The sequence below is a fragment of the Dromaius novaehollandiae genome, chromosome 1 (assembly GCF_036370855.1).
Source record: "Dromaius novaehollandiae isolate bDroNov1 chromosome 1, bDroNov1.hap1, whole genome shotgun sequence".
Taxonomy (NCBI): Eukaryota; Metazoa; Chordata; class Aves; order Casuariiformes; family Dromaiidae; genus Dromaius; species Dromaius novaehollandiae.
In genome coordinates this window covers 147,548,241-147,796,196 of record NC_088098.1, presented here as the reverse complement: position 1 = coordinate 147,796,196, position 247,956 = coordinate 147,548,241, and the positions used below count along the sequence as shown (strand labels likewise).

The following is a 247,956-nucleotide window of genomic DNA, read 5'->3' as shown; positions in this document are numbered from 1 at the left end:
AGATTATGAGGACTTCAAAAAGGGCCTAGGTCTTCTTATATTCTATATATTGCTGAGCTCATGGCAGTTTTGATCTTTTCACTAGTGGCCCCAAATAACTTTAAGGGGTTGTTGTTTTAGGCATTGTAGACACCAGTGTGCATTACTTCAATTAATTCCCATAATATTCCTGCTACTTATTTGGCAAATGTTTCTCATTTGTGACCTAAATGGGTGTTTATGAACTACAGTGTACAAGACCAGGTTATAGGAGCCACTTTTGAGAATTTTCTTCTGAGAGCTGCTATCTAAGCACATGCAATTTTTGTGGAGTACATGTATGGCTAGAATCCAGATTTAGCATCTAATTAAGTTGAGCTGAAGGAAAATCCAGTGATCCCACATGTAGGATGATGCTCATAAGAACTGTAGCCACAAATGTGCTTCCTGAGAAAGCCTAAATAAATTAAAGAACTTTTAAAATCCCTCCATTCCTTTTCTTCTTAGAGATACAGAATTGAAACAAACAGGACAAAGTCCAGTTGCTTAGACACATCTGTCTGGTGCTATTTGAGATACCTAAAGGTATCTGAGACATCTGTCTGAGATTGACATATACGACATAGGACTTACTCAAGACCTGGACTCTTTTGGTCTGGCTGCTAGAGCCTGGGTGAGATAACCTACAGCACCTAAAATAGCAGTGAGCCCTGTTAGTGGAGTCATTCCCTCTGCTGAATACAACAGGAGTATCTTAGGCTTGTCTATTTATATCCATTGCTGAGACTCTGCTTGGTTATGTGAAGTAGGGTGGAAGACAACTTTGCCCTTAGAAAGCTCTGGAAATCAAAGGCATGTCTACGAGTGTCAAGGCATGCCATGAAAATGCCACTCAAGAAATTTTCCTAGTGGTTGTCTAGAAAGTCATCAAGAGAATATTTATCCATTCTGCAGAGTGAATTAAAAAAAATCATTCAAGTCAAATATATAATCATAAATGATATAAAAATATTAACATAAACAGTACTATCTTGAAATCTGTAGATGGCAAAGACAGATCTTTTAGCTGGATAGTAAAGAGAATGGCTTCCTGACTGAGATAACAGCACTTTTAAAAATCTCAGCAATCGATGGGTTGGTTCAGCTGTACATGGAGTTTCAGGCCTTTAAAGCATCATTCTCCTTTGCCAGCCTGCTTTGTAAGATGCTGCTTTTGTACTTGACACATTTGCTCTTTGTCTTTGCTCAAACAGTATTGCATTGGTGGAAGAAAGAGCATCCATGGCTCTTTTCTCTTGTCAGCATGCCAAAGCAAATGAGAAAAGAATCTACCCTCTCTTATATAAATTGGGCCTGTTTGCTTGGAGCTCAGTCCTGCCAAGGGCTGAATGCTCCTGTAACATTGCCCAGACGTAGTGCAATTACATGCATTGGGGTGCATCTGGGTGCCTGAAGAGACAGGCAGTTTCTGAGGTTTTCAAAAAAACCCACCTGCTTATTTCTTGCTGACTTGAGTGGTTGATGCTCCTCAGTATCCCATGAAATGCCTAAGTAATCCTAAAACTCTAGCCTAAAGCTTGCACTGGGGTTACATTACTTGAGGATGCCAAAGTGGTTTCTGAGGTTGTGGAACACTCGGCAGCCAGCAGAATCCAGCCCCAAGCCCCGGTCAGGCCCCTCTGAGTGAAGGTGTTTCCGGCTGTGAGGCTGCAGGAATCGTCCTCGCTGCCCAGCTCCAGCTGAAGTCCATGTCTGCCCTGGAGAATCATCATTATTGACAAAGATCCATGTGGGGAAATAAACTCCCCAACCATCCCAGCTGGGCTCTCTTTGGACACAAAGCATTTGTAGAGTTAGATTGAGGTGGGAAGAGGGGTTCATTTACAATCATTTTATTTCTTTATTTTGGTCGTGAAGATGCAACAGTCAGGTTTGCCAGTGCCATTTATATTGAGCCACCGCTGCACTTTGCAGGGCCTGTTTTTTTGCTGCGAATTGTAGCAAACAGGACATGTTCTATATAGTTCACTGAAGTTTTCCTTTAAGCTAACACCCTCTACTGTTCGCTCCTGCATATTATCCATAAATAAAATGTAGCCACAATTACAAGGACTTACTGACTTCTATGGAGTACACTGATTTCTTGAGTACTGTCCTAAATTTTTGGTTAATCTTTGAAACCCATATAGCAGTGATTTAGTCACCTGACCTACCCTGTGTGTCCTTTAGAAAAAATAGCATGCAGCAATGTCACCTTTTAATAGCTTTGATGTGGGAGTCAACTTTGGGACTTCATTTTGAAAATATCTGCAATTCCTATAGATCTAAGGCATGGCCCCATCCCATTCTGCTGCTGCTGAATGTTGGAGCCTTAGTTTAGCAATCAAAAGCTTGTAAAGTTGATTTTTTATTTTTATATTGTATTTTTATTTGATGTGGTTGTGAAAGTTGAATGCAGTTTCTCTGTGAATGGTGATTGCTCACATTTGAGAGGTTTTGATTTTGGAGAAGGTTTTCCTGTTCTTTCCTGTGTCTAAAGGATCCATGCAAATAAGTGATCAGAATCTGAATTATCATATAAAACAGACACCTGGGCTTATATACCTCTAAATTACAGGAACACATAATTCATCAGCTCTTTATGAGGTAGAGCAGTCAGACTGCTCAGCCCGTACTTTTCTCCTACCTAGTGCAATTGAGGATAAGGTCAAGGCAAATGGAATGTCCCTAAAACAAAATATTATCACTGGAAGAAGAGTGCTAAAACAATAAAACAATAAAAAATAGCTTCCTCCCTTTGAGAGATAGATACATGGCAATGGAAGCGGCAGGAGAAGCTTCTGAGCTCTTCTCTGTAGTCTCTTAATAGCTGTCAGTACTATAAACGTGTCTGAAGCTTAGCTTCATTCTCTATTTTTCTGCAGAAGAACAGCTAGCACATAGTGCTTTCTAGGAATCTCCATCTCACTAAGCAAGAAAACAGTTTAAGGATAATCTGACTTTAGTACTATTCCTTTCCAGGGGCATGGAACTTACCCTTCAGTGCTATTCCCCATATGTAAGGCAATAATTAGAGAGAGAACCTTTATGAATATGTTCTGCCGAAACACTCCTTTCTTATCATTACCAGAATCAAAACAGCTAGTATTTGTTCTTCTGTGAATAGGCTGGTGCAAGCAGGGTTAATTCTTATCAGCTAAACAAGATTTTAGCAGGATTAATCCCATGAGTTCTTGTGTTTTGCTACCTGCCTCTGAAGCTACTTGCAAACTCTGTCTCTAGCTCTCAGGTTTGCTGACACGCAAAGTTTTCCCCAGGTTTCTTCTGTGCTGAAAACACAGTGTTTCCCTGGAAAATCCCTTTTCCCCAATGGCAGCTGTGCTGCCATTTCCCATTTGACTTTACAAGAGGCATCAGATTATTAGTAATCTCTTTGCAGGCTACTAATCCAGAGTGCAGTATTATAGTGCTTTGCTGTCCTCATCTCTGAATATAAGTGTAAGAAGATAATAAGCATAGCAAAGGTGTCTGATAGGAAGAACTGGACTGAAAAGAGAGGGAAAAATATAAGAGCTAATGATGTGTTTTTAAGGTCAGTGTCTGTTTCCTGCAACAGCTGGCACCTTCTGCAGCACCATGCCGTGATGGCATGCTGAGGACTGTCTCTGTTCTGTTCACCCATGGGCAGCATAAACTTTCAAACTTTTGTTTTGCTGACACTCGCCTCTATGAAGAATCTTTGGCTATTATATAGGACTTCTAACTGTATTATTAGTTTGCTGAAATGAAACTGCTGTTGGTGTGAAACTAGGACAAGCTGGCCTGAAACTAGGATGATTTCACTGTCTTGCCAAATACACACATCCTGACAAAGCCTACTACGCCTGTCATGCCTTAACTATGTGTGTGTGTAAGCTAAAGTGAGCTAGGGCATAGGTAGCATAGCACTAACACTATAAAAGAAGGTAGCCCCCTAAAAGAGCAGCAGAAAAGAGCCATCTATAAGGATCCCATCTATCCCATCAAGAGAACAGTGACAGCCAGTAACTTTCTCAGTTCAGGTAAATCAGTGAGGGAGCTCATTAATCACTGATGTGGCATATCAGGCAACTTGTTACTTTATGCTAAACTTCTATAGAGTATGTGCTCATTAGCAAAGGTTTCTGGTGTCTTTGCCTTTATTGCCAGTGGTTGTCTTGATACCATAATACAAGTCCCACCTGCCCCAACCAATGATACTCTCTCTTTTAAAAACATTTGTTCCTTTCTTCAGCATTTCGAGTTTGGCTCATCCCATTTCTGTGAGCGCGGGCAGTGATGCTGAGATCTGAGTACAACAGGTCGGGCTGCAGCTGTTTGCATGGAACCAAGTCAGACTGTTGCTGCTCTGCTTCATTGTCCAGTTTTTGGAAAGTCATATATTGAGATATCAAAGTGACAGATAAATGAAGGTTCAGTAGGACCCAGAGTGCTCTTCACTGAAATGTTGAACTTGCTGTCTCATTTCTAAATGTTTGCTTTTTACAGCTGCCATTAACACCAGTTTTAATGAGGAATACTTTACACCTTGAGCCTTGTGTACAGTAAAATGAAATAAATGGTGTTAGCTAAAATAACTCCAGAGCAAAATAAAGAGGATATCATTTTTCCTTCTCCTCTTTGCTCAGCAGCTGCCATAAATCATTCCTTTCAGTATATGAGGTATCAGACTGCTCTAAGTGCACATGGACACGTGGAGCTGTTTGCCCCTCATAGCTTTCCCATACACTTTCTTTAGCTTCTTTAGTTCTTTGGCTTCTTTAGTTCTAAGTTTAGAACTTGAAGAAAGCAGTTAGATACCTACTCATATTTTTGTTTTATGTATCTCAGGACACAGTCTCACTAGTAGTCTGTGCATACTGTTGCTAGATCCAAGTACAGATATTTGAGTTCATGAAGGAGATGTCTTTAATCTGTGATTGCCAGCATAGACTGTCAGCTGGGTCTCTTCAGACTCATTAGAGAGGCCCAGCACTGACAGCAACTGCCTTCATAAAACAGGATGAAAAAAGCTTTCAGCTCTGCTTTGTTTCACATGATGTGTCTCTCTTTCCTTGTGCTTGCCTGCTAATGGACCACCATTATGTGCCTGAAAATGCCAATTTATTCTGTTTGGAGGAGCTGGGCTGTGTCCCTATCAATGCCTCAGGCCTGACTAGCATTTTTTTTGTAAACATCCCCCCCCTCCCCGCCCCGAAACAGCAGGGTAGTTTTGTTTTCACCATGATAGGTTGGTCCTGGGAAGTAACATAAAAATAAGTATATTTGTGTATACTTATTAACCCAAGCTAGTCACCTAGGAAACATTAACGAGGAAACTTCTTGCGTGTTTGTTCGAACAGTGCAGTATTGTTGTCCGAAAAGCGGATTCGTTGCCCGGTGTGCAATAAGCCAATAATTACACACTCAGGAGAGACATTTGCTTATTTATTTCAGAGTTGCACAAGCCTGGGTGTTCAGTGGTTTCCCACAAATCAAGCACACCCCTCCAACTTTTCAAGTAGCATTTATACAAACAAATTGCCAGGTTTGTGATTTTCCCTTTTACACTGATTGGTTAGTGATTTCTTCATTCCCCGGGTCCTACCCCTGTCTCTCAAGGTCCTGACGACGGGGAGATAGTAATTCCAGCAATTAACACTGCCCCAGCAGGGACAGTAGGTGTTATCTCCCAAGGTCCTGACGAGGGGGAGATAGTCCAGACTCCTTAATTAACATTGTTTCAGCAGTGAGAGGAGGCTTTGTTTCCCAAGGTCCTGGCGCCCAAGCAGGCCTTATTTCAAAGCCTTGATATCCTCCCTTTCGGAGTGTGGGGCACAGGAATGCAGACTGCTTTTAACTCCCTTATCTTTCCAGCCTGCACCAGCTCTGGGGCCCTTTCTCACTGAACTAGGAGTGCGGCCTAAGGCTTCAGCAAATTTAGCTACTCATGCTAAGCAAGTTTTATCTAAGTGACTACCTCTAGACAGCTTCAGTTCAATAATTTACAGTTCAAGTCCCAAGGTCTTCAGTTAAGGATACATGGACCTGCAATTCTTTTGCCAGATTGGCATTACATACCTAGAAATAAAACATTTTGATTTAATGTTTCTTTCAGGGCTTTAGCAGTTCTAGGATGCCCTTGATTAAAGAATGCTTCTTTTTAGAAAATAGAGATAGAAGTTATCCTAATCTACCTAGTTCAAACATTCTTTCTGAGCTTCCCAGGGTTGTCTTGTAACAGTATGACAATCCACAAAAAAATCTCCACAGGTCTCTGAGCATCTGTAGTGCTTCTACATGGCTCCCTGAGCCTCTGTCTTCAGGCGGTTTGACTCACACAAGATCGTAAGTGAATTCACAGGTGGGCTTGCAGTTGGCAGTGATTTCCACACCTCTCCTAGTCCGTGAGCTGTCCTGTCCCCCTGCTGTTCAGCGGCTCTGTGTTCCCCATCCCTCTGAGCTCTTTTGCACTGTCCTCTTTTTACAGAGAATGGCAGACATGGGTACTTACTTGCTTTTCTATGAAATGCTCTGTAACCTGACTGCACTACATAAATAATACAGCCGAGTGCTCACTGAAACAACAGGCAGGAAAGTTCCTTATCTCTCTATGCACTGGAGTACTCTTATGCAAATACCTCTATTTGCCTTGGCAGCAACACCAAACAATATTAGAGGCTTACACTTCATTCCTATTAAAGTTTAGCCTGTGATGGCTTGTATTGTGATTTTGCTTGTAAAAATGAATGGCTTTAGGCAAACGCTACGGCTTTAAATTTTATATCAGGGATGTAACCCTGTTGCACCAAAATGTGTGGGATGGTTTCCATTGACTTCAGTGGGACACAGCGCAGGCTGCTGTGTACTCTGTGTTTATTTTTATGCAAACCAGAGAAAAGTTCATTTACTTTGGATAAAAAAGCAAACAGTCCTATACATCGCCCTCTCCCTGCTGTTCTGTGGACAAACATAAAATAAGTAGAGTTTATGCTCTTACAGTTAGGGCAATATGGAGATTACAGCCTGGAACACTAAAAAGGTGAGTGTGCCGTTTTGTTTATCAGGACATCTCTCACTCCAGTGGGGCTAGTTTCTGCAAACAGCCTAGCTGTGTTCAGTTTTCTGGCAGTATTCAGTCCCTTACAGGCTTAGGCTGTTTTGGAACTACGCAAGTACTTGTGATTTGGATTTCACATGCATCATTTGAATATTTTTATTCCTTGTTTCTGTTTTTGCTGTCGTGTGAATCTTTGTGTTTTACGTTTCCATATGTGAACTAAGTTCAAACCTTTAAAAAGCATGGTTTTGTTCCACTGGGCTTTCACCCTGCAACTCAGCTCCAAATCATAACTCAAGCTGTTTAAATGTGAGTGGCTTTTTAAGGCAGATCTAATCAGTGTTTCTCTCGGGAATGAAACCAAACGAGCTTTCCTCAGGTTTGCATTTCAGTCCAATTATTTCACAGATCTTTGTTCATTTAATTCCTCTGAAGTGGAACAATCAGAAGAAATGAGTAAGAACTGCAGTGCAAACAGGAAATGACGATTTCTACACCTGAAGAAAATGAGATTTTCAAAAGCCCTATTCTTCTGTCATGGATTCTCATAGTTCTTTATAGCAGACCACAGCAGGCTTGATAGAACTATTAGCATAATGTTAATGCCCCTCACGGCGGACATGCATAGCCAAATCCTCAGATGCTGCAAAAATAGGCTCAGTCTTTTTGGCCAGTTTACAGCAGCTGAGGATTTGGAGTTCAATGGAGTAAGTAACAAGGCTTTTGTAAAAGGATGAACTATCGCTTCTTCGATAATATCATTACAGATGATATCATTAATCACCTAGCAGATACAGAAGAAGACCTCTAACAGCACTCCTCTTTTTGAGAGCAAAGGGTAATTACATACCAAAACTTATACCTTGATTATTGACAGTCTTCCCCATAGGGCCTGATTATCTTCTCATTTTGGTTCTTCACTATAATGCATCACTTGTAAGGACATACTGCCTCAGCTGACTGAAGAACTGTTTTTTATGCACAGGTGACCTAATGCCAGTAACCAACCCAAAGGTGTGGAAGGACAGCTCAGACATGCTGTCTCCTTCCAGCTCAGGGCCTGATTCAACCAAGTTAAATCAGTGAAAGTCCTTGGAGGAAATGTTGTTTTACAATGCTGTTTATTGAGTGAAGTTGACATTGGATTGAGTCTTGGTAGCAACAGATTTGTGCAATCAAACCACTTCCAAAGGAGCAAATCTGAAGTTAAAAATCTGTTAAGATTTCACGGAGAATGAAGCTGTGCAGCAAGTGTATTTATATTCCCCCAGAGGCAATATACGAATGATTCACATGTATGTATTGGAATCTATTTTATAGAAAAATAACAGGCATTTGATTAGGAATGATTATTTCTCCTTTCAGCAAGTCATGTAAGCGTATGCTTCTGAATAAGGTGTTATTTGAGGTAGCCTTAGATTAATCCTTTCAGTCGGGTTGTTGCTTTAGTTGCAAGCCTTTCTCCTTGAGTCAGGAGAATTTGAAGAAATAGTTTTTCAACTTACTCTTTTTGCCAAGCACTGCAAGTGTTCAGTAATTACATTTTCCTGGTATCATATATTTTATAATGTATAAGTGGAATTATGTGATCTCTGGAATCCTGTAGAGCCATGTGATTAGTTTATATGAAATATCATTCTGTGCACCCCAGAGCAGGAGCCCTGTGTGCCAACCTGCAGCTTATAACCCAAGCAATTTTTTCTGTTCCTTTTTTAAAAAGAAAAGAGCGTGCAATAATTCTATACATATTTTCTACAGGCAAAACCAATTTCTCTACATTCTTGCCACACAAAGCTGATTTCATTCATTTCTTACATTAAAACGATCTTTAGATAGAGTTCAAGATTTGGAAATTTCAGCTTGCAGGATAAAAACACATGCAAATCAATACATAAAGGACGGTGATACAAACAGTTTTGGAAACTTGACTCTCACTAGCAGGTGTCAGGGTATTGTAGTCTGTTACTATCATTTTTATGAAGTTACAATGGCAAGCAGCTCCTGTATGGAACTGATAAAAATGTCTTCCCCTGAGTAAGAATTACATGTGATGTGAGTACATACAGATGTGAACATCTCATAGTACTGATGTGGTAAATGTCCACATATGCAGGTACTCCTTCCTGTTTCCCATCCATCCCTAGAAAACAGCAGTGTACTTCTTCAAAATGGTCATCTGGGCAATTTTTCTGTTTTAAGGGGTGTTTTTAATTTTTTTCCCACAAAAATATACATAAATGTGACTGTTAACTGAATGGATATCAGGATATATACACACTGTCAATTAATCATGAGTTTGAGAGTTCTTTTGAGTACACTATTTGTCTATGTTTGCAGGCAAGCATGCAAGGGTGTCCCAAAGGGAAACCAGTGGGCATGGGGGTCACACCACAGTAAACCTTGTTCATGCTCTCTTGGCACAGAAGATGCGAGCAGGTCAGAGCCACTGTTGTTACCCAGCCCAGGAAAGGCTGGCATGAAGACTACATAGATGCTCTTAGCCCAAGCTAGCAGAGAGAGCTGGGGATTTACAGAACTAAGATCACAAATCTCAGCTGGCTTGATCCTCTTCTCAGATCTGCTTTTTGGCTTGCAGAATAGATACTGTATTCCTCAAAATGCTGTCCTGCTGCTGCATGCAGATGGGTTACATTCTGTAACGGGTAGTTAAGGTTCTGAAAACTCCTGTTGCAATTAACTCCTATTTTTCTGGTGCATTTCAGGAAAGTTACTGCTGCATCATCTGCCTTTTCTCTTCTTTATTTCTCAGAGGCCATCAATAATTAACCTGAAAACTCACAAGCCAGCAGGTCCTGTAGTTAAAAGGAGCTCCAGCTCCACGGACTAATTCTAGAGAAATGTAAAGCAGGTAGAGAAAAGTTATCTGTGGGAAGTACTTTATTTCTTAGACTACTGTCAAAATAGGGGTTATAAGAAAAAATACAATATATGGACTCAGTGATTGTGATTTTTTTTCCAGTTGTGTTTCTTTTCTTTCCATTTTAAAGAAAATAGCTCAAGATTATGTATAATTTTTATGGTCATTTAACCATTATGTTGTTGGCAGTATTTCTCTAGCTCGCAGGGATGCAGTGAGGGCAATAAAATAGACCTATTTAAAGAACACAATGTGATATGAGAGGCACTTTCATTAAATACAAGTAAAGGCAAAGAACCATTCTGGACAAGGAGTGTCACAAAACACAGAAAAGAAACAAGTCTGTTTCCCAGAAACATTTTGTCTCCTGAAAATAGTGTGGCACTAGAACAAACTTACTGAAGACATATTTCCTTAAGTTTGGCTTTGCTTAAAAAAAACCCAAACGTTTTGAGACATCTGGATGATAGGGTAGAGTGCACCCTCAGTACATTTGACGATACAGAACGGGGAGGAGTCACCATTCAGAGGGACCTGGACAGGCTGGAGCAATTGCCAGAGAGGAACCTCATGAAGTTCAACAAAGGGAAGTACAAAGTCCTGCACCTGGGGAGGAGTAAGCCCATGCACCAGTACAGGCTGGCGCTGACTGGCTGGAGAGCAGCCTTGCAGAAAATGACTTGGGGGTCCTGGTGGACAACAAGTTGGAGATGAGCCAGCAATGTGCCCTTGTGGCAAAGAAGGCCAATGGTATCCTGGGCTGCATAAGGCAGAGTGTTGCCAGTAGTTCAAAGGAGGTGATCTTTCCCCTCTACTCAGCCCTGATAAGGCCATACCTGCGGTGCAGGGTCCAGGTCTGGGCTCCCTATTACAAGACAGGCATGGACATACTGGAGAGAGTCCAGTGAAGAGCCACAAAGATAATTAAGGGACTGGAGAGTCTCTCATAGGAGAGGCTGAGAGCTGGGACTGCTGAGCCTGGAGAAGAGAAGGCTCAGGGGATCTCATCAATGCATATAAATATCTGATGGGAGGGTGCCAAGAAGATGGGGCCAGACTCTTTTCAGTGATGTCCAGTGACAGGACAAGAGGCAATGGGCACAAACTGAAACACAGGAATTTCCACTTCAACACAAGAAAACATTTCACTGCTGTGAGGGTGGTTGAACACTGGAACAGGTTGCCTAGAGAGGTTGTGGAGTCTCTGTCCTTGGAGACATTCAATGCCAAACTAGACATGGTCCTGAGCAACGTGCTCTAGGTGACCCTGCCTGAGCAGGGGGGTTGGAGCAGATGATCTCCAGAGGTCCCTTCCAACCTCAACTACTCTGTGATTCTGTAATAACAAACCATGTCAGCTCACCAGCCCTTTTCTAGAGTCATATGATTTGGAAGCACAGATATTCACTCTGAACTGGCGACAGTGAGATTATTCTTTGTGTTTTATGTTCTGAAGAAAGAAAGGGATTTTGCAAACCCTGAATGGGAGAGCTCTAAGAAGCAATTATTTTCAGGGGAAAGCCAGAGAACGTGCACCATGCATCAGCCTGTGGGTTGCTGCAGCATGTTCCTAAATCGTCTGCTTTGCTGCTTGGACTGCAGGAGGATAAAAGCATTTCCTCTTGACAAGGTCTTTTGACCAGAGGTTGCTAGCGAGGAAATGCCCTGTTCTCAGGACACATGGACTGATAGTGTAGTTGCTTGTAGAAACCCATGCCCACTGGGAGGAAAAATTCCTCATGTCTCCAACCCAACAGCCAACTGGTCTGGAGCAGGCTGAAAAGTAAATGGAAGAAGCTTGAAATAAAAAGTTAGTGGACAGCACTGCCAATATATTCCTTAAGGACACAAGATCCCTGCTACTTTTGAGGAAGCCGCTGCTTGCCCTTGCTCCTGAAACCCCTATTGGAAGGGACCGAGTACTGCTTTTCTAAAACTGCTTGATTTGAGGCGCACTGTTGAAAAACCTTGTATGCAACAGAAAACTCTATGATCCCAGTCAGCTTTAGCAGGAATCAGGTGATTGATAATGTCTTCCTGGTGACAGCTGGATGCCTGATTCTTCCTTCTTCTTCTTGATCTGCTATACTTGTGTTGATTAATTTGTGGATCCTTGTGGATGTTAATCTTACTACTGGTCATATGCATGAATGCACTGGAACTATTTTTCTTCATTTTATTAATATGGATTCTTACCTCTCAGATCTTTTCTGTGTTTTATTTCTTCTTCTGCAGCAAATTCATTTCTTTACCTGTTTTTTTCACAGCAATCCAGTTGCTATAATTTTTCTGTCTCTTATCTCTTCTGCCACCATATATGCTACTATTGAATTGAACATCTATACTTTAATTATAAACGTGGAACAGGATTTCTGTTCCATACCATATAGTCGCTACACCAGCGCTCACTGGTGGAGTAATGCTTTGCAATGTTGATGCTTGGTCTGATTTTGTTCATTTCTTTTTCTGTCCAGCTAAATTTATAAATTCATCCTCACTGTAATTTAACTGCTGCCTCATATTGCCTAGAACAGTACCAAATGCTATTCATCCAAGTTAAAAATGTCAAGTGTTTTGGCCTGCTGGTCTTGGGTAGTATGGGGAGGCAGAGGGCAGGCTGCATATATGAGACTGCAAATCAGAAGTGTGGCTGGAGGCAATAACTGTGAGTTGAGCAGAAAGACTTGAAATGTTAATGACAGGGTAAGGAAGGGAAGGAGGGACAACTCAGGAGTGGTAGAAATGAGTGGCAGTTTAGAGTCTCAGCATCTCTTTAAATATACTTCTCACTTTTTACAGATTGAAAACTAAGGCACATCAAGAGATTTAAAGGCTATGTCCACAGAGATATTTGATTTTTCACAGGAGTTCAATACCCACATATTTGGTTGTGGAGACAGACCTGAGTGATTTGCCCCAGGTCACATGAATTTTCTCACAGAGAAGGAAACCAAATGCATTTCTCTAGGGAGTAAAGTGTATACCTAACCCCTAGGCTATGTTGCTGCCTATATTCAGTTAGTCGAAGTATGATACCTAACAATTAATAGGCATTCATAAACTTATTCTGGTAATATTTCTGAGGTGGCAAATGATTATCACTTGAAAAATGGTAACTGAGGCACAGAAAGATCTGTGAAAAAGCTGAGAACCACAATCTAGATCTTCTGTGTTCTAACTGGTACATGACTCGAAAGTCTCTGCTTCCTCCAAGGTATCTCAGAAGCAAATCCTGAAAGGCAAAAGGCACCATCAGCAGAAGCCTAGTGTCTAATACAAGTTTCTAGACAGAAAAGCACTGCTTAAATATGGCTTAAATGTTAGGATTTTCCTGGACTTCAAAATAACCTCTGGCAGTCTTAGAGAGAGTATTGGCAGCTATGTTCTAATCGTTATTAAAGTGAAGATAAGACTAAATATAAGGTGAAGTTGAACAGACTAAAAATCTAAAAAAAAAAAAATCTTGGCACAATAACAAAACAACAGAACATGAAAGAGAAAAGTAGACGGGGGAGAAGTTCATGTCATGAAAGATGAAAGGAAACAGGAGGAAGAATTCAGAGTGTGGAATGACAGGTGAGGAATTTCACTTGCAGGGTCTAAATAAGCTGAAGAAGAGCAAACTGAGAATGAAAGGTATGAGGGAAAAGACTGTGTTAAATAACCATGGTAGCAGTGGACCAAGGTGTGAATAAAGATTGTAGCATAAGGGGTTGCTTTTTCTTTTCTTCCTTTGTTTCTTTTTTGAGATGCTGAAATTCCAGATGTTCCTTTTCTTATTAATACAATTTCCAGCTGCAAGCTATCACTGATGCTTTGCCTAATTGCAGCCAGAATTGAACAGAATTGAGATCTAATCTGCACATAAAACTAGGAGATCCATTGTTGAAATCAGAGCTGGCAATTCATGGTTATGTTTTCAAGTGATGTCTATCACAGACCAGTAATTTTAGGTCAGTGAGTTAAGTCTTCCATAGTGCCTTGCTGAACATAACTATTTTGACGTATCATGTCTTGCAGCTGTTAGCATGTTGAACCTATCTGATGGTTCTCAGAAGACTGATTTAATTACTGTACAAATGAATCACAAGCTAAACTTGGAAAGAAAAACAACACAGAAATTAGGTGAATGTTGGAAAGAATGAAGATTTGTGTCTTATGTAAGCACTTTTTCACTTGTATCTAACAATTCAGAAAACGGAAAAGTGAAAAGGTATTTCTTTTTTCTGTCATCTTTAACACCTGGACAGTTGGCAAAAACTTTGTCACTGCTGAAACCTGCTAGTAAATAGGTTTGAATAAGAATATAATTGGTGCATAGGAACAAAATTGAGAACAGGAAAATGTTGCCAGTTTTAGCTACAGTATTCAGAATGGTTTTCTCCCTGTTAGTAACTACTACTTTGACAATAGCCGATGATAGAAAACAGCCATTAATCCTTTTTCTCAGTTTGCTGTGTCTACTTCATGCTATTATCCAAGTATGTTTAAAGAGTTAGAGGTTCTATACCAACACTTCCTTGTGTTTTGTCTGTGTAGCGCTGCATTTTAAATTTGTTTGTCCGTTTTCTTTTGGAGATTATTTAGCAGAATTAAATCTATAAGCTTTGCACTTAATTACATTTTGGGCATAATTTCAAATGTAATTACTAGCCATGTCTTTGAGGCCACCTTTGAAGAGGTGTAGCCCAAATACTGGTGCATGGAACAGTCACTATTTTTTAGAAAAGCAGTATATTTAGCAAGCTAGATTTTTGTTTGAGTAAACTTACACTAACTAAAAGCCTATCCCAGCATTTTTAGTGAACTAGCAGCACATCATGGCGTTTAGGAGTGGTACAAAGCCCTCAGCAACACTTCTGCCTCATTAACAAATTGTCCAAGAGGACCAGAAGGAAGGGCAGTTGGCTCAAAAGCTCCCTACATTGCGCTGCCCACATATTGCTAGAGCACAGAGAGTGCTGGAGCCGTTTTGGTCCCCTCTCATCTCGCATGTATCACCAGCACATATGTTGTATATGTGGTGGAAAAGGGCTGTTCTGTTTGACTTCACCTGCAATGGGGGAATGTATAATAAGCCTTTGTAAATTCACAACAAGTTTAAAGCTTCTATTGCTCTTTTTGGGGGGTTTTCAATTCTCAAATTATGCCTGCATCCTTTATAAGAGTGGTTCTCTGTTGCTTGCTGTAGGGAGCTTTGCTACCACTTTGCCCTTCTCTTTATCACCTCCCAACTAATACCATTTTGACATTGTTTCTACCCTGTTCCTGCTACTGCTTTCACACTTCTCCCTGATTTTTACCCCCTTCCTTCCTTGCCTTTCCTTATTGTCTCCAGCAGCTTGGTCTGCCCTTTGCTCCATGTTCACCTCTGTTGTTGTTGTGCTGTTTTAGTGAGGCATGTCTTGCTATTTGGACATCAGGGTTTTATAATGTATTTTTCTATAGCGGCTTAGGGATCATCCACCCAGTGCTTTTAAACAGAATCCTATCCAGGGATCCCTTGAATTCATGGCATGGAGCACCTTGTCCCAGCTATCCTGTGCTAGCACCAGTAATTGCTCTGATCCTCATCCCAAATTGTTGCTGCAATGGGAAAATAGTTGGACTCTCTTAGCTCTACTTAGCTCTCTAGGAAGATGCACCCTATTCCCCAGCAGAGCGTTTAAACACTTCCCAGCAGTTCTGGTGCATGTGATAGCAGATGGTCACTGGCTGATAAAAAGTTAGGAAGCTATTAGGAGCTTAATCAAATCTCTCTCTGCCATGCTTACAATCAATAGGAGTTGTTGACAGGGAAATTGGGGGCTGGCAGACATCTAGTTTTTTGCAATGAAGGATGTGTAACTGGAAGCAGAGTGGATAAAGCACAGTTACATTTCAGGGGGTGGGTGGGCTGATGTGGAATTGCTGGTTTTGGTTTGGTACCAGTAATACATTTGTTTTTCAGGTAGTGCCCTGTTTGAAGGTGAAACAAGCATCAGCAAACGCATCTTCTTGAAGGGCGTCAAGGGAACTTGAAAAGTGGGTACTGGTTTCCCTGGTAAGATTACAAATCATATTTTTCCAGGATTTTTTTAAAAAATGTATTCACTATACAAAAGCTTTTGGTCCTGAAAGAGGGGTATGTTCTAATGCAGCAGCAAAGCTGAAAATGAGGTGGCACACTTAATGGAGAAGGCTTAATATTACTGATATCTTGGGTATATATTTTAATGACCTATATAAAATAAAATATCTGCCCCAGATAAGAAAAAATGCAACTGATAGATTAAATATACAGATGGATACAGATTATTAAGAAACCAGACTATTTAACAAGAAGAAGAAAATTCAGATTATGCACTGCTATGCTTTCACTTTTTCTTTTTTAACCTCATTTTAACTGAAAGCATTCCTTGTGAGTGCCTTTCATTGGCCAAGAGGAGAAGACAAGCAGAATAGAAATTTCCTCAATTTCTGTTCTGCTTCCAAAGATACTTAAATATGAATCTTATGACAATGGGCACTTGAATCAGCCATTATATCAGCAGAGAAAGTTTCATTTAACTGGAATGTCACTGAAACAAATCTGTTGATTGAATTTTTTTTGAATGCTTTGAGAAACTTCTTAGCTCCCTCATTATCAAAAGAACTCTCCACAAAGCTTTGATATAGCTGATCAGTTTTTATTATTATAACTGCAAGAATATAGCTTCTTGTGTCACAATACATTGGGGTCTCATTGCTGCATATTAAAGACTAACCATTACTACTCCACTACTGCTGCCCATTATTATCTCTTTTTATCATTTCCCTCGGCTGACTTGTCGGGGAAGTAACAATATTACTCCGTGCTCTTCAAAAACATGGTGGTGGCATTAGTGTAGGAGGGACTCAAGTCACAGGGCACAATTGTCTTTCTGTGAACACATTTAATTTTCTCTTGATTCTCTCCCTTAACAGGTTAATACTTACATGCGGTAATCTTAATTAAGGGTAGGGGCCAAAAAGGACAGTTGTGTTGCAAATTCACTTACTTCTGGGTCAAATACCAAGCTGAAGCTAATTATGTGAAAACCAATGCAGCAGCCAAAAAGCAGCAAAACATGCCAGATTAAGAACTTGTTCTCTGTTAAATCACAGATACCAATACCACAGCCTTATTTCCTCTGCATTCTTTAGCCTTGAATAATATCCTAGAATTAAGTGATGAAACAAGCTGCAATGCAGCCACAAGTCTTGGTTCCCTCACTGTCCAGATTTAGGACCTTTTGAAAATCTCCACAGCTTTTGTCTGGATTCCCTGCCCAGGCTTCCTTTGCACAGAAACCAGAACATGAGCACAAGATATATGACTGGACCTTGTCCTAACAGGAAATCAGAACCTCCAAAGGGTGTGTACCCAAATCCGGGACTTGGAAAGTGCTTGAGCCCTTGAGGGAAAATTACGATCGGACATGTCACGCAGCCCTGGTAGGCTAGCTCCAGTACTCGGTGTTTCAAACAGTTCTCCTTAATTCTCCAGGACAACGAAGCAGGAAAGAAAGAGAAAAAGCATGCTCTTCCAACACTTTCTGCCTTCCTGATATATAATTACGATCCAAAATAACCTCTTACTTCAAGGACCCTTGCGGTAAGAAGACTAGCCACTTGAGAAAAAGAGACCTTGAATTTCTCATAGGGGTTTAAGTTTTAAAGACATACTCTTCTCTGATTACTGTTTGTTGTGTAGCATGCTTAATCTTTCATAGGTAAAATAACTCTTAGAGTGGGGAAAACAGTGGGTAACTCTACCCCTCTCCATAAATGCAACTATTTAAGTGTGTTTTTAGTGTCATGTTCAGTCTGGCTGAGTTGAGACAATGCACCAAATTCTATCTGCCATGTTGATGCAGCCATGCAGCAGCCTCTCTTAGTTTTGAATGACATGGCTTTTGCTGACTCTTTTTCCAACTGAAGAATCATTTTATGGAGCTTTCATATATAATATTTGTTTCCAGCTTTTCTGGACCCTAGAAAAGCAGACTCAGAAGGAAAGAGATGAAGTTTGGGGAGCAGAAAAGCCTTCAGGGAGTTCAAGTATGACAAGCTGAGATGTAGGGAAGTTGGTTGTCTCAGGCAGGTTGAGTCTGTGCAGAGGTGGGCTCCTTGTTGGGCTTCAGTGTTTAAGGAAAACCTTATTCAGCAGCTAAACTGAGAAGAAATCCCTTCTCATTAAGGAGAAGATGTCGGGCCCACCCGCGTTTTGACCTGCTGGGGGACAGCATTTCTTCATGGCACCCGGCATGAAGGATGTGCAGGGCAGGTTGGAGCAGAGATCAAGCCCCAAGAAACCCGCTCTCTCCCGGCTGCCGAGCAAACGCTTCCACTCGCCAGCGGTGCGTCCTACCCGCCCTTCCGACGAGTCCCCCAGCCCCTCCCGACCGGTCTGCCCCGCGCCCCCCCCGCAAACGGGCAGCCCCCGCCGCCTCAGCGGTCGCCCCCCCCAACTCAACCGTCGGCGCCGCGCGCCCCTCCCGCTCCCCAGCGGACGGCGCTGCGCGCGCGGCTCCCCGCAGCCCCTGCCGCCCTAACGGACTGCACCGCGCGCGGAGGCGGGGAGGGCCGCGGGCGCCAGATTAAGGCGCCGGGGGCGGCGTGTGCGGGAAGCCGGGATTTGCGGAGGAGCGAGGAAGGGGGAGTGAGCGGAGCAGGGGCCGCGGAGACAGAGGACAGCGGCTTTCTCTCGCGGAGCGGAGCTCTTCCCCTGAGCGGCGGCCGGTCCCTCTAGCGAGGGCGCGGAGCCCCCCGCCCTCTCCCCTCAGCATGGGCCGCGGGGCAGCGGCGGGGGGACCGAGGGGGACGGTGAGCGCAGCCGGGAGCAGGATGGCGTCGGCGGCGGGACCCTGCCTGGCCGAAAGCGACTGAGGCGGGCTGTGCACTGGGCCCGGCCCGGCCACCCGTCACGGCGCCCTGCCGCCGCGGGAGGGCATGAGCGCCCGCCCGGGCGCAGCTTCGTCGCACAGGTAGCGCGTTCTTCCGCGGCTGGGGCGTCTGTCGCTGTCGGGGGGGTGTCGCCTCTCACAGATATGTCGCTTTGCCTGTCGGGGACGCCTGGTGGCGTGGGTCGTCGCCCCGGGCTGCTGTTCGCGCCTCGCCGCGGCCCTGGCGAGCGGCCCCGGGCGGGCTGCGCCCACGGCGGGCTCTCAACTTTCGTCGGCGTGGCTAGAAATGTGCCGCGGCGGCGCCGAGCTGCTTTGACGTTTTGATCCTTTCCGAGAACTTAACAGGATCGCAAAGCCCTGCGGGCGGCTTTGCCCGGTGAACCGGGCTTATACTCGCGGGCCTCGACTGTAAGCTGCGTGCGCAGCGGGGCAGCCGCGGCGGCCCTGCGCCCGCAGCTGCGCGGCACGAGGCTACCGGAGCCGAGCTTTCCCGGCGCGCCGGGACAGGAGCAGGGGGCCGACCCAAACCACCTCGGGGAAGGGCGGCGCTGGCTGTCGGTGTTGCTTAAGGATGGTGTCCCCAAAGCACATGCAGTCAGGCATAAAGAGGGAATTTCTAAATTCGGATACTGCAAAAACAAGGCGCAGAACTGTGAGTCTGAAAAAGCAGTAACATGGCCTGCGTCGCTCTTGAATTCTGAAGCTTAAGTCAAAAGTTTTGAATAGCAACAGAGCTTACAAGCTCCGTTTTTTTTTTTAGAAAAAAATTATTTGATTCTGTCAGGCAAAGATCCGTATATCCACAGTTAAGATTCGATTCGGGACATAAATCTGTCAGTACAGAACTGGGGAATTACCTCAACTCCTGCTAATTGAGGCATCGCTTTGCCAGTTTGACCAGTGTGTCTCTAGCTTCCCTCCTGGCAAGTACCTGTGTCATAGGTGTGAGATTGACAAACCCTGCATAAAAAAAATGCTCGCAAATACTACAAGTGCAATGAAGGTATGTATCTTTACTGGGTTGCTGTTGTTGCATATTGAATTGACTTTGTATTTAGCAATATGACGTTCTTTGCAAAACTTGTGGAGTGTAAACCAGACAATAATGTGCCTGTGAGTGTGCGAGATACAGTAATTACTATAATCAATGTCTTTCTCTAATGCATTATCTGCCCAGTTGCTAAAAGGAGAAAGACAAAAAAGCCAAGGAAAAATGACCTGAACATTAGTTTTTATCACTGATAAAATGGTGTTAAATGTAAATGTTGATAACATTCAGTAGCAAACACTTTTTGCTATTTTTTATTTTCTAAATTCAGAGTTACTAGATCAAAAAAGTAGTAAGAGTATATTTACTCTTATTACTATACTATACAGTATTTAAAATCTGTAGTTCGCATGATTACAGTTGAGGCAATCGTAGTTTCAATGCGTTTTTTAAATGGCGTCACTTTGCTGTCAATCTGCACACTTACCCTCTTTCTCTGGTATTTTTATATGCCAGTTTGTATGAGTGTGCATGCTAAAACCACTTTTTATATACTCTTCCCTTTCTTTGAAAACTGATTAGAAAAATACACAGTTTGTATGATAATAGAACTGTCAGGATGTCTAATCAGCTAGGGTAATCACAGTAAACAAGAAGTGACCAATCTGAGAGAAGGAGGTCACCAGCTCTGAAAAATTACACACCATCCTCTGTGTCAGCTTCTTTCAGCTTTGCCTTCTGTGCACCTCTGCTCACCCCAGCCTTTGTCATCCAATTTGCACCCAAGCTCTGTCATTTCAGTTCAGCACGTTATCCTGCAGCCTTCTCCAATGTCACCATCTCTTTTTATTAGCATCTCCTTAAATCCTCTTCTGTTGAATGCCTTGCTAGTGCCGGTAAAACGTGACACAAATTACCGCTCATGTTTTCCTTTCCTAGCCAAGTAGGGTGGGTGTGATAGTTTATGTAAGGAGGGCGGGAGTGAATTCAAATGCATATATACACGTGTGCCCATGCGCATGTACATAATCATACATATATAGATACTCACTTAAAAATCTGAATTGATAGTGTTTTAGCTGTGTTCATGCCTCTGTTATGTTCACTTTTAACAGTTACTTTGCCAAATAAATACACTGACGGGATTAGAGAATCCTTTAAGAGAGCTTATTTCCATATTTAAACATAGATACCTACTTCATGTTAACCTGGGCAGGGAACAGAAACAATGCCATGTGACATGGGTGTTCAGTCAACTGCAATCTGTAGTTTACTGTTTTGGAATTTACAATATTATGTTCAATATTTGCAGCAAATTTCTCCTGAACAGTTTCCAGTTTAGAAAAATAATAGATTCATAGAAAATCTCCAGCCAAAAAATGAGTAAATCTTAGAAACCTGGAGTGTATTACTAGTCATTCATAGATATAGAGGGAAAAACAATGCAAACAATTGAGTTTATTCAAAAGATAATTTTGTTACTTCAAGGCAGCAAGCAATAGGTTCAAGGACCAAGTGAACGGTTCAAGGGCAACCTTATGTATTAATTCTAAAACTGTGAATATGTATACATATATGAATATGCAGTGTTGTCTGTATTATATGCAGGTTCTGGAGTACCTATGAGGAAAGTGTATTTATTTGAGAGATCTTTGGTATTGAGGTTACTAGGGTATGCACACAAATCAATTTCATTTTCATGAGATGACAGCCCAGTGATTGTAGAGAATACAATATGATTCAGCAGACAGTCATATAATTTCAAAAGCATATTTTTAAAAGAGCTCATAGGATTTTAAAATTGCTGTTTCAAACTCTGTTATACACAATGATTCATGAGGAAAGGAAAAAAGGGTAAGGTGGTCCAGCCTGCTTAATATTTTTTCAAGCCATTGGGGCTTGATCCAATAGCCTTTATATAAAGCTGATTTCCATGAGACTTTGCCAGAGTTAAATATGTAGGTTAATTCTCCAATTCATGGAGATTTCTAAGAAAAAAATTGCCCTGTTGTCCTTGAATCTTACATTTGCTTAAAGGTCCAGTTTTAGAAATACATGTGCCACGTATACAGGTTGGTAGGTTGAAACTGTTGACTATCTTAACATACAGCTGAATTACAGCTATTATGAAATGATGTGCTGTAACAAGGATCATGTAGGTGAAGGTCAAATCCCCAAATAAATCCCAAAGACTTACTGGAGTTGTAGCTGAGAGACTGTGTGAGGATTTGGAATGTGTCTTAAGTAACATGATGTAAGTGAGCCTATGCAGCTTGCCACTGATTCCATAGTAATACGTAAGATGTATTTGAAAGGTTCAAGAACTAAAACATATGTCTTATAATTTTATAAGGGATTGTATGCATTTGTGTAGTTGGTAATGTCACCTTTTACTCTGTCACAGTGACAGAGTATTTCACCTTGAAAAGCTTATTTTGAATTCTGCCCTGTTTTCTGTCCATAGTCCTTTGCATCTAAACAAACAGCTCTGAGAATATTAAACGGTGGTGTGAACACTTGATCTGCCATCATTGCATGATAAAAATATGCATTTACTTCAGAAATACAAAGTTTAATGATGTCTTGCTGTCTTACAATTCTAGATTTTCAGGAGATAGTTTAAAACCTAATTTCCAAGGTTTAGAACTGTTAGAAAAGATGATGTCTTTAAATGTTAATCAAGTAAATACAAATCATATTAGAACTGCCTCTTCATTCATACTAATGATAGCAGTAGATGTAATATGCACAAATAGGTATTACATTTTCCTCCATAAGAGAAGCGTCTCTGCTGCTTTAGGTGAAACAGGAGTCTTTCTAAAATACCTATCTGAACTGGTGAAATTATGGATGAAATTCTCATCTACAGTCTAATATAAATCTGATCATTACAATTTTTTCCAGGTTTGCGCTTTCCTATACGGGGAAGCAGAATTTGTGAATTTTTATTTCTGGCTGAGTAAGTTATTCCAAAGAAGTCTTGGTTGTGCAACCCTTTGGTTTCCATTCTGGTTTAAATGTTTGCAATTTTAACTGTTATTATAATTACTTGTTAGGTAGAACTTTACAACAACATGTATAAACTAATGCATTTTTTCAGTTGCTCTAGTCCTTTTAGGCACTAAAGCTGTCATAGCTAACACTTTGCCTAGTTAACAATTTTGGCACATTTTTGAACTGAGTTATGGTGGATTAACACATTCTGCCCAACAGAGGAACTGCCAGAGCAGTCCACATGTGAACTCTCAGCCCACTCCTCTTAAGAGGCAGAATACACTATGTTAAACCTCTTACTGATGTTTGAACTGTCATGTTTACTGCGCAATTTTAGCAGGCTACACCATTCATTTCTGTGGCTTAGCCAACGACTTACTAAACTTGATATAATATGATCATATTAAAATGTGTGCTTCTTTGTTGGTGTTTTTGCCCGTGAGCAGGTGAAAAATTGTTTAAATCCTAAGCCACCAAGCTGCGTAGATGCCTTGATTATGTCTGAATTCCAGCAGGATTCTGAAAAGAGGCATTCCCACGACTGCCTGGTATATATATATTCCTGGAGCACAGCTAACCCATTTAAAAGTACATGTGAATGTATCCCATAGGCTGTTGTTAGGGTGCTCCAGAGAAAGAGAACAACCAACCTGATTTTGGCTTGCAAATTTGCAGCAGACTTGAACAGTTTCTCATTTTTGAGGTGTATGGCGTAAGTACAGTGTAATTTGCTGCAAACGGGTGAACAGACTTGAGAAAGAAGGGATTATGGTTGTGAACTATGTGCTGCCTTTTTTTGGCCTCTGGTTAGGTGCCTAGTTATTTTCAGTGTCTCACCTATTTGCTTCAGGCATTTCCTCTAGGCTAGTATATGTAACTTCCTTCTCAGAATCTTATTCTTGGGTACCTGATTTTCTACATGTTTTCTGTAGGAAACTTGGCAGCCAAACTTATGAAATCCGCTGGATGGCAGAGTTCCTAAAAGTTAAATCCTGCGATCTTAATATATTTAGTCCTAAGTCTTTATTATAGATGTTGAGAGATGATTACAACCTGATTTTCAAAATTAAGAAATGCTCATGTGAATCTGAAGCTTTCATGTATTATTTGAACACACAGTTGTTGTCAAACAACTGACTCAGTCTTGATAAAACCGGTCTTTTATACCAAACAGTGCATATAAAAGAATTTGACATGACACATTAATTGCTATTGAATTTTAAAGGAAGGAGATTAAACAGTACATGAATTATTTGCATTTATAATAGGTAGAGCTATCATTAATAGATGGTTAATTGTATTTTTAGTAGGATAATATATATTTCTCATTTGGTTTAGTTTCTGTCCTAATGATTTTTGCAGCCAAAGCAATAAAAAGAGTTTGGAATTATTACTCATTCTTTCAGATTAGTAATTGGCATCAGGAAAGAAATATTAAGTGAGAAAGCATGTTATAATTCTGCTTATGTCATTTTGGTAAAGATGTCAGTCTTTCAAGAGCTAGGATTGTTGCAGATAGATTTTATTTTGCTGTTGGACACTGGAAATTCTTCACTTCTGAAAAATATGGCAACCTGAAGCAGCCCCTGTTTTCTATAATTTGACTCACTGTGCTTAAAGATAAGTCACTAAGTTTTGGAAAACTAAAAATTACAAGAATACTTTGAGGATCGAGTTCTCCAAACTGGTTGCCTAAAACTGGATAACTAGATTCAGGCTCTGAGGAATGTATGTGTGTATGTATATGTATATGCATATGTCTGTGTATATATATATGTATATCTATGTGTATGTGTAGAGAGAGTTAAATCACCTGTGATCTAAATACATGTTTTAAGTGGCTAATATGGATTTAACAGACTTGCCAGCCTTTAGGTAATTAAGTTTTACCCTCAGTGTAATTTCTAGCTTTAAATATTCAGAGCAGAGAATGTACTTCAAAGACCACAGAGATTGTGTAAAAGGCAGACATCTACTGCAACAGCTGTGTTTTAAAATACAAATATGAGCTGTCCTTCTGTTCTTAAAACTGGCTTGCAATCACTTACTTTTAATAGAAGTTTCAGAGTTGTGGACCCCAACTAGCTGAAAGTCTCTCTCTGTGGTCCTGAGAAAGGTGCTTGAGGACACTCACCCCTTTCCAGCATTTTCCTGCTGGCTGGCTCCTCATCGCTCTGTGCTTATTGTAAGATGCTCCCTACTCAGTCTCTTGCCTGATTAGGGATCCAGTTTTGAAATGCTGATCTCCTCCATAGACACACAGAAACCCCCATGAAGACAGTTATCATCAGGAACCGTGGAAGCTTAGATGGAAAGAATATTTCTCCGTAATAGGATGGCCAGTAATTTGGCAGCATTTTGTGTGATGTAAATAGTTGAAATAACAGAGAATTGGCCTAAAATCTTCCTGGTGTAAATCATGTTCTTTTACCAGTTATAGGTCTGATAGGTCATATACATTACTCAGAAGAGTACTGACCTTTCTAAGGGCTTTTAAGGAACTCCGCTGTGAGATTCATCCCATTGGTTTGAATGTCCCTATTCAGTTCATTTATCACACAAACCCTAGGGATTTGTCTTTTCTTTCCCAGTATATAGGGGTAGCTGTATGCGGTAAGAGTTGGCCCAAGTGTGTTGCTTCTGGAGATCTCACCAACAGCACTGTAACCAAATTACTGTGCTGTTTATTTCTACTGGTCCTGTGTTCTGTCTGTACCACAGCTGGGCTCACATGGCACAATTTAATAATGAGCCTCTATCCACTCTCCTTACATCCTTCCTAACATATATAAATGTATTTTATTTCTTAATAGTGGAATTGTATCTCTGTAACATTATTCCCTCCTTCATCTCTCAAGTCTAGTGCAACGCTGGAGTTCAGACCACACTGTGTGTTAAACTTGGATTTTACAGCCAACATCATGTTAAGGTCTCTAAAATGAGCTCCAAGTTTGTCTACGTGTTTTGATTTTACAGCTTCTTATTTATCACCTCTCTAGGGTGAGCAAGCCCCCAGTGTTCTTTTTCTTTCTGTGTCCTTGATCATTCTCGCTGCTCTCTTTTACATCTGCTCTTGTTCTGCAGTATCTTTTTTTTTTAAGTGGAGGGCTGATAGTACTCCACACAAGTCTGCACTGTTATTTCACTGAGCAGTTTTAATATTCTTCATAGTATTAACGCTTCCATGTATGCATCCTCTCATCTTGTTAGCTTTTGTGTCCACAAGCCTGCGTGGAGCAGGGGGATTTAATTGAGCTGTATATAATGATGTTCAAGTACCCTTTCTGAGAGCATATGATTAATCTGGAAGCATATAAGGTATTAGTTTACATATTTTTCACCAGTATGTATTGATCTGTCTTAGCTTATATTGAATTTCATTTGCCATCAAGTTGACAAATTCAGCTGGTTGATGTGGGTCTCTCCGACGTTCTCTGCACTCCTTTTTTCATTTCTGCTGGCCATAGTACTTTGTGCCATCCAGAGATAATCTTGTTTCACTGCTCCTTACTTTTTCAACATCATTAATAACACTGATCTTCGTATGGAATCCTGAGCAGTAATATTCATAACCTTTTACTGTGATGAAAATTTACCCTTTAATTCTGCTCTTGCTTTCTGTCTTCTTGGCTAGTTTTTCATCCAGGATAGTGTTCGGATTCATGTCCTGTGACTGTTTTGTTTCTTTAGTAGCATAGCTTTTGAAAGTCTAAATAAAATATACAACTGTTTCCTGTATTCACCACTATACCAGCATATTCAAAGCATTCCAGCAGATTAGGAATATCTAATTCCAGTATCTATTAGTGGTGTCTAATTCCAGATTAGCAATATCTAATTCCAGGAGATTAGTAACATCTGAAGAAGCCATGTCATTTTCAGGTTTAAAGAAATACTGTCCTTAATGATTTCTAACCAAACTTCCAAATACTGATGCAGAAATTACTGATCTGGAAATCTATACATCACATCTAAAGCTTTTTAAAATACAGTGGCAGTGTGCACTACTCCTGTAGTGCAGAGCAATGTATCTTTTCATTGAGATACTACATTTTGTTGGTAGCAAATAAGCTATATCTTCCTTCAACTTCAGAAGGTTTTTATTATCTCATAATTTAACGGTCTAAGCCGAATTACTTATTTGAGTGGCGATTATAAACCAGGTGACCCTCGTTTAAGAACCACTGTGGATAGACATCAAGTTAATTGATCATGAATCAATAGCAGCCCTGATGACGAGGGTCATCGTTGTGTTAGGATCTTAACTCAGTACTTGCTTTGCATTGGAAATATATCCTTAGAAAAATAGTCTGTGTTTCTCAGTTCCTTTCTTATCTTATGAGTTCTGTTTTTCCCTCCATCAAGCTTTTAAAACCTTGAACTAGGATAAAATAGAAGTTCAGTGGGGGTACATGGGGAACACATGATGATGTTCAGTGAAAGAGTGTCAGCTTATCCCTCCCTCCTGCAAAATGTGATACAGAATTCTATTTTGATTTAAAATAAAATGATTTGGCTGGACTTTAAAGGAGAGCAGGGACTATACAGAGCAGTAAAATCCATGCAGCTGGTGCCACCATACTCTTAAAAGTTTTCTTTCCTGATATTTAGTGTAGCTCAGAGCAGTAGAAATGGAAAAGAGGTACTAGAGAGGCAGAAAGAGTAGATATTAGTAGGCAGAAGTAGTTTGCTACTGAGACTTACTTTCTGTTTGTACATAACAATTTGTCATCAGGCAAGTGTGCTGCCCTGTTTTTAAATGAAGTGGTTGTGACACCCTGACTGTTACTTTGCGGTCTCCCATTTTAACCTTGATTCTTGGAATCTGGGCAGTGGGACAGTGTAAGGTGTAGACTGCTTTTGTGGATATTGCTAAAGTGAAATTTGAAAATATCAGTAATGACAGAAGGAAAAATACATTTTCTTCTTATCTTGAATTATATTCAAATTAATATATGAGAAGTGGGAATTGTCTTAACACTGTTAGGACAAAATAATGTTTGAATCACCAAATTGCTATTGTGCATTGTATAACTAGCCTGTAATTTGGTGTTACAAAGTCTATAACAGAAGCAGTAATTGTAACTCAAAGTGATTTATGAATAATTTTCCTAGAGATGAGGTATTTTTGGTATTATACCTTTTTTGAAACCTATTCATTTGGCTGATAAACTTATTAAAAATTTTTTTATCTCAGAGGCTGAATTATTTTAAAGTAAAATGTCTTAGGGATATTTCTAGACTAATTCCATTATTTTTGGACAAAAAAAATAAGTTAATCTATTATATATTTTGAAATGTGTTGAATAATTTTAGACATTATATATGATTCCCTTTAGTCCTTGGAGGACTGAGTGGATGATAAGCCTCAAGTATCTGTTCTAAGAAGCCAAATGCATAACATAGATGGTGAACTTTTTGGGGGAATAATTCGGGGGAGAATTTTAGTTTTTGTAAGATCTGTCTCTCATTTACTGCTGTGTTGGATATGTGTGATCATTGAGCCAGAGAATTACAGGGGGAAAAGGGATAGTAGATGGGCTGAGGCAGTTGAATGGTCCCAAAAGATGATTTGGTGTCTCAAATACAAAGATTCCTGAATGGAGTTTGGTAGGTCACTTCAGAACTTTTGCTGAAGATCCTTCTGTCCCTCCTTTTTGAGGCACTTGTCCTGAGTCTTAAAACCTATTTTCCAGGGCTGCTGAGCACTCAGAGATGGCTCTCAGAGTTGCTGGAAGGTCTTCACTGAGCAGTATAAGCTGCTATAAATTGCTAATTGCATTGAATACTGGGTTGTAGGTTTTGCCTGTTTGCACCGAAAGGGGTATTTGGGGTAATTTTGGCCTTGATTCTGTGACTCAGTTTCTCATCAGGTTTTGAACACACTTGGAGGTGTGATATGAATTGGATTTATTAATTCTGGTAAGGTATTGAGGGCCAAATGTGGAACACAATTTAGGTGAGTAACTTTCCTAACTCTTTGGAGCTGGGCTGCTAAATACCTTAAGAAAGCTTGTCTCGAAATGTTACAGTAAAAACAACACGGGAAAAGGCAATGGAAAAAATAATTACTAGGTAATGCACAATTAATGCATGGCATATATTAAGTTGAGGGATACCTTCTGATTAATTTTTTGTTTGGTAAATATGCAATTTTGCAATTTAAAACTTTATGATAGAATAGATACAGATTAAAACAGCAAGGTAAATTTAAGGTTGAGTAGGTTGTTCCAGTACCTGTATCACCTATCCTTTTTGCTTGGCTTTCTAAACTTAATCTTCTTTTAAAAGGATTTTAAATGCAATTTCATTATGGATTATATGTATAACAATGTGGATATTCATAAATCTCAAAGTGTAAAAAATGTATATTGTGTCGTGTAACCCTTTTCTTTGGTTGTGATGGATTTTCTTTGTTACACTTTTACTAGTGCTTTTTCTAATGCAAATAAATTAAGGAATGGCTTTTGTATTGCACTGGCCATTCTTCAGATGGTCAAATTTGCTTTTTGCTGTTCTGCTGCTTTTGAAAAAATCCCTCTTTTTAAGCGCTGAGCATGTTTTTTTTTGCAGTCTGTACCAAATGCTTTTTTTTTTTTCCCCCTGTTTCAGCTATCACTTAGATGTTGATATGTAAAGCAAAATGGCAAAAATCAACACCCAGCACTCCTACCCTGGTACGCACAGACTGTCTGTCAGAAATACTGATGAAGACATTGAAAGGATTGAAAATGGCTTTATCAGGTAATATATTTCTTTCATCCCAGTAAAGAGAACAAAGATTGCTGCATAATTTAATTTATGGTACTGCTGTAGCTCTGTGTTACGGGAGTGTTGACCCAGTGCACTTAACTGACTTTTAACGGTGAGTACCCAAAGTACAGAAGGGACAACAACAGGAAAGTTATTACGACTTGCAGCTGTGGAGCTAGAACCTGTATTACTTCAGGAATAAACCCTATCCTCACATCAGTGGGAATTACACAAACTTGATAAGGAGAACCCCCTTTCTTAAGTAACTACTGAGATTGCAGGGTTGGTGGTGAGAAAGTCTATGGGATTTGGAGAAAAAGGGATCCTCCCAGTGCCGTGCAGTGAAGACCCTTAGGAAGGTTTTTAAAAGTAACATCTGCAAATTCCCTGGCTCCTGTGATAGGGAGCATCTATAGCATATAAAGAATATTGACATTTTTGTACTGGCTTTTCAGAGCCTATCACTGCACAGTAGAACTGTAACAGTTTCTTTGAGTTTACCTTCCTCTGTTTAGGTAGTTTTAAAGTGGGTATTTAAAATATGTCAGTGAGCTTTTACTTATATGTTACACAGTACCAGTCATTTTTCCAGTCTGGAGAAACCCAGTGTGCCTGCAAGAAAATGTGTGATGCTACAGAGCACCTCTGTAGATTGCAAAAGTGGCTTGCTTTTGGCTTGCTTTGATCAACCACCTCAGCTATGTTGGCCTGGTCACACTGTCTCTTGCTGACCAGGTGTGCTCCCAGATTAAAGTACTCAAAAGCCTGTTGGACTGATAGAACTGCCGATATTATAATAATTTTGGATTGCAAGCCTCTAGCATGTAGTATAGATGTGATCCCTGTCCCCATGCAGTATGTCCCTTTTTCTCTTCCTCCATTGCTTACATGGCATCCTCTGATGTGTAGGCATACCTACATTAGTGAAAATGGAGCTGTTTTTATTCTGTCCAGTATGGCCTGCTGGACTTAGTTATACTACCTCATGGTCGTCTTGGGAGATTTGCAAGGGCCATGTCCCTTTGTCTTCATTTACAGCAATACCTCAGAAACAGAGAAAACACAGATCAAAATGAGCCTCTTTCTTTCCTTCTTTCTTTTATGTCCTTTTTGTAGAGAATATCAGTGATTGGAAGCTTGCAGAATGGAATTACTGCCGGTGACGTGAAAGCGTGGTCGTAAATGTAGAATTAAATCATCACAATCAGCTGCAGCTTCAGAGGCAATGACTTAATTACACCAGCTAAAGAGACTGAAATATGAATTGCACTTTATCAGGATGATGATGATCCTGAAATCACATTTATTTAAAACATGCTATTTGCTGTGATTGACATTATTACATGGAGTTTATAGAGGAGTAAAAAGATACAACCTCATTCTGTAAAAGAGATTTCACATTTAATGTTGCTGGATTGCTAAAGCGATTGCCAGTAAGTATATATAACGCCCTTGTAATATAATTTCAAAAAAATCTATACATGTAAAACTACATATGTACTCATTAGAAGACAATGTAGTCTAGACTGCTCAAGCTGTAAGAATGTGATTGGTATTTACCAGAAGACAAATCCGTAATTTATTTTGTAAAACAAAAAAGCATTTCATTCCATTTCATTTTGCAAAAGCAAAGTCTTTTCGCTTGAAATGAAAATGGGAGTGAAGGCTATAGGGAATCTCAGCAAATCCAAAGCAATCAGAGAGATTAAAAGTGGATCTGGAAAGCTGGGATATGAAGATAGTAAAATGTAATCGTTTTGTATATTGCCTGTCACAAACATCAAAAGACAGTTTTCATTCTGAGATCTATAGTAAGGGTTCAGTCATTATCAAACAGAACAGAAACTTTCATCTTCAGATCTTCATGCTGAAGAGTGTTGTGGGACATTGGTGTTTAACCTGCATCTCAGACAAAATTCTGATGTACATTCTTTACTTTCAGATTTGACTTAAAGTACATCTGTACCAAAAGACAGATGCCTATACAAAGTTGTAGCTCTTCTGTCTTGTAGTAAAATTTAAAACTATAGACTTTGGAAAATACAGGTTTTCTAGACTGGTAACATTTCTCCTTTCCCCTTATCTTCCTGTAGCTCCTCTTGGCTATAGTTCAACAAAGCTATTAAGCACATTACTTAGTTCCCATTAAAGTCAGTGGGTGTTAAATTTATGCTTAGTAGTTGGGATGTGCTCAAGTGCTTTTCTGTTGCAGAATGAGGTATTATCAAGGCAAAGCATACACTGAAACAGTTAACAGACAGCTGCTGGTGGTCTTCAAGCTCTCATCCTCTATTATGCTAGAGCAGATGATTCATGTGCCCCTAGTGTTATAGTAAAGTGTGCTATAAATTGAGCCCATTTTGTAAAACAAAAATCAACAAAACAAAAAATAGAAGTGAGGTATTGATTTTTAAAATCCAGCTTCTCTATCGAAGCATCTCACGTAGGAGAGGCAGCAAATTAGCTTATAGGCACAGATTGCCTATCTAGATATTGGACATGGGATTCAGCATTGTAGATGTCTGAATTTCAGTGTCTATATGTGAGTAGGTGTCTAAGTTCCCACTGTCATCAGTGGAGATTTAGTCAATACTAGTAGTCAGTGGAGCCTAGGGAGCTGTTCAGTTTGCTCTGAAGTTGAATAGCTCTTCAGGCTCCTTTGACTATTGATTATGGGGGGTATTCAGTTGCTTAAACATAGGGATCTAAAGCTGTTTGAGCTATCCTAGAGTATCTGACACATCTAGCTGGGGCTAGTGAAAATGAGGTGAGACCTGTGTCCTCTGGAGAGATCAAGTAAAGTACTTTGGGGTATTCCAAATGGTACTAGACTCCTATATTGAGACAACTGAATCAGTCTCTTAAGACCTCAGTTGACTATAATGGAAACTTATATACCCAGCTCATACCTGGAGCCAAATCCTACTCTCGGAAATCTGGCTGATGATACTCATTATTCAGAAGGACTTATGGGAATAAATTAGTCTTCAGAGAGCTGAAGAGAGATATGAGAGCCCTTGAGGCAAGGAGCAGAAACCTCAGCCTCTCTGAGTTGTCTCTAAGATGCACTGACTTGGCTACCCCTGTGAAAATACAACATTTTTTCAGTGTAGGCCCAGGAGGCACCATCATCTGCTGGTGTTTCTGCTTTGTAACCTGCTCTCTGTTTCTTGGTATGCTGCATATTCTCTTCTCATGTGGATTTCAGACCACGTAATACCCTTGGATAGTAATGGCCGTGTTACTGTTTTGTTGCAGATATGAGACTAGCTCAGGGAGACCAGGTGACCAGTAAAAACTGGGACACATGCATTGAAGATGTTACATCAAAAGCTCCATCTAATAACTGTCCCTCTGTATCGATATAAAGCCAATTGACAGATGAGGTGTCTTGTGTCATCTGAACAGGGTTGAAAGAAGTCAGGAATGAGTATCTGAGTTTTATAATATGGAATTACAATAACAGAAAAGTTCATTTTAGATTTTCTTTCTGATTCACATTTGTGTGAATTGAAGTGGAATATGTTTATGATTATGCTGCGTAATGTTGGACAGATGCTTCTGTAAGAGTTGTCCAGCAGAGTCCTTTGTGTATTGTTTTCTGATCCCGTTACAGATATACATAAGCTGTATTTGTAAAAGTGAAATTCAATCTCTTTGGTACTGTTTCGACTGAATGATTTTGATTTTCCTATTTGCACATGTTATATCTAGAACCTTGGAATGTAATACTGAGTTTACCTATAAATTGTTATATTTACTTAAAACATAAACATAATTATGGAAAGTCTTGATGCATGTATAGACTAATAAAAAAAATTGGTTTTGAGAACAGTCAAGCGACAAAAACAAAAATACAGATTTTCAAAATGTCATTAGTTGAGTCCACAATCCCATCCAATTACGATTCCAGCAGTTGAGTCTGAGAGTTCCACCTTTCTCTCCTACAGCTTAGCAGATTTTGTTGGAGTAGCAGAAGGTATGAATTTTCCACTGAATGTGTCTGGTCACGTATTGGTAGGGATCTGACCTGATTCATTTAAATCACTGAAAATTTTTTTGTCAGTTTTATGGGACTCTGGATCAGACCTGAAGGTGATCAGATCAGGTTACACTAAGCATGCCAACTTGTTTCAACTAGATTAAAAAATTAATTTCTTCAACATACTTCTGTCGCTACACACCGAAGGCCACATGCTGAATGGTAGCCAAAATCAAACACAAAGCCTTGGGCATGGCTTGTGGAGCGTGGAGAATGCAGGGTTCTCTGTAGCTGCTGCTAGCAAGAAGACAGGCAGTTGCTAAGATTTCAGAGGATGTTACAGAAGTACAAAATATGGTGAGCTTGGGTAGAGACTATGGAGCGCAGCTTTTCCAGACTGCTGAGGAGTGTGGAGCTGACTGATGTGCACACAGAGGCCTTGACAGCTGCTGTACTTACCTGTGCTGGTAAATGGAGCTACTAAGATGGACAGTATTGCTTTTAGTATCTGACCTAGCTTGTTCAGAGCTCACTCAGCTATCTCTGTACTGTTCTGCATAGTTTTTCTAGACATTTCCTCAAAACAAGTCTGGGATTTGCACTCTTAGCTTTACATTATCAGCAGATGCCCAAGCACAGTAGTGTTAGCAGTAAAGGAAACAGGAACAAAAAAATTTGTAAAAAAAAGAAACAAATGAGGAAGGCTAGTTAATAGTGCCTTTTGGATACCAAGTCTCACCTCCTGCCTGGCTTGTGTTCCTACTCATAAACCAGCACAGTTGTATCAAAATAGAATGATGTTATTTTTATTTCATTGTGCTTCTAGAGGCCAATAAAATTGAAATTAATCTCCCTCTGAGGCTTCAGCAAAAATCTCACTGGCTTGATCTGCTGGGTCTGATCTGTGTGTAGGGTTTTTTTAAGAGACTGACAGAGAATGCAGGCTAAGGATATTCTTTTTTTTAAATTCTGCTTGGAAGGATACCTCAAGTATTTTAATTCATCTTTACTTTATTTTCTGTATTACTGATTGCTTTCTTTTGTGACCCTGATATTTAATTACCTGCATTTAGAGGAAATGTAACAACTTAGTGTATAGTCACTGAAAGCATTTGATTTACTGCAAGTTAGTGAGACACTCCTCATTATCTGAGTCATATAACTGCTTGGACATACACTTTTAACCCTTAAGCCTCCTTGTAAGGCTGTCTGTTTCTTCCAAATACGTTTTTCTCACATCTGAATTCTGAAGCTTAAAACTATTTTCTGAGAACTTTCACTATTTTCTTTTAAAGAAATGTATTTTCAGGACTTAAGACAAAAAAAAATCGGTGAGTAGGAATAGCACTAGCAATGTTAGAATTTGATGCTGTCTAAGATCAGACAAGATGTATATTTTTCTATTAGAAGGAATACACAGACTTTAAAACAGCCAAAGTGGTGCAGTGTAAAAGGCTATCTAATAGTTCAGTATCCTTTCTGCAGCAGGACTGTAAGCAGATGCTTTGGCAAAAACAGGAGGGCAAAATGCAAGTCTCTGCAACATACTTTCTTTCAATACTGTTCCAGTGTCCAGCTCAGGAAACTTTTTGAGCTGAACGTAGTTTCTACATGTCTGGTAATCCTTAATGGATTTCTCTTCCAAGAGTTTGTTCATTCTCCTCTAGAAGCAATATTGACTTTGGCATCCACAGTATTCACAGCACAGAATAAACTAAGTTATGAAGCTTTTTCAGTACCAACCAGTGTCTACTGGTGTCCTCTTATTAGAAGAAAAGAAGAAAACAATTAAGAAATTGAGAATTCCAGGGGTCTCTCAACCTATGTTTTGTGACATGGTTCTTTGTGGAGAAATAATGAAGTTTTAATTCTCTGTTTGTCAATTCCTCTGCTGTGAGTACATACAAAACAATTGCTAATTATCCTCTAGTAAACATTTGAAATGTTGTTGCCAATTCTTAGAAAGTTATTGCAAATATTATTGTAATTGGTCTTTTTCTGACAGTACTGATTACCAGAGCAATGTGAGAATCTTTTTTTGCATTACAAATGGGAAAAAGTGATCCTTAATGAATGTGATGCAGTCTTGCAAAAGTGAATCCTAAAGAAAGAAAAACACAAAGAAAACCCCAGGAGACAAATGAAGAGATCCAGAGCAAGCTTTGATAAAGTCCTTGTTCCAATGAAGCCAGTTTCAAAACTAGAAGAGGAGGTGTGAGGCCAAAGTTTAGTCTGCTTTTCTTAAATCCTAATTATTTTAGTGCTAATAGGCAGTTTACAATTATAGCAATTCATGGGAGTTGGCAGACACCGCACATGGCTTAATGTTATAATCACTATGTGCTGTTGTGTACAGCTGAGCTGTTGTCTTGTTTTCCTCCTTGTGGCAATAGCTTGAAGTGCCTCATCTCATTGCCACCAAAACAGCTTTGAAGATCTGTAGCCTGTTTTGCTTTGCAGTAGGAGAACTTTCCTTTATGAAGCAAGCAGCATTAAGCCTGCAGTCATGCAGCTGGTTGCAAGAGGCTGATATGAAGCGCAGTGATGCTGTTCAGGGCGAACTACTGTAAAATCATCATTTTCCCTTTTAAGTTGGCCAGGAGTGAAAGGGGGAAGAGATGTATGTTTGCTTTGAACCATAAAAGGAAGAGCACTGGTAGGAATTCCAGACTGTTAAACCCAAACAATATCTGGAAAAACAACACTGAAAAAAGCAGTGGGGAGTTGCTTTAAAGCCCCTCAGAGATGTTGGACTCCATATTCAATGAAGGTTGCTGATGCGTTACAGGAAGTGTTAGAATAGCAAATGTTGCTTCCCTGTATCATGTATCTGCACACCACAGAGGTATTGCTGAAATGGGTGCTAGAACCTTACCTGACTTCATTAAGTGTCCTTGGGAGCTTCCAGAAAAGTGGGAGCATAGGATTAGCTTTATGCTTACCATGTGTATGCCATATTTACTAGAAGGAGGATGATTTGCCACATTGTTTTCTGATGCAGTGGTGGAAAGAATTGGATGGGGGTAAATCTGCTGAGAGTGTGTGGAATTGTTAAAAATTCTTAAAAAAATTCGCTGTTGCAGAACCCATTCACTGTGTGAGGATACATCTTCCGAATTGCAGAGGGTCATTTCTGTGGAGGGAAGAGGCCTACCTGAATCCCAGACAAGTTCATTCACAGGCAGAGGAGCAATGGCAAGGTAATGTGCTAAATAATGCCATTTCTATTACCAAGTGTAACATGCTGAAAGAGACTGGTCATAATTTGAAGGTAAACGAAGAAGCGTTGTCACCTTCCAAGGAAAATAGAGTTCACCTGAAGAAAGTCTGTAAAATAAACGGAAGCTGATTTTGACTTTGATTGTGTGCTTATACAATTTTTAGAATCCTAGGGATGCTGAGTGAGCTCACACCAATTAGTCTAAATAAGAGAAAGGATTTATTTACATGATCAGCTCTGAAAATATATTGAATACTGAGGGAATACTTGAAGTGAGGCCAGACTGTAAAGTAAATGAATGAGTGTTTGTTTCTGGCAGATAGCTGATGCAATGTTAGTTCCTATCAAATACGACATAATGATTGTTCTTTTGTTGGTAGTTGGCTCACACAAGGGAGGAGACAGGGGCTCTTGTGTTGGGAGTACAAGGGCTGCTATCTGTTTTTAGAATCTGGTTAAGTTTATGATGCATTGGGAGCCTTACTCAACAAAGTTCGAGTCAGTCCAGGCTAAGCTTTTGCTTAAGTCATTTACTTTACATGGACTTAAACATGTGCCTGAAGTGGAGCAAGTGTTGAAGTTCTTTTCTGAGTTGGAATTTCTGCATCTGGTTTAAATAATTCCAGCTGAGACTACAGAGCTCTGTCTGTCTTCTGATACCGTTGACACATATACTGCAGAACATACTCAGTTTAACCATATCATATTTCAAAGAGCAAAGAATAATTGATTACAAAACTATTGGGTTGGGTTGTCAGATAATAACACCATTGTGTGTATATTACAAAGTCTGCAAGGAATTGGTTTTAGGTAGAAGATATGTGTATATAGGTGTGTGTATGTTGTGTGTAAGCATAAAGCATATATACATATATATATATATATAGAAAAATTGTGATTGAGATTTTCCTTTTAAATCCTTGTTTATATTATTATTCTTTACTCCTTTTTCATAACAGTTTGAATTACATGTATATGCAGCTAGAATTACTTATGCTTAGAACCTACAAGAAAGCCTGCGAAGAAAACGTGAATGCTTAGCAGTTTAGATGTCATGGCAACGTAATATGCCTGTTGAATGCAAATTCTCAAGGGCCTAAAATAACATGGTTTGGCAGACTTCACTAAGAGTTCTTAATTTGAGATATAAAGGACAAAAAAGGTGGAAATAATATGTCATGGCAGAAATCAGAAAGGTGTATTTCTGTGTTCAAAGAGAGAAGCTCTCAATCTTAGTTTGTAAAATTTGTTTGGCTCTTCAACTAATGAGTCCGTGTCTCATCCAAATGTTTTACTTTCTAATGTAATTAAGAATATCTTTATTAATAGTTTTCCTTACTGTTCTTTAAGTGAAACCTGAAGTCTACAGGCAGAGAAAAATTCTGGAGGTTAACTTTATGTTTGCAGCTTTCTTTCAATAGTATGATGAATTTAGTAGTTAATCTCTGGCTTTTAAGTGGAGTTTTATATTTTTCTTTTGTGTCTTCGGTAGGCCTTGAATTCTATCAATTGTTGAAAGTATTAGATGATTTATAGGATACTATCTTGGTGTAGGGACGAGGAACTAGAAATATCTTTTGGGGATTTCTGATATGTGATATTATTCCTGCCTTTTTTGTTCTTTTTATCTCAGAGTAAGAGTTCCCGGGCTAGGTCTTTGAGATGCCGTAGTGTTAGACCCTTGAGAACTGCACTCGAGAAGTAGATGTACTTTATCATAAGATTTAAGTTGATCATATCATCACAGGCCTCTCTGTGGATTCCAAGCATATATAATATTAACCAAGACTGAGAGAATGTAAAGAGATTTCCTTGAGAAGCTCAAAAGCTCTTTGAGAAGTTATGCATTGTTCAGTATTTCATTATGGTATTTCTGAAGCCAGGTAGGGGAAACTGAAATAATACTACTTTTGTCCAAACTGGACTGCTTATGGGAACTATTACAGAATATTGTGTTGGTGGCAAATAAAATCCATGTCGTAGATTTCAGTCTCCATTATTTTCAATTTTTCATAAACGTCATTTACTTTTGAACTTTTCCAAAAAAATACAAGAATCCATAATGTGAATTAGTGGGAACAGAAGAAGAAGCATGATAACAGAGAGGTAAATTAAGGGCGGTGACATAATATTTTGCACATTTTATTCTAGTGCTCTGCTAGAAATTTAGGATTAGGAAACAGTTCTTTTTACACAGCAAGCAAGTTTGTATGCAATAGTCAGTTAATGGTTCTCACGGAGGATTTGTTCTCCTGTTATTATTAATGGTTTGAGATACACACAGTGTGTTAGGTACTGTGGTGAGCGGGTTGTGTTGTCTGCCCGGAAGAATACACAGTCTGTGACGCAGCATGTGAAAATCATCCAAGGTGGAAAGTTAAATATAAGAGTTAGGAAAGATGAGGTTAATAAAACAGAGTCATGAAATTAATTTTGCAATAGATCTACATTCAGACCCTTTAAAATCAAGGGGAAAGTGGCTGAATTTTTATCGTTCCTTATTTAAAAGTTCCTCACCAACTATTCAGCTTTTGTCTCCACTGAATATACCAGGCCTTAAGCATGTGATCCTGTCAGTATTTTATGTCTCCTACTTCTGTCAATCCAGGATCCTCACGTTATCACATAATGTCACAGATTTTCACCAACTTACCCATCTCAACCACTTGGCACCCTACCTTTAATCAGTACTAGTCTGTTGCTCCTGCAGTACTGAAACAGTGGACTAGGGGCTGATGTGTGAGTTCCTTGATCCATTGCGAAAGGTGATGTATGAAACTCTGGGAAGTGACTGGGTTCACAAAGTGAATTCATCAAGCTCCATTCCTGTGGCAGGTGTAGAAGTGGAGAAAAATCCTCCTGGGCTACTCTGTGTGGAGATGGTTTAAGCCATCTGATTTTCTTGTCTGGTTCAATGTTGCATGTCTGTTCCTTGCAGGCTCTCACAATTTATTGTATCTCTGAGGTCATGGGCCATGAGACATTTGCATCATGAAGACCAAAGGCCCGATTCTTTCCTGGAGCGTATCCGAGGGCCAGAGTTCATAGAGGTGTCCAGTAGGCAAAATAAAATCCACGCCAGTCTGGGAGTCGATGAGCAGCCTGGGAGACTGAACAGGTAAGAAAATATGTTTGTACTTTAAGGGAAGATGACTGAGGTTATGCTATTTTCTCTGTGATCAGAATGAGAGCTTTATTTTAGTATATGGTATGGAGTTTAACCTGGGAGATGAACAGAGTATCTAATGAAGTTCAGGAATCTTCACATAACTGAAGTATTACAGCTTTCAGCAGAATTTTTCATTCCCCCTCAAAAGCAGCTTGGCAAAGATCTTGAAGTAGAGGGTTTTGACCATGCTGCTTCAGGCAGAACAGTTTCTCAGAAATAGAATTGTATTGTATGCTGCCCGTGTGGGAAACCTTTTATAAAAGGCTATATTGATCTGTATGATCTGCCAAGTTGTTGTTGCTGAACTCCTCTGCACTGAGGATGAATGCAGTTCCCATTTCAAGGGTTCAGGATGCTGCAAGTTGTGACTTCTCAAGACATTGGTGTTATACACATTCGCAGCTAGTGCTAGGAAACTCCAAACAACTAGTTGTGCAAAATGCGTCACTCTTTAGTTACACCTACTCAACAGTTCAGTTGTTAACATTACAGAAGGCTTCTGATGCAGAAACGAGAAAATCTTTTGGCCGCTGACTGAACTCATTAGCACATATTCAGTCTTTGGTATGGAAGGCAAATGCAGTCTTCTCTTAAGCAGTTGTTTTTTAATAAAACAACTGAGGCTTGCAAGAGAAACCTTTATGTGTTTCCAGTCTTTTGACTTTATGAGTTACTATTACTTTATGAATATATAACTTAGTGATTTAAGTAAAACTCCAACTGAAAGAGGTAAACAAAGTCCCAAGATGCACAGGCTCCCATAGCTTTTTGGATACGTGGGTTGGTAGGTAAGCAGCTCATCAGTCATCTGAGATTTGTATCTAAATCTCAGCTGGTAATTCAGATTAAAGGAAGAACCCTTAAAGGGCAATGCATGGTAGTACAGGTCACCTTGACTTGTGGCAGGCCAGCACAGCCCTGTTATCTTCACTTGATCTGCTCCTTAGAAATTCAGCTCAAGAGCAGAGTAAATCCACATTCCTAACACATTTTGTTGAATTAGCCAGACTGCTATCCTCTAGTCCCTCAAGTCAGCAGGCAAGAGATTTGTCAGACTTCTAGATCAGTAGCAACTGCAGATTAAAAGTCATTAGAGAGGATAGCACTGATCCTGGACCAACAAACCTCTATATAAGGCTATTAGAAGAAGTGAAGTTGGAAGTGTCCATCCTTGCCTTCTCGGATTTACACTGTTGCCATGTGACAGTAGCTCCCAGTTGTGCTATCGTGGAGGCTTAATTCCGCAGCAGTGGTAGGTATGCTTGTTATTTGTCCAGCAGCCTTGGCACTGCATCTGTGAAGAAAACTTGAAAGGATTGAAGAAGGCTTAAAATAGCAGCCAAATGGGTGGAAGGCTATGAATAGTGAGGTGCGTGTTGCCATGCACTAATACACCTGAGAACAAGCTTCAGATATCGGATGTGGTCACAAACGTGTATGCCCAGCACATGATAAAGAGAAACTGGTGCCTTAAAATATTTATGCGAATGGGCTTATTGCAGTCAAAGTTGACCTTCCTAGCCTTATCAGTACATATGTGAAAGGCTAGTAAGTCAGTCTGTCATGTTGGTAAATATGTGTATGAAATGCCAACAGTCTTTTACACTCTTTGATGTGTTTTATTTAAGAAATGCCAACAGTCTTTTACACTCTTTGATGTGTTTTATTTAACCTGCTGCAGTCACTGGCCCTTGGCCAGTTTTAATGTCAACTATAGTAACAACACCAATGAAGAGTAAGTACTGATAACTTCCAAACATCCTTCTGCCACTAGCTCCTTCTCTTTTTTCCTTTTCAGCCTAGCAACATTTGTAGTATAGACTCCTGCTTATCTCTTCCTAAGCCCTTCCTAAGTATATAGTTTAATTACAGAGAAAGATCTTGTTTTGTCAGTTCTAGAAGCATCCTTCATGCTCCCCATGAACTACTTTTTGTCCTAAGTTGCCCTTAGCTCCCCAGGAGTGAATTTGATTAATTAAGCATTTAGTTGCTACCTCCTCTATTTCAGCTGGCTGATTTTACTGCATTGCCAATAGATTTGTTAATGATTCAGTTTTTAAGTGAGATCCATGCATTAATCTTCTCACGATGTCTTTCCTCTGTTAACATACCAGTCCTTTTTGCAGATCAAGTCCCTCAAAAATTTCAGATAGTTACATGAGAAGTTGATACTGAGCAGGGTACCAAAAACACCTTTGTAAGTGCAGTCTAAATGAAAACTGAGCGTCTTTCTAAAACGTGTGTTTTAGTTTAGCCAGACATTCTTAGTGTAGATGTGGAGGGAGTGACAGCTAGGCAATATAATAAGGCTTGTACCACAACAACTCTGACAGAAGCTGGCCTTTGGAATCTATTTTTATATGTTTGACAAGATATCTCACAATATTCCTCCAAAAAGAAGTCTCTTGAAAAGGTGAAGAGCTCCTGTAATTTAAAATCACCCAACACTGATGTTTGTTGCATGTCTTAGACCACAGATGTTTGAGGACTTATCTGCACTGTAGCCTCCAGCAGCAGGTTTGTTCTCATACATGATGATAGTTAGTTTCTTTCATTACTTTTCAGATAAAAAAAAAAAAGATAAAAATCACCAGGGCAGTTTCCGATCATGTCAGAAATATTCAGGAAGTTGTTGGTTTTTGTTCCCAAATACGTCACAGACTAGCAGCATAGCCTACATTTAAAATGACACTGCAAAACCTTCATACACATATCTGAACAAGAGGTCTTCCTTCTCCTGAAGCAACTTTTTGATTTGGTTTCATGACTTTTATAAAAATGAAAATCATTGTGCAGAGAACAATGATAGAAATGGGCAGCAATTTATTCAGTTTGGAATTAAAAAAAAAAAAGGCACTAAAAGCCTGAAACCTGGCCTACTAGTCAGGGCCCAAAGGACCAATTACGATGGAGATACTGCATTTTAATCTTGGTTCTGAAAGTGACTCATGTACCTTGGGCAAAACTTTCATCTAATCAGTGTTTCCTTATTCCTAAAAGAAGACAACACCTTTGTGTCTACCTTCCTGACAGTCTGAAAATTACTTGATTTGCAGAGTACTTGGCAGACGAAAAATGTAAATCTTAGACTCATTCAGAGACTACAACAGTGTTTTTGTAGGGGCTGATGAAGGTGTATTTTCTCAGCCTGAACATGCATGCTCCTTTTAGTGTGCAGAAGACACAGAATAGATGCCGCTGTTGTGCTGTCAAAGGGGATAAGCACAAACAACTGTTTTACTAATTACTGGATTTTAGTTTATTCAGCAGCACTGATGAAGAAAAAAGTTGCAGGTGTTGTTGAAGCTTTGAGTTTTCCAGTGTGTAAAGGACCTAAATGTGCCCGTCCTTGAGGAACTGTAGGTGACACTTTCAAGTCTTTGAAAACGTTGTGAGGATTATGGCCAGCCTTTTCCTTTGAGTGACTTCCATTGCCAGACTACAAGTAGGTGGAGTATGATAACATTACCTCAAAAGGGAGATGAACAGAGAACAAGGAGATGGAGGAGTCTCACATATGAAGAATACCTGTAATTGACAGATGAGTTTGAAGGAAATCATAGGCTAGAGAAAAATAGGTATTGGCATTGGATACCTGTTTCAAAACAAAATGTGGGAGAAAGTTGGAACTGTCAAAATATTCCTTCCAGAGTTCATCACCACTGACACTTTGTGACTGATTCTCCATCTCGGCTTACTTTTCCCTGCATAAGGATGGTCATGAATGTACAGTCGCAGTAACCTTTGAAAATTATGTTTATCCATAGTTCTTCCTTTCCAGTAAGAGGCCAGACATTTGAAGTATCGCATGTTTTTCAAATGAGAAGGAGCTTTAGGGGCAGATTTGATTTGAAAAAGAAGTCATAAAAGTCCAGGAGGCCAATGGTAGAGAAATAAATACCTGAATAGGAGTTCCAGCTGCTATGTAGAAATCAGCTTTGGTAAATGAAACAGTGTTTCTTGGATTGAGGGGCATGTACAGCTAGACGATCAATAAATACTAAGGCTCTATTCTCTTCCAGTTATGCTCCCTGTGATTAGGTTTAGATAAACCGAAGAATGGGGTAAATCAGATTCATCTTTACATCTAGCTCATCACAGTCTAATGAGCTGAAAGCTGTGTATGGCTGAACTCTAGGGAAATCCGTATCTGGGACTAAATCTTGCAGCTTGGGTCTGTGCTGGATGCTGTGGAATGGTAGGATATGCAAAAATAATGGCAGAACTTATGTTGTCCATATATATTGTATTTTATTGTGTGAATAGCACTTAATAAACATGGGGACAATCCTGACTCCATTAAGTCTATACAAAACTCTGACTGATTTCAGTGAGGATGGAATTTCATGCTTAATGCCTAGGCTTTGAATACAATGGCAATATTGAAAAGACAGCAGTTTGAGCATGACTGATCTGATCACATATGTACACTTGCATCTGTATTTTTTCCTTTACATCTGCTGGAGAGAAAAAGGTGCTTTTGGGGCACAAGTCATCTCATTCTACTGTAGAGATCTAAAATAGTTTGGATTAATTGTGTTGATTATAAAGCATGTGTAAAATGACTAGCTCATATGTAGAGGTCTGAGGTTAAGTGAAGTGAGACACCTCTTTTTTCTGCATTTTCAGTCTTTGTTCAAAGATACTGGCTGGGATTCTTCTCCAAGCCAATTGTTGAAGCCAGAGGCAATTAATTGTGGCTATGTTTGTTTTAGGGAACTGTGAGAGGAGATTCAGACTCATTTCATTTAATCAGTAGTAAAGCTTCCAACAGACATTGTGAGGGTTCATATATGGCAAGAATATTGGTAGTTTGTTAAACCATTGCAAGACAAACTGGAACATTTAATTAAAATAAGCCTGATACACTGATGTATGAAAAAGTCAACAAAGCATGATTGACTAATGCACAGAATCAGCCAGCTGGTTACCTGATTTAATAACGTGCTGTTGTTAGTTCTAGAGGCCTCAGCCTGTAAACCATTTACACCAGTTGGATGAATGGTTCTGCTGAGAAACCCTGTCCTGCTCTGTCCAGCATCCAGGTCAATAGTTTCTTGTATCTTACCTCACCATGGATCCTCTCCCCTAACTAGTAGAAAATTGGTAATGTTGCTAAGCCTTACATTATGTTGTACAGCAAAAAGGAAGAAAAGAAAGAGGTTAAAGAGGAAAAGAAAGAGGAAAAGAAGGAGGAAAAGAAAGAGGAAAAGAAAGATGACAAAAACGATAAAAAAAAAGAAGAGTAAGTACAAAGAATGAATGTGCACTTGTAACACACCTCCTACACTACAGAGCATGGTATGTCATTTCACTGTAACACTGCCACTATAATTATTGTTCTGTAGGCTGCAGAATGTTATCCTGTCAAAGCTTTAATACATTTTCCCCTTCGAAATGGTGCAACTGCTCAGCAAACCTGTTGCATCTTTAAGACCTGTATTAAGACCTGTCATGAACAGCTTCCCAGGTCACTAAAAGGGAATTCAGCTACCTCTGATGACTTTGGCTGGCTGTTCAAGAACATTTTTTTTTCCCATCAGGGCATTTTAGGATAGCAGCTTGCTTTGCAGATCTGCACAGGATTTTCATAGTTGCAGTATATCTGTAATGACTCAAAGCAGACGAACCAAAAGTCTAGTTTGGACAAAGAACAAAAATATTACATGTAGGCAATTATAGATATACTAAGAAGTTTAATTTATTGATAATTCTGACAAATGTATGAGTAAGATGTCTGCTTATTGTGAGTCCTTACCCTGAGTAACATATCTGATTACTTAATATGGTGTAATTCTTTACTAGCGATCAGTAAAGTTTGCTCCTGCTGATTAAGAGCTGCTGAATTTCTGTGCAAAAAAACAGATCATTTGAACACTCTTAACAGAAATGTATCCTGGTCTTGTCTAGTCCCCCAGATTTGACCTGAATGCAATTCAGTTTAGTATTACCAGTCACACAAATATAACAATGGCAACAGATAAAAAAAGAGAATGCATTTAATTGGACTTCACAGTTAAGGAGTATGTTAGATGAATATATTGCAAGTTTGTTTATGTATATGGGTATGTGTGCTATGTAGGTGTAGGGACATTAGTGGGGAATCATCTCCAGATGGGATTTGCTTGATCTCCAGATCTTGACTCTCTCTCTTAATCAAAGCTTTGATTTGAAAGCCTTTTTTCCTGAGGATTCTCCTTCAGCTTCAGTTACTGTATAGTGAGAGCCTGAGTTTTACATTAACCTAAATCATTTTAAAACATTTCAGTAGAGAATATGAATGTTTTAAAATGTCTAAAAGGCAGTGTAATCTATCATATGAAGACCGTATTTCATGGTCACCAGATTTGAGCTGGTCACCAATTTTTTAGAAGAAATGGCTCAAAATCTATTGTGAGTTTGGCAAAGTAAATTCTTCTGATGTGGATATTACCTGCTTTATAAACACTATCACCTGGGCTGATATTCAACTGATAGCAGAGATAGTGCCAGAAATACACACCAATATAAAGTGTCTTATTTTCCTATTTTTAAATATTTTCATTCCTGGAAATTAGGAAAAGTCACACCAATACATATCGAAGCATTGCTCAATCACATATTCCACCCACTATTATACAGCTTACTGATCACACTAACACGTTACTATTGGAATAACTTCTGTGTTACAATCCACTAATGCATTACTACTTCTGACTATATACAATCTGCCTAATTGCTTATCTTTTCTTGCTGGGGCGAGACACTTCTGAGTATACTCTAATGTGCCCACTTAGCTGTGCTATTCCTTAAGTCTTCACTAAATTCCAGGCATGCACATTTCTTTTAGCACCTCATTGTCGTGAGGTTTGGGGAGCCTGGACTATGAATGTATTGAATTTGGTTTTATATAATAATGCATGTTTTAGTTCTGGTCCCTGCACTGTGTATGCGTGTGTGTGTCTGTGTGTGTGAGTGCGCATGCACGCATGTGTGTGCAAATGCGCATGCACAGTCTTGCTTGTGTAATGTGTCTGAGTATGTATGTTTAACTTGTTTAAATGCATGTTCATACAGTCATTTCAGTAATACAAGGATTTGCCAAAAATGTCAAAATTAATCCCCAAAGGAAGACTCTTCCTCTAGCTGTGGAGTATAGCCTTCCAGCTGGAATGATAGAAGTGTTTAATGTTTTCCTGTTCAGTGGGGGTCATATGCAGAAATGGTGGTATTTTCAGCCAGTGTGATTTGAATATCTTTGATTTTCTTTGCAATCTTGGTATTTTTTTCCAAAGTTGCATCAGGCAGGAATAGATTGTGTCAAATGGGACGAAACTTCAGCTGATATTTGGTATCTCCTCTGGGATGCTGGCATGGGTACTCTTCTTTTCTTAGACAGCTGTTAGTCAAGAGATGAGCAGCCTTCCAGCAGAGGGAGATCCAGAAGGTCACTTCATTGCATTTCCAGTGTAAAGCTGTATGTTTCACTTTCCAGGAAGAAAAAAGAAATCTTTGTGATAGATCCTTCAAGCAATATGTACTACAACTGGCTGACTATAATTGCAGCACCTGTGTTCTACAACTGGTGTATGATAGTGTGCAGGTATGGATTTAAGTTAATAATAATTTTAGGTTTCAAATGGAAAGTATCTTGTTATGTTTCCTGCATATATCATCATCTTATCTCCCTGTGGTATCTTCCAGGAGGCTTACCTAGAAGCTTTATAGTTCACATATCTTTAGGGATATACGGTATACATATCAGAAGAAATAGATGACCAATGCTTTTTTTTTTTTTTATGTATAAATTGATTGTAACTTGGAAAAAGCATCCTATGGGCGCTGGCAGTGGCCTTTGTATGCCACCTACTGGTTAGATGCAGAGATGCGCCTTAGCAGCCATAGGCTTGGTAACCATCGTTGGAGAAATATCTCTAACCGTACAGTAGAGAATATATGTGGCAATTCAAGGGGCAGGTCAGCAAAGAAGGCAGGGAAGACTGGGGGCAGTGAGGGAGTCATTTTACATTAATATGAGGGGGTCTATAGATGCTTCAAGGGCAGGAGGATTTTATTGGGGTGTTTATTTTCCCTTTTCAAATATAAAACATTGCTTGAGTCAAAATTGAAGTAATGGAGGAGTGCTGTGGAAATAGACCACTTTGTGGCAAATGGTAAGAAGAGATGGGGATGGCTTGCCACGCAGAAGCAAGTATTTTATTTGGGAATTATCTTAATGGAGATATGTATGAATTTAATCTAGACCTATTTGCACTTGCAGATGTGAGGTTGGGCATGCCTGGGGATATTTCCCATGAAATCTAATACATGTTTAAATATAGGGATATGTGCATCCCTCCATATGTGCCCTTGTGCTGCATATATGTGTTTAAGTTTTGTTCCTGGCTTAAATATCTTTAAATTCTGAAAGATGCTAGTGTGTATAGTGTCTATTTAGACATAGCCCCAGTGTGCAGATGTGCAGGTGTGGAGATACACTGCCTTTAGTTTGTTCAGTGCTAGTGACATGCACTAATAGGCTGTTTGTTAGTAAACACATTCTGAGTGCTCTGCTTATACAATTGGTATAATTTTTGTCATATCTTTGTTTCTTTAGAGCCTGCTTTGATGAGCTACAAAGTGACCATGTTAGGTTATGGCTGGTCTTGGACTATTGCTCTGATATCATCTATGTTTTTGACATGTTTGTCAGATTCAGGACAGGTGAGTCTTTTTGTGGTTTTACATTGTTTTCAGATAACAACATGGATGTAAAAGCTGGAAAAAAAAGGAATTCCCTTGTGGGGGCTGACCAGTGTAATATCCTGTCTCCAGCAGAAGCCAGCAATGGAGGCTTTGGGATAATGGAGTGTGTGACCAGCTTGGCTTGTTGTGAGGCTGGACTTCCCAATACCTGCACTTCCCTCATCTCCAAACCCAGTCCTATCAGTGCTAAATAGGCAGGTCAAAGACTGACTGAACAGCCTTCTCCAAAGCTGTTGTAATAGGCCATGTTGGGAAGGAAGGATAAGGTACTTTCCATGTCCTCTACCACCGAGTGTGTGATAGGATAGGTTGCTTTTACATACTGAGTAGGGCAAAAGGTCAGCTCCACCCCACTAGTTCTTCTTTCTTAGCCAGATCATGCAGCATTGTGTTCAGGAGTGATTTTAGAGTTGGCCATGTGTGAGACCTAGCACTTGTCTCTGCTTCCCACTTGCAGTCCTCTGCTTGGAACAGATAGTGCTGCCCCTTTGCTACCAGCGTTATTTCTTGCAGGCTCTGTGAGCTCCTGGCTGTGTCTCCCACTATGCTACATGGTGATGGTGTAAGAGTAACCCAGGAGCGTGGATGTGTAGGATTAACCAGGCACTTCCACTCTGGTCCTGCCTTCCTGAAGGAAACTTGAGCCAAAAGGATCCATGATGACAGTGCCACGAATGGAATGTTTGTCTTCATCTTTCTCTTCCAGTTTCTGTAGTCCAGACAGGCTGACAGGACTTCATACTTGAATACGCCCAACTGATACTGATTCTAGCCTTAAGGCAACATCTGTTTTAAACAAAACAAGGTCTTACTGTAGGCCTAAACAATGACACACAATGATCCATACTGTTAAATTGCTAGAATAGTTATTGTCAAGATTTTGTCTATGCAACTAGCACTCTCCCAAACAGTGTTAGGGCACAGATGGGGGGACGACAACAGAGACTGGGACTTGTTCCTAGGAGGCAGTTTGGACACTGCTACTCTTTTGGGGATCTGGGAGAGTTTAGGTATATGAACACAAGCTGTTTTGGTAGCTGGTCTGAGGGCTAGAAAACATTTCCTGTCTGTTCTATTTATTGGTACAGATACAGCCAAAAATATCGCTTGAAAGGGTCCAGAACTGCACTGATCATTATAAAAACAACAGTTCTCTTAAATCTTTGATTTTTACATTTTCTTTTTTTTTTATCATACTGACAGTTTGATATTAATGGTGGCTTATGACAAGTTGTAACTGTAAATGCCATCAGCTTGCAAAACACGAATTTCATAGCAGCAAGCCGGATTTTTAAAATTAGCCAGTCATCGTTCAACAAAGAAGTATCTTTCAGATAGCAGCCTGAATCTCAAGACTGCCCTTCTTTTGGCTTCGCCTTTTTCCTGTAGTAAAAAAGCTACCTGTGCCCACTAAATTCTTCTTCTGCAGTTAAATCTGTTTCTGCAATGGGAATGAAAAGAGACAACTGAGCAGAAATTGAGCATGTACAGACAATACAAGTGCAATTATAAAATTTCCATGGGTTATCTTGATAATGGCTGTCAAAGCATGGTTAAAAGACTGGCTTTGCAGGCTTGGATTAGAGCTGCAGAATTGCCATAGAGCTTTCCTGAATGCAGGCCTGTGCTGCAGTCTTAGGCACTCACCGGAGCGAGTGGTTCTTTAAGGTGCTGAAATCTTTGACAACTTGGCATAACAACCCCTCGTGGCCCCTGGCTGTGTCAGTTGCCTTCTCAGATAAGTCTGCAAGGTGCAGCTGCCATTGGGACAAATGTCCTGGGAGCCTTTGGGGAAGAAAATAACTTCCTGGCTGTTCAATGGTAGGGACTGGCTTGGAAATGGGATGTAGGAAGCCCCACAGCTACCATGATCCATGGAGATTCTCTGTGGTGCACCTGTGACTAGCAGCAGGGCCAGTTTCACTGTACTTCAGCTATTTGGTGGCTGTGTACTGTGAAACAGGAAGGATTCATGTCTTTCAGCAGCTGATTTTATGTGGCATACCCTGTGTTTTGATGGTTTCGAAAGGTTTTACTATAGTACTGTAGTTCTGTGAGGAGACAAGAAGACCTGCAGGCTTTCTATCTCCCTTAAGTATGAAGGTGTTTCCAAAGTTCTTTTTAATAATTGTGAGTCAGATATTCAGTTGTCTGGCCAACTTTTCTGTTCAGCTGCATAGGACTGTTCATGATGGCATATCTGATCAGATTTTTCTGTAATTTTCAGATGGTAGCACATCCGTGGCACATGACTATTTCCATTTGTAGTCAGCATCAGCTTAGAGGTATCTGAAGACAGATACATTCATACGCATGGGACAGATGTACAGATATATAACAGAAACTGCAACAGATTCCAGAAATAGAGCTGCGTTATACAAGGCAGAGGGAACTGCAGCTCAGTCCTCATCAGCAATTGCTTGTGTTCTGAAAAAATAGCTGCTTTAGATTGCTAAGGTAGTAGCAAAATCTGATAATTCCTCATATACAGGGAATGTTTTGCTTTTTTCTAAGGTGGACTTCTCCTGACTGATCTAGTGGGCAGACACTTGGCCATGTCTCCACTTGCAACTGCAGCAAGTATTTCATAGTGCATATTTTTTACTGCCTTGAGCTTTCAGAGGTAACAAACAGCACTGCAGCTGTACTGCTCAGGCAGCCTTTCTATGAGAATTCTTACCTATACACAGCTGCAGTTTGTTGTAAGGTCTCTTACTACAGTTTATGCCTTCTCATAAATCTAATACTTTCTGCATTCTTTTGAATAAAGATATATCAGCGTACAAAAATGATTGCAAAATTGCCCTGAGCAAAAAGTGACACAGGAATGAAAAGGAGAAATGGGATACACAGATGAGTTTTGTCAGATGTTTCTCAGTATAAAAATATAAAATATTGTTTTTCCATCAAGTAATTAGCAAAATTTTTCTTAAGGCAGCTGACTTTGAGGATGGGAGTTATGAAAAACAATGCCTCCTCACTGGCTAGAAGGATATAAGACTATGGGGTGATATAATTAATAGCTGTGTTTAAATATGAAGGTATTTACAGAATCACTGTTCATCCTGTAATCAGGTTCATTCATCTAAGGCCCTGTCCAAAGGGTCTGAAAAGCAACCAGAATCTTTCTGTTGATGGATAGCATGTTCACTTGTATTCCAGTTAGGCCCTGACACAAACTACTACATCTGTACGGTATGCACTTTTTACATAAATGCCTTTTGTGGGAAGAGAACCCAACAAAAATTGAAAGTCAATGATTTGTAGGGAACTTTGAAGCTATTTTTTTTAAAAAAAGTAAAGAAAGATGATCTCATGGAAGCAAAGTATTCACTGGTAATTTTAAAGACTATCATCACAAGGACTTTTTTTTTTTTTGAATAGAAGAATGTAGATGAAAAATATGCACTGAACACTAGTTCTTTTTGGAATCAGGAATCTGAGCTAACCTGTCTAATTTCACATCTGGCTCAGGATCATCCAGGTGTTTATTTTTTGAAAGAAAATGCTAGTGTCAGATAACTTACCTAGCATTTTTTGTGTGTGGATTTTAACTGCTAAGCACTGTGGGTTGGCATCCTTTTTCCATTTTACAGATGATACACCAATATGCAGAGACATAACGTCAGTTACATGTGGTCCTTCGGGGGAACAGTGGCAGAATCAGAAACAGAACTGCTATATTGGATCTGGGGCTCTTTTGAGTCTCTAGAACATAAATAATCCTTCTGCCATGACTAAATATGACTATATTTATTAATTAAATGCATGCAGATTTAACTTACAAACAAATCTGAAGCCATTCTTAAGTGACGATACTCAGATACTCATTTCTAAAATCATTTCACATAATCTGGAGTAGACCTGTGTCAGCTAAGTAGTTTCTATTACTAATTTCCCTATTTAGGTTTCTTTCTGGTGAAGAAAAGGAACTGCTAATATAGCCAGCATTTCTAACGCTTCATTTTGTTCCACTGAGCACCTTTCAATATAATTTTAATAATATTATAACTTTTTAAATAATGAGACTGTGGCAAATCATCAACACTCTCAGGAGTCCCATGTGTTTGGCAATAATCACTTCATGTTTTCCTTCTGCTCAAGGTAGTGAGCACTAGGACAGCTACTGAGACAATGTATATTAAGTAGAAAGATTTCTGTTTAGTAGCTGTCTCACTAGAAATCACCAAAAAGTACGAACCATTTTCTGCATATGAAAATCCTGTCACCTGTAGCATTGGATACAAGAGAAAAAGCATGGATTGGGGGGGGGGGGGGAAAGTGCTGTATTTTGTTATCTCAAGGTTATCTATTTTGCTCTGAAATCATTTCTGACATTCCATTATACTTATTCTTGGAATTGATTTTATATACAATCAAAACGTGCTTAACTTTAGTTATGAGTCATGCCAATGGATCATGAGAAAATGAGACATATGAATCTCCCCTTTCTATTTGCAAAGATGCCTAAAAGACATGGACACAGTCACCCAAAATAGTGTGGAAAAGTGCAGGCACCATGTAGTAATACAAGTCATTTCTCTACATCACTATTTATGAGCTTCGAAACTTGAGATATTTAAATTTACAATTAAATATTTTTCATTAATTGAACTCCTAGTACATAATTTTCTGTATGCATAACAGTTCCATTTTTAATGTTCTCAGGTATCTGAAGTGTAAGTCACTCAGTGCTGTTGACTGTAATTCTGAACTGCCCTTTTATTCTACCTAGTAAAGTATGTGCTTTTATTTTTTAAAGGCTTCCTTGAGCAAGGCTTGCTAGTTCGGGATGAAAAGAAATTACGACACTATTACACAAAAACTATACAGTTCAAACTGGATATGCTCTCTCTTCTGCCAACGGACCTGGCATATCTGAAGCTTGGTTTGAACTACCCTGAACTGCGGTTTAACCGCTTGCTGAGGATTTCTCGGCTGTTTGAGTTTTTTGACCGTACAGAAACCAGGACAAATTATCCGAACATGTTTCGCATTGGAAATCTTGTCTTATACATTCTTATCATCATCCACTGGAATGCATGTATATATTTTGCAATTTCAAAGCTCATTGGATTTGGAACCGACTCTTGGGTCTACCCCAATGTGTCCATTCCAGAGTATGGGCGCCTGTCTAGAAAGTACATTTACAGTCTGTACTGGTCAACACTCACGCTGACGACCATTGGAGAAACCCCACCTCCAGTGAAAGATGAAGAGTATCTCTTTGTGGTCATTGACTTCCTGGTGGGTGTGCTCATCTTTGCTACCATTGTTGGTAACGTGGGCTCCATGATTTCCAACATGAACGCCTCCAGGGCAGAGTTCCAGGCCAAAATTGATTCTATTAAGCAGTACATGCATTTCCGAAAAGTGACTAAGGATTTGGAAGCCAGGGTTATTAAATGGTTTGATTACCTCTGGACTAACAAGAAAACAGTGGATGAGAAGGAAGTTCTTAAAAACCTGCCTGACAAGTTGAAGGCTGAAATTGCCATCAATGTCCATTTGGACACACTGAAGAAAGTGCGTATCTTCCAGGATTGTGAAGCTGGACTTCTCATTGAACTGGTGCTGAAACTGAAACCTACGGTCTTCAGTCCTGGAGACTATATTTGCAAAAAGGGAGATATTGGGAGAGAAATGTACATTATCAAAGAGGGAAAATTGGCTGTGGTGGCAGATGATGGCATAACGCAATTTGTTGTCCTAAGTGATGGCAGCTACTTCGGTGAAATCAGCATCCTAAACATCAAAGGTAGCAAATCTGGCAATAGGAGGACAGCCAACATAAGGAGTATCGGTTATTCTGATTTGTTCTGCTTGTCTAAAGATGATTTAATGGAAGCTCTCACTGAATACCCAGATGCCAAAAAGGCTCTGGAAGAGAAAGGACGACAAATTCTGATGAAAGACAATTTAATAGATGAGGAAGCAGCAAAAGCAGGAGCTGACCCAAAGGACTTGGAAGAAAAAATCGAAAGACTTGAAACAGCTCTGGATACGCTACAGACTAGGTTTGCTAGGCTGTTGGCAGAATACACCTCATCTCAACAAAAAGTGAAGCAGAGACTTGCTAAAGTAGAAAACAGAGTGAAAAAGTATGGTAGTGGCACTGTATCAGAGGCAGAGGCTCCAAAACCTGAGGAGGAAAAAAAGGACTAATGGCATATTTATATTTTTTCATTTATTAAAGAAGGTTGAAGTATGTAAAAGCCGTAACTATATATATAAATATGTGTGCATACATAGATTATTATTTTTATATGGACTCCAGGATAATGGTTTTTAGCATTTTTAACTAAAGCAGTATTTTCTTGTAAATAGATCATTGTTACCTCCTTCTTAGGGGGAGATCTTGGTCTGTCATTTGAGTGGGGTTTTTTTGTACTGGAAGGGGGTTTCTTACAAGCAATGCTCAGAATGTGTGTCATTATGGTATGTGTAAGTCTCAATACACTGTCTCTTCCCTGTTAAGAAGGCATTGTATTTAAAGTAGAAGGGATGGGTTTTGGATAAGGACTTTTAAAATATTTATAGGGTACATGCTCTACCTTGCTACCTTATTAGCCTATTAAATACATGGACTTACAGCAAGGCTTCTCAAAATCTTTATTGTTTCACAGTGAAGCAGTCTGCACAAATTGTAGAACTGCAGATAAGAAGTACGTACCTGACCTATACAGCATAGCCATGCATGCTTATGAAATAGCCATGTATCCAGATGCTTTAGTCTGATTCCTTTCTCTTGAGCTGGGCTGTGCACAAGGGACCATGCTGACAGTGCAGCAGCGGTCAGTCATGTGCTTTCCATCATGGTCTGTGGCAGCCTTTGGTGCTCTGCAGCTGCTTTGCTTGGGGAGGGAGTGGGGGCTCTCCAGCATTATGCTTTCCCCAGCACCAGCCATGCAGCCACACAGTCCCAGTAGCAATGCTGGTGGGAGACATCTGTGGTAACGTGGCTTCACTCAACATAGGAAAAGAGAGGCCCGCTGCTCCTATGTGTAGGGTCTTTATAGGCAGTTCCCAGAGTGATGCTACCAAGAAATTGCAAGGGCTGGCAGGAGAGGCTGTCCCAGTGTGCCACCCAGCATTCCCTCCTATCAGGATTTCTGCAAGGCAGAGAGAGCCAGCCCTGTGTTGCAAAGTCTTTCCTGCTACTAGGCCTACATTTTTCTTCCTCTTTATTTCATTTAATGATGCCGCCTTCACCTCCCTCCCCATTTTGTGTCAGCTTTTCTCCTAAGTAGTTGTCACACTTCCATGTTTTCACTGGTTAAGAAAAACAAGGGCCAGATTTACTCTGAAGTTTTACTTGAGTTCATCTGATAGCTTAACTGTGCTAGTTGCTTTTCTCCTGACTGTAGGGTAGTTCTCTGTACTGGTGGTCTGGCTCCAAGGTGATTGCACCGGCCCAGTCCACTCAGTCTGCTGTCACATTCAGAGCAGAATGGTACTGAGCTTCTGTCCCTTCCACAGGGGCATTCTCCCAGCCAGAAGATACTAGCTTTCATTTTTTTTTTCTGTACAATTTGCTTCAGTTGTTTTCTTTTAGTGTCCCTCACCTCTCTAGTGTTTGTTTATTATCTGTCTGTACTGGTATTAGCATCTTAAGCCTGAGAGTGAAATCCTAGCTTCATTGAAGTGCCTGGTAAATAACTTCAGAGGTGGTTAGGATTTAAGCAGCAGTACTTTCAGCATGCTTAGCTTCCTATGGTTAACCCCCCCCCCCCACCTGTGGCAGCAGGGCTGCCAGTAACCACTCTTACTAGCTGCATGCAAACACAGGAGAAGGTGGTTGGTAGTTTGGGAAATCCTGGTCTTCCGTCTGAACTTGCTGTTTATTCCTGTCGCAGCTTTCTCATGTACATAAAAGCACATGCAGCAGTAGTTTGTATGGATAACAGCATGATGTGTGCACTGTCTTTCAGAGTGAAGCACTGTAACTATAGTTACAGGCCTATTTGTTTTTGACACAGTAGGTGAATTCCTTGTTTTCAGTGTAATCCTTTGTGCACTGCCTTGGCTAGCCACAGAGCCTTGTGTCAGTTGTAACATTGGTTCAAGCTCCATATTCATGAGGTCAAACATTACAGTTGTCTCTGTGTTAATCACTGCTTTCAGAAGAATAAACACCATCAGCCAGCCAGGGCTGCAAGACTTACAAAGCAGCATCTCCATTTTGGACTGCAAAACTTTGGCTCTTCTGCTTGCACAGAAGTGGACGCACAGGCAGCAGAAGGGAGCCATCTTGCAGGTGCCCAGAGGCGACTCATGCCCAGTCCCATATCCTTGGACCATGCCTACCCAAATAGGCAGCAGAACAAGTTTCCTTCGGAAAGAAATCATTATCAAAGCCAGTGATCATTGGGTTGTTCCCTTCCAGCACAGGAAAGGTTGAGATTAGGGCACTTACCAGGGACCTTAGGAAGGTCTGTGCTTTTCTTAGCCTAAATTGATTTGAACCCACAGCATTGCAGCACTAACCACACTTAGACTGCAGTAAGGGGGATGGACTCGCACACTTACTTCCTCAGCTGTGTGTTGAATTTGAGAGGCTGAAGCAAGTATAGTGAATCACAGGCCAAATGCTGACTGGTAGCCACTTTGATGCCTGGAGAAGGGGAACTGAATGTAGCCTTACCTCCTCTCCAGACACGGCCTTGGCAGAGATGCAACATGAACGTGGTGTACATTCAAATTAGGGCTTCCCTGGAATACCAGAGCATTGAGTTTTGTGGATTTGGTGTAGTTTCCCTTGTGTTGCTTTCACCCTTGGGTAACCTCACTAGCTTCAGAGAAGCTAGGGAGTAACAGAGGCTGCTTATTGTCTGGGGCACTGGGGCTGGACCCTCCAGTGGCTTTAGGTGTTACAGCAGCCAGTGCTCTGCCCTCTAGGTGTTCTCAGCCCTGACTGAGGAGTCCTGATAGTGCATGGGAAAAGGTGGCCTGTTGGAAAATTGGCAGGAAGCCAGTGAGAAGAGATTGCTTTAACTAGATGATAGTGAAATGAAAAGAGGTGGTTGCTCGCTCTTAACTGAGGACAGCTGCTCAAAGTAAACATTTATCTGGGGGAAGCAACTGTCTCCACCTATCGACATTTTTGAGCCTGGTGAGAGAGAAAAATCTGACAGTGACTAAGGGAATAGGGCTTTGCTTGTAATATTTGCAAAGAAGCCGCTCAGGTAAGGAATCCTGTGCTGGTGCCATCTTAATTTTGGGATGAAAGCATTATATTGGATGTGGGCTGCTGTCAGCACTGAGCTTTGCAGGCATCTGTTGGCAAAAACACTGCTACATTCATTGGTGGCTGACTGGTAGTTTTGAAAAATATCTGTATCCTTAAATATGGGATTCAGAGCTTAACCTTTCAGGGTATTTCCTGAGGCTCCACAGATTGTAGCTTATGGCTAGCAGCTTGCTGGCAGAAGCACATACACTAACATCAAATCATCCCGCAATTAAATTAACTGTTTAATCACTTAAAACTTGACTCCTATCAGCCTGCTTCTACAGCAGGCAAAGCTCAACCTGTCAGCAAAGATGCTAACTCCTAGTGAAGACACCGAAAACTGGAAAAAAGCTTCAACTAACACGAGTGAGAGCTGGCTGCTGCATTACAAGCTTAGTTTCTATAGCAGCAGCAGGTTTGCTCATGCCATACTCAAAGCAGAGAAACCCATCCATCCTCTTACAAGCAAAACCAACAATTTTACAACCCCCCCTAGTAAGTGCTACTCCAGCTCTGCACTGGTCCAAGCCCTTAGCTGATCCTGACCTGGGGCAAAGATTGCCCAAAGGAAGCAGAGTGGGTCAGGCTCCATAGTAGCTTGCATGCTGCTCAGCCTGCCTGCCTGATAAGGAAGTGAAAGGCTTTTGCTCTGACTGGATTATTCTAACAAATAAAAACACTAAGTTTAAGTATCTGCTTGTGAGCCATGTCTGAAGTCCTGTTATCATCAGTGGGGATCTAGACACCATAGTCTAGAAGCTGACTAGACTTAGGTATTTATTTTAGATTGGGCTTAATCTCTGTATTACCACTGACTATAATGAGAGGTCTGTCCTGTATGTGGACATCTGAGTTCAGGAGGTTGAGTCCTTGAGCTAAATCTTGCCCTTCGTATCTCCAGGTGCAAACAACTACACAGGATAGAGAGGAGCTGGAGTCCATCCCCAGCCGTATTTTGAGAGAGAAATAGAGGAGATAGCACCGGCTGGGGGGGCTAGTGCCATCAATCCCACACTGAGGAAGTGAAGGTTGAAGTGGGAGCTGGGGAGTTGCTGGTTGCAGGATATCACTTTTGTAAGGGCAGTTGGTGTGGTCACAGGCTGTCAAACTTGCAGCTCTCACTTTGTAACAGAGGCAGATACTGCATTGCTGATAGCTACTACTACATTGCTGTACTGCAGTTGTTAGTGTTTGACACTCTGTTACTCAACTGTCGCATCTGATAGGGGTTTTACACTTAGTGTCATAATCTGTGTCAGTCATAACTCTTTGTAAATGTATAACTACCTATACACTATACTACAGCTATTCCAGCCTACCAAGTATAAATGAATAAAACCATTTTAAGCATTATTATTCATAACAAGTTTAGACCTGTTAAAAAAACACCCATAAATATAAGAATGCTTGCTATTTACCTGACACATCACAACAGCTCTGTCTATCTATCAGGTAGATAAATACTGTTTTCTCCTTTTCCTTACCTCTAGGACTAGCTATCACATGCCAGAATAAGAGGTGTTTCAAAGCTGTTGGCTTCAGTCCCTTCTTTTGGCATGAAGGAATCACATCCTTTGCCATCTTTTGTCTCTAGGATTTTTTCCTTTCTTTAAAACGGATACAGCATGTACATTAAAATATTTTGAATAACGTTCAAGTAACTCTGTGTTTTCTCTCGTCAGCATCCCCCTGGTTTTTAGTGTTTCATCACAGACTTTGGTAATACCGAAGATATATGGCCCAGAAAAATCGTTAGTTTTAACAGAGGTCTAAAGTAACAAAAACCAAGCGGAGACCATAGTATTTTCCCCTTACTGTAGAGCATCTGGCACATTGCTTTGTTTCTGTGCCCAGTTTCAACACTCTCACAGTGTACATGGGCATGACATGCTTGCAAGTGCCCAACTGCCGTGCTTCCTCAGTGGCTCCAGGCACGGCAGGCAGCAGAGCTGGCCAGGCTGCCTGTTTTGCTGCTGTCCCCACAGGCAGCCCTCTCCAGAGCTCCCTCTGTTCCCTGCCCTGACTCCACACAGTGGATGGGGCCTTGCATGCACATTTCACCTGCCAAAAAAATCTTCCCAAAGCCCCCAAACATCAGGCAATACCTGCCATGGGCTGAGCTGATCCTCTAACCCCATCTGAGTGCACAAGGGGAAGCAAGAAATGTAACAGCTGCTAAGGAGCTCTTAAACAGATGCCCTGAAACTGCAGACAGGTTTAACAGATCAAGCGCTCACTACAAATACTCCCAGGGAAGACAACGTGTGCTGAAGCAGATGGCCATGGGGTGGTACTGTTGCTCACTGCAGAATAGCACCAAGCTGCCTGCACTGAACAAGACATCTGAGAGATGCAGATCGAGGTGTTTTAAGCGTCTGTTGCAGGTGCAGAAGGAGTGTAAAACTGGTCAAGCAGTACTGACATCCTCCAGGTACTGCCTGGAGCGAGTTTTATGTGGGGAAAGGGCTCCGAAGTCACTGGCTCTGTAGCAACAAATGATTCAATTCTTGCTGTTTTCTGAAGAGCTTTCACTAGCACCCCATCCTTCCCACCTCCTCCCTCCCACTGCTATTTCCCTTATACTGTTTTTATAGTAGACAGCTCTGTCCTGGAAGATTTTACCAAGTGAATTACACAAAAATGGTGGCGATAGCAAAATAGCACGTGCACGCATACACATACTCTCACAGCCGATGTGGGGCCACTCTGGACTTTGCAGTTAGCTTGACTGTGCAGATCTTTCTGCAGAAACGGCCTGAGAAGAAACAACCCCTGATTCAGTTCTTAAACATCTGCTTTAAAGTTTTGTTCCTGCCAAATATTTACTAACCTACAAGCAGAGAGGGCTCTGCTTTACATTAGGAAACAAACCACTCTTCTTCCTTTCCCACACAAAAGCATCAGCGCTTTCTCTGGAGCTGGTCCGTATGTTGCTGATTTGGGAGAGAGAATCATTTTTGTATCTCTGACGATGGCTAGGATGAGAGCAGATTTCATCAGCCAAACCTAGTCCAGGTTGTCCAACAAGACAGTGCAGTAGGGCTGACTAAAGGAGCGCAGCTCTTCATCCTTACACAGTGATCTGTGACATGACAGCATTTGTATTTTGCTTCAAAGTCCCCCGGCTCTTCTGTTGAGGTTTCCATCCTGGAACAAACAAAAAGAATCAAACCCTTTTTTACATAATTTAGCATTCATAACAACCCTTTGTGTATTTCTGAGAGCAAAATGAATTATGTACTAAATGGATCTGGCAACTGTACAGGCAGCTAAAGCACAAAATTTCAGCTGTGGCAGCTTTCCTGAGGGAAGCTATCAATCAAGGCTGCCCACAGCAGCATTCGCAGGAGCTGGCAGCAAAGTAGGAAGCTGCCTGGGAAGCGACCTCCTTTTGGGGAGGCTCAGGCAGCCACGCTCCCTTCCACTCTGCCTTAGGTGGCGGAAGAGGGAAACACATGTACACCCTGAGGAACCACCACAATATCTAAAAATGGTCCGGCCTTGTTTCTGAAATTCAGATTTTACAACTGTTTCCAGCTCAAATTTACTCACAGGGCTCACAAATCAAATGCCGATGCTTGCTACTGCCAACTGCCCTCTCAGCTTCCCTGTGGAAAATCAAACTCTGCTGTTCTGCGTTTGTAGACATCCCTGCTCTGCACCCTAGGAGAGAAGTGGGGAAGGAAGACTTGCATTATATAAGCAAAACCAGCTTCTGCAGCCTCAACAACAGGAAAGAGGCATTTCCTCATCTTAAGGCCCGAAGGATGAACACCAACATTTAGTTTTTCTCCAGCAGCAGCAGCTCTCCCACAGTTTTCCTCACTAACTCTACCACATTTGCTTATCTTCTGCAGTGAGATCCCAGGAAGCAGTGCCAATGGATATAGTCCCCAAGCCAAAAGTTGTCCTCCCAAGAGGCAAAGGAGGACACCATTCAGCTCTAGTAAAGACCTGCCCTATTTAGATTGGTAAGTTAGGGGTAGGTTACTAAAACCAGAGCTGCATAAACATGATAGGAATTTACTAATAGTTACCTATTTCTTTCTTGGTTTTTTTTTCTTAATGTTCGTAGTAGCTGGTATCAGCCTTTCTAAAATTGGGGAACTGAAGAGCAATACTTAAGCATGGAAAACTGGGAAAGCACAACTGTATTCTGGAGTGACTGGCAGCTTGATGCATAGTTATTAATCTCAGCTTCTTGTCTGTTTTGACTTTTTTTTGTTTTGTTTTTTTGTTTCCTGACTTGCAAATCCCTGTTCTTACTGTCAACAGCTACTGCTCCACCATCTACAGAACACTTTCCCCCTTTTCAGAGAAGGCATCTCATGAAAGTCACTGAACCTGAGCAGCCTGTCCCCCTTGTAGGTGAAAAGCACAGCTAGAGCTAGTGGCCATTAACTGCATTTTAAGATATGGAGATAGAGAAGCACGAAAATGTTTTCCAGCACTGCTTGCCTCCAGGGCTGATGAATCAAACAGAACACACTGGAAAAACTTATTTTTAGGAGAACCAGTTGCTAGTTTCCCCACTAAAGTGCAAATATTTTACATGCAGAACAGTTCAGATGATTCATCCAACTACCTTCAGTGGGATTCCCACTATGTACACATTATTTGCAGATTTTAGGCCTTTTAAAGCAAGTCCTCAGGCCTATATGTTCTTGGGCATTACTCTAATGCTTCACACAATGAAGCCTCTATTGCAGCAGAGTCTTTGGGCACTCCACAGTAAAGGAAGTGACCCAGAGGTTTCATATGGATCTTGACTATTGAAAACCCTGAAAAACCTATTCCCCATCTCTTTGCAGTAACACAGCTATCTCAAACTGTGTTTGCATGAAGGTTAGAAAAAAGCTAACGTCCAACAACAAAGCTGCAGAGCCTTTCTAGGAAAGTGCCTCATACTTTTTCCAACAACTCAGTTGCCATCACAGCCCATTTATCCTGTTAGTCATCCATCAGGCTTCTTTATGCACGGTCCAGAACAGCAAGTTCATAGAAATGGTGACTCCCTGCTACCAAGTAGATTGACAGAGCCAAAGACAGCCTTATTCAAGGAGCTGCCTGAAGCAAAATGCTTTCAGTTCAAGTTGGAGCCCTCCCTTCACCTTTGTTTTTTATTTCCTTGAAAAGAGGCAATACACTTGCTGTTAGCTGCAAACTTGCTCACTGATGCAGGATTTCAAGACTGGTTTTAAAGGCTTTCACATGCCTCTGCCTAATTGCAACAGCCACAAATACAGACAGTTGAGGGACGATGAGTGTGAGAAGGACGGACAGTGGTGAAGAAAGAGCCACCCAACATCTAGGAACAGCTGGTGGCAGTTTGATGCTGCTGCTGAGAAAAAGGAGATGCACTCATTTGGGGCAAGAGAGAAGCACCAAGTCCCTCCGTTCGCCAATGCCAAGTAAAAAAGCCTATTCTAGAAGAAACTCAGCATCCTGGAGCGCTTGAAAAGGCAGACAGTGAACCGCCTTTCTATTGATTGGATGGTTTCCTACAGTTGATTTACCTGTAAACTTAGGCGGCCAGAACAGCCACATCAGACTGATGGCCATCAGGGACATCCTCCAGCATCTGGTGCTGAGCACACATCCTGCTCTGCAGGGACTGATGGTGCTGAGGTCAGGAGAACCATTTTGCAGAAAAGCAGAGGTACGTACTCTATGTAGACTTCAGTCCTATATGGCTTCAATCTCATCTGCCTTTTTTTTTTTTTTTAAGAAAGGATTCATGTAGGCCTTGTATGTGACAACAGTTGTCACAAATCTTCAGATTGTTGCAGATCTTATCTTCACTTGCTATTGCTCAGTGCTAGTTATTAAACAAGTTTGTATGATCAGAAGCACCACTGTATGCATTGAATATTTGTCTACTTAGTTTAGTTGTGCTTAATGCTTTTTCAAATCACTTACAATCTAAATTCATACAAGCATTATAAAAAGCAAAATTCTCAATCTAGCAATCACTGGCTGACTTTGAGTAAGCTTTGTTTCCATTTTAAGTCTCAAAACTATCCCTGAACCTATCCTGTAAGATAACACAGCATTTCCTAATACTCTGAAACAGAATGATTCCTGCCCTCTACCTACATCTCTGATGATCTCATCCCCTAAAAATTTCCCTGCGTAGAAATCCTGAAGCAGGATATATATGGGGAACAGACACTCATAAGAGCAAATGTATGAGGTAAACTTCTTCAATTATTTATCAGAATCACCTTCTGTATGTTACAGACATTGGAGAACCAAACAAAAACATGCTGGAGTCCTTCTGCATTTCAAGGCAGCACATCTGCCACTAAAATTAAAAACCTTCCCCCCCATCACCTTCTACTACCCTCCTTTCAATAAGGAAACAACACCTACACTCCTTCCTTCATCCTCCCTAGCCTCTTCCTCAGTTAAAACCCATTTTTCAGCTGCTTCTCCCAATCTAGTTATTTTTTCTGCCAGTCCATTCCCTCCTTCCCTCCTCTTCCCTTTCACTCTTCCTTCCCAGTGGCAGAGGAGAAGAGCCCAGCAGAGCCCCCATCCCCTCGCCAGGGCCGTTCCAAAAGAGGGACTGTGGTTTCACATAAACAGGTTTCAGAGAAACAAGAATTTTTGTCCTGGTGGAAGAAATACAAAGTTTTCTGAGGAAGAGAAAGGAGGTTGATTCTCACTTTAAAAGATCACAAGCCTTTTCTGTCAGCAATCTTACAGCTGTGAATTTCACTTTGTTCAAAGAGAAACTGGGATTTCAAGCCCACAACACCTGCTCCATTGAGAGCAAAGCTCACAGGAGGCAAAATCCATGGACACAGCAAGGGAAAAGCTGCTTTTCCTGCTATCCATGGATTCAGTCACTTTTAACAGGCTGAAAAGTCCCCAGTCCACCTAGACCACAGCCTGCAGTGAATGAGCTGCGCCATCCTAGGCTTGTTACCAGAAACTTCACCAAAGATGTACTGAAAACTTCTAGGCCACGCAGAGGAGGGAGACTCCCCCATACACCAGCAACCTGGTATTAGAGCGCAAAGTCAGACATCTGACTGGCCTCTGACGACATGTCAGCATTTCACTTAGTAATTTCATGACAACAAAGCTATGAAAACTTACAGCTTATAGCTGTATGCTTAAGTCATAGCTGAAGTCACCTGTCAAAGTACTTTTAAGAATTACTGCTTGGAGAAATCCAGAAACAATGCACACTTTTCCAATTTTGTTAATAAAAAATATCAGAAACTAACAGCTGAAGACTTCAGATGGAGCACTGGAGAAAAATGCATGCCATTATTTCATGGGTTTCCCCATGAACTCAACTGGGTAAAAACTGACATGTCTAAAACCAACTGCCAATATCAACTCTATTTCTAAAGCAGTGTTACTTGTATGATAGTCAGTATAAAACTTGATTTTCTTAATAAAATTCATTTCAGTGATGACAAAAATGTAAAATATTCATCCTTGCAATGGCCCGGAAAATTGTGCTGCTCTTTCAGAACAGCCTCAGCTAATATGGACAGGGATCAAGAACAGATATAGCTACGTAATTAATTTAAAACAAAAATAACCTGCAAAGTTATTGAAGATGCCTTAAGTGTTAGGGACAAAAAAATCTCACATCCAATTTGAAATTTAGTTTCTGAAACTCATTCGAACCTGAAAGGACAACAAGCCAGAAAGAGGTTGCTTTCTCTCCTGATACAACTACACCTGATAACTAAAATGCTTGTTTCTACTAGTGCTTTAAAGTTTACTGGGACTGCTTGATATCAAGACAGACCACAAACATTGCTGTCATGACACACATACACACACACATACACATTTTGAGAGCGATCCAAGGCATCACTGTAGTGCACACAGAAAGGCAATTAGGCACTTCTGGCCTGGGTCCCATTAGCTTACCTCAGGATTTTGACAACTTCAGTAACTCTGGTAATTCTGAAAGTTTCACCCATTATTAATTGAAGTTGTGCTGCAGTACAAATCAGAGCTCTGGGTAATTTGTCACGAACCCTTGTGATTCTGAGACTACTGAAAATATTTAATAAAACTCTTGTCAGGAAAGGCTTGATTTTATATAGCTAAGCTTGGAAGACATTCCTGCCCCATCTTTCATACTGAGAAACACTGGCGCCTTTCTGCCTAAGAACAAAGCAAAGGGCTACAACAGTGCTAGAGAGCACCTTGAAGCAGACACCATAGGGCCACCCTCTTGCAGAATGGCAGTGCTGGGAACCACTGTGATGCTCCCGGCTCCACAGCACAGAAACCCAGGCAGGCGCGCAGGACACCACAGGCCTGGCAGCGCATCTGGTGTGTCATCCCCGCGTGGTACGACGCAAGGTACCATGTTCCTGCTTCAGCAGTAGAGATTCCTGTTAGAAGAGAGGTTTGGATTGACCGTAATAAAATAATGCAGGGCTGCATGGAAACCCACAGCTCACTGGCAGTCAGCTCTAGCGTCAGCTTTCCTCAAAGCACAGGGCCGGGGAGGGCCTCCTTGGCTGTCACAATCCAGTCTCATGCTACAACATGCCTGTTGAATGGAAGATAATCCCAGTCAGAAGTTCATAAAACACTGTCCTTCTTTAATTAAAATTCTGCTCACACTTCTCTTGCTGAATTCTGTTCCAGAAACCTTTCTAGCAACAAAAGCCTTCACCTAAAGCTTCCAGGCTCCATTCATGCACACTTGTTCATGTGCTAACATACCTTTAGGGTTAAATAAAACTCTCCCTTCACTCCTAATGAAATCCAAAACCAGTTTGTTCAGCACTCAGGATGATTCTTTATGATGCATCTTGCATTAACAGAATCTTTGAGGCATATGATAATTACAAATATAGTTTAAAGCCCAATAATCTGCTCACACTGAGCTGGGAAGGGCAGAAGGAAACACTCAGCGCTGTCTCACTTGAGAAGTAAAAAATGCATTTTTGGGATGCCCCAAATTCTTTTTTCTTAATATACTAAGGAAACCCTGAGGGAAGAGCACCAGCATCCTGGCATCAGAACGCCACCTTGGAAGCAGAGTGCTTCAGCTCACACAGGAGAGGTATTCAGATGCTGCATAAGTACACCTCAATTCCCAGGATAAATTTTGTAGGCATAGTATTTGCCAGACACTGCTGAAAGATTAAGGCAGGGCAGGGGGAAGCCCAAATAACCACAAAAGCCCCTTAAACTGCATTTTCTCGCTTTAACTAGCCTATTGATTCTTCAAGCAATCAAAGACTGACTGCAGCTTGTGTAGGCAGAAGAGCAGGCTGCAGCTACCACATCGGTTTTTTACTTCACTATCAACTGCTGCTGCTGCAGAATTAGCACACATAACATCACTAAGGATGTAAGGTTTCAGTACAGTGGCATCTAAGGGGAGAAGGAACGTCTAACTGAGAAATCTGTTAAGACTTAAGTGCTTATAAGTATGCTTACCTGAAAATGATCCCTCAGAAAACAATTTGTTTTTAAAGGCCATTACAATTATGTATTATTTAAATCTTAATGCTAGGGGAAGATTTAAAAAAAAAAAAAAAAAAAAAAAAGCACATTTACAATGTCAGCACTTCAGTGAGAGAACTTTGTATTTCTGACAAGACTGCCTACTTGGCTTTTGGACTTTTATATATAAAAAAACAACATTAATCTTATATACCTGTTGGCTGGGCATAAGTACCATCCATAGCCACATCAGAATAAATCAAATTACAGGGATATAGTTTGAATAACATTAGATTACTAATGCAGTACAGACTACGTAATTATACTACTGTGTAGTTCATACTTGTAACAAAATACCTCCAGGCACTTGGGAGCAGAATCTGTTCTCACCATCTACAGTACAACAAGATGCCGCAAACCTGAATGAATCTGCAAGCAGTACTATTATCTACTCTACTGAGACTCAGAATATCTGGTATTTTCCTCTTACACCAGACTCGCTATTAGGTAAAAACACTGAAAACATACCCTAAGTGCCACCTAGAGATCAAAAATGAGAAGACAGCACCCCAAGTTTAAATCCCCATTTTAAGGCAGGCTTAAATTGACTTGGATTTGGCAGTGGAACATCGCTGGACCCCACATCACTACAGTTCATATCTGGAGAGTTTTACATATCTGTAACCCTCAAATTATGCTATACTATGGTGCTTTCTAAACAAAATTTAATATCCAATTTATCAAAGTAAGGAAATCACTTTTTTTCTCTTTCACCGAACCATGGTGAAAAAACATCACTGTTTTATTCAGCGTTATAGTTACATAACAGTTGTCTGCTTCTATTTCTAGAAAGAATTTATTAAAATAATCCTGAAAGACATCTTTTCTTTCTCCAATGATTTCAAAACTATGCCTTTTAATGCCAATTTCACACAATCATTGATTTGATCTGTAGTAGTCAGTTATAGCAATTGTCAAGGCACAAGCTCAGCTCTGCACATCAGCTGTAGCTTGTATTATAAAAGAGATATGCCAGTTAGGTCTTCACTTAAAAACGCATAATCCCTTTATCATATATTGCAACAAGAGAAATTAACATTAAACACAGACTACAAAAGGTAAAGGATTTATTTCTGATATGATTTGTAGAGTTAAATTAAAAACCTACTGAATACTTTATGTAGTAGATGAACATAACCTTAGTTACTTACTTTCTAACAGTTTATTTAATGGTTGGAAGTGTACAACATGAAGTAGGCCTTACGTTTAATATTTTGGAATTTTGCTTATTGTTAGATGAGATTAAAATACAGTAGCCATCCCTTTTGATTATGTTGCAACACTGATCATGTGCCTTGATAAGTAGGAACAATGATTCATTAAATAAATGGTGATGACATAACATGTAGGGAAGACTTTGGATTGTCTATTTAAAATGTCAACATAATAGGCAATTAAGAATAAAACTTCATTTTAAGTGCACTTCCACATGCTTTGTTTATAATATAGCAAAGACTTCCTATCTTTTTTCAAACATTTCACTCTCTACTCTAAAGCTGTTCAGTTGAAAATGCACTTTCCCCAGTAAACTTCTTTAAAAAAAACAGTAACTAAAATTTCTACCCTTTCATACACTAAGAAATGTTTTCTAATTAAAAACACAGTTTATTACAAGACATGTGAAGACAACATATAGTGAAATGAATTTTAATTGTTGTGCTGTGACTAAAGTAAAGTTCTCAAGGCTGCAGTTTAACATTCCAAGTTCTCCCTTCCATCTTTATTGATTCTTAAGATTTTGCACAGAAACTCTTTGGGGGCTAGAACAGCAGTAATTGCATCACACTGTTTTCCAAGACTTCAAGTTTCAAAAGCAAACTCTTCAAAAAGTACAGTTCTTGATTTGATTAGATACAGGGACAAAAATATAGCACATACTTGAAGGTTACATGGTCTACAAATGATGGCAATATTTTCCTTGGGAGAGTACAGTTTGTTTTCTTGTAAATACTCAAAAAGGCTCAACTTCAAGCAGTAATAAACACAAGCAAAAGTGATTTAACCCTTAAAATAAATATTCAGGAAAACCTCTCTGTACATACAAGTGAAAGAATATGTAACACTTTCACGCTAAAAGAAAAAATAAAGAATTTGTTCATATAAGCAGCTGAAATCTGCTGTTCCAGCCCAATGTCCCCAGTAAAGAAGGGAGGCACAAACACAGGTGACTACTGTAGCTCACTATCTTATGGCCTTTTTGGACAGGGACATCATCACCATCAATTTTTTTTAATCCCTTTTGTTATATTTATTACAGCATGCCAAATCCTTTGGCATATGTGATGGCCTTCAATAATCTTTCTTTAAGCTTTTCTTTGCTTGAGTACTCCGGAAGCAAAAGTACATTAAAGCATGTGTGAGATGTAGGTAACCTGTGGGGAAAACAAAAACAAAAAAGGAGAATTCAGTTCAGGGAACATTTAGTAGATGCAGAGAAATACACTGCTATTTCACATATTTAAATAACTGTAAGATTTAACTCAACTAATAAATTAAATAGAAACACAGAATTTTTTTCCATTTACAAGCAAGGAAAATGAAGATTTTTACCTCTCTGTATCTGGGCCATTTTTGGCTATGATCATCTTTAATTTTCCTAGTCCTCCCACAGGGGCTCTGTCTGTGCCTGTTGTAAACTGCAAGAACAGTCTTTTCTGTTCATCTGTAAATGAATGGACTATTTCCCAGAATTCCCTATTGAGGATGAAAATAAAAATAAGTAAACTAAAAATTCTCTTTGATATAAATGAGAATTTCAAAAATAATTAAACTATGAAGTTTTAGTAAATCTACTTAATCTTAACATCAGTTTGCAAGTGGCATTTGTAAAAGACAAAGCCAGCATTTTCATATTTACCAATCACTGGGATGTAGAGAGAGAAGTCAAAAACACTACCAAAACACTGCAGTTTAGTTGTTTTCCTCCCTCCCTCACATTAATTCACTTAAATGATCAGCAAATATTCTTCCTTTATTTTGCATTATTCCTATTCCCTCTGGAATTCTCTGGGTTTTATTACACTGTCCATTTCTATCATCATCATTTTTCTTAAACACCACAGTACTAATCACCATTAGCTTGACTAAATTAACATGTACTTTTAAAAACCACATTGAAAAAAAACTCCACCCAAAGCCAACATTAAAATAAGCACCAGCAATTGATTCACTTAATGTTAACAGAAATCAATCACGACGGAAAAAAATATTTGAGTAACTACAGTTAAATCAAACAGAGCAAGAGGTGCAAGATTTACAATCCAACAAACAAATTTACATATCCACAAGTAAGAACGAAGCAGTATAGTTTAAGGGACTTGACATTACAGTGTGACATCAAAGAATACCTCTCCTATTAGCTCATCAGAACAACTTGACACAATCATTTCTCCCATCTATTCATGATGAGAACTCATACTGTGGAAAAAATAATCATTTTCTGGTTTCACAGTCCTCTGGATTAATGCTATAAAGCATTGTAAGGGTACTTCACTCTAATCACAGATTCTTATTAAAATACTGTAGACAAATTGCAGGAAATACAGAAGAGGTGATAAAGGTAGCTATCCCAGAAAAATGAAAAGAAGTAAAGACCACGCTATCTTTCATAAATGAGATGAAAATCCTTAAAAGAACTGGACTGCTAGGACTAGAAGTGAAATACTTGGGATGCAGTTTACAGTAATGGGCACATGTCCCAGCACAAATCAATATAAGCAGTAACTTGTTAGGCTGCAATATCAGTAAAACACACAGTAAGTGACTGGGCACTCTCAGCCCAATGCAGTTGCGAGGTGAAAACTCTACACCTAAACAACAGGCCATATCCATTGGGGCTATGGTGGATCTGGTGATGGACAGTAACTTACTGAACTACTCAACACAAATGTTCAGCCAGGCCCTCTGACTCTGCAAATAAATTCAACTGTTGCCAGAAGTTTTTTCCACCCTAACAGAGACTGCAGTTTTCAAGAAAAATCCAGAGAACCTAAGGTATAAGGTTTCTCTGACCCTTGCCTTTGAGTTCCCCAATCAAAGGGGACAAGAAAGGAAAAATATTAACAAATATTTTCCCTTCTGAAAACTGCTGGAATTGCTTCATTTCTAACTAAAGGAAAAAAGTGCTATTCAAGGGAACTTCTTTTTTTTTTTTTTAACCTACAAGTGAGCAGTTATAATTTACTACAATAATCCTTGTTATACAGGGGGTTATTTAACTACCAATCATAAGAGAAAGACAAAAACCTCAGGGAAAATATCATTTAAGCTTTATGAAAGCTTATCAGAAACTAAAGACAATGCTTGGGCTATTCACTCTTTTCTAATGAGAGTATTTGAGTAAAGAGAAATTATAGATAAGACACTTGCATCTCCAGGACTTGGAAATATATTAAGTCTTTCAATTCATTATGAAGAAACAGGCATGCAAAGTACTTGTAATCCTTCAGAAATTAATAAAATTACCTAATAATAAGAGAGTCTCTTGTATAGCCACCATCATATTCTGTAGTTTCTTCTAATGCTTGAAAGTCTAGATTCTGTAAGAAGATGACATTTTTAAAACAATCACTAATTACATATTTAGGATCAGAAATGCTCCACTTTTTCTGGTGTACTTTCAGGATTCTTACCCTACTTCCACAAATAAGTAATTCAATTTCCTCTGGTCTAAATAAATATTTCAAAGGAGATTCATTGGTCACCATGTGGAATCCTCTCCGAAAGGCCTTGAACTGCTTTTCTACTGATTTATTGAGTATATAGTCAGCATAGAGATTGACAAATTCCTGTAAGGAAACAACCCCAAAAAACCTTAGTACTTTGACACACACTCCACTCCAAATATCTCCCAATAATGTAAGATCCAAAAATACATTTCATTTTAGGATTCTATCCAGATTATCTGGGCTATGCTTCTACTCAGCAATATTAAAGAAGTCTCAATTATTTCTCAAACAGGCTAAAACAAAGCCCAGCAGCCACTATAACAGAAGTCATGCCCATTGTAGATATCAGAATATATGTGACACCAGTTTTCATCATCCCACACTGGTATTCTCAAAGACATAGTCAGACTTTTTTTTCCTAATATATCCATATTTGCACATGTATGTGCATACAGGGGCACATATGTATGTACCTATGCATTTTTTTGAACAAGAAGTCTTTTCTGCTTAGAACTACATTGTGCTACAACAGTTTTGAAGGTTTTTAAACTTTAGCTGTAAGTGAAATTAAATCTTTACAGAATCCTAGGTAATCCTATGCAGAACATCTAAAATTACCAAATAGGTAAAGAAAGTTATGTGAGTGCAAAGTGAATTACCTTTCTATTTTCATTTGTAATGGGGATTTTATCACCGTTTTCCTTTAAATCATGCATCATTGGATTGCCAAAGAGATCCGTATGAGATATTTGAAAAGTTATCATCATATCATCTTCCACACTTCCTTCATACTCTAATAGATCTCTCAAACTCTGATAGAGAACCTAATAGAACAGAAAATATGTCTGTCATAAATAAGTTTCAATACATTTCACTGAATAATATCAGAAGACATGAAATCACCTGCTCCAAAAAGAGTCATTATATTTTATGATGCAGTCACTTCAGAACTCCCATAACAGGCCAGAACAAAAGTCTGCTAAGCTCAATATTTCTAACAGCAACCAATACCGGATGTTAAGGAAAGACAAACAGAACCAAGGCAAAGAGTGCTAAGTCCCTCAGAATAGCCTACAGGTGTCCAGGAATCTTCCTAAGCTACAGGTTGGACTATTGATTTTAATAGCCATTGATAAAACCTTTGGCATCCAGAACACGTTACACCAGTAAATTCAACGTGTGCGCGTTAAAAACAAAGAAAATGCTGCATTTCATATCACATATAATTCAGGCAGACTTGTATGTCTCCTATGTCTTGATTTAAGAAAAAGTAGGAAATAATCTTGAAGGAACATGGATAGGACAGTCATTAAAGAAAGAAAATCTCTGTGAGCTGAAAGAGAAAAGAAGTTACTGAATCCCAGTCTTGCTTTATAAAATAAGTACAGGTTAGGGTCAGAAATTGCCAGATGGAATTTGAAATTGCTTCTAAGTTTGCTATACTCAAATGAATATTCAGGCTTCCTCCTTACTAAGCCTGAAGAGCCTAAAACTCTCTTGGAAACTGAAAGCTATGCAGAAGGAACAATTCTGTGGCCAAGACAGAGGTGTAGGACTCAAGAATACAAACTAAAGATTAAAAAAAACCCCTGAGTACAATATTTTCAACAGTAAAATGAAAGTAATAAGCTTTCCCTGAATGTTTTTGTTATTAAAAGTTTACCTGTAAGCCTCATCCTCTCACTACCTGTAACCTTACAAAGTTTCCACAGCACCTTTAAAAATATTTCGCATTGAAAAATCACTGGATTTGGAGATATTGGTTAGTGAGGGCTGGTGAACACCCTATCCTCCATGCTTAATATGTTAGTTAAGTATTGTGTGACTTACTACTCCAAATTTTATTTTTGGTTTGAGAAACTCTGAATTCAATGTTTAAGTCATCTTAGAATACCAGGAATCTAAAAAGGATGGTTTAAAAGAAGTCAACACAGGTGGCACAGAAGAAAAACATAAGAAGAGTAGCAGAAAAAAGAAACTAAGAACTGCCCTGACTGCCTTGTTGCACAGAAATAATTCTGCTTGTTCCTTCATGAAGACTGAGTTTATAATCAAAACTACAAGAAACTGGAAGCTTTATGTATTTTTCAACATCATTTTACACAGAAACTGGCCAGACTTGGTATGCTGTTACATGTAGCCACCTGAAGCAGACTGAAGAACTTATTTTTTGATTACACATGCCTAACTTTTTGATTAAACAAAAACACAGACTTTAAAAAAATGACAGTATCATTTTACTCATTTTTTTTTTGCATAGCTAAAGATTTTGCATAACTGCTTATGAAAAGGGAAGTCTCCCACTATTTTGAAGTGCTATGAAGCATAATAACAAGTCATACTAGCTAGCATGATAGAAAGCTACTGGTGATCTTTGACTGAGGATGGAGCAGGGCCAGGACATCTTGTGTACAAACTTCTATACATGGAACTGACAAACATAAACGGCATATATATATACACATACAACCGATGTACATATACATCTTCTATACATCCTCTTCTTGGATACATCTTCTATACAGTATTTACTAAAACACACTTATGGCTTAGTGTTTGTATATAGCCATTGGAGGAGGAAAAACAATGGACACCGATCACTGCTTCCAAATTGTAGGAACATTCATAATTGCCACATCTATCTTGTGCTTTAGAAAAAAAATACAAGCATCACTCCTTCACATGTCTATCGCTATTTAGCAGCTTCATTTTAGAGATTTGTTTGGGACAGTACTAAGATATTAAGCAACTCAAGCAGTACATAAGAAATAGGACAAGGGTTGTTGACACCCAGGTTTATAATTTGTTCACTAGACAATACTGCTTTCTCCAAATTAGATGCAGTAGCAGATTCTATTACTTACCAATTTATTTTAACAAATACAACAAACTCTTCACACAAGTCACAGGTTATTTCACTTCCACCTCTGACAGTGTTCTTGTGTTTAATTTAAATCTAGACTGAGTTATTGCCTAGAAAAATGCAGTAATGAACTCAAAGAACATAATGAACTTACAGGATGAGAGTCTGCCAGATCACGGAAAGTTCCTTTTTTGCCCATTAGCTTCCTGTAGACAACCATGGGAAAATGTACATCCAGTATACAGTTATTGTAAATAGCCAGACCCAGTACTATGCCAATCAGTGTAAACTGACCCTCAGTTTCAAAAGAGGACGGATTAAACCAAAACAGTTTTGTAGTTTCATCATATGTGAACATACCTGTAAAAAAAAAAGTTTAAAACAATTATTATTATATTTCAATAAAAATGGCATGCAAAAAAACATTATAAACCCATTTTTACATTAGAATGATTCTAAAAATATTTAATTTAGTATTATACTTAATGGAAAATAGAAGCTACTTGGGGTAATTGGAGCTCCTCATACTGTTATTATTCACTTTACCCACTGAAAGTGTGTGAAAGTGTGCATGAGGCCTGATATATAACATCCTGCAATGTGTGCTGTACACACACCACCTCTCATCTCTTTCATTACTGAAGCAGCGGCAGCACATTATCAACATAATTTTAATTTTGAGGAAAGAATACAATCAGAAACCATGTGGAAGAAATCAGCTTGAAGAACCCCGACTACAGTAAAGTGATATCCTTCTTTCACAGACTGCTCCATGCAGATTCCCTCAAAGTGACTAGTTATTTAGAAAGGGACCAGCTGCAGTCCTATTTCTTAACTGGAAGCCATGATGATGGAGCAGTGATTAACATATGAACTTAAACCAGTTAGATACTTAACAGATTTTTTACAAACTCCACAAGGCCCACTGAATTGCCGCAGCTATCACATGTTCTACCTTGAGGGGAAAATGTAACATGTGGCAGTAGTTTCACAGGAGGATTTGCAAATTTAACAGCTTGTCACTGTTGAAAGGGGGAGATTTTGCCAGCTCCCTTAGCTGAATCAGTTGAAGTAAGGTAACTAATTCAGAGGGAAAAAAAGTGACTAATTTCCTGCCAAGTTCAGAAGCTGAATAAGTTCATGGCAGGCTTCAATAAACAACCAAACTGGCACTTGCTAAGAGTTAGAGGGAGTGGATAGGGCCACAGACAAAAGAAGGGATAGAGTCCCTTACTCTCTTGGCTGTAGCAAGCCACTAGATTAGCTCTTGTTTGTGAAATGAGAGTTTTCATACAGGCTGTGAACTATTTAAAGCAGTGCCAAGATGAAATCAGTTGCTTATCAAACTTGATACCCAAGCAAGACAAAGGCAAAAACACAGGCTTAAGAGGAGGGAAAGAGAACCTCCTTGACAAGTAAAAGTATATTCCCAGTGATCTGTAGCTTGTATAGTTAGGTCTCATGATTTCCTGGCAAAAACTACAAAAATATGTTATATGCATGCGGTCTAGAAGATGAAGTACATTCGCCACAAGAATTTGTTTTGTCAGCTCTTAAAGGATACGCTTATTTACTACCTATAAGACACATATGAATTGGTTATAAAGCCACACACACAGCCACCAAACATCTCCCAAAGCTGAAGATAAGATGCCATCCTCAGCCAAAAGTTCTAGTCTAAATTCTCATTCAACTGAACCTGAAGGAATGAACTGCAAATTCAGAGAACCTGGCCTATTCCTCAAAACTAAGATTACTTAGTTCACGTTATTCTACTACCTTACTGAGATATCAGGGTGGCACATAACTGAAAGACTAATATAAGACAAGGCAACCGGAAATTAGAGATTGATGTGCACAAGCACATGTAGGAGAAAAAGTAGAGGCCTACGTTTCATTTGCTGAATTGGCTGAAGTTTACAGTGACTCCTGGATTACTGGCAAAATAAAAGTGATGACTTGTACTTTCTGAAAGATGATGGAAGAGTTAAACAATCAAAACAACTCTAGCAAATTTCTGTTAATGGAGGACTGACCATTTACCCAGACCCATATCTGGAAAAACGTTAGTGTAAAATGCAACATTTTATACACTGACCAAAAATTAAGACTACAGTACATTAAAACCTTAATAAAACACCGTAAGAAAGGGAAGTTGTAATACAGAACGTTGCTAATAGTGTCACATAAAGTTATCCTACTTCTCTTTTACAGAATAAAGATGTGTCCAGGCATACCTATGAGAACAGAACCACCTTAACTTTTATTTAAAGGATTTCCACTATTTTCACTGCTAAATAAGGGGTTTTCAAATCAACAGAATGTATAAAAATGGAAGCACAGGAGACTGGTACAGGAAGCAAGGGAAAAAACAGTAATAGGGAAATGCGATTGTTAAAGCCAGTAAAAACTTTGGCTCAGATGTTATAGCAGACTACTCCTAGTTCTTCTTAACCATCTACATTCAAATTTGACATTAATGCCATGCTTTAGATCTGCATCAATTTCAGAGAGAATCCTTAGTGCTAAGACTTTTTTCTTTATCAGATTTTTCAGGCTAGGGCAGAAGAGAGAGGAAATAGCTCAGAAACTCACCATAGTCCTACTCTGGTTGTATTGCAGAAGTTCTTCCTCTTTGCTTTGATTACTAATTCTAGAAGCTAATCGTGAAGCAAGGCAAAGAGAAAGGTGAGAGAATAAACAAAGGAATACTGCAAAGGAGCCCTGTACAACTGATACAGATATAAATGTACAACAGCAGCTTTCACTAGCTAAACACATTTATTCCTTTTATTCCTTCTTAGGATGATGACTAATGATGAAATGATGAGCCTCAATGGGTCAAGTACCCTCACCATCACCAAGGAATCTGTGGAACTTCAGGAAAAAAAAGCAGCAGATGTAGAAAGATACTGCATAAGGCTTCACTTCAGAGAAATTAGTACCTTATTAGATAACATACCAATATCTGGATTGAAGATTTCTTCCACAACCAGTTGAAAAAATTCTTTGGAAACACCTCCTTCATCTACCCCTTGCTCTCCTTCAAATTCCACATACAATTGCTTTTTCAAGTCTGCAGGATTTTCCATGGCAATCATCTCTAGCTATTGAGCAAACAGATAAAAACATTTCATTAGTAACTCTTAAAGAGTCAGAGTACCAAAACACTAAATCAAAATCACCCTCAAAACCCAAGGGGGAAAAAAAAAATCAAGTATAAGTCACAACAAGACACGGTGAGCCATGCCTTATAGCACTCTAAGCACATATTAGAATTTGAAGATTAATGCAGCAAGAAACTTAAAGATCTGATCTGCCAATTAAGTCTGTTAGTGCCCTCCATTTTTTTCTTTTAAGCACTTATTCTAAATAGATTAGTATTGTATTGGACAAAATGCACAGAAAATACGAAAACAAGATGTATTACTGGGATAACTAAATTCATATGAAAACAAGAAGGGAATGCAATTTGATCTATATGGTTCACAACTAACAGTTTTGTGAAAGGATTCTATAGTTTTTTTGGAACCTTTATGTAATAACTTGCAGTGGAAGACAAAAAACCCAGTATTTACATCTCTAACAAAGAGCTGGAAAAACAGACGTAAGAGACATGACAATCAAACAGGTTCCCTTTTCTTTCGACCCTGAGGAAGAAGAAATCTCTTGCATTTATTTTTTTCAGTATCTTCAAACAGAGCTACTGTATTGCTTCCATGGAAGTGAAAGTCAAGAAGTTATTACCTTTCATAGGAAAGGGTTTATTTTCTATATAAAGGCCATTGCAGGTCTGTGTCACTTTTCTCCCACACAAATTTATCCATTCAGTTATCAGAAGTTCAAATGAAATTAAAAGTTAGGCAAGAATATCTTGCAGCTGGTAAGAAACATGCTGCTTAGAAGCATAAACATAATGGGCAAACTTGTGTGGCATGATTATACCAAGCCTATTTATGTGAAGAAGAAAATCCAACAGCAGGAAAGCAAGGCACACACCTGTAAGCTCACCTACCAAGACCATATTATAGATGAGATTGCCTGTCATCCAAGATAGCGCACTTACCAGTTAGTGTTCTTAACAAGTTGACCTATTTCTTTCTATGTCACTAGGCTACCCACATACACATGCCAACACATCCTTTATGTCCCAGAATTTAACTACAGAAGTGTAAAAGACTAAGCGAACAGAACAAAGTAGAGCATAAAGAAGAAATTACAGGCATACCTCGGAGAATTATATTGCGGGTTTGGTTCCAGACCACCGCAATAAAGCAAATACTGCAATAAAGCAAGTCACACAAATATTTTGGTTTCCCAGCACGTCTAAAAGTTATGCTTACACTATACTGTAGTCTATTAAGTGTGCAATAGCACCATGTCTAAAACCAGTGTACATACCTTAATTTAAAAATACTTTATTGCTAAAAGATGCTAGCCATCATCTGAGCCTTCGGCGAGTCGTAATCTTTTTGCTGATGGAGGGTCTTGCCTCAATGTTGATGGCTGCTGACTGATCAGGGTGGTGGTTGCTGAAGGCAGGGGTGGCTGTGGCAATTTCTTAAAATAAGACAGCAGTGAAGCTTGCTGCATTGATTGACTCTTCCTTTCATGAGGGATTTCTCTGTAGCATGCGATGCTGTTTGATAGCATTTTACCCACAGTAGAACTTCTTTCAAAATTGGAGTCAGTCCTCTCAAACCCTGCCGCTGCCTTATCAACTAAGTTTATGCAATATTCTAAACCCTTTGTTGTCATTTCAACAATGTTCACAGCATCTTCACCAGGAGCAGATTCCATCTCAAGAAACCACTTTCTTTGCTCATCCCTAAGCAGCAACTCCTCCTCCATTAAAAGTTTTATCACGAGATTGTGGCAATTGCATCACATCTCCAGGCGCCACTTCTAATTCTAGTTCTCTTGCTATTTCCACCACATCTGCAGTGACTTACTTCCTCCACTGAAGTCTCGAACCACTCAAAGTCCTCCAAGAGGGTTGGAATCAACTTCTTCCAAACTCCTGTTAATGTTGATATTTTGACCTCCTCCCATGAATCTCAATGAATGTTCTTAATGGCATCTAGAATGGTGAATCCTTTCCAGAAAGTTTTCAATTTACTTTGCCCAGCTCCATCAGCGGAATCACTATCTCTGGCAGCTCTAGCCTTACGAAATGTATTTCTTAAATAATAAGACCTGGAAAGTCGAAATTACTCCTTGATCCATGGGCTGCAGAACGGAGGTTGTGTTAGCAGGCGTGAAAACAACATTAATTTCGTTGTACTGGTCCATCAGAGCTCTTGGGTGACCAGGTGCATTGTCAATGCGCAGTAATCTTTTGAAATGAGTCTTTTTTTTTTGAGCAGTAGGTCTCAACAGTGGGCTTGGAATATTCAGTGAACCATGTTGTAAACAGATGTGCTGTCATCCAGGCTTTGTTCCATTTACAGAGTGCAGGCAGAGTAGATTTAGCATCATTCTTAAGGGCCCTAGGATTTTCAGAAGGGTAAATGAGCACTGGCTTCAACTTAAAGCCCCCACCCTAACAAGGGAGTCAGCCTGTCCTTTGAAGCTTTGAAGCCAGGCATTGACTTCTCCTCTCTAGCTATGAAAGTCCTAGATGGCATCTTCTTCCAAGATAAGGCTGTTTCGTCTACATTGAAAATCTGTCATTTAGTGTAGCCACCTTCCTCAACTATCTTAGCTAGATCTTCTGGATAACTTGCTGCAGCTTCTACATCAGCACCTGCTGCTTCACCTTGCACTTTTATGTTATGGAGACAGCTTCTTTCCTTAAACCTCATGAAGCAACCTCCGCTAGCTTCAAACTTTCCTTCTGCAGCTTCCTCACCTCTCTCAGCCTTCATAGAACTGAAGAGAGTTCGGGCCTTGCTCTGGATTAGGCTTTGGCTTAAGGGAATGTCGTGGCTGCTTTGGTCTTCTATCCAGACCACTAAAACTTTCTCCATATCAGCAGTAAGGCTGTTTCGCTTTTTTCTCCTTCGTGTGTTCATTGGAGTAGCACTTTTAATTTCCTTCAAGAACTTTTCCTTTGCATCCACAACTTGGCTAACTGTTTGGCGCAAGGGGACTAGCTTTCGGCCTGTCTGGACTTTCGACGTGCCTTCCTCACTAAGCTTAATCATTTCTAGCTTTTGATTTCAAGTGAGACACGTGCGACTGAACACTTAGAGGCCATTGTAGGGTTATTAATTGGCCTAATTTCAATGTTGTTGTGTCTCAGGGAATAGGGAGGCCCGAGGAGAGGAAGCGAGACGGGGAGCAGCCGATTGGTGCAGCAGTCAGAACATACACAACATTTATCGATTAAGTTCACTGTCTTATATGAGCACAGTTCGTGGCTCCCCAAAACAATTACAACAGTAACATCAAAGACCACTGATCACAGATCACCATAACAGATTTAGTAATAATGAAAAAGTTTGAAATATTGCAAGAATTATCAAAATGTGACAGAGACATGTAGTGAGCACATGCTGTTGGAAAAAGAGCGCCGATAGACTTGCTCAATGCAGGGTTGCCACAAACCTTCAATTTGTGAAGACTGCACCATCTGCAGAGCGCAATAAAGTGAAGCACAATAAAATGAGGTATGCCTGTAATGACACCACTAGTAAAATGGTACCACCAGTGAGATGAGTTCTCTCCTGATAACTGTCAAGTCAACCAACCATTTTACACAAGCAGTGCAGCAGGGCAGATGAGTGACAGAGCTAAAGGTGGTTAGCATAAGGGTTTTGAAGACTCTGAAGCACCTCACGCAAAAGGTGCAAGTGTGGGGAGAATGATATTAGCTGGTATTGAAAACCGGTACCAGGAAGAGAGACAGGATAACTCCACAGTGTATAAAGCTGACTTTAAAAAAGTGAAAACAAGAGTTCAAATTAGCAAATTAGCATGTATAAGAAATTACAGGGTTCTTTAGAGAACTTAGTTACATGCTACCTAAAGCAGTCTGCCCATTACACATCCTTTGCAGCAAACTATTTTAGCTCTTACAGAGACTAACCAAAATTTATTCTTTAAAATTCACTGCATTTTGTCAACTATACTTCTGCAATAAAAACAGCTTGCAGTTCCCCCTGCCCTCACTTTGATAGCATGTAATGAAGATATCCTCATCACAAGCTTACCACAACAGTGCCATTTTTAATCTTGCCTTTCATCTAAATTTTAAATTACACATTTTATAAAGGTGTTAAAAAAAAGTTTACTCCTGAATAGCACAGTGGAGATTGATCCTTGTTCTAAATATGACTGATGGATGTTTTTAGAAACAGTGTAGTAGTATTTATTTGAAGACTGTAAGTACAGGTTATTGGTTAAACCTGGATGGACAGAATCCTCCTGTCAGAATCCTTTCCACTTAGAACTGATACTAAGAATACATATCTTCTTCCCATTCATGACTTTGTTGGCCTTGTAATATCTACCACCAGCAATTAACTATTTTGCAAATTTTACAAGTTCTGGTAAGTTCTGACAAATCAGGTATTGCTTGTGCATCTCCTTCAGGACAGCAATGCTTTGTTCATAGCATAAAGGTTCTCTTGTGTTATAGCGATGCGTCTGTATTACGCAGAGTGCTCATATTTATACATATAAAGAAATTTTTAAAACTATTTCAAAATGATTTTTTGGATGAGACTGCTATGCTGCAATAAGTGATGTAAAGGAAAAGTAGTATTAAAAAGAGGGAAGGGAATGCTCTTAATTGAGCACTGCTGGTTGGACAGATTGGAAGACTGCATGAATGTCTGCAAGGAAATCAGATAAAGGATTACCTAAAAGCCAGTATTTCGAGTCAAAGCCTGCTGTTTCTTGAAGTAGACCCTATAACTGGGAGAGTGTTGCTAAGCTGCTCAGTTGAAGGCTGCAGATTTAGCTGCTCCTTTGAATGTCTGTGTATCTCAACACTGATGCTTAAGAAAAACTGAATTCAGTGGAAAACACAGTATTAGTCACTATACTAAACAGGAACTGAGTTTCAGCAGAACTCCAGCACTGACTATAAAGCAAGGAAGTATGAGCCTCAATTTAAATGCTTTGCCTTTTTTTTTTTTTTTTTTTTTAATTATCAGAGCAGCCTCAATCTTGTCACATAGATGCTGCCAGATAAACTCAATCTATGTTTACGTGAATTCCCGAAGCTTTAGAAGTCTGTGCTTTCTGTCATGATGGTTTGACTGGCCAAGCAGATAAAGTCATCATTACATTTTCCAAGGACTTCCCAGAAAGTATGTGTATTATGTGTCTGAAGCCGTATCACCAAGAACTGACCATCTACAAGTTGAAGAGCTGAAAGCTGAGACATCCCTTTATACAGAATATCTGTATTTTCTTGGTTGAAACATGTTATTGCACCACAGCATAGGAGACAGTGTAACTGACTTCATTTGCGGAACACTCTGCTTTCCTGAAAGACCTGTACATTAACATCTTCCATCAGAGTTTAGTTACCTTCTTAAAATTGACAGAAATTGAAATAATCTCTATTCAGTTATAACTATTAAAATAAGAGAAAATAAATCAAGCTCTTACAATGTAACATAAAAGTTCTCTTCAAGACAGTGGTGGGACACTTTCCAGGCTAGAAGGCAAAAATGACATGAACATAACTGAGTTTGAAAGTACCAGCAACATCTCACAACATACCAGTCACTACAATTTGTGGAGAACTGCATGTGTAGCACTATCCTAAAGAAAAGTGACCAAGAAACATCAAGTCAATTTTTACAGTTCATGCATATGCTTGCCTGTACAGCCTCCTACATCAGTCAGACAGACACAGCATGCTACAAAGGCATGCTAGCGCTGAGATTTTTCAGCTGAACATATAACACACAATGCAGCTCAAAGCTCTTGGAGTACTTTGTTTCTGATGCGCTACGGAAAAATCTCTCTACTGATTTTAGCTGCTACATGGAAGTTTTTGCTCATCCGTACATTTAGCAGAGTCATTTGCAAATAAGGGAGGCTTACTGTCTGCCAGCCCTCTAAATTCAACCTGTAATTTGTCAGTGAGTTTCTAGTTTGCGAGCGAGTACCAGCAAGATTCTGCTAAAGGAATCCACCAAATTTTCACTTGCAGAACTTGCATATCATAGTTGATACCCTTTCAATTACTGCTACTTGAGAATAAATTTGCAGATAATCTGTGCAAAAAAGAGTGAACTCAGAGGAAGGGGATGAAAGAAATAGCCTATGCAGGATGAAGAGACAGAAGAGGGGAGTTGAGGATAAACTTCCTTTCATGTTACCACATCCACATAACGTGACTCAGCAGTAGCACAGCTAACTTTTTGAACAGAAACTCTGTAGACACAAGGATGCAGGTTAACTGCTTTCAAGGACTGCGAACTCAAAAACTGTGCTACCAACTTCCAAATGTAAGGGTTCTATAATAAAAATGAGGATTAACATTTATCATCCCCCCAACATTTCAGACTAACATATATACAAGTAAGTATACAATTAGTATATAATACAGGAAAGCACACTTCATTAGGTTCGTATTAATAAACAACAGAAAAATAAAGTTTCTGATGGCATACATGCAAAGAAACTGAACAATGAATCTGTCAATGAAAGTTTTGCTTAACTTTATTTGTTCCAGAGTGAACTACAACTCTTTTACTAACAGCTTTAAACGAGTATTTAAAAGGTGTTATTTCAAATTCCCAATATTACATAAGAAAAACCTCCAGAGTAATAAAATTACTTCATTATAACAGATATGAGCTCTGGCAAGTGAAGTCCCAAAAGTGAGAGAACCTACATAATGAATTCTAAAAGTTTAAAAATGTAAAGTATTGAGAAGGGAAAAACAGCTTGCTGATAACTTAATGAGCTCAACCAAATAGCAGAGAAAGATCAGTACTTTGCCCATTTGCAAAGATAAATCATTATCAAAACTGATTGATATATTTGCTTGAAAAATATGTAGCATCAATACAAAAATATGATTAAGATCATCTCATCCTCATTTTAACCAATATTTTTGAGAATTCTTTTAGCATTCAATTATCAGATTTAATTCATATATAGTCAAAGATGTCTGCAGTGAGTGTTCTCTAGAAATATGTCTAGTGAGATGAATATGAAATTACTTACAATTCAAACAACTCTGTATTCAGATCAAGGGTTTCATAAAATTCAAGCCTCTGGAGTTAATATTGCAATGCCCAACAGTAAAATATTAAAAATATTACTTACCTGTAATTTAAACGTATTTAGGAACTATTTTGACAGTGAAAAGATCTAGGAATATGCTTTTACAAATGACGACCATTGCCTCGGCAAGATCTTTTTAATAGCTTTCAGTGAGGCCCTTCCAGAGTTCAATACCATGTCCAAGACTGCAGCCATCACTGATGCAAGCCCACACAATGTAGCCTTCACATAGTTTTGATGCTGCCAGTGTTGCTATTGAAGCACAGGCTACCTGCCTTAAGCAATTTCCCAAATTCTGGACTGTTCTGCACCCTAGCAAAGGGTGCGAAAAGAACAGCCTCAAGTTACTTCAGGAAGGTCATCTTGACCTGCAGTTCCAACTTTGATTACAATCAGAGATACAGTAAGTCACTTTTAGGATTGGGACATAAGACTGAAGATTTCTTTCAGACCTATTTCACACCTATTAGAAAATGAAAGCAAATTGTGACGGTTACTAAAATCACTTCCCATTTTGACACAGGAAGTCCCTTTAACAGCAGTATATAGATCTGTAACAGATTTATCTAACAGACAGGTCAGGCATCCACTGTTGGAAAAAAAAGAAAAAGAAAACAAAGAGTACAGAACAGTATTTTCCCAGTATATTTTTCCAGCAGACTGCAGCTTAGAGACTTCCTGAGTTGTGTTTATGGGTCACAGCCAAATGCCTGTATTTAATAGCTTTTGATGGAACTTACTTTGAGTATCTACACTTTCTTGGGAACAAGATCCATAATTTAAATGTATACTGTATGGAAAAAATGTCCTTTTGCCTGCTTCCTGATAATATGAGAGGGTGCTACCAGTTGTGAAAAACTATTTCCTATTCATCTTTTCTATGCCATCTTTTATGCCCTCTCAGTCATTTAATCTGAATGGAAATAAATTTAGAGAGTTTGTCTATTGCATCCTTTTTGATATTATAAAAAGGAGAAACAAAAATAAACAAAGACATAGGCACACCGCCATAAACAGAGACGTTGTACTGTTTCATTCCCTTTATTTCCCTCACTTATTTAAAAACTCTTCTTGAACATAGATACCTCTTATCATCTATTTAAACATATCAATAGTTAAAAGGTGACTTCTGTACCCACTAAGTACATTTATCACCACAGTTTCCTTTAAGTCCACATCATTTCACAACAGCTATCTCACTGGTATCCGTTTGAAATGGCACCCACAGCTCCCTTCCTCCAACTAGGACAGTAAGTCTTCATTCATCTCCATTTTCTTGAATATAATCTCTTTTCCACTTTTGTGGAAAGTGCCTGGCCTGCACTTGTTCTCATTGACAAGAACAATTTAGCTCAGATTGCTTGAATTTCATGCAAATTTATCTTTATTTTCTGTCTCAGAATAAACAGTTTAAAATCCCTGCTCTCACTGGGGTTTTGACAGAGTCAGGTCACCATAATTTAACATGTTCTGGCAGCTTAGCTTAACAGCCATAAAAAGATCTATGGTAACTGCCCAGACATGTACTTGTAGACTGCTGGGCTGTGCCAGGCTGCTGCAAATGCATCACAATTTAAATTAATATGCTAGAGTTTAAACTGATTTGATTTAAATTGCCTGCCTTTCCAACAGACCAAGAATGTGCACAGTGATGACTGTTGGGGCCCAGCTGAAATATAGTAACTACACCAACTTGATGCTGCCCATGAGGTTTCTAAGCAACACAACGTACTTTTTCCTCAAAGATTTCAAAATGCCATTCCACAACAAGCGGTATGCAGAAGAATGCATTTTCTCATATTTACATATTTTCTTTCCTACCATGAGCATACGGAGGAAGGTGTGCTTCCTCTCTGCTGGAACCGGTATTTAGAAGAACCCCTCCCCGAAACTAGTTCTTACCCTGTTTCAGCCCATCCTCTCCTAAAGCAGTAGTACTTCACCTCCCTCTTTTTTCAGTATTCATTTATTTGAAAGCCAAATTGAGTCAGTGAAATGAGTTCCATTACATTAACATGACAAAATATAGTTGGAATCAACTATATGCCACAGAGGTTGCAAAACTACAAAGAACATTCTTAAATTAGGTAACTGGTACACAGTAGGGTTTAATTTTAGAACAGTATGTTTCTCATTTGTCCAATATAACTGAGTTTACAGACAAAAGTCATTCCTACACTGCAATTTTTTCCTGTTGGTGCTTGACACAAAGCTTTTCCCTAAGTTGTATCAGCAATTACCAAGAAGCAGCTAGACTGTCTGAAAATTAAGAGGTACTCACAAAGTTGAGGTGGAAGCCCATTTAAGGCCCTCACGATTGACCTTCAGTAGCAGTTGAAGAGGTAAAAATTAACTGCAAGTAACAGCTGGATTGAGAGATGAAAAGAGGTACTGTTCATCTGCCCAAACACATGATCCATCTGGCTATTCAACAACAAGCCTTAAAAGCAAGTTTAATTTAAAAATCTGCAAATAGTGTTTTACTTAGTAATACAACACACACAAACGAACTCCTGAAGAAACAGCAGCTGAGTAAACACAAACTAAGAAAGGAGGAAAGATCAGAAAATTACAGGATATATTTATGGAAAAGAGTTTGCTGTCAAATATTTTTCATAGTTTGTATCCTGTCTTCAAAAAAGGTATCAACACACTGCTTTTTATTTTAAGTTTTACTTTAAGAAGCCAGCATATTTAGAAACAGGCTGCCATCACAGTTCTCAGGTACCAATAGGTCTTACTTCCTTATTCTCAGCCGTAACATTATTTACACAGAACTGCAACAACACTTGGAAAAATTTCTCCTTATGTCGTAGTCACTCTAAAGACTTCTATATCTACAAGTTCTGAAGTCCACAAGAAAACACAACTGAACGACTTTAATTCAAACTTCCACCTGAACCCCCTCCCCCCCCCCCCCCCCCCCCGCCCACTAACAGATGATCCAGGACAGTCGAAGAAAGAGTACTGATACAGAAGTTGGCCTCTCCCGAGGAAATCTAATACATAAAATACTGCATTCTCAACCAGTCGTTTTCAGTTAGTCAGAGGCTGTGTAGTTTGCACTAGGCAAAACCAACATACTTAAGTTCTATGTTGCTGTATGACTTACCCGGACAAGTGCGTCATCTATGATGTGATCACGTCTCACTTTAAGTCGCAAATATGGGTTGAGCTGCTGTCCTTGAACTAAGCTGTAAAGCACAGTTATGCGTCGTTCACTGTACATCCGGATTCTGTTGTCATAATACAATCCCAGGTTCTTGGTAACAGCATTCAATATGAAGGGACAGGTCATAAAAGAGAACTTATTTTCTGTTTCTACTTTGAAGAAAGTGTAATCTTTGTCCATTTCTAGAACATCATTCAGTGGTTCATTAATAAATTCTTCAAAAGGGATAAGTGGTTTTCTGCAATCTATAGTTTTAACACCAAGTTCAGTTTCCAGTGGGTCTACTCGAGGCCCTTTTTTATTTCTTCTTTCCTCACCCAATAGTTCTTGTAGAGTTAGTTCACTGGATTCTGGGATGGGTTCTTCATCTTCCTCTTCATTGTGATCCGTATCCACATCCCCTCCTACTACATTTGCATAGTAAACCATTTTCAAGCACTTTGAAGCAGCAACAACAGCATCATCATCATTCACTAGGTTACGACTATTGAACTCATTGCTTATGACTTTGTAAGTAATAAGCTGCTGAAATGTCTCCATCATTCTCCGAATTTGGTCTGCTCTGTACTTAGACCACAATCTGACCAGTTTTGCTTGAGCTGCAAGGGGCAGCTTGCTCATTGCTTTGCAAAACAACGGCAGAGCCATTTCCAGATATTCTGGGCTATGAAGATTGCCATTCTCCATAACAATAATGAACAAATTCAGATAGTTAGGATCCCGAGAGTACACATTATGGTAAGTCAAGTCACATTCCACATTAGGTGACAAGTACACAAGTGCATTTAAAAAGGCAGTTTCTATTTTTTCATTAGAAAGTAATCTATCATAGACCCGCCTGACTGCTTCAATATCTACAGACACTTCATCAGGGCCTAGTTTTTGGAGGTTGTTATCTCCCTGTGTGTTATCACCTATTCTCGATGATGATGACGATGACGACGCGCCTGAATCTTCTTCCATAGCAGCAGCCGAACAGGCAGCTTTTTCCTTTTCATCTTCATCTTTATCTTCATCCTTTCCTTGAAGAGACTTGAGCTCTTCCTTGGTGTGCTGCTTGGCTTTTCGGAAACTCTGTACCAATGCTTCAGCACTAGAAAACACTCTCCCAATCACTCGGATTAATGGGGAGTAATCCTCTTTCTCTCGACATAGTTCAAGAATTTCATAGATCTTGTCTTCTGTTAGAAAAGTCACATCTATAAAATTAAAAAGAGAAATCACATTTCTAACTTGCTCTAATCAAGAATCTGCATCTGATGTCATTATTAACACACTTTGGGAAAAGACAGTATGAGTGCTTGATAATTTCAAGATAGATATACTTCATAATTTCAATAATATGAAGGTTCGTGATTTCATTCGTTATGATTTAGTCTAACATTTATTCATGGATGTCAACGACTGGAGAACTAGCTGCACTAGTAAAACTGTTTTCCAGCTGATTAACTACGTTTAGTAGTGCTTAATAGTATTGCATTGCCTAAACAAGAGCAACTAAAACAATAAGAGGTTTAAACTTTAAAAGACTTGATGAATAAAACTGTGTGACAGAGCACCAACGCTTCTAGTAAATCTGCGCAGTTTATGCACAAGTCATTAAATTATACCCTAACTAAATTGTATCAACCTCTTCTGTCCACATGCTTATGAAATCAGTGCTCTTTCCCCCAACGGATCTTGAAGAAAAGATTCAGTAATTTGTTTTGTTCCATATTAACTGGAGTATAAGATTTCTTTATTTCTGTTTTTAATGCTTTCTGCAACAGTTTTCATACTAAACTGATGCTCAGAAGTCATTCCAGAAAACACAACACACGTTCAGAAATTTATGCTACCTTCCAAATTCCGCACACAGTTGGGCATGTGGGTTATTTCTCTGTACATGAGGTCTCACAGAGGTGAACAATTTAAGCATACTCATCAACATGCTATTCAAACCAATAAGGTGATTTACAGGCATCGTTGGCATGGATTCCAAATATCTGTCTGATTTTACCAGTGTGAAATAACTCATTTGTTGGCCCATTTATTAATTTTATCTTCCTTTCTCTTTAGAAAAGAGGAGGAGAAAGCATCATTTACAGCTTTCTATGCTAATCCTTAACTGGGACCCACAAACACTTTCACATCAGGTGTATGATTTAGTACCAGTGCTACTAGTAGAATCAGTAGAATTACTGCCAAATGTTTTTCAGAACCTTGAAAGCATGTTCTAGTGTAAATATTCAAATTCTTCTAGACCCACGCTTTACATAGAACTAGAACTGAATCTGTGCAATAGTTTCTCTACAGCTTTGAAAACACACATCACAGAACTGTATCCCTAGACGACACTAGTATGACCACCTCTGGGAAAGTAGTAAGCATACTGTTTTACTGGTGAAGACAGTGTACGTTAAAATATTTTAAAATGAGATTGCCTACACTAACATTCCCTTCAAGCAGTCATTAGGTTAGAAATACAAACTAAATGGTGCAAAGACAGACAATCTACTGATTTTAGCAGAGCACCTGAACATTCTTAGGGTACATATAACACAGGAAAGATTAAGCTTATGTCATGCTATTGGGATGAACTTCACATCAGTATGAAAACAGTGAAAAAGCTTCAAAACTAAGATCTGTCCTGTTTAAAGAAAAAAAATAATAGCACTGAAAATATTATGAAGTAATGCAAGCTTAGTACTATATCTACTGTTTTTATTTGCTGCAGTGCACGTGCAAGTAGCAAACTGGTCTAAAAGAAATTTAACAGTGGATACAGATGCTGTTCTATGGCACAGCTCCTCCAAATGATGATTACAGCCTCAAGTTCATTGGCCCGAGGGCACAAAGGTTATTCATAGTATAACTGCCATTAAAATTGTAAACTTATTACTGATACAACACATTTCAAATTCCCATACTCTTGACAGGAATTCCCCTGTCATTTGTTTATATAAGGCACAAAGCATGCGTTGTTTCCAGCCAAAATAATATTTCATTTGCAGTTCCATGACAGTTTTAAGTCATATTTTGTGACCATGCTCTAACTGACCTGCCATAACAGTCCTCTCCATTTTTATGTTCTAACCATGATCTACATCTGATACAGCTGTATCAGGTATTGATCAACTGGAGAACAAACCAAACAAATGAAGCTTCCTTCTAACTCAAGTCAATTATTGGCTGACTTTTGTCTGAATTTGTGAGCTTTTACAACCTTCCTTCTCACCCTTTCTATTGCAATTAAGTGATCCACCAAAGTAAATGCAGATCTTCTCTCAAACCTTATTGTGATATTCCATGACAAATCTGTACATAAAATCAAGCTTTATCAGTGATCCAAGAGTAGTTACCTTTCAATTTCAATGAGGACTTTTTTTAAACTTAAAAAAAAGGTTGTGCATGATCTATAAATTGTCAACAACACTAATTAGCAAAGTCATTAATTATCTTCTTCTTATCTTTTACAGAAGCTTTGTCGTGTATGTCTGCTCATTGCCTGTTCACTGACCTTTCTGTTCCTCCTTTAAGTGTTTAAGTGATAAGAGTTGAAAAGAGCTTTCCTGACTAATTATGATACCGATTTTTGAAATAGCAATAGATAAAAGATTAAATTTCTAACCCATGTTTTTTACATATTTGTAATTTTTTGTTATTTTTCTTCTTTTTGGACTGTCATCTATGAAATGTTACTGACGTGCTGACAAGAGTCTCCAGGTACAGTATTCCTAATACATAATAGTTCTAGGGCTTAACACTGCAGGAGTAATTTAAGTAATTCTTTCTGAAGGGCATTTCTTTCAATTTATTTAAAACTTACATTCTATGTCAAACATAAAAGGAAGCTGCATATCCTCTTCCTTGGCTTTCTTAAATTTGACTGCAGTTTTCCCAGCAACTGTGGTTGCAGAAGGATCATGAAAGAATTTTAGTGTGTCAGATTCCTTAAATATAATCTGATTCCAAAGGTAACTAAGACTCTCAGATGAGCTTTAAGAACACATTAATGCTCTCTGTCCATTCAGCTACAAAGACAGGTCAATACTCATCATTCGGCAACAGATGAAGTCTGAGTCACTGCTTTAGATAACAGACGGTCTCTGGAGATGGATCAAAAAGACTGTTAGGTATCTATCTTGGGGAGAGAGGAAGGTAGCATGGGGGAGAAAATCCTACATACACACACCTCTATTAAAAATACACAAAAATTTAAGAGAATAATATTTATCCCAAAACAAAGACCTAATGTATCTCTTGCCAGACTAACACTACATGGGATCCCTTTTCCCCTCCCACTTACTGAGTTCATGAACAATTTGGGGAAATCTGTTCTTTACCTGATGCAAAAGACAAACTGATGCCAGTATTGACTGGAGCCTCTTAGCTCTTGCACAATGCAAGCAAAGCTATGTTTCTTTGCTGATTCTGTAAGCTTTTTTATTCTTTTCTGAAAATAGTTTCACCTTTCTTGGTTGAATCAATGAATTTGAACTTGTGTTTATACCATTTATTGCAACAGTACTTCAAAAAATAATTTTTGTTCAAAGGTTAATGGCTTTAAGTTCAGTTGGCTTGGGATTTGTTTGCATCACAGATTTTGGGTATGACCAACATTATTCTTGCAGTATGTATTTACTATCCTAGAAAGTAATAAAGTAAAGTTTGATAAACTAAATGGAAGTCTGAAGAGACACGTACAGAACCTTATTTCTCCCCATCCCGCCATTAGCTTACAAATTACTTAGCTTAAACATGTTTTGGCTTGGTTAGATGCATTTTTAAAGACCTCTCCAAGGCATATTTTTAGTCAACAATCAAGGTATCAGCTTATATAACAGTCCTTTTCTCTCTAGTGCTTCCTCAAACAACTTTATTTGTAAATAATTATTTTGGTGGTCATAATTGGAAGGCTCACCATTTGGTAAAATGCAACAACAAATGCAAGAGCTTAATCTAGTACTGTCACAAGAAGGGCAGGTGCTAAAGGAGTGGATAGTCCAACACAAGCATACTGGACAGAATTTCCAGGTTTTTTTTGTTTAAGTCCCATCTCCTCCCCTCTCCATTCTGCTATCCAAGCCTACCATCCACTGCATCATATTCCCTTCAACTGTTGTGTTTCTTAACACAGAAACTGGAATTAGTCAAGCAAAGTGCAACTTTCATAACTCGTTAACTACAGAGGAGTTATGAAACAAGGCAGATTAACAAGACTGAAGCAGACATACAACAGGATTTAAGAGAACCTACATATTTGCAAAAACAGTAGTCTCAGAAGGCAACAAATGCATACATATGTTAACACAGATGTGGTAAAGATCAAGATTTGGAAGTAGGGTTCAGCATTGATTGAGCCATTTTTCAGAATCTGGAATCAAATATTTACAGGCCAAATATTGCAGTGTACTTAAGACATCAGCAAAACACCACCACACTGAAACACAAAGGCTTATAGTTGTGCATATTAAATGTATTCTATTTTATGAAGATTCTAGAATAGCATCTTACCTTTAAAGTCATCTCTTGGGCCTTGCATTTCCTTCTTGTTCATTTTTCTGTCAGTGCAGGAATTGTTATGGGCACCTTTGGAATTGTTTTCTAGGTAAGCTGAGCTTGTTCCTTTCTTGGAGGGATGAGGATCACAGAGTTTTGCATTAATCTTATAAAGCTCGAGGGCCTTAATGGCTGCTGCATTGTTATCCATACGGAGAAAAGTTGGACAGGAAGCACAAAATTCATTCGTGCAGGCTTCATTTCCACAGCCCTCAGTTAACTGGTGGTAGTAGCGCTCTATTAGATGCTTTGCAGCTGCTCGCTTCCTGTAGCAAACATTCAAACAGTAAGTATAAGGATTAGTAGGGCTTTTACATACAAAGCTCATTCAAAAGCATCAGCAAGGCAGAGATTAGTCAGGCACTGAAACACAAGATTTCTGAATCAGACAAGACACATCAGGAAATTTTTTAAATGCAGGATTCTCACCTTGACAAATGAAAGTATATTTAACACACAATTTGTGGGTCATATGTAAATGAAAGGTAAAGCCTGTTTGTGTGCAGTATTCAGCTTTACATTACGGTGGATACAATCTTGTTCAGTTCTGAACAATCTCAATTGTCATTGAAAAAGAGAGTGATTTAGATGCAAAGCAAGGCTGAAAGTAAAACAGAACTGGATCCTGTACAGGTAATTGAGTCTTTGATGTATAGTACTGAGGTACAGTTGCCACTGACAGTGGGAAGATGCATGGAATAAAAACGATCCAGGCATGTTTCTAGCAAAACTATCACTAGTACACTAGTAGGACAATTGCAAGACTCCAGATGACCTAGGTTATGTGATATTTATTCTGTTATTTAATTGAGAAAGAGGGAGAGAGGGGAAAAAAAGTTCCTGGGTTAATTACACTACTGACAAAACCACGGTTAAAAATAATCTGAAAGCTGAATAATCTCGCCTCACCATAATATGGTTCTCTTAAATAAAGAGATTTCCCAAATCCTCCCCTTTCTCCCACAATTATATATGACAGACATTTTCAAAAATTACAACCATCTCCAAGCAGTTCATTGTGCTCAGTACTATATATAAATAAACAACAAAAAAAAAATCTAGCTGGGTAATTAATAAAGCCATAGACCTTTACAGAAACATGCAAATGTTAAAGAATTTAGCTGAAAGTTGAAGGTAACTGAGACAGAACAACGCCTCATGCAGCACCAAGAGCACTGCATTTCATCATGTTTTGAAAAGAAACCTGAAAAGCTTCACCTCATTTACAAAAACTAGTTATTAATGGAAAATATCAACTATGAAACAACATTATTAACATTTTGATTAGGTATAACACCTACCCTTTATACTCAACTTTAGGTTAAAAACACAGATATTGTGATAATTAACTTAAAGTTGCCTTTTTCAGAAGTTGATGCACATACAGGTTATGTGAAGGAATAACTGAAGTACCAGACCTACTGGTACTACTCAGCACTTGCTGCAACTAGCTGTTAATATGGGCTGGTTAACTATCAGGGTTCCAATGCAGCTGCTTGAGAAGAGAAAGCGTCCTTAATCTTCTCTAGGATCATGAGATCTTGAGAGGTGAAAGAGAAAGAAATATTTCATACAAAGAAAACCTTCCTCACTGTCTACATGATTTTCCAAATGCCCTAGTGAGCTCCAAGATAAAAAAAAAAAAAAAAAAAAAAAAAAAGAAGAGAAAGATATTCCTGAAACTTCTAGTCTGAGCTGGAAGATAATGAAAAACAAAGCAGCACCAACAATATCATATAATCAAGACAAATACTGCACAGTGAACAGCTGTATTCTGATCCAAGGAACAAAGTTGTAGCCTATGCAGTTTTTAAACACAGACTTAGAAAAACCTGCCTCGCTCTAAGAAATATGTATACATACATTTTTGATCTTGATCTCTTTCATACTTCAGCTTTTAGAATAGAAGTTTAGAAAAACAGAATTACTTTCACACAGCTTAAATACAAGTACATGATTTCACAGACACCTATTTTTGGAATGCCAAGATTTTATGCTGTGATCATTCTTTCAATCATTCTAGACCTTCAGATTTAAAGTGTGAAATATTATCATTTGTAAGCAGAGAAGTATATCAAGTTAAACTATTTTTTTCATTAATACTGAATTTCTACACCTGAGCTATGGCCACAGGTCTCACCAATGTGCTCCTTGTTTGCTCTTCTTGCAATCTATGCATTACTTTGACATCTCCATGAAAGGTCTTTCCAGCTCAACTCCAAACTTACTGTTCCTTTAATTTCTCTCATCCTGGTCAGTGACAATGTTTTCCCCAGTGCATACAAAGTGACAGTTATTTCATACTCACATGATCATTTTCTTATCCTTCCTCATCACATTTTCCTTCCACCTTCTCTCTCTACTACAGTCTAAATGCAAGTCAAGATCTTTGCTATAATCTTGTTTTTTTATGATCTGTGCAATATACCTATGAATGTTATATGGATTATTTCTCATAACTATCATAAATACAAATCTCTCAATTAAAGCAGCTGAAGTTGTTATTTAGATTAAATATATGGTGTAAAGAGACCAATTCCCTAAACACAAAGAGCTTAGCAGTTATCAAGCTGGAGAAACTGTTAAAGAAGCATGCACACTCTTCTAGCTTATGTTAAATCAGGTTTCAGTAAAGTAACTTCAGTGCACAAACACTATTTTGATAATGCATATCATATTGAACAACACTCCATTCATTACAAGTTGGATCATATCTGAAATGCTGGTGGTCAAAGCCAAGCTTAGAGCTGTCACCAACTCTAACAGTTAACTTCTAAGGGACTTTTTGCTTCCATATATACCATGATGGAATGAGGAGAAGCAGAGTTGAGGCATTAATGAAAATTAAGTTTTAAAACATGCTATAAAAGCTATGGCAGAACCACTGTGAATCTCACACTGATTCTGGATCTTTATGTATAAAGAATTATACAAACAAGTTTTGCATAAGTGGGTTTTTTTTTTTTTAAATAGACTGCCATGTCAAAAATCACTGTACTTGAAAATACAGGGAAGAAAAAAAGAACTGTCTGCTACCACCACCATAACTAAGCTAGTGCATTTCTAGCAGCCTGTTGTACATCTACTTACAGATTCACTTTAACTGTCAACTACTTCTCTTACACATTCCTATGCCTATAGTAATATTGCTTTTAACAAGTGTCTTTATTTTGACCCATGGCTAAAGATTCACTGATTTAAGTTCTGTGAAATTTTATTACAGAATGAAAGTTTAAAAAAAATCTAATTTTCAGTTAATGAACTATGGAATACAATTTGCTATACTAATTATAGTTTTAGAAGTTTGTTTTCTGGCTATTCTACAGACTTTTCACACGACCTCAAGCAAATTATCTAGGTAAATAAAAAAGTTGGGGACTTAAAGTGAGGACATAGACCTAAAAAGGTAGAATAAACTTTACTGAGTCCACCATAATGGCTGCCCTTTGTGGTGTTAGTCCACCAAGGCACTTTAGGAGAATGCAGTGTGGAGTAAGCTAATGTGTGAATTTACAGAACAGTAAGATATTCCATACCACATCCCCATTTAGGTATTTGAGGGAGCACCTCTACTGTCCAGTGTTAAGGCACATTGCTTGCATGTCTAAGCCAAGAGCCTAAGCTTCCTATATTATTAAAAGAACATAGACGGTATCTCCAGAGGACAAAACTCTCTTTTGTGGTGCATTCCTCTACTACACAGAAAAATCTATGTTCTTAGCTGTAGGCATCGAAACTCATTCATTGAGTGAGGTAATGCAAAAACACCTCTGTTCTTAGCACATGCTGCACAGTGAAATCTACAACTCACTCCAAATGTTTACACTTGGATCTAGTGAAGAATAACTAGTCACTTGAATTCACCAACAAGTCTACTATATATTAGCACACAGACATCTTCCAATGTAGCTAAGACTGCAGTGACTTAATTACACGCATGTTCACAAAGGCACACACTGTTGTTGCATATCTGAGTATGAAACTGCACTGGCACAGTCACTGCTGCCAAGGCTTCACAAATTGCCTTAGGGACAACTCCCCACACAGAGGTCTTTGTACAACCTCCACAGGCAAGACTCCCTACTTCAGCAGTGGGGAGAGAACAGTCTAAAACATACATGTTGTTCTTTCCCCTCAAGTCCAACAAATTCACATGCACGTTTTCTATAAAAACTATCAGCTGAACTACTTTCGTACTTAAGAATTAAATAAGGATGCCTTTAGGCATTTTAATTGTTCTTAAAAAACAGAAAGCCAACTGTAATTACTTTGCATTTGTAATTGCAATGCTGCCAAAACTGTGGAGTATCACTGGAAGCATGCAACACTGAGCCTCTACCTTTTTATTTATGCAAAAGTGTACCAAGTTGTAAAGTAACTTTTGGATGTCTAAAACATATACACTAGCTAAGAAATTGAATGTGCTGAATTTGTTTTATCTAGCAATTCAAAAGTTGCTGTGCAACAGCACATAACTTTTATTTCTCAAATATCTTAATATACAGAAAATACTACATAAAGCAAATACCATCGTGCAACAGAGAAAATGAGAAATTTAAACATTTAAGGAATTTCAGAAAAATCTGAAGTATATACTACTTTACATTTCAACTACAAATGAGCAAATTTGCACCCAAGTTTTAAATCTTACCCTAAGTTAAAGATATCTGTATAAAAGCATCATTCTAGCTTTAAATTTACCTAAATTTTAGAAATAGTATGAAGGATTCATAGCTGTCTAGAAATATGAACATTAAATGAAGCATTAAATAAGACATTTCTGAACAGTTTCTACCTGGGACACATACCTGGGAACACTTTTATATGATTTTTACACAGAAGCCTCACATTACTCTGAGAAGTCCAACATTAATAAACAAATAATTTACAATGGTCTGTTTTAACAAAACCATTAGGAATTCAGAAGTGCCAAAATGTTCATAAGCTGTTTACTTTCTTAAGGCAAAAAACCCCCAATAAGCATACTGCTGGAATATCCCAAACAAATGAAAAACAGTAATGCTTATGGAAACTAGAGGAAAACTGATGTTCATCTTCTGGATAGGAAAAAAAGGAGGGTTTTTTGTTTGTTTGTTTGTTTGTTTTTTTTAAGTACTAATAGCAAAACAGCTTTCAGTATATGCCTTAACAGATGAGCATAAAGTGACTTACACAGTTGCAACGATTACACCATACTTCAGGAAATAAAACAACCGGCAGAACAAAAACAGTCAAAAGCCCAAAATGCAGGCCATGAATGGACATCTTTGTGAATCTAAATACTGCTTTTTGAGAGTTTCAGTTTCAACCCTTGCACATTGGTTTCCTTCTTCTGTTTAGTTAGCCTAATAATGGTAGCGCTACAGAAGTTTCCAGTAAAGGCCCTGCCCACACGTACCCTTTTGAAGTGGCCTGCACACAGAATTGCCAAGCGTTCCACCCGGAGCTGGAGCTAAGCACTGTCCCTCGCTTCCAGGCATCTTAGATGGGATCCCAGCTAGCCTACGTGCACAAATGCACACAGGCATGGAGCTAGTGTTCTCCAAGCCTCGTTCCTTCCTGTGCAGTGCATTCCCACGGCTGGAGTGGACCCCCCTGTACCCCTGGGACAGTAGTGGCTTCACCCGAGGGACCTCCCCCCTCCCTGCATATTCTAGATCCGCTCTGCCCCTGAAAGCGCTGAACGCTGGCAAAGATGGCACTTGCTCGAGAAGGGCCACCTGCAAACAGGTAACAGAAGAGCTGCCCCAGCTTTATGTAGCAATAAAGAAAGTGAGCAAGAGAGGCAGGGGCTCAAGAGCATGGTCAGCACATATCTCAATCTTGTCCCACAGACCAGATTACCTTGAAACAGTCCTATTTGGGACATGCACCCTTCATTGTTGCCCCTTTTCTCTTGCTGTTGTTAGAGCTAGGACTCCATGGAGCAAACATGGTTCCACAGACCAACTAGTATCATATTCCAGTCTTATTTGTCCTTTGTAAGAAACATGCAGTGCCCTGTTACCTATGCAATGCCTCCAATAATCAGTTATCCAATAAATTAAGATGAACAACATACTGATTATCTGGGTTTTTCAAACCAAGCAATTTCAGGAAGAATGCCCGATTTTTTTCTTTTTTGCAAGATATTACAGACCTGAAGGCATTAAATAACTAGTTTTGGGGAAACTCAAGTTATTAGACAGTTACTGTAAGCAATCCACAAATATAAATGGCAAGGAATGTAGGCATATTATGATACTGTACCATGTTTTAAAAGGCTATACTCAGGTTCATAGAATCAGTGCCTTCTGAAAAGGCAGGGAGAAAGATAGCCTTAATAAATAAATTCATGCTTTTTAAAAGAAAAAACTACAAGGAAAGAGTAACTTGAATTACTGCTGGAATAAACTTAGTCCTAACTATAAACTTACAATTTCTTATTCAGTTTGAACACATTTGTTAATGTTCATATTTTAAAGAAAAAACCCTCAATCAGCTGTTAAACTTCCAAAGAATAATTAATACTACTTGATAAGAAACTGCACAAAATATTCAACAGTTCTCCAAGTTTTGTTTTAAAATTACTAAACGTGGAGTCCTAAACTCTAATACTCTGTACTAGCTGTGAGACCACAATAATGCTATAGCAACTGTGCCTTATTGGAAAGAAATGGAACGACACTTTCCCAGTAACTTCACATACTTGCTGGAACCACTCACTCTGACTGTCATATATCCAGGACAGAACAAACTATGATATTTTAATTAAGTATTATGCAAAATACATATTGTATACTACCTTCCATGTTTTTCCCTAGGTTAAAACAAGTCCTAACACTTTGGCAAGTACAATTACAGAAAGTAAACTCCATGCACTGAGCAAGCTTAAATTTGTCAAGCACGAGTATTTATACACTGAATTCTGATTGATATCAACCTTCTTTCTTTGATAGAGCTATGTCACTGCAGTGTTACCATTAATGATATCACAACAGTAATCTGGAGACATCAGCTCTCTACTTCTGGACCACTGGAGTGTTCCAGTAGAAAGCATGATAAAGGAGACGCGCTATTCAAGAGGGAAAAAAAAAAATGTTGATACATGTTGCAATGGTCAGTTCTCCTCATATAAGAAAGACCTGCAGTAAAGAAACCTAAATGCTGACTCCAGATTTTTTTTTTATAAGTCAGGTTTCCATGGTTACATTCTTCTGCTACGCCTTCATTCCTTATGACACTGTCCTAGAAGCATGACCATGGTTACGCAGAAGCTGCGTGTAAATAAGAAGGGGTCAGAAGATGTAAGCACCCTAGTTTCCAGTTTAAGAACAGTCTAGTATCTGTGGATTGAACAGTTTCAGAGAGAACTATTGCCACATTAAGCTGTTTGTTTGTTTTTAGCTGGTAAAGTTACAGTATTCTGCAGACTCTACGAGAACCAAGGTCTGTAAAACAGTTGGTTCAGTTACATTTTTCCATTTTCGTTTTTAAATATAAAATGCATCTTTTTCCCCACAAAAACTTCAAAGCAAAATCTTGAACTCCTGTTCTTTCAAATTGTTACAGAAATAGCTCACCTCATCTTACCGCACTTTTGCTCTTGGAAGCAAAGATAAAATAGACACTGTTAGTGTAATTGAAGTAGTTGCCAAATTTAAGACACTAATAATTCTGTAGTAGAGCAGACACAGTCTTATTAACTGATGAAGATTCCTCAAGGGAGTCACTGCCTGGCTAAATGATGCATTGGAAGAGGCTCTGTGAAGGCACTTTTAAATTCATCCTAAACAGAGCATGATATAACACTGTGCAAGGCTCCAGGTGTGCAGAAAGATACCTCTTACAAATTTTCTTTCCAAGAATGGCAATAAAACAAGCAACAAATGCCTGCCGCCCCCTCCCCCAAATCTCTACATGTGGCAAGATTTGATAGAAAGGCCATGAACAGGATGTCCCAGGGCTTCATTATGCAAACCTACCAGTGTTTTCACAGAATCACAGAACAGTTGGTGTTGGAAGGGACCTCTGGAGATCATCTGCTCCAACTCCCCTGCTCAAGCAGGGCCACCTACAGCAGATTGCCCAAGTCTAAGTCAAATTGGGTTTTGAATATTTCCAAGAAAGGAGACTCCACAACCTCTCTGGGCAACCTGTTCCAGTGTTCAACCACCCTCACAGCAGTGAAATGTTTTCCTATGATCAGGTGAAATTTCCTGTGTTTCAGTTTGTGCTCATTGCCTCGTCCTGTCACTGGGCACCACTGAGAATTGTCTGGCCGCATCTTCTTAGCACCCTCCCATCAGATATCTATATGCATTGATGAGATCCCCCTGAGCCTTCTCTTCTCCAGACTGAAAAGTCCCAGCTCTCTCAGCCTCTCTTCCTGTAAGAAAGGCTCCAGCCCCTTAATTATTTTCGTGGCTCTTCACTGGACTTGCTCCAGTGTGTCCATGTCTGTCTTGTAAGGGGGGGCCCAGACCTGCACCCAGCACTGCAAGTGTGGCCTTATCAGGGCTGAGTAGAGGGGAAAGATCACCTCCCTCAAACTGCCAGCAACACTCTGCCTTATGCAGCCCAGGATACCATTGGCCGCCTTTGCCACAACGGTGCACTGCTGGCTCACGTTCAAGGCTACGCTCATGTTTCTGACTATGAGGAAAACAGTTTAAGGTGTCCTATGTCTAGGAAGCATCAAGGTGGCAACTGAAAGCAGGTATGATGAAACACTAATACCTATACAGTCACTGTATGTATTTGCAATGGCCATAATTTGTTTCTCTGGCATATTAACTGGAAGCCGCTGGAGAATTTTTCCTTTGCCGTCTTTCAAAGGAAATAGACCAGATATTGAACCTACCCCAAGGTGAGATGACTGTGTATCAAATGTAACTGTAACACTTTAGACAGGGGGGTTCAAAGACTTAAAGAGCAGAAATGTCAAAGTTGAAAAGCATACCATTCTCAAAACCAGAAAGAAAAGCTGAATTCACAGAAAACCTGCACCATATCAGAATATCAACACCATGGCCTTGATATGTGGCCATACAGTGAAGATACATGAACTGGTAAGAAGATTCAAGTTATTGTTAAAGTAAGCAATGAAAAACCACAATTTAGCTCTAAACAGGTTTCAAAGAAGTTACACTAACCAAAGCTGGAAGTTATTGCAGACTTGTGACAGGAGCAGACAGGCAAAGGCACTGATCTTGAGGAAAAAAATAGAAGACATGAATGAATGCTAAGAAAAAAAAAAAAAAGGTCTCAACTCTGAGCTAACACCAGGATGCTCATCAGGCATAAAGCTAGAATTTGAAGAGTTTGGGATAAATAAGACTCTTACCCATGGAAGAATTTGCTGCAGAGTCTGAAAGAGTCAGTATATATTTTGCTTTTAATTAATACATGCAAAACATATGTAACTATGCTCCTAATACAGAGCTTTGCTATGCAAAACACAACCAAATGTCAGCCAACCAGAGCAAACCAACTTATACATTTATTGTACAATTAACAAGAACTTGCATAAGTCCCTGCACTTACTAATGCATTATTAGCATCTAAACAACAGTTATTTTAGGGGTACAGTAGGTTTGTAGGCCAAACTCTGCTACCAAGCATGTCATCCCACCTTATGTGCCAAGAGTAACTATGTAGCAGGATTGCAGAAATTCTCTGCAATTGATAATGCACATGTTATGATACAGCATTAAACACTCTGCAATTATAATATAAATTGATACTCAGTATTTGAGTATAACTGCTACTAAAGCATGTGTGTGGATCCCTACGGCTTGACTGGCTAGCATCTATTTTAGACAATCAACAAGAGTCTACATAATCAGAACAATTCTGATGACCATTCTGCACCAACAAAACCCTTGTACATACAGAAGCTTGCTACTACAGATTTTCATTTCTTTCAGAACATGCTCCCCCCAGCAGCTGGACAGCACTAATGTAACAGACGGGAAAGGAGAGAGAGAGCAAACTCCTTCCCAGAGCAACTGCTCCTCTTAGTGCAAGAGAAGACTTCACTGCTGTGAATGCTCAAAAATACATGGGACAAGTGCTCCTTGTTTCCTTTTTACTTTTAAGGATGGGTATGCATCCAACGTGGAGGGGCTCACCTCAGCTTTGTCCCTCCAAGTTGGGCAGCTACATCAGAGAAATCCTTAAGCACTTCATACCATGTCTCTAGCCTGCAAAACACCCTAAAATTGGCATCCAGCTCACAATGTGCAAAATGCTAGACCACTTAGGGGAGGGTGGGGAAGAGAGGACTAATTTGTTTCAGGTCACAGAAGTCTGTGGTAGAAGAGAAACAAACTCAGATCTTTTGAAGCCTAGCATAGTACCCTAACCACTGGGCTACACTCTATTATTTTGGAACTTCTCTTCTAAGCCGGGAAAGCAATGTTTGTGGTTTCCCTGTTTGCATTCCAGGAGAGGATGGTTGAAACAGCTAGCAAAGAATGTGTTTGCCAACTGTCAGAAGAAGAAAACTCCAAATAACTTTTTATTTAATTTTAAAAGTCCCCTCATTTCCCCCAAACCCTTTTCAATTTGAAATGGAAACAAACATTTTTGCCTAACACAATCTTGCCTTGACTTTTAGGCTGATGAAGATCCCAGCAAAGCTCAGAACTGCTAGCAAGATGCTAGATGAATACTGCTTAGTGAAAGGAAGATGATTTTCTGTATCTGGAAGTACCTAATACATGGATTTGCCAAATCAAGTCAGACCTTTTTTCTTAGTTCAGCAATCCATGACAGATACCAGCAGGTATTGCACCTTAGTACTGAGCTATCTTCAAGCCCATGCAATGTGTTAGTGAATAGCAGGTAGAAATTACATTCCTACTGTCAAGTCTGAATATAGGCCTGTAGATTTCAGACACTGTATTATGCTACCATCTACTGGTTCACATTAAATTAAACCTCTGAACTTTCCCTTCAAACTCTTTCCCCTAAAAAAAAAAAAAAAACAAAAACAACAACCCAAAACCAAACCCCCAGAATTATTGCTGAGAAAGTTTCTACAGAGGCTTAAAATTACTTTTTTACCATAGCAAAATACTAATTTGAAGTTTTCTAAGGAAATTCCACAAGCTATTGCACAGTTTTACTTTAATTTTGTGCTTCTCTGCCCCCCCCATCCCCCAGCCAGGTGCAAGAATAATTGTTACACATGTTCAAAATATTTTTAAAGATATAACAAACCCATCCATTCATTTACTTACATTCGGCTAGTTTCAATGTTTTCAGAGTGAGGTTCTCCTGGTGATCTGCAAATACAGATAAAATAACAAACAGTGCTTAAGCTTTTATAAGTCATTAAAATATGAAGAGTTAGGAAAATGGGAAAGTGATAATACATTTATTTACATTGCCACTAAAAGCATTAGCTTTCGTGCGTTTACACATTTAACTTGTTTGACAAAACTCTAGAAAGTGCATTTTATAACAGAAAACCCGAGAATAGCATAAGCCAAATTTCTCTAATAAGGACAGCGTTTTTCCACAGCTTACATAACAACAGCTATATCAAGAGATTTCTGCTGGCAGTACTTCCATATTCAATTTGGACAGTGCACCAGTTCTGGGCTAATTCTTCATAACCATTTCTGTAATTATAAGGTATGCTAAAGTTTAATAAGTGATCAACTGTTAAAAACAGAGGTCTTTTGCACAGTTGGACTCTATGAAAAAGGAGCTCAGATGCAGATCTCAACAGAATCTCAAAATAGATTCCAGGTATTTCTTTCATTATTCTAGTTTATGGACATAGGATAACCTCGCAGAGCATTTAATGGGAGAGAGCAGAACTCCAGACAGTTTGTCTCCTCATTCCAGCCAACATGTCAGTCACTAGTATTCAGAAAGGTATTAATTGACAGTATTTTTGAGCAGCAGCTGTGCAGTTTGCTTACCCCTTTTGATTTAATTTATAGAGTAATTTAGAGGATGAAGTTCCATATTAACTTAACCAGGCTAAATTACAGTTGTTCAGCTCCTCCTTATTCCTGTCATCTATCTTCTGTGGCACTGGTTCTGGGAGTTAACATTTATTTTTCTGACAGATTAATTTTTTCCTTTCCTCTGGACTTCTCCCCACCCAGGGAGTTTTTAGCCAGATCAGAGTCCAGAATCAGGAGACAAGGCAGTAGAAGTGCAGCAGTTTTGACTTCAATCACCTTAAACTGCCTTGAAATCATAGCCTAAAGATCCTTATGCAACTTTTACTTTGTATAGACTTTGATACAGTTGGCCAGAACTGCTATGCTGGATACTAATTGTCCGAGGAGTAGAAATTTAGCACAGGAATAACAGTAAGACTCTGGCTTATACAAGCAAAAATGCCTTTCATGACAGAGTTTTCTCAAACAGAAGCGAGCTAATATCTAGAAAGAGAACTCACTCTGCAGGTTTCATCTGAATTTCTGTTAGAGGACTTCAGTTAGCATGGTAAAGCTATGGCAAAGCCTGCTTAACTAGGGAAGTCTTTGTTTACAGTAATTTCTATATAGTTTTTAGATTTACTACATATCTACCTATACTATTCTAAATGTTTTTGGAAAGTTTCCACCTATCTCTTGAAATACTACCTCTATTCTTATGTTTCATTATGTTGATGCAAATTCTCTTACTATCTGGTCCCTGTTAGTAAAAGTTGTGAACGTTCTCAAAATTCTCTACTTAAAGCGTCAGTTCCTTTACTATTATACCAGATCTTGGCAATTTTCTGTATTTTACCAAACTGCATTACGCCAACAGAACCAATGCCTAGAAGGCACTTCTGCCAGACAACTTAGAATTCCTGGGCTAACTGGATACTATGCAATGATGGATGGTGCAGGAAGTTGTTTATTTATGTTTCACTAAGTTATAGAATTCAACTTTTGCAAGAGACAAAATTCTGAACTTACTATCCAACTAAACTTATACTGATGCTAAAAATGCAAGCACCCACTAACTGGAAACAGAAAACTGACACATTTTAAGATTTGGTCTCTATTTATCCCCTCCAAATTATGTTTCCCTTACTGATTGAAGTTCAGGAATGATGAAACAGGTGCTGCCAAAAAAAAAAAAAAAAAAAGTCAACACCAAAACAAACCAAACTTCATTTCCCTTCAGCTCAGTGACTGAAGCAAATCACTAAATACTTAAAAGAGAGAAAAGAACCTCACTTTTTTTTTTTTTTTTAATTATCTGCCCAGGCATGTAAGTGCTAGAAACCATACAACCTGAGGAGAGGTGGAAAGACGAGTGTTTATGTTCACACTGGCTAGCTTCTCTAGGCACATTCATGAGGTAAAAAACAGCACAGAGCCAGCTTGGAAGGTCTAAGGCAGTCATTATCTGCTTTGTTTTGGTCAAAGAAAATGCAACACAATGAAACTCTGGATAAAAGTAGCACTTTAAGTTGCTATAAAAATACCAGTGGAATAATAGTGGTGATTAAAAAAAAATGGAAGAATATTAGTCACTTTAAGCCTTTAAAAACACAGCAATATGAAGAACAACAGAATTAAAAGAGCAGACTGGCATCTTAACTTAGCATGCAAAAAAGGCTGCTGATAGTCTGCAGCACAGATATGTCTATATAACTATTAGTATATCCAAGATCTTTTTCTGTCTCTATAGTTTATGTATGTTTTATCTGAGCTTGAATAAACAATGAAGTTCAGTACACGCTATGCTGCAGAAAAGTTCCTTCTGCAAGACAACCAAGAAAGATATGAGGAAGTCTTACATTTTCAGGGAAGTTCTGAATAAATAAAACTTAGCTATGTGAAAACAGGTTTGGACCTCCCAGATAAGTGGATGTACAAAACAATGGCTCAAATTCCTTTAGCGTATTGTTTTCTATAACATGAGCAAATTCACTACAAATGCCATCTACAGAAATATGAATCCACTCATTAACTGTGCTTTAAAAGGTTTCAAATGACGATGTAAGCACCAAATAAAATATGCTTTCAATGCTCATTAAAGCACCATAGAAGATCAGTCTATTTATAGGCATTGTACTTGTTTGTTGAGAAGCTATTTATTCTTTAATATCCAATTGTTTACAAACAAGATACCTTGTTGTTCCTAAAAGCAGGCAATAGTACCAAAAAAACAATTACATAGTATGGCTAGACATTCTTTCATCATGCTTAAAATCTGAAACAAGGGTTCTGTTCAGAGAAAATCTCAGAGCAAATGCTCTTACAAATTTCAGCTTTGATTTAGATCGTAGAAACTGATCACGAGACACCAACTAATCTGAATACTGCAGCATGAGCTAGCAAATTCAAATGGTGGCTCACTTCCAACAACACAGGGAGCAACTTCTCCATTCTGCAAGCCACTCCTTTTACCTCCACTGTAACTCCCTAGGAGAGAAAAGTAAAGGTATGCAAGTCTACAAATTTTATCATCATCAAGCCTTCTGGACAAATTACTTTAAAACAAAACTGAACAAACTGCTTAAAAAAGTATGTTTAACATTTCGTACAAAATTTTAGTACCACAGTAAGAGTCAGAGACCCTTAAGTGATGGTTTGGCTCTGAGAGGGATGCTATGCAGCGGTAGGGTGCTCAAATTTTTAAAAAGCAAGCAGAGCAAAGCTAAGTGAGCACTGAAATCACTCTAAGCAAACAGTAAGTTGACTTTGCCAGCTGACTTATCTTAACCAAACAATATAACTTAATTCTATTTATAGAATTAGCTTCAAGTCATACAAATTAAGTATTAAATACAAAATTAAATACTTTTTAACATTAAATATTATACTAAAAAATAACCTCAGAACTAACACGATATGCTTTATGCTTACCTTTTACAAGCTGTGGCCATTCGGTGACATCAGGGTGATCACAATTTTGAGTCACGGATTAAAAACAAGTTGTCACACCAGTCCTGTCTCACGCTGGGCTAAGCATAAGCTTAACAACTCTGAATAATTAAAAATAATTTAGTTAAAAGTCCTTACAAATTATTTTCAGCCAGTTTACTGAATGAAAACATCAGGGGAAAAAATATTGATGCTAAGAATTAGTTTATCTGCAAAATTAAGGTTTATTACCTTAAAAAAAAAGTGTACTCATTTTTGAATGGCATTCTGTGACTTCTGGCATAACTCACTACAGTCCAGGACTGGTGAACTTGAACTTACTTTTAGTCTCTCCCAAGGTGGGGGGAGGTGAGGGGAAGGGGAAATCTCCTGGACCAGAGGAAAGCATCTGACATAAAGACAGTCAGCATCCAAAGATTTGGAAATGTTTATAAATATGAACTATGAGTTCTAACTACAATATGATTTGATAAACTCAATAACAGTTCCTAAAGAGATTTTATGTTTGAAGGGGAGCAACATATAACTTAAGCTCTGCTGTATGCCTCTCCTAAAATTAAATAAGCTAAATATATGTAAGAGTTCCACAGCAGCAAACTTTGCTATCTTTGGCCAGTCTTTTGGAATATTTGCTCCATTTACATCACAGTCTCTCTCCTCTCCCTTACATTTTCAAAAGTATATTTTACCTGTCAATTGTTTCCCGTGATCTGGCTCCACCGGTATAAATTGAAGGGTTGGTCCTTTACTTTGTCACGCAGGTGGCAGCCAATGATCACTCAGCAATACTCGTGCCCAGAGCGCCCTGGGACCACCCCAGCTGATTACTTCCATGGCTGAAAAGGAACCAGTTAGTCTCTTACCTATTGCTATTATCTACTCTAAACTAAAGTTAATTGATAAAATACTTGCAAACATAACCTTCAACACTCAGTATCACCCCATTCTCTCTCCCACCCAAGCTCCAGGTGGACTGGATAAAGACTTTAAAGAACAAGTCCTGTGATGGAGTCAGATCAAAAACAGCATTATTCACTTTAAGTTGAAATATTAATAATGTATTTAGTAAAAAAAATATTTTCTAAATGCCTAGTAGCTTTGAATACAGAGCTCTGTACAATATCTAAGAATTTTATTTCTGTGGCTTGGATGAAACAGTGATGAAAACCTACAATCAGTAGGTTGTCAGGTAGCAGTACCCTCATAGAGCAAGGTGCACAAAGGCTCATGAGCTACAGAGGGCCAACACACAGCTATCTGTAACACCTGCAGTCATACTGATCTGGTGCAAATACTAACTGAACACCTCCTACAGTTCTAAATATTCCAGCAACCAAGCTTTTGTGTTTCAGTCCAGTATGTCACAAGAGTCTTTCCAGAAAGGTCTTAGGTTTGATGAGCAATCAAGCATTCTCAATGCTAATTTGTATCCATTAACTCAGAGATCAGAAGTCACTGAACAATGCTACAATTCTCCAAATTTTTCTAAAAAGCTTACTGACTTTTGCCACTCTGCTACATTTTGCCATTCTGCTACAAAAGCTCTGCATCTCTAAAATGGAATGATACTTATATTAGTTTTGGAATAATAATTAGTTTTATTAGGCACATTCCTTGAGGGAAGAAAATATCATTTAATTATTTTAACCTTAGTAATATTTGAGTTCCCATCTAGACACACATGCAGCTAATTTAAGAAAAGAGGAAAGCAGGCTACTGAAAACCTCTTTGAAACAAAACAGAGGTTCTCTAGCAACTGACGCTTTACAGCTGTAAAGCATCAAAGTTTAACTGAGCAAATGCTAGGAATACAGTACAAGGGATAAGAGCCAATGGGAAATGTTCCTCATCTGTCAAAACCAAATGACAGACAGGTTAAGATCTTCAAAATTGTTTACTGACCATCAACTGTATACAGAAGCAAAGAGCAAAAACTAAATAAGATGCTGGTGCAAATCTAAGGTAAAAAAACAACTTATAATATTGCTTATGGCATTCTGATTGCTCAGAATATGACAATGTCCACTATCATGGAAAACAGATGTCTATTCTGAGGCAGTGCCTTCTTTTCTTAAGTCAAACTATTTCTTGCTGCTTTCTGAAGAATTGATGTGAAATGCCTCTATAAAAATGCATCGAGAAATTAAAGCCTCTTCTAGCTCTTCTCCTAACTTTTAGTGCACTGGTCACAGAGGACAGCAGTGTAATCTCTAATGCCTCATTCACTGTTGAGAAACCTGCATTCTGACTGCTTTAAGTACCAGGTAGCATGCACTGAACCAGTCATTCCCTAGCAAGATTGTGTCCTATATCACCCAGGCCATGAAGAAAAGTGTTAGCTAGAACAGTCTTCAATTCAACTGGAAGCATGTTAGAACAACAGGCTGACAGCAACCTTAGTATAAGGAAGACTGTCTTTTACTATTTCATGCATGAGGAAAGAAATCATGAAGACTGTGTTTCTTCACTGTGAACAAAGTGTTGGTACTGGATTCAGAAACCACCATATTTTGGAATGTTAAAGAATATGCTTTGAGGTGACAGCTCCACAGTCACTGCCAAGACAAGTTTGTGCCAAGGCCTGACACAGACCCAACTGCATTAGTCAGACTTAGCAGACCACCCAACATGGGATTTACACCAGCTGCATGAAAACAGACAATATCTGAACTAGCGTGAATCTTACCAAGTTGAAGTTAACCTATCAAAATTTTGTAGTAAAATTTGTATCTAAAGATTGAATTTATAGTGGATCAAAGCACTGAATCATGCAGCTTCACCATTTTTGATGTTACAATAAATCTTAAAACTGGATTTACTGTACTGAGGTCCAAAATCTCTTGGTACATTCCAAGAACACAGGTGCCCTGGCAGCAAGAAACCTTAATGAATCATTTTCCCTTCTATATCCCTCTCATTCTACCTTCCCCACCTATCCCTGTTGCAAGTGCTGTGGAACAGAAGATGATAGGCAGGGCTTCCCTCGCACAGATAAAAGTCATCTTTCTAAAACCTTACTCATTTACTGATCAGAAGAATACTGTGTGCCAAAAGAGACTGATATGTTGAAACAAGGGGTAAGTGGGAAAGGAGACTGCCCAAGATCCCTTATTAGGAAACTGTTTAAAAGACAGACATTTATTTTGACTGCTGGATCTGAACAAAGCAGAGAAAAACAAACATTGGTAAAAGAGTCAAAGGACACTGCTCGATCAGGAAAGAGAAATTAGACTGATAGATAAACTAATATCCTGGAAAAAGGCATTGAAAAGAACAGGAAAATGACCTAAAAGCTAGCTTTTTCTTTTTGTTTTGGTCAGAGGAGTTCCTTTACATAATCTCTGAATGTAACTTACCTTCCAGAAGATAGGACCCTGAAACCGCAGTCCCAGGAAAAAAATTCTTGGAGCAGAGTTGCTCGAACACAGATTTCTCAGACCTCCACTCCTATGATTAGTACGGTTTACAATCTAGTCTTTCATGGACATATAGAGCAGCCGAAGGTATCAGACAAAGTTTGTCCCCGTGGAATGTGTCCAAGAAATCTGAGCTAGCTACTAGAGCCTCTTTGGGACAGGGCAGGCTCCAATACAGACTACCTCTTGTGAACGGTCACTAGGCAAATGTAGGTATGATTCAACCAGAACTGCAACAACCCATGTTATGATTAGCAAGAGAGCACACAAGAACTGTATCTTCAAACCCTATATTTGAAGAACCTTGAATGGCATGAAGTACCATGGGGGGGGGGGGGGAAACCAGAATAAATAATGTTTATGAGGTAAATCAAGACAATACTAATTTCTTCAAGAGGATAGAGGTACAGATTTTCTGTGAAGAATGCTCCTATAAACTGAAAAGGAGGTAGGAAGCAAACAACAAATCAGTGAAAGAGCAAGCTGTCAGAAACCAAGTTCAGTTGCTTCAGAAGGGGCTAAAACCACGTTGTTACATAGCCAAGTGAGATCTTTTTACATATTTCATTTAATCTTAGAAATCTGGAAACCCAAACACGTACCAAGACCGACCCCTCCCCCCCCCCCCGCAAACGTTAAGGTACAGAATCCAAAGCCACACCATGGAGAACAGAGCATATATTTGTGAGCAGTCAAAAATACGGTAAAAAAAACCAGCTACAAATCAGTTTTGACTGAAAGTTGTAAGTTACATGGATTTTTTACACTTGTTACTGTCCTTATGTTGTTTGATGCACAGGTGTTCATTTCTGGTGACAGTGCAGCTATCTGACAGCTGACAATCGGTATCCGAGGCCCAGAAAAATCCTTGAGTGGAGAGAATTTCTGAAAATAAGCTATGACTTCTTACTGATGGATGGAAGAATGGATGCCCCAAGAGGTGGCATTTTTAAGAACTTAAGTTTTCCCTTACAAGTAATCTTTGATAACAATCTTTCTGACAGGTGATCTAAATCAAAAGGGATCGATCCACCTGGTACAAAGTACCACCATGTCCTCACCTTTCAGTGCTGGAATTTAATTTGATTAAAAACAGCCATATCTCTAAAGAAGATACCACTAAAGACAGCTTCTGTGTGTCTGCTGAAGAATCCCTCTGGATCCCCCAAGAATGATGAAGTAATCACCCTTCTCCAGTTGGATACATTTCCAGAATGGCTTTGAGTAGCATGATGGAAAGGACAGTCATTATCTGTATGGTAAGAGAGGCCCTCAGAACTACCCTAGCTAGCTCTCTCCTTCAAAAAGGGAACTGCTACTAGTAAGAGAACTGGCCTTGTATATCTTGAGATTGATACCACCAAGTATCCTATAGGAAATTGTAGAAAATTCACCAAATCCCCAAGTTCAATTTTAACTGCAGGTTACAGAAGAAACTAGTAGGTATGCTCGAGTCCTGTAATTTTTGACAAGATTTAAAGTATCAATTGCTTTTATTGGCTGCATGATGTTCCCAACACAGAAAGCCCGCAAAGACATGACAGGATTCCAGAGGTTTTCTTCAGAAATCTAACAGGTCAAATTATCCGTGATCTCAAAGTAAAATAAAACAGCCACTAATAAAACCTTATGATACAAGTCCTAGGGAAGCTGCAAAAAATAAATAAAGGCATCTGCAGGGAAAAAAAATTCACTGCTTCGTAAGCCAAACCCATTCAACCACAATACATTACAAACACAATATGAAACCATATAGGTAGACCACCGAAAGAATGGGGATCCACCCTGGAAAGTGCTAACCAGAAGTGACTTAAGGTAGTCACAATGGATAAGCAAACACAAACATGTTCCCAGTATTACAGCTAGAATGACAAATAGGATTCACAAAGGGTTTCTGGAAAGGTATCTGTTCAGCTGCACAAGGCATGTGAGACATATTCAAAACTTGAGCCCAGTTCTCCAGTTACTCAATAACCTTCAGAAGTATTTCAGAAGTAGCAGAAAAGAGCCATGAAGGTAGCATGAGGACTGGAGCAAGTGCCTTGTGGTGAGATAATGGAAAGAGTTCAAAGTTAATCCAGCTAAAAAATACAGGTAGCAGAAGCAGCCAAGTCTTTTTACAGCACAGGAAGAACACACTAAAACATTCCTCCAATTAAAAGAAAGTATATAAAAAGTATATGACTGAAAACTAAAGCTTGACAAATTCAGATTTGAGTAAGAACACAAACATGCAGCACAGCAAGGACAATTAACATATGAGTAAGTTATTTTGGGAGAGGATCTGAATTTGCTACTGCCATCTTGAAATTAAGGCTGGTGCCATTCCAGAATTTACACTTTAGTGAAAACATAACTTTTGAGTTTAATAAAGGTAGTGCATTTAGTAACTTTCAATATATGGGGATCATCTATAGATTTATATAAAGTCTCTTCCACAGCGTCTTTATACTTGCTTTGCCTCAAAGTCAATAACTCCAGTAATAAAATAAGGCCCACTGTTCACTCCGAATTTCTTTTCTAAAGCTAAAGGCTCATGTGTTATTCTCACCTTCTACAACTGCCCTCTCAATTATAGACACTAGATTTTTCATTTAACATTTGGTTTTGGGCTGATATTTCAGTAAGTTCACAGATATACTTTATTCACTGTTGTGAAAGAGGTAAAGACCTGGAATTATCTTTAGTTCCTGTATCCTTCACTTAGACCATACCTGAATTTTCTTCAATTATGCTTAATGCATGCACGCACACACATCCTTTCCTTATCTTTTGCAGCAGAGCAATTTATTTCTATCTCAGTGACGCCCACTACTTCAGACTTCTCCCAAACTGGTATACAGTTATGAATGGAAAGCCCCTACTATATCAGATGATGAGATCCAATAGTCTATTTAAATTTCTTTTAGTAGATCTGCTTTGTACTGGATAGGTATCAAGTTAAGTTACTTTCCAAACAGAAAGGCTATCCACCTTCACTTCAGCTTTTACATTCAAGCTTTATTTCCATCTGTTCTTTCTCTCATCCCTGGTTACTTTGCTTTCTTTTCCCACCCATTGTCCATGTAGTCTTTCATGCAAAGTACCTTTCTGTTCACCTGCATTTTTCTTCATATATAGTTCATATTAAGACCAAGCAATCATGCAATCCTATACCATAATATTCAACCTTTCTGCCATTCCATTAGTATTCATTACTCACATACCGTGGTGGTTAGAAAGGGATTCTTGTCCATTGGTTTAGGGAGCACATACAATTAGAAAAACTATACATATATATACACACACACACACACACACACACACACACACACAGTGGCAAATAGTTGAACATCCAGAAAAAAAGCAAACAGCAGAAATAATGGCAACAGAAATAATGGCTTAGGTTTGGGAAAGAGCTATCATACACACAACTGGTATTGAAACTGGAGAGCAAGAAGCAGGTGGGTGGTCCCAGTGGTGCTGTGGGTGCAAAAATGAATATACTACCTGCCAGATGCCTGCTAGAGTAAAGGACCAATCTATAAAATTCTTTCAGGAACATCTGGATTATGATGATGTAACACTATGGCTTCTAAAAAGATTTACAGTTTTTAACTAGCATACACTATCGTTAAAGTTGCAGCTTAAGTATTTATTATTTTAGCTCCCCTCTATATTTTTCTATGAAACAGAACTAAGAAAAGAAAAAAAAAAAGACACCCAACAACCTTGCTGCAAGGCTGAAGTTTCAAAACTTTAAATAGGCTCATATATCAGGTATCTTCAAAAGAAAAAGCTATACATAGACACAGGTATAGAAGTTGCATCAGCAGTTACCAAATTCTTCTCCATATTTAAAGTGGTCAAAAAAGAAAGTACATACATCATTTAGAAGTTATTGAATTAACTACATATTATTTTATAATGCATTAACAGACCTATTTAGTAAGCTAGGAAAATCTGAACTTGAAGAACAATGGTTTTTTTGAATGGAGAAATTCAAAAAACTTTTGATAGCTATGTCATCAAGTTTACAGCTTTACAGAACTTGAGACATTATGGAGTGGTGCATGTGTTCTGTATAAGGGAATTAAAATAACTAAGAGTTAAGCTTCCAACCTTGCTAAAACGCATATTTTAAGCTGGCTGGACATTTAACATCATCAACAAAAAGAGATACCATGTGTCATAGGCTCGTGTTAACACTGCTAATGAAAGTTAAATTTCTGTATTTCCTAAGATTCCAATTTCCAGTTTTTGCCTACACTAACATCTGCCTAAGTTTTCTAGCAGACATAACCTGCAAATCAAGTTCAGAATTAAAAACTGTACAAACATGACTATATGTCCAGCAGCAAGAAAACCCCCTCCTCAGAAACAGTGCTAGTCCTTAACCAATCCATAAAGAAACAGATGAATGGTAGTAGCATGATACTGTGTTTGTAAAACAAATTAAAATGCAATGTTGCATCATCAGTATTTATTTTGTCCAAGAACATCAAATAACTCAGTTTTCAGAAGAACTGTGCCTACTAGTAAAAGACATTACAGTTTAAAAATATGGGAGAAATGAACATGCACGTTTTCCCCCTAAATGCGTCTTCTTTTTTTTCCCCCCTCAATGGGGCAAAAGCATAATTATTAGTTGTGCATAGACACAACATAAATGAAAATATAAACATACCATATCTTTCCACAGCTGCATAAGTTTGTCTTTCCAGATTCTAAAATGGGCTTCTACAGTTCTTGTACCTGTAATGCAAAACACTACATTTCAGTTTTTGCACTATGCTCTATACCAACATGAAATTCCATGTGACTTCAAAATTATATATTCAAAATGGCCATTCAATTAGTTGCATTCAATTAGAAGCAAATACTTGCAATCACAGCAGATAACGTACTAAGTATTTTAGGGAAACTACAAAAGCAGAAACTGTATAAGCACAATGTTCTTTCTTCTCTAGTGATGTAATGCAGTTGTATAATTCCATTTGTCCAGTTTCTGCCCCTTCACTATAAATATCCATTTCTTTCTTCTAAAAGATTTTGGCAAGGTTTCTCCCTTTCCCTCCCTCCCTCCCCCTTTTTTTTTTTTAATTAAGGCATCAGTAGTTATAATAAGAAAAAGATTCAAAGCAGGCAAATAGAGCCACATTTTTGCCCTGGCTGCACAAAACTTTCAAAGTCTGATAAGCTTGTCTACAGAAGTTCATTTTTAGAAGAGCCATAATTAACAAGGGACTCAAGCCTGAAACACACTCCAAATATTTTAACAACAACTAAAAGTACAACTGATTTGAGGGCTTGCACATAGAGGAGTAAATGACAGAGATCGACTATTAGGCATATAACTAAAGACACCTAGTAATTATTTTTAGAAAGTTATTCTTTTGGCATAGCATATTTTCACTATATGAAATTTTAATAATTAGTTTCTTGGTTCATAAACTCTACTAAAAACAAATGAATCCGATGCAGCTCATTTAGTCTGATCTCCAGCACAGATCAGAGTTCCTACCAAGGAAATCCAGATCTGCTTACTTAAGAATACATTCAACTTTGTCTTAAAGATGTTAAACTCATGCAGTAGCAAAGGTCCATTTCTGTATCAGGAATAGGAAAAGGAGCAATCCTGGACTGACACAGCTGGGCTAGTAAAGCTCTACAACACAAAGGGTTCATATGCAGACATGATTTTTCATGTCTAAAGACAAATGCAGCCTACCTGTCCTATAAAACAAGATTCCTATTTCAACAATTATTATAATCATGCAGATTTATGTATAATTAGGATTAATAAGTTAATGTTTTACTGACAATTGTATAACACTATCATCACTCAGAAAGGGGGGGGGGGGGAAGATTCATCTAAACAATATGAGACAATGTAACTGATGATTTTCCTGTAAGGAAGTGGTATTGCCACTCCATACCAACAATAGAAATTCAGAAGATCTATCTTATATTGTAGTTTAGCAACAGCATTACAAGTACTACAAACCATAAGACAAACCGAGTAAGAAGTATTCTGACAAATATGACCAATATGCTTGCATCTCATACCACAAGACTTCTAGCTTAAAATGCTTATATTCACACAGACCAATGCCATCTACATAAAATTCACTCATTCTCCTCCGAGGTATAAAAGCACCAGCTTTGAGTGCACATGGAGTGTGAGGAAAGCACAAAGTACAGTCACAAAAAGTATCACAAATACATTTATTAAGGACCTTATGATTATTGTCCAGCAATAGGAGAAAAGACGACAAAGGTCCTTAACATACCCGAAGCTACGTAAGATAATAACTCCTGCCATTACACTTTACAGCAGAAACAAGACCACAGCGGAGGAGCTGGGTCAGATGATTTGCTTCAGAATGCATGGCTAGCATCAGAAGAGCAAACAACACTAATAGCACAAGACTGAAGCATCTGGACTTCCAGTTTGGATCCCTCCAACTCCCACCATCAATGCAAGTGTCAGCCCCTCAGGAATTCAGGAGTCTACAGAAAGAGTTTTGGGCAAAGGCTACGCGACAATAACAAATCAACCATGGAATACGTAGTGCTTGTCTAATAGAAATGAAAATAGTTTCATGAAATAGAATCAATTTCAACATTCGTCTTTAGTATCTTTATTAATTAGCAATAAGCCACATCTGCTTTAAAAAAGATAACACAAATAGACGGATTTGAGTAAGGGCATGGCTAACACCATTGCTTCCACTCAACATGAAGAAACCTTCATCTGTCACACAACCAAAGCCAAAAGCGCTTAACCTCCCCCCCTCCACAACTCTGCTGTCATTCATTTTCAATAAGAAACAGAAGACTTCCAGAGTTTATCATGCTGAATTACGTTAACAGAGATAAACTACTGAATCAACCAAGCAACTGTGGAGTACAGAACTGGAAGAGATTTAAACAAAAATAAGTTATGAAAAATACTTTACAACTCTTGCATCCTGCCTGATGAAAGACACTTAAAGTCACCTCTATCAGGAGTCTGGATGATCGCTTTCCAGAAGCAGAAAAAATATTTGAGAGTTACCCTAAAGTAAGTGGAAGGCATTTTGCCTAGGATTATAGACCCACTCACGCAGCTCCAAAATACATAAGTTAAAATAGTAATCATTTTAGCTCTAATCATGTGTTTTCCATGACTGACATTCTTAATATGGCAGCACATGAGTCAAATAAAAAAAACAAGTATTCACAAATATCCATCCTTTAATACACTATTCAGGTTATAAGAACCATGCAAATGGAGCATTTATTACCATCTTACAAAGGAAAGAGCTCAACCTTTTCAACCAAGAAATAGTATAACTTTGGTAAAGTGATACACTCTTCAGAACTCCTGTGTCCATGGAACTTGTATGGAATTTACAGTTTGTGTGGACTGTAGGTATGTAATTCTGTGATCCACAACATGCAAATTCTGCTACAACAGCTGAAGTATACATCTAGATGCTGCTACTAACAGCAGTGTACACAAGCATACTTTGGACTTTCTAATCACAAGATAGGGTATATACAGACATTAAACCATACTGTTTGTCACCACTACTTTGTGCATTAGAATTTACTATGAAATAGAGAGTAGTCATTGTCCTGAAGGTTATATAAATAACAAAGATGAAAGCATCATATTAGAAATGGAAAATCTGAAATAGTGATAGACATCTTAAGTATTTATCTTGCATTGTGGAAGTTTTCTACACCTTTTAAAAGCACAAAACATACTATACTGTAAAATCAAAATATTATAGGTATAGTTAGCTCAAATGCACGACTAACCATAAGGCAAAAGAAGAACTTGCACACAAGTATGGTAGCATTTCCTGACGAATTTTGACCTGCAGCCCATTTTGGAAGTGCAGCTCCTTTAAGAGCCACACCACCACCTCTGGCACCCGAAGCCTGCAGAACTGCAGCTGCTCCAACCTGGGTCCCACAGAGCATACCAGAACAGGAGTGCACAAGTAATGCCAGAGCCTGACTGTCTGGACAAGTCTGGCATCTCTCAGCACCATGCAGCTTGGCAACATGCTACAGATAAGCTCCTCTGCCTCTCCTGCACACAGCTCCTAAAGGTAGGGGAAAGCAGGTGTTTGTCATTCTAATTGCTCTTTTTACTAATTTCATTGCTATAATGATTATTGAGGCAGTATCAAGAAGTCCTCAAAGGGGGTCCTCCAAAGGGAGTAAGATCCTGGCCTCCCTTATTAAGATGAACTGAAGATGTAGCTTCACCCCTGGTACTCAAGCTCAGTAAGGACAGTAGGAGTCTTGCCGCAGTCCTCAAGGGATGCAGAACGAAGAGCAGACCACACGGACCGATCGTTGCCAGCAAACATGCAACAGCAACAAAACCTAAACGCTAGACAACAGTTCCATGATTTTCTGCTTGTGATCTCATTGGCTGATGCAAGGCCCACCAACATCAAATTTCTACCAGGTTTGAAACTCATACACTGCGCTTTTTAGTTTTTGATAGTTACTTAGGCCATAGCTTGTGAAACTACATCATACAAAGATCCTGAATATCTTCTTTGATATACTAATGAACAGAACATGAAAGAAAGCAATACCTTCCACATTAAGCAGCTAAGTGGTACACCACTTCAAGTTTGCGCTAAAATGTCACCACTACAATTCACCTCTGGTGCAGTTCCACTGTTCATGTACTAGGCAAGATAAGCATGACAGTTAAAGATCAACTACCTGAATATGGAGCATATTTTTAAAGTTATTTGGATGCAAACAATAATGCTTTCTGATGAAAAGTCTTGAAAAGCTGTACAATAGTGAATATCCCTTCCAAACTATCAGATTACAAAGAAAATCTAATCCTCTGCTGCATTAAGTAGAATTTCCTCTTAAAATACATATACATCTGTCCTAAGGAACTACAGGTTGCTTCAAAAGAAGCAGGTCACTCCTCTTACCTAATACAGTGAAGTGAGGTTCCAAAGGGAAGCCACCATTTAGTTCCTCTGAGCTGAACAACTGCAGTTTCTCCTAATTCTTCACCACCCTGTAAGACATGGGTAAAAAAACACGCAGGATGGTAACAGAAAGAGCATCGGAAAGACTGATTTCCATCCCCTTCCTCCATTCAGCAGTTTGCATAATAGAGGGAAGCAGGCTCAACCTATTAAAAGTAGTTAATGCTTTCTTTAGGAGATTCATTCATAAGGAGTATTTTTAAAGACAGAACACTATAATAATATTTAATTTACAATGTAGTTTTGCAATCAGCAAGTTATTTTGTCAACAAGTTCTGTGAATCCAAGCCACAGAGGGTGGAACTATTCAAAAATAGTGATTTAAAGTCTGATTTAGTCATGTGTTGCCTTACCAAGCAGGAATCCTGGATCTAAACACTTGATTTTACCTTTTTATATTTCTACCATGAGGTTATTTTCCTGAAGAAATGTCTTCTCACCAGTTGGTACAGTTACTGAAGTGTTGCTTTTCTACTACATATTATCTTTATACTGTATTTGCATACTTTCTGCTAGCCAGCTAGTACTTGTAAAATATTGCTATTCATATGAACCAGCACCCTCCAAACTTCGGTTCATGGGCAATACATTGCTTTGTGAGGCTGTCAGACACTGCCTGTGAATACAGTAAGTTAACAGAGCAAAACTTAAGATCAAAGTATTTAACGTGACAAGAACAAAAGTCACTTCAAACATTTGATTTGCTCATCACAGTTGTCTACAGCAACTAAGTTTTTAAGCAAAGCTTATAGCTATTTTTTTTAAAAAGCATCCTTTCCCCTCCTCCCCTGGAAGGTAAATACCATATTCAAAAAGATTTGGTACAGACCTTCATAATAAAGCTATTGTCTCACTTCTTCCATGTACCAATCAGAGTCTGATTAACAATAAAAAGTCTTTAAACACTCTTTCTCTATATAACTTATAACAACCTTAATACACTGGATACTTCAGAAAGCCATTTACCAGAATAGCTAGAAGTGTAAAACATACCTCCTTTTTTTAAAAAATCAATATCAATTCATTAACTAAGCTAAGTGAAGACTTGGCCCACAGTGACCAGAAACAAAGATCAACACTTTGAAAGGAGATAGGTGCCTAAGTACTTTAAGAATTCTGTTTCCTTGTTCCTCAATTTCATTTTCTGTCTTTAAGAATTAGTGATTCTTGCCTTACAGTGTTTGAATAAACTGATCAGGGTTGGGGAGGGATTTCCTGCTTTTTTAAAAGGACCTGAATACTCTCTGGACAGTCACTAAGTAAACTGAAACCAAAAGTAACAAAGCGGGTGGGGGGGATCTTTCCTGCACAATAGAAACTAGAAACACATATATTTAGAAAAATAAACACCAAATTTGTTCCACTGTAAGTGTCATGTCATGCATTACACTAATTATTGCTTATACAGAATGTTATATGCTTAAACATGTTCTACACTTCAACATGTTTATATGTTTATGACTATTAAAGCTTGATTCAAAGATATTCCCCCCCAATTATGTATTTAGTTAAGTAGAACCCATGAATTCATAAAGAACTAACAAAGAACATGACAACAAAGCACACCTTTATAACGAAATAAGCATAACTGTACTAGGAGCATGCATGTAGTATTTTTGAAGCAGGTTTTCTCCTAAAAAAACAAGTTAGATGAAAATAAAATCAATCTGTTCTATTTTTGCCAGATGATTGAAACAGGTATATCCTCAAGGTGCTTAACAGGGACTCTTGCAATCAGAGCAGATCACTTGATGTATTTAACAAACACACACAATTTTTAGAAGATTATCTTTTCTGTGATTAGTTCTCTAAAACCCAGAAGAAACTCTCATTCACAAAAGCATCACCATTCACATGTTGTCTTTAAGCAGTGGCAGTAATAAATAAAAAAAAGCCTAAAAGTTTTGTTTGCTATTAAAAAAGGACCCAAACCACAAAATGCTAGAGTGCTGAAGAGGACCTAGATTGAGACCTAGACTGTGAAAAAGATAAAGAACACATCTCTGCTTTTTTAAACCTGCCCTCACTTCAGTAACTTCTTATACACACATACACAATTATGATCCCTAAAGAAAACAAACAAACCAAATCATTTATTCTGCCATTTAGGAAGGGAACTCAATGCTTTTATTTCTAAATACTTGGGAGACATTCAGGATACTCCAGTGAGGAAGAACATCAAACAACACTGGTAAACAGAAGAACTTCTCAATTCCTGTATGAAAGACACTACATTAAATAGTAAACACTAAGAGTGGAATAGAATGTGTTTGCAAAAGAGACATGAAGGATCTGTAATATTACCATGAAGTGATTTTGATTAAAGGTATTCTTCAACCCTTTGAACCTACACAGTGCCACAGTTTTTCTTCCAAAATTTGTCTGTACTGAACTGACAGAGCATTACTGTTATGAGGACAACAGTCAGAAACACTGTTAGGAGTGACCAAACTGCACGTGTTTTAAAAGGCAAACTATGTGAGGAAAACTACCTAAAACCCATAGCAATTTGCTAATGCACATTTCCTATCTTGAATTCAACACAATCATTAAAGTTTCAAATATTTTCAAAACAAAAAAAAAGTGCCTTTGTTTCCAAGATGAAAGTGCACAGAATATTTAATGCCACAGTATTCAGCTACTCTAGTACCACCCAAAACACGTAATCAAGATCATCTTAACCAACAAAAGTAGTATTTTGTGGGAATTGTAAAGCCCATTTTCCAGTGGTTTTCATTCTTACCAAGAGGTATCTCTTACCACCTCCACCCTTCTTCTACCCAGTCATAGGTGTCTTAATAACATAGTTAAGCTTACACTACAGCTTCTCCCTTGGCTGGAAGTCTCTAGCTGGATGCTATTTGCATGAAACTTGTAGGAACTTAATCTTATCTTTCACACTTCTCCCTTTCAAACTGGTTGATCAGTTAAAGAAATTATTAGATAAGTTGACAATATAGTCACATAGGTCCTACTTTCTTAGGAAGTCAAAGCTAAATCAGGTACAACTTCTCACTGCAGAACTAACTTGTTGGTCAACACGCAAAAAGCCTGTGTACCAGGCTAGTCTGACAAGCTGATTCTCACAGAACCTCAGGTTTGCACGGAATCCTACTGAGGTACCTGAGTTTCCATACAGATACAGTGGGACCATCTCTGAAGTAATTCGTAAGACACAGGCTTTGTCCCAAAACCAGAACTCAGGACAGCTCTTACACAAGGAAGAAACACAGCAAATATTGCCGTTAATTTTAACACTCTAGGAAGACAGAAAACATGACTACAAGTTTACAGATTATACGTTCCTGCCACTTAAAGGACAGTCGTGGAACATACTTTGTTTCCTAAGCAGTAGTAACTTCTGAATAGCCATGTCACATCATCTTTAGACATCTGATCTACAAAGGGACCGAGAATCATAACAACCCATGCAGTCCCTTTAAGAGAAATACAGCAGATGCACTAAAAACTGAAATCCGAGGAGTCCTGCTGTCAGGACTGACCGATCACACTTATTAGCAAAGTGGCTTGATCACCAGTTAGGAGATCCAACTCTTCAGACAGGGTAAAAGGTAACACGAGCGAGAGGCCACATCTACTTTGTCGAGCAAGCCCCGCACGCTGGTTATGAAGCCCAGCAGTACTTCACACGCCTCCACCTCCCCGACCGCCACGGCTGGCCATATCAAAGACACCAAAGCGCCCCATCCCCGCCGCAGCCCCGGGGACCGGCAGCGCCGCCGCTCCGCTCCGAGCCGCGCCGGGAAACTGAGGCAGCGACAGGCTGGGTTCACCCAAGGTCGCCCAGCAAGCCCGGGGCGCAGCAAACCCAGGTCCCCCCGGGGGGCGGCCTTGAGCCCTGAGCCGCCCGGCCTTCCCGCTCCCGGGACGGGACAACCCGGGACAGCCCCGCCGTGCCCAGGTGCCTCGCAGCGGGGGAAGGACGGCAGCACCCGCCGCCCCCTCCCCGGCGGGGGCAGCCTTCCTCCCCAGCGGGCCGGGGCGAGGCGAGGCGGGCGCCGTCCCCCCTTCCCGGCCCTCCCCCGGGCCGGGCGCTGCGCAGCGCCTACCGACCTGGGCGCCGCGGCCTGCTGCTCCCGGTCACTCCCGCCGCCGCTGCTGCTGCCGCCCGGGCTCATGCGGGGGCCGCGCCGCGGGCGAGGAGGCGCCGCCGCCGCCGCTGCTGCCGGTGGAGCCGTTGGGGCCCCCGGGGCGGAGGAGACGGGGCCGCGGCCTCGGCGGGGAGAGGAAAGGAGAAGCGAGCGGCCTGGCGAGGCTGGCGGCGCGGCGCGCAGGGGGGCAGGAGGGCGGGCCGGACCCGCAGGGTGCGCCGCCTCTCGCTGACTCGCTTGCTCTCAGCCCGAGCCCCGCGCCACCATCTTGGGAGCAACGCGGATATCGGCGCGGCGCAAGCTCGGAGGACTCGCGGAGGGTGGGGGGGCACAACGCAGGAGGACCCGCTGTGTCCCGGCGTGCAATGCGAGCGAGGGGGCGGGCGGACGAGGCGGCTGCGGCACGCTACCCACCGGGAGAAACCATAGAGTCTCCGGGCCGGCTTCCTCCTGCCTTTTTCACTCGGTGCGCCTGGCGGAAGGGAACGGAGGTAGCGCGTGCGTGCCTGACGCGCGAGGCGAGGGCTGCCATATTGGAAGAGGGCAGCGAAGGGGCGGGGCGTGGGCTCCCACCCTATGGAGCGGCGGTCAGCTCGGCGCGCGGGGTGGTGGCGCGCGCCCGGCTGGCGGGCGGCACGGGGGTGGGGTGGAGGTCGGAGTCGCGCATGCGCAGGGGCCAGCCCCCAGCCGGGTGGGGTGGGGGAGGGGCGGGGCTTTCTGGTGCGAGGGCGAAGTGCGGCCGTTGGCGGAGGGGCGCGGGGTCAGCGCAGCGGCTCGCGGCCCCTGCGGTCGTTACACCCCCTTTCGACACCCCCTTCCACACACACACAGACACGTAAACATACGCCCATGTAGACGTACCCACGGTCACAGCACATGCATATGTCAGCATACACAGATAAACATACATGGGCACATGCATGTACGCACACCCATACATACACATATGCTGACATATATGTTTGCTTACACATTCATATGCACTCACGCACACATACCTATACACATACACATGTATACATACATGTACATACACGCATATATATATGCATGCATACAGTCATACAATGCACATGCATATATACATGCACATATACATACACATGTGCACATACATATACTTTTATAAACATGCACATATGGACATTCATACATATATATATGACACACATACACACCTATATCAACACGTATGCACACCTACACACGGGCACACAGGCTGAGGGGTGGTGATACAACAAGGCACATTGCTGCTATAGTAAAAAGTGTAGCTACCAGCTCATAATTTCGTAGTGAATTCTCCACCAAGGACTTGCATAGCTGACTCCCATCACAGTGCTCTGATCTATCCTCAGGCCAGGAGCTCTGGGGCAATCAGTTTGCTGTGTTTTATTAAGTTTAATCTGGGCAGAGTGCCAGCGCCAGCAAGCAGAAGTGCAGGAAGAGGAACGGCCTGTGACCTTTGGAAGCAAGTCAGCAGAAGAGCCATATGTTGCTGCTGTTACTAGCCAAGGCGCATCAGGACAGGCAGAGCCCAGGCTGGGCAAGGCAACCATGCAAGTGTCCCTACTGCAGCCAACATTACGGAAAGGAAGGGGGGAGCGAGGACCAGATTATTTCTTGTAGTGAAGAAGTGTGGTGAGGATCTTGCTGCCTTTGCCCACAGTGATGGGTGGAAGGGCATAGAGTGGTGCCAGGATATGTTCAGGTTGCCAAAAGCCTGATGTAATTCAAACCATTGATTTCACACTTGAATCACTAAGATTTACTTACAATGTAGCTTATACATATAGATACATAAATACAAAAAAAACCTGGGAGACACAAAGTGCAAAACTGCTCCATGGGACTGGCAGAATCAGAGAGCAGTGAGATCTAGTCACATACCGCTAAGATTTAGCAAGAAATCCTGTGGACTTGCACAGCTCTGCCTGACTCCTGGCTCATTAGTTTGCCCCCCGCAAATAATTTTTTCCTCTGCTTCTCATGTCATTTCTTACCTTTCCCTCCTCCCCTCATCCAGGCTCCATCTTGCATGCACACATTTTGAAGGCTTTTAAAACACAAGTAAAACTTGTGTCTTGGCTGGTCAGTGCTAAAGCAGCTTGACCGAATCATTTCAAAGTTGGGCTACACATGCAAAATTTGACTTTTTGAGGTGTTGACCTTTTTAGAGATTAAAAATATGGAGCTGCAAGCATATAACAAGGGAAGAAGGAGTAAGTAGAAAGAAAAAAGAAAAACAGATCTGAATCTTCATTACGTAGTCCCTTAATAAGGGTAGTTGAATAGAGATTGTTTTACCTTAGAAAACAGTATATATTTTTAAAAGTCTAATCTAGAGGCAGGGGAAGCTCTTAAAATGTCAGAATAAGCTGTTTAAAACAAGAAAAATAAGTTCTCAGAAGTCTGATACTGAAACCAATTATTTGCTCTGGGCCAGGAAGTGCATGTTTAAGATCTGTAAGAATTTTAAACATCCATCTGTTCGAATTTTTAAGAATTCTTAAGAAGACATTGATACAATTTTAGCACAATTTTGAAAGACCTATCATGTATGTTACGAGGTAATAGCTGGTAAGGTCAGTGGACTTCAAACTATGTAATTACAAATCTGTGCATGCAGTACCAGTACTCTCAGAGAATATGGTGGGCAGACATATTTGAAATATTAAGACTGAATGAAATACTCTACTTCAGTGTGGTGTGCTCAGATGGACATTAACCCCGGATATGCATCTAAAAATAATCATTGAAATGAACACAAACTGTTGTATCTGGAAGTTCTCTCCCACACAATAGAAAAACCTGCCAACTTTGATGTGTTAAAATTTCAGATTTAGGGCAAAGTTTATTCTGCCTTGAGCCTTCCTGTCACCCCAGAAACAGTCATGTGGAGAAAACTCTATATCTGGAAGATGCAGGTCTCTTCCTACTTTTCACTTGCTCTGTTGCAGAACCCACATGTCTGTTCCTTATCTCCTGTTTGGCTATAAGGATGCTATGGGGAATCATGTCACAGGCCTTGCTGAAGCCCTGGTAAGCAACATCTTCTGCTCTCCCCTTGCCCACAGAGTGAGTCATCTCATCACAGAAGGCAGTATGGTTGGTCAGGACTGGTTTGCTTTTGGTAAATCCATGTTGGCTGTTTCTTGTCACCTTCTTGTTCTTATTGAGTCTGGCAATAGCCTCCCAGGGTCTGAGGTGAAGCTGATCAGCCTGATGTTCCCTAGATCATTTCCTTTCTCCAGTCATTGGGAACCTCCCATGAACACCATGACCTTTCAGAGGTGATAGAAAGTGGCCTCACAGTGATGTTGGCCAGCTCACTCTGCACACTTGGGAGAGCTGGTCCGCTGATCTGGTGAACTTGTAGATCTCCAGTTTATCTAAGTAGTCCCTATTTTCATCCTCCTCTTCAGTAAGCAGCACCTTTCTCCCCCAGACATTACTACCAGGTGTAGAGAGACCTGGCGGGCCCCGGAGGGCACCTTGGCAGTAAAGATGGCACTGACACAGCCTTTTCCATGTCCTGTGTTTTGTCCCATTGTGCTCTTCTGCTGACTTGCTTCCAAAGGTCCTATTGTGCTCTGTCCCATTGTGCAGCAGCCCAATTTCCTTGGTCCTCCTTTTGCTGCTATTGTGCTACATATGCCCTTCTTCTTGTCCTTCACATTCCTCACCAGTTTCAACTCCAGCCTAGCTTTGACCTTTGTAATTTTATCCCTGCATTTTTAGGTGATGCTCCTAAAGTCCTTGCTGGAAGCTACTCCAGTCAATGATTGTATGGAAGCTCTTTGCATAACTTTGATGACGACCTTTGATCATTTTTATCGTCCTGCGCATCCTTATCGCTGGAAGGACCAGAACTGCTCAAAATAGCCAAGACCGTGGATATATAAATCATGGTATTGTTCCTCCTCTTTCTTTCCTAATAATTCCTGACAGTTGATTTAGCCTTTTTTTGGCCCTTGCAGAGCATCAAGTGGATTTTTTTCCATTGAATTTTTGATTCCAGGATCTTGTCCCTGATTGGTAATGGTCAGCTCATGGCCTGTCACTGTTCTGAGGTAATGTTGCTTGTAAATGTCATAGATTTTCCTCTGAAAAAACAAGAGAAACATCTCTGAATCCACATATGTAAATGTGAGTAAGAGGCAGATGATAGCAGATGGAGGAAAAGTGCAGGACTGGATCCAGCTGATGTGGATGCTGAGGATGGACGATTGTGTATATTGTACTGACTGGACCCAGAGATAGGGGAAGGAAAGTTCTCTGAATAGGATATGAGTTTGAAAAGACTCAACCTTGCTTCTGTTTTGAGGAGGTGGGGATAACACTCTTGGCTGTGGATATGTTAAGAATGATACATTAAGGAATATACCCAGAGCAAATTGCTGTATAGCGTAGTGCACGGTTGACCAAGCTGTGTGATGAATTTCACTTTAATTCTGCCAGGGGTAAATTGCTATTGTTGAGGAGGCACTAAATCACTTTTAGATTTCTTATGATAAGTTTGCAGCTTTTTTGGAACTGGAGCAGCTTGGCTTGCCATAGATTAAGCATGGCTATTGGTGTGCCCAAGTTGTTTCTATTAGAGAGGGGGTAATTGTACTTCCCTGCTTCATGTAAGTACTTTACATATTCTAAAGTGCTCAGATATTATGGGATAGAAATGCTTTTGCTGCCTTGAGTGCTTTCAGCTACTTTGCATTGGTATAACCAGCTGCTGGAAAGCAACTGGATCTGCTCAGCTGAGCAGTCTCTGAATTTGGAGAAATCTGATTGGAATTCCCTGTGGAAAAGCCACCACTCCCTGCTTCCTTGCTAATCCTTACTGCAGCTCTAGGGCATGGGTATGAATTGCTATTGAGGAAAACAAGTGGTTAGACTGTACTTTGCAGTGATAATCTCCATAAAACAGGCTCCAGTGAGATGCTTCAATTATGTGTTTGAAGTAATGCTGGGATAAAAAACCCCAACAATTATAATTAATAACCTGATCACTAAATAGAAGCCCTGCAGAAAAGCTCATCTTAGGATCCGAACAGTTGGAAACAAGTGTCTTTTTTTAACTGCTGAAAGAGAACAGGCACAGACTGCCTCTCATACACAAGTTACATGAAATAGACAGTGGTTCAGAGGGAGGAAAAGGGCATTGAAAATAGAATTCCCAGCCTAATTCACAAGTTAATTGTAATGTTGGAGAAGTGCCATAGTGAACCAAGTCTGTTGCATATGAATTTCAGTAGCTGTTGATGTTTCACTTCGGAGTGTTGCAGAAGAAAATAGTTTCCTCTAGAGATGTCTTAGTAAACATGCACAGAACACTGCATGTCTTGTCCTCATTTCATGTGAAAAACCCAGATACAAAGGACTTGGTAATACTTTTTTCTGTTGATTTCAAAGAATTATCAGAGTGAAAATCAGATCTTGAAGTTCTGCAGATGTAACGCCTTAGATGATAGGTATCTTTTCATGAATAATCTACCTTAGCTTATCCTCTTTAAACAGAAAGAGTACGCAGAAGTGGCATGAGCCTTTGGGAGCCAAATGCTTCAGGTTGCTGATAGCTGAACCCTTTATGCCTCCCTTTGCAGATAAAATGAGGAGGAAGGGGAAAAGACTATCAATCAGCAATATAATGAAATCTTGAAGGTCTGAGTTAGAGCTTAAGCTTGGTGATGGGGAGATAAGAAATCCCTGCAGTGACTGAGTGGTGATTATGGAAATGTAGGTTGTTACTGAGGTAAGGAGTGGGGGTCTGTCTTCTTTCTTAGAAAATTGGAGGTGGGGATAACACTCTTGGCTCAGATCTACTCATTTTCGATGCAGTCAGGGAGACTTGAGCTCTTAAGGAAGCCCCTGTGGTTTTCATGTCAGTCACCTGTAGCTGACTGCAAGTCAATTGGCTTAATACAGTGTAAACCATGGCTTAAGCAGGAGATGAAGCTAGGACAATGTGGTGGAGGCTGCATGGCCAGGTCTTGACAGGCAAGCAAGATGCTTTGAGTTTGAGCACCTAGTGCAGTAGAAGGCAGGTTGCACTTGAAGTGGACATCACTTTGAACCTTTTCTCCCATTCTTGCCATGATGCCTTATGATTAGGAGTTAACTAGTTTAAAGTCATTAGGAATGTGCCCCAAAAATTCTTATAACCCATCCTATCCTTTCTGGCTGCTCAACCATTTGCCATTTATAGGAAACATGACCCTCCTTGTACTGATAACTATGGTAAAACTCTTGGCAGGGTCAGATATGAGTGAAGCAAGTGGAGATAAGGAAGCAGGCAGTTAACTTTTTAAAGTCTTCTAGAGATGGCCCAGATACGATTTCACATTATACCCCTCCCCCCCAACCAAGTATGTTTTTACATAGGTGTCAGGGTTTTGCCTGTGGTAAGTCACTTGCTTTTTTTCTTTGGTATAGTGTCTGTCATATTTCAGAGAGTTTCTGTTTCCTCTCACATTTGATTACCTTTTAAAACATGTTATTTTTAATATCTGAAGCTAGTCTTAGCTTTGACTATTGGCTTGGCATGCAAGAATAGCAAGGAGAAAGTTTGGATTTTACCAACTTACTACTCTTTTTATTCACAAGACATAGAAATATAGAAATATAGTCCTAAAAATACACAATCTAAATACAAGCAACACCTAGAAAAGTTTACTTGATTCCATGACTAAACTGTACATTCTCTTCTGTCAGATATGCTTCCCATCAACTTAAATTCTCAGTGGGGAAGGAAAAGGTGATGAATGATTAGTGAACATCACTATCAAGAATGATTTTCAGTATTTCATTCTTGAATCTGAGCTACCATAAAGGACTGGATTTTTCCATAAGCTTCTGTGTCCTAAGGAGCATACATGTACTCCCCATTCCTCACACAAAGAGACCAGCTGGTCTCTTGGTTAAGTTACAGCTTGGAGATTCATGGTGCCTTGAAGCACTTCTCGCTTCTGGAACGGACACCGATCTTGATCAAGTGACTGTGTTTCAGTTCCTCATTGTTAGCTGAGGGAGATTTCCTGCTGCGTTTTATTGAAATGAGCTCATTAGGGGAGAGACTATTTCCCTGAATGTTTCACACAGCATAGTGGCCTCTACGTTCTGTTATAATAAAGGACAAGTGTGAAAGGGGAAGCAGCTCATGCTCACCTCATGCACCATCTTTCTGCTAGCCTGGCCTTAAACTTCCCTCATTCAGTCTTCTTGAAAGAGCAGAATATAGACATCTCTGTTCTTCCTCCTAAGAGGTGGGCTTATGCTTCACTGCAGGTTTCCAACACATTTTCTTTGCTCACTTCTGCAGAGGAATTGGAAAAGTTCTTTTTTTCCATTCTGCATTCTTTCCTGTTTGGTACTATAAGGATTCCAGCACTGCAGGTATTTTGAACCCAATTTTTTTTGTCTTTTTCTGCTTTGTGCTATATCACCCACTTTTCTGCATTCACAACCTGGCCTTGGTTCATAAAGTGGTGTCCAGTTTCAGAAAGAAGTCTTGAGCAGTTGCTGTAGTTTGAAAGATGCATAGAAGCAATACCTTTGTTTACTCAGAGATTTTATAGGGGCATCTTGATACGTTCTGCAGCACACAGCTGAAACTGTCTTACATCACATAGCTATGCAGGTTGGGTTAACCGTTGTTTTGGTTGTAAAAGAGAAGCCTGAGTGACACAGCTGTTTTTCTGACCACATGCCTACATTATTTTTCCTAGATATATATAGAAGTCTGACATGCTGAGCAGAGCAAAATGACTTTGTGCAATTAATGTGACATACTTAATAATGCTTGGAAGGGTGCAGGCATCTGCATTTATCAACCTGCTGTGGCTAAAAAAAACTCTGACAAGCAATCCCAGCACAAACACAGCCCATGTTTTTCTAAAACAGGGGACCACACGATGCCCAGTTGGTAGTACTGCTTCTGAGATGAGACACTGTATTTTTCCAAGAGAAATGTATGTGATTCCAAAAACTCACTTTATCCTTGGGTTATACTAGAGGGCAACAAATTCAATTTACAGTTTTGCTTTTCTTTGGCATTTTGTCATAATTACCTTCCGATTTAAACAGCTCAATCCTTGAGTACAAAATGTCGTTTGGTTAATAGCACTGCAGCGGCACCTTGGTGAAATCAGGTCCAACCGGCTATCCATACTTTTTTCCAGTTAAATGATTTTTAGAAGGTCATCATAGCATAACTGAACAGTTGAAGGCTCATGTAATTAGCCTACAATGTGCAACTTTCCACACCCATTGTTATTTGTACTTCCACACCCATCGTTGTTTCTACAGTTTCATTAGTTATACTGTTGGTTGGTGAGGTTTTGATTTGAAAAGGAAGGAGCTCTTGAAAGCTGACTGCTTGAAAACTAAACCTTATTTAGCATGAGAAAAAACGGCATCAGCCACAGCTCAGACTTCCCTTAGCTCAGATGTTTGAGGATGTGAATCAGAAACCCAGCTCCCCTCCTTTCCTCAGCAGAGATACTCATTTCTCATTTTCCTCTAGCTCTTCCTCAGTTGTTATAGAGATAGGTATAGCAGGTTCAGTCTCCTTTAGCCGGTGGGCTCTACCCTGTAGTATGTCCTTACCCAAAACGTAGATTATGCAAGTCACCGCATTTTTTTGATCACTACATAAATGTGATGGATCAGATCATGTTTGGCCCTTACAGGATAAAACAGAAGAGGGGATGGGGGAGAAGAAGGAGTGTTTAAGCTGCCCCTCATGCCTTGTCCCACTGTGAATTGCCTGTTTTAGGTGTTCAGTGGAAATATGGTTCTTGTGTTTTAGGTCTTGTTCCTGCCTTACCTCCATGGAGTGTCAGAGGAAGGGGCAGAGGGGGGAGGGCTCTAGAAACATTGACCATTTAAAGAGCGTAGCTGAGGAGAAGAGGATGAAAGTGTTCATTTATAACCGAAGCGGGGATGGAATGTGTTTCAGTTGGGACCCAGAGGTGGAAAGCACTATAGCCATTGTCTGTCTCCTCAGACAGCCATATCCCAAATGTTGGGCTCATCAGCAGTGCAGAATTGGAAGTCGCTAACTCCATATAGCTGTCCCTTGGAGGATGTTGCATTATGCTTGGGATCCTACTGGATTGTGTTGCAGGCTGCATCTGACCCCTGTGCTTTGATTGCCTTTTTATGGAAACTGCTATATCTCCCAGTCTCAGCCCCATGTGACACTGGGATATAGCCATGTCACACCTTTTGACCCAGGAGCTCAGATGTGCTCTGGACTCTCATTAACACACATGTATCAGAATAGACCATCTAGGTCATTATGTATCAGACAAATGCCTTCAATAGGTGTTTTGTATGGAAAAACATTGATTATCTAGCCCATACATTTCCATACACTACTTCCCAAACATAGACCTATTAGTAAGGGGACTTCTTTGCATTTCTGATTTTGCTTTCACAGTTTTACTTTCTTAATTACATTTTGTAATATTAACAAATAATATTTTCTGTTTGGCATGCTGAATAAGTATATGTATCTTCACAGAGAAAGTGATATCCCACATGACAGAGGAGAGCCCAGTTAAAGTAGATGGCAGATTTGCCTGAGTAAGGACAGAAAGGTTTGGCCTTTGGAATGGAAATAGGCCTTGGAATTTTACCAAGGTGTTTCAGAGCTCCTTGTTCTCACTGCTCTTCTCTTTCAAATGCAATGACCAGAGCTGCCTGGATGTAGAACTCATTTGAACTAAAAAAAAGTATCTTTTTAAAAAAATTCTTCATTCTCTTGTCTCTCAAAAAGTCTCAGGTATGAAACAGCTTTCTGTGATGATTTTCTATGCTGGTGTTTAATCTGTGTGAACTGTGAAATACTGATTTTACTTTGCTTATATGGCAAAAGCTGAACTTGTGACCAAATTCTTGTATTGCTTAAGATCGGACAAGCTCCTTTGAACTAGTTTAGTTACTAACCTACAGTGATCACTTATTGTAGGCATGTAAAAATAGATGTAGCTTATTCTGTTTAACAAAACAGCCACTTCACAGTGTTTAGAGACATTGAAGAAGATATAAAGTGGTCTTCATGCACATGAGAAGCAGATTCAAACAGATATGATAAATGTTATTTGTGACTTCTTGCCAGTTTTCCTTTGTAAGCTTACAGGTTACCTGATGGGCTTACAATTGTGAAAGGAAATATAAAATCACAAAGCAGATGTGATTCTGTTCCCAGGCATTATTCTGTAACCTCAAAAGGTTAAACTGATACTGCTTTTGCAAAGGAAAGCACCAGGTGAGAGCCTATAGGCTTTCTCACAAGTGACAGGGGATTTAAGAAGTACCTCATCTGGAATCCTCACCATTCTGGAGAGGATATTGAAAATTAATGTCATTACACACTTCCAAATTGATGAAAATTGATGTCATTACAGACACAGAGGCACTGTACATCTGGGTGAGCATTCACAAGGAATGACTTTACTGTTAAGTCCCTTACAGGATATAGATTCCATAATAGTGAACATCACTGTGTAGTCTGCTGCTTTCCATTTTCTTACTGTATGAGCAAGACTTGATGCTTGTCTGTTGTTACAGAATTCTGTCCGTAATGACCATAAAGGAGGCGAAAATGTCCAGCAAGCTTATGCTGGTCTGCTGTTGAAGCTGAATTACATTTTTGTGACTCACTCAACAGTGTGAATGTTCATCTTCGAATGATAACTTTTTCTTCAAAGTACAAATTACCCGCTCCAACCTGAAGTTAACAGTGAAACAAGTGGAAATTGCTTAAGATTCTGTCCCTCAGAAGGAGGTGCAGTGTGATAAAATACATTGTTTAAGATCAGGGTTTGTCTTTCATTAAAATATCTACACTGATGTTTCTAAGACTGGCTTGTTACTCTCTAGAAGGAACATCCTTCCATTTCCAGCTTATTATTTTGGTTAAATACATATTTACGGACAATGTTACTCTCTCCACTGTTCAGTTAAACGAGTAAGCTCCTAAAATTGGCAAGCAGCTTACTGCTTTTTTTCCCATAAAAACATGCCTACCAGACCTGAAAGCAAGATGTGCGGTAGAAAATCTTTGCCCTCAGAATGAATGCTGTGGTTTGATTTCTCTGCCAAGACCCTAGGCTTTACAAAAGCTTAGTTATAAGCATGCAGAATCCTCGGTTAAGAGTTGTATAACATACTAAGTGCTTGTAACTTCTAATGCTATATACCTTTTAATCCTCGAAATACAGTGTATCATAAGTGAGCCATAAACTTAATTACTAATTAAGACATAACTATCAAAAACACAGTTGCTATCCTGCCTAGATTTTTTTTGCAGAAAAAAGTTATGCCAAATCTGTGTGAAATCTGTGAGATCATGAACTGAAGGTAGTTGAAAATAATATCAAAATTAGTTCCAAAATGCTCAGGACTAGATATGAGCTCTGAAGATTAACATCAAATGAAGTTCTGATCCTGAGTCTTACTGTGGCAATGCACAATTGCTTGGGCCGATAATAAACAAGGACCAACAGCAATATAGTTCTACGCATATAGAACTTTCCTTGGAGAATGCTGTCCCATTACAGACATGGAGGTTGTGCAGCCTTTGCTTTCCACAGACACCACGTATTTGTGGTGAGGGAGAACTGAACAGGCTGCCTCACAAACTGATACCCAGTGACAGTCCATTCATGTTCACATTTCAGCTTCCTTTCTCTTAAATTAAAAAGTGTAGTTAGCCCAAGATGAGGCCTCTTGCCATTCTGTTTAAGCCAGACTATTTGCAAGTCATGTGAATAATGGTATCTTGGAACTGAAAAGTCTTTTACATTACATTTACATTAAACACCTTGGGCCAAGTCTTCCTTGCCTTACTCAAGCAAATAATTCTGTTGGGTACAGAGATCATGATTTATCCCATCTTCAAATATCTGTTGCTGGCTGTCATTGATCTAGAAATCATTTTGTTTTCCTTAACTTTTCTGTTTGTATCTCTGCGCGTATGTGTATATTAATACATGAAGAAACAAGCCAACCTTACGATAAAGGCTGACAATTGAAAAGGTTGTTTTTGAATATTAAAGCCTACCTGTATTGGGATATTGCACACCTATGACCAAGGCCACTTTTTACCCTGATAAGGAAATGGTGATAAACAGTTTTATTTTTAATTGAAAAAAAGGTTTCATGCTTTAATTGAGTCCACATATTGTTAACATAAAGTGGGGATAAGTAGAATAGATTGCTAATCATTTACACGGAGGCACTATAAATCTGTATGAGCATTCACAAGGAATTATTTTACTGATAAGACCCCTCCATGATATAACTTCTATAACAGCAGACATTGCTGTGTAGTCTGCCATTTTTCAGGTTCTTTTTTCTACCCTATGAGGAAGACTTGATGCTTGGAAATATGTGTGATATTGTTAGCTTTATGGCTCTGCAAACATTTTTAGTCAAGGCAGCATAAAGTACAGGGTAGCAGGGAAAGTATCAGGGAGGGATGTCATTGCTCCATAGGATCTGGCAGAAGTTGATTACTGAAAGGGAGTTGCTCCCTTGAAGTTTGTGGCCAGCTCTGGGACCTGGAAAAAGAGATTGCTGTAGGGCTACCTGTGAAAGATTAAAGTTATCTGTAAATAAAGCAAATATACAGATAGCATATACACTGATACCACAATACTAATTTCTTATCTGCTTGGGAAAATAATCTGAAAGACTTTAGACAGCTCCTGTTGTTCACAGAGAAGTGAACTTGCAAGGCAAGTAATGCAGGTTCAGATCTCTATAACCAGTTCTTCGTAAGAAGAGGGATTGTACTGTAGACCTGAACTCTCTTTCTAATTTCTCATAATCTGAGTTTTGAAATCTGATTTTTCATATATGAATGAAAATTCATGACTGCAATAAAAAGAGAGTTTGTATCTACGGCAAAGTTTCTTTACATGGTCTAATAATACTGTTTTCCTCCTTACTCAGTGGGAGACATCTGAAATGCAGATGGAATGATATTGGATGAATATGGTTAAAATCAGTATTCTAATTAACGTGATTACTTTGTTCTTTTGTTTAATGCACTTATATACCACCTCCAGATGCATTTACACTTAACACGCATATAAACTGAAGAGCAAAGTTACCTATTACCACATCAGTTAACGAAGTGCCAACTGAAGAACAAAAATCTCTCTCAGACTCTCTGCTGCTCCATATAGCACTCAGGAAATGGTCTGATTAAACAGCTAATTAACCTCAAAGCATCTCCTGAAGTTGATTGAATGTGGTCTTTGCCAAGTAAAGGGACTTTGAATGACATATCCTTCTCTGAGACATCAGGCATCTAACTGGGAACCATGAAGACACCTCTGAACTGTGGTGCCTGCATCCCGACAGCATGTTAGAATGAGACCTGGCATGCATCATTCCTCCCTCATGACCTACCCTTGTTTCCACTGGAAGAAAACTTGTAACAAGCTCAAGGAAGAAGCCATGGTGACCTCCAGCAGTCACTGGACAGTGAGAGACTGGGGCTTTGGGACACAGTGCAGAAGGCATTGCATTTGTGCCTTAGTTTGGGTGTAGCATCAGAGTCCTGAATCAGAGGCTGAAAATGAAGAGAGATGCTTTTTCAGATATAGAATCACAAGTGGTTTTACAAGTCATGGTATACTACTTGATTTAGACCTGAGAAGTGAACTTAGAAGCCAATGAGCTTTATGCAACATGGGAATAACAGGGCCCCAAGGGACAAACCTGGATGTGCAGCTACATTCCACACTGGTTTTATTTCTCAGCTGTCTGAGATCTCAGTTGAGCACCTAGTAACAGCACTTGGGGAATTGTAGGAAAGTCCACACCTCCAAGAGAAGCTTCTAACTCTATAACCATTTGGACAGACAGAAACGGCTCTGGCTACTGCTGCTAGCAATGAGGTCCAGAAACAATGTGGGTTTCAAGCAGGAGGTTTTACATTTTGGAGTCAAATTCTTCAGGGAATGTGAAACAGGGCCCTCGTGCCTTTTGCACTGGGGAATGGATGACTCATCCTCACTGCAGAGAGTTACACACAAAATGGGGACGGGATTATCCAGTGCATTCAGCGCTGACCTAATAACTTTCTTATTGGCGTCAAACAGCACAGAGGTGGGCTGGAGCTAATTGTCTGTGACAATTATTTAAGGAAATGGTGCAAGTAACACCTTGTATGTAATACTTACAGGAAGTCAGAGGGCATCAGAGTAGATGTCTGAGCCACGGGATGATCGCAGAGAAAGAGATTCTTTCTTACCTCTCCTGACTCTCGTTCTTAAAGATTTGAAACAGGTTTTGACTGTGTAAACCAAGTGGCTTTTCCCAGCTCCGCCATTTAAGAGTCTATGGTGCCCGAGTTGAATGGTCTTTAACGTTAGTCTTTAAATCTTTTGATGTAGTGATTAAACATGACAGGGATTAAGTCACTATCCAATGGCAACTCGCCTAGGTGCGTTGTTGGTTAGACACAAGGCACCAAGCCAAATGCTCTTAAGCACCCAAGCATACTGCTATTTCAAAATGTAACAAGTCCTGCCGTGTCTTGTGATTATGAAGCATTTCATTTTTATTGAAGATAGAGTGAAACTAAAAGCTGATAAAAAATGTCTTTGTGCAAAAAATAGAATGTGGACACGGGTTAGAGCAGAAATTTAAGGCTTTCATCCTAAATGCATTTTTAAATATATATATGCTATATTTTAGCTATATTAATGAGGTATCCATTCTCATGGGAAGAGGACTTACAAATACATAACTTCTTATTTAGCCAGGTGAAAGACTAAATTACGCATTGAAGGCAAATCAAATCAAGTTTGACGCAAGAAACAAACTAACAAAAACATTCCTCTGACTGCCAAGTCATCTAAGAGACTCTCCAGGAAATGTCAGAAAGAAGGATGCCTGAGCATCCCCCTGTGTGAGCTATGAAGCCTTTGTATCAGTACATACCATTTTTTTTACCTGCAGGATATTTGCCTGAATGCACTGCCCAGAATGGGCAGGGCCTCAGTATGTTTTTTAACTCTTCATCATTTTATGTGGGCTGTAAAGTTAACATACTGCTCATGATTTAAACCCTGTTCTGAAGACAACATCCTTTGTTTCCTCATAGGCCTTTTCCTATAATGCTAATTACTGTAGCAACTGAGTGCTTCGTATTTTTTTTATTTTCATAGCATCTCAAAGAGATAAATAGGTAGTATTACTCCATTTTATAGATTAACAATAGAAAGTTTGAGGTAAAAATAAAGCAGTTTATTCCTTGAGGTAAAATGCCATTTCAATAAAATTAAAATGTCTATTGACAGGTTTTGATTTTACTGGGGGATCTGTCCAGGAAGTGTGACTGGGTTATGCTGGAAGTGTGATTCTTCTTTTCCTCTGGGAAAAACAAATGAAAATGTTTTTCTTCCACCTGCTTGACTTTAAGAAGAATTTATTTCTTTTGCTCTGGCTCCATATAGTTCATGTGAAATCTCTTAAAAAGATGTAAGCTGTGTTTACTTATGGCACACTATAGTATGAGAGAGAATTTCCAGCCTTCTCTGCCAGTGGAGCAGAGCCCGTGGTGGGTGTTTTCTCATAATACGTATTCTCTGTGCAAGAGTTATATGATGCAACATGACGTAGGAAATGTAATCCAGATTGGGAGTCTGGTTTCAAAAAAGCAGAGAAAACACAGGGGTTCAATTATGTGGTTGATACCTGTAGGCATGTCAACAACAGGGCTGAAAATTTAAGTTTCTCTGCAGAGAAACTTTCTCTGCAGAGAAACTTTCTCTGCAATTATGCAATCGAGAACATGACAGGGAACAGTTGCTGGCTGCCCTGTGCTGGGTGGATGAGGCTTCCAAGAGAGCTGGGACACTTTGCCAGAAACTTTTGTAGGTATTTGTTGACAGAAAAAGTAAGGTGAGACTAAGCTCCCTCTAAGCTCCTGAACTCAGAAACTTTTGCTTTAATCATTCCACCTTTTCTTCACATTCTGCTTGTTCTACCCTGATCCCATATGCTCTCCTTTCTCTGCATTCCCAATTCTCTCCAAGCTTCTGTGTTTCCTGTACAGTGTTTTATTTATACAGCAGTCTTCCTACTACTTCTTACTGCTGAATACCAGTCCCTGCTTTGCTCTTTTTTATTCTCACTGCTCAGCCAGGGACAGTTTTCTTTTTCTACTCCCTCTACATGTTTTTTTCTGTTGGTCTTGCCAGCCTCCAAACCTGTTGTGTTCCCCATTTTGCCCTCCTAATTTTCTTTACCTTTTCCCACTCCAGCTTCTAGTCCCAATCCCCTCCCTGCCTTCCCCAAACACTCCAAGTTATGTTGATTCCTGTCCACTCTGCATTTGAATCAGGCATCTTTCTACTGTGGTGCTTGGATGGCATTGATGTTTTTTCATTTCAGCCATTGCATAACCTGAAGCATCCCAAAGCTGTTAAAGTGCTTCCCTGTGTAAAATAGAATGGATACTAAGTGTGACGGCATAGCCAGAGCCTTTGCGAAGTGCTTAATTAGGCCAAAAGGTCCACTGGCATCAACAGAGCTGCTCCTAGATGAGCAGAAAACCAGGATCCTTCAGTTTAGATCCAATAGTAAGCGGCTAGAACATACTAGTAACTAGTAAGTTATTAATGGATGACAATATCTAGGTAATGGCTTCTTTAGACAGAGGATTATGTCCAGAGATCTGGCTGAAGATCAAAAGTACAGAGAGCACCAGGGAAGTGAGAGTCAGGAGAGGTAAATAGAATTTGTAGGAGCATTAGGACGGCTTTGGAAAGGCACTGAAAGCCTTAGTTTCAGATATTGGGCCTCGGTTCACTGGGCTTAGCTGCATGAAATCCACTCACATGGTGAAATTCTCCCCTTTTGTGGAGAAACTCTGCCTATAAGTGTATGAGTGGTAATTACTGTGGTAGTGAGAGACTAAGGACAGAGAGGTGGTTCCTGGGAAACCTGCTTGGGAGAGCGCCGTTGCACTCTCGGGTGGTTCTGCTCCTGGAGAGAAGTTTGCAGGCTGGGGAGGATGCAGGTGGCAGAGGGTTAGCAAGGAGACAGCATGGATCGCATGTAGAGGGCAGGCAGAGGGGGCCTGGTCCTTCTTCACAGGTGGCCTATGTCTTCCTTGCATGTGGCAGTTAAGCCTTTTAAATAGCTCTATTATTTTTGGTTCCTCTCCAGAGTTTGCTTTTCTCATGCCCTCTGAGACAGTAAGAGTTAATACACAAAGTGGCAGCACTACGCCCCAGCTGGAAATGGCTGCGAAAGCCCTTCGGCATGCCTGTGTGAGCCCGCAGCACGGGGTGCCAGCACCTGGCTCCTTCACTCTCGCCGCTGGCTGCGGCCCCGCACCTCAAAGCCCTGGAGCACCAACTGGGTGCCCTTTGCAGGGATGGGTCCGCTTCCTGTCTTGGCAGAAAGGCAGTGCAAAACTAGTACTATTTTGACGCTGTTCTCCTCCCCCTTTTGTGCATATCAGCTTGATCCAGCTAGTGTTTTGTGGAAGGGAAGAAAGGATGCTTGGGCCATTCATAAAATCAGTTTGCAGAACATTATAGGATTCAGCTGGAGGAAAGCCATCTTATGACTTGAGGAGATGCTTTGAAGCGAGAGATTATTTTAAGCAATCCGTGCAAGCAGGGCTGGTTAGAGCATTCTTCCAGCTTAGCTGGTGACTAACCCTAATTTCAAGGTTGTCTGAAGATGGTTGAAGAAATGGGGAACCAGTGCATAAACTGAAGACAAAGCAAATCAAAGCCCCAAACCCTGCACTATAATGAGGGAAGACGCCCTCTATCTGGCAGAGAAACTGCAGTCTGTACTTACTGCTGTACGTATTTATGCCTATATATTTGAAAACTCTTTCTCTATATGGATAGTATCGCTGAGTTAAGTTAAAGGAAATAAAGACCTTACACAACAAACAAACTGAAAATATCAAACATATGGGGCAAGCTGATTTTTAACAATGACAAAAAAAAAAAAAAAGCTTTTACTGTATGTTTTAAAGAGTTTCAAAGACAGTAAAAATCTGTGGCCTGATTTAGCTGTATCCGGAGAGCTGATGCAATTCCTATCAGTAGGGAATTGCTTAACACATCTGGGCAGAGTTCCTGCTGGTGCTGTGTGTTGGACCTCTTTGCGGTGCAATAGGCAATATGTGGGTGTTTCGTGGCCCCCTCTCTGTGTTCCTCTCCACAAGCTTTCCATTTCTGTTTCCCGTGTTCGTCTGTGGTTCCCGTCTGGATCCTGCCTGCGGGGCAGGGCTGCCTCTCCAAACGAGCAGGCATGTTTGTGCCTGCCGTGCCTCAGACCCCCAGAAAGCACGGTTAGAAAAGGTGGAGTCCTTTTTTAATATCTTTAGCTGGTGTCTTTTGCTATTATTCGTATTTCTGCTGGGGTGAGGGAATCCCAAGTGGGGGTCAGAGTCCCCTTGCGCTGGGTTTTCTAGGCAAAATAATCACCGAAAATAAGAGTCCCTGTGTCAAACCCTTCGTGAAGAGAAATGGGAGGTGAAGGCAACAGGTGCATCCAACACTGCGGCAGTGGCGCTCATTGTGGTAAGCAACGGTCTCAGAAAACCTCTAAGCTTATTAAAACCTTCTTCGGCCAGAGGAAATCACTATAGCTTCTCCCTCATAGCTGGCCAGAGATTTAGTGAGGCTACGCTCAGTTTAGGATCCTCCCATAGCAGTTAGAGCCTCTTCTAAACACTTCCATATGCATAATCCCTGACTTCTTGAAAGTGCCCATCCAGTATAAAAATAACGTATTTCTGTATAGTTTTAAATACCATTGTTGCTGAGGGGAACCCCCTACTTTTTCCTCTTCAGCTTCCTCTTCACCGCTGCCCCCCCACCCCCTCGCTGGCAAGATTGAGGTTGGACCACGGCCGACCTTGCTGCCTCACTCCCTGCACCGGGTGCCCGGTGGTCTCGTGATGCCACAGCTCTTCCCCTTCCCTCCATTTCGCTTTGCTGCCGCAGCTGCCTTTGAGCCCGTGGCCACGGCTGCTCCCTGCCCAGTGCAGGGAGATAACGCTTTGAACTTTCACTCCAGCCTGGCGTTTCGTGGTGGGTCTGAAGGGCACAGCGAAGTGCAAAGAGCAGGCAAAGGGCCAAGAAGGCAGCAGAAAGCTCCTGAGCTAAAGATATCAGATTTACCTCGTTTCGTTTTGACTTTTGAGCCTGTGGTAGGTGCTGCCAGGGTCGGCCTGGCTGGCTGCAGTCACCCTGTTTACAACAGTTTCGTAGGAATGGAGCTGTGAGCTTTTCTTTCATTTTAAAGGGTGTGCAGTTTGGTCTTTCTCCGAGTTGAATTCTTTATTGTCAAAACGCGTAACCTTGTGGTACCGAAAGCCTGTTTCAGGGTCTGTCAACTGGCTCTGGAACTGCTTTTTCATACATGATGCTTTTATAAAATATCACTGTAAAGCGCCTTGCTTTCTTCCCCCGGATCTTACTGAAACTTAGCAGGATCGAGTGATGAGCCAGTTCAGCATGTGGGTTACCGAGACTCTGAATTGGTAAAACAATACAAAACTGTCTCTGGTGGTGGTGGTGAGGGAAATTGTCATGAAAAATATCTAAGGATGTATATCTTAGAGTGCATGTGTGCGTGCATGCAAATTTTGATTCGGAAGTGGAAGTGATGGCAGCTAACACTGACAAAATGCAAACATATTTTTGACTCCCATAAGGTTATTTCATGAGTCTAAAATGTTGTCACAGGACTGTATTGTTTGCTGATTTTCAAAAAGACAGTGAAATTATGATCCCATTGAAATTGCTATGAATTTTAATGGATACAAGCCATTACAACAGTGAATAAGAACTAAAAGACCTATTTTTTCTGTTGCCTATTTGAAGTGTGGTATTTTATTATTACTGTTGTCATTCCTGCTGCTAGTGTGAGATACTGAAGCTAAACTAATATTTTTGAAGACTCTGCTAGAAAAAACAAAATAAAAAGAATTCTGCATTAGCATGGATAGCACACATTCCCCTTTAATTGGTACATTATAGTTTTCTCTCTTCATATTTTCCTTCTGGTTTTCAAAAGTACTCTTCAGTTTATCCTAGTTACTTCATAATTCTACATTCTGGCCTAGTTGGTTTATTTTTCTGTTTCAGAAGAGCCAAGTTGATTTGTCTTGGCAAGCCAAATTCATTTTCTTTAGATGAGAGAGTTTCACTAGAATCTTAGTTTCAAAGTTACACAGTCCTCTAAATGGTGAGTTCCAGTTATATACACAGATGCACAGCTGTCCAGCTGGCTGAGCTTTTTCTTGCAAAGGCGCAGGTAGGAAGGATTTTTTTTTTCTGCCTGTGTTACTTGTTTACCCATCCCAGTAACAAGTCTTTGGGCAGGATGCCTACAGGGCAAGCCTAAGGATGAGAAAAGATGGAAGAGATCTCATCACTGCTTTTTTATTTTTCAGGTTTCACACACATGCACACACAAAAATCATTTTGATTTGATGACAAATCACTTTAGTCTTATCCCGATTAAGTTTTTAATTCAAACTGCCCATCACAGCTGAACTTCAGAGAAACCAGGAAAGTACATCACCTTGCTACAGGGAGCGGGGATGCAGAACCAGGTGATAAGAGACCACCTGTACTATTCCAGCTCATGCCATTGCAGAGGCTGAAGCTGTCAGACTCATCTTATTTCATTTTCAGTTTTAAATTTACTTTATGTCCCACTGGGGTCAGCAGAGAAATTTGACCTATAGATGATCACATAGACAAGCTTGCTCCTTTCTGTTTCTCTAACTTTTATCTACTGTTCAAAAAGTTATATACTCTGAGCTGCAAAAAGACTTTTAACTTTACAGTATTTTTCACTCAAATTGCTGTACCTGTCTCTGATTAGCTTGGTAAGTCTTATGCATACACAGAACTGAGCTGTCGAAGGTCTATGAATAAGTATTTCAGCTGGTTAATATTCCCTGTCTGATGCTGGACAGCAAAATATTTCTGTATGTATTTAAATGCTAGCTATTCCAGTCACTGGTTCAAAGCTTATATTGTTTATTGCAAAACCACATAAACTATAATAATTATCTGTGTCCCAGAACAGGCCCTTTATATAAAAAATAAAAATCAAACAGTGGATTGAGTTGGTGATATAAGAGTTGAGGGACTGAAGGAGGGAGAAATGTTAGACTCTTCCCAGGCCTTGCTTGGTTATTTTTCCCTGATGGTCTGCCCTTCTCTCCACTTTCTCTGGCTACTCAAAGGATGAACTTCCGTGCAGAAATGGAAACAATCCCAAAGAGAGTGCATGGCCCTCAAGACAGCAGCTAGTCTTTTACAAAAAAAGGCTGAAAGAACTTATAAGATTTACATATCTCTAAGGGAAAGGAAAACTACTTGAAAATGAAAGTTTTTGTATGCAATAGAATTTCAAGTTATTCAGCAAAAAGAGAAGCAAATAATACATAGATAGAAGGATCAATTTAATCTTTTCACCTGGGGCTTTAGAAAATGCTACCTAGAAAAAACTGGACGTGTAAAAACCTATGTCGTGTTTAACTCTTGGAACAGAGTGACTGTATAATTAACTATACTGTCTGAGGATGATGCCACATTGGAAAATCAGGTAACATCAGCAGAGTTAAGAAAGCACATAAATAAGAACCATGGGGCAGAACCAATGCTGGGAGGGGAAGAATGCCCGGATAGAAACTGCATTCCATATACATGAAAAGAATATCTGTAGTACTTTAAATTCAGATTGTAGAAAAATTCAAAACTTGTGCTGCTTTGGAAGAGATAGAACATCTCTGAAAAGGTATTGGAATGTGGAAGAAAATGGAGCATTTCTGAAATACTGAAATTGTGTGTGTGTGTGTTTTATATAATCTCTTCTACCTTAGTGCCTAAGTTGGGTGCTTAGCCTACCTTGAGTCCCTCAATAGTCAATAGAGCAAGAGAGACTCCTAACTGGCATGATTCCTTATATCTCAAAAAGTAGTAAAGCATCATTGCTTGTTCATATAGTCCCTGAGGGCAATACTGAAAGCCTTACTGAAAATTTTAACACACAGAATGCTGAAAGAAATGAGATACGCCACATAGAAATAATGACCAAAACTGGAAGTACTTTTGACATTTTATGTCTTCAAAAAAAGCCCCCAAAGGTTCAGTTTTAGCCAATCCACTAAGAAGAAATAGATGGATCTGCTCTTTCTTCCTCTATAGGAGTCAAGACATCATCTCCAGTTTTCACTCAGACAACTGCCATCTCCAGCTGTCCTCAGTATTTCCTGGATTACTCATGGCTCTTCTACTTTGCACAGACTGTGAAATTTTTTCTCAATGGCTTGTGTCAGTTTAATAATCTTTCCTGAAAAACAGTATTCTCAAAGCTTCCTTCTGTTTTCCTCTGCTAGTTTCTTAATGGAAGCATCATTTTTTGAGAGTTTGGCTGCTTAGGAACGGAGCCTGCTCTGGGGCTCATTTTCATTTCTGCACTATTGCAAACTCTGTCTCTTTTTGTCTCCTCATGGCCACATTTAGCTGCTTCTAGCTTTGTTCCCATTTGTCAGTGCAGAAGAGCAAGACCTACTAGTCTATAACCAGCCCCTGATACATCTGCTGCAGCATCCTCTCCAGGACAGCAGAACGTGCCAGGTGCTTCAGTGGAAGGTCTGAGAAATCTTAGAGCAGGTAGTTTTAGAGAAAAACTTCTCTGAGGGAAGAAAGTTAGCTTTCTCCCACCCTCAAAGACTGCTTTATGTCTTGCAGCCTCAGCTGGAAGATGAGTTCCATTAAATTCAAATCACAATCACAGTTTATTTTTAGGACTTAGCATATTCTTTTTTCCGTGCACATTTCCATTCCTTTTTAATTCATGAAACTCCTGGCCTCAATTACCTCTGGTGGCAATGAACTCCACCTGGCAATCATATGCTGTGGGAAAGGATTGCTTTTCACCCTTTGCCTTTCATTTTCAGCAGATGTCCTCCTGCTCTTGTATGATGGGAAATGATGAACAGGACTCACTTTCTTTGGTGCCATTCATTATTTTGAACCCCTTTATCTTTTCACTTCTTCTCTGAAGTGAACAGGTTCAATTTTACTATTCATCTAGAAGCTTTTCATGCCTCTAATTATTTTCATTGTCATCTCTGAACTCATTTCATTTCTACTTTGTCCTTTTCAGGGTGTCTGGAACTGATCACAATGCACTATGTTGGGATGATAGAAAGTGTTTTCAGTATCACTTCCCTGTTCCATTCTTTTCCCTTCCTAACTTTTCCTTTTTTTATCACTGCAAGACATCTTCATCAAAATGCCCAGTGACACCCAAGTCGTTTTTTCTGACCCTTTACAGTTAAGTTTAGAAGCCAAAAGATGTAGTTCATATTTTGCCTCCCAGCGTGCAACATCTTCCATCTGAAAAAAACACATTCCTCTGTAATGGCATCTTGCTTTGTTAGTATCTCACCCCAGCTCCTTGTACTTTTTACCTGTCTTGATTTACTTTAAAGTTTGTATCTTGCACCATTATCTTTGTCTTGTTGCTTCTTTTCTTTTCAAACTTTTTCAGCAAAAATTTTTTGTCATTTGACTCTCCAAGATTGTTTTGTATCTGCATTTTATTCCATTCCCTTTCTAGAGCCTGAATATCTCTATACTTTTTACGTTAATATAATCTGTTTTTAAAATACTTTAAATCCAGGGAACATCAAGGCATTACCATGATTTATTACTGGCTCTGAAAATCTTTGACTTGACTAGTCTGTTCTTATGACACAAACACTTGATTAACTAGTACAAATTGTCAAGGTTCACTCAGAAACACAGACACTGATCAGCTCATCAATCGTACAGGATGCAGATGGTGCAACAAATAATAATAATTGACTGATAATTTGTGGGCTTGTCTTCTTCGTTAGAGATACTGAACTATAAACTAGGCAACAGGAGAACAAACTAGTTATGTATTTCATGATTACATCAGCCAGCACAGGGGCAAACTTGCTGATTAGAAAAGAGGAACATTCCAAAAAAATTTTTTTAATAAAAATGCTTATCCAGGAATTGCTTAAGCAATCCTCATTACCAGAAAATAGTCATAGATTAAAAAAATCAATTTTTAAAAAATATTTGAAAAACCCACAAAACAATTTCTTCTCTATGAATTGCCAGTTTCTGACTTCAGGACTTGGTTTCCAGGGCAACGGTTTATAACAACAAACACTGAAGGAAGCACATGAGAGAATTCCCTGTTCTATTTTAGGGAAGAGTTATGTCCTTCAGTTATTGCTAAGGAAATAAGGAGTATTGTGTATTGAAAAGAATTTATACTGCTTCTATGCATGGAGTATGAAGAGCCTTTGCAATCTGGTTGGTGCCTGATGTTTGCCAAGAGATGGAGCTGCAGAGTCAGACACCTACCAAGTCTGACCCTGTAAAACAGAAGTAATATAATAAAACTCTTGGCAGCAAAAGCCTATAGCCTCTCATACTGATACATACTGCTTTCCCCCAAGTGACAATAGCCTTTAAGTCTTGCTTTGGGCATTGAGCCAACTCTTTCCAATTTATTTCATTAAGTTGTGGTTCAGAAAAGCCAAGAAACAAACTGTATTAATCTTGGTGGATCTTGGCCTCTAGTCAGATAATACTATAGAAAATGCTCAGTAGTCCCACAGTTGAGCAGTAACAGGATTAAAAAAGCCTTGGACTTGCCTTGCAAAGTACATTCCTTACATACAATCCTGTAAAAATACCAGTTGCACTGCACAGTTCTTCATCAGCAGGTGATTCTCAGGGGCTAACTTTACAATTTAGGCTTTACTTAAAACCTCTTCTCAGCTATTCTTTTCCCTCTGGATAGCTGAAGTTTCCAGGCACCTACAGTGTGAGACAGAACATAAAGGAGAGATCCCTGAACTAGCAGAGACTTGAGTTTGTTAATCCATGAAGTGTCCAGCGCCACATGGATTTACGTGCTCAGCTATGGAAGCCATAAACCTGTGTTAGCACAGAGCAAAGCCAAGCTAACACGTGCTCTCAGAGCAGGCCTTGGGTTCAGCTCCAGGTTAAAGCTGCAATTCAGCGTCGGGATCTCTGAGTCAGCTCATGTCTGCCCTACGTTCCCTGTCCTTCCCATTCCAGGTTCCCACCAGGTGGAAGGGGTCCAGGTCTGTCTGTACCTGCCCATAACAGCCTAGGATTGCCTACAGCTACTTTAGGAGTACGGATAGGCAAAATCATCTAAATCACGAGACGGCTAAGCTAATCAGGCTCCCACTCGTATCTAAGCCCCAGAGGGATTTTCAGAATAGACATTCCTGCAAACCAGCCAGCTTGAACCTCTGGATCTTCCCACAGTATATCTACCACATTAGTCCTCATGCAAAAAGGAGCAGAGACAGGGCCTGGACGGCCTTACCCAAATACCCTCTTGTATCCAAGAATATTTGGGGCATTTTTCTGAGATGTGTAATTTAAAATCTCTGCTCTGCTTAATTTTCTTCATTCAAAATTGTCATGCTTAATGGTTTTTGAACCAGAATCAACAGGTTATTGCAAAATAATTTCTACTTCAAACCCATTTTTGAGTGAGAGAGGAAGGGAGAGGGAGATGAATCTGCCTGTGCCTTTGTTTGCAATTCTTACCTAAGATCTGTGCAAAACAGTTTTGACCTTCTCTTCCAATAAAGATTTCATTCTTTATATAAAGCAAAGCCATATCAATAAGAGAGAAGCTCAGAACTAAAGGGCATAGAAGACAGTCCTCCTTTTTTCCCAAGCATGTGTCTTAATCACTTGTATATTTACTAAATAGGATTGAGGAATGTCTTTTTTCTCATTGTTTTTTCATGGGAAAAGGCTGACCTATATTATATGCCTAATTCCAGGAGAAATATAATGGCTGGGAATACTGACCAGAGTTAGGGGTTCAAATACCTTTGGGGATAAGGATCATGCAGTGTTTCTGTAGTTGGTATTTCCTTTCAGCTGTCAGAGGCAACTCTTTGATTGCTAACTTTTGAAATTCCTGTTCTTCTTGCCTATGATTGGCCCTGGCTGGCAGATAGACTGCAAATTTGACATGGCAACCTCAAGCTCTCTTTGGAATTTTAGACTGTGCAGAGCTTGGTGAAATACATATTTTTAAATGTGTCTTCCCAATGAAAAGAGATCATGCTGCCTGTTTGTCTGTTAGTCTGTTGCTTGGTGGTTGGGTAGAGAAGAAAATACAAAATTAATGCCCATGAGAGAGAAAAAAGAGGAGGGAACCAGGCCTTTATCCTTGCTTGCAGGTGGCTGACAGCTGGTCAGGCAACATGTGCCTTTTGTTGGTGTGTAGCTCTGAAACAGCATAGCATGCTCTGTCCCTTTGCCTTGGTGTCAGAAGGGATGGGAGAGGAATTTGTGTTACATTTAGAAGAAAAAAAAGCATTTAACTGTTGAAAACCTGACTTCAGAACTTCTAAAAAGGTGCTTTTTTCAGTGCAGTAAATGGGAGAAGTAAGATCTTCTGACACATAGACCTGCAGGTCCATATGCTCCACTAGAGCAGTGATTCCCAGTTTTCATATGCATATCTCTGAGGCCAACCAGTCACTGTGGAGCCACTGCAAGTCTGGCAGGTTTGTTAGATTGGGCACTGGGCTGTGGTTCAGGTGTAAAATGCCTGTTCTTCATTGCTGAAGCTCATGTCACTGGTTAGAAACTGTTGCTGTAGGCGAACCCTGGTAACTGGCTGAACCTCTGTGTCTGAGTCTCCTTGCCTTGGTAAATGAAAACATCAATAATGGGTAAAGATAATGATAGGTTTTGTCATCGTTGAAGGACATTCTGCTTTATAGAGGTAGAGAATGAATTACTATTATCCCATTATTATGTGGTTATGTGGCTCAACTCACCAAATTCAATAGAAAACTCTTAAAGACTTCACTTAACATTGGAGAGATGCCAGTAGATTCGTGTACATATATCAGCTATTTTAAGGAAGGTAGGTCCATGCACTGGAGAGCAAACTACATACATATGAGCTGAGCTGTACTTTAATTAAGCAATTGAGAGCAACGTTTTTGCACTACATAGATATTTGATATGCTAAATGATGTAATGATGTGCATGTACTTTGTTTATTAAAGATAAGGTGTCTATAATAAAGTGCTATAATTAATTAACCACTTTTTGCTGTAGGAGTTCTTATCACTGCACTCAGTTGCCCCCGAGGCAATGTTAGATGTTGCAAATGCTCCGCTCCACCTTTACCAGTAGCTGGATGGATCTAGCAGCCAAAGCATGCCTGCTTTCAGTAGAACAGGTACCCCTTGGTGGTTAGGTCTGGAGTTAATTCTTGAGACCAGACAAAACGTTCAGCAATTATTTATGTAACAGCTTTTCTCACTCTCTAGCTGAAATGCTCCATTAATGATATTAAATACTTAAAGAGTGGATCAGGTCAAGTAGATGTCTCATGGATGTTTTAGTTTTGTTTCTCTGGTAAGCCATGTGGTTTTGTGACTCATATTTAAGGAATTTTAAAAGTTTTCAGATGCTGGGAATATTTAAACCCCTGCTCCTTCCTGTGCTTGTCCATTTGCAGAACAATAATTCAGTGTCAATTTGGAAGCATTATAATGGGATGAGTATATACCACATTACTTTAAAAAAATTCTCTCTGAGTATTAGGGCTCTGATGTTACACATAAGACTGAAGAGAGGAAAAAAATGCGTAACACATTGGGGCTTTTAAGAAGGAAGTACTAACAGAGGAGCATAGAAGAGCAGGACCACTAGATAGGAATGGTCAATGTGTTTCTCTTTAGCTGGTCAGGAGCATTTTTCTGATAAAACATGAATAAAAAAAAATGGCCTTTTGAACCTAGAGTGTTTCATGGAAGCGTTTCAGGGCTGATGATTGTTGAGCTTCCACACGCAGGACTCTCCCAGTGCACTTCCCATGGCCCCAGCCATCGCAGGGCTGCCACCTCCTGGGCTTATTGGCCCCTTATGTGCCGGGAGAGGGGCAGGCAGGTGTATCCAGCAGCTCGGGAGCCCCTTGACGTGGGGCAGGCCCCTGCAAGGGAAAAATGAAATGGTACTAGCCAGTTTTGTGGCTACTCAGCACTGACTAGTAGAGGTGAAAAGCCTGATGTTAGGAGAATATTTCATATAGGACACAACAGATGCCAGTGTCTCAGCTTATGATGACTTTCCCATGGAGGAAAGTATATGGGAAATATCTGAACACCTGGGGTTCATAGTAGGGCAGATGGACTCAAATCACTGCTACTTCATGGCTGTTGAATCATTTATACTGAAGTCCATTCTGTTCTTCCTTCTCGGGAATCTCTTGGAAGGGACTGTATTCTGCATTACCAGAACTCACTGTTATCATTGGCTCATATCTAAGGCATTAGAAAATCCTGTTAGCTGAATAAAAAAATGACTAAGAACTGAATAGGCATGGAGACCTAATTACTGCCTCAGCCTTTCTGGGATTTCTTCAGGACAATGTGAAGAACATCTGCTGGAGTAGTGTGTGTAACAGCAATTTGCCCTTTGAGCGGCTTGGGATGAGTGTAACAGTTCTTGGAAAATTGTGGTTCAGATCAATTATTCATGTGTGTCAGGGTGAGCAGCATGAAAGAAAAAAGAGATCTCCTTCCCTCTCAAGCCTTTTCCTCTAATGTTTGTTAACCTCACTATTGTTGAGTTTAAGACTCGTTATATTATATAGGCTCTAATTAGCACTTCTCTTTTTTTCACCAGTGTGGAGTGGGGTGGGCTACATGTAGTCCATTGTTGCTAATGCTGGCAAATGGAAAAGATAGGTAAAGACCTTGAGTTTCTGGAGCTGTCAGTGTGGTGCTTTTCACAAGCAGTGCATTTACTTGGTAAAGAAAAAAAGGCCAATGCCTTTCTTCTGTGCTCATGGCTCAAGCTGTTCCCTCCAAACCTCCTGCACTGTGTTGATATGGCAACAGGCTGCCAGATTTTACATCAAGAGCGACACTGCAGCACTCCGTTGTAACAATTTATGACTCAAGATACCTGAAGCACCTCCTTCAGTTTTTCCCTTAACTCTCCTGAGCTTCCAATTCAACCTATCTTTCCTCCTATAAAACCATCAGGTTATTTCTTTTCCTATTCCAGTCCACTCTGGAGCGCCCCTCCAGTGCAACATACACCTCGACGGAAAGGCATAGGCAGTGACTGGGTGATTGGCTATTTTGGGTGTATATTTTAGTAGTGACAAGTGCTTGCAATTCCTAGATCATTAAGCCATCAGAAAGACTAAATCTAGTGGAAATCTGCCTGGTTTCTTAGCAGCTCACGAGCTTAGGTTTCTGATCAGTGATCCTGGGGTAGCCTTTCCTTTCAGATGGCTTTTGAGTTTCATGCTCCTGTAACATGAGACACTGGGTCTGCTGCTCCCTGGCACAGATGGGGCAATGGGGTAATCCTTGGAGGTGCCTGTTATCTTGGCCTCTGAGTTGCGTCCATGCAGTAAAGGTCAGGGCATAGATTTGAGCACCATTCTGTGATTACCCATACTGCTGGGTTAGCCCACTTCTTGGCATGGTTTTGGCCTCTACTGGCTAGCAGATGAAGACACTGGGTGCAATGAGAAGAGCGTACTCCAAGGACCATTCCTGCCAAGTGCGCTGGATACAGCCGCCCTGTTTTTGGGAGAAGGAGAGTTCAGCCGCATGGGGAGGACTATGCTGTGCCATTTGACTTCAGGGCCAGAGAACAACCCCTGACTGAGAACTGCCTTGACCTGCATACAGTGGATCCTCAGGAATCACGTGGCTGTAAATACAGGGCCAAGTGATTTTTGCCCGCCTGAGGGGAAGAGGCCTCCACCTCCCCTTTGCATGCCTTGCAGAGGGCCAAGGGCAACTGCATGTGTGAGAACAAAAGCTCAGATGCTTCCTCACTGCTGCAAGGGAAGGTGGCAATCGAAAAGGGCAGGGGGAGGAGATGCGAGCTCCTCGTCTGCTGTCTACTCAGCATACGAAACAGGATGAATGTTCAGAGGGAAGTGTGAGGTCAGGAAACAGGGACAGCAGCAAGCAAATATTTCTCAGTTTCCTCCCCAAGACTGTTGATGGGCGCTGCATATCTCTGCACTGTCTCTTCTTGTGGGATGCCCAAAATGGCACAGTTTGCACCTCCAGTCAACCGTGGGATTTGTGAGATCTGTGAACTTTCTGTTCGAATGCAACCATTTTGTCATTCCAATTAGCATAATTTGGTTTGAGAGAAATATGTGAAAATTCCTTTTTGCTAGATGAACATAAATACTTTCACATATTTTGACAATTTTAAGAAACTATTTTGCTATTTTAGTTTCTTTTACTTTGCGAGATGAGGAAACAAAGTTTGGGTTTCAACAAAGTCATATTGGCTGAATGAACCAAAGCTTCAGGGATATTGTTTTTCAGGATGAATGATTTTACAGTCCAGGTGGAACTGCACTTTTTAATTAAAAACAAACATTTTTCAGAATGTATTACATGCATAAGAGCTAATCCAGGAGCTTGCAAAACTAAATCTGAAACAGTTAACCTTAGACAAGGATAGGTAATTCACTACTACAAAAAAATTAAGGCAAGGTATAAGCCTTTCCAGTGACACCTTTCTGAATCTGAAGTGCCATATCCTTGTTATTCTTCTCTTAATTAATGGCAAAGACAGTTCTTATTTTGTACGCATGAGTGCTTTCCAGTTGTTGCCATGTTCAATGACTAGATCTTAAAGTGGAGCCATCTATAAAAGAGAAAAATATTAACAAAATAGGAATTCAGGCCTAAAATTGCTACGCTGATTCCGGAGATATTGTTGTCACTGTAATATTATTATCACTTAAAATAATGAAACCTCAATAGAATAGTTGCTGTTTCCTTGCCACTGTGATCCCAATAAATATTTTCTGTTCTATATCTGTGCTAACATGTCATATGAGCATGGAGGGAGCCAGCAATGTGTACATTTATTCGTCACCTTCCTCAGGCACCTTCAGTGGAGCTAAAAGCGATGAACTCCTTTCTCATATCACCACTGAGGAACTGGACCTCATCAAAATGTTACTCCAGAAACAGTCATGGATGACAACATCACTGGATTTTCTAGCACTGTATGTTGCTTTGGTTATATACCTTTTCTTCTGGATTGTCTAAATAGGTTAAAAGTATGTTTTTAAAAACATGTTGAATATGTTAGCTAAGACATTATAGTATTTACACCAGGCAGGGATAGCTGAACCTTGTTTCATTAGTTGCTTGACATGAGCCTGGTGTTAAAAAGGCTTCTTCTCCTAGAGAAGTGCAAGCTCTAAGAACTGCAATGCCAATAGATTTTTAAAGATTAAAAAAAGAATCAGATTTTAAAAAAGACAATACCTTCTTTCATGATTCATGAAAGTAATATTTTTTGAAAGCTGCAATAAAACCATCCCTCCACTCATTAAAAAACTTAATTGTGCATTAGTTGCAAAACTGATAAGGAGTCATAGAGCCTGCACTGATTTACATATCCAAATTGGAATAAGCACATTCTCTCCTGTTACTGGCCTCCAGAGGAAAAAAAAAAGGAAAGATATGTGACATATTTTGGTTGCATGCAACACAAAGTTGGCCTTTTTTCTCCTCACAGAAGATCACACAATCTATAGGATGGTCTTTCTGGTTTTAGGTTGATAGGCAGTGTTACACAAGAGCCTCATCTTACATTTGCTTTGAACTTTGCGGAATTTCCTGAAGGAAAACTTCTATTTGGTCCGATTAATTCTAGTTTTTAATATGTTTTTATTCTGTATTTATTTCATGGCATTGCACTGAACAAACATAAATCAATTCCTTCTCATTATTTTGCTGATGAGAGATTTGTTGTCAAAATACAAATCATTTTTCTGCTGTCGATGAATGGTTAACAGTTCTAAAAAGGAGTTATCCCTGAAATAGCTGTAATCAGAGACACAGGAATTACTTTACTTATGATGAAGTACTTAGTTCATCCATCAAAAGGATGATATAATTAACAGACTGAAGTTTTCATCTTTATCATGTTGATAGTAAACTCAAAATACAATCTTCCTGCATTTTCATTTTGTTCTATTTAGTAGTAGAACTGATCACTCACTACTAATAACAGGCAGGATCTTACAACATAAATTTCTAGTTAATGTAAGTTTATATTGCATTACTTGAGTATAAAAACACTTTTTGAAGAATGCCCATCAGTTGCTTCTCTCTCACATCCCAACTGTGTTAAGGATATATATTAATCATATCCATGACATGATTATACAGGAAGAATGGGAGATGGCTGCAGAGTTTGAAAGCCATGAGATATCCAGACCTACTACATATGACTGTACTTGAACACCTGAGTGGGAGTGGAGGAAGGGAGAGGATCCCAGTCCCATGTTGTTTCTTTCTGTACAGATAGCCACAACTCACACTTTTACATATGCTTTTGCCTTTAGCTTGGTAGTCTTTTCCCCATTCTGCTCTATATCACTCTGCATCACAGCTTATGAAAGTTGTTGAAAAGCATATAGGCTGTTACAACAGGAGTCTTTCCCCACCTAAGTGCCATCTGCTCATTAGCGCTGGAAGTTGAATGTACCAATTGAATTGGTTGGATGCAGCGGAAACAAAATGCTCACGCATGCTTGTGAAAATTCTTGGTACCCTAAATGTGTCTCACCATCAGTCCTGTGTACAAGGAGACTAGGTGGTTTTGAAGTCTGCTCTTACTGACTGCGGGTGGAGGTCATGGAAACTGTTAGTGAGGCTATTGGCTATTATTCTCTCAACTATTTGCTGAGATTTCAGGATTATTTCTTCTTCATGATTTGCTTTGGCTTCTCTCCTTGGACATGATAAGAGGAGGCTATTTGAAGCTTCTATTTCTTTCCAGTCCTTTCATCAAAACATGGAAACCTCCTGTCCTAAGGAAAACAAAAGCCCTCCATTTTTCACTCTTGGTAGTTTTTAAAAACTGCTTGGTTTTATTAGAATCTACTAGCAAAAAAACAAATACCTGAGTATCTGTTGTTTCATTTTAAGATATAGAGCCTACCCTACATGATTGCTGGGGAAATCCTGAAGAAGTAAAATGAGTATTTGGTAGTGGCCCAGAGATCAGTAAGATTCCCAGTGCTAGTCAAATTTAGGCAGGATGTTTAGGACCTTAAGGAGGTCCTGAAGTCTGAGATCATAAACTTACTCCTTGCTTTCTCCTTGCCTTGTCTTGCCTTGCCTTGCCTTGCCTTGCCTCACCTTCCCGTTCTTCAGGCTAGAAGCTCAGCACTGGTAAAAAGGTTATCAGGTTGTAGATGCTGATAAAAATACAGATCATTGTGCTTGCTGTTTCTTCTGAAGTTGGGTCAAGAAGAAAACAGAAAATGTTTGCTACTCTTTTAGTACCTTTTGTCCATGTTGGCTCCATAGTTTAGAGGGAAAAAAGAAGCTTGCATTTTAACACCAGAAGAACTGGTTCTTGAACAGTCAATCCTCAGTTTGAAGAAAGGAAAAGCCCCCTGACATGGGCTCTTCACTTGTGAAGGGAGTCTGCAGAGCAGAGGAGAGGGAGTAAATGGAATTGTTAGTGCAAGATCCACACTTGACTTTGTATGTTGTCATTACCTACCTTGTTTCCCGTCATCCAGTGTACTTAGGCAGGGTTGACATTTCTAATAGCAGTTGCCACAGTGGGAGTAAGCCACTGTAACTCATTATCAAGCCTGTCTAACGTCTTCCTGTGGGGATGATAAAATTCTTGTATTTCAGAAGACAGCAGCGCTCAGTGTAGTATACCAAGAGGTCATGCGGAGATGCTTATAGCTGTGAAAAGCACAGAAGCACTGTACCTCTTGTTGCATATGTGCTAGCTGGAAGTGCTGCAGAGCTTTTCATCTGGTACTTTTAAGGCTTGTTTTGCATTATTTATTGCAGTGATCTGGGAGAATATAACCCTTCTGGAACAATGAAAGTGTCAGTGGCAGCTCTCTTATTGAGCTACTAATATGGACAATACTCAGGAGACAACATATTCTTAGTATGGGAGTAACTACCTATCTGGAGACTCAGTGTGAGTATAGTGCTCATGAATTTAAAAAAAGCTTTGAGCTTTTACTTCAACCAGGCAGTCTCCTGAGTGCTTATCAGCAGTAGAGTAACTCTGAAAACTGAAGTAGAGAGAGCCTGTAACAATTCCAGCATATATACTTTTATTCCTAGTTTCTGGACTTCAGATATACCAAGGCAGAATATAAAATAGAACATGGCCAAGATATATTTCTCCTTTCACAAAATAACCTGGAGATGCTGTCCATGTCTCTTCAGGAGCTCTCATCATAAAAGGATGACAGAAGAGTGGAGAAACATTTATTCCTGGTTACCTACCATGTTTCAAAAGTGCAGCATTTTACCCTTCCACTTTAGTTTTCCCAAGAAACCCTGCCTGGTTGTTGGGAAAAGCTTGAAAATATGAGGAAGGTATATGGTAGTAGCACAAAGACCAGAAAGACCCCCCAGAGTGTTCTTTGAACTTCATATTCTTTGTGCTAACCTCATGATTTTGACTGCGTGGTGGCTGTGCTATTGCCGGCATGCTAAATCTGAATGCACAGCCACACACACATATACACAGACAATTCTTTGGCTGTCCTTGGGCTCAGATACTCAGCCTCCTTGTTGATGCAGGGATATTTAGCAATCTTTCTGCTTGTTTTAAACTGCAGCTTTTGCCTAGCAGATTCAGAGTGATTGCTTCATAGCAAGATAAGTTTGTTCTGCCTGTGGAAAGTCATTTCTTTATTTGTCCTTTCTTGAACATTTTGTTCGGTTGTTGTTTCCTTGTGAGTATCCATCAGGACTTCTCCTGCATCAATGCAAGAGTGAGAAAGGGCTTTCTGAAACCCTCGGTGCCAGCACCAGGTCTAAAATGAGCAAGGGGCATTCAGGCTATAGCTCTGGCTGTCCCAGCTTTCCTTCTCAATGATGTAAGCTGGAAGATTACCCTTCTGAGCAAAACAGTGATGCAGACAAATCTCCTCAGCTATCTGGGAAGAGTAACAGAGGAGCAGAGGAGTAATATGAAAATGATTTTTTTTTTTAAAAAAGCTTTTGTCAAGTTTTGCTTTGATTCTGTCCTTCTCCAAATCACAAACAGAATTCCAGGAGGGCTTATTTTTCCTTTTTTTCCCCTAGCTAAAAATTAGTGATAGTTTCCTATATAATTTCAGATAGAAAAGTTCCCCTAAGCCACAAATTAAGAAAATAAAAAATGTGCTTTTAGAACTGGTCCCTATTTCCATATTTCTTTGCTTCACTGGTGTCTCCGATGTCTTCCATCTTTCTTCCGTCTCTCTGCCTCTCCCAAACTCCTGTCGCAGATTTACAGCTCACGTGCTTCCCATTTGCTCTTCCAAGCTTTGAACATTTCACCCCACCTTGTGGTGCTTGCCTTGTTGCAGACCGTTTTCTGTAGCCCCTCTGAGAATGTTTTGCAGCTGTTTCGAGAGATCTCCGGGTCTTTCTTTAGCCTTGGTTTTTGACAGGAAAATCAAGAAGTTAGGTTTTCTTACATGATCCTATCTTAAAGTCACAAGACTACAGTTCCTAGAGTCACTCAGAGCTACCTTCTCCAGAAAACTGTTATTTAAAATTTGTGCTTTGCCTTTAGCGTCCACAAGACCGAAGCACATGCTTCATTAAAAAGACCCTATACAAAAACCCCCACCAGTACGGAAAGGAGGTAATTAGTGGCACGGGGATAGAAAATCGTTCTGAGTACATAAAAGCAGAGCATGCATTTACAAACTATATGCATACTGCAAAAGCTGTATTTCTCCAGGGCTGCCGGCAGCACATTGGCAGCCTCCTCCCATGGGGACCCATGGAGGACAGCTTCTCCTCCCATGGGGACCCATGGAGGACTGCTTCGGGCTCCCTCCTCGGTGTGAGGGAGCATCTGCTGCTCACTGCAGCCCCTGGGGGCAGGGGGAAGCCGTTTCGCAGCAGAGCGGCGCTGAGCGCCAGCGTGACCAGGTCCGCCAGGAGGGCTGCGGAGCGGCAATCGCACATGTGGCACCTGTGCAGGATCTGCTGTTGTTTCCTCTGCTGCGCCTGTGATTTGCTGCATGGTGAACAGCTCCTGCTTCACACCCCGGGTTTTGTGAGGCCTGATTTGAGCTTTCAGAGAGGAGTAAATAAATTACTCGCTGAGTTACACATTCGGTGAGGCCTCCTCTTCTCTTTGAACGGTGTGTTTGGTTTGGACAGCGTTTGCCTGGACAGCAGGCGCGGTGCCTGACAGCAGACGAGAGAAAGAAGCATGATTCATGAAAATATTTTGACGGAGTGATTTTAGCGTGATGTGTTAAAATGTCAGCCTGAAGCTCAGCATCCTTTAGAAGAAGCAGAAAAAGCAGGGTGACTGGACTCACGCTTGGGGTGAGCGACAGGCGAGAAGGAGCCCTCCGGGCCGTGCCGGGCCGTGGGGAGGGCAGGCAGCGGGATGGGGAGCGCTCCCCCAGGTCGGAGATCACCAGTGGGTTGCGAAGGTGGTCATATTGCAGCAGACAACCGGCCAAGCGAAACAGCCTGAGCTGAGGGCAATTTTGGGCCTCACCTCTGGCACCGCGTGCATTCCCACAGCCGTGCGAGCTCTGATTTGCTGCGCTTTCCTCTTCTTCCTGCGGGCGGTGAGTGCTTCTTGCACCAGTATGTTTCTATGCCAGAAGGAGCAGCAGCCCCACTTGGTGAGCATCCCAGTTTTTTCCTGCAGCAAAATGTACTCAGACTCAAGGAGTGCGTAATTTTCTTCTTTAAAGTTATGCAATTATCAGTGTGAGCTGATATTCTTCAATTACAATAGCTCCTGTGTTATTGATAAGACAGGAAAACTGGATCAGAAGAGTTAAATGATGTGTACAGGACATATCCCTGGTGCCTAGTGCTGGACCCACATTCCTCCCTCTTTGGGCACTTTTGAAAGTGAGAAGGGAGAAACGAGGGGACACAGAAATCACCTAACCATTGACATATAGTCAGAGGGCTGCTGACCATAGTGCAAGTCTGATACAATGTCTTGAGCTTGCTTTTATGTGTTTTACCTTAATACTGATGTTTTGGAAAAGTGTATAGCTAATGCCTCAAAAAAAGCCAAGAAAACACACATGGCCGGAGTGGTGCCACGGTCTAAGTAGTACATTGTTTTTTTCCTAATGTAAAGCTCTTGTCTAGGGGGTGAATTGTAAGGAGCAATTGATCAGTGTAATACTGTGCCGTCTATCCAGGGCATCAAACGTGCTGCTTTTTATTTAAGCTGCACTCGAGCTGGAGAGGCACCGAGGCACCCTGGTGAGCGGAATTACACAGCTCTTGTGGTGAGTTATTGCCAGCAATTCCCTTGGGACATTTCACTTTCAAATAAGGCCTATTGTAAATATGATATAATAAAAGGAGAGGCAGGGGGGGAAATCAGAGGAGCTCTGAGTGTGAGAGAGATGAAGAACTGAAATGTTCAGTGAGACACGTGGATGAGAGCTGATCACTCAGCTGCGGCGTGCCGGGCAGTTTATTCGCTCTTACATCATCCCTTGCTACACACACAAAGAAACCTTTAACACTTGAAAAAATAATAAAAAGTAGATGAAATTCCAGTGAATATTAGGATGACAGCTATTCAATATATCCACCTCATTAATATAATCAGACAATTATTGTATAGGCTTAACTTTGCCTAACCAGAATGAATTGCATGCACATAATAAAACCGCTGGCAAGTAAAAGAGCTCTTTCTGTCCCTGCTGAAGGGGAAGAGGAGGGGACGGACTGGGTGCTGTGGGTGCTGGGTGCTCTGATGCGCCCAGGCTTGTCCCTGGGACTTACCCAGCAGATGTCACTGTTCACCCACCAAATACGAACACTCCCAGGCAGTAAGGGCCAATGCTTTTAAAAAAAGCCGCCGCAGGTTATTACTTAAAGATGGAATATGCCACCTCAGAAAAAACATTTTCACTTGGGAATAAGAGCAGTTTATTTTTAAAAAAGGTGATAGGGGACACAAATTTCCTGTAAACCTGGATGATAGCATTATTACGGTAGTTGTGCCTGCATAGCCCCTCAGCCCCACACCGGTTGCAAGCTCTGCTACTCGATACCTGGAATACAGCTTTACGGTAGGTGATGGGGGTGGATGGGTGTGTCCAAGGGTGGAGACAAGCCTTAGCTGGTCTCACTAGCGTTACTGCAGTGCAGAGCTTAGTAAGATTTAATCATGACTAATAATTTCATGATATAAACATAACATGATTTAGTAGGATTAAATCATGACTAGCCATGCCCATGCTTTATTTATTCAGTATATAGCTTCATATGATAGTTATATAGGTGCAAAAATCATATTACTCATTGGAAGAGCTGAAAATTCTTTTCCTTCAGTACATGAATTAGCCATGAACAAATTGAGATTAGGAAGTTCCTACTAGAAGTAAGTTATATTCTTATCCCTCCTAGAGATTTTCTGTGATACTCTTCAGTTTGGAGAAAGGCGATGGGAGGGCATCGTTTTCAGTGTGGTATGGCAGAGCTCCTGCTCCTAGTGAGAGCTGTGCCTGGCACACAACCAAAGTATCACTGCAGAGATATGCAGATACTACAATAAAGCAGCTAAGACACCAGAGTGACAGGCGAGCCGAAATGCTGCACTGCTCAGAGCAGATGATAGGTAGCCAGGGAGCTTGCTGTCCTAATCGCAGGGATATAAACAGGGTAAAATGTATTTTCAGTACGGGACATTAAAAATTTCCACTTGTGTAATTATATAGTTGCAAATATCACTCCTGGTGATTCTGCATTTTAAAACAAGCAAGAGAGCGTGCGTGAAAAGGAAAGTAATAATCTTGCTGCTGGCATGTAACATTAGCGCATAACATGCTGACACCAGTGGGAACATACAGTGCAGAAGTGGAAAGGATAAAGCTGTACAGTATCCTGTATAGCTCAGACCCTCACCATACATGATACTCCTAAAGTTATAAAATGCCCTGAAGAAGGGCTTGTCTACCTGAAAATTCGTTCATTTTTTTCCAGTCATGACAGCTGGCCTTATTAAAAAAATATTGCCTTTTCCTACAAGCCTAGTCTCCCTTGTGCTTACCCAACTAACACACTTGTGCTACAGTGCTTTTATAAAAACAGCAGGCTCTGGCTGAAAAGAAGTTTAGACTGTTTTCCCCCATCAGTCCTATGGGAAGTCTGTTGCAGAATCTCGCTTCTCCAACAGAGTTTCCAGACTGAATTATTCATAGGCATTTATCCTTGTGCCAGCATTGTCTTTTGGGGTAAGGAGCTCTTCTCCCCTCCGGCAGGCGTTTCTAGGAAAGCAATCACATCCCCTCTCATCTGTGGGATAAACAAACCAAGCTCTTTCTGCCACTTCTTGTAAGCTTGGCTCCCTGTCTCCTGTCCCCCCTCGCAGCCCTTCACAGTATCTGTGTTCTGAATTCCTCCTTGTGAAGTGGGGAGACTAAAACCGGGTGTGCTGTGCTACATGAAGTTTCACCAGGGCCTCCTACATTTGTTCTACCAGGCATTTTGTTCCTCTAAGGAGCTCACGATGAGCAACTTTGAGCATCACCGGAGTCTGAAAACAAGTGTCTGTATTCAGACCAAGGGCTGCTACTGAAGATACTACCCAAAATTGTCCTGAACCCGACTTCCCTGAGCAACCTGGCCAGTGATATCCTTTTAGCCCGAGAGCTCTGCTTTCGGAAGAGCTATTTCAGTCTCCCCTTTAAATAGTTCTTTATCTATCTTGCATGTCCTGACAGTAAACTCTTGTTTCTAAAATTGAGGAATGGTAATAAGAAATGACTCCATGTGGAAGATTTGCGAAACGTACCATGGGTGGGACTAACCTATTTCCATTTTTCCATTGTTCACGAAGCCTTAACATAAAAATAAGTGGTTTAAGCAAAACAACCATTGAGTAACCAAAACCTCCCTCTTGAGCCTCTGCTTATTTGTGATGCTTTTTTTCTAACACAAGCTCTGACTCTCCTCTCCAGCTCACTGTACTGCATTCAATATGTCCATTAGCTTCAGCTGGAGCAGGAACAGTTTGTTACAGAGAATATTCGAGGTGAATATTCAAGGTGGTACTGGCCAAAGTGTAGATGAAAATGCTCAGAGGGATCATTTCCGGGTGGCTGGCCAGAGAGAAGAAGCCAGTGAGATGCTACCCAGGCCAAATCAGGGCGGGAAGTGGGGATGGAGGCACTCCTGCACCCAGGGCTGGCGAGGCACTGGGAAGAAAGTGGGGTGATGCACAGGCTGCCGAGTGCCGCTTGGTGCTCCGGTGAGCCGGCAGCCTGGGCTGGGAAGCAGCTGCCTACTCTCCTGTGGCACGTGCTTCTTGCAATAACTGAGCCCCACTAATGCCAGCCTCCTGGGGGAATTAAAGTGCAACTTTGGACACCCTTCAGTGTTCAGTGTGAGCCGTTTCAAAGGCTTTCTGCTCAGAGAGTGACTGTGTATTATTATAAGGCTCTTGAATGATAAGGTACTTCCTCATTATCAGAGTCTTTCTATATTTGAAATAAGATTACTGCACTTCCCTGCCCTCAGCTTAGTTGAAAACCATTATAAATTGCCCTTCATAAAATGCAAAATGCTTGTCTGACAGAGTTAGAGAAGACATATTCTATTCCTTGGGTTTTACTGTGACTAAAATACACCACAGTGAATAAATTAGCCCCCAGAGAGAACGTTGTTTGTGAGAGGAATTTATCCATGTCAGGGGAGGAAATTAGGCCTGATGCAGACCTGGAGTAAGAGGAGATGGGAAGCACAAAATTTGCACATCATGCCGATGCTGTGCATACTCTTTCAGGAGTACTGGAAAAAGCTCATTTCCTCAAAGAGCCCATACTGGAGCAAGAACATTCATATTTACGCCCAGTGATTTGCTACTGGTCTCTGCAGTCTCAGTGTCATCTAAAATAGAGCAATGTAAGCACAATCAGATCTAAATATCATCACACTAAAGGTATAGTATAGTCTTCAGCTTCAAAAATTTAGAAATCTACAATTAGATGTGCAAATCTAGTCATCTAGCTGTGAACCAAGTATCTAAGCCCCATTCTCTTCAGGGGAGATATAGGGCTTCATTCAGTCACCTCAGCAGAGATATTGGGGAACATCTGAAATGCCTGAGGTTGTCTGAGATACCATCACTGGTGGATATGACACTGGACCGCCAGGAAACCCATGTCCTTCTGGAGTGGCAACTGGAGGTGTATCTCAAATGGCACCAGATGACACTAGCATTAACCCCGTACCTAACTCATGTGTGTCTACATCTGGATTTAGGAATATCACCCGTAGTGTAATCAAGAGGAAAGTGAATCAAGTCCCATTCCTGCCTCTTAAAAAAGCCCTATCCAGATATGTACATGATCAAAGCAAGCTGTCAAGGGTTGAATCGTTCAGAAGTGTTACAAATTTTGTTAATTAGTTCAGCTGGAAGCAATCTGTCTGCTCACTCCTGGGGCTCCTGTGTATCCTCATGGGTTTCCCTTAAACTGTGCCAGAGGAAAAATTTTGGGACTAGGGAATTGGTGGAAAAATCATATGCAAGCTGTTATTGATGGAAAACTTGTGCTTTGCTAAATGATACTATTTCATGAAAAAATGCCTCCTTCCCACAGAAAAATGCTGCTTTTTTTGTCAAATGTAAGTTCCTGGAAAAGTAATATCTTGATTAGGATGAGGGGCTGTGGTGCACCATGGAGTCACCCCAGCCTACTCTAGCTCCAGTATGTTCCCATTCCCTTCGACGGAATATGCTCTCTACATGCAAGTACTTCATGCAGGGCACTGTATTGCCTTGTGGGACATATCATCTTGGCCAACAGCTTACACCGTAGCAGAAAGTAGAAACAAGAAACATCTGGATCAGCAATCTCATGAGACATGACAACACTCCTCAACAAGTTTTTGGGAACAATTTCAGTGTCTGAGCTTTTGCCTGAAAGTTTAACATTTCCATGGAAATGCTGATAAAACCTTTTCATTTCATTACATTTTGACTGAGAAAAGGGTTCGTTTTCTGAGCAGCCATAGAAGGGACTATCCAGGGCAAGGCAAGGGCTGCAGCTCACAGGTGTTCAGTAAAGGGCAGAACACAGGAGCAGCTGATGTGTTTCAGATGGCAATGGTCATCAGCATCAAGCCTTCAGTTACAGGGAGTGCTTATGAAGGTTGACCTTGCAAGGGAGGCATGGCAGCATCATTTAATAGGTGGCTTCAAGCAGAGCTAAAATGAACTAATGGAGGGAGCAGTGGCTTTTAAGAGGCTTGGAAAAGTCAATGATAGGGTTCATGAAGCAGCCGCCTGAGAGAATATACATATTTCTTTAAAACCATAAGACGTCGTGAAGGACTAAGTCCCTAGTGAAGGACACTGGGAAATCATGGCAGACACTGCCAAATGAAACTAAAAATGGCTGCACTCTTCCTGCCATTCCTCTGTGGGGGCATTAATAGGATTTCTCTTCTTTTCCTTACTACCTATCATGTTGAAATGTGTAGGAAATTCAGCTGAGGCAACTACTTCAGCAGTTGGCCAAGATGGCCTCAGTACAGTGGAAATTGCCCACTGTGTTCAAAAGTTATTAAGAAAAAATGGACGTATAGGCAGACTGTATGATTGCATTAGGCTTGCTTCCTTCAGAAAACAGGCACAAATAACAAAAATGTAGCTTTCACTTGAATAAATGGCTCCTCCTGTGCCTTCCTTTGGACTATGCTTTGCTTTGCAGATGCTAAAGAGTCAAATCAGGTCACAGTCTCTTGAGGTGGATAGTTTAAAAGTCTTTTTTACAAATGGTGTAGAGAGGCAGAGAAAGGTCATGCTTCGTTCAGGGGCAGATTGAGAAAATTAATATCCCTTGCTTTCTTACTGTGACCACTGCATCATAATACAAGAAGTATTTTTGTTGTATGATACTCAGTTTTACAACTGTAGTTGTAGAGTAAGTAGACCAAAGTAATCAGAAGTGGAAGCTTACCTAAAATGCTAAATATGCACAGTGTTGCAACTTAATATTTATGTTGATGTTGCTTTTTAAAATTTTCATAGTAGTGTCACAAAAATCTTGCCCGGCTTTTAACACCTGCAGATAGAAACAGCTGCATAATCTCAGTATCACAGTAATTATGCAAACAACAGTCTAATAGAACAAACTCAATTTAACTTTCCCCCGTCCTTTCCCCCAGCTATAACCTTGGTGAATGAAAAAGCTTATCTGTGTTTATTTTAAAAAGGAGAAATGTTGGCAACACCATTTAAACCAAATGAAGAAAATAAAATTGAAGGTGTAGCTCCACTGATCTAATGACCTTGTACCATTCCTTGGCTCCATCAAAGGACTGTGCAGTAAAAATCTGGACCGACTTACTAAAAATGTGGGATTTATTAGTTTTTCCATCCAGGCAAATTCACACTCGCACACTTCCTCAACACTCCATTTGAAGAAGAGGATTTTAAACCACAAAAGCTTATTAATTCAATATAAGGGAGTAGAAAAAGCAGAGATTTGACCCTTTCAAAACTGCAATAGCATGAAATTTGTCAAGAATCCATTCCTTCTCCCATGGACAAAGGCAAATCTTACTTTTCACTGTAGCACCAAAATCTAATATAGGTACAAGGACACACCTATGCCTCAGATAAAGTATGCCAGCAAAAAAAATAGGCTTCATCTAATCTATATGGGACTATTGAAACAACAGGCTAAGCTGTTCTAGGTAACTCTTCTTCCAGAAAAAGTTTTTGTAGTTCCTGGTAGTGGGGAACACTTTCTTTAACATAGGAAGTACGGTGAGGAATAAGAACAAACTTTAAGATATAAAAGTTTAATATTTCAAATTTGTTTCTAAATTTCTTAAATAACACATAAAGCAAAGGTGTTCATGTAGCTTGGATATACTCAGAAGAACTCTGCAAACTCTAAGAAACTGAAAATTCAATTGTGTATAATCTAAACTGGAGAAAGCTGCCCTGCACCTCTTTGAAGAATAAAAATGACAGTCTTTCTTGATAGGTTTTGAATCTACATGGGCTGTAACCACATCTGCATACTGTACTATCATGACTGCATGACTGCATGTGCAAATTGAATGAGGATAGGACATTGTCCCTTGTCTGCATCTCCTAACACTCATGGTAGTCTGGGAGGACCTGTGTCAGAGAGGGGCTGAAGAGCTGTGTTACTCTGTCATTTAATATGGACGATAGAGGAGAAAGTGAGACTCAGGATATTCATGTTTTGGTATGTTGACCATGTGCTGCTACATCCCAATTTGCAACGTATGCACTGTGTGCTCTGAAGGTTAAGCATATGGAGTCAAATCTGCATTTTATTCATAGGAGGAGAACTTGTGGATTATAAACTTTTCACCCTGTACGTCCATGCATATTACTCCCTGATAGTGGCAAATTGAAGCTTATTATTTCCATTTACATCTTGAGCTTGGAACTTTCCAGCCAACATGTCCCCAGCTTTGTTATTGTTTGCTATGTTTCTTTTGTTTTGAAAAGCATAAGATTCCTCCCCTGTTTAGGACAAACTCGAAGCTCTCTGAATGGGTCCATCTGATCCCATCCCTCCAAAGCACTTTGTGCTTTGTCCTCCAGATTCTTTTAAGATTGTCCAAAGTGAATGTTGATATATGCTGTGGGCCAGATTTGCTCGTTTTTCTCAGCTAGAGGTATTCATAACTCAGTTTTTTTGTGACAGGGTGTTGCCTTAGATATGCAAGGTCCCAATATAAACTTCCAGTGTTTGTTGTTCCCCCTTTGGAGCTCTTACCACTAAAAAAAATCGCTCACAGGTCCTTGCTGTCAAACACTCTCTAAATCTATGTGATGATATTTTCATTTATTTTTTATTTACCAGTTAAAAATGCCACCTTCTGTGATTTATGTCTTGCAATGTTCACCAGCTGTGTTTAAATATATCATAGAAAAGATTTATCAACACTTACAACAATTCACTGCTGGAAGCAAGGTTTTGTGTAAAAAATTAGGAATTACACCAATCTCTTTCACATCAGGCAACGGCCTCTCTCTAATACCTTTTGCACCCAAACATGTTTACCACTTTTTTAGTTTGTAAATAATTATCATGCTTGATAATGGAGTAGTGTTAACAAAAAAATAGAAAAGACATAAATAGCTTTCCAGAATATGACTAAATAGAACTGAATGCTTTGTTCCAGTAACGAGAAATTTGTCAGTCATTACCAGGCAGTGAATGAAGGTTTAATCAACTTTGAGAGGGCCACAACAGATGAATGACTAAGAAGACTTAGTGATTAGGTTCCAGTGTGTGAACGTCTAGCAACGTAGCCTGCCCTCAGTGCTGTATCCTCAATTTGAGCTGCTATTTTTTCCTGTCCTACCATGTGTGACTTCTTTGTGGGTTGCAGAGCCCAGGGTTAGCGAAGTTCAAAGGAGAATAGCTATAATTTAAGACTTTTAGGATTTTTACTTGTTTGCCATCAAGATGGAATTAAGCACAAGAAGAAAATTACTTACAGGACTGGCTCAGACTCAGCACATTTAACAATAGTACCTAAGTGAGACAGACTCCAAAGGCAGGAATGCTGCTGTCCTCAACTGTTTCTGCCATCCGTGGAGAGTGATAGGCAAACCAAAAAGGTGAATCAGCCAACATAAGATCTAAATACCCTTCAGAAGTGCCTGTCTCTCTAGTGCCTACAAAGGGACCTGGACGTGCTGTATTTCTATCCTGAATCTGTTAAGTGAAGTGGAACCATGTCTTGGTGTCTGATTTTCAGGTCCCTTTCCTCTTCATCCTTTTCTCTTGGTAGTTAATACTTCATCTAGCTTCAGCAAGACTTCTTATTTAGAAAACAGGTCTGGTCTTGACTAAGTTTATACTTAACTAAACTTAAGCCAAAATCTTTAGCACTGAGTACATCTGAGAGGAGAAAGACTTTTTTTTTTTTTTTTTTTTTTTTTTGAGGAGGGGGTTCCTTTACAGAGAAAGGTGCTGGATTTTTTGCCATCTGCAGCTTCTCAGTGCAAAATCATGGTTGAGCAGTAGAATGGAGATAGAGCTCCCAAGGTCTTTGTAGCTGTGACTTTAGCCCACAGTCCAATTGCCTTTATAGCTCATCCAATTCTGCAGATATTCATGCTTCCAGAGCACTAAAATGATGATTTGTAGTGTTTAAACCTTTCAGTATCACTTCTCCAATTGGACATTCTTCTCGAATTGTAAGTATTGGCAGCTCATAATTGTTGCATGAAGAAATGACAGGCCAAACAATCCGCCTTATTTTTGCGTGCACTACATGAGCCAAGAAACAGCATTATCCTGCAGACTGTTAAAAGATCTTTTTCAGTTTCCATGAATCCGTGAGAGAGGATGTGTAAATCTCAGCTGTAGAGCTTGTTCTCCTCCACTGCCTAAATTGTAAGGGAATTAATTGATGCTGGAAGAGTAACTAGCTGTGAAGTCATTGGGTTATTTGTAGGAGTATGGCTGTCTGTAGTAGGCTTGTGTAAAGAAAGGGATATTTTTTTTTGTAATATAACCAATTAGATTCTTTGAAGCCTTATCAGCATAGCATTCTGCCAATGACTCCAAAAACTTCCAGCTTTTATTTGACTTTCTGAATGGTTGGTCAAGATTTTAACTACTGAATTGACAGTGATAAATTGAAAGGTTAAATCTTACTGTAAACCAGGGTGGGCCTCAGTAGGGGCAATGATGACACTGAAAGCAAGATAGACCTTCGAAGGGGTAGCGAAGAGAAAGCAAAAATGAAGGCAGTTGCTGCTGCTGATTGCAAACAACAGCGAATCAATTCAGAAGAACTTTTTTCCCCTTAAACTAGTGCTGGTATGCCTAGCTGCCCATGTCAGCATTTTGACAGCTGGTAGGTGCCACAGCTGGTAGGTGCCACTATCATCATACCAAAAGATATATCCTTACATGGGAACTGCAAAGCAGATGAGAACCTCAGTGCAGGAGAAGACTGGGGAAACAGGACCTCAAGCTGGGAGTTTTATTGATGTGGTCTATGAATAGCCTGAGAAAAAGATCATTAAGCCTATCCTCTTTTGGATCTTATGTTACATTTTTCCTTTCTTAGCTTCCACAGAGCATTGGTGACTCACCTGCAAATTTCCCTCCTCTAAGAACATTCATGTCTGACATCAGAAAACCAATCTTTTCCTCTGGACAAGGGCAGAAGTAGCTGGACTGGGGTGGATGAGCTGTGGAGTGAGCATGTACCTGTCAGGTCTTTCTATTGGGTGTTTCAGATGTCAGGATAAGGAATGTTCAGTAGTGCTTAACATGATAATAGACTCCACTCTTTCATTTTACTCATACAGACAGCAGGCCTTCCTTATTCACTGTACTCCAGGATAACACGAGCATTTAGGCAGCTAAAAATACCCTCAGGCATCTACTGGGATCTGCCAAAATTCACAAGGAGGAGGACAGCATAGGGCTAGATCCAGTCAAGATCTTAACTCCCTGTAAGGTAAGTAACATCCAAGCTTTAGGTCCCTGAAGTCAGCACCAGGCACCTTGGACTGGGTCTGTCTGAAACCGATACCACAGGGATCTCCCTAGAGAGATAAGGCAGTGATAAGCACAATATAGTAACCTTGTCTTCTCTGGATCATGGGCACCTCCCTAGCATGAGCAGGACTACTCGATACACTGGGCGTCTACATATCTTGGGGTCCTCATCTGAGGAGAGAGACTTGCAGAAGATTTTTGGTGAACTGTGCAGAGAAGTCACTGCTTTAGAAAGAGAAAGAAGCAGTGTATTGGTATACATGACCATCTTGTTAGTGCTGTCACTGGGGAAGTGGCAGGCATGGGACCCATCCCATCCTGGGAGTCAGGGGATTCCCAAGCATGTTGCCCATGTTTCAAGAAAGTGACCTCTCCACCTGGCCACACAGTGAAGTAAACATATGGGAACACTTCCCCTTCCTGGCTGACCTGGTTCTCTTGTAAAGAAGCCAAGATTCATGGCAACTAAAGGCAGTACGCAAGGGAGCTTGAGGCTACGTGGCCCTGGTCTCAGCCCAGGCTTGCATCCCAACTTTGCCTACCATGCATGCTGTTAAAGCCTCCTGACTGGAGTGTAGTTCCTTCAAGTCTGACTTTTGAACACTGCTTCGGAGACTTAACATAACAGTGTAAACATAGCAGCTGCAGTTAAATGCCTTTCAGTTGTCAATCAGCTGATACCAAACCTTATTATTTCTGCACTCCTGTGTCTGTCTGTGGGAGAGGCCGCCAAAGATGAAACTTTGCATTTTAGGGCGACATCTGCCTCCCCACAACTGGAAATGGAAGAGGAGGGACCACATTCCCCTCTTCCCAGCAGCAGGGCACCAGCACTGTCCCTCCCCAACTGGGAGCAGGGTGCTCTCAAGCTGGTCTGGAGGATGGTGCTGCTGGTGCCTGCAGTCAGGACACCCTGTGTTTGAAACACCAGGGCAGTGCTGGCTGCTGGTTTTCCCCTTATGGCTGAGACGTATCCTTATTTGAGTGCAACAAGCTTAGGGGCTCTTGCCTGCCTGTAAATGCAATCTGACTCCGTAGCCTAGGGTAAAGGATTCAGTGTAAGGCAAGAGTCTTGAGTGCTGGTAGCTGCTCCCAGGAATTTTATGCATTTTAAGCAATGACTGGAAAAAGAAAAATATAGTTCTTGAGCAGGGACTGGGGCTTATGACTTTCATGTCCAAGATAAGTGTCTAACCACTAGGTCTAACTCTCTCTTATCCTCTCTCTTCCAGATGAGTCTTTGCTGTGCAAATGCAGCAGAGGATGTGGGGAAGACACCCTTCCTCTGCTGGGCCTCCTTGGGCAGTACTGCCCCCACACAGACTATCACCTGGGGATTAGGAGGTGAGAGGTGGGTTTGTTTTCCTAGGGAGAGCATCAAACCTGGGTCCCCAATCCCTTAGTGACTACTAATGAAATTACAATAAATTAACAATATTTATATTCCTTTTAAAGTTATCTAAGTTTTACTTTCATTCTGGTTAGCTACAAGAATTGCTTCAAGTGCAAAAAGTATCTTGATCTAGAAAGAGGAAAGAAAAATGGAAAAAATTCCAAGACTTATGAGGCTAAAGTACAATTTTAATTTTAACAAAATTCAACCACTAAGAAAAATTCATATAAAAGTATAAAACTACACAAGTTATAGATCTGATTAGCTATTCATGTACTCATACCTTCATTAAACTGGCTTTTGGATAGTATGTGCTGGCTACTATTTCAGAAATATTACCCTTGGGGGAATATTTTTTCTCCATAAAAGTACCCGTTTTCAAGTACCTTTTTTCATACTTGTCTTCCTTCTTTCTACTGACACAAGTTTGCATTGTGAGCACTTTCCTTTACCTTTTTTTTGTGTGGTTTTCTTCCTCACTATGTGCTGAATATCTGTGCTTTTTAATTTCTTTTAATTGTACATAAATATATTGCTCTTGTAACTGTTCCAATACTTCAGTGCTTCATTAATTTAACAAGCACCAGGTTCTACTATTTTCAGCCTTTTAAAAATAGTAAGAATCTTTAAATATCCATTTTGTTCCTGGAGTTTATCCATCACATAGTCCTGAAATTTCTACAGTAAATTTCCTTTGCATCACATATGTAGATGGTGTAATTTGCAATAATTCAGTTGCTCTCATAGTAATAATGAAATACCATCAGACTTACTTGTTAATATGGCTTCTACATGGCCTAAAGCCTAAATGCCCACATGCATACCTTGCTTGCTTAAGCTAAGTAAATACAAGTCCTATATTAAATGTAATTTCTTATTTTGACCAATATTTTCATAATTTCCCTTGGACTCTGCAATTTTAGATGTCTTAGTATCTGATGAACCTGGCTATGCGGAACTGCAGAGGTTATAATCCTTTAAAACTGTATGGCCTCAGCAAAGATTCGGTAGTAAAGGCTGGTAGAACTAGAGTGTTTTAGAAACAAAATGGAATTTTACTGGGTATGCTAAAAATAATATAAGTGCGTTGCCTGGTACAAGGACTTCTGGATAAGCTGAAGCAGCAAAGCAGAAATCTTCATTTGGCTATCAGAGAAGTGGAAATGTTTGCAGGGAAAATTCTAGCTAGAGTTGCTGTCGGTTTCAGATTTCTCTGACCTCAGAGCTCCCTGATATTTTTCAAAAGTTTCGTGGTCCTTCACTCAGCTTCCAACAGGCAGAACATCTCTAAGGACAGGCTTAAACCTTCGCATACAACTCCTCACCCTATGTGGACCCACTTGCTGTTGCTCAGCGTCCCCCTCTCTTCACACACCTGATCTCCGTGAGACTTGCTTTCACTTCTTCCCCTCACATTTCTCTGACTTTTGTCTCCGAGACCTCAGGATCGTTTCTGACTCCTGGGCTTGTTCAGCTTGCTGGCAGCAAAGCAAATCCTCTAGAAAGATTCAATATCGAGAGGCCCATTAGACTGCCCTCCGCGTCCTGGGGCTCTGCAGATGTGGAGATGCCCAGGTGCCAGGTGAACCCCCCGCTGCCCGTAGGGATGGGGAGTGCAGCACCGCCGGTGTGTAGATGGTGCAGATGTGTGCTCCAGAGCACGTGGTGAAGCCCGGCTTGAGCCCACCCTGCTCGCTGCTCATGCCCCACAGAGCATGCAGGTTGTGTTCACGCTGTGTGCAGCTTGGTCCTGAGTTTTCCTTGGGCCACATGGGGCACTCTGGTGGCTTTCTTGTGGGGGTTGTTTTTTCTCTTTTCATTTAAAGTGTCTGGGAACGCAGAGGGCTGTGCTGCAGCCCACCAGAGTGATGCTTTTACAGCAAGAAACTGCCGTCTGTGTTGCAGGCCCTGGGGAGTGGCGTGAGAGCAGGAATGAGAGTTTGAGGGTGCAAAGCCAGCTGGAATGATGTTAGAGGGCTGCATAAGGTGGAGAGATCCAAGCCTGGTTTTGTCTTGTCCTTTCTGTCTCTTTTCAGCAATCTCTGGAGAGAAATATCCCCATAAGAGTACCTTGGCTTTGTTTCAGAAGAAAACAGTCAATTCACTCCCAAAGAAACCCCAGGGGTTAACTATCATTTGTGCATTTGTCCCCTTCTCTGACACCAGTAAAACAAACTTATTCATCATGATTTGATAGGCTGATATTCACTGAATTTCACACTGTTGGCTGTCCGGAAACTGAGCCTCTAACTCCAGTGAGCCGTGAAGCGTGTCCCCCCGCTCCTTTTTTTTTGCTAGCGGCTGCAGCAGATGCCAACGGCAGGTACGGGGTATATACATGGTATTACTTGGTATCTCTTTCCAGCTTCACTCTGTCTGTGGTTGAGGGTTTTTCCTCAGTAAGTAGCTGCAGGCAGACCATTATGTTTAATAGCCTTTGGTGGAGCTTCATGAACTGATCTAATTCCCTTTTGAAATCATTTCTATTTCTGCATTTCATATTATCCTGTGTCAAGGAGTTCAGCGACACAATAATGTGCAAGGTGAAAAAGTACTTCCTTTGCTTTGTTTTAAACCTGCTGCCAGATCATATCACTGTTCCCAGAAAAATATGATGCAGAGGACAATGTTTCCCTATTCGCTCTAGCCACAGTACTGTTGTTTGTGGAGCCCTATATACTTCTTCAATCATATCTTTTCCACAATGAACTCCTGGCCTATTTAGTCATTTCCTCATATGGAAGTCATACTATCCTGTTGTCCCCTTGGCACTGTTTCCAATTCTATTATACTCCTTTTGAGATGGTGTGGCCAGAATGGTACTGAATATTCAATGAATATGTGCTCCAGGGATTTATACAATGGCATAATGATATTTTCTGTTTATTCGTTATTCTTTTGCAAGTAATTCCCCAAGTGCCTTTTTAACCATTGTGTAACATTGAGCTATTTCCAGAGAATTATCCACATGGTTCCAAGATTTCTTTCCTAATGGGTTATATCTACTATAGAGTCCATCAGATATAGTTTACGGTTATGTTTTCCCCAGGTGTATTATTTTGCACTTACTGACACTGAAATTTGCCTGCCATTATCTCCATGTTGTGTAATTCCTCTGCAGCTTCACACGATCAGCTTTACTTCAGCTTTTCTTCACAATCAGGTTTGACTGTTCTGAATAATTCTGCATCCTCTGTGGACTTTGTCACTTCAGTGCCCCATCTCCTTTTTCAAGTCATATATGAATATGCTATTTAATGCAGGTGTCTCAAATCTTTGCTAAATCCTGCTGGGAAAGTCACTCCACTGTGAACTTGGACCATACCTCAATCCTTTGCTTTGCATTTTCTCACAAGGTCTTAATTAAGAAGAGTGTCTTTTCACATATATCCTGATGACTTAGATTCTTAACAGTCTTTGGTGAAGAGCCTGTTCAAAACCTTTTGAAAATCCAAATGTGTACACATCCAAGATACTAGCCCTTTGCTTGCCTGCCAATATCTTGTTTCTTTGGTTTGAACTGAATATTTCTTGTCTGACATGTACTCTAGAAGGAGGATTCCTGCATGCCTGTGTAGGGCTTGAGAGCTGTTACTTGTGTATAAATTCCAGAGAAGATCATTTGCAAAGAATAACTACAGCTATATTGCTGTTTACTGAACAAGTTTAAAATGACCCACGTGAATAAGGTTGGCTTTGAATTTAGCTAATTATTTCAGTGCAGTTTATTTGGCAAAAGGAAAAGTGAGAGATCCCACTTCAGCTTCACCGTCTGGTAATGTATATTTTCACCAGACAGCTAATTTCTTGATCAAGAGAGCAAGGGAAAGAGTATTTCCAAGTCCTCCTGTGCCATAATATCCATTGACCAATTCACTTAGTGACAAAGGCCGAACGTGGAGAAGTTGGACCTGGACCTGGAACTGTCCACCTGGTGAAACAGAAAAATAAGCACATCCAGCCCATACCAAAGACGCCAGTATGAGCAGACAAGACACAGTCCTTCACCGAATGAAAAGACAGATTGCCGGCTTTGGCAAAGCTTGTGGCAAAAGACAGTTATATAAAGGTTTCAGTTGCGTCTTTGTAATGCAAGCATGAAATAATTTAGAGTCCATATTAAGATCTGTGTTTTTATGTTTATCTGCCAGAATGATGTTTACACTGGAAATACCTTTGTGCCCCACCTTTAAAACTCAAACATCCCCCTGTCTGCCAAGAACCAGACCTGTAAGGCAATTCAAGATGGTTGCTATTATGACACAGATTCATGCTTTGGAGACTTTTTTATTGTTCATTTCTTCAGTGTTTTTCCTATCATGTAAAAATAACACTCACTAAGAAGTAAATTCTATACATTTTTTTTTAAAGACAGTATGCACGAATCTTAGACAGACATGTGTCAAAGTAAATCCTAAATCAAAACAGTAAATAGAAAATATATTCATATGAAGCAGCAAAGTTTGCCCATTTTTTTAAAAAATGGAAGCCCTAACTTCATTTGAAATGTGCCCACTTAGGATAGGGCTGATCTTGGAACATATCTCCGATTTTATCATTTTTATTGATCACCTAGCTGAACTGAGTTGTTAGGTAGGCAGAGTAGGAAAATCTTTAACTATATGAGTATTTTGCTTAGTGATATAAGACAAGTGATAGCCAGACCTGAAAAAAGTTTGCACCTGTTACCCCAGCCAGGCTGGCCTCTGCGTGAAAGCTATGGCGTGGCAAGGAGAGAGGCTGGTACACTCCTTCAGCCTGCTTCAATATGGAGATGACGTTCCCTCATTACTGTGTAACCCTTTTTCCATAGCAATGGTGGCCCAAACTTTGAGGCCATCAGTTTAGTCACGTTTTTTTTTCCCCAGCATCCCCCACAAAAGGCCCTGTTAACCAAGACTGTCTTAAGGAGCTGCAGATGATAAAGCAACCATTCCCAGCTGTGTTTTCTGAAACACCATGTTTAGACTTAGATGATAATTGAATAATAATGCAAGTTATGAAAATAGCAAGAAGACTGAGCATTAATACTTATCATAATATTGTGTATAGGATTTATCAGTATGTCCTCAGGGTGTTGTAACAGAGAAGTAGCCTGGAGCCAGGAATATGCTATTTAAGATTTGCTATTGAAAAGTTTGTGAAACCAAAAAAAGGGAAGGAAAAAAGTGATTTCTCCCTTTCTCCTTTCCAGACATGGAGCCCCTGCTGGGGTCTAATGCCCAGTCACAGGCAGCAAGGAGAGCAGTTTCTTAGGTTAGAAGAAAGTGAGGAAGCTTTGAGCATGCTGGTTCAGGCTGGCAGAGAACGATCCAAGTGCTCCTCCATGTCCCTCCCATCACTGCCTCCCAGGGAGAGGGGAGGTGGGAGGAACGAGAAAAAGATGGAAGAGGAGGTAGAAACAATCTCAGACAAATGAACTTGACATTAGTTGGGTGTTATTACTGTTGCTATTACAAGGACAAAAAAAAAAAAAAAAAAGGTGGAAACTGGCTGCTATGGAGGAGGATCTTTATTATTAAATATGCCCTTGTTAAGGCAATTTATTTTATCTTTTTATAGCATCATTCCATGACTGCGTATCAGTGTTTTAAAATAAACAATATTTTATCCTTAAATTCTGACTGGTGCTAAACCTGACTCTGAGTGACTTGGTAGGCAGCAGGCCATCCCTTCCTGGAGGTTGGACGTGGGTATATCCAGGCACTGGGAATCCTGGCTCAGCATCCAGTATTGCTCCAAGGTTAGCTGGTGGGTAAGAGGATTGCCCTACTGAAATAGTGTGGTATGAAGTAGTCTGGTATGAAAGTGGGGAACAGGAAAAGAAGAAATGTATTTTACAAGGGAAAGTTAGGGAGTTCTTTGACAAGGAAGAGGATGCTTGAACCCTGAAGGTCTGCAGGGAGTCTGTGATTTACTGGCAGGCTCTCATGGACTTTAGAAATCTTATCAGGATTGTGATCTGATCAAAAACCCACTGGAGAACTGTCTCCATTGATTTCCCAAGATATTTGGAAACAGAATCCCCTGTGACTGACCTTCATAGTTTCTGAGTTTCCTGAACCGTGGTCAGAGAATGAAGCCTTCCATGTCTGCAGCAAATGTATCTGAAGTAAAGCAAACAACCAACAAAGCCTCTCCTTCTCTCAAGAATTTTAGAAATGAATGACATGGAGAAACCCACCCTTTGCACCAGTTCATTATTACATGTATTTGCGCCACAGGATTGCATATATGAAGTATGCATTTGAGTCTTATAAATACTGGCTTGGCTTGGAGCACATGTAGCTCATCGTAGAATTTTGATCTTATCAACAGCTACAAAATACAGTGCTCCCACTGATTTAGTCAGTCTCCACCTGTTCTTGTCCTGCAGTTCTTGCTGCTCTTCATGTTTTGACGTGATTCCTATCACCTGGGTATGCTTATTTTTCAAAGCATTTGAAGAGATTTGTTTCATGTAGATTAGTGTTATTATTAGAATGGTGCTTATTTTACTAATCTCTATTATGCAACCATTCATTCTTGATTATTCATAGTCATTTCTTTCTGATAGAAGCACTTCCACAGCAACCAATTATAGTGCTTTGTGCAAACACAGGATTATGAATTCCAGTGGGGAATAAACAACAAGAGCAGTGGAATTTTAAAAACAAAGAGCTTGTTTTCATGCAAATGCCTCAGTGCTAAAAAGTGGGGAAAATTATATGCTGGAGAAGCAGAAGTTGCTTCCAATTAGAATGTTTTTCAACAATTTCCATAAAGTGCCTAAATTAAGAACTTAGCACTTGCTAGAACAGCACATCTCATCTGGTATTCTCTCACCAGCAGCAGCCACTGTCAGAAACATGTAATCACAACTCCTATCCATATCCAGTTTCCCTGAAAAGATTCTCATTGGGTGCTAGACCTGGTCCAGTATACCTACTTAGGCAGCACTCCACCGATTTCCATACGGAGAGGTTTTTACTGAGCAGATGTAACTGAAGCAGGATGAACTGACTTTGCAATTTGTTCCCATGCAATGAAGACATTGCATGTCTTCAGCAGTACGGTAGGATCAAATGATGGTTCACTTCTTCAAATACTTATATACATGATTAATGCTGTATACTTGACTAATGTTCTTGTGCCTAATGATAAGCAGAGGACAAGGAATTTGCAGAACCTTGTACCCGGCTGCTCTCCAAAGGGTGGTCTATTTTTGAGAGGAGAATTTTACTGTTCTTTTAAGCAGCTGATAAAACTTAGGCTCCAACTGGAATTCCACATATATTAGACATGTCAAAATCTTCAGATTAAAATAAGACATACTTTAAGACTATTTTAAAACTATTTTTTGTTTTATTAATCAAGAAATTAACTAGGATTTGCATTTAGCATTCATAATTCCAGTAGTGGCATTTTTTTCCTGAACAAATACAGCCTTTTGCCCTTAATGTACAGTAATGATTAGTTCAAATAAAATTGACTTTCTTTCTGTGAAAACAACACTGAGGATATATAACAACTTTGCCAGAGTATTCTTTGAATAAACCTTATTTTGTTGGTGTTGTATGTGATTATTTGGAAAAGACATTTTATTCCATAAGACATGGCCCATGCTCTGAGGGACCTTGATCACTTGACTAAAGTGGACATGGGGTTACCTCATGGTAGAAAATAGAGAATATAAATGTCTCATGGGCCCATTTGAAAGACTCAAACAGCAAAATCAGAGAGCCTGTCATACCAATGTCAGCCATATTCATGACACCCGGAGAAAGAACAGAAACTCCTCTCCTGAGATGCATTTCCCACAATTTCAACAAACAATTTATAGTAGTGAGGCAAAGCAAGGGTGGCATGGCATATAGATGATGTGCTGTTTTGTCTGTATCTGTGTATTTCTTGTGTGGCCTGAACTAAGTGATTTAGAAAAAGAAAAACAAAAACAGACCAAAAGCCCACTGTGGCAGAATTAGCATGCAACTACTCTAGGTCCCTGGAGGGATGACCATAAACCACTCAGCCGGCCCCACAAGGGCTGAGCCATGAAAAAGGTGGGCTTCAGGTACAGAGGAGGCTGGAGAGGCTGTGTCTGGGACTTGGTGCTGCTGCAGCGCCAGCCCTTGGCCAGGGGTCCTGCACAGCCCAGCTTCACCTCAGGAATAAACCCGGAGAGAGCAGCCAGAAGCAACGCCTGGATGCGGCTAAGCCCCGGGAGCCTGAAGGTGCAAGTGCTGGACCTAGAGCAGCAGCGTAAGATGCTCAGCTGGGCAGTGCACTAGGGCTGTGTAACCCCGAGCTTTTAAAAGGCGTATCAGTGTGCAGTTGTGAACCAAACAGAAATCCCGTGGGTCCCATTTATCCCAAGCATAACATGGCTGAAGTCAGTACACTTGACCTCTTGCTTTGACGCCCAGCAAAGAGCAGTGTTACAGCTGCCTCTTAGCTGCCTGGCTTTTATTAACATTGTCAGCTCTACTCAGCTACCCAAAGCGATTCGGGGAGGTTAAAAAACAAAACAACCACTCCAGCTACCAAATAACTGCATCTTTACCTACCAGCCTATTTCCCTCTAGGGCAGACTTGGAGTTTCTCAACCAGCTCTGACTAATCAATGGACTCCAGCAGCAGTAATGGATATACAGGGGTGCTTCCCCTAAAAATCCCCTCAAAGAATTCCTTTACAATTGCTGTATTTTATTCTTTGCTTTGATTTTTTCTCTGAGGATGGCACTGCCTTTCCCATGAGAGAGCACCTGCTCCTGCTCCAGTCAAGGGCAATTTTGGCACTCGTTGTAATGGGAGCAGATGCAAGCTTGCACAGAGTTGTGTTTGGGGACCTCACCACTCGGCGGGGCTCACCTTGGGTGCTCCAGTGTTTTTGCATCAATGGAGTTGTTTTAGTGATGCAAATGATCCTTTGCATTCCCTCTAGAGCAGTGGTGTCAGTAAGGTCAAGTTTTGTCATTCTGGGCCCTAGGGGGAGAAAATGATGACTTAGGAACAGGCCTGGTCCCCAGGCACAGATGCTTTAGTAAGAATTGCAAACCCAGCACACATTTTCAGGTTGTGCCATAGCAGAAAGCACACAGTGTGGCAGAAATGTAAAGCTCGGTTCGTGCTTTTTTTTCTTTTTTCTCCCCATCAGTCTTTTTAAATAGGCTATTGCATTTAAGCAAGAATCAGTTTGGATTGCTTTATGTTGAAAGGAGTTGCATAGTAAATGTCTGTAGCTACTGAGCTAGCTGATGCTTTCTTTCCACCTCCATTTACTTGCTTTACTGACTTTTTACTTACTCACTTTTGCAGTGGTCCTGCATCACACTCTTGATGAAACTCGTTTGCTTCACCTCGAAGCAATTGTAGAGTTTAATTTTGCCCTTTTTTTCGCTCATTGGAGAAATACTTGACTCCCCTAGAGTACTGTCACCTCCTGTTATTTCGGGAAGTTTCTGGCAGCTCAGCTCTGGTGATGGCTTGAGGAGCTGGTTCAAACGACTAAACATTGCCACACTTTCTTCTTTATACAAGGCTGCTGTGGAGAAAGGAAATATCTTATGAGCTGGTCATGAATCAAAGTTTCAGGAAACACATAACTGCAGGGGATCATAATTCTGTGAATATAGTTTGACCATTTCATTTTCACCTACACACACACTCCCATGGACATTATCGTCTAGTGATGAGTAAATTAGTCACTGTCAGCCATAATTACACTAAATCTCTGTCTTTACTCAGGGTTGTGGGACGGGAGAATCTTCTACTTCAAAGAAGGAAATGGTTTTTATGTGGTAGCTGTTTGTGTTGTTTTTCAATACATTTTTTATTACAATAATTATGCTGCATTGTAGGTGGTATTCATTTGAACTTGAAGCTTTAGCAACAGGAAAGAGATCACATAACTGGAGCTGGTCAGGAAAGCTGACACTGGGAACAAAGAGCTTGATTTTTTCCCACTGCTGTAGCCATTTTTTTTCTGATTCTGCATTATTATTTAGTTCCTATCCTTATGACTGTCTCCAGGGATAATCCTACTGACCTCATCAGCAGATGTATTTTTAGATGTATTGTTTCTAGCTAGAAGGCTATATAGAAGAGGCATGTTAGCATGGTTTTACTTTGAATATGTGTATTTTGTAATTCATAATACAGGCTCTTCTTAGTTAACTTACTCTCCAACCTGTTTGAACTGGATGGCCTTGCTGCTCTTCTATTGCCCTTTTATGAACTCCCTTGAAAGGTCAAAGTTATCTCTGTCAACAAAATAGTCTACTTTTTGGCCACATTTGATCTGGCCAAGAGACAAGAGGCCTCATTCTCATTCTATTTCAACTGTTACAACTCTCTGAAGCGAATAGAGTTGCTTGGGCATAAATAAGAGCATGGCCATTGGTCAGAAAGATGTGCATCACTTGTCCCTTCCTTTGAGTTCCTGCAGAACTCAGGCAGAAAGTGTTAATTCACTCTGTACTGCAAAGTGTTGATCTCAGTCCAGGTCATGGTCTTGCTCTCATTATAGCATGAGACAAAAACATGTTAGAACTGTCGATTAATTATTTGAAGTCATAACTGCTCTTCATACCTTTAAATTGAATAGAGGATAGAATATTTCAAACATATTATGGCATAGCAAGAGGAGCTGTGCATGATAATGAAACTAAAATACTAGCATCACACATAAAGAAGTAATTCCAAACCGCCCGCAGGAAAAAGAATAAAAAAGAGTTTTGTGAAATCAGGAAAGATTTGTGAAAAATAGTGAGAAGTCAAAACAGTCTATTTTGTTGGTAAATTGCTTGGGTGAAATAATTTTGTTCAGCTCTTACTCTTGTGAAAGTTGTTGCTTTTTTTCTTCCAGTAAGCTGTATCTTTTTCATGGTAGTAAACAGTATTTTGGTTTTTTAGTCACATGTAAGTTGAGCTGTCACTGAGAATAACTCTGTCCTCAGCAAAATGTAAGTCTAGTGTGCTATTAAGTCATGCAATGCTTGTATCATCTCCATCTCGCTACGTTTCTTGTAATAAAGTCAGTGACCATGCCAAAGGCAGAAAGGAGAGAATGCATTCTGTGCTGTGAACAGCCATGTTAGCCAGCTCACTCACCGTTGCAATTACTTTACCTGTTTTAACTTCATCTTAATAAAAACCACTGATAATGATTTTTTTCAGCATATAATAACATTTCAAGATGTTGCAGAGTGACTTAAGAACTGTGATAAAACCTGCCAAATAATTTCCTAGGTATATGAAAGTATTATAATTTTTTAAATATTCTTTGATTGTTCTTGAAATGAAGCCTATCATTATATGATGTTCCTAGCTGAAAGCCAGTCTGCTCTCCCTCTGGCTTTGCAACATTATTTAATTTAATTTAATGTTATGTTATGTTATATGTTATATTATTGTATGTGCTGTTATGTTATGTTACGTTATATGACTGGCAAAGTCTTCTTCAATATTAATGAAATCGGAGTAACATTACTAGTTGTTGCTAGGCGTTCTTCAATATTTGATTACAATACCTTTTTTCTTATTGTTCTGGTAGGTTCATTACAAAAGGTAGTAAGTTCATGGCAGTGGGCAATAGGTTCATCAGAACCTGGTGATAATGGTCTTAATTTGCAGCTTTCTAAGGGATTAGTTGTTAGCCAAGACACTAGATATTAGCCTTTCTCTTTGTTTGTGACCCATATCATTACAATTTCTAATTCTGAGTGTTCATATTCTTTGTCAAAGTTAACATTTTTTTCTTGTCTGTTTAACCCTTCCTGAAACTGCCTGAAACATGCTGGAAAACATCTTCCTGGGGTCTGGCCTTCCCTGAGAATCCAGACTGATGTTTCTAACCTGTGTTTGCAAATCTGCATGCCACAGCCTTTTACCTTGGAAAGATGGAAAATTTTGAATATGAAACCATAAAAAAAAAATCTCACTTTCAGCTATAGGCTGACAGTTTTTCAAAAGAGCTTCACTTTTCTCTGACCTGTTCATCCATCTCTGATTATATTTAGAAGAACTTTATATTAGAAACTGTAGTATAAAATGAATGAAAAGAGTTGAGGGCAGGAATTATGAACACAATATTTCCACTTGACAACCCAAAGGTTGCCTTCTAAGCATTCATGTACACAGGTACAATTGTCCTGGTTTTTCATAGATGAGAAGCTTTCTTTTATGCCAGTGGCATTTGAGGCCCAGGGCTCTTCTGAAATAACCTAGCCAGGGCAGGGCACAGGGCAAGTTATTTGTGTGTGAACTTCTCCATTAATGATAGCATACATGTGAATGGAGTAGAGTTGATGTAGTTTAGGTGAAGCTGTGCTGTGTGTACCACTGGTGGTATGTGAATGTCCTCAGAGGGGTATAAAACAGCAGCCCTCGGCCTCATGGAGCCAGGGGATGGAGGGCTCCCAAACAGTCATTTCTGATGAGCAAGACGTCGATTCCTGGACTGCTGACACAGACCACACTATACTCCATTGCTCCATGATACAGAGAACCATTTTTCTATCTTCTGTTGGACTGAAAGGCTTCTGGTCTGAGGTAATGAATCTGATAATGTTAATAATACTGTGAAATAAACAAAGAAGTTACACTGGCTTCCACCTTGAGAGGCAGGAGGAAAGACTACATATCATGGAAATACACATTTAATAATTGTTACATATTCTATAGCACCATAGAGTCATTCATCCTCAGAAAACACAGGGATACTGATCTGTTGTCTAATGGTTTATGTGTACACTTTCTTACTTGAATGATAATATACAAAAAGTGACTGGGAAGATGTGATACTGGCTCTTTCCTGGACTTCATTCTTCAAATCAATATTAATTTTGAAGTATGCACCTACAGAAGAAAAAAAGTGAAAAAATTCGCAAACTACTATAGAGTGCTTGTTTCTTTAACGTTCTTCTGTGACATGGTCAAACCCCGCTGAGAGGCATACAGACACCATACTCTTCCTTTTTCAACAACACAAGTGGGCCCTAAATTTACCACACAAACATGCCACAAGGTGGCTGTATATGTCAACTGTACGTTAAGCAGTGTTTAGGATGGCGATATCTCAGTGGCCAGTGCTGTCAGTCTGAACAGAATAATGTCTGTATGCAAGACACCCCTCTGATAATGTAATTTTGGCTGCAAAGTTAATGAGAACTTAGAGTAATTTGTTTTAAACTGCCAAGAACAACGATGAGACAAAAATGGCGACAAAATCCAAAGAGAAGGACATAAAAATCAGTACCCATTTAGAAACTTTGACTACTCTGGGACTCAGCCATTCATTGCAATTAACTTTTCTCTGACCTCAGCTCCATGGTTATTTATTTCTGGTACTTTTGTCAATAAAATAGAGCTTTTGTGCAGAATACAGGCAGCTTTGAAAGAATGAGTGACAGCCCTCAATCAAAGGAATGAAGGATTAGAAATCACACAAGCCGATGGCTATGCAGATAAACTTGGCCAAATGCCTCCCCTTCTTCTTCTCCAGAGACCTGCTGCCATGTAGCTGGATTACCCTACCATCTCAATTTGCATTTGCAACGCAATGGTAGCATGTGTGCATTTAGGCCTTGCTACCAGGGTCACCTCTGCTCAGGGCTTTTCCAAGGCGAGCAGCACTTTTAAGCCAGGTGAAGCAGGAGAAGTGGCAGCCACATGTAGCCACGTGTAGCCTTGAAATGGGGTAAGGAACTTGATGTCCACCTCTTCTGCTTTTGGCTTGTGGGGAGCGACCTGCACAATGGCTGTGGCTCTGTAATACTGCTCTTGGTGGTATTGACTCTGTGCCTTCATCTCCTTCTTGCAGCCCGTATATGCTGTGGAGAGAAATTCCCTCAACTGTTTTGTTGGTCATGTTATATATAGCCCGAATGATTCCTGCCTGCATCAGTATCGATACCTATTGTGTAGTAAAAATAAACAGCGGAACATAATTAATCCTGGAGCCCCAGTTCCTTCACAGAAAGTCAATAAAGAGTTTTCCTCGCTATGTTGCTAGTGGAGGAAAAAAGAGGAGAATCTTCATTACGTTTGGCAGTTGTCTTCCCCGGAGCAGAAGGGTTTTGCTTTACGTCTAGTGGGGAGAATACAGCATTTTGCACCTGCCTGATGCCGTTGCCATGGCAATTGAACCTTGCACTTCTATATGAGGCAGTGAGGCCGCGGGAATACATGCAAAGTAAACACAGCGGCAAGGGGCCTCTGCTGCAGGCTGCTGCTGAGACAGCGCGGGACTTCCCCTCACTGCTGCCCTCCCTGTAAGATGGGTAATTTAACTTTTTAGTATTTTGAACAGTGTTGAAATTAACCTTAGCTGAGTAAATGAGGCTCTTGAATTCCTTTGCCGGTTCCCAACTTTACCTTAGGTACCTTTGCAGGTGGTCTGAACCCACCCCAAAGCATTCAGGGGCTACGCAATCAGGGATACAAGAAGATGCTGGTAATCTACCCCCACTATCTTGCTTCCAAAATATCACAAACAAATATACATTTTGGTTAAGGACTGCTATGCCACATTTAATTCCAGAGTGACTTTTCGTTGTCCAAACACAATCAACAAACTAGCAAGTCGGCATGGTGTAATGAGTACCCCAAGCTCATTCTTGGCTTAGCTACTAATTTGTTATGACAGCTCAGTCACCACATATGAGGGTATGCTGTGCCATGACAGATTGACCTTAATGTGATCAGAGCCCCCTCTTGCCAGTCATTGCATACATCAGAAAGGCAAGACTTGCTCTGGAGAGAAATCTCTGATTGTCGGTTTATATGTGCCAATAAGAGAAGGCTATAATATGCTGAGAGGCTCAGTTAACAACTGTATCATGCTGTGCACTCACTGGAAGACAGAACCTGTGGTAATACAAAGTGTTATTCCTGTTAAAGGATGATTTCATATTGAAAATAAGCCACCACAGCTCAGAGAAATGTTATGGGTGAGGCATTTCGTTAGGTGTGGATGACTGACTAGAATTAAATATTAATCAGGCAAGTTCTGAACAGCATGCTGCAATCTTCAGGCTTTAGGACCTCAAAGAACTGGTTTTCTTACAATTCCTACTTTGGGAAATAAAAGATACATGCTGGGAAAAAAACTCCTGCTTTAAACTACTTACCCCTAACATCTGCTAGCCTTTAATTATTTTGGGCAAGCATCATCCCATTTAATGTCTGCATCTAATTTAGTGTTTTCATTTCATCTACTTTTTTCAGGTTCCGTTTGTAGCCAGTGGAAAGACACAGGCATTTCTTGAGTGTAATTTCTCTTATCTTGAGGTAGGCATCTAAAATAGATCTAAGAAATCTGACAAGGACCTGTTTCCCTCCCCAGTTTCCAGGTGGAAACTGGACGAGTGAGCAGAGATGAGGACAGTCTCACCCTGGGCTTTCTGAACTTAGGCATAACAGATCTCATCTTCCAGGTCAGCAGAGCAGCAGCAAGGCTGAAACCCAGCTCTGCCTGGGCTACCTGAGCAAGCTACCTGTTTTTCCTACCTCAGCTCCCATGTAACACTGGAGGAAATATGCCTTTGTTTCTTCTCCTGCCTTGTTGGTCTTGTCTAGTAACAGAGTCCTTTGTTGGACACTGTCTCTTTCAAGGTGTTTCCACAAAAATTCTTCTATGCTCTGATGGAGCTTTTACCATAACAGAGCAATAAAAAACTGGTCTGTCCATATTGTTATGGAAATTGGCTTGTTGGCCACCATAACAGGGCCTGACCCTAGGTTCCCGCAGATAAGTTCAGAGCCAAATCAAAGCAAATTAAATAATTAAATTTTAATCACGCGCATACCGCAATTACAGCTCTAGCTGGGTGCCTCCGAAGAGGGATCCCAACAAAAAAAATCCCTCGGCAATTATAGTTTTCTCAGCTTAAGTTTCCCACCCCTCACGCAGTAGTTAGACCAATAATAATTTTTTAGGTCTGGGGTCTCCTGCTCCTCATTGGATCTCATCATTGTTCCTGGGTAAGCTGTTTTTCCCCTTATATTTATCCTTGCGGTCTCTGCTGACGGTTGTACCTTCATTTCTTGTTGGGTCTTGCCATTGTCTCCCAAGGTCCTGATGTCCTGTACTGGTCTTATTTTCAAAGTTTTGAGGTCTTCCCTTTTGGAGTGGGCAACATAGGAATGCAGACTGCTTGTAGCTTCCTTATCTTCCTGGCCTGAACCAGCTCTGAGGCACTTTTCTTACTAAACTAAGTAAAGGTTCATTACTTTATCCAAGTGTGGCCTAAAGCTTCAGCAAATTTAGCTACTCATGCTAAGCAAGTTTTATATAAGTTGTGCTAAGTGGCTACCTCTAGACAGTTTCAATTCACTATTTTTTAACAGTTCCCCCCTTTGTTTTTATGAAGCATCCCTGCTAATACTTTAAACAGAGTTCTCAAAGCCTTTCGAGACGTACTGTCACGTTCCATAATCTTATGTATAATATGATCGTAAGCAATAAGCATAACAGAGTTAAATTTAACACAACTACTACTGGGTGCAACACATGATTATAAATCCCTGTTGCAGTTGGTGACCACCCTAGAAGAGTTTCCCAGCCATGATGTTCTCCGTCCCTTTTTTCATTTTCTAAGATATGGTGTATCTCTTTTGTATCATGATGAACAGCGATTAGAGTTTTCTGTCCACTGTTTCGGATGCGTTCTAGCAGTCAACGCAAATCATCATGTTGTAGTAGTTTCTTTACCAGGGTGAGATTCATCCCAATGGGGTAGGTAGTAAATTTTGAATTAATGTATAAGTAGATTGTAACAATTGATAAGACGTAACAGGAGCTGAATAATTAAAATCACATCCCATGATTTTGGTAGTTACAAATACAAATATTTGAATGATTACTTGTATCTACTACAATGTTATCTATGAATATAAGATTACAAAGTGTTCTTACGCATACACATCCTTTTTCAACATATACAAGTACAGTTCAACTTTAACAGCAAAATAAGAACACAGTATGACAGTATATGGCTTGTTCCATTTAGATTTTAAAGTATTTTCACAAAAATCCAAGCTAACTAAAACGTCATCCTTAGGCTATATATCAGGCACTTGTATTTCACGTGTTGTGGATTGATATAATTGAGCATTTATTTATTTATTTATTTATTAAAGATTTTCAAACCTTTTTTGCATACTTAGAACATACTGTATTAGTCATTCATCTCCGTCTAACAGGCAGGTCTTAGCTGGAACAAGTCCCTGGCATCGCTAAGTGTCTCCCCAAAAGAATTTCTGCTGGTGTTAGTCCTTTGGGTTGCTAGGGGGCATTTCAAACATCCCATAGGCTAAGTTTAATGCTTCTGGCCATTTTAGACTAGCATGTGTGCATATTCTTGCTATTTTTTCTTTTATTGTTCTATTCATTCTTTCTACTTGTCCTGAAGATTGTGGGTGATAAGGGCTACATAGGTTTCTTTTTATTCCTAAAACGCTTGCCGTAAAATGGACACCCCTGTCTGAATCAATGGCTTCTGGGACTCTACACCTAGGTATGATTTCTTTCAGTAAGGCTTTTACTACTCCCCCTGCGTCAGCCTTTCTTGTTGGGAAAGCTTCTATCCAGCCTGATAACTGATCTACTATCACTAACAAGTGTTTGTACCCATTGGCAGATGGCATATCCGCATAATCTATTTGTAGCTTTTGGAAAGGTGAGTAGGCCCATGGTCGTCCCCCTAAATCTGAGCTTGGTTTGCTACTTAAAAACTTCTGGCAGGTCAGGCATCTATTCGTTATTCTTTTAGCAGCCACGTAAATTCCTGGAGCAGCCCATACTTTCTGTACCTGCTTAGCTATTGCCTCGGATCCTGCATGAGCTTTATTGTGAAACCACCTAGCTATAGTAATTAAATATTTTTTTGGTAGAACTGATTTTCCTCCAATTGTCCATATTCCATCATCACTTTGTTTTGCTTCCCACTGCTCCCATTGTTTTTTCTCTTCCACTGAGCAGTGTTTTTCATACGTGGTTTTGGGGTCTCTTAAATTTGGCCACTCACTTTGGTTCATCCTTGGAACTGCCCCATACATTCTCTCAGAGGTTGTCAAGCTGCAGCTTTCGCAGCAGCATCGGCTAAAGCATTTCCTCTACTAATTTCTGTAGCGTCTTTAGTATGGGCTGGGCAGTGTATTACAGCAATTTCTTTGGGCAGTTGAACTGCTTCCAGCAAATTATGTATTTCTTCTCCATTAGCTATTTTCTTTCCTGATGACGTAAAAAATCCTCGTTCTTTCCATAACATCCCTGTTACATCAAATACTTCAAATGCATATTTAGAATCGGTATGGATATTTACCTGCAGGTTCTTAGTGATTTTTGCTGCTTGGGTCAATGCTATTAATTCTGCTTCTTGAGCACTTACAGATGGAGACAAAGGATTGTTGGAAACTTGCACGGGAGGAGCCGACGGAGGGAAGACCCAGACGCTCAATATGAGTGATCAGTGTACTTCAACTTTATTAGGTGTGGTCTTTCTTTATATAGTATAGGACTAATCAGGCTCATACATATTGCAAAAGCTGAGCTCCTTATTGGTAACAGCAATTTGGTTTACCCAGCAACTTCTGCATTACATCACCCGCAAGTTCCCAGGACTAATCATTGATAACACCTTGGAGCCAAGGACAATGTGTCCTTGGCTCTAGCTGTTTTTACTCTCATACGGGACTTGGCTCACATCAACTGTGTGCGATATGCACTTAGTTCTGCTTCCTTTAGTTGTTCAATCTTCACATGACCTCTGCCCTCAAGCCAGTCCTCCACAAAGGATTAGTCTCAAGTACCTCAAAGATGTTAGTGACAGGATAACCTGAGTGGTGCCTTCCGTCCAAATAATAGGATGATCCATCTGTAAACAGAACTAAGTCCGGGTTTTCCAAAGGTTCGTCTTTAAGATCCTCCTGGGGCTTGCTCGAGCTGACGATCACCTGCTCACAGGAATGATGCAGGTCTCCATCCTCGAGTAGAGGCAGTAGCGTTGCTGGGTTTAAGATATTGCATCTCTTTAAAGTCACATTATCTGCATGCAGTATTATCAGTTCATAGCAGTGAGCTCTCTGTGGGGATAGTGCTTGAGTTGCGCATTGTTTCATTAACAGTTTTACTTCAGGTGGCACATACACAGTCAATGAATGACCCAAAACTACAGGTCGTGTTTTTTCAATAAGAGCTGCTGTAGCTGCTATTGTTCTGATGCATCCTGGAGTGCCTTTAGCTATCACATCTAGTTGTGTGGAGTAATAGGTCTATGGTGAGGTCTACGGTGAGGACCTAGTTTTTGGGTGAGTACCCCACTTGCTACTCCCTGTCGTTCACGGATGAACAATTCAAATGGTTTGCTATAATCTGGTAACCCCAGAGCATGGGCTGAAACCAATGCCTTTTTCACAGATGTAAAAGCTTTTTGCCTTTCTGGACCCCAGGCCAAAGGCTCTGTCTCCTCTTTTTTGTTGCCTGTACTAGAGGCTTAGTAAATTCTGCTAACCCAGGAATCCATGGTCAGCAAAATCCTACAGCTCCTAAAAATCCCCTAAGCTGTTTTTTTGTTACAGGATGAGGCATATTAAGAATTGTCTTTACTCATTCTGGATCAATTAACCTGTGTCCTTCTTTTAAGATAAAACCCAAATATTTTACCTCTCGTTGACACAGCTGAAGTTTAGACAGAGATGCCTGATGCCCTTTTTCTGCAAGAGCGTTACATAGAGAAACAGTATCTTTTAAACATGTCTCATAATCTTTACTTGCTAATAACAAATCATCCACATGAATGTCCTGGAAGTTCGATATCTGTGAGATCATTTTTGAGTATACACGAAAAAATAGTCGGAGACCCAGTAAATCCCTGTGGCAGCCTCATCCAAGTTAATTGTTGTCCCTTCCAAGTGAAAGCAAAGAGATCTTGGCTATCCTCAGCTATCAGTATACTAAAAAGGCTGCCGTTAGATAAATCATGGTAAAATAAGTTGCCCAGTGAGGTATCTGTAATAATACGGTTGATGGGTTGGGAACTACTGGATGTGGAGCAACTACATGTTGGTTTATAGCCCTTAAGTCTTGTGCAAACCGATACTCCGGATCACCATCAGAATCTTGCCTATTCTTTTTAACTGGCAGAACTGGGGTGTTGTACGGGGATTCACAGACTCTAAGGATACCCAGTTTCAGATAATCATCAATTTGTTTTTGGATATCTTCTCTGCTTCCTTTGGGATAGGGTATTGTTTAACTGCAGGAGGCAATCCCCCCTTTGTTTTTATTGAGACTGGACTAGCTGATTTCAGTAGTCCAGCATCCATTCCTGAAGAGCTCCATAACTTTCTAGGAACTGATTCTAAACCTGCTGGAATTTGCAGATTAGTTGACCCTGGTTCTGGTGTCTTAGCCAGAACACATGAGCCTATAATTATTAATTTTATCCCTTCCATCTGTAAACAGATCTGAGTACCCAAGGCTTGCAGGAGATCTCTCCCTAAGAGGCAAGAGGGCAAGTCTGTGGAAATTATAAAACATCCCCACACTGTTTTATCTCCAATAGAGAGCAATAAAGGCTTAGATAACATTCGTTCACCTTTTCCCATTAATCCTCGCATCATTATTTTATCTGATGACTTGCATCCTTTAGGCTCAAAATTTAAAAGGGAAAGGGTGGCTCCAGTATCCACTAGAAAGGGAACTTCTAAACCTTCTATATTTGCCATTACCTGCCCCTCAAATCCAAATTTATATCCCTTAAATTTACCCCGATTTCCACAGTATTTTCTGAGTCTTCTATCTCTTGTCATTGTGGACTGACTGGGAATTGCCTGGTCTCCTTCTTAATGTTTGATTTTCTCATGCTGGCCCCTCTATTCCCAAGTACACAGGGCCTCACTGGGCATTCCTGCTTCCAGTGCCCTTGTTCCCCGCAATAATGACAAACATCATTAACTCTTAATTGTACACCATGTTCACTTTGATTCCATCTATCTCCCCTGGTTCTTCTGCTCCCCCTCCCCTTGTCAGCCTGGCATATGCTCTTTAAAATACTTTCGTGTATCAGGGGCTGCTTGATCTATAAAAACATGAATTGCGAGAGCATCATTGAAGTTTTATGGGGTCATTCCTCCATATTTTAGCAGGGCTTACTGCAAAAGTCCCCAAAAGTCGTGGGGGTGTTCATCTAATCACTGTCTGCATTCTTGCACTTTAGTCCAATTTACTTCTAACTCTCTGCATGCTCTAATTGCTTCTACTAAATTTCAAAGTCCTGTTTGACACACAGCTCTATTTCCTGCATTATTACAATCCCAATTTGGATCATTTGCTAGCCAGAGGTTTCTATTTCCCCTGGCTTGCTGCACCACTTCTGCATCTTTGTTAATTATCTTATCCCACTCATTTGGTCGAAATAATTCCCTCAAAAGAATTTGGGTATCACTCCAGTTTGGGTTGTGCCCAGTGCATGTATTAGAAAATAACTGGACACATCGCTCTGCTTCTTTTCTTAATCTCAGCATTTTATCCACCCATAAGGCGAGATTGCCAGTGTCCCAGGGTTGATTAGTAAATACCCGCAACACAGGAGGAGGGGGACTGGCCCCTCCCTTTCCTCCTGGCTTTAAAGCGGCAGGGTTAGTCAGCACATTGGAGATCATAGGATAGAGTCCGGCAGCCGGTAGAGAAGAGGGAGAAGGAGGAGGAGAAGGAGAAGTAATGACAGATAGATCATCAGGTATATAAGGTGGAGCAGAAACTTTTGGAGCACAGTCCAGGGTACTAGTATCTGCTAGCACAAGTGTTACCTTTGGCAGGTTTCTTTCCTCCCTCCCTCCTGGCTCAAATGCTCCCGCGCCCATGCCCAGTTATCCCAAACAGACCAGTAATCCATTTGACTTGGAAACCTGTCTTCTAGATGATTTCACAAGTTAGTTCCTGCTGATCAAAAGTCCCTTGCGGTGGCCACCGTTCCTCTGGGTTTCCCTCCTTTGTCAGGAATGGGCAATCCTCCTGACATAGTTGGATCAACCTTTTTTCCTTAGATTTTTGGTACCATCAATCTTACTCCAATTTTCCAAAATTTTGGCTAAGGGCATCTCCTTTTCTATGCCAAAATTATTCCCCATATTGAATTCCTGAAAAGTGCGTCTTAAGCAAGTCAGGCAGTGCACTTCCTTACCAGTAACACCAGCCCCTGCGGCTTGTAGGATCGCGCACACTTTCTCTCGCTCTCTGGGAACCGCACTCACACCATCCGAGTCTTTAACTGCTAAGAATGCTGTCCCTTCGCAGCGGGCAGCTTCCTCAGCTGACGGGCGCCCCAGTCGGTTCCCAGGCTATACACACTCACACACACAGTACTGTTCACACTCACACCAGTCACAGTGACTCTAGACTTCTGCCTTATAATTTTGCAGTGCGCCTTATGCTGATCAGGCTGTGCACTCCTTCTCCGGCCGGACTGAGCTGGGACTTAAAACCCACCCAAACCCTGGGGATGGGGACTCGCACCCGTCCCCCTGGTATGCCTTACGGTGGCCAGCCTGCGTACCCCCTGCCTGGTACACCTTACGGTGATCAGCCCACCTACCCCTTAAGTGCACTGTTACCAGACCAGAATTTAGAATTTAGGTGGGAATTTAAGACTCACCTTTTTGGTGCCTCTCGTTGCCGAAGATCCCAGGTGAACTCACCCAATGGCACCAGATGATCATTTGGAGATGAGAGGCCCTGACAGTGGTCACCTAGGGTCCCACCTGGGTTGCCAAACTGTTAGCGTAGCTAACTGTAACTGTCACTATTCTTTAACACATATAATCATAACAAAATGAATCCCTCAAATGCCAGAAAACAGGTAATATGCACAATGGCTGAAGAAAAGGTCTTCCCTACTCACTTTTAATTTTGTATTTCAATTGAGCAGGCAATGTAGAAAATTTCAGTTGGCTCCCACAGAGTTTCACCGGAGCAGGGCTGAACCAGAAGGTTAGTTTTAATAAAGGATCAGCCAAGAGCCTGACTCCTAAAGGGGCCTTAGTGAGACTGGCACGTGTAAACCAGTATATGCACCTGTGATGTCCTGACATCGGTGCACACAGCAGGTATGGGCAGGCAGGTGGGCTTTCTTGCTAGTGCAAGCTAGAAGGAACGGCCAAGGAGTTGATGTATGAGTGCGCTGAAAGAGGAACATAGATTTCTTAAAGCATTTGACCCCCATTGCAATGTAAGTATGACTTCCACACTTCACCTTCCATCCATACACCATTTTCCCTTTAAAATGAACATATTGTACTCTGCAGAGGCGGACAATTTGCGGAATTTCATTTCACTTCTTCAATCTGCTTAATGAATAACAATGAATTTGAAGGTTTCACTGGATTCTAGCATAGTCCTGGAATTTACATTAAGAGTTTTCAGATCTCATTTGATTTGGGTTCAGCTTGGAGCACCTGCCTTTTGTCTTTCTTTGCATGGCTAACTTCTGTGCCACCAAACCAAAACCAGCCACTGCATTTTCCTCTAAAAGGCAGAAGCAGCCCCTCCAATAGGATATTCTTCAAAGAGATTTATAATGCCAAGAGTTACTGCTTGGACAGATTTCACTCTTCTGGTAGTTGATATGACTCACTTCTGAACTGGATAATTGCTATATGGTGGTGAATTCATCACTTCAAAACAAAAAGGGATGTGGGTGTGTTTATGTGTGTGTGTGTGTACCAGCTGTCAAAAAAGGAGTATATCTTCAGTCTACTACTAACTTCAGCTCTTACCCAAATTTAAGCTGAGACTCTCTGTTTTACCATATTATTTAGGAGGCCCCTGAAGCCCAGCCAAGTGCTGCTAGTCTTCCGGGACCCTTCCCCCATTCCCCCAGGCCCGGGGGAATTGCCCAGAAAGAGTCAAATTCCCTGCAGAAAGGACCATGAGCTATGCTCCCAAGCATGCTAAATGCACAAAAAGTGAAGACACAGTGTTTGCAGTGGAAATGCTCGCACTAAGGCAAGGCTAATTGTGGCTTTGGTCATCTAAGCTCACTCTGCAGTGAAGACATGATCAACCTAAAGGTGGAACTGGATTTTAAAATAATCCCTCTGTCATGATTCTTATGATATCTGGCTATGTTGTCATTTACATATGCTTAGATGTTTGATAAGTAAAAATACAGATATTTGTAATTTTTTAATTCATAAATTAAAAAGTGTCAGCACAGATGTAGTTATAACTAAATTCTAGGACTAGTCAGGACCAGACTGCTTCAGATCATTCCAGTAGCAAGGACCAGTGACACGACCAGCTTAACTACTTGTACAGTGCAGAAGGGAGAAGGTAGGATTTCCATCCATTTTCCATGGGGTGTAGGAAATGGGAATGTCTGAAAATTATGGGGACATCAGCATTTCTTCTTTGAAGACCCAGGCTTCACTGAAGACAAGTTGTACTTACTATAATGTCATGCCTTGCTTCCTGGTAATTCTGAGTACTCGGTCTGATGAGAAGTGTTCTATAAGAAGGACTGTATGGAAAAATAATGAATCTTAGGATTTATTCTTTATTTTTCCTAAAAAGAAGTCCTCAATATTTCAAGAAGTGTACCTGACCTTCACTAATGTTGCACACCTATAACATTATTTAGAAAGATAAGTTACTTCCTTGAAATGAAAAAAAACCCCCTCTCTTCCTTTTCACTTCCACAGAATAGTTATTATGAAGCATTGAAGAGATGTTGACTGTATGATAGTTTCCCATTCATGTTTTTATCCTTCCTTTCCGATTTCCTTTGTGGCTTCTGTTTTGAAAGTATTGTTTCTTTATCTCTTGGCCACTGATTCCTACAGCATTTAAGTAACTTAAAATATTTTACCTAAGAGTTAGTCTAAATCTTCCAAGTTCCAAAAAAGGTCAATTGAACTTGTGTCCTTTGGAGATAAACTCCAATTTCTTGAATCTTTCTCTTGGGGCAAAAAGGAACAGGCTGCCCAAAGAGACTGTAGAATCTCTATTTTTGGATGTTTTCAAAAGTGGACTAGACAAGACCCTGACCAGCTCTTTGAAGTCAGCCCTGTTTGGAGCAGTGGACTAGACTAAAAGACTCTAAAAGTCCCCTTCAACCTAAATTTTCCAAGTAATCCATCTTTCTCTTCTGGACTCTCCCAAGATGGTTCCCAACTTTACTGAAATGCAATGTCCATGCTCAGACATTAAACTACAGCTGAGCTTTGAATGGAAGGTATTTCAGGTGTCTTACACTCCTGTTCATATACCTTAGCATTATCTTCACATAAAACTCTTGGCTCACATTCAGCCAACCCCTTAATCCTTTCCTGCACAACTCCTACCCAGTTCTTCCCCACCATATATGTCTGTAGCTGATTTTTTCTGTATACCTGAACTAACTTGCATTTATCTCACTAAATTTTATGCTATTTTTTTCAGCCTACATCCCCTGTTTGTCAAGATAATTTTGAATTCTAATCCTGTCTTTTGATGTACTTTCACATCAAAGTCCCCTCAGAGCTTGGTATTTACAGATTAAATAACCAGGAGGTTATTATACACTTCCTGATCTCTTTCTCTGTTGCATCTACCTCTTACAAATAAGCCACAGAGGAAATGTGAAAGACCAAAGGAAGATATTGTTTTGTTATTGGATGCTGCTTCTGAGCTACATTTTCACTGAGAGACACAAAATCCTCAGTTATGGCCATCTTCAAACAAAGGCAGTGTCGTGATCAAGAGGCAGTTGAAATCCTACCAGGGTGAAGGGTCATATCCTGAGCCAAGCCAGCCAACGCGCCCTTGGGACATATGTGTCCCTGCCAGAAGGGCACGGTGCAGAAGATGCACATGCCTGCGGATGGGGCAAGACTGGTACTTGCAGCACAGTGCTGCTAGCTTGCATTAACATCTTCGCTTCAGCTACCTTCCTCCTGAAAGCCCTGCTGCCTGCCTCCTCGTGCAGCAGGATGTCTCTGCCGTCACTGCGTTGCAGGCCTGTGGTTCACTGATGCCATCACATCCCTATGTCTTTAGCTTCTCCCGAGCAGAAAAGCATCCACACAGCCATTTCGTATCAGTCTGTGTGGGGCTCACAGTCAGAGGGGCTGTGTGTGCTAAATACCATTTTGACTATCCTACTGTTGTATCTGAGAATACTCCTGCTGTCTCTTTTTTTAAAATATAATACAGCCCCCCAAACTATATGTGCACTTTTGTTATGTGAACAGAATTTCTTGCACATTGATAACACTCAGTGGGAATGTATATCTGAAGCTAAGTGCTTTTTGCCATGTGCAGATGTCTCAAGCTCTGTAAGACTTGCATGAACCAGATGTGCAAATGTCACCAGTATCTTAAATGGAGGAAAGCCTCCGCAATTTATCTTCAGTTTGCTGGAGATGTAAGAAGCATTTCTTTACAAAGAACTTCCAGTCTTTTAATCACCTCTCTTTATTGGCTTCAGATCTTCCCATCTGAACTGTCTGGGCATTATGAAGCGAAAAGACGAAAGCAAATCTGAAACCTGAGCTTTGCAAAGGCTGGATCACCTCTGCAGAAAACATGCATTTGGAGAGGGCAAATAAATCTGTTGTCAACTTGAATTATGCATGTCAGTCAATATAGACAGATGTCTGTTCACACAGTCAATTCTCCATCATGTGTGGTGACGGGTCAGGAAGTAGCAGTTTACTCACAGTATGATACTACCAGTCTTGAGCTGATTCTCTCAGTATTGGTTGGGGTTTCTACACTAAACTTGAAGTTTCAGGAAACTTCCTAGTTGTTGCAGCCCCATGTAAATTCTTGAAGGCATCTTCGATCCAGGTACAGCACAAGAATGAATATGTGGTGCTGGACATGGGATGGGCTGTGGAGGAGAGCAGTTGAGGTATTTCTGCCCCTTGGTGTGGTTTCTCAATGAACTATATAATTTATTTTTGGTTGAGGGAAGGTTGGCTGTACGTATAATGAAGCCTGCCGCTTACTGTGCTTCTGTTCCACTGGCAAGGTCCCTGTTTTCTTGCCGTTTCTTCCCTTTTCATGAGTTGGACTGGAGAGAAAGTGAGTGAAGCAGTTTGTCTCAGTGCATCCTATCTGCAGAAGTCTGAAAAGGCTCCTCACATCAGAAGAGATCCTAATGTACAGTCAGAGCCAGCTTTTGCTTTGGACTATGGATCCACAGCTTGCCCCTGTGTCCTGTTTTCCCTCTGATCCTCTGCCAGCCTGTAGAAGTTCTTCCAGCTATGTTCTTCCTCTAAGTTATATTCCAGTACAAAATAACACTTGAATCATTCTCATTCTCTCACACTCTATTGTATTAGTTGTAATAGGCCAGATTTCAAATATCCATGTAATAAAAAGACATATAACTCCTACTTCTGCATTAGCTGAGTTCACCATAGAAATTCAGTTTGTGTATCCAAGTACAGACTTAGATGCTCAAATGCGAGACCCCACAAAGCATTTATGTGGAAACCGTGATGTAGAAACCTACACAATTAATGTCAGGTGTATTTTTTATTCAGAAATCACTTTTTTTTTTGCAGAGGTCAGAGCTCTTTGAATAACTCATAGGATAGGTTTAAGACTCAGTATTTAAATCAAGAGATGATATAGACAAGTAGAAATTCTGCAGTTCATGGCTGAGGTGGTCGCAAGACTTTCTGCATGGGTCTCAGTGTAAAGCTTCCGGAGGACATCCCTGTACTGATTAACAGGTGTGTACCAAAGCCTGTGTCCATGCTTGAACACTTGCTGAGAACTTTATGGGGAGATTTAACTCATCTAATCTTATGTATTAATAATTGTAGGTATCTTCATCTGAAATAATCACTCTGTGCTCCCTTTATAGTCAATGGAGCAAAATAGGCAATTTTAGACTGTGACTCATCTGACACATTTTAGACATCTACTTTAGGATGAGGTGAATCATGCTCTTCAGATGATTTTTTTTTTTTCTCTCTCTCTCTCAAGGCAGCTAGGAATACTAAATTGAGTGGAGATATCTACCGAGCAGACATCTGTATTTGGCTAGGTGGATCTTGCCCTTTCCTTCCACTTTTGCTCTAGAATACATCTAAGACAAGATCACAAGCTTCCTTTACCTTCGCATACGTAAGCTTTGCCTTGGCTTTTTCATACAGCTGATTCGCAGTGTAGTCACAGTTTTTCCAGGACTTACAATATATTCACTGGTGAAGTCCTTCAAGAGTGGTCCTACAACACTCTGTTCTTACATCTTCCCATCCTTCTGCAGACCTTCACTCTCTTCCTGGCAGCTGCCAGGAAACTGAGCAGGGCATTATAACATCTCACATGCCTTGTGAATGTCTGCAGCCTGCAGAAACACTAGTATTTGCTTAGGACTGCCTTCTACTCCTACTTTGCTTCTACGCCTACCACCACTTTTTTCATGGTGGTCAGCTGACAGGTGCCAGATGAGCACAATCACACCCTCATGGTCAGTAAGAAGAATACAGCAAACACTGCGGATCTGGGAGAAGTAACTGTATTTGGAAAGCATTTTTGGTGTGAGACATATCCCAAGTGAGCCCTGCAGAACGAAGGAGTTGAATTCTCAGTGAGGAGCACATTCACTGGCACCTGCAAGAGAGCACAAGAGGGGCATGTGTGTGCCGTTTGTGTGACAATCTCATTGGACTGCACACAAATCCCACAACTGCAGTGTGGGATGGCACATTATATAGCCTGGCCTGTGCTATAAATTACCTCAGGGCAGATGGAAAGTCGCATAGGCTGAGCCCAGGTAATGCTGTACTGACTGATAGTCTCACTTCCCCAAATGGCAGAATGATAAGATGCAATAAAGCATGGGGTGGGATGCCCCCTCCAAGAGATGTCCAAGGGACTTAGGATCACAAGGTTCATTGACCTGAATGTGATTTTTCACTCTTAAATCATGTAGGAGCTTTTGACATCTGACATCCTTTTCTAATCCTCCAGTCACTTGCCACATTTCTTACTACTTGCTTTGTCCCTTAAAAAGGATGGAAGCAGCTATGGTTTAAAACACTTACTGGAGAAAAGGGTAGAAAGAAAAGTGGGGGGACAGATTGGAATCTGTTGCCAGTTTCAGAAAAAACAGCAGTTCTATTGCTGAAAAGGAATCTGTAGTGCAATACTAAAAGATAAATTTCTTTGAGAAAGAAATTTCTTTAAGACAAATCAATACTGTACTGCATATATGAGATTGATGTTCATCCAGGAGAAAAAAGGACCTTTTATAAGGTCATATGAAACATTTTCAGCATTAAAAAAACGTTGCCCATTTACATTCCAGTTTTTTCCCCCTTCATTTAAATATTTTCTAGTGCAGAGAATGGTTTCAGGCTAAGAGAACTCATTTGCTAGAATTACTTTTCTCTTCGGTTTGCGCACCAAGTGTAGGCAAAAGTGTAGTTCTGCTATCTGCTAAATCTGAGCAGTATTTAACTACAACAGTAGCCCAGTTGAAACAAATAGTCTCCTTTCTGGGAGAAGAGATAATTCAGTGAAAAAGTGGCAGAGTCTTAAGAAAAGGCTCAATCCTAAAAGATGCTCAGCAGTCTGGCACTGAGCCAGCACAGCCCTGTTTTGTGCCAGGGAGGTGCTGGTTCTTTCCAGATCTTGGTAAGAAATAATGCCCACTCAAATCTTTAGGTATAATATGATGTTTAATCAGAATTTTCAAAGATGAGAGTAGAATAAAAGATTAGCAATTAAATCTTACATCCTTTCTGATGTTGGGAGCCACAAGATGATGCAGCGTTCGATGGACTTCTCAATCAGGACTCAGCACGCAGTGCAGATCTCGCCCACGGGGAGGTTCAAGCACAATGATTATGTTTACACACGTGCTAGGTCTCTGGTGAGGGCCTGCCAGCCCAAAAGACCCCAACCATCAGACAGACCTGTGTACTTGCTGCCCCAGAAGTGTTGTGTTTATGGCCACACAAAATCCCCGGCGAAGCCCCGACAGACCCCAACCAGCTGGTAGATCCATGTGCTTGCTGCCTAAAAGCATAAGGATTGTGGGTGCTGGATCTCCAGTGACATCCCCACTGGCTCGGGAGACCCCAACCAGCTGATCTATGCATCTGCTGCCCTGAAGTATACTAGTTATCAGCATTATAATCCAGCACACTGACACACACACACACTCTCCTGCTGGAGGGCCTCCTTAATAGTGTCAGAGTATTACCCAATTTGATTATTTTGCACACTCACTCTCTCACGTTAGCCATTGCCCTAGTATCTTCCCTGTTTTTTGCCAGTAAGCTTCGGCAATGGTCTGCAATTCTCCCAGGGTGCAATCTCACACAGATGTCTCATGATGAGGTTGCCCAGGGTGCCCTGTTGCTTTGTACATAACTGATGGTCCCACGCTCCAGGATCCCAGCTGTTGCTTTGTAGCTGATGCTTGCGAATCTATCTTGGAATTTTTTTGTGCTCCTAATTTTGAATATTCCAATTAAACCATATTAAACTTAAAGATTTGAGGGGGCATTCTTTCTTACCAAGATTCGGAAAGAACTGGCACCACTCTGGTGCACAACATGCCCCTAGTTTGAAAACTGTGGACCTCATTGTGTGTGACTGTCAAGTCCTCGCTTAGGCACGATGCACGATGCAAAACATCCAGGATCTTGCAGGACTGAGGCCCAAAAGAGAAGAGGAAATATCCTGGGCACAGCTTCTGGGGAGGACAGAGGTTTGTGAAATGCTGACAGCTGGTGAGGTAAAAAACTTCAACTGAAGAGATACCCAATTTATGTGCAATTTTTTTATGTGCCAGACATTTTTTAATGGATAATGACCAGTAAGGTAGCTCTGTTCCAACCAGCTGGTAACGTTCTTCATCTTTAGATGTAGGCTGGAAGCAATTAAAGATAACCCTATCATACATGCTATAGGAAGATTTGGGAGCAAACAAGATTGCTTGGCACTTGCTGTAAATTGTCTTTGTCTTTTTATGGGAGACTCAGGATATTCCTTATCTTCCTTTAAACATTAATACCCTGAAGTTTTCATATTCTTGCAGATTCTGGATTTTTTCTTTCTAACTTCAGTGTATTAGACATTGTGTCTTGAATTCCCAGCCAGATTTGAAAATAGTGACAGCAGCAATAATAGCTGAAATACAATAGTTTATGTTGTTTATTTTTACAAGAATTTGTGGAACTATTTATTTCTGGAACTTTTAGAGTTTCTGATTTTTTAAATTAATTTATATCTTAATAAAAACAGAATGATAGCCAGAAAGAATTATAAGACTGCTCCAAACCCACTGAATTGATGTGAATTTTTCTATTAATTTCATTAGCCATTGAACTAAGATGCTTTCAGTGACCATTGCACACTTGTTGCAGAAGTATAAAAGAATGGCCATTCTGGGTCAGATCTTTGAGGAAAGCAATAATTATTCAAGAGTGGCTAATCCTGGACACCTTGGAAGGAGGACCAGAATATATGGGACATTTCACCAAGCAATCACTGGCCTCTGGACACTTGTAGCTCAGGCACATCCCATAGTGGTGCTTCCCGGTGAGCTTCCTCAGCTGCCAGCCCTCTGCAGAGGACACAGGTCAGGACTGCCCTAAGTCTTCTGAAAAGCTTGTGCCACAAGATTTCTGGAGGACTGTTGCATTTAATTGGTCTTCAAAAGGTAGCATCCTTTCCAAAATGAAAGCCCAGAATCTGCATTACCTGGATCAGAAAGGACTCACGTTTCTTATCCATGTTCTATGGGGCAGTCATGGCAGGGAAAAATAGATAGGATTAAATCCAGGTTTCATTTCTTGTTACCCATCCGTCTGTCAGTCAGGGAGCCCTGGGCTGGTCAAAGCTCAGGAGCTGGGATGGCCAGACCTGCTGTTGGGACACCTTTTCCATACCTGGAAAAGCCTGTGGTTGCCTCTGTGCCTGGCCAAGCACCCGCACCCCAGTCTCCTTCACCCCTTGTCCCCACTCCAGGAGCAGTGGCAATAACCCTGGGCCAGCTCTGTGCCTGGCGTGGCACGTGCTCAGGAGGATGCACTGGCTGCCCCAGCATCATTTTCCTTCTGAATATTGTCAGGCTCTTTGCGAGGAAAGGCAGGAGACCAGATAGAAATATCCCATGGGCTGTGAGCTGCCAGTTGGGCCACTGTGAACACAGGCTTATATTGTAGGGGGGATGCCCCATGAGCACACACAAAAGATGCTGTCCTTCCTTCTGTGGAAAACAGCAGAATGATAATGGTCCTGTTTCCTAATAAGGAGCTTTAATAGAGAATTTTAATTTATGAAATTTTTGTTGTACATTGCTATTTAATTGTTTTCTTCTCTTAATTAAGTTCATCTGCCAGGATTTACCCAGAGAGCTGTATTTAAAACCTCTTTTGCTGACTATAAACACTTGCCTTGGAGAATATTTGTTTCTAAATTTTTGTTTTTACTCTGTTTGGGATGGTTGATCACAGTTGTCATAGGCTTGAGAGAGGGCTTTTGGTCCATTTAAGGAAGATTTTGAAATATGAACCTGGCAAAATTTATGTTTGGATAAAGGTATTGAAAGTTCCCACAGAAGAACCCAAACCAAACTACCCTCCCTGCAACAAATCACACTTGGATATAGATTTGCTGAGCTTCATAATAGCCACCTTAGTGAACCTGAACCTAAATTCCATAACCTGAGATGATTTACAGTCTTTGGAACACAATCATCTAAAACTTGGCTTTGTGTGGTTGTAAGGGAAAATTCCACAGCTTTGACATTTTTTTGATTTTGTTGTGCTTACACAGTTAATTTATAAAAGGCAAAACAGATGCTACTAAGAAAAAATCTATGTAAAGAAATTGAAGGAAAAAAAATAATTGCTGACTGAACTAGAACAAAAAGAACATTTTTTTCATACTTTTTATATACCACAAGTCAGTAATAGATAATGTTGCTTTCATCAGAAGAAATACGGAAATAAGAATGATACCTAACACTGGCAAATCTTTTTTTCAAAAAGGTTTTGAGAAACCACCTTGGTAATCTTAATTTGAAGTGGTTGCTCTTTCTCAGATTTTGGAAGAAGAGAGTCTTTCTATGAAAAAAAGAAATGCTTGGCCCCAAACTATACTTTGTGTTTCAATACATACTGTTGTGAGCCATAGCTCCTGCCCTTGTATTTCAGCATTTATATTGATCACCTGTCATTTTCCTTTCCTTGAGTGGTGAATAATTATCTGCATTTGTCTGACTTCAGGAGGACTGCTGTAATTATTTATAAGATGTCTACATCTTCCTTATATTTTCCTCTACAAAGAAATCTCTAGGTATGGGAAACCAACATAATGGACAACAGCCTGTACCGCAACACAGTTTCTCAGTCCATGTCCAGCAGAAGCAATGTGCTGCTGGAACACCAGGTCAAAATTTCCATCTAAACACTTCCAATTAATATATAAGTGGTTCCAGACAGGCTGGGAGTGAAAGAGCCCTAATCCTGAACAGCTGGGAGACAGCTCCCCAGCAATCCTAAATAAATCTTCCCCAAATCACAAGAAAAGGTTGGTCGCTCACAGCGACTGGGAATTAAAGCAGCTGACTTGGAGACTGATGCCCTCTGAGCTTCACCTTGCCCTATTGAGCCAGCGGGAGCAGTGCAGCTGAGGAGAAGGATCGCTCCGCAATATTCCCTCCGGGTTGGCTGGGATAATAAGCCTCCTCATCCCTCTGTGCTTCCCTTAGCCCTCTGAAATCCTGTGGGAATGGTGGGTGTAAGGACTGCCTAATTATGTAGTTGTACAGTGCTTGGTGCAACGGGTGCGTCAGATATCATTTGATATTAAATGCTCTGAGAGACAGGGTTGGGAAAGAATGGAGGAAAAAAAGATGCAAGTAGATGATGGCTAAGGAGGACTTCAGTTCCCATCTAAACATTCCCAGCTAACCCATATAAAGTGAAACAGCTTTTTTTAATGTGTACGTGAATTCCTAGGCAATCAGTCAAGCGAGCGGCCTTGTAGTTAAAGACAAAGGGCCAAATGCAGACCTGCAGTAAGCAGGCATGTTTCCAGAGGGGAAAAAAGGAAAAAGGGAGATATCCATTTACAAGGACTGAATCTGCTCTGCAGAAAGAAAAGAGTCTGTAGCAAATGATACTGTCCTTGTACCTTAAACAACTGGAGCCTCAATAAGTCTCTAAAGAGAGCTCCAGAAAATGAAAAAAAGCAAGTGTCAGACATGCTTTTTTAAGGAGATTATTTTTCAAATTGCTCTTTTATGTAGAGGGAAACTTACGCTGTCCCATCTCAATCTTAGAGTCTGTTACGATATTTGCCATTTTTCTAGTCTTCAGTGAACAGAATAATAGTTTGGTTTTTCCTTCACCTTGGAGCAAAACACTGAAACTCAGAATTATTGCCACCAAACAGATGGGGATATTTCTCATGAAGATGAAAAGCAAAGACATAATAGATGAAGACTATTTGAAAAGAGAAGGTTAAAGCAGATTCTGCTGCAATGTATTTGGCATCACTATTTTAGCAGTTTAGGTGGTTTTGCAAACTTTTTTTTTTTTTAAATATATTTCAAGTGCTGCAAAGCCTTAAAAGGGAAGGGTGAATGGCATTCATTTTTCACCACAAATGACCTCCCTGACATGAGTTCACCCTGGCCGCACACCTGGCCATACTCCAGCATTTTGGGTCTCCTGCAGCCCCATCTCAGCCAAAGGCGTGAAGTATTGCTGGGATTTCTCCATGCTTTCGGCACCGTCCCCCCCTTTCTTGGGGTCTCTCCTGCTGGAGGCAGCCAATATCTACCGCAGGCTCAGGGGAAGGTGTAGTCAGGCCGTGGGGGAGCAGACTGTGAGGCAGCCAGCTCTGGCTTGGGTTTCTCCCCTGTTTCTAACAGATGCTGGTGGATAATGGCACCGATGATCTTATGCTTGTGGTCATGGACTGCAGGTGGTGCAGGTTGGACCCTAGGACAACCCCTGTAGGGTGGATGCACCATGGCACTCTGGGTATACCCTGAGTGCCTGCTTTCGAGTTCCCACCTAACTTCCTTGCTTGGCATCTCTTCTCTTCTGGTAGTGAACACTGACTCCCAGTGATGACACAGGGTCCGCTGCATAAATTTGCAGTTTTTTGTTCTGAGCAAAAAGTCTCAACAGAGGAAGACGAATGATTGTTTTGTGTTTTTTATTAAGCTGAAGGAAGATTTTATTCACTCAATCTCTAGGCAGCTGAAAAATTTCTTTCAAAATTAATGTATGAATAATGTTGTCCTCTGAAACCAAACATGAAGAATTTGAGACCCAGCAGAGAGTTTATCAGAAAGCTAGCAGCCTGTGAAAGCCAATGCTCCTAACAGAAATTTATAGATTTTACATCCAGAAAGGAACATTGTGATTGTGCAATCTGACCTCTTGTATAACCCAATCTACAGACTTTTACTCAGAAATTCTCACAAAAGCCATTCTAACTAGACCCAATTGTCTTGAAAAGATAACTAGTCTTGCTTTAACAACTCCAGATTTTAACACCTCCTACGGGAACTTTGTCAATGGGTAATTTCTCTTTTGTTTCACATGGTCAATATATGTAGAGCATGTTTTCTGGGAGCATCAATTTTCCTTGAGAAAAGTGCTCTATTTTGCTAAGCCATTTTCTATTTTTCCCTGCACTGGAAGAAGTCCTTTCACCAGTGAAAGTTTGGGATGGGCAAGTAAAAAAGCAAAGACATACAGGATCGCACTCAAGGGAAGGTCTTTCCGTTATGGTGATTGGAGTCATCTGTAAACTATGCAAGTAGTTCATATTCGCTTGATGCGTTTTGTTTATAGACATCTCATTTCCTGGTCTTGCAAACAGGTAAAGGATGTCATTGGACTGGGGGGAAGGACTCTGATTGTTTCACTGTATTTTGAGGCTTGTTTGTCAGATTTAGGGGCACAGACTTGAAAAGGCTCTACTTTATCTGCCTCTATAATCAGCTTGAAAGTAATGAAAAACACAAACCTGTTTCTTTACAGAAGCCTGTTGCTTTTGGCAAATGACAACAGCTGTAGAGATACTTGCCACATAATGGATAGGCCTGAACTAAAACGTGTTTGCAGCCAGGGTAGTTTAGGTCAACTAGTTGGTCTGGAATTTGCTATATAAAACTGATTTGAACAAGAACATCAGATTCAAGCAGCTTCAGGCTTTGTGGATATTTGGATGAAATTTGAAATTTGCAGCTGAGCTCTAACATTCATGACAAAGACGACTGCAGAGGTGTTTGGTCCTCAGCACAGGCTTGCATGGTACAATCCTAAGAATAAATGCTGTGTTTCAGAGGATGCCAGTTACAGTGCTGCTGAGAGTTGATTTCTGTGTAAACTGTAAGTAACCCTTTCTCAAGAGAGGGCAACATCATCTGTTCATGTCCATCTGAAGAAATATATCCTGGAAAGAAAAATTCAGCAAGGTGCAAACACTTGTAATTTGTACATTCAGTGGTACAGCCCATCCCATGTTTCCAGATGGTTACTCTAGAAAAGCAAGTTAGGGAACAAAGTCCAGGGCTGATGAGTCAGGAGTGGAGAGGAGCAGAAAGCAAAATCACTGAATGGTCAAGGCTGGAAGGCACCTCTGGAGATCTTCTGGTCCAACCCCCCCCCCCATGCCCTGCTCAACCAAGGTCACCTACAGCAGGTTGCTCAGGGCTGTGTCTAGTTGGGTTTTGAATATCTCCAAGGATGGAGACTCCAAACCCCTCTGGGCAAGCTGTTTCAGTGCTCAGTCCCCTGCTGAACCCTACTGAATCCTTCTGAATTGAACCTCGTAGAAACTGGCAGAAACTGAGCAGCCCAGAATTTTTTCTGTTAATTTAGATAGAGATACTTTAGGAAAGCCAAGCTGCAATGCTTGATCCAGAGGCACTCTTTACATTATTTGTTTAGCTTTTCTGCTCCCTCCTGCTTCCTCCATCTCCTTGCTAGCTCTCAAGATAGTGTGCGGGTAAACGAATAGCCCCTGTTTTGAATCAGTCACTGGCAGGATGAATATTCTATATTGTCTTTGAGAGTACTTCACCCTTCTGAGGAAACAGGCTTCCTCTGGCTTTTTCTTTTTTTTTAGGCTTTGGTGATATTTTGTCTTGTGACTCTATGTATCATCTTACATTGTTAATGAGTGACAACCAAATGTCATTTAGCTGTACAGCAGCTTTACAGAATGTCACCATTTTTATACTAGATAATCATATCTTTATTGGGATGAGCAGACCATTACCCCACTAGAAATCTCAGTGACTTCAGTGGGATCACATCGTAGAGTGTCAGAACAAGCTGGAGGGATCTTGAAAATTGTCAGTTCAAAATCAGGCATGATTTATATTCTGAAAAACAACAGGCAGATCTGGATTTCAGACAGCTGACATGCTGCCTTGGCAATACATCATTCAGGTCCTCAGACACAGCTCACCTCTTTCCCGTGATTTATCCCTTCTCTTTCCACCAAAGTTACAACCTCCTTATTGCAGACTCTGACTCTTGGTCCAGTTGACAGCTCAGCCTTCTCCTTGCTCTCTGTAAGGCAGATTTTGGAACAAACGAGGATCTTTTGATCTCCAGCATCTCACCCCTGGTAACACAGCCATGTCACCAAAGCTGGCAGGATGAGGGTTTGAGCTTTTGTTAGAGTGTTTTTTAAGTAGGCCATTGTTTCACATTTCCTACTTGGTTCCTTTAAAAAATGCATTTGATCTAACTCCACAGCCAGTAGGCCAGAAATAAAGCAATTCCTTGGGGCATACGCACTATTCAGACAAAATAATACCAATATTCGTCTGTTTTCCCTCCCTGGTATCCAGCATCTTTGCCAGCTCATTTTTCCTCAAAGAGGAAATAACCCATTTCTGGAATTCAGATTTTCCTGACTTCTTGGAAATAGGGAGTATTGACTGTTCTGAGTAATGTTTCCCTTTGAAACCTTCTTAAAATAGTCTTTAAAATATTTGCCACTTTTGAAATGCCTAAGTTCCCTCGGGGTATAATTCTGCTGACACTGAAGGCATCTGCCAGCAGAAACTCTGGTCCTACAATTTGTTCTGCGAGCTGCAATGCCCTTTACTTGATGTGGAGAGCTGCATGAAGTGGGTCCAAACCCAGCCATGAGTGCATTTTGCTTTTTCTCAGGCTGTGTCCTGCTTTCAGACCAATCTGATGCTGACATGGGTTGAGCTACTCTGGTTATTGGGGTCATCATAGGAGGCCATCACAGGAGGGAGGGGCAATCCTCAAAAACCTCAGATAAGGAAAAAGATAAGTATTTGATCATTTACCTAACCTATGGAACCAGCCCTCCCAAGAAAATGACGATAAATCAAAAAGCAAAGCACTCCCACATTACCAGAAGGGAGGTAAAAGGCTCATAATTCTTACTGAACAAATCACATGCAAGTGAGTCATTCATAATTGCTTTATAAAAATAGTGAATAAATGCTGTCTTATTCTGTACTTGATTAAGCACATGTATAACTTTAATCAAAAGAACCTGTCTTGTGAGCATAAAGTTGCAGGAATAAAGCTCAGTAAGAAGTGGATCTTGTGGAAAATATGAATCCCATAGCCAAAAATGTCTTTGGGAGATGCAGCTCTTTTATACTGTATCTTCTGCATAAGGGTTTGCTTTTGTGCGGAGCTTGTGCTTGTGATTTTAGTCTACTTTTTTGTTAGTAAAATTGATTCCCAAGAAAGGATGGTTGAGGCAAAGATTTCACTTATCTAAAAATGAATTTCTTTATGCAGTTTTTATTTATCTACCTGGATACTAGATGGGAAAGACTGGTCAACTGTGTTTTCTCTTTGACTAATCAGTTTTGCCCATAATACAGTTTTCTCCTTTCAGTGAAGATACCAGCTAAACTCTGAATATAAAATAAAACCAAGTCAAACACTTGCATACAATGCACCAGAAGTGGAAAAAACCCATATTATACTAAAGTTCCACAACCTCATCTTTTTAAATGTAAATATTTTCAGCTTTCTGCCAGAGCAGTTCACCATCTCTACAGCTAATTTTAGTCCAAGGAATAATTTTCTCTTGCACACACATGTAAAAAACAACAGAAATGTATGATTTCGGCCTGAAAAATAGTCAGTTTCTTTGACAATTATTGCTTGAGAGCACCGTACAGTCTTCCATCCACCCACCTACAGCTCTCCTACTGACAGGTGAACAAATTCAGCACTCCCCCAATCAATATTTCAAGAGGCTGCATGTGGAAGAAAAGCCTCAGAAAGCTCTTCTAAATGAGGGCACTGGGTGTTAATGCAGCAGGTTAACAAGTCCCAAGGCACAGTCTCAATGATGGCTGTCCCTCAGGCCTATGTTAGAAAGGATGAATATTCCCAGATTGGCTGCATCTCATTCACTTGCCTGGTTCCCTCTCCCTTCTCCCCTGTGGGTAAAAGTCTACCTGAGGCATTCATGCACTCCAGCTCTGCTGTGTTCTCCTCCTCCCTGACCCTACAGACCAATGGGCATCTAAACTCCAACATATAAACTTACATGCCCACATGCAGGAGCCTCATGCAAGGTAGGCAGCTCAGCTCCCATTATCATCAATGGGGAGGTGTTCAAGGGAGTCCCAGTATCCAGTGAGCCCTAAAAGAGAGATTGATGTCTGGCCAGCTGAATTGCTCTTCAGACATCCATGAAAACACCTATGTTTTGGTCCCTTTATCTGTGAGGTGAGTCCTGCCTGCAGTGGCACTGGTGGAGGGCAGGCTGCTTGCCACTGCTCATCCTTCTCCCAGTTCAGGGAGACCAGGGGTGTCCCCCTCACAAGACATGGTGCAGCACTGTGTCCTCCCAGAAAGAAGGATTTTTTTCAAGAGATCTGTGCTCCTGTGCTGCTGATATCCTTAAAGTCAAAGTATCTCCATGTACTTTTCCAGAGTAGGAATTTGGACGCTGAGAGTACGCTCAAAACTATTTCCTTATCTGTAGACACTTGGAATGGGTCAGACTTTTATGATAAGAAGGGAATGATAAGTGAATGCAGTATTGAACTAAGGATTCATATACTTAAGAGCATTTAAGGTATTTTTGGTCAATCCTTAGCTCAAGTACATTAGGCCCAAGCCTGGCTTACCTAACTTGTGGGGATGCCAAAGTGAGTAAACCTCCTGGGTCAAATCTGGTAAAACAAAATGGTCTTCCAGCCATGGTAAGTGTATTTAAGCCTGTGGCAGTGCTGGTACTGGACAGAAATTCAGGTTTTCAGTGTTGTCAAAGCACGGTCTAGTTAGTCTTCTGTGTGTTCCTCCCTGGCCACCGTGGCTATGCACTGCCCTAAAAGAGCACAGGCAATTCTCCTCTGCTTTATGGCTTGGAAGAAAAGTCCAGTCTGTTTAGGCAACTCCCCTTAGGGTGACAGACTTGTGGGGAGTAATTGGAGCAGTAATTAATTTCATTTGCCGCAAAGAAAAGTTTTGTGCATGATAGCAGCTTGTGAGGATCAACTTTTCTCCTGGCACTTATGTCTCAGACTGGGTGTGATGACATCTTTCTTCTCATTTTCTTCTATTAATAGGATCAAGCTGGAATCTGGGCCTTTCCCTGGATCTGGACACCATGGCAACCTTGAATAATGCTTTTGTCCACTCACGTATTGATTCTTTCAACTCTTTTTGTGCCCTTCCTCAGGCTTGGCCTACTTCAAGAAATGGCTGCATGTCTTCTCAGTGGCAAAACTGTTATCAGTGTCACATGAACAAAATAACATATTCAGCCATAATCGTCTTCAGAGTGGAGACTTTTTTTTTGCCTGGCCTGCAGTGGGATAGATTCTTGTATAGCTTTTCATTTCTTGTTTTGTCCTAGAGCTTTGCTGGCCTTTATTACTAGTCTTCCAGAAAGCAATCTCAAGTGATTTATTGGCTGTTTAAGCACAGTGGGCACCAACTGGTAGTCAGCTTTCTGGAGTGATGTCTCAGCTCCGGAAATGCTATTTACTACCTTAAAAATATATATATTACTTAAAATACTCTAGAATGATTAATAAAGCCACAGTACCCTTCTAATATACAGTACAACAGGGATCCACATAATTGATATGATGCCATGTAGCTTAGGTAGATTGTCACAAAAGCCACAAGCGGCTAAAGAACGTGACCTTGGCTGAGAGGGGCAAATCACCAAGTGCCCACTGCCTCCACATCTGCAGTGGCTGAGGCCTCACACCGCCTTGGGTTAGTATGTGCACCTGTCTCTAATAAGAACGCTACTAAAAGGAGGTACAACCACTAATTATTATCTGAGGGAAAGCTTTGATACATATTTGCATGTTAATAAATGTCTTTTTCTTAATAAATGATCCAAGACTGACTCCTGGCTTTGCCAGTGCCTGCTCTGGTAGGAAGAAGATGAACATGGATTGGCAGCTAACAGCCTCAGGCAGAGCTGAGTCAAGCCCAATGCGCTTGCCCCGTTCTCCTCTGCCCCAGGAGAAGATGTTTCCCTTTCTGATCTCCTCTCCCTCCTGCAGCCCGTGGTACAGGCTGACTGCAAGGGTACGTCAGCCCAGCATTCATCCAAACGCGCCCTGCTGCTGCATGAAAAACATGCCACACAAGTGTCCTAAACTACACTGGGTCCCAAGACCATGTGCACTAATAAGAAAACAAAACTGGCAGTCAACGATAGGTGCAGTATATCCATACACTGCACGCATATGAGCTTTACCAGTGTACATTTATCCTTCTATAAAATTGGCTTCTGTGTTGGTTCAGGAACAAAAGAAAAAGAAGTTCTTACAGTAGCCCAACACCCCAATTTGATTAAAGGTATAATACGCTTTTAGTGTAAATTATAGCCTTAAAGTTAAAGGGTAATTTTTCACCACTGGATGGCAGAATCTTCCTCTTGTCTAACAATATAATAGCATAACATTTTTCTAAAATTAAAGTAAAATTGGAACTGTCATACTCAATCACGTATCTGATGACAGTAGAAGGATCTACTGGAAATGCAATTGCACGGAGGCAAAAATTATATTTTTTACAAACTTTTTCCTGACTATAACATCTGACATCTTAATATCTGTCCTGATCACATGAATTACAGAGCTTTTGATCTTCTACAGATTTGTCAGTGTCCTCCAACTTTGCCCACTTGGTCGATGTGATGCTCATCTTTATATTGAATTTTTTTTTTCTTGAATCCCTTATTGTGCCAAGATTTAGTGTTTGAATTACAGACATCACCTCACACTTGGAAGATGTGTTCAGAAAGATGCTGCAGAGTTGGCAATATTATAACCTCTTAAAAAACAAAACAAAATACTAGTTACAGATACTAAGACTCAAGTGATACAGAGTTTGGGCAAATCATGGCAATATTTTTAAAGAAGAATATTCTACTGAGGGGATGCTGTATTTTGAAATCATTGTTGAAACTTCTCAGGAGTTACTGAAAAACTGTAAACTTCCAATAGAGAAAAATAAATGCTCAAATCTGCCATTTCTCCAGTTATGTACAGTATACACTAAACAGCTTCACTGAACTATGCTTGAGCAAAAGGAGAATTAGGGAAATGCGCTAAGAATTCACCGCTGCCATGGGGAAAGCAAACTTTATTGTTAACCACTGAGGGTTTTTGTATTAGTTTTTATAAAGAAACTAAATTTCTGTCAGGAAAATAGTGTTGCTGTGTGAGACTATCAGAAGAGACCATTAAGTAATCCTGATTCTTGGTAGGGATCTAAAGCTCTGATTATTTTCTGAGACCTACTTCCATGGGCTTGTATATTCATATGAAATCCTGCTGACAGGTTTCACAGAGGTCTGAGTAACATTTGAAATGAACCACATTTTTTAACACTTGGCAATGATTATTTTTAGAGCCTTTTTAATATGTTTTTTATTTTTATTTTCAGCATTTTTTATATGTTCAAAAGAAAATCTTTCCCCAGATGATTAGCCTTTATATGAAAAGCAAAATGTTTCACAGATAGACTGGAGAGGACAAAAAACAGGGTGGGACATAAAGTAAGTTGCTTCAGGGCATGAAATGTCTGCTTATTTGTACCTTTAACCACTATGGCATGCTGTGGCAATGAGTTCAATTATTTCATTATATACTTTGTCATACCTTGTACAGAGTACTTCTTTACAAGTCTTTGTGTTATTTTTACCCTCTTTTTCCAGGTCATGCATGAATAGTCTAAGCAACACACTTTTATCAAAGTAATTTTAACTTCAATTTTAGCATTTAAACTGTTATGAATTGAAACATGCTTTGAATCACTATCTCAGCATCAAAATAAATAGGATTTTCCAGAAAAAGTAAAGGGCAAAGCAAAGAGGACAGTATAAGTGGAAAGCAAACAAAAGCCATGTCGATATTTCTGGAGGGGTGGGGGATACCGTTTTTCCTGGAACGAATTCAGGATCTTACCAAGTCTCGGCAGGTGCCGTGGTGGAGCAACTTTTCAGCAGGCTGAGACAGCTCACTCTGGCAAACATGAGAGAGGAACTGGGAAGCTGCTTATTGCCTCCCACCTCGGCAAGTACCTCTGGGCTCAGGTTTGCAGCTCCCCATGGCTGAAACTCTCCCAGCGGTGCCCTGGGGTCAGACCCCGTCGCTCCCTCCACGCAGGGCAGCTCTCCCGGTCTCTTCTCCAAAGAGTGTTTCAACCCTGGGAACTGCAGAGCTGCATTTCCTCGGCGCGGGTTTGTCACGGCATGCCTGAGGGTAACAGGGCCTTGAGAACATCTGGATTATAATTAAACAGGAATTTACAGTAACTAGACCTAAGTGGCTTGAACAATGAATTTACTGCTGATAAAGCCAGATGAGTTTACCCAGATAATCCTCTGTGTTTTCTTCTGTCCTGAATAAAATGTACCTCTGTAATTTATTTTGGGCAAACGCTGAGAAAGCTACTTTTTCACCTAAGGGCAGATTGCAGGTCCAATAGAAGACTTTATCTGCACCATGGCCTTACCTGGTAGAGTCTCCTTTTGCTTTTATCTCAGACTAAGCTGAGAGGTGTAGGATTCTAGCTGCCGATTAAGAAATGTAAAACTGGATTCAGGGAAAATAAACCATCAGTCATGACATTTTAAAATAACCTATTAAAGGCACAGTGAAAGCACACAAAGAGTTTACAGCGTGGCCTATAGCTTATTTTTCTAAAGGTTTCTGCATTCAACGGAGGCACATCAGGATGAATTCCCAAGGCACCTGGACTCAACATTTGCATGCCATTGATATTCATAGTCTGCTAACAGGATAAGATATTTACGTTACATCAGAATTAAACATGCCTGGGCTGCTCTCTAGCCTCAAGCCAGCAGGTCTCCCCATATTATTTAGACTCCCTTCCCGTTGGGAGCAGGACAGGGGAATTCAGACTGAGCACTCATAGCACCTGCTGAAAGCGGTTCCCCTGGCCACAACCTGGAGAGCATGTAAGGGTCTTTGTAGCTCTCTCCTGACTAAATCCTAGAAAGGGCAGGCCATGCCTCTTCTGTTTCCTATTTTCTCCCAGGAGCAACAGTCTGCTCAGTTCTTGGGCTTTTATTTTTCTTTCTTTATGTGCTCGTCTCCCAAGGGTGGTATAAGGCACCTTCTACAGGGATGGGAATGTCTTGAGGTGTCCTCTTACGACTCTCATCCATGGTAGGATTAATGTCGATATCTTGTCAATTAACAGAAGAACAGACCTTGGTACAGAGAATATGACCGAGACCTGAGTTGGTGGCCTCCATTAAAACACTTGCCACATGTCCACTTTCTTGCTGTTAGATGCTATTTTTCATGAATTGTAGGCAGAGTTTTTGCTCCTTTAATGCATTTGGCACTGCTAAAAAGGGGTGTCCAGCGTGTCCGCTGATAGAATATGAGGCTTTGGGTGACTCATTTTGAAGGCAGGTCTTGTGTTTACTGCAGGTAGCTCTCAGCTGCCCTGCCCTCATCCACCACATCACGGATTAGCTTTAGAATGAGCTGATGGACTAATTTGGGATGTCAAAGTTAACACTGCAAAATTCCTGGGTATATCAACACTTCAAAACACTCATAAATGTCTGCAACTTCAGTGATGGAATGAGTTACAGCCAAATTATGGTTTAAACTGTCACTCAAAATCTTCTGATACAAAGAGTGGCCTCTGAAAAGTTAGTGCTTTGCAGTGTATGTCTTTGTTTGGCCTTGATAGAAAGTGGAGGCTACATTGAAAAGTCACTATTTAACAGAAAAAAATGGTATACAAACTAGTGCTTATAAACTAATCCTTAACTTTTCTTGTGCTTTGGACATTCTTGCATTTCTTCCATTTTTTGTCTTTCCTTCTGCAAGGTTATTCCAGCTGTATTAATGTCCCTGTGACATGCTGCTGTCTTTCAGAGTTAATGTCACCGATACTGGGCTTTGTCTCATTTTCTGTATTCCCATCTGTAAAACAGCCTGGCTAAACTCAGGAGAGCACAGGAAAAGCTTTTGGTCCTCACTTCATTAATGTTACCCAGTCCATTAATGGCAGGGTAATTGAAAAGTCTTCACTTATGGCCTAACCCTGCCCAGTAAGCTACGGATGAAATGTAAGGCTTTCCGCAGCTGTGCTCCTGAGGGCTAATTCCTTTCCTCTAGTAAAAGGACTTGTGAGAGGGGATTCAAGTTTGATGTCTCAGATGTGGGTAAGAAGTCATAGCACTTACCTCCAGCAGCAAAAGCAAGTGCTGCTAAAATCCTGGATAAATATATGTAGCCCATCTGTCAAGGGAGTCCGCTGCTTACTTTACAGCACAGGAGCTCAGCTCACTGTGCGGTCATCCAAACTTCAGGTTCACCGGCACTGCCTAGCTAAATGACAATTTCTCTTGAACAAAAAATGTAGCCTACCTAAAGGCCTGCGCATAAGGGGAGATTTCAGCCAAGAGTTCACGTCCTTCTCCAGTCACTTCTGAAGACTTCAATAGCCCCTTTGTTCTTGCACTGGCCCTCTGCGGAGGTGCAACCTATCACCTCCGGAAACAAAATTGCCTGGTGTACCAAAGTGGAAATCTTCTGCTTCAGAAAGTTGAGTGTGATTTTCAGAGGAATTTGGGAATGGATGGAAGGTACCATCCTTGTGACTCCCTCTCTCAAGCAAAATGAAAAGTGGGTAAAGGCTGAATAGCAGTAACAGGGAAGAAGTAAGCATCTGTTTTGTATAGCTGCTCTCAAGGGAGAGGGGCTGGAACAAACGTGATCGATGTCAAGTCTCTGGGCTTTGACTCATTGCCAAATATACTACAGGCAGTGGGCCTGAAAGGTGGCGGGGGAGGGAGTGCAATTGCTCGAGCAGGCAGGACAGTGGGGCGCAGTGACCTCTGCCTTCTGGGCAGAAGCACTCGTGTGGTCCGCTCTTTCTTTTCTTGATTCCTCCTGGGGTTTCCTCCAGTATTTCTGGGGCAGCTCACTGAACTCATCTTGGTGAAGAGTTTGGGTGAGCAGTGGGGAATGGAAATGAAAGAGGATGGATCTGTCATAGTGGGGTGTGGCTGCAGCTGAATAACTACAGCCAAATGCGTGATTCGTGGGGACGATGGATGAATGACATTCAGAAACATGTGCGTGATAAAGGCAGAGAGAATATGACACATTGCATGAAATCTGCTGGTGGTGTTTGCCTGGAATAAATGAGGAGACATTTGCACATACTTACAGGCTGGGGTGTTTTTGCACTGAGTTTTTCTTCTCATGGAAGAAAACTACAGGGAGGTCAATGTCTCTGCAAATCCAGCTTTTGTATTATTCATAAGCAAATAGAAAAGTGTCATGGTGGGGAAGTGAAATTCCCCAAACCTTCTCTCCAGAAATGGTGGCTTATATGCCTCTAGAGGTTCTTATTCCCTTGATGGTCTTTGGAGGGTAATGAGGTGATCTGTGGAGGACTGCTTCAGCTATTAGTCTTCCTGGGACATTGTGGCAGTGCAGAGAATTAAAGCTCCCAGAAGGCAATGGCCATTCCCACAGCCTCAATACATTTTATTTCTGTAAATGGAAGAGAGGTTCCAACAGAATCATTCATCCTCCCCCCACAGACCCCGTCCTCATAACTTCCTTTATGACTGCTCTGTGAATTAAAGACTACAAGGAGTTTTCTCCCAAGCAGGCTCTCAGGGCAAGTGCAAAACTCATTAAACAAAAACAAATGTTCAGCCCTTCCTTGTTATTTCCCTCCCTAGTTGCCCTGTTAAAAAAAATCATTATAGTAGAAAAAAGTAGAAGTTTCCCGTTTTGCTAATTAAAAAGAAAGGCCAAACTGAGCCCTGATGCAAGCACTGCGATTATCCTTCCTTCAGCTGGGACTGACTGAGAAGGGAGAAGCAGTCTCAGAAATGAGTGTGAAGATACTGAGTCCCAGCGCTACCTGACGGACCATGCAAACAAGGCATGTGGGTCTCCCCTGGAGCTGAGCCCCAGTCCACTGCTGCGTACATGCCTACATGCACAGAGTGTGTCCTGCAACAGTCCTCATTTGAGAAAGGGCTTGAAATGGTCCTTATGTGATTGCAGACACACTCAATATGGCTCTGACTGCTGTGTAATGAAGAGAACCACTTTTGAAATACATTGACTTGAAGAAAATGGAAAGAGTGAGATCACCTCCATGGCGATTTGACAATGAGCAGCTAAAATACGTAAGGCTTTTGGCGAGGGTAAAATGGCAAAGTGATGAGAATAAGAGCTTGCTACGTGTGCTCTGACACTTTGGAAATACAATAACATTGAACAAAATACAGTGGAAAATATAGTTACCTAAAAGCTGTAGTGGGACTTTACTAAGGTCTATGGGTTTCTGAAACAGTGGTATTTCTGGATCGTAACTTGCTAGCAGTTTGCTGAACGTGTTTGGTAAGAACACCAGAATCTGTGTGGCAGTTTTCCTTTGCCCTGGTGTGAACTAATGTCTTCATAACTCCCTGTCGGTGAATTGTATTAGCTGCAGTTCAGAGTAATCAGTCTCTCTTGGGAAGTTACCATTTGACTTTCGCACTTGCCCTTACTAAGTAATACTATAAATCTTTGAATTGTCTGGCTGCCTTTGATCAAGCTGCAAGCAGTTCTGTTGAATACTTGGTGACTAGTGTGGAGGAACGAGAGAGAAAAGTGCCTTTTTTTCTGTGCTAAAGTCATTCAGAATGATGAAAAAAGAGGCCAGGATGGCTTATTTTTCTAACTGAATGAGTTAAGTTTGCTTCATTATAATTTGTGTTATCCCTCTTCAGAACTGTAGAGGAATGATTATTTTCCTCAGTGTATATTGTTTGGGAAAGTGAAAAGATATGTTCTGAGGAATCTTAAAGTGACTCCCTACAATAAGATCCCATCAACAGCTGAACTCATGGGTGTTTGTAAATGGCTCATCAATACACTATAAAGCAAAAATTTCACAGTGATTTAAACAGAATGGATTTGGGGTGGGATGCACTGCCTGCAGGCTGTGCACCCGGGGCAGGATAAGGGGAACCAGGTTCCTCCCAGGGTGCTTGAGAGAGTGGTGCTTGCAGCACAGAAGCACAGTCATAAGCTGAAGCAATAGCAATCCAGAAAAAGCTTTGGACTTCCCAGGGGTAGGATTTGTCTCACCTAAGTCCAGACCTTGCAAAGTCATCTAGACTCCCTTGAGAGGCTATCAAACAGACTCAGCCCATTGCATGTCCACCAAAATTTGAAGCTGACACTACTTTTCATTCCTAGCTATCCGAGTGCTGCTCTTTGCATGGCCCTTTCTACAGGCCCATGGGCATCTTCCAGTCCCCTCCACATTTGCTACCTATACTGCTGTGTAGTGTGAAGTGGGGAAACAGGCCCAGCTCCTGTTCCAGGTTTCGTATGGGCTATAAGTAGCATTTGTAACCTGGAATTTAAACAGATATCGCCTTGTGGGCAGAGGTTCAGGCATTACCAAGGGGTATTAGACGCAGGATAGCAAGATATGCTGTGGTAGATACTTTCTTGAGAGGCAGCTTGTCCTATTGAGGCTACACTGGGCTTATTACACCACAAAAAGAGACAGGGAGCTTTACAGAGACTGCTTTGCTCTGAAGTCTGTTCAGGAGAATGACAGTGCTAGCCGTGCCAAGCAATTCACAAAAAAAGAGAGGGTTGCACTCAATATTTGCAAGGCTATCAGCCACAGCCATCAGCAATCATGTCTATTAACATGATTACTATCAATAATGTACCCTTCAGTTCTCAGCTTCCTTAATTTGAACATTCATGTCAATCAGGTACCAGCTGAAAGGCTTCTGAATTTTTTTTCCTGAATATTGTTAGACAAAATTATTGTCAATGATGAGAAATCTTTGAAAGATGCCTTCCTCTGGGAAGTGAATTTTGGCATCCTTTTTTAATTTTGTACTCTGTGAATGTCTGCAACAAGAGCAGAAATGGAAGAAAAATGTGTCCTTGAGCACATGTTTTGTGCTCAAATTCAGCTGCAGCACCAGATTTGAATGAGACAGCAAAGTAGGACAATAACCTTTTGCTCCTGAATGCTCTTGAGGTCAAAAGGAGAAAATGCACCGTTCAGCTATAGAGATTTCCAGTTTCTGAGGCAATCACTTATCTTTGCTGTTATCAGCTACTTGTAGTACTATATGTTATAAAAAGTGATCTCCCACCCTTCTATATCCTTGTATTGTGCTTGTTTATGCAATTCTGCTGTGACGCTTATGAAACAACCAAAGGAAGTTTCTTACTAAGCTTCCTATAATTTTATACATAGCCTGCATGTGTGAATATGTGTTTATGTGTGAATATCTATATATTTCTGTGGAGCCTGGTACAATCAGGCATTCCTGGATATATTTATAAATATGTCCTAAGTAAAAGAGTGTATCTTATTATCAAACAAGGCATCTTTGTATTTATAGGGATGGATACATACATTATATGTATGTTTTTGTTTTCACAAACATAGAAATAAATACACAGAAATAAACGTGTGTGAAAGAGATGAAAAGGCAGTATTTAATCCTGGATCTGAAATTAAATCACATCTCGAGGGCTCAGCTTCACCCATGTAATGCATTGGTGAGTTGCTTGCCTGGGGCTCTCTTGCACGGGCTCAGGCCTTCTGCGAAATGTTCAGAGGGAGACTGTATGTCTGGTCTACCCCTCTTCTCACAGACACGTCTATAAAGGTGTGTGATGCAGTGTAGCTTTTTGGAATCTCAGTAGTACCTGCATCTAAAATGTACGTTGTACATATGTCTATAAAAACCCCCAAACGAAGAAAGGATGTGTGCCTTATGCCTAGCTTTCCAGTTTGTATAGGAAACATTTTTTTCAGATGTAAATATACTAAGCTTTAGTGGCCTTGGATTTGTTTTGGAGGAGAAGGAGATTTTTGATTTTTGGAAAGGGGAATTGACTGGAAAACAATTTTATTTTTCATTTTGGGGGGAAGTTTTTGACTTTTTTTGGTATGCACTAGAAAAACACAAATTCATTCCCATTTTTTGAGAGCACTAGGGAAAGTATATTTTGTGAAACACACTTTAACCATCTTTACTCTTTGATATGGCTGAGATCCAGCACACTGAATGAAAAGGTCTGGTGAAAAAAACTGGCAGGTGCCAAATTTCCAGATCGTATGGCAATGAAAGCACCTTTGTCTCCTGTATCAAAATCAGAGGTAGGTATAAGCTACAAAGTGTAATGCCTGACTTCCTCAAACCATGTGTGCCTTCCCTCTGGGCAGAGCAAGGTGGGCTGGGGGCCCATTCTCCCCTCTGCAAGGGCTGCTTGGCTGGATGCAGCACAGGACATTTGGGGAGGAGAAGCGTTATGATGACTGTTGTGAAAAAGTGAATGAAAGATGAAGAGTAGGTATCACAGTGCACTTTCTGTCTGCCTCCTTCAGTTAGTTCACGCTTACCTTACGGATCTGTCCCCACTTCTAACATTTGCACCATAATGTTCCCCCAGTGTAAAATGAGCAAGGGATGGAGCCTTAAGCTCAGCTAGCAGCATCAGCTCATTAGCTAGCAGAGGTATACGAAGAAAAAATGCCAGAACAAGGTTACACGAGAAATACTAATTCCCTCTAATGGTAGAGAGCAGAGACACAAGCATCAGTTTGATTTGATGCATTTGCTTTAGTAGTGAAGTAGGTCATCTTGGAGGTGCTCCAGATGGCTTATTCTTGGCTTGTAATAGAGTGAATAAATACCACTCTTTGCTTGTAAGTCCAGGTCCAAGTAGGTGACTTTCTCCTGCAGAAACGCTGTCAACTCCTCTTCAGCAGTAGCATGTTCCTATGATTAGACTGAGTGTATTATATAGTAATAACCCTCTTCAGTACTTTTAAAATCAGTATTAGAGCCAGCAAATAGGGGTTTGCATGACATTATAGATGGAGGGACAGACCGGGTCTGGTCACAACAGCAACAACGGCAAAGTATCACATCTTGGCAAAGGCTGCAGCAGGTATGAAACAAGAATGAGTTCAAGGTAGCTTAAAAAACATGTCCCTGGACCTGGTTGTCTCAGCTTGGGTTCTTATGTTTGTAGCAAGTGGCCGCGTAGCAAAGCTACAGGAGTGATCACCCCCATAAGACAGCTGTCATTTATTTGCTCATCTGGGTCTGCTGCTCACTTATGCCTTCACTGGTGCTGCCTCCGCCTCTTCTGCCTGGGAGCCTCCAGGTGTTCCTCATGCATGAATGACCACAGGGGCCATACATTCCCCTACATATCTTGCTACTTCATGTCTGCATGTTAAAGTAGGAGTGTTCCTCCAGTGGTGATATAGAGATGCTGCGACAAAAACAGTTCTTGTGCTGGAGTTTTTTTTTGTCTGGTGAAAAAAACCTTATGCTATTGTTGGGTGCCTCTGGTGCAGGCTTTTTAACCAGCTTAGCTATGTCAGTGACAGGAAAAATAAATCACAGCTCTTATGCAATTGTTAGTTATGCTGGTGAAATCTGTCATGTGCCAGGCTCCAGAAGGGACAGAAAAGGCCGCTAAGTGCAAAGCTGTCAGATCTTGTGCAGGGCTGCCTCCCTTTTCATCCTCCCCAATACCTAGGCCTTTCTTGGAGGATAAATTTTCCCACAGGCTGAAATATGCTGCCCTCGTGCCTCAGTGGATGGAGACCTGGCTCCCATGCCATGTGGCAGAGGGCAGTTTCCAGTTTGCACAGCCCCATGAGCCCTGCCAGCCCCAGCATTTAGACCCAACTGTGTGCACCAAGTCTCTGCAAGGCTGTAGCGTGCCTCTTGCTCTGGGATCCCGTGTGTGTCTGAGTGGGCAACTGGCCTGATCTGTGGCTGCATCTGGAATCAGTGGGAGGCTCCACAGCAGAGAGGAGAGGTGTCACCTAGTGAGACCCAGGGTTAGAGGGGCCATGCTCTTCCTCTGCAGATGGTCTGCTCACCCTTGCTGCGGTCATGCATGCTGAGGTGGTGCTGGCTTACTCATGAGCAGATAAATATTGCGTAGGATCTAAAATTAGCAAAAAGAGTCCAGAATTTCTCTCTCTCTAGTGGAGATGCTTCTCGAGGCTCTGTTGCAGCAGGGCTACCCTCGCACCCAGCTCTCTAATATTTGACCACAATGCACTTGTATTTCCTGGGTTGGAGCCAAGCAAAACCACAAAGAAACAGCTGCCACCATTCAAGGCTGCAGGCTGCATGCCTTTTGCAGCCTGCTACCCGCCTCCACATCAAGGGTGGCTGCAGCAATCACATACTCCCTTTAATTAGAAACTCTTGTGCACATATTCCTCGGAGAGTAGTTGAAAAGCTGATTACATTTCAAAATTAATCCAGTGAAGAAAGAGAGGGCACTTTAGCTCTGCTTCCATCATTTGTTCCCCTCTTTAACTGGCACCCCCCCCAAAAAAAAGTAAGGTAGGAACAATAAGCAAAATGAATGAACCTAAAATCCTTCCTTTGCTCTCCAAATAGGAGAAATAATTCTACAGCATGAATGCAAAGAAAGCCACCAAAAGCTCCAGGGCTGTGGATAAAGCTCCTTACTTTGAAAGCCTTGCAGCAAAACATACACATCTTGAGAGAAGGAGAAATTATGTTACTTGCACAGTAACAGGGAATTCAGCACTGTACCATGTTTACTTAAAGAATAATACTCTAGCTGTTCTGTTTTGTGAGGTAATAATGCGCTTCCCAAGAGGGCAAGCTGTGAGGTCAAAGACCAAGTTGTGTATTGTAGCTGGAGAACTGAATTGTTGCTGGTATTAACTATAACGAAAACGTACCAGGGTAAATTATGACAGCCATTACACTGGTACACGTGCGGCTACCTTGAAAAAAACAGGCATTTCTAGCTGGCATTTCTTCCAAGCCTCCTGCAGGTGTGTGATACACACAAATGTTCAGACACTCCAGGATAGACAAGCTGACCTGTGCAATTCCAGAGCACAGCCTGCTCTTGGTGTTTGGGCTGAAAGCTATCAACTTTTCAAATGGAGGAAAAAGCCTTACAAACTCCAGTTTTCCGCAAAGCCTTACTTTATCCTTCTAAAAAACTGATGGAGATTTCCTCTATGATCAATCTACCTCTTTCCAATATCTATACTGCCTGGACAACAGCAAAAGACAACCTGACCTTCAACTGGAGATGGTTACGTATGATGAATCCCATATCCAAGAGCAGGTAGGAACCAAACCACTACAGTTGTGGTCTCCTTGTGGTGCAGCATTTTCCTGTTCCCTTTGAAGACTCTATAGTCCTCTGGGACAGACCTTGAAAGCGTGTCACATCCAGCAAAGGAGATGTTCTCCAGCCTCAGAGCAAAAGTTGCCTGTAACCTTCCCACTTCTCTAATGTGCAAACCTTCTCTGGGAAAACCTCTATCTTGGGGTGGTAGACTTTCCTACAAATGATGAACAGCTTCCTAAGAGACTGGGGTGGGTGCACCTCCACTAGGAAAGCCTAATCCTGATGAGCAGGTGCCTTGGGTCTGCTTTCAGTTGCTCGCCCGGTAGGTTCAGTCAGCAGAGTGCACTTTGCTGAGGAGAGAGTTGAGCCTGCGGTGGCAAGACTTGAGGCATCTTCTCCTAGCACAGCTGTGTGTGTGTGGGGTGGCAGGACCCCAGAGGATCTCACCGGTGCTGAGCTGCCATAGGTGTCCTTTGGAGATGGAGGAGATATTGTGCTGCACCGTTTTCCTGAGGGTCTCTGGTCTACGGGAACCCAAAGGAGCAGCCATCATTTGCATGCTAGGCTCTGGTGCAGGGAAGGGAGCAGTGGAACCGTTCACCCTGGTGAGCCATTTCACCCACTGCGGCAATTGCCTGCTTGGCCCCCGTTGGCATCTGGTGCCATTTCTGTCCCAGAGTCAACATCCCCATCTCAGCGCGGTGTCTGGGCTTGTAGAGAGGCCGTCATGAAGGCTGAACTTTCACAGCTCCTCAGAAAATGTCCAGGGCTGAGGATCACCAGCCCAGCTGCCTGAATCTGTTCTTTGGCAGCAGGCTGCTTTCTTACATCTCTTTTGTCACTCCTAAAGATTATGGCACAATGAAAGCTGCAGTAAATTAAAATCTGTCTAACAGAGCTTGGTCTACAAAATTGCTGGCTGGAGAAGTCTGCCTGGTCCCTAGAGCATCACATGATATTCAGGTCCAGTTTTAATTATTTTCAATCTGTAAGAGCAAATGTCTGTAGTTTAACCATGTAAAAAGCTTCTGAATTACTTGCACAAAGCAAATAGGTAGCAAAAGAAATTCCTGCTGTGCTTTTAAATGAAAGCTTTCTTCTACTTATTGCTAAAGGCAATCATCTCTCCTGCTTTGCAGAACTTGTAACCTCAAAGCTCAAAAAATTGGAGCCATCTTTTTGTCCCTGAGTTTGTTTCTGAAATCCAGTATTCTAGTTTTTTTACATTTTACCAGCAAAAGTCTGTGATTTCAGGCTGCAGCTAGCCGTCCCTGTACTATTTGGGCTCAGCCCCTTTCTTCTCCTTTCTTCTGTACATGATTCCTCCAGTTTACCAGCTCCATCAAATAAATAGATGGCTGTTATGATTGTGCCCCATGCTGAGTTAAATGTTACCAACAATGTTAAAGGATTGCTATAGAACAGAATGCCTCCTGGGTGAAAATACAGTAGTTAAACGTGGAAAATGTGGGTCTCTCTCCAAGCAGTCGAAACACAATTTAAAGCAGCCTGGTTTCAAAAGTGCTTTAGTTGGGCAAACATAATGCACACTTCTGTTATCAAAATATTTCTAGATCAATATTGCTCTTTGAAATCACATGGGGTCTCTGCTGGAAGAGGGCTGTAATGAAAATTCCTCTATCCAGGATTTCGCATTGGGCTTTGTTTGCTCACTGACTGAAAGAGAGATAATTAGAGAAATGCTGATGCTGAGGGTACTGAGCTACCTCTAGAAGTCCTTTAGCCTCCCTTTGGTGTGTGCTAGCCCAGTCATATAAGGCCTTAAAATGGAAGTGGGGCATAACATTTGCTTGTAGTCCTGGTATCTCTCAGGACACTAGATTATAAAGTCATGATATGTGCCAAAAAAGCAGGTTGTTTTCAAAAGTAACATTTATTATTTATGATTTTCTTCTCCCTTTGGCATACTCGCATTTGTATTTGTGGTCTCATGGTATCAGTTCTCTAGGAAGAAGAAAATGGAAGGAAATGCTAAACTGCTTTAAAACTTTAAAACTTTCAAAATCTTTTTTACTGGGAAGGGTTCTTCTGATAGATGTGCAGGGTTTGCAAAAATCTAGCAGGAACATGTGGGCTTGGGGAAAAAAAACATGCCATTTCCAACTGTTAATGTCCCATCTGCCTCCCTAAGACTTTAGGCCTTTTAAAGTTCCTTATCTGATCTCAGCTTAATGTGACTTTTTATATTATTGTCCCTGCAGGGATGAAAACAAGCCCCACTGCTGAATATCTGTATATATCACAAAAGTGCAGCTTCTGGGCCAGCCTCCCCATCTATACCTTGGGCCAGGTTGGCCTTGCTGGGAGATGGTACAGTTCGCTGAAGGACTTGGTTTATTTGTTTTCCACAAACTTGTGCATGATCAGTTGCTCTACTGATAAAGATTTCATTTTCGCTGTGATGCAAGTGCACACATTATTAAATAATTTGAAGAATGGATAATAACTTCCTAAATACATTTTTAAGGAAACTGCGTATGTTCTGCAAAGCCCACTAACAAGCTGTACAGGAGCAGCATGGAAATTAGCATCTTCTCTGCCTCCACCAAGCCTCAGAAATGCTATTCAGAATGGTTGGTTTTAACTGTAGTGGAGAGAATTGCTTTAAAGGCTTATACTCTCTATGGTATTATGAAATGTATGCCCTGAAAGGCATGTTATTTAATCTGTTCTCGTGTTTGTGTACAATTTAATGAAAAGGAAAAAAAAATAGAGGTTTTCTACTACTCTCTCCTTAACCGCCTTTTGAGAACAGCTGAACTGAGAAAGCAGGAGCCCCGGCATTGCCACTGCTGTAGAGATAACAACGGGGGGACACGCTGCAGGCGAGAGGGAAGGTCCTTGCTGCAGCAAGGACGCAGGAGGTCCTGCTGGGGCAGGTCAGCCAGCAAAGCCTGCGCGTGGGTCGGAAGACAGTGCAGCCGCTCACTCCCGCTCTTCATTGCAGAGCCGCTCAGGGAAATCGGCTCCCAGACGCACTCGCGATGCTGCTTTGCTCGGCAGAGCGCGCCCTGGAGCACGCCGAACACGGCACCCCTGTGCAGCGGCTGGGAAGGAGCTGAGCAGGTGTCTGGTGACAGAAGCAGCTATGGGCCAAGGTTTTTGGTGCTTCACAAACACTCAAGCCATTTCAGGATTTGGCAGCAACGTTATAGGGAAACTGCTGCCCGATAGCGCTGGTAGCAACAGCTCCATGGGCAGGGAGAAGTTTCCTTGTATCTGTGCAATGGGCTGAGTCAAAAGCCTCAACCTGAATGTTCTGGAGCTTGGAAAATATCTGTTTTTAAGCCCAAACTTTTCAGCTTGGGATTGTTTGTATTCCTAACCTATCCGCAGAATAAATGACTAAATAAGTCCTTTTTGTGCACTTCCTTGAAACGAACCCCAGGGCAATGACTGCTAGAAAGAGAAGGTAATCTCTTTTGGTGAAGTGCTGGCCTACAGAAAGAATGGCTTCATTTCTTCATTCGGCTGTAGGCTTTCTGCATGGTACATGGCTTATGGCTCACCCACTTCATCCTGCAGTTTTCCCCCAGGCTGAACAATCGTACTCGCACGACTCTTTGGAGAGCACCGTCAGCCTTTGCGCTCAGAGATGGCTGCTGAAACCTACCCGGGGAGAAGACAAAACCCTGCTCGGAGCTGGCGACATTCCCCACATTCACTTTGAAGTCCTCAGGCAGTAGCATTTCTCTGTCAGTGGTGTATGAAGGAAAAAAAAAGAGAGGTGAACTCCATACATGCCTGCTGTGACAGCTTGCTTGGTGAGGTGCTAACAAATTACTTAATTTGATAAATGAACCAAAACAAAAACAGGCTGAGAAAACTGTATCTTTGCATTGCTTCCTCTCAGACTCCTGGAAGGGACAGACACATTTTCCCACCTTTCCCAGGCAAAGAAAGGACAATTCCTGAGACAGCTCTGCTTCCTGCTGCAAACTGCAGAATTTCTCACGGGCCATACTGATACAAAGGACTCATCCTATCACTGTCTCTAGCTTCACTTAATCCATTCAGTAATCTTTACAGGTAGACGAAGAAGAATTAAATCTGGACGCAACATGCATGGTATATGTAGGGAGAAAACTGCTTAGTACTTTTGTTAATGATTCCTTTTCTTTACAGCAAATGCTCATTCATTTTGCAGTCAGGACAAATAAACCTTTCTGCAAAGGTGGTTTACATTGGAGGGAAATTGTGTGATACAGAAATGTGACAGCTGTTTGTGCAGACTCTTGGTAAGAACACAATGTTCTCTGGAAAGAAAATATGTTAAACCACTGTCATTGAAGGTATTTTCCCAGAGTGAGACTGGGGGGGGGGGGGTGAATAAGGAAAAGGTTTTATACATTTTCTGGACAACTATTATATGGAAAAATTCCCTGTGCTATCGTCAGTCTCCTCAGCAGCCAATGCTAGCAGACCCCCTTCACCAAAGCACAACTAAAGGCTCCAGGACAGGCTTAAATTGGATGAGGTCCAGGGAGGCAGCATGTTCCCCACAGCTGGCTTTATCTTAGTCCAAACCAAGTAGTTTTTTATGCTGACAAAGTGCAGAAAAATGAGACCCAAAACATCCTAACTAATGCTAATTCCCAAGTCTTTGTAGCAAACTTCACTGTAGTATAAGAGGGTAGAAGTCCAGGCCCTCAGACACAACTTGACGCCCTGGATGGACTTTTTTTCTTGTGTAGAGCAGATGCCATCCAATGTTTTCCTCGCATGGACTATGCTTTAATACTGGGACTCTTTCATGAAACATCCGCTCTTCCACTCTCCCAAAAGCCTCATGGTGGTTCAAGCAGTCACTCGTGGAAAAAAGCAATATATGTAATACCAAGCTGGTGTAGTTGTTTCAAATGCATTTTAGTGTCCCTGAGCTGCCCGGGGTGGGCACAAACCACCCCCTCTGCCTTTTTCCCACACCACACTGCTTCCAAAACTAACAAGTTCCCAAATCTGTTATCTTGTGTCCAGGTATCTGTTGCTCAAGGCGAACAGAAAGTGAAACCCACTTTTTGCCTTCTTGCAGGTTGCACTCTCGGGTCAGGTGAGAAGCCCCCTTGGAGGCCCCTGGCAGGCTGGCTCATCCTGGGATGGTGAGTGGGATGGGATGGGACGAGATGGGGTGGGATGGGGTGGGAAGGGATGAGATGTGATGGGACTGAACACAATGGGACATGATGGGATGGGATGGGATGGGCCAGGGTGGCATTGGATAGGAAGAGATGGGATGCAACTGAATGGGATGTAACGGGATAGGATGGGATGTGGTGTGATGAGACGGGATGGGATGGGCTAGGCCAGGCCAGGATGGGATGAGATGGGATGGGATGGGACAGAACAGGATGGGACAAGACAGGATGGGACACCTGCTCCCAGCCCCAGTGGTGGTTCTCCCACCCCAGCTGGGTATATAGTAGTTACATCTCCCTGCTCTGGAGGCCCTGTACTTTGCTACCTCTCCTGAATGGGTTCATGATTGGCTCGGGGCTTGATCTGTGAGAAAAACAGGGCCGGGGAAAATCAGAAATGGGAAGCTCCTAGTTGCTGTTTTCTCCTCTGTTTCACTGAAAAGATGATCTCTGAGGCACATACCCATGGAGATTTTGGGTCCTATGGTGAAAATGCACATGCACAGAAGTAGGGCTCTCCCCACCAGCTGATTAGAAACACATGGGAGCTCTCCCAGGGAGTGAGATGTTCACCTGGAGAAGAGTTGATTGCGTAGCAGCAGTGTGCCAGGCCACGGCTGTTGCTATCACCACCCAAGGGCATTTCTGAGGGACGTGGGAACTGGAGGTTGCCAAAAATCTTGTCTGAGATGGCAGAAGCATGCTGGACTGTAAGCTAGAGGGTCCTGCCATGTGAGAGAGATGTCCTATGCCCTTTCCTGAGGAGGGTGGAGGGTCCCACTCTCCCTGATATTCCTCTTAAATGGCAGCACAAATTTGGGATGAAATCTCATGTCTTGCTCCTGACCTCTCTGCTACAGCAAAATGCCCAGGCTGCCGCTGTTCGTTAAAGCTGCCTGTGCTATCAGGGTTTCCAGTGTCCACGCTTGGTCACTGAAAAATGACTTTGTTGAATGGCTTCAGCAGAGGGTGTTGGCAAATTTTGCTCTGCTTGCAGTACTCTCTCGCAGGTGGAAATGTGGACAGATGGGAAAGGGGGCCAGGCTGGTGAGGCAAGCTCGGAGGGAGCTGGCTGGGGCCACGCATAACTCAGCAGCAAATGTTGGCCAGCTGGGCTGCTGAGTTTGGGAAACATTTCCCAGAGCAAATGCTCACATCTTAAAGCTGAAGTTATCCAGCCAGGACAGCGCACCTGGAGGGGGGCTAATCCTTGCGCTGCATCTGCAGAGAAAATAGTGCTCCAGGTAGGCTCAGTGATGGATGTGAAAACCCAGCCAGGTCTGACAACTCTCTCGCCCTGACCACCACGAAGAGTGACCGTGACTCCCAGACAGCCTCCCTGGCACGGATAAGCCTGGCTATAAAGTTGATTTTTTTTTCTTTGCAAGGTTTCTCCAAGGCACCCCAGCCCTGAACCATGCTACTTCTGCTCGCTGCGGAGGAGTCGGCAGTCCTCGTGGACCATGGTGATTTTGAAGGCTGAGAAGACAGTTGGCTTCACCTCATCCCTCTGAGCCAAGTCTCGTCTGGTTTCCTGCAGGATGGAAGTAATTCACCAGCCCATCCTGGCACTCCACCCTCCAAACCAGGGGAAGTCCTGGCTGTATTGTATCAATGGCATACTGTAAAACAAACAAACAAACAAAAAGACAGAAGAAAAGAAAAGAAAAAAGGAGCAGTGTTTCTCACAGATTTCCTAGTAACATGATGTATTTGTGATCAAAATACCTGAGGCAGAGTTTTCAGAGCCGCCAGTAAGTGAATGAGCTAATTAAAGGATTTTTCTTGGCACAAAGACCCTGTTTTTGAAGTGGCTAAAGGAAATAGGACAAACCCAGACATTAGGAGCTGCAGCACTTCAGCACGAGGTTCCTAAAGCCTTTATTAGCTGTCACTCTAAGGATCAACCTGCCACAAGTGACTTTACTCTGAACAAGCCATGAAAATGCCTTCTTGTCAAAACTGCCAATAGCAGAACTCCTATTTTAATCTACCTAACATCAATTGATAGTAACCTTTGTCAGCTGATATTAACCTTTGTCATACTGTGAGGGCATCCCTAAATAGTGACGGTCAAGGTGGATGTGAGGTACATAGCAATGTAATGGCAGCTCTGGTGAAGGAATACAAAGAGGAGCTCAAAGTTAATCAAATATTTTCCCAGAGATGCACAGTATTGCCCACTGAGACAGGAATTTCCCAGCAGAACAAGGCTCTGGGCTACAGGTTCTGCAGCAAAAAATGCCTTTACAGTGAAAGGACAGGATTAACTGGGGCCTTAATTTTTTGAGAGCATGATGAGGGACCCACTCTTCACACAGAGATTTTCCTTAGATAACTGAGTCTGGAAAAAGACCAAAACCAGTAAAAAATAAAAGGAGAGAAAGAGAAGTAAAGCAGCCAGACTCAAAAGCAATGTTTAGGGTACGCTCACTTACAGTGACACTCAACTCGTTTCTGGATTCCTGACTTCTTGATTTATATCCTACATGTTTTATGATTGGTAACTCTAGAAAAACCTCATCTGGAAAATAAAAAAAAAAAGGTAGAGAAATCAACTAGCACCTTCCTAAATCAATATAGCTGACAGAAATCACATTATGTAAAAAAGAATGTATTTGATTTTGCCTTAATTACATATTTGATATTTTTAAGGAAACAAATGCCTAAAAAACATAATGGTCTGCTACTGAATGTGTGAATGTGTGAAAAAGGAAATTGGTTTGTTCCTAGACAGAGAGGCTTCATTGCTGAATTAATCAATGCGTTCAAGGACAAGCAAACTAAAGCATTCGTGGCTTAATAAAAAAAGTCATATGATTTTTATGATTTGTGGGAGAAAAATGTGGAGTGCCCTAAGTGAACATAGCATTATGGACTACAGGAGGGTTTAATGGGAAAGCTGAAGGTTGAGCTTTTCTCACCTAATTTTAGCCATTTAGTAGGGAGCTGAGTAGTTTAAACAATATTCTTTCTAGAGTCAATGGAGAAATATAGGCAGTTACAGAGTGGTGGAATTAGCAGTGTGAAAAGAGTGGGGTGAAATATTTGGTGAGGGTAAATGCAAGCACATCGCTTGTGCGCTGAGGTCCGGATGCTTGGCTCTGCATGGTTTTTCCTGCTGGGCTGAGACCAGAAACAAGCAGGGACCCTCAGTCCTGGTGGTTTTGTAGATGATAAATCCAGTTTGTAATTCTTACGCGGCTCTTGAGGGAATTTATTCTGGACTGCTAATACCAGATGGAGCCACGTTTGGTACCAAGACGAGATGTCAAGTTCCTCTGCCCTTCTGAATAAGATGAAAAATATGCCTTAGACATTACTGGTTCATCTCAGAAACCTGCTCACAAATCATTCGGGTTTTCCCGAGAGGGAATAAACCTGATGGCTACATACTGAGCAGATCTCCAGAGATGGCCATGCCCAGCTGCTTTGCACACGGGTTGTCTCTGCGCCCTGGGAATGTGCAGGGCCGAGCTGGCAGCCCCCTTCCTGGGACCACCTCCCGGCCCCCGAGCAGTGCCGGGGGCTTGGGCCAGTGCCGAGCTCGTGTAAGGACAGCGCCTGTACGCAGACGGTGCAGTTGATGCCAATGGATTGAACATGTCGACAAAGTAATTTAGGCCAGGAAGAAGGATCTCGTCCCCAGCTGTCTATAAATACATCTCCACTCCAGCTGCACAGGACCGGAGAGACGGAAGAGGAACGCAGGCTGCTACGATTTATGGAGCCACACATTTTGTCAAGAAGAGGAAAAGAAAGAAAACTTCTGCCGTCGGAGCTATGTGCCCATCCCATCGGCTGCGCAATAACATCTGCACCCCGACAGGGCTGTGGACGTGAGCCCACAGGGGCGATTGGTGGCCACGTGCCCCACAGACACCCACCTCCTTGGGGAGCAGCATGGCCCCGCTGAGCTGACAGCTTTCTGTAGCTGCCTCAATTCTGCATTCTGCTTTTGCAAAACCGCTTCATCAGCTGGTTTGCTGCTTCTGGGGCTTAGAGCTCTTCCTTATGCAGGGTATTTCATTTTTATGGGTTAATTAAACTGGCCTCAAACTATGTTTTTGTCACTGTGACCTGTCACTGTGACTGCTTGGTCCTCTGAGCCTGCGGTTTTGACCATCTGCTCCAGCTGCAAAGCTCTCGTGGTGAACACCTCTGAAATGTGTCGTAGCTCAGACTGGCCGATTGCTTCATTTCTGGTCAATTTTACTGAAATCGCAAAGCCTGTGCGTGCACACACATGCACACACACAAACACGTGCACACTTCTAGAAACAAAACTAATGCCTCGCACTATTATTCCTTCTATACTGGCATACACGTTGTGTCTTTACTGGGCCTGAAGCCTGGCTACTCACCCCGGTGCTACTATCTGCGTTACGGAAGAGCTCCAAGAAAGAAATGGCCTGCACAGAAAAACTGTTCATCGTAGCAGGGAGGCCCTGACGAGTTTTCCTTTGTTCAGTGGTTTGTTTGCAGAGGTTTGACAGGACCAACCAAACACCCGCCCTCTCCCGACACTGCCCTGTTGTGCCTGTGAAAACACACGTGCAGGTTTTTGCAAATCAAAGCTGATAAGGGCTTCAGCTCACGGCTGGGGTAGCAATGAATGAGGGGAGAGGGAAGCACTGCTCTGCAGACATAGGCTTGGCCCAGCACCAAAGCGCTTTTCTGGACCGAAATCACTTTGAGCTATCGATTGCCTTTTCTGCAGGGCATCGGCAACCCAGAGGGGCCCCAAACTCGCTTCTGTTTCATGACACATGGGTAAAGTCCATTTTGCACCTTGATTTCCAGGCAGAAGTGACTCACACAGACGTTGCCCCCTCCAAGGGAGCAGCCAGGTCGCCTCTGTCCCCATGGTAATATCTGTAGTGCTGGAGTTTCCCCTTGAGGCCCACCAGATGCCACCTGGGTCACCCAAAAAGGCAGGCGAGGGGGTTGGAGGCTGCTCCGATCCGGCACTCGTCCTCCGGCTGTGCCTTTTGTGAGCAGCCAAAATAACGACCAGAATGAAAAGTGCCTTTGGGTCCTTAATTGCACTGTGTGCCTCAGGGACAAGAATTACTTTCCCAGAAACCCACCCCATTAAAAACTAAATTAAAAAAAAATATTTAGATACAGCTAGGCATAAGTGCACTTTTTTGCAGACAACACAAAAAGTAATTTTAAAAACAGGATGGGCATTTTACCAATTACTGGTGCTTTTAAAACATTCTGGCCTTTTCAAATGTCTCCATAAGCCTCTCTCAAATGGACTTCTAAAGGACAAACTGTCTAAAGGACAATCATTTATATTTGAAGCAAATCTAATTAAAAAAAACTTCCAGTTTTTAGTTCACATTTCTTTCTGGTTTTGTAAGGAACAAAATGTGTTTTTCCCATCCTGAGGCCATTGCAGCTGCGCTTTTGTTTCAACGCGCTTTGCTACAGATTCGAAAATTCCATGTGATTTTCAGAGAAAAGCAAGAGTTTTTGATTTCAATTAACTTTTTCTTTTTTTTTTTTTTTTTTTCCCCTCCACAGAAGCACTTTCTGTTTATAACCTGCCTTGGTAAAAAGCGACCAAAACTAGAGGCTGGTAGCAGAGAGCAGCAGGCAATTTTAATGCTCGGCTTCATCCCCTTCGTTCCCAGGGACCTTACACCTATTGCAGTACAAAACATGTATAGCATGCATATGTGAAACAAAACATATATACGCTGAAGTGTATATACTAAAAGACATGGAGTTGCTGGTACATGGGTGAGCTGCTGCATAAAGAAATGCAGCTCCCAGGGCAACACCATCGCAAAGTCCAGGCGGCTCCTGCCGGGATTGGGAAGGAGCCGGCCCCAGCGCTGATTTAATTCAGGCATTTGAGCCCTATCTGGGCTGGTGAGGGGCGAGGGCAGCTGTGTTGCCTCAGTGTAAGGAAGCGCCGGCAGCTCAACCCTCCAGCTCTCAAAAAGTCAGCAAAGAAACCAGCGGGCAGCCCCATTTCCCCATTAGGAGCCCTGCGACACCTGCCCGCGAGTGCTGGTTTTTGACCCCTAGGGCTGACACGAGATGCGGCAGTAGAGGACCGGTGGGCAAGCTGCCGAGAGCTGACTCCTCTCCTTGCTTGGGCAATGCAGAATTACCCTAGGTTTTCTGTTAAAAGGGGGTCCATTTCTCACTTTTTTTAAAAAAAATGATTTTTTTTTAAAGATCCTTGCCCTGAAGTGCACAATCTTTATTAGAAAGCCTTTCTAAAGGCCACTCTGCCGGGCCTTCCCCACTCTCGTTATTTTAATGTAACTCCAGGCACCTTGGTCCGGTCTCTGATTAGGGAAGAGGAGGCTGGATAAAGGCACCTTAAAGTCATTTTCTTCTTTGTTTTTTTTCCCCCTCTCAGCCCCCCTCCCCCCCCCCAAGTTGTTTCTCTGGAGTGAATCACAGGGCAATAGACTGGCAAAGGCCTTGAAACACCTGGGCTTCTTTAAGCTGAGGTGGAAAAAGGAATACAATACATTTTGAACTTCAAACAGTTGATTTAAAATAAAAATGCCTACACTGAGGTAATACAGTCACTTATATTTCTCCTTGTTTTTTTCCTGCTCCCGACAAATGAGGAACAACAGAAAATGTAAATTGCTTCTCTCTTCAGAAAATGCTGTTTGAAAATTACCTTTAAAAAGTGTTCAAGAGTCTATTAGTTAAGCCTGAAGATGTCTGCGCATCTTTTTTTATTGTTTGGTTAAAAAAAAAATGTTCTCCTCTTCTAAACAAATACAATAGTGCTCCACGAAAATAGCTGGCCGGTTCCTGCACCTCCTGAAAGCGGCGCTTCCTCTGCCTTCGCCCCGGTTGAGGCAGTGACATCCCCTCGGTGGCTTTGGACGTGCAGCAGTACAAATTGACTTGCTGTCACCTAGCGCAGGCGCTGCTGAGCAGGAGAAACCCCTTTTTCCCACAGGGTGTTGAGCTCAGATGGGAGCAGTGGCAGAGGCAGAGGAAACTGGATAGGCAGTTTTCCCTTGCCTTGCCTTGCCTTGCCTTGCCTTGCCTTGCCTTCCGTTCCCTTCTTACTTCTCTTTTCTTTTCCTTTCCTTTCTTCTTTCTTCTTCTTTTTCCCTTTTTCTTTTTTCTTTTTCCCTTTTTCTTTGTCATGTTTCCCGGGCTGCTGCTGCTGGCCCCCGGGGCACCGGCAGGGACAGCAGGGGACCCTGCTGCCAGCCACCCTGGGAGGCGGGCAGCAGAAAATGCAGGTGTAAGCCTGCAATATTATTTATGTGATGGAGCAGCCCCTGGCACGTGCAGCCTTAGGAGGGACGTGCGTCCCAGAGCTGTCCCTTTTCAGCTCCCCTTCCTCCCCCCTCAATCTGCTATTTTACCGGCCACGAAGGGAAGGGCAGAGCTGCCCCTGGCTCCCTCCTGGGGCATCAGCGATTAAGTCGCTGCTGGAGGGGACAGGCTGGAGCGGAGGCGTGGAAAGCGAGGGCGTCTCGGTGCTGGCGGCCGGGATCGTGGCAGGAATACCTGGGAAATACACGCGGGAAAAAAGGACAAGGGGCTGCCCAGGGAGCCGGCCTTTGCCATGGGGTTGTCGCCAGCCCCGAAATATTTTTAGGATGGCCCTCCAGTCTGCAAAGTAACACCTCCAGGTGCTCTGCAGCAAGGTGGAAATAAACTGCCGGCCACCCCTGTGCCATCAGTTGTCCCTTGCCATGCAGGTGAATATTTCGTGAGCAGCCCCTACTCTGCCGGGCTTTGTGCCGCTCTGTGGCAGGCACTAGACGGGGACTCGAGAGGTTAAATCTGGAGAGGTTAAAGCAGTGGCTGGGGCGGAGCGGGGGGGTGTCTGTCTTGCTTGGTGCTGGACGAGGTCCCTGAGTGCTCCCCGACATTGGGGAAGGACCCGGGGGCTGCGCTGTGCCCGGGCCAGGGCAGCACGGCCCCGAAATCTTCCCGCGTTCAATGCGTCCCCATAACCTCCGTCTAGGAAACACCATTTGGCTTCAGTTCTGGGTGAGCAGGAGTCATGTGGACAGGCGCAAGGTGATGAGCCAAAAGAGCCAGTTCCCAGCAATTTTGTGGCTGGGAGCTACAACAACAATTAACTAAATGGCCTCGCACAGGGCAGTGCCTGAAGCAGCTCGGTGCCAAGAGCCCGGTAAAAACTTCCTCCCTGCACAAAGTCTGAGCCTGGTGCCCAGGGATCCCCTGGCGCTGAGCTCAGCACCTCCCAACTCAGTCCGCAAACTGGGTTGCATGGAGTTTAGGGGCTGGCCCTGGCCATTTACCAAAGTGTGCTGCAGTAGCTTTTCTCTAAAATATGTTGCTTTTCTGAATAAGGGGAGCTTACTCGCTAGGTGCGGAAAAGTCGCTGGGTTTATAGCCGCACAGATTTATCCTTGTCGCGGAGAGCGTGGGGTCTGGGTGCCTGGCTGACCTTCAGTCTGCTGCAGTGACCGTACGGAGGTGCAGCTGCAGGCTGTAGCTAATAAAGAAAAAAAGTCAGGTGCACACTGACGGCTGGGCCCTACACAGGGGCCCTCAAGGAAGCCAAGGGGAGGCCAGTTTGTTTCCGAACGGGAGCAGCCAAACCTGCACTGCCCTGCCCTGCTCTCGCGCTGGGCTGAGGATGCGAGTGCAGGCTACAGGGGTCATTAAGGAGCAGCTGCTGATGACAAGGTTGCAATTCCAGCTCCTTTATTTCCAAGCTCACTGAAATGTCTGGGTTTAAAAGAGGGGAAGGTGGTTGCAAGTCTCGCTCGTCCCTCAGTTATGTGAGCCCCCTGATCAGCACCATAGGTGAATCACCTACAGCTGTATCTTTGCCAGCCCGTAACACTCCATCCTAATTTATAACATTGCACACATCACCAGTACATTTAGACATACATGAATAAATCCACTTTCAAGCTTTGAAATTTAGGGCAAGTCTAAGAGAACTTTTGACTAACTGCAATTCCTGATACCTTCACTGGTCTTCCCTCTTTCCATATACACCCAGGGACCCTTTGCCTTTAGCTACTCTTATAATAGTTCCCATGGTGTGATCCTTTGTCCTCAGTTTCCAGATTACGCCAACCCAACCTTTCTATTTCTATCATCTTACGCGGAGCTGAATCTCTTTCAGCTATAACAGTTCTATTGAGTTCTTGGGGGTTTAGCAAAACAAACTAGATATGAATTTAATTGTGTCTGCAAAATGACAGGAATCATACAAATCACAAACACCCAGCCCACTCAGACAAAACTGGTTCATGCAGCTAGTACATACAATCTCTAAGGTTGATTGAAAATGTTTCTCACGAATTTGAGTTTGAAGTAAATATAACTAATGGCAGACTTGTAGCTTTAAAAAGCTTCTGTTTTTCATTTGAAATCGAACTCCAAGATTTTCATCAGGAATTTGACAAAAAAGTGTTTTGCATTTTCAGATTTTTACAGTGAGATACTGAATATTCCCCTCTTCTTGCCCTAGTGTCTGAGCATTTGCACATAAAGCATTTGCGCGTAAAGAGCTGCTTCGGGTCTTACTAAATCCCCTTCAGTGGACAGGTGTGGAAGATATGAAGGAGATATCTGCCAATATGCTACTTAAAACTGAATTGGTTCAGAGGCCTCTCTACTGCTTTTATTAACAAAAAGACCCTCCAGGCCATACTCTTCTGTCATTTACAACCACGTACATCATGAATGATGCCACTGAAAACGTTTGAGTCACAGTCGAGATTTGTGAAGGTTGAAACAACTCTTCATTACCTGCGTGTGGTGGGGAGCAAAGCAGGGGAGGGCGCATCCTTCCACTGAGGGAGGGCAAAAGCCAAGACAGTACGGAGTAAATGTAATCTTGCACATAAAACAGGCAATCCAGGAATGAAAGGGAGACTTCAAAACCTAGAGCTTTTGTAATGAAAAAGCACAAGCAATATATTAGCAATCCAAGAACTAATAATCTTGGTTACACCAGTGCAATGCTTATTTTTAATGCCCCAAAGACTTAGGAGCCTGAGCGCGAGGCATCATTATTCAAACTATTATTTAGTACTGTGTCTGGAAACATATACTCTGCCCAGTCCATCCTGGAGCAACTTCCTAGTTAATAAATAGGAGTTAAATTACTGGGCCATCTTCCTGCAAAAGGAAGTAGGTACTCCACCTGGTTTGAGCAGCTTTTATTTGCCTAGTGCTTCACCGACACATTTCTCAGTCTCTTAAAAAGGTCATTTCAAGTGTTGTGGGATCACCAAGAGACTTTCTTCATGCATGCGCTATATATATTGCAGTAATACAGGGATGACCATGCTAAATGTTGAAGTCTTTATTTCGTTTTTAACAAGGTTCCCATTTAGTCATACCTCTTACTAGGCTAAACCACAGCGAGGCTTTATGCAAGGCGAACTGATATAAGAGGACTTTAAGAGCTGATCTAGCTGAAGTCCTCACTGCAATAGAACTGGCTACAGGACCTGGCTGTCTTTGCCCGCCCGGATAGGATATGCTAAACCTCCTTTTGGAGGGATTTATGTAATGCTGCACTTTATATATCAAGGGAGACATTACTGAACTGAGCAAACAACTGTACTTAAAACTGTGTGGAAGCTGCTGCTCAATTTAGAGATAATTCCTCATACAGCTATACAGAAAAATCTTCCTTAAAAGTCAGTCCTTGCTTTTAACTGTTCCTGTTCCATGTGAATAAAGCACAGTCCTTGTGGCAGAGCTGCTGTTTTGAACAGTGGCTTCTAGTCCTGGACTGTGGGATTTTGGGGTGGGCAGAGCCCCCCGTTTTCAGGCACACAAAGCACTGCAGATTCATCTGAAATCTGTGATGCACCGCAGGGTTTCACGGTGCAGGACAGCTGGAAAACACTTGCCTAAATCCAGGTGTCCAGAATACAGCCATGTGTAAATCTTTCCCTATTATGTGCCTCTTAAGTCAGGGTGAAAGCATTTTGCTATTTTTTTTTTAATTGAATATACACGGGCTGTGGCCACGAAGCGGCTCATTCTTCAGCATTAAGGAATCTTAATGAATCACACACATAGCAACTGCCGCAGCTATTGCTAACAGTGAAGGCATCCAGCACCCTCAGCACGGCAGCCCTGGGCGCGAATGCTTTTAAGGGGCCGCTCTTTGCTATAGCACGACATTTTCCATAACATCTTCGACAGCAGGAAGTGCAGCCATCACAGAGGTTTTCTGGCAGCCAGGATTATTACTGGAAAGTGTGGGAGAAAAAACCGAGACATTTATACAAAACCAGTGGAGCAGGACGAGGGAAGTTTGTGCTGGCCTGGCCTGTGCTGGCCCTTCTGTGCAAGGAGACGTTTATGGAAAGGGCCGCGTCTGTTGTTACGCACGATAATGGCCCCTGGGAGGGTAAGGGTAGGAAACCACCCCTTCCTAAGCTTCTGCACTTTACTGTTACCAAACACTTATGCAGCATGAAAGCAGTGAATAGTACCCCATAGGTGGGAGAGCAGACCCTGCAGTGCAGGGCAGTAGGGCAGGTGCTTTAGGGCTGGCAGCTGGCCCCCTCTGCAAGTGTCTTACATCTTCCTTTGCGGTATCCGGACATCTTATTTTGGGGCATCCAGATACTGCAGCCCCAGCCTGCCCATGGCTGTGGTTATTGTGGGTGCAGGAGCTGGTGTTGATGGGGCTGAGCGGCTGTGACGTGCCATGTCGACAGGCTGGGAAGGGTGGTTTTCTCCATATCCCCTGGGGTTGCTGAGGTGAATCCTGTGCTGGAGCGTGCTGTGGTGGAGCGGCTGCCAGGGATGGCTGCAGCGCTCAGCAGTGAAGCAGGTGCACAGCGGCTCGTGGCCTGGCCATGCCGGCCCTCCTGCTTTGCTTCCCGCCGAACGGAGCCTCTACAAAACGGGCTTGGGTGAAATGGATTTGGGTAGCCCTGACTTAGGGTGTTGGAAGGAATACTAATACTGTGCGGGGACCTGCCTTAATAATAGGTCTAGGGAGAGCACGCGTAACCGGCACACAGTCAGCAACTTTGTGTTTGCAAAACCAACACCTCCTACCTCCACTTAAGTCAATACAGCTACAGTGCTTGACGTCAGCAGGGTATCCAGCCCCATTATCTCTGTTCAGATACAGACAACAAGCCAAATTCACTCTTGGTATAACTATTGAAGTTTAATGTTGGTATGAATAAGCCTGCCAGCAGGCGGAGAGGGAGATATGCAGCATCACCTCACAAAATCAACACAGTCGGAAAGCTTTAAAATTCCACTCATCTTTCTATCTATCTTGGGACTTTTGAATAGCATCTATCACTGTTTTTCCTTCCCAGCTACACTACATCTGCATAACCCTGTCTCTAGTGGCTTCTGCAGTGTCTTTGACATGTATCTGGTACTACCCTGTCACAGTGCACAGTGTGTTATACCAGCAGTGTTTTCCTGAACTTCCACACGCATTCAGTTACGAAAGTACACTTCTAAATTTAATGCTAGATTGAGTAATGCCTCAGGCTCTGAACAGTTTGAACGGAGAACTTGCTGCTGCAAATAGATGAGAGGGGTTTTTTTTAGTATGGGTTTTGAGGCAGATTTTTGAATGTTACTCCCACGTTTCAACCATCCAGTAAAACAACATGCAATTCTGACATCATTTATTTTAACCTTAACATATCCATATACAGCAATCACTATTAGTGCATATATATATATATATACACATATATATACACATACCTTCTATGTAGCACCTTTAATACATAAACTTCCTCAAATCCTCCATGCCTGCTCTATGTGGATAGGGTGATCACGCTACAACATTTGGGCCATATAAGCCTGTAATGAAGCCAGACGTGGGCGTGCCACCAGAACGCTGGGCCATGATTTTATGAAATGGTACTCGTGGGTAAAGCCTGCGAGAGTGCGACTGGGAGCAAGCCCAGACTCCAGCCCTATGGAGAAGTGATTATGAATAACTTATAACTCATGGTTGAAAATAAAGTAGATGGGAAAATTGTCTCATGGAAGAAAGAGCAGTCTCCTGTTGAATAAACTGAAAGTGTCTGAGGAACTTTTATTAGTTAGCAGCCAAAGGATCAGCTCCCCTCAATGCAGAACGTCACTGGACTTGGCCACAGTGAGAAGTCAGCACTATCATCATCTTTCCAATTTATGAAAAGCATAAAAGATCATTTAATGGCCATCAGGAGATAGGGCCTGGGTTCTACCTCTGATGCAAGAGTATGACAAGCAGGTGCATGACTGGCTTGGCACATACAGCAATGTATACAGCTTCAAAAAGCCATTAGTATTTGTTTATTTAAAATGCTTCAAGTATTAATAGCAGCTTCAAATTGTTGACATGCCTTAAAGCCCAGCAAGTAGTATGCTTTGATGTATTTGTCTTCTGGCAGCTGAAGAGAGATCTTCTGATTTGAAGCGAAAAGAATTAGTTTGCTTTTCTTTCCAAATGTGAAATCATTTGGGGGTTTTTTCCCCTCAACTCTGTGGTTTAAGTTACATTTTATTTTTATTATTTTAAAAATTTATCTCTCAAAAGAAAATGGAGACATCTTGCTTACTTTATACTGACCTGGTTCTGTCCTCCTAGGTATCTTGCAGTGTAGCTTTGTTGCACAGAAGCCTCAATGTTATATGTCTTCCCATCTGCAAGCACACAAGCAGTCCTGTTGAGGTCACTGCACCACTAAGGTCAGTGGGATTACTTGATTTATTTGAGGTTAAACTCATATCTGTTTGCAGGACTGCAGCCATAATAAGATTTTGTATCTTTTACTAAGAAGCATTTACACTTTATGTATTTCAAAATACATCTCTAACTATTTTTTTTTTTTGTAGCAAAATACAGCAGTTATCGAGGCCTGATTCTTAGCTGTGGTTAAGTCAGCTTGCAGAAACTGATGGAGCTGTGATGGCTGTAACAGCTGAGGATCTAGATCTATGGTAATGTTGACTGTCCCTAAACATATGACACAGGTGTACTGCTCTCACAGTCATAGTGGCAACTATCTGGCAGCACATGAGCATATCTTAGTCTCAAAGGAATACTTTAATCCCTCATCTGCAAGAAGAGTCTTTGAAATACTGGAAACACAACAATGAAACCAAATCTTAAATATCACAAAGGCACAAAAAGAGTAAGTAAGAGCATCATTAGCCAGGAATTTAACTTCTTTTTGATGAGAACACCCTATTCTGAGCCAAAGACCACCAGATGTACCAGGCCAGCACCAGGCCTGTCCCAGGGAGACACTAGGAGAGAGTACTAGCTGTAAATGGGTAAAATGGCTTGTGTATCCATGTTGTCTCCTGGAGTGGCTACATTTATGTAATCAGTACAGCTTTTCTCATATGCATGAAGCACTGCAATGTTTGGGGAAAGATTTCATGCAGGCCAGAAGCAGTATCTGAGCCCTGAAAACTGCTTACAGGAGAGGAACTTGTAACTTTTAGCCTGAAAACTCTGTAAGGCAGAGTTTTTATCCAGTTTAATTGCAAGCTGCCTTGTCTCACAGGTATCCAGTCATGGTTGGTACCTACAAGCTAGCATCTCACTTCCTCTATCTAGGGACTCCTCAACCTCTTGAAGAAAGATATCTAGCACAGAGGTGTCATACTAATTTTCATTCACAACAAACTGGAAATGAGCCTAAATTTGGATTGCACTAGAAGAAAGTGTGCGTGTACTTATACCTTCCTTTCATAGCACTTCAATAGACCATAGTGGTCAGGAGGCATGAGTGGAGAAATGTTCCTCTTTATGCTGCAGTACACCAGATATGCTGTGGAAAGATGTAGAAGAATTAACAGGCTTGAAAGATCCTCACCCACCTGCTTGGGTTGGTGCAGTCATTGAGGAAAAGCACAGACACACATGACATCCATGGCAAGCTCCTGCTACGACCCCAAGATCTCTTAGACTGAAGGGTGAATTTGAGGTCTTGCAAAA

The 247,956-nt window shown here is 40.9% G+C and overlaps 2 protein-coding genes and 1 long non-coding RNA gene across 21 annotated transcripts; 2 read left to right on the top strand and 1 right to left on the bottom strand.

Annotated features, from left to right (window-relative positions):
- The first annotated feature begins 17,328 nt into the window (after window positions 1-17,328).
- Window positions 17,329-59,581, top strand: CNGA3 (cyclic nucleotide gated channel subunit alpha 3). 6 transcript variants are annotated; one of them, XM_064501956.1, is made up of 8 exons: window positions 17,329-17,550; window positions 29,436-29,567; window positions 36,642-36,758; window positions 39,717-39,896; window positions 45,088-45,192; window positions 47,422-47,529; window positions 48,544-48,650; window positions 53,455-59,581. In XM_064501956.1, exons 2-8 carry the CDS (start codon window positions 29,467-29,469, stop codon window positions 54,855-54,857), a joined length of 2,121 nt encoding a protein of 706 aa, XP_064358026.1. In that variant the 5' UTR covers window positions 17,329-17,550; window positions 29,436-29,466; the 3' UTR covers window positions 54,858-59,581. The 6 variants fall into 6 exon arrangements, with proteins under 6 accessions (XP_064358026.1, XP_025959020.1, XP_025959023.1 ...); XM_026103235.2 differs by lacking the exon at window positions 17,329-17,550 and adding an exon at window positions 18,439-18,922; XM_026103237.2 differs by lacking the exon at window positions 17,329-17,550 and adding an exon at window positions 19,518-19,844.
- An 8,888-nt stretch (window positions 59,582-68,469) lies between these two features.
- Window positions 68,470-125,755, bottom strand: UBE3A (ubiquitin protein ligase E3A). 13 transcript variants are annotated; one of them, XM_064501921.1, is made up of 16 exons: window positions 125,177-125,534; window positions 121,043-121,131; window positions 116,770-116,837; window positions 108,670-108,788; window positions 108,160-108,225; window positions 106,886-106,916; window positions 105,082-105,126; window positions 93,812-94,122; window positions 88,256-89,514; window positions 77,912-78,056; window positions 75,104-75,309; window positions 72,746-72,910; window positions 72,051-72,206; window positions 71,884-71,957; window positions 69,970-70,113; window positions 68,470-69,791 (listed from the first exon to the last, which is right to left on the bottom strand). In XM_064501921.1, coding segments are annotated over exons 7-16 (2,583 nt in total). In that variant the 5' UTR covers window positions 105,084-105,126; window positions 106,886-106,916; window positions 108,160-108,225; window positions 108,670-108,788; window positions 116,770-116,837; window positions 121,043-121,131; window positions 125,177-125,534; the 3' UTR covers window positions 68,470-69,670. The 13 variants fall into 13 exon arrangements, with proteins under 13 accessions (XP_064357991.1, XP_025959013.1, XP_025959012.1 ...); XM_026103228.2 differs by lacking the exons at window positions 106,886-106,916; window positions 108,160-108,225; window positions 125,177-125,534 and adding exons at window positions 109,377-109,523; window positions 125,629-125,735; XM_026103227.2 differs by lacking the exons at window positions 106,886-106,916; window positions 108,160-108,225 and adding an exon at window positions 109,377-109,523.
- Window positions 125,606-216,971, top strand: LOC112984977 (uncharacterized). 2 transcript variants are annotated; one of them, XR_010386138.1, is made up of 4 exons: window positions 125,606-125,705; window positions 128,953-129,122; window positions 174,081-174,192; window positions 214,786-216,971. It is a non-coding gene; the product is annotated as an uncharacterized LOC112984977 (long non-coding RNA). The 2 variants fall into 2 exon arrangements; XR_003259628.2 differs by lacking the exons at window positions 174,081-174,192; window positions 214,786-216,971 and adding an exon at window positions 138,288-140,533.
- Window positions 216,972-247,956: the final 30,985 nt, after the last annotated feature.

Bases quoted from the DNA above. Each gene is read 5' to 3' on its own strand.
- UBE3A (XM_026103230.2), bottom strand. From the start codon at position 108,689: ATGGCCACAGCTTGTAAAAG. The intron at 94,123-105,081 runs GTAAGTAAATGA...TGTTTGCTACAG, and splicing joins AACATTGAAACTAGCCGAAT to GAAGCGAGCAGCTGCAAAGC. The intron at 69,792-69,969 runs GTAAAAATCTTC...TTTTCCCCACAG, and splicing joins AATGGCCCAGATACAGAGAG to GTTACCTACATCTCACACAT.
- CNGA3 (XM_064501956.1), top strand. From the start codon at position 29,467: ATGGCAAAAATCAACACCCAGCACTCCTACCCTGGTACGCACAGACTG. The intron at 36,759-39,716 runs GTAATGTGCTAA...TGTTCCTTGCAG, and splicing joins GGCAGAGGAGCAATGGCAAG to GCTCTCACAATTTATTGTAT. The intron at 39,897-45,087 runs GTAAGAAAATAT...TATGTTGTACAG, and splicing joins CAGCCTGGGAGACTGAACAG to CAAAAAGGAAGAAAAGAAAG.